This window comes from Poecilia mexicana, unplaced genomic scaffold, assembly GCF_051168715.1.
Source record: "Poecilia mexicana isolate PSO_F unplaced genomic scaffold, ASM5116871v1 scaffold_22, whole genome shotgun sequence".
NCBI classification, from domain to species: Eukaryota; Metazoa; Chordata; class Actinopteri; order Cyprinodontiformes; family Poeciliidae; genus Poecilia; species Poecilia mexicana.
Window position 1 is genome coordinate 7475011 of NW_028263391.1, and position 288358 is coordinate 7763368.

Here is a 288358-nt window from a genome sequence, read left to right on the forward strand (position 1 = left end):
CTGGGACACTATCTACTGCTCCGCGTCTCCTGCCGCCCATGTCTATGGGCCGGAGCAATATTACATGTGTGATTAAGGTCGTATTAAATTCCCTTTAGATTTCAAAGCTCAGAAAAGTCGGCATCTCTTTTTTTTTTTTTTTTTTTTTTTTTTTTTGCAAACTGCTTGAATATAATGTTCATCTCTGCCTTTGCTGCTGCTCTGCATACATTACAATGTGAATCAAACAAACAAGTGATAAAAAAAAACATTGAGGAAATGTTAGACTAATTCTATTGTGGATGCTTACACTATAAAAATGAATTCTGGACACTATTAAACATTAACTGTTAAAACTATTATCTGTTCAAGTTGAAAACGTTTCATTGTTGGGACAGGAAGCATAGTGTGTATCCAGATTTAACAACAGTGATGATGCTAAAGCTAAGCTAGCTTGTTTGTGCTGCTAAACAAGCTAGAAAGCGGTGCATCTTAAAAACCCCGTGGTCTTGCAAATTAACGCAAATTTTAGCTGTGGTTGTCAGGGAGACTGTTTGTGTTCCACTTTGTAGCAATAGATTTAGAAAGTTTATTACTTAGAAATATTTTATGCCTTAATCCCAAATAGTTACTATTTTTGTTCCCTTTCAAAGTAGGACAAACCATATGAAAAAATAATAAATATTGTAATAGTTAAAAGCTAGACAAGAATTCTTTAAATTCTAATGACAAATAACTTGTTGAAATCTAGCCAGATAAAATACATAGAATTTGATACAGCATTGCTATTGTTTTCAGTGTACCTGATGGCTGGCGAATACAGTAGCCACCTCGTGGTCTGCTGAAGTGGACTGCTTACAGAGGCCACTCGATTGGAGAGCGAAAACACGCAAAAAGCAAAGAAGTCATGTCCAAAGAGCGGGAATTTCTCTTTCCACAATGACCCAGCAGCCCCCTTAATCTATTTAACACCCACAGGCTTCAGCCGGAGTGGGCACTCTGCCGCTTCCAAGAGCCCTCCACTGCCAAATATTTACTCTGTTGTTCAGCTCTCCATTCCCAATCCCTCCTCGGCCAAAAAGCCAGATTTCTCTCATATGGTCCCTGGAGTCTGCTGCTGGGCTCTGCAGGCCGGCAGCTCAGGAAATGTTCTGTCATTTTGAAATTGTACAAAAAAACAAACAAATGTGGAAAGAAGACGCGCAGATCATGTGAAAAAGTTTTAGTTTTGATCGTATACTACTCCAATCAAAACTACTGTATTACCGTTTGGCTCCCACCTATAGGATGATGGATGTGCACAGCAGGTTTCATATTGAGGAGAAGGTTTTCATTGAGCTCACTTAAACAGCCAGAGTCACATTTATAGCCAAAGTTATTAGCTGAAGGTGCACAACAAAAATAAAGTTTGTTTTAAATGTTAGGCCGGCTTTAGATCTGATGATAGCTACATTTTTACTGGAAACAAATCCTGTCTTAACATTTCTAAGCTCTGTGAAAATATTTGTTCAGTCAAGTGTTATTCTAATTAGCTTAGCCAAAGCACTAATGCTAAAGTCAAACTTGCTGGGAAGATGAGTTTCTTCGCCCTCAGAGTCGATGCTAAAGAGTAGCATGTCTTAGCTGCGGTTGCCACGGGAAAGGTTTACATGTGACCGAGATCGAGTTTTGAAAGTTCAGGAACTTTTCATGACCTAAATTACCAGTCGACTTTATTTCTTTTGTTCGTTTTATTTTTCTTAACATTGAAAATAAACCAGATGCCTTTATGAAAGAAACACTGAAAGGTGCTTGTTAGTCGTGATTCTCCCACCCAGCAAAGATCATGATACGGATGATCCTCTGCATCCTGAAAACGTGTTTAATGGAAGTAGTCGTAAAATTGTATCCTTATTCTAGAAGATTTTTCATGTATATTAAGGAAGATTAATATTTTTTATTTTTATTACATGACCTTATTCTGTTGGGACTGACCTGTTGATTGGGCAAATATAACAAGACCAATAAAGAAATGTCATCTGCCAGATCCAAAACTGATTTATTTATTAGACCAACCGTTTTTTTATAGTAATATAGAATACTGAAGGAAGCTACAGTAAAACGTTAGAAAATCTCCTTTGCATTTAAAGTGAATAAAAACAAACTCTTATCGTTTCTGATCAGATTTCTGAAGCCTACCTCTGTGTATATTTTCTGTTTTTTGATCAACTCAGAGATAAACCAGAAAAAATATCAGTAGTTAAAGCCTCTGTATCTTGTACAATCTAGTTGTTTTTTGGCTTTAAATGACCTTTTGAAAACCCAGCATCACTATAATAGCATTTATTTATTTACTTTTTTGACTAACTTTAATCCAGCTCATTTGAATCAAGGTTCGCTCCCGGTGCTTTCTATTATCAATCAAGTGTCCGACCTTCACACTGGCGGCTAACGAGTGCCGATGACGCACAGATTATTCAGCAGCGCTTTATCCGATTCCAGTCCGAGGGTGCATCCAGAGCCACAATGCCTCCTCTGTTAGTCATCAGCATACTGCGGCGCCTCAGTGCAGCATCTCGCTCCAGCAGCTGCACCTGCCACTGATGCCCTCTGCCCTCTCTGTCTCCTGTAAATCTACCATTAGCATTTTGGAAAAGGCGGGGTGGTGGTGAGGAGGGTAGTTGTGGTGGAGGGTGATTGGATAATTACTTGGCTGCCACATCACTCTCTCTCTCTCTCAAACTGGAGTCTTGTGAGGCTGCTTGACCGTGCAGCAGCTGCGTGTTGGTGCTCTCACTGAGGGCGAGTCAAAAAGTCAGGTTTGTTTAAGCGCTGCTGCAGAAGAACACAAGAAGGCCTTTGTGAGTCTGTGGTATTTTTTTTTCCCCTTTTTCTTCTTCTCCTCCTCCTCTCCCTTTTTGGTTAAAAAAAATCAGGAGCACAAATAAGTTGAACGATTGACTTTGATCGTTGACTTTGATTGGATTTGATTTGGAAAAGGGGTGAATGTGTCTGCCGGATTTGTACTTCTAAAGATAAAAACTATGTGCCTATTCTTCAAAAGTTTGGCCAGATTGGAAAAACAAAACCTGTGAGCATCAGTGTTTAACTATTGGGCCCAAAAACTCAATTGATTAGCTGTAGTTTTGACATAAATATCGATCTGTTTTTGCAGCCTCTAAGAAGTTTTCTTCCAGGATTGCCCTGCACTTCTCTGTCCCTCCTGAACAAACTCATTCCCCCCCGTGACTCTTCACCAAATATACTTTGTCCTCTCAATAACACAGTCTCAAAAAGGTTAGTTTTGCTTTTTCATTGAGCAGACCGGGACTTTTTAATTGCCTCATTTAACAAAATCCTTTCCGTCTTTCTTCCATAAAGAACTGATTTGTGAGGTACACGACTAATAGCTGTTCTATTGGCAGATTTTACCGCCTGCAGCTGCTGAAGAGAGATCAAGCGATTTTCTGTCAGGTTTACCTAAACTTCTAACGTAGTTATTCCTGAATAACTATCGCAGTGTTCCTTGATCATCGTGATGCCATTTATCCTCTAATATTTCCTAACAGACTTGAGGGGATCTCTTCACAGAACAGCTGCATTTATACTGATGCTGAATTACACACAGCTGGACTCTATCTACTAATTGGGCAACATCTGACTTCAACTCGATTTTTTTTTTATTACAGTTCATTAGAGTAAAGTGGTGTGAATAGAAATATATGCCACGCTTTTCAATACAAATTGCTGGTCAAACACACACACACACACACACACACACACACACACACACACACAGAGAGAGAGAGAGAAAAAAAACCCTCTAAAATACATTGAGGTGTGTTGTAAAAGTTCAGAGGGTGTGAATACTTTTGCAGGGCACTGCAAGACATTCTCCAGGCTGCCTGCAGCGAGACCACAGGAAGATGGAGAGAGAAATTTAGTTTGTATTCAAGTGGTTATGTTCCAAACACAACCTGATATGTAAAAGAAAAAAAAAAGACAAAAAATGAAATCCAGCACCAAAACTCCTTTATTCCAAGCTATGTGTCATACTTTGTCGCCCCCTACAGGACAAATATTTAGCCCTCCTCTCCTACAGCACCTTTATTTTAGAACCCCCTTGTTAGGAAGAAGTAAAATAAAATCCTATTGTATTCTATGTTTATTTCCAATTATTGTGTTGGCATTCAACCCAATAATTGATCAGACCTGATAATAAATATCTCCATAATGTTTGAACTTCCATTCCCTGTGAAGCCTTACATGTAAATAATGAGTTAGAATGAGAACACATAGTGCTAAAAGTACATTTTGAATATAACCGTTAAGCAGGTTTTAAACACACTTTATATTTAGTCTATATTTCTGCATTAATCTGACGTAATATTCTGTTCTATTGATTTCTCTCAATATGTACATTTTAAATGTGCAGTTGAATGATAAAGTCTGACTGTCTGCTCTTAAGTGTCTGGTTTCATGGGCTATAACAGAAAAAAACGGTGCTTTATTTGCCATGAATCTGTATAATGCGTTTCAATTAGTGAATTGAGTCACTAAGATTAACGCAGCTGACATAACACTGATCATTGTAGTTTGAAGCCCTAAGAGCTCTCTGTCCAACTTCTGACAACAACAAAAAATACCCTAAGTGAATATGCACGTTGCCCAAAAACACAGAGTAACGCATTACAATAAAATATATTTCATTTTGAATACAAATCCTTGTAAAAGGCTTCACATCCCTTGAAATCAACACTCCAACCACAAATCTGACGTAGTGTGTGTGGTGTGGTGTGCATTCATCTTCAACCTGGTTTACACCGACACCCTACACTCATTAAAATACAACGCAACCAAACGCCCAGTACGAAGTTATTTAATTTTAAGCAGAGTCTGGTTGTGTGCAACGTAATCTCCGTGTAGGGTTAGGGGCCACGTTGTGGAGATGTTGACAGTAGGGTTATGTTACTAAATAAACTACTAAATGTTTTTTATACGGCACAACGGCAAAGCTATCAAGACACGATCGTCCACTTACGCTGACAGGCTGCAGAAGGACATCATTGATCAGCAACTGGAGATCTGCATAGCTCAAATGGAGGAATCTGTTGACACGATAACTAGTATTGTTGCCCTCCATAAATGTGGCCTTTATTTTTAGAATGGAAATAATGACCATTGTTGAGGGAAACTCAACAAGAGGTCCATCTGAAGTCCAACACAAGCCAACTAGTCCTAGAGGACAAAACAAACAGGCCAGATGAGACAGAAATGTAACTTTTCAACCTAAACATAAATGTATCAGTCTGAACGCACCTGAGTAGGGATTGGGAAACTGGTCATTGTTGAAGGATGGATGGGCGCTAATACAGGACAAACGGCTCTAAAGGAATTCCCTTCCAGCAGCACAATAATACTGAAGTAGAAATGTTCAGATCCAAGCATTTGTTACAACGGCCCAGTCAAAGTCCACCAGATTCTTTTCAAAGCCTTGAAAACTGATGCGTACGAAGGCTCCCTATCTAACCCGACTTTAAGCTAGGAACAGAGGGCAGAAAATGTCAGCATGCAAATGTGCAACGGTGGCACAGACACGCGTAGACGTGCAGCTGCAACTGCGTCAAATGTGGTTCAGCAAAGTGTTTTCTCCGGGAACTGAACACAGACCACAGAATGAGCAGGTTTCATGGGTTTCCTGAAATAGCTCCTTTATTGTCCACACGGTGGAGCCACTGTGCTTTAAAACCAGCCGATCTGGTTGGCTTTTATAGAGTGACGTTGGCACTGAATCAGTGGCATCAGCGGCGCCCTGCAGCCAGAACACAGAGGGAAAACTGGGAGAAAAAAAATGTTAAGCTTAGTTTTTGTCGCGCAAAAAAAAAAAAAAAGAAAAAAAGAAGAAGAGAAGAGATGTTCAGTGTGTACAGGTTCGCTTCTGGACGCATCTTACTTTTTTTTGACTGAATATGCTGTTGTATGTGGAATATAGGCTGTAAATGATTGATTTAACAGAGGCTGGATATTATAGAAGAAGAAGAAATCTCCCAGAAGACACTTTGTCAAAGTTCACAGTAACGTACTCCACCCGGCTCGCTGCGGCCTCCGTTAGTGTTTGGGGATATTAAACACTCAGCCCACTGTTACTTATCCAATCCGCCTGCGTGAAAAATTTGACGCCGCTGCGCCCAAACCTGACTAATTACTAGCATATTTCTGCACCTAAACGGGGGGATCATAATGGATGAGGAAATTTAATATACGTCTCGTTCAGGTATGAGTCAACGGTTCCCCGTGTCCTCAGTTCACGAGGGGCGGTGTGTTCTGTATCAACACCCCATTTGCACTTTTCTGCACAAACAAGCGCCGCGTGAAAGCGCAGTAAACGAGGAGCTCTCCATTTTTCCCCCTCGGTGTCTTCGGCTTCAAATTAGAGCGAGATGAAATATTTATTACTAATGGATGCCAGGTGCAACGGGAACAGACGTCAAAGTGATGTATGCTCAAAAGTGCCGTAAATATTGTTTCTTCCCGGGCCCTCTCCGACGAAGCCCGGGCCCTGGCCTCTGAAACGGGACTACATAGGTCGTTAACCCGCGTTCGTCCTCATTAAGGCCGCACTAAAGTTACCAAGCCGGCCGGGCCAGGAGAAGTGCTAACCTGTAACAAAGACCTTAAAAGTGTCACAGGCGCGTCTTTTTTTGTTTGTTTTGTTTTTTTTGAGGGGTTTTTTTAGCGGCAGAAGTCAGAGTCATCAGTGCGCGTTATTTTAAAGGCGCATTTATCTAAAGTAAAAATAAAATAATAATAATAATAATAATAATAATAATAATAAAAAGCAGCAGCGTCAACAAATTAAGCATCCGTACGGGTCTGTTTGACTAATACCAAACGGCTAGAGGTGAAATCAATATTTTCTTCGTCAAAATAAATAAAATACGAAATCGGTGGGACTTCGAGGCACCAAACTGCATCCATAGACAGAAACACCGCCGCACTGTTTGAGCTGTCAGTTTTGGGGACAGTTAGTAGACTATGAGATGACAGACCTCCAGCCCCTCTGAAACAAGAAATCACTGCGCGTCCCCATAATAACCCATTAGTGGTGACTTGGATTTCCCACAGGATCATACTGGGAACATTAAACCGCCAACTGGGAGCCATTTTTTCTCTCTCTTTCAGCCGCTTTCTCCACGTAAAAACCAAGCGGCTCTGCGGACTCTGGATCCAACAAATGGCTTTATCTAGAACTGAAGATATGCGTCGTCCCCCCCACCCCTCCAGGCTGTTCTAATATAGTAAAGGTGATCTATGCTGAATTAATTAAATCAATGGGGAAAAATAGTATATAGTTAAAAAAGAAGAAGAAAGAAATCACAAGGGTTAAATATATAAACAAATAAACAAATAAATCAATTAAAATAAAATGTAAAAAAAAAGAAGTACGCTACAAGTTAATTGACAATAGAGGATCACCACGGAAAAAATAAAACATAAAAAACAAAATAAACAAAAAACAAGGTTCTTAATGCAATTTAAGTGAATAATAATAATAATTATTATTAAAAAAATATGACAGAACAGAATTTTGTTAGACTATAAGATTTTCTTTTACATTAACCCCCCCCCCCCAAAAAAAAAAAAAAAAAAAAAAAAAAACGATTTTATAACCTCTGACATATTTATTTATTTAGGTTATGTATGTATTAGTGGTTTTAACTGAGTCGCTTTAAGAGTTAATATAATGTAGACGGAAAATAACACAAGCACCAACACCAATAAACAACCCCGCGACCTTAGGATAAGCGTGTGTGGACGATGGGTGAATATTATTATTTGTATCATAAAACAGAATTTATTTATAGGGTATAACATATTTATTATTAGTTTGATTCCCTGGGTTATTCGTTTATTCTTTTGGGGTGTAATACTTATAACCGGTGTTCACAAGTCCATAGAGTCACTTATCAGGCATTTATGGTTATCAGCGCCCTAAAGATAGTGTTGAATCTGACTGGCTGAGAGGAATCAAATATTTGGTGATCAAGGCGCCTGAACTGTTCCTGATTTATTGGATCAAAGACTTAATTAACTTAATGGATGATGACACCAGGAACGCACGGAATGAACCTTCTTGCATCATCCTCGCCGTTTTCCTGGTTCCGTTTCTTACAGATGCGGAGTATTCCGCTTCTTTTTTATTTATTCGAATTTAGTTTCTCAATTTCTCCGATTTTCGAATGAATTTTCGTCGAATGTTTATATATATATATATATATATATATATATATATATATATATATATATATATATATATATATATATATATATATAATTATAAGCAGTTTGGTTGGGACGCGTCGAGTTCTGCATCTTTCCACAAACAAATGTTTGGCACCAAAACTCGTTTCATAAGAAACCGTTAGAAATTTGCTTTGGTCCATAAACCAGTTCATCAAATTTCTGTCTTCATTTACCGCTGACATGATGGATGAGGTCCAAGTCAGCCCCTTCAAACGGCGCAGGATGGATGGGGTTTCTGGGAGCTGTTTCGATAAGCAGCGATCGAAATGCAATGCAGCAGGAGGGTTTGGAAATTGTTTAGAGCAGTTTTACGGTTTGGTTGATAACAAAAACAGCCCCAAAGCAGGGAACGAGGAAATGTTGATGCATCCTCCGACGTCCTCGTGTCCCCACTTGTTCGAAAAAAAGAAGAAAAAAAAAAGAGGCGATAAATCATAATAAAAATGTGATAAGAGACTTTATAACAGAAGGAATGAAAATACATGATGTGGGAGAGTTTCAGTCGAGAGCACGGCGGTTTAACAGTAGCTATGGGAGCAGCGTACAGGTAAACAAAGCTGATAAACGCTTCTGTAAGTTTTCTCTGCTCTGTTGATGATCACCGTGGCGAGATCAGAGCAGATAGCGTGTCTTCTGAGCAGGTATTTTATTGCGACAGGTTCGCGCAAGAAAGTGGCATCCTTGCGAAGAGGAATTTAAGATGCGTTCAGTTTCCATCGTCGCATATTTAAGGATAATTAAGACCAAAAGGCGTAAATGAAACGCTGTAAATGTGAACAGAGTCCAATTACAGACACAGTAACTGGATTGTGTCATAACAAAGGAGAACACAGAAATGCATTCAACAGGGAGAAATTGGTGTCATTTACAGTGAACAGGAGGAGGAGAGTGGAAAAACGAAAACTCATAAATAATAAGATTATTTATCATTCAGCTTTAGTGAATGAAATAATTCTCATTTATCGGAAAGAAGACGTGCAGGTACAGATCACCTTATCTGCTGAGGAGAGAGGGAATATGAGTGATATATATATGACAAAAAGACGGAAAATTTAAACTTAATATAATTTAATAAAATAATTTAACCCTGAGATACGTGCATGAAATTATAGAAAATTATATATATTTTATAGATATTTAAAATATATAAATATATAATTTTATATATATATATATATATATATATATATATATATATATATATATATATATATATATATATATATGACAAAAAGACACACACACACGGGACAAGGGTGTACAGAAAATGAATGAATGAATATATATATAAACTATTTATGGTTTGTTTTGAACGGTTACAAAAGTAAAGTTAAGGATAACAATAGTCAGCTTATAAGGATAAAAAATGTAAGTAGTATTAGGCCCTGTTATTAATCTGTTATTAATCATTTATCAGGTGAGCGTTGACCTCTGTTACCCGCGCAGCGTCATGAATCTGCAGCTCAGACATTTATCTTGCGGGTGAGAAGGGAAAGGGGGTATGGGGATGGGGGTGGTGGTGGGGGGGGGGAGAAAAAAGTAAGGTGCGTTTCCGTCCGCTGTGAAAGCGCTGAAGATGGAACAGCCTGCAGAGACCTCTGATCCCTCAGCGCTGACCTCCTGTAAGCAACACGGGGCTCCTAATGCACAGAAACGAGTCGAGCGCGTTTTCGCAAACCGTAAACATCGTCCCCCGACCTGACGCGCTGACGAGGGTGGGCAGGTGGGGTGCAAAGCGTGCCGCGGTGGTAAGCTTAATGGGGGGAAAGTCTAACTTGGTTTTTGTTACGGTAAACAATATTCGCGCTAATTTGCGCGTTACCTAGCCGGGTGTATTTATTCACACTTCTGGGGGAATTAGGCCCTCATCACTGAGACAGGAGAAGGTAAACACACACACACACACACACACACACACACACACACACACACACACACACACACACACACACACACACACACACACACACACACACACACACACACACACACACACACACACACACACACACACAAAAACCGCTTTTCCCGTCCTGCAGCTAAACCTCAGAGCCGTACGTGCTGGAACAAATACCGAGGAATCATCTGTGTGTACCTTTTGGCCCCTCGCAGCCGCCTCGCTAGGATAATGTCTGCAGACATTTTTCTCTTTTTTTTTTTCTCAACAATATTCCTAATTGGACAGAGCGCCGTTTGATGTTTACATGCACATTGATCCCTTTAGAGTGGGAGATGAAGGTCAGACCTTTGTTAGAAAAGAACGTATGATACAAGATAACCCAAAGCATGTGTCACAATGGGGAGAAAGTGGAGGTGCAAAGTTATGGCGTGTTTGTTTCTCATGTAGGGAGGCAACAAATCTCTCCTACTGGCTGCCAGTGGGCTTTTCATCCAGCCAATGCGAGTTAACGAAACCGCTAGAAACAGTTACTACCTGATGCATTTGCGTGCAAACGCCGAATCTCAATAACCCCTTTAAAACTAAAAAAAAAAAAAAAAAGGTCTGCAAGCCCACAAGCCTTCAAGCGCAATTGAATTATTTGGGAACACTTGATCCATCCTGTGCGCGCAGTTGCGATCCAAGCGATTCTCTGGGTTTATATTGGAGCATCAAAGCAAATTTTACGCACGAACTGCGCGATTTGGCGTCTTAAATATGGTTAAATTGTCAGAATCTAACTCTGAATTAAATTTCGGTTGATTTGTTTCTCTCTCTCTCTCTCTCCCTCTCTCTCTCAAAAAATGTTTTTGTGCGCAACTGTGAAAAAATGGAAACTTACAACACAATTGGGATGCATTGCAAGAATTTCACATTTTAGAGCGGATAACGCCAACGTCATCCATATTTATATATATATATATATATGAAGGCACTATTACTAATTACAATGAAAAATTAAATGTGCAACCGATGTATAATATTACATGGAACAATTTCTGTGTTTTTTTTTGTGCAGATGGGATATCCCTGATTATCCGCCAACAGGAGCCATATTTATTTATGTATTTATTTATTTTTTCTGCCCATCACTCTTCAGTGGGCGAATGATCTAATCTAGAATCTTGATTCTGCGTAAAACCCACCCTAACTGTCTCAATAACAAACACATACACGTTGGCTGTCCCCATCTTTTAGAGGTGGTGGTGGGGGGCGGAGGGGAGCGGGATCGGGGAGGAGGCGAGAGATGAAACTGTCATGTCAAACGTCTCCCCCCCTCACCAATGGCAGACAGCGCAGCGCGATCCCGAACGCGGATTGGAGAGGCGGGCCAATGAGCGGGCGCAGACGCTCCGGGAAGCCCGGCCTCCCTGATTTCAACAGATTGAAATGTAAGCCTGTCTCCGGCGCCTTCGGGAAACAGAAAGAGAATTTTGTCCCCTCTTCTTCATTTTGTCGCACAAGAAGTGGGTTGTATTTATTTATTTTTTTTGCACTCGAGTGCGGGACACGCTGGACGCGCGGCAGGATCCACGGAGGCGGCACAGAGCGGACACCGTGTACTTCCTTTGCGGCTTCAACACGATGGGTGAGTTCAACTGTCCTTTTCTCTCCCGTCTTAACGGGGAGGATGCAGCGATCGGTTTCTAATAGGAAGGTGAGAAAATGCAGCGAGATTTTTTTCGCTCTTTTTCTTTTCTTCTTTTTTTTTTTAGTTGTTTTAGGCGGAAGACTGTTAGTCGACAGTTACGCACGGGATTTTCGGGGTGCGTCCGCGTGGCGTTTGGATCGTGTTAATACCAACAAACATCTCTCATAACTCGTACTGATTAGCTTCCAAATCAAAGCGAAAATTTTTCTGAGAAGAAAGCATAAAATGTTCCTTTGTGGGCTTTTTAAAAACAGCTATAAAAAGTTTATAAGCAGAGTAAAAAGCTTCCATCTGCTTCATTAGTTCACCCAGAAATCAGATTGTGTCAAATCGCTTCCATCATGTCAGATGTGTGAGACCTGTGTGTGTGTGTGAGAGAGGGTGAGTGTCTGCGTGTGTGTGTATGTGTGCGTTTTGGCCATTAGCGTCATGTCTCACAGCCCTCTCCTCTGCCTGTTTTCGACACTAGAACCTGCCTTCGGTGAGGTGAACCAGCTCGGCGGTGTCTTCGTGAACGGCCGGCCTCTCCCGAACGCCATCCGCCTCCGCATCGTGGAGCTGGCCCAGCTCGGGATCCGACCGTGCGACATCAGCCGCCAGCTGCGCGTCTCCCACGGCTGCGTGAGCAAGATCCTGGCCCGCTACAACGAGACCGGCTCCATCCTGCCGGGGGCCATCGGGGGCAGCAAGCCGCGGGTCACCACGCCCACCGTCGTCAAGCACATACGGACTTACAAGCAACGGGACCCAGGGATTTTCGCCTGGGAGATCCGGGACAGGCTGCTAGCGGACGGCGTGTGCGACAAGTTCAACCTGCCCTCCGTGAGCTCCATCAGCCGGATCCTGCGGAACAAGATCGGGAATCTGGCGCAGCAGAGTCAGTACGAGTCCGGCAAGCAGGCGCCTCACCCGCCGCCTCAGCCATCGTTACCTTACAACCACTTGTACTCCTACCCGGCGTCTAAAGTGCCCAATCCCCCCGGCATGCCCACCCTTCCCGGACACATGGCCATGCACAGGATATGGCCCTCCTCGCATTCGGTCACAGATATTCTGGGGATTCGATCTATCACAGAGCAACAAAGTAAGCAAGGCTGCGCACAGGCCTGTTACTGTTACTCACTACAGCACATTTGAACCAGCTTTAGGGGGTAGTGTGTGTGTGTGTGTGTGTGTGTGTGTGTGTGTGTGTGTGTGTGTGTGTGTGTGTGTGTGTGTGTGTCTGAGTGTGTGCGTGTGTATAGTTTCCAAAGTAGTAATTGATAAATAATAATAATAATAAATAAATAATGATAATATACCGTTAGGTTGCTGATCTAGAGTTGGCATGAGGTTCTAGGTGTCAGAATTTGTTCGGTGTTCTTTGGCGCAGAGCCGCGTTTCCCAGCACAGCCAGGGCCTCGTGTTTGTAGTCCAGTCTGTGTGACACATGCAGGTAAAGGCCCAGATGACTTCGCCTAATCCCCCCCCCCCACCACCTCCACCCCCCCACACCGCTCCACTCCACAACCCCCTTCAACACGACCGCAGATGTTTTGGAAACAGTGAAACAGGATCCGGCATAAATCAGTGTTAATGGTGGGCTCGGGCTCAGCAGCTTGTTTACCAGGGGCAGGAGGGGAAGTGCTGTCAGGGTTCCGGGCTCCTCTCCACTTCCACCGCCGTCATATTAACAGCGTATATCTGTAACTTAAGCGGCCCAAACGAGACAAACGCGAGGCAGATATCTGCGAGAACTCACAGGGGGAGGATTGTGTTTTTGAAAGGCTGCCTTTCTAAACAATTTATGCATTTCCAAAATCACTTGCAGATGTCTTGTGGCTGCGGGTTTTTAAGGTTTTCGCGCTGATCTCGCCATTTGCGCAACTAAAAAAAAAAAATGGATCGAGTCCTTGTGAAAGGTGGGGGTCAAAATAGACGCGTAGGTTGATTTGTTTTTTTATTTCCATGCGCACGGATTGTAAAGTGCGCGCCGGCGTTTGACCTCTGAGCAACAAATGCAAAACTGCTCAGATAGATTTATAGGGAGGCAGACTTTTTATTTTAGCTTCTAAAGCGTGAATTTTGTTTAAATGTTTTATGGGGTTGCTGCCTCTCAGCGGTAAACACTGGGAGGATGGTCCATTACGCACGAAAGGGAGGAAGTAAATTTCAGTCACCCCACAAAGATTGGATGGACTGACCCACCGTAGAGTCCAGTTATACAGCCTGCATCATCATCTGAGCTTTATAAATATATAAATATATAAATGTATATATTAAAAAAAAATCCCCCAACACTCCAGGCTGAAGGCCTGAACTTTAATCGCAGAAATAGAGAAAAAACAAACAGAAAAAGGAGCTTCCGTTTTTTTTGTTTTTCTTTCAACGCTTTCAAATAATCTAGATGGATTCATGAAGGAGCAGAATTTTAAATCTATGAATATTAATTTGCAAAACACACAAATTTGGTTTCAGATTGAATCTTATTTTATTTGTGCGCAAATAAAAGCGTGTAGATTTATGGTAGCATTGCTGGGTAGAAATGGCAATCGGTCACGCTTCAGTGCAAAAAAAAAAAAAGAAAAAAAAAAGAAAACAGTCACAGGGTAACCTGGCTAACCTTCGGCTTTTGAGTGCGAGAGTGCAGCAGCGGCCTGGGCCGCTCTTTTTTCTCCTCTCTTTCTCCCCAGAGTTTCCTTCGAAAAGCTCTTCCTGACTTCCCTGTTCTTCTGTTTCTCTTTTACCTCTTCCCCCAGTTAGTGACAGTCCATCCTTTTCCAGCGCCAAACTAGAAGAATGGAGCGCTATAAACAGGAGTAATTTCCCACCAGCCAGTTCGTCTCTAGTCAATGGCGTGGATAAGGCGCATTTAGAACCCCACGAAGCAAAATTCACACAGGTAAAAATGTGGAGATGTCTCCCTCTCTCTCTTTTTTTTTAAATTAAGCAGTCACTTTTTGTAAATCAGATTTTTTCCCATCTATTTATAGCAGTCTTGATTTAATTTTTCAAAAATAATTATATGGCTTGAAGTCCCCTTTTTCTCCCCCCTTTCAAAAACCACCAACATGCATTGCAGGTTTGCACATTAATGGTGCGCTTCAGTATTATTATTATTTTCATTTTACAAGCAGGGTTTTCCGTTGGTCCTGCTGCTTGGTCATTTCTTTTGGGGATTATTTATTTAGCAACTGACAAGTCAAAGAGGTTTCATAAAATAATATTATGGGCTTAAATTAAATTGCGAACGTATTTCCACTCATAAAAAAAAACCCTCCTGAAAAATCATTAGTCAGATTTTTTTGGTTTTCTGGTAAATTATTCGAGAACAGAGTAATTGATTTAATGTGAGCGGCTTAAAGCAGCCGTGAATGTTTAAGCTATTAACCCCTTAACTGTCACCTCCCCAAAAACACTTACATGCGAGTCAATAGGTGCACGAGGACGCCGATGTCCTCGTGACAATTATGAGGTTTTAAAAACATGGAGTGTAAAAACTTTTTTTTAAATGCCTGTTGGACATCATTTTTATTTTTTATGAAATAAAAACTTATCAGATTTGCAACAGTGGCGCCCATAAAGTTGAACACATTATGTTTCCAGAAACATTCTTTATATTTTCATTTCGTTTCTGTTTAAAAGTGAGTGTTTAAAATCACTGTGTGTGTGCATATATATATATATATATATATATATATATATATGCACACACACAGTGATTTCTGAAATAGAGAAATCAATTCTCTATTTCAGTTTCACACGCAACAGCGCGTTTAGACTTAAAGGCGAAAAATAGGCCTCAAGATACACAAGGCATAAATCATATATTTTAAAGTAAGCTGTTTATTTTTTAAATTTTAGCATAAATTCCAATGAAATAATAATAAATGTAAAATTTATAAGTTTTGGACGCAAACGCGGATCATAATTTTGCATAAATTGCGAAAAGGTTGGTTTTGGTGACGGTGCATTGGCGCGTGCGCACGAATGTTTTTCCTCTTTATTTGACAAGAGCAAAAAAAAAAAAAAAAGAATCTCGAGAGATGTCCACGAGGCGTGATTGATCGTCCCACTTCATCAGTCAGTTGGGGGAAATTTCAGGCTCAATGTGCAATAAATCTATCTGGGGATGTCGCTCTGAGCGCGCTCCCAAAACATAATTTGGTAGACAGATATCCCCCGCAAAAAAATACTTAAGTAGGAAATTAAATTCAAGCATTAAGAAGAATACGTTTAAACAGAAGGGAAAAAGAAAGCAGACATTCTCAGAACTAGTGGAGAGTCATGCAAACATGTACAGCTCCTATGTTTTCTAAATTACAAACATCCCCTTAAGATGCAGGCCTGATTTTTTTTTCCATTTCCCTGGCTTTGGCAGCCAAGAGTAAACCCGTTTAAAGGACTATTCCAGAGTTTATTTTTAGCTCGAGCATTAGCAGGCTAGATCAAACTAAAAAAGCAGAAGTGGCCAGCAGGTCGTGTGTCTGCAGGGCCAGACGCTGCGGTTGCAAACAGGTAGCCTGGAGGCTTCGCTCCGATAACAGGGAGGGACAGAGGTATCCATGGAAACATGGGCAGCATCACCGAGCTGTGTTGGAGTTGAAGTCACGCCGGGAAGTGCAGTCGGAGTGGATGCTGCTTAGCTGCCTTGAAAGGGAAGCAGGCGTCATGCTTTCCGCCATGCCGCCCCCACCAAAAAAAAAAAAAAAAAAAAAAAAAAAGCATTGAGAAACGCTGAAGCCACAACACTGATTTAAATAATAAACAGTGGGATTAATGGAAGGCGTTTAAATCTTAATCGAGCATAAGGATAAACAGAAATCTGGCTTTACAGCCACGTAATAAAAGCTCGAGCCAATACATTAAGTACATTTAAAAATGATTTCATTTTATTCAAGTTCATTTTGATCTGCTTTTAATCTCATGTGTCTTTGTAGCCAATTATGTCAACGTAATTAATAAAATGGTAAAAAAAGGCAAGTCAGTTATTACATCACGTGAGCCAAAAATACAGCAGTTGATCTACTTTAAAAATATTCAGAAAAGGAAGGAGGGGAAAAAAAAGTAGACAGCCAACAAAATGATGCAATCAGGATGGACCGTGTTCTGTGTGTGTGTGTGTGTGTGTGTGTGTGTGTGTGTGTGCAGCTGCTGTGTTGTACTTTACCTTTGAGAAAATTGCACAAGACATACACTTGGCACCGTTCCGCAGATGGGATTTTGTGGCCTGCTATGAGCTAAGAAAGCGACTAAAACAAAAAATCTTGCTCCATCTTCATGGCTTATAATGATTAAAAACAAAAAAGTCATAAAGTAAGCAGTAAGCCTGTGTAACGTTCTCATGTCGTGACAAAGTTGAGAAAAAACACTAAAGTCACACAAAAGGCATTTTTAAAAAGCGCAGCGTAATTTCAATTGCTTTTATTTAAAACAGAAAAGCAGCTGTTCTCACTGCTGTGAACGTAGCATGTTGATTACTAAAGTTTTCATGATTTAAGGTAAAAAAAAAATATCTATTGCAATTTTGGCACACAGACCAAGTAACAATATAGAATAAACATACTTTAAATTTAACTTTCTGCCATACTGCTAATTAAAGAGCAACAAATATGAAATGTGGCTAACAGCTGGTTAATTAGTCTGGTTATCTGCTCAGGTAGCCACTCTGAAGTCTGCTACTTCACAGACACCACGCTCTTAGCTTATTAATATATGTATATATTTTTTTAAATCTTGAAAATTTACCTTATTAATTGTGGACTAGGGCTCTCATTTAATTTTCATGCCACTACCGTTTCCATTGTTCTACTCTTTTTTATTTATTTTTTTAAGCAGCTAACTCTCTTGTAAAAATGGCAAAAGAATGCTGGCATTCTTTCAGTCGACTGACCGTCAGTGTGCAGCAACAGATTTGGGATTGGGGGTGCAGGAGGGGCACTATGTCACTCTTTGATATCCGTACACCTGGAGAAAATAAAGGCATTAAAAAGGATTTAGAAAAGTATGATGGAAAATTTGAGCCGTTTTCAAAACGACCTTTTCGGGACCTCCACGTTCCTCCGACACCTTTAACGTAACGGCTAAGAGATACAGTTTGAATAATGCATTTATTATTTTTACTACTACTATTATTATTATTACCATTAGTTTTAAAATTTTTTCAAACAGGCATGCAAGTGCGGGGAAAAAAATCCCAGTTGTAAAAACTAATAACATATTTGTGCTAGTACTAGCTAGACCACCCACGAGAAGAAATTCTGTCTCCATGATCAAAATGTGAAATCCTCCAGTTGAATCCTGTTCCTGTGCCAGAGCAGCAGAGCCTGTTCCTGCGCCGTAGCCCTCCCTTTCCTCATTTTCTATCATATTTCCTCTTCTGCTGCCTCCTTCTCCACCCCCCCCCCACAAATCTATCATGACATCTGTTTTGTGGCGTCCCCCAACAAGCCTGTACTCCATCGGCTGGTGTGGTATGTGGACGCTGACAGAGAAACGTCCATTTTCAGCGCAAAGTAAAAAAAACAAAACAAAAAAAAAACAAAACACTGCAGCCACCCATGTATGGTTGTTATGCTCCTTTAATGTGTGGCAGGAGCGTGAGCGCGCATAATTGATCAGTCATACTTTCATCAAAATCAGGACAGTGGGATTTTTATGTGGTGGCTGTGAAGTTAGGGATTTAGATCTGCTGTTTATAATTAAGCCGATATTACTTTCACTTATTGCTGCAGCTTGCTTCTAAAGCCACAGTGTATGTGTGTGTGTATATGTGTGTGTGTGAGATATATATATAGCTTTCTCAAACTCTCAAATCTTAAAGTCACCAAAATTCATAAAAGTGTTGCCACCAAATGACATCCGTTTCATTTATTCTAAGAAAGCGACTCAAACTGGACTCGGTTGAGGACAACAACCACAAACAAAACCAACTGGATAAGTTTTGACCTTTTTGATCCACGTTGCAGATTTAATCTGGACTTTTCCCTTCTCGTTTCCAGACGCCGAGTGGATTGCCCACAGCGAACAGCTATGTCACAGCGCCCAGCATCCCTCCCTACCACCCTCCCACCCAAGTGTCACACTACATGGGGTACAGCGCCACCACGTCGGCCTATGTGACCGGACCCACATGGCAGCCGGCCAGTGGCAGTGCTCTATCTCCCCACAGCTGTGACCTCGCCGGCCCTCTGGCCTTCAAGAATATAGCGGCGAGCCGCGACGCCATCCACCCGGTCGCTGCGTCGGTGCTTTGAGCGTTCCCTCCGAGGACTAGAGACGGACAGAGTCTGGGGTGGGGGTTGAGTGAGCAGTGGCGGCGGCGGTGTGAGGGTGAGTGGACGGGACAGGACAACGGACTTCGAGTCCTGTCGTTTCGCTCTTGCAGTCGCCCTTCTATGAAGGACTGAGAACCGCCGCCGAATGCGGGACGCTCTCCCTCGACCTTCGCCCCCTCTTGCCTCCCCCCCTGCGCTGCACTCCAAACTCAACACGGCGAGACCGAAAGGAGTAAAACGGTCGACACAACAAACTCGTTGTCTAAAAGGACGCGCAGAGCAGGTGTTCTGAAGGGACAAGTGCGTGACCACCACTCTCCACCCATCAACACTATTCCTCTCAGACTCTTTACTGCACACTCTTTGGGCAAAAACGGGGTAATGTACGACTTCAGAAATATACAATCAACCTAAAGAAAAACACTTTGCATGAGTGTTTCAGGGTGCTTGTAAATTACTATTGCTTTTTTTTTTTTTTTTTTTTTAAAGTTTGTATGCTTTTTTTTGTTGGTTGTTGTTTATGATTTTATAAATGGAGCATTGCTTTTTCCCCACTTCACTAAAAGTGTAGCCAAAGAAAGAGCTCCACACAGAAGTCTTATTTATTTAGGTTAAGGTACGTTGAATGAAGTGCAATTAGCGTTGCAGAATGCATGGGAGTCTCCATGCACATTAGGACAGAATTGGAATTATGTTGCAGAGCATTAACAATTGACAAATGTTGCACAGTGAAATTGAATGTATCTTATTAAATTGTTTGGCTGTTTACCGATTTTTTTTTTTTCCCCCCCCTCCGGGGCATTCCTGCTTGTTTTGGAGGTATTAACACGGTACACACCACATCGCGGGGAAAAAAGGAAAAGAAAAATGTTTTTTCAGCGTCTCATTTTATTCCATCTCTGCTAAATTCGGGGTATTCTGGCACTCTGGTCTGATTTACATGATTAGGAAGCTGCTTTTCATAAACAAAAACCAAACGAAAACAGCGAGCCGGCCCTCAAAGTCTGCGTTTTTGATTTCCATGTGTCATGCCTCATTGGGCAGTCCATCAGGAAGAATTTGAGTGCGGCGAGTTCATCGCAACATACGGCAATGTCGGCCTGTAAAGCAGCACAGGCAGGAGTGTCTTCTGACCTCATCGCATCTATTCATGCTCTTTATCTCGGTTGAAAGTAATAAATCTGCATTGTGACCAATGTGCAGAAAATGTAAAAAATTGTGGTTACATCAGGGCAATGAGTATTTTATATATATATATATATATATATATATTTTATTATTCCTAAAACTATTTGAAGTACAGCTAAATACCAAAATAATTCAGATGTAAAGTTATTTTCATTCAGCCAAAACGTTTGTGACCGATAGTTTGCGTCTTTTCACTTTTTCTATCAGATTCAAGTTTGGACAATAACTACGCGACTCGCAAACGTCGATATAACTTCCAGTCAATGTTAATCAAATTAGAAAAAAAAAATATATATTCCAAGCTTAAGTCTGCCAGGGGTATGAATAATATTGGGTTTAACTATATATTTTACATTAAAAGTAAATTAGACTTCCTTTAATGTCAGTTTGCAAAAAACAGACCATAAATTACATTGTAAATTACAATGTCATGTTGTCCATTTAAACCTCCATTTCTATTCATGACAGAATAAGTTTCAGTTTATTTTGTGATTTAAAAGGTTTGTATGGGGTTTTGCGTTGTGTGGAAGGAACGGCGAACTGAAACGTCGCCGCACGGGAAAAATCGACGGGCAGATAAGTGGTCGAGCCGGGGCACGTTTCTGATCGGCTCACCGCGTTCGTCAAGTAAGAAAACTTTATATATAACAAGTTTGCAGAAAGACAAAACAAAAAAAGAAACGCTTTCTGCATATTTCAAAAAGGGGGAAAAGTGTGGAGTAATAAATTATTCGTCTGCGCGTCGAGCAAGCCCCGTCTAGCCCTGCAGTGGAAACCGGGGATTTAAACAAACTGCGCTGCGGCGTGGAGGCGCAGATTGATCTCTTGATAAAGCGGCTCACCTGCTCCCTTTCTGTTCCTCCCATGTTGCTGCTGAGGGAACTCGAGAAGGTGTTTCGCTTTTTCTTTCTCTTTTTTTTTGTCTATCCGTCCCGTGTCGCAGCGTAAACAGTGCCTCCGCGTTGCAGTGTCAACAGTCCGCCCCATGCATGAGCTAATTTGACTTGGAAAACGCCTCTCCCCGCATCCAGTGGTCACGGACCGTTGCTCACGGTCGCAGTGTTTGACCGTACGTGAACCACATCGCGTTGGGGGTAGGGGGATGGTGGGGGGGGCGACGTGCAGACTGCAGAGGCTGGCCATCGCCACCATCCTTTAACCGAAGACCAACTATCGTCAACGGCTAATGATTCTTTTGCTAGTAGAAGAGGGTTGGATGCCGTTTTAAAGTCAACTTTTTCTTCCAAGAACAAAAAAATAATAAAAAAAAAAAAGAAATGGCCTTTGACTCAAAACATTAAAATTCAAGCTCATCTGAAGGCCGCGTGATGAATATATTTAAAAAAAAAAAGGTGCTCGAAAAGCCCTCGCTGCTCAACTTTATGGTCCACAAGATGCAGTTTTGAAAATAGGGGCCGACACGTGTTTATAATTAATTATGTTGAGTCTGACTTCAGTGTCATATGGTTATCTTTACTTCTTCACATGCAATCAGAAACAAGACAGCCTTCGGTTTTTGCAGGGTAACACAGAGCAGAGAATGTTGACACTGGCTGAACACGGTGCTCTGTGCGTGCTTCTGCTCAGTGAGCACTTTTCAAAGAAGCTGACGACAGCCAGAGTGTTTTCCTAATGTCTTAAAACAACAACGTCGAGCAGACAGGTGAGCAAAACCTCTCAAACTTGGGATTTTAAGAGAGGTGGAGGGCAGAGGGGCGGGGGAGAGAAGAAATCAGCAGAGACGAACCCAGCATGTCTTTGTGCATGCACGCACCCTCACTCTGGTAGATTTTAATGCACATTAATCACCGACTGTGTTTGCATTGGAAAACACAAGCAGAGCCGAGCGCAGATTGGAGGTTCGTCAGAGTGGAACCGCCGAGGTGAAGCGCTTCATACGGAGGCCGCATATTTTGCTGATTTATGGTGATCAAGATGTGCGGGGAATTCAGCTGAAGGTGGCTTTGTTGCCTAGCTACCGGCAATTTTGGGCGTGCATGTTGCAAGCTGTCAGGCCCGAAACAAACATCCACGCTGAGCACTTCATTACGAAAAAAGGACAGGTTGTGAGCTTACGATTTCATCAGTCTGCGAGCCACGGTTGTTCATCTATCACCGCAGGTCCCCAGGCAAAACAAAAAAAAAAAAAAAAAAAAAAAAAGGCAGCAGCCGTTTTAGTTTGGCGCAGAGGAAAACTCCCACATTAAGGGGGGCGGCTGTCAAATGCCAACGTGGCTCGGTCAGTCGGAGCTACCAGATAAGGTCACGAGAAGGGTCTTCGAGGGCAGCCGCGACGCCCCGCGGCTCTCGGACAGGTGTGTTTGTGAGATTGCATATTTGTGAAAAAGATATGCGGGCCGAGGGAGGGAACATGAACAAAGGACCCGAGGCCTCATTAGGATTTTTCTAAAGCGTGTTGTTTAAGCTTGCACTGGAAGCTACACTCAAGACACGGAAGAGACTGACACTCAGCTGGCAGGCGCAACTTGTTCGGCTGACAGCTAGTCAAACAACAAAAGGCTGGGATGGCAGGGAGACGAGAAGCGAGTGATGGCGCGGTAAACGGAAGGAAAGCCGATACGCTTATATCAGCGCCGAGGTGAAACACGAGCAGAGAAGACGGATGTGTGACAGCACAAGTCGGCCATTAGGGCACGGGGAAGAATGCATCCCGACCGCAGCTCGCACCAGCGCATAAGGAGCACATTGTTTCAACCTTTCAATTTTTTAACAAAACATGGAAACAAAACTCCATATTTTATGCGTAGTTAAAAAAAAAGAAAAAAGAAAAAAAGGTCAATTTCAGATCATGGAAAGGTTGAAAATGGTAATTTCAAAAACTAACTTTAATGCATTCTGTTGGGATTTCATGTTATTGTGATCAACGCACAGTAGCGCATGACTGAAGTGAAAGGAAAAGGTTTTCTAAATTAAAAAAAAAACAAAAATCTGAAAGTGGCAGTGAGCCGAGTTTGCATTTAACCCCCATTTAATTGGACAGCCTTAAAGAAAATAAGAGACAAATAGTACGCCTGTGTGTAATTTAACTTCGACATGAAGCCTGCTCTGTGAAGGCCTCAGGATCAACGTTTAAATCCAGGTTAGGATAAAAAAACAAACAAATTATATATATATATATATATATATATATATATATATATATATATATATATAAGAAATGCAGGTTTTATCTGGTGTTTTTTTTTTTGTTTCTTTTTGGGTTTCTTCTTGTAATATTTGATTTGAATCTCTACAGAGAAATGACACTAATAGTGCCAGTGATGCGCTTTTAAAATCCGTTTGTTGGAATATATGTGATATTTAAAAAAAAAAAAATTCATCATTTTCCATCTCGCAGAAAGAAAATATCTTTTTTGCTACATTTTTTGTTCATCTTTCTTTTAGATCAGGAAAAAAAGATAATACGTCGGTTCTTAAAAATACATTTTCGAGAGTATATATATTCATCAAAAATGACAAGTTGTCTTTTTTCCCCCCAAATGGTTTTGCGACATTTACAGCTCTAAGCAAGTTTTGTTCGAATGGCCTGAGAGAGGAAACGACACTTTGGGCTGTGAAGGTTGCAGAGCTCCGATAGGAGAGAACGCCAAGAGAAACACAGTAACTATGGAGGAGCTGCACAAGTCCACAGCTCAGGTGGGAGAATCTGTTGACAGGACAACTATCAGCTGCAGTGAAAAACAGCAGTGGCAGCAGCATGCTCGGGTGCTTCCTGTTGTACAGAGAGGGAAACTGATTGGATGGATGACACTAAAGAACAAGTGTCATCACTTCTTCTAATCCTAAAAAAGAAGAAGAACCAAAGAGGAGGAGAACCTTCCCGTCTTTACTGTGTGCGTTTGTGTCGTTCCAAATCTGAGGCGCATGTTGGTTTACAAAGTTAGTTACATTTTAATTCATTCATTTAGAGAAGTTTAAATGAAGTTTTTAGTGCTTTGGATAATTTTTTTTTTTTTAAATTGAAAGCCTTAAAAATGTTCGTTTTAAAATGTAGTAAGAATTAAAATATTGGAATCGTCTATGAACGGCTTCATCTCGACAAAAGAGGGGATAACAGGAGAGTTGTTGTAAAGTGAAGGCAACTACCTATTTATTTAGTCCATTTTTGTAAAAAAACAAACAAAAAAAACCCAAAAAAAACCAAACTGACCCATTTTAAACAAGTTGGACAAACAGCGGCACAGAAAAAAAAATTTGTCTAATAACTTTAGAGCTCCATTTACAAAGGTCACTTTCTAAAGTCGGCACTGTTTTGTCTATGCTGGGAGCGTTTGGTAAAAAAAAAAAAAAAAAAAAAGAAAAAAAAAAATCTGAATACTTTTTGGTGCTATTGGTTCACACAGCTTTCATTCCTGAGCGACCAAGATGTATTGTCCAAATATGGGAACACTGTTTTGGTATTTTTATAAATCTTAGAAAAAAAACAAAAAAAACAAAAAACAAAAACAAAGGCTTCATGGTGAGTCACCAATTCAGTCAATGAGGAAGAAATTTGGAGCAGAAATTACAGGCTTTCGTTTCTCTTCTGTGGTTTTCTCGTTACCAGTGTTTCTGCAACCACATCGACACATATTCGTAGACCAGCAGCATCACCGCTCCACCTGCAGCAAAACACGACGGAGAAGCCCAGTCTCATTTACACAGGACATGACAGGAGCACTGCTTTTATTGTCATATTTAAATGAGGATTAAGGGGATTTGCAGCCTCCATTAGACTGCGTCTTTAAATACATGTATACTGATCGCTGAAAGCAAACATGCAGCGCCTCGCAAAAACATGCACAACCCTTAAACTTCTTCACATTTTACTGTGTTACAAAAAATCCTGAAATTTTTTCAGATTTTGTGTAGCACACAAATACAAAAAGTTGGGCACATTTATGAAATGGTTTGTTGGAGAATATTACGGATCAATCAGCATCATGAGGACAAAGGGACTCGGCAGATGAGCCTGGGGTAAAGTGGGTTACAGTAAGTCGAGCTCTCTCAAAATCAGGTTCTACAAAGTGTTGACTCAGGAAACTGGAAACAAATCATCTCCATTCTTTTTGGATATTTATTTGTAGAAACTTTCTACTTCCCAACTATGCTTTTTCCCCCCGCAATATATTAAAAATCCACAGCTGACACACAGAAGTTTGTGGTTGCAATATCTTGAAGTGTGAAAAAGTTCATTGGGTTTGAAACAAAAGGCAAGGTACTGTGATACAAGTACCAGAAATGATTTTATAGAAAGCTTTGCTTAGTTATGTAATTTATAATTCCTACTAATGTACCAAAATCAGTGTTTCAAATGTTAAACATTACTGATTTAGGTTTGCACACCAACATTTAAATTTACATTATAAAACTAAAACATTGAGCGTAAAGTGTCAAACTTTTTTTTTACCTGGTCCAAGTCTCATGATCTTGGGAACCAAACCTTTGTATAGAGCCAAGAAGCTGCAGAAAAAAAAAGGAAAAATGAGTTAGAAATACAGACACACACAAGCAAAGTAATCAAACAACAAACACACAGAAAAAGGAAATTCAGTCTCAGTTTAAATATGTCTTCTTTATAATCAATAGGAAACGTTTCCTTGGGTTAATTTGCTGATTTCAAACATCAGTGCAGCAGAAATATTCAGCAACTAAACGATAAAGCGTTTATTCTGGCTCAACGCTCGATAAAAGCAGGATCGCCTTTTCTGGCTGCAACTTCAAGGTGACGAACAAGTAAAATCGATCGCTCTTTTGGTGATAACCTGAGAGGGAACGTTCTGCAACGCACACATCTCCGCTCCTGCTGATGTCGATTGATCTCGCCTCGTTTTCCGTCTGTCTGCTGCCTGAGCACGTCTGTCACCCCATCGGGGACTAACAGGCTAGCGCTGGCGAATACCTGTCCTTAATGCGTTCAAGGTGATCAGCGGCTGCCTGCCTCTGCCTCGTGCTCCTTGTCCCGCTCCCTGCCCCCGCCAATGATGGCGTTAATAAGGCTCGACCCACTTCCTCCCTGGCCCTCTGTCTGATTAGATTGACCCGTGGAGCGCCGCGCGGCTCGTTAGGGTCTGCTTAACGATGTCTCCCATAGGGACCACTAATTAGCTGAGACTGTGTTGTGTTAAGGGAAGGGGACTGGATGTGGCGGCGGGGGCACGGTTTGTGCATGCCCGCGACGAGGCTTCAGTGCCGCTCGGGCCGCTACCCCCACCCCATCTACAAACTAACAACATCCACTAACGACAAACATCTCTTTGGGGTCTTGTCTCAGGGAGCGGCATGGGGGCAAAACAGAAAGCCCGGGGCAACTGCTAACATATCATACATCTTTCCTTGAAACCTCCGTTTGGAGCTGTCAAGTCTCTGGGGCTTGAGAGTTCGTCCACAGTTACCCCAGAAGTGACAAACGTCTGCATTCACTGATCAAATTTATGATTGGCATCATGCTGAGCGCAGCATAGAATTTGACGTTCTTGTTTTACGGCTTTGCATTAAGGGGGTTTTCGCACCTGATGGTCCGGTAGACTCGGTTTGATTACAATTTCAGCTGGCTTGGTTAGTTTTCAAACCGCACTGTGCAAAACGAACCGAGCTCTTTGTAAAACCTGTGTAGCCCCCTTTGCCAGTGGTGGCAGCGCACCAAGAACCCCTGAAGGCAACAACATGAATACCTCAGAAGAAGACGAGTGCAACTTCATTCTTCACGAAACGCGGACAAAAATGCAGTGGCGTCAGATGTTAGCGGTTGTAGCAATTGTCTTTATTCTTTAGGAAAACGACTAAGAGCCATTTCTCCTGCCGGCGCTAGACTCACATGTTTGTTTTTGTTGTTTTTACCTAAAGTGGCATGTGCTTTAATCTACTTCCTCTGTTGAAGTGAACCACGCCAAGGTTTGCTTCAACAGAACCAAGACCGAGGTTTTTAGGACGACCAAAGTTTGCTTGTAGACTAAAACGTGTGAATGTACCATAAAGGTACATTTCAGAACTTCAGAAGCATGTCAAAAGATTGTGAGCAGCTAATATCCTACCTGAAGTGCATAACTCTCTTACTGACTTCATTTTGCATCCCTGGTGACATTGCTGCAAGATTTAAATTGGCTGCAATACTGGTAAGGCACTGACAGTTGAAGTAATTCATGGCAAGATTAATTTCTCACTGAAAATGTTCACAGTTTAGCTAAATTTCTTCCTTTTCACGTGTTTCAATAAAGCAAAACAAGCCTGCAGACATATCCCTGCAAAGTTCTGGTACTTGTGCCGTTTACTGTTACTTGTTGCTTCAAGCGCAGCGTGATAAACATGCACCTAAACTGAAACAGGATTCTTGCTACGATTATCAGTGAAGTTTCTAACATTTACTAATGGATAAAGATTCAAGAATAAAGTGACTGAAGAATCCATATTTGAAGCGAGAACTGTAATGTTTGTACTTTTCAAATATCTATAAAAACCCCTGGGGGGAATTCAAGTTGTTTGGCTGCGAGTTATCAGTTGATAAAAACACTTCGAAGATGTCAGATATTACGTTTTCGCCAAGTCTACTTTGAGGTGCATGAAGTTTTGCCCAACTTCCTTTAACAAAACGCAACTCATCTTATTTCTAACACACATCAAGAACTTTTTGGGCATTTTGTAGCAACTCAGTCCATACTGGTGCAGTTTCTAAAACAGCTAACTATGCTAGCTGCATAAACAGATGTCGTTTCTTTAGGTCATCCTTCAACCTTTGATAGATCAATGCGTATTTATAATCAGGTTATCTAGAGACGTTTTACACACACAACTCATTAAAAAACCACATGGATTAGGAATAAGGTTGCATTCAGATTAGGAGATTCTGGAGGATGAAGCTAAAGACTCAGGAACAAGAGCAGAGCTACCATCTTAAAACTACTCAGTTTGTTAGAAATGTTCATGTAGTTTATGTAATGCTGTTTTCTTTAAACCTTCATTTCATTTGTATTGGGAAGTAATTTGCCCTGAAGCTGGTAATTATTTAGGCAGGAAATAGTGGTTGGAGTACCATCAATTATTTTTTCTGTGTGAAACGCACAAAGTTTCACACAGGTATAAAAATAATAAAAATCCTTCACCTAAAGTAGTAAAATACACGGCTTTCCTTTGATATCAGACAGTTATTTTGACAAGACCACAGAGGAAAAGTGGTTACATTTTGCAGTTGTTTCATCTTAAACATTTGAGTTTGAAAGTGGGGTTAAAGATGAGGCCAGTGGTGGCATATATATATATATATATATATATATATATATATATATATATATATATATATATATATATATATATATATATATATATATATATATATATATATATATATAAAGTTTTAAAACACTACGTCTTCCCCTTAACGAATACATTTATTTTGTGACCGTGGGTTTCTGAGACCTTTCTAAAGACCGATTCAGATAATGTTGGTTTAAAGCTTCATAAATCCCGTTTGCATTCACTGCTCCAACACTGGAAACCAGACTTTTTTTTCTTCTTTTTTTTTTAACACATAAAGAGTCTGGGTTTGGTCTCGGCCCCTTTTGAACAAGCGGGGCCAATTTATTCTAAACTCTGACGCCAAGAGAGTTAAGATATAAACTGCTATTTAACCTTTTAACCCTTTAACAGAAGCTCAAACGGGACTATTCCTTCAAGGCACATGTGTCCAGTCCTGGAGGGCCTGCAACTTTTAGATGCGTCATTCACAGAACTCTGTAGATCCTGATTGTGTGAGGACATAACTGAGTTCTTTGACTCAAGCCTGTTGGAACTGGGACGCAATAAAAAGTTGCAGGACGGACGTTTGGCGCCCCGTTATTTTATCGCCGTTGCTTTTACCCCTCTTCGCGGTACACCAGCGCCATGGTCTGGAAGCAGGTGCGGTACTTGATGGCTCCCGGTTCCGGCTGGGGCCCTTGGATGCGGCTCTTTGCTACGTCGAAGGGAATATTCACACATGATGAGATGGTGCCAGACGTCAGGCCGATCGCAAACTTCCTCAGGAACTCTAACGTGGGGTCCTGTTTGGAAGATGAGGTTGCAGCTTATTGGTTTGACAAGCATAATCTTCATTGGAAACGTTTTGAGAACTAAAAAAAACAAAAAACACACACACAAAAAAGAAGTGACACTAAGTTAATACACACAGTAATTTGACACTGCATTTTTATGCGAGAGCGAAAGTGAAACAGAGACGACGGGATCGGAGCGCATGATTTCAAACCTGGCATGAAAGCCCGGATCATTTTATGGCGGTGGAAGGAGGGGCTCCGAGGGGCAAATTTGCGCTTCCTGACTGTGGTGCAGCGCTGTGATTGGCTGAGCAGAACCACATGTTCTTTGCGGAGCCAAGACGGAGGATTTATAAACAGGGTTCACGCAGGCAGACTAGGGAGGCATATGGGGACAATTTGGGTAATTGGCCTGTGACTCGGCACAGGGGTATTACTGTACCAAAGAAGCCCAGACTCGGAGAGCTCTGACAGCTAATTGGCCAGGATATTTTTACAAATGACAGCAGCTTCTCCGGTCCAGGGCTTTCTCAAGAGGCTGGACACCCCGAGAGCTGTGGTAAATCAACATCTAATCCCACTTCTTCTGTTTTTTTCAAGTGGGATGCGGGTTAAGGGGGTGGCGGGGGGAGGAATATAGCCACGGCCTAAGTACACCCATCAAGCCACTTCCTAACAGCCTTAAGCAAACATCTCCTCACACATCCCCTGGTGAATGATGGCAGTGTGCTATCTGCCTCCTATGTGCTATTCAAATGTCCGCACAACAGAAGCCCGGACTCGGTAATCTAAATTTGACTATTGACATGATTGACTTGAAAGCTCATTGCTCATGTTGCTGACAAGCTTTGAGCAATGAAACTTTAGCTCAGTCTCTAAAACACACATTTACAGTGCTGTGTCAGGCTCACATTTTGTGAAAACTGTACTGTATTTCATTAAAACGGATTTTTGACTGGCAAGTAGAAATTAGTGCATGATTACAAGGTCAAATAAAACTAAAGGTTTTAAATAAAAATTAAATCAGAACTGTGCACCGTGAATACGTATCAAACCCCATTACGTCTAAATAAAAATAAGTGAAACCAATCGCACTGAGAAATCATTTGTTTATTAAAAGAATCCAACTTTGAGCCACTTAATTTTATATTGATTATTGGCATAAATAAAGTCCAAGTCGAAAGGAGAAAGAGCAAACATGTGGAAGCTGCTCCGGCCAGAAGAGACAAAAAATTAAACTTTTTACCTTCTTGCAAAATTCCGTTTTGCATAAAAATCATTAAAAAAAATATTTATGCAAACCACCCTCAATGAATCATGGTGGTGGCAGCATCATGCGCTATGAATGCTGATATTCTGTTGAGACAGGTAAGCTGTCTCCTTCCATCTAATGAGGAGACGGATGGAGGACAACCAGGACGCGCAAAAGGTTCACAACACGACGCTGAACATACAGCCAGAGCTACAGCTGAACGGTTTAGCTTGAAGCATATTCCATTATTCCATGTTCACAGATGAAGCGACTGAGCACACGAGTTACTTCACAAAGAGAAAAGGGGATACATTTCAGTCTCTAGATGTACAAAGTTGGTATCGACATAGCCCAAAAGACCTGGAACTACACTTTCCTTTATTTTAAGAGTATACTCTATAGGTCTATAAAACACACTTAAGTTGTAGCAAACGATCAGACAAAATCACAAGACGTTTTAAACAGTATAAACTTTAAGCAGTGACTTTTACAAGTCACTGTATATTTTAAAAGCGTGTGTCGTTAGCCTCTCGCAAACAAAACTCCTGCACCGCACACATAAATGGATGAAGCCTACAAGCAACGGCCACAACCCAAGAAGAAAGTTATTTAAGTCGTCTAGCCGCATAATCATTATTCACAGAGGATGACCACTTCAATGTACATTATGCAGCTTTGGAAAAAAAAATTGGAAAAATACAACAGAACCGGGCCTCCCACTGTAACCTCCTCTTGAAAATAGTACGGTTGTCTGCTTCCAATTAGTTCATTGGACTTCTAATCTAATGCTCTGGATTGTACATGTGGAAGTGGCGTATGGTAACGTTTCCATTAAACAAAATTAACTTTTGTTTGGGCCATCAGGCGCTGCCGGATGTGTAATCCGAAACTTTGAGGATGTTATGAAGAGCAAACAGACGAGGTATTAGAGGGGCTGATCTTGGAAGCTTCTCTCTGATTTCTGCTTCCTCCGTGCCGTGCAAGCTAATCATACTGTTAAACACTTGTTATTCTCCCGCAGCAATGTGGCAAGGACATGTGAGGATCATAGAGGCTGAGGTTAGCCAAAAGTAGGCAGAGTCAGGAAAGGTTAGGCAGCGCTGAGGCACAGCAGCAGGAATGTGCCGCAGACGAAATTCCACACAGTGCAGATTTTTCACTCGCATATTACCGGGTTGGCCGGGATCGCGTCCTTAACATTGAAGTAGAATCCAAAGTAGATCATATTGAAAACTCCGTGGCGTCCCAGTGTTGACGTTAACCCTTTATTTAGACCTCTCAATCCAAAGCCGTCTGAGTCGATGATACGTCGTGCTTGGGCGAAAGCGGAGGGTTGCTGTCGAGAGAGAGTTGTAAAGGATCTCATCGAGGAGCCGTGAAGAAAAACGTGAACAATTAAGCAACGTTTTAAAAGGTAGATTGGCATTTTCTTTCACTCAACCTCTTTGAAGGAGTCTCTGTTGGCCTGGAGACTGACTTTCACCACTTCGAACGGGTTGACGATGAAGGCCTCGGTCAAGCCTGAGCCGAGGCCGGCAATGGACAGCGCCTGGAGGGGAGATGGACATGATTTAACCCCCAGAGTGAGAAGGTAACATCTGGGCAAAGATGGAGCAGAGCAGAGAAACCGTTGAACTCAGCAGTGAAGCAGTGTTTCTAGAATTTTTTTTTTTTCTTTTTCCAAAATGCAAATATGTCTCTGTCATGGTTAGACAAATTGTTCCCGAAGACACGCAAGACACCTGAGGGTGTTAGCTGACAATATGCTAGATGTTATCTAGGAGGGGAAAGGAAGGCGAGTGGGAAAGAGGAAGCAAGACTGTTGCAGTTTTACGTAATTTGTCCTGAAGAAGACGACTACTGCAGGTCGGATTACTTCATATACCTGCCACGCATTAAAAATGGAACCTGCACCACCAGATGTATTTGCACCGGGCTTTGTATTTCGGCGTGTTTTTGTGTCTGTGTGCAAATGTGCATGAATGCATGCTCGGCGAGAGGCGTAATGGGAACATGTCGAGAACGTGTCTGAAGCTCATTACTCTTCCTGCGTCTTTATCCCGCTGTCAGAGCCGCAGGACCCATCCTCTCAGACATGCCTCACAATGTTTACACAGCCAAGCGGCCATGTTTTAATTCCTTATTTGTATTATTACTGTGTGTGTCCTCATTAATCAGAGTGAAGGCATTCAGCTGTGCCGCGCTGAATAGGGTTGGGAGAAAGAGAGACGGCGCGCTAATCTGTAATTAAATTGCGCTAATGATCTGATGTGAATTGGTGCGCCCGATGCACGCGGGCCTCTGGGGGATTTGAGGTTTGCAGCTCTTGCAGGAAGAAGATGGTAAGGGAGGAGGTGCAGCAGAAGTGGAACAAGAGCTTGATGGATGAGGTAGGTAAACATTTCTCCACCATTGGCTGTAAAGCCAGCAGAGGATGTTCTCTGTGTGGAGGTGGTTTTGATACGGACTTACAGGTAAACCATCCATCATGGCTGACAATTGACCCCCCCATAAAATTTTTGGGCGTGTGATAACCACACCCCGGGAACTCAAATCTGTCCATTTCCAAACCTGGGACTGAATGAGCAGTCGTCTTGCTGGCGTAAAGATTGTAAAACTATTTGTGGAGTCACTGGAAGTGGTGTAATCTGCTTCTGAATGAGCAGCCGCGGAGGTCAGCTTACGACAGATTATGGTAAAATTGCAAACGTGTCAGGTACAGGCAGGTGGAAACAGAACAAAAACAGATTCCACAGTGCACGCTAAATTTGAATATTTCAAAATAGATATTTAAAATTACACGAGTTTTGGATCTGGAAATGCCTACAAGGAAAACAATCCATCACTGATGCTTCCATGAGGAGGATGATAAATGGACCTTTGGCGTGCCAGGCTTTTTCTGCATCATCCTAAATATTTATACTGGAGTCTGTTTCTCTAAAATGTTTTTATAAGTCGTTTTCATGTGAAGTCAATGACACAGTTGGGTTTAAATGTCAGTCCATGGACTTTCTGCGTGGAGTTTGGATGTTCTCCCTGTGCATGTGTGGGTTCTCTCCAGGTACCCCCAGCTTCCTCCCACAGTCCCAAAACATGACCGTCAGGTTAATCAGTCCCTCAAAATCCTCCTTAGCTGTGAGTGTGTGCATGGCTGGTTGTTCTTTGAGTCTCTCTACTGGCCTGAGATGGATTGGCAACCTTTCCAGGGTCACCTAATGATCGCTGGAGATATGCACCAGCCCCCTGGGTGCAGTCAATGGATGGATGACTTATTTCAGGAGAATTACATAACAGCACCTCTAACTTCCATTATTAATTTACACATACCTGGGAATGTGTTGTTTCTGGGTTGTGTTTTGTTTTCAGTTTTACTCATAAGGAGGAGAGTTGTAGATTTTAAATTATTTCAGAGTAGCATTGAGATTAGAAATCTTCTTTATAAGAGGCATCCTGCCGCACACAGACTTTACAAAATATTCAGAGCAAAACATTAAAAGTTAACACTGTAGAGAATAAGTTAGTTAAGAGATTAAAACTATTAAAACACTTAGTTAAAAATTTTATTGAATTTGATTCCTTCTCAAAATCAGTAAAACAAGGCATTGTAATGTATTTAGTTAATATTACATATGACAGACCAACACAAATTATTATTTTTGAAAGCGGGTGGATGACGGCACTCTTCAGATAAACTGACCAGAAATAAAATAAAAGAAATGTTTGCCATGTTAAGTACATTTAGGACCGAGACACAGAAAAACAGTCTTGAACAGGCAAGCTGGTAAAATGTCCAGAAAGCTTTCATGGCGCTAACAGGGTTAGCTGAGCCAGGTAAGGAAACAATCTGAAACAAAAGGCCCAGCTGGAGAGGGAACTGTGCAGACAAATAAATATTGTACTTATCTTTCTAACTTTGTCTATGGAAAAAATAAATAAAGTCTATTTTTAGAAAAAGAAAAAGTTGACTGTATTATTAAAAGGAGCTACAAAAGAAATACCTGGAATGGGTTTTCGTCCACAGGCGTCAAATTTTTCCACAAGTACACCTTAAGCAGCGGATGTTATCATTTACCTATGGCGTGGTGTTTGAGACGGGTTATGGTCTCTTCTTAACAGGGCAGATGCTCTCTAAAATAACAGAAACGATCCATCTGAGAATCTACAGCACTGAAAGGAGCCAAGAAAAGATTAAAATCAGTGGGAAAAAAGGTCTGCTGTCGAGGAATTTAAAAAGCTCTCAGAGGACATGCAATCAATTTTGAAACCTAAAGTAAAAACAAAATCCTTTGTGTCCTTCTGAGTGAGGAAGTCCTGATAAATACTGAATAAATTTAAGTCTATAATATTGATAAAGTTCTAAGCAAAAAGGTCAGTGTCATCAAAATTCCCAACGTTTACAGCTTGAGAGTAGGTGATAAAAAGTCACTAAAATCCGTTAGTACGGTCCATTCGGACGTGGTAAGCCTCTGCACAATGACAATCAAGAAACCAGTAACATCGCAGAGTTTCAGGTGGAACACATCAAAGTTGAAATGATTGTAAAATCCTCATCAGCACAAAAGCCAAACCAACGAGTGGTGAGAGATTTATGGTGTCGCTTGCCAACGACCCCACGCTTCCAGAGAGCTTCACCTGGACACCGGCTCTCTGTCCTCTCTTTCGCCCATCGAAGTGTCGGGAAGAATGCCTCCATAGGAACCACTCATTGGCGAAAGTCATACATGCAACATACCCAATAGAAGATGAAAAGACAAAATCTGCAGAAAAACAATGGCAACCAGTAGGAGCAAAGCCAAACAAAGGCGCCATCCACTCACTGGGAAACTGCAAACCTTCCCGTCAGCTCTGACCCCAGCCTCACTGTCCCTGCTCAGGAAAAAACATCTGCCACTGTCACCACCATGTTTCAAGGGGGGTTTGGAATATTCAGGGTGATGTGCGGTGTTAGTTTCCTGTCAAACATTGTATTTTGCACGTGGGCTAAAGAGTTGGTCTCATCTAAACAGATGGCATTCTTCCACGTTTGCTGCGTCCGTCTGCAAGCAGAACTTCTTACGTCTTTCTTTGAGTAATAGCTTTGTTCCAATCTGGGAAAGAAGTGGCATGGAGCACACCACAAATGTTAGGCAGGTCAACAAATTCTTTCCACTGAGCTGTGGGCATTTGCAGCTCCTCCAGAGTCATGCCATTCTGTTCTCCTTTCCAGATGATGGGACAGAAAGTGCTTTCTGAAATGGAATATTGTTCTAAAACCAAACCCCGTTTTAAACCTCGCCACAAATTTACCTCTGATTTGTCTGCTGGGTTCCTCAGTCTTCACGATGCTGTTTGTTCACTAATGTTCTCAAACCTCCAGGATCTACATAAAACAGCTTTATTCGTAGTTAGATTCAATTACACACAGAGGGACTCGGTGTACTAATTATGTGACTTCTGAAGACAAAATGACGCACTTTTTTATTTTATTTAGCAAAAAAGGGGGCTAAACGCAAATGCGTCACATTTTTGTAAAAACCGAAAAAACCCCAAGAACTTTTCCTTCTACTTAAAAATTTTGTACTGCTTTGTGTTGGTCGATCACATAACATACAAAGAGGTTTGTGGCAGTCCTGTGTTGTAAGTTCTTATTCATCCTCACAGAATGCTAACCAATAAATTTAACCAAAAATTGCCAGCGGAATAAACATGGCATTTGACAAATTTCTAAAAATCGTTGGGATTTTTTTTTCTTTTTGTTCGGTAAAGATAAAACCTGAGCTAAGACTGAACCTCACAGGTTTTCAACAATAAGTTGAACGGCTTATGCGATATTTATACAAGCTATTATATATTTTTATTATACACCAGTGATGGGCCTGACATTTTGGAGTGTGTGTCATTCATCAGGAATGCTTTCACATGTGCTTAACATTTAACAAAAGTGGTTTTCCGGGCTTTTATCATTTAATCCCTAGTTAAAATATTTATTTTGTCCATTGCCATCCGATATGTCTTTATGCCTGAAAAGAAAAGCAATGTTATATTTGTCATACTGATATCGAAGAACTGTAAACTTGTTAAAATAAACTATCAAGCCTCTGTACAATGTCGATAGATATACAATAAAAAAAAAAAAATCTGCTACGAGTGACAGTAATTTCCCTTCTAAATGTACTTGTGCGTAGCTCATTGTTGAAGTAGCAACTGAAGGTTTGTAAGAACATTTGCACTCTCATGACATAATTTGCCTGGTAAAATTTTTTTTTGGCCGTTCATGTTTGCTTTAACCGACTTTGGCAGCTAAGCAGACGTCAGATGAACTTTTCTTCCTGGTTCTGTGCGTGTTTGTGTGCTTAAGCGACAGTGTACTCAGGTGCTTCTGTTTGGCACACTCACCACACCAGGAGACAAAGGCGTCAGACTCAGCGCCTTCTTGTACTGCTCGAAGGTGAAAAACTGTGGAGGCAAGATCAGGATTAACGACGTGTTGGGAAAGTCACAAAACATGCAACGCCATCCGTGGCGACAACTTTTCTGTCCTGGTTAATATGTAGGAACAAGGAGGTTGTGGGTTTAGGATGAATACTTGGAAAAAAACAACTCATCCAAATGTTGGATGTTTCAGCATATACCGTCAGGAACTCTTTGAAGTACCAGGAATTTCAAACGGATATCTAGCGGAGGCTACGTGTAAACTGAAAAAGAGTCACCATTAGGTCTTTTAGCAAGGTAACGATCCAGAACAACCAGATCAGCACAGAAATGCTTGGTCAGACACAACATCAAGGATCCAGGATGTAGGGAAATAGCGCAAAGCAAAATATTCAAAGTTCCCTGAATGCTCTAAATCTGAGAATGTGTCATATTTTACTGGAAAACGTAGGTTGTAAAAATTATGCAATTCAAGGGTAACTGGAGTTGTTCCACTGCTATTATTTCTTAAAATATAATCTACTGAATAAATATAGTCAGGTTAAATGATTCACTTTAAAAAAAAAAAAAAGTTTAGAGTGAGATTATGCTGCTGAAATACAAGATTAATTTAGGCACAATAAAGATGTTATTGTGGTGAAGTAGCAACTGAAGGTTTGTAAGAACATTTGCACTCTCATGACATGACATCAGTAAGTTTCCTGTTACTGAAACTTATCAGTAACAGGAAGATGTCGATACTGTGAGCTGGTGGAAAGTATCTAAATCCTCTGAGCGGTGGTAAAAACGAATAAAGTTTGTGTTTCTATGAACTCATGCTGGTTGAGTGCTGTGCGCCTCCATCTGCCAGATCAGCTGTAACTCACCAGTGTGCTTTAGCTCTGTGGAGGAACCTTTTGGATGTTGCATCAGTTCTGCAGCAGCATAGAAAGCCGTAGGTTGCAGTGTGTTGCTGTTGTTAAAGAATGATCCTGGCGGAGTTGCCAAATTAGCCGTTGACGTGAATTGATACGACGGTTGTGATTATCCTGTTAGCTTCCACCGCTGCAAGGATTTATGAAACTTTCCACGAAGCTTGTGGCAACATGACATTTTTAATCTATTTTTAATAGCTTTATAAAGAAACCCAAACTAACCCCTCAGGGTTTCTGAAACATTTTCAAGTGCACAACCCATTATACGGCGCTACTTTAAGATTCGAGATTCTAACTGGACTCCTAAACATCCGGCTTAATCTCTTACTTCGGCAAAGGGCACTTCCTCTAATTTCTAGAGGAAATAAGAGCTGGGGTGGCTGGAGAGCGTTAATCTGCGCCAATATTTTGGTGCAGCAATGTCTCACCATCAGCAGTGTTGCTTGCCATGTGAGCGATTACCCCATCTTCTCAGTGTGAGTGCTTATTTATAAAGTTCACTTTGTCTCCGGCGTCTCATTACAGAACAGCATAGTGCCAAGTAGCGCTCTCCGTCTGCACCCCTCGCTCCCAGCCTAACCTCCAATGGGTAATTCTGCTCACCTATAACTATCAAAAGATGACGTTCATGCCATGGCTTACAGCAAATACTTGTAAGTCAATATTGGGTTTGCGGAGAGGGCAAACAGGAGTGTCTAAAGAGGCAGACATGGTTGAGGGCGTTATGTGTTTAATCAGCACGTGTGTTCTACGTAACAGCAGTTTGAGTGTTTTCATATGGTAGTACGGCGGCAGCTCACAATGAAACTAGATCCTGGGCCTTGCGTGACATCCTGAGAAGCTTTTCAGCTTTCCATAGACAAACACACACATCCTTCATCCTACCTTCACTGCTCTCTTCGGGGTCTCTGCCAGGATCGGAGGCAGGATTCCCTTGTAGAAGCCAAAGATTCTGCAGGGAGAGAAAATAAATTGTTGCATCTCTCGTTTTCCTGTCAGCTGCTCGGCTGTGTTTAGAGCAAAAAAAAAAAAAATCAACCCTAAAAGACGTCTACTTTATGACCGTGAGTGTCAAGTCAACATTCAGGGTGAGTTTCACACCAACAAGCGTGGCTTTAGGTGGATGGATTAAAAACCAGATCAAACACATTTCCTTATAGCATGAAAATCCCTATACATATAGCACAGATTTAAACGGAAGCCAGTAAATGTCAATGGGAAGCTTAGCGGTGGAGCAGTGAGAACTTGATCACAAAAGCAGAATGTTTGCAGAATTTAAAGTTGTTTTTGAAAGCTTGAGCACCTTCCTCTCACAGTCCGATTTTCAGGTCAGGTCAAGTCATATTTCTAAGTTTGTGTGTAAAGTGTAGGCATTACAAATACCCAAGCATCCCTTTAGATAATTACTATAGAATAAAGGTGACGACTGGAAGCGAAATGAGGAGAACAAGCATCTCTACAATACTGGCAAAATGACAAGGGAAAGATAAGAGGATGCAGGTAAAGAAAAATGAGAAATGACATTCTGCCATTACATCAAAATTTAAAGTACTTTATCAGTCTATAGAAAAAAAAATGGAGGCATACTGGGTTGTTGAAAATGGAGTGGATTTTTTTTTTCTATATAAACCTTAATATTTGAGTTTAAAAACTGAATAATGCTTGAAGATTTAGCTTTTCTGTAGACTGCTGAGGTAATATTTAGTCAACCACTGTTTTGGAGAACTGGTCCACGTATGTTACAAACACGTTCCGTTTCCTGGGTCCAGGTATTCCTTTCTGAAAGGCTTTGCTGAAGAAGCATCATATTTAACGTCACTCCAAGAGTTTCCCATTAGACTAAATCCCAGGGATTGGGCTGCTCACACCAAAATGTTAATCTTGTTTGTCTCTGATGTTCGCTGGCGCTTTGTGGCTGGTTGTCTTGTTGAACGACACATTTTAAAAGGGCATGTCGTCTTCGGTATAACATGAACTCTTCAAGTCTTGTGACGTATTCAGGCCTGGTGACATGTAAAAAGGCCTGACATCATAGCACAAGAATCAGCCCCACACTGCGATACGTTTGCTGTGCTCTGTGACTTGATTCCTGTCACACTTAATTGTTTAAGCTCATTAAAAAATTTCTAACATCAAAAACAACAATAACAAATGTGTTTTCGTAATGAGTATTTCCTTTAACGAGGAGAAAATGCATCTGAACCCAAGAAACCCTTCTGCCACCCAACAACGGCCGTTAAATGTTTCCTATTACTGGTACCGAGTCTTTCACATCACCGTGGAGGAATTTTGACACGCTCTTCTTTGTAGACTTGTTTGTTAAAATAGGCAACAACAACAACATCAGCATTCTTGGTAACAAGCTTATGACATACTGGCATGGATTAACTAATCATCATTATCATGCTCTGCATGTAGCAGCATTACTCAACTTGAGGTTTTTGTAAAGTTAGCAAAGTTTTTTTTTTTTTTTGCCTTTTGGTGATCAGATCCACAAGTGTAACCAGGGTCATTATGCGTACGCTCGTGGTGTATTCAAACAACGGCTGATATGTACCCACCACCACTACATCTCAAAATGGTGTTTTTTTTTGTAAAATAAATGAATAAATAAAAAACAAGACAAATATTAAAGCTGCAAGAAGCCTCGAGTGACCCTCGCAGCCAAGCGCCGCTCCGGCCTATAGCCACCGCGGGGGACTACAACTTGGCATTTTTCCACGCTCACATGCTTCAGCCAGCATCAGAGTTCATCATCATCTCATTTTATCTCAGTTGGCACAGGATTAAACCCATATAAATCATAGAGCAAAAGTAAGACATACAGTAGAAAAACAGATGACTTCCTGTCAGAAGTGGGCGGAGCTTAGTTGATGTCATCAATTGACCACCTAAATGTAATCAGGGCTGGTCTCCAGTCAGCCATAGGAAGTCTTATGCAGCTGTAACCTATGTGGAAGTTATCACATCTTGATGTTTTATGGCGAATAGTCAAAGTTTGGCACTTAGCCACGCCCACATGCTTTGATATACAAAAAATCCTGTGATAACTTTTGACCTTCCATGTCTCAAGAGTGTGCTCAGTGAGTTTGACGTCTGTATCTCAAAAGCTGTATGAGGAGTTCGATCAGATGTGACGTCTATGAAAAACAGGAAATGACGGATTTTATCCAAAATGGCTGACTTCCTGTTGGGTTTGGACCATAGCTCCGAGAGACTTTTTTGTAGGTCCTGTCAAGATAAACATGTGTACCAAGTTTCATATTTCTAGGTTAAAGCATGGCTTGGGGCTGATCATTTAAAATATTCTAGGGGGAATTAGGCCATGCCCACCAAATACTGCACTGGATTCCTATTCGGGGATGGATAAGGATGCATCCTAGTCAGTTTGGTGCAGCTTGGCTTGAAAATATAGAATTTAGAGCCAAACGTATGGCGACGGCGTTACAGGTAACTTTGCTACACCGCCATTGCCACGCCCTCTGTTGAAAACTCTTGGCACTTTAAAGCAAGTGAGACCAACTTGTTATCTGTCATCCAACACAGAATCATCTTGATTAGGTTGAGAGGGCCAGAGATGGAGCTTTCCAAGGAAAAAAAAGGCACTTCCTGTTCTGAGGTTGCGGGGCTTAGATGATGTCAAACTATGACGATATAGTTTGAGTAAGGGATCCAACCAGGATCACTCATGTCAAGTTTGGTGCAGCTCGGCTCAAAATTGTGGAATCTAGAGCCAAACGTATGGACACGATGTTACAGGTCACGTCGCCACGCCGCCATGCCCACCTACTCCATCAAAAACAAACGGTGTTGGAATCCACATTACACCAACATGTTTTCTGTCTGTGGAGACAGTTTCATGTTGATTAGGTCAAAGGGGTAGGAAAGGGACCGTTCAGAGTAAAACATGACACTTCCTGTTCTCAGGGGGCGTGGCCTAAGTGATGTCATCATTTGACCATTGGGTACTGTAGGGGACCCGATGATGATCAATCACTGAAAGTTTGGTGCCTCTGTGAGTTTTTGTGTAAGAGTTATAACAGTTTTGTTTTTCATGGCGAATAGGTGAACTTTGACCCCAGGAAACCCCCCTTTAGCAGGCGCGAAAACGCAAACCTTTGATAACTTTTAATCACCCATGCCTTATGAACCAACTGACCAAGTTTGAAGCTGATCGATCAAAATCCCTAGGAGGAGTTCGATCAAATGTGACGGCTGTAAACGGCCAAAATCGGGTCAAAATCCAAAATGGCCGACTTCCTGTGATACTTGCACTAAGCTTTACTGTAGTCCAGCTTGTGGGGCACAATTTGTTCATCAGTTTAATACCAAACATAGTTTAACAACACAGCATTTAGTTGCAACAAGGAACCAGTTGAAGGATGACACTTCACTCAGCTGCTCCATCTCTCTGCACTTCATTCACCACACAAATAGCACTCATTATACAAAAAACATTTATAAAGCCGTGCATATGGAAGTAGTTTGTACCTCTTTTTGCTAAAGGCAGTGGTTTTCCCTTTTCAAAATGTAAATATGACATTTTAGCCACCACCTACATAGCAGATACAGAAGTAACAAAGAGATGCAGCTAAATGTTTCCTCCTACTGAGCTCCTGGCTCCCATGAGAAAAAGATAATCCTCAGGACCAGAAAAACGACTACCAGGAACGAATCACATTCAGGAAGGGATTTCTAAAAGACAGTGAAACAATTCATCATTTTTTACTGCAGATAAAAGGTCGATCCAAAGTTTGATTTAATCAGGTTGGAGAATGATCAAAAGTACAGAACAAAAATAGAAACTCATGCTGCCTTGAACATAACTGTGTCCCATTATTTTCAGGTAATGAACACAAGAGTATTTAGCTTTTATCTCGTGCGCTCTTCATGTCTCCTCTCACCATCAATGTAAAAGCAGAGCTGCTCAATCCCCTACAATGAGGACAGGTCTTATTCAAAGAGTCCATTTGAATTCACCAACCTTTGCATATGGAGCATAATTTGTCAGAACAATCTGAAATTATTTTATTTTGTTTTTAACTGAATAAGCAATGCCTACAACACCTGGCTCCTTTTCACTTTTTCTTTCCATCAAATATACCAAAAACTTTCAAAATAATCAATATTTAATGCAATCTTCACATTGCAAACAGCCTATATTTAAGAATCTGATGCCTCTGCGTCATTTAAATATGGAAAACCTTTTGTGCCAGTAAATCTTACAGTTATGCATGAAATGATTCATGGTTCTGGCAGGTTAAGATTCAAAATTATTTTTGTTCAACAAAATTTGCTTGATGGGAAATGTGAAAGGCATCTCTCAAAAGACAATAAAACTATTTAAATGGAGTATTTACTAAAAACAATAGTCTATTGTCTTTCATTTATATTATACAAACATGAATCATATACCCCTCTCAATCAATACAAAAATATTCATTTTCACAAAATTAATCAGACCCTTTTCATAATTGACGGCCATTTCTTTGCCTTGAACATTTCTCTGGATGTGAGCAGTGACAGCAAAGTGATGCTGATGAGGCTTTTCACTTATACGGTCGGATCTGTTTAACCATTCAGAAAGCAATTTATAGGCAGGCAAAACTCGTAGAATTTGGAAAGCGCTTTACCCAGTTCTCAAGAGTTGTCCGTGACATTCCTGAACAGTGAGTCTTTGGTGGCAGAACCTGCTCATATAAATAACTTCAGCCTCCGGACTGCCTTTCCTCAGGTCCTCAGCTGCATTCGCTTCAACTCCAAAGAAACCTTCAATAAGTGGTACTTGAGAAAAAGGAATAATCACCCACAGTGAATGCCACGCTTGACTCTCCATTCAGAGGTTCCAACTGAAACATCAAAATGAAGTAATACAAGGCGCAAGAGGCTTTATAAATAATATTCTTACAAAATCATGACATGGATTATTCCATCCTACTTTTCTAACTTTCCCCGCTGTACATCAGCCCCGAGCCGCCGAGGACATTAAATTTATTTTCGACTCTAGCTAACAAGAGACAAACAGTGAATAAATTATGCCGGCTTGGAGCCATGACAACTGAGACACATTTCCAAACCACAAACCTAAGTAAACAAGTTCTTCAGGTGTACGATGAGGAAACGATTCGAGAGTACTTTCAGAATATGATATACTGGACATTTCAAAAGTGTTTAACTGTATAATTTGAGTAATATTTCCAACTCGCCTTTGCCAGCACTGATTTAAAGCACACTCTGAGCCAGAAAATGAAGATGTATGCCTGCGTACAACGAAGGCTGTATTTTGAAACGAATCAGTTTTAAGTTGAGCCATTTGCAGAGTGCTGGTTAGATTGAAGTTCGGAAGCTATTCCAATTATTTATTTTTTTTTATTTCAAACTGAATGTACTCTTTTTACTGAATAGAAACAAGTGGTAAGTCGGAGCATGTTGTATATTGTGGGGATAATGCAACGTTTGTTTTGCTAAGGGAGCACAAAGGGTGTTTCGTATACATTTAGAAGTGCACACACATGCGTTTCCCACAGCCTCAGACTTGGTGAAAACATGGGTATGAACAGTTCATATGTTGGAACCTGTGTAAGGTTTACAGTGACAGTGTTGTGCCAAAAACGATACAGGTAGTTAGCCAATTTAGGTATATTTTGTACGCAAACATACCATTTAAAATTCCTCTAGCGTCTCGGAGTGTAACTTTTTGTGTTTCTTGAACTCCATGTCGAAACGCAGCACAGACTAATCAGAAAAACCTTTTTTTTTTAGGTTGCTGGCATTTGTGTTGATAAACTGTCACCAGTAACAGACAGCTACCTGTGTGTGCCCTGCTTTCATGCCTAAATGTTGTTTTAAGGGGATGGACATAAAGTCAAACAGGTCAAACAGGTCCAAGCCCTCAAACAACCTTTGTGCATTTTAAAAGACAATCAATCTAAAACTTCTTTTTTTTCTGCAGGTTGAAAATATACAGAATATTTAGATGTGCTGTTTATGGTAACTTACAAAACATGAACTAAGTTGAACTTGTGGGAAATAATCAGTGCATAAACAGTAAACAAGTCTGTCGCCATGGAAACATGCTGTCAAAAGCTTTGTATATTCTAACACTTCCTTGTACATTCACAAATGGAGCATTTTTCCATGGCCATACAGATATTCCATTCAGGGAAAATCGGAAAAGCACATTTCAGCTGCAGCCCTTAAAGCTTCCTGAGGTTTTTGAAAGATATGCATATTTTAAAAAAATACCTAAATATCACATCCCACCTATGCTTGTGATAAAAATACTTCCTGGATTTAATAAAAAAGTCCTTCAATATCTTGTTTATGTTACTGGTCAAAGACCACAGTTCATCTCTTACTCAGGTGTGTGTAGCTTCTCTCAGTGGATTCCTTGTTAATTTGGTCATATCCAAATGAGCCAAACCTCCAAATATCCTGCTTGTATGTTAATAATAACAATACAGTCATATTCAATAAATTAAAACATATTTCCCAGTTAGTCTCTTTTGTCAGATAAAAAGTAACTCATGAAAACAACTTTTTGGAAACAGTTTTTTTCTTTTTTTTATTGGTATGATCAGTAATGTTCGAATTTTAAATGTCATGTTTTCCTTTGGTGTAAATGGAAAAGATTAGGATTATAAAGGCTTTCAAATATCCACTGGTGTAATTAATCTACATAATACCTATAAAAAGGCTTTTCAATAATGTTCAAATTTATTGAACGAGTCTGTACATGCGAGTCCCGTAAAGAAATTAGTAGACCTAAGACAGCCTATATGTGCTTAAAATGTAACAAAAGCACATTGCAGTTAAGAATAAAGTAGGACATTCGATCCACTGTAGCGTTCCAGTCCACATGTCGTCTGCTAGCAGAAGAGCGTGGAGGAGCGAAACTATGAGTTTAATCCTGAACATGCATCGACCTTTTGGAGCAGAATGATTGTGATTGAAAAGCACCTTCATCTGAGGAACAGGCCCGCGATGAAGAAGCGAGGAACCGCGCAGCTCTGGTCAGCGTTCTGTCGGAGCGAGTTGCAGGTTCGTGCCGATCGGTGTGAAACTCAGGGACTCTGTTGTGTTAGTTTGGCATTTTTCTTTCCCCCCCCCAATAAAGTTCATGTGTGGATATTGTTTTACATCTTTTGTATTGACTAAATCCAAAGGATGCACATCTAAAAATAAAAAATAAATAAATCTGAGCGGTTTTCATTATGTTCGGGCCAGCAGCATCATTGGAGAGTTGACCACAGCTGCAATCGGGGCCCACCCATATTCACGCCCACAATGGTGAGGAGCAAACCGTAATGGAGCTACTACAACTGGGATAAAACCCAAACCATACATTAACTGGTTAGACTGGGACTCGACAGGCGAGAAGCGGCTTTAGTCTGACGTGCTCCTGACGGCTGAAGTGAGACCAGAAACTCTGGCATACTGCAACACATTTTTTCAAGCAACTTCAGTCTTTTGCCCAAAATTTTCAGAATCCTGCAGGTATTTTTACATTCCCACATGAACCGCTGCTGTACTGTAGGGATATTAACATTATTGAAAACAAACAGGTTTGTAACGTTGGCATCATAAAAATGTAGCACGGGGATTTCTGTCAATGGTGAGTATAATTTTCTCTTCTGGCCCTGATACTGAGTGGCAGACAAATATATTACTGGTAGAGAACTTTTAGTAATCGAGTACTCTATAGAATATTCTTACGATTAAGAATCGGATCTCTCCCTCTCTCTCTCATTCCTACCGTTCGTTCCAAATCAGTGACGACGCGATTCCGACACCAGAGAAAGCTGTCGTAGTCCAACGCTATCGCAAAATTCAACAATCCTTACTTGTCCTCCAAACCCTCACAAAACGCCGCACAATTCAACACCATGCTGCTAACACTTCACAACAACTCATAGGCAGAAGTAAGAGCGCTGCCCTCCACAAATAATGATCCGGGTGGAACACGGTGCGCTACGAAGCTTCGAGGTAGATAAATTTCCCTCAAGGAATTTCAATAATCGAGGTGCTCGAATCATTCGAGGAATCGTTTCAGCCCTACAATAAATATGCAAGACTTCCCTGTAAACCGAGATCTAAGAACATCTAAACAGATGATCAACGGAGAGGACAACGCGGCGTGACCGACTACATCCTGTGAAAGGCTGCATCGGCTCTGTTGTGGCAACACACTCTGCAAGTCACCAGAGATGATCTTGGCTGATTCAGAACGAGTGTAAATATTTTTGCTGCTGGCGCATATTTCTACTCAATATAACCCGACGCAGACGGGCCATTACATTTCCAAAGAAGACACGCCACCTTCCATTAACTGCAGTGAACCACAACTAATTATCAAAACACTTGTCATCAAGCGAGCCAGCCAGGATATTTTTAGATAGAGAATGTGACACATTGTTCATAAGGTTGAACACGACAACAGTAGGATTTAGGTGGAGCAAAAAAAAAAAAAATCAGAATGTACACAAATTTAGAGAATCATAACCAGGGACTAATAGGAATCATTTAGGAATTTTTTTTTATGCACCGTTTATTCAACAAGACTATACTCAGAGGTCACATGTTTACCTGAAAGTGTTAAATATAGGCATGGTGCTTTCAAGAGATTGTACAGCTTTAGTTTTCTGCCACACATGTCCCTTTTTAGCAGATATGCAAACCCTCATTTTGCTTAATGGCAAACGTTTTATTTTGGCGTCATCTGACTAGAGCACTATCTGAGTAAGCTTTCTTCTCACCCCTCCTCCGTGAAGGACACATTTGTGCAGAACAGAAAGTAATAACTTACATCAACGTACTCATATCTATTATTTTCAATAAAACATCCCACGCCAGTGACATCTAGTGGAGCCAGCCATTTGTTGATGTATCTTGTGTCAACATTGCAAGATACGGTTCCTCGTGATTCTTTTTGAATTTGGCGCAATACGAATCAACTGAATTGAATTAAACATGTTCAGGGGACATCAAGTCTTCAGGTAAAACAATCTGCAGATGAAGTCCAGAAATCTGTTTTGTGTAAGCTTACTTCAGGACAACTCATTCCTCATGTGCTAAAGATACTAATTCACCTGCAACAGCTGAGTTGATGCAGCGCGGCACTTCCTGTTCTATAGACTAGAACAACTGTGGTAATGAGTAAAGGCCGATTTGGACCAAGAATTGTATTTTCTTACAAGGTGTCACTAAGTACAAAAAAAACTTGTTCAGCCTAGCACAAACTAGTTGATGGATTAACTGTCAGAATGTGCTCAGTCAGTAAACAAGATATAAAATATTGAATTAGCATGAGATATTTTTAACTAAATTCAGACTGCAGCAGTAGATCTCAACAAACCTCTGTGTGTTCTTCAAAGTTGTACAGCTTGTTAGCATTTATTAGGACAAACTTAATCTTAAAACGGGAAAAAAAACTTCCTTTTTCCTTATTCAGTGAATGGGGATCTGTGTGTATGCTAATCCAACCGGCTTATGGCTACTTGCTCAGCCGGCCAATCCACAAAAAGTGCCAAATGGTTGGCTGAACTCTGGCCACGACCTCATTTAATCAGTTCCTCATGCAGTGTAGCACATGCAAATCAACCAAACTCCCATTCAGTAAGGAGTCAAGATTGGGCTGTCAAATAGTTCACATGGGATGGTACATGTTCAGCAATTACTTTCTCAGCCTGCAGATGCTGTCCTGCAAATTAAGGGCAAATGCACTAATAGCTAATTTTCCATATGTCACTGAACAACATTGCACAAGCAAAGGCTTCACCCTGCATCTAAAACTGATCTGCAAGTACTTATTTGAATCACCTCCTACTGCAGATACATCTGCAAGTATCTTGGCAGATGTCTCCATCAGCTCTGCACGAGCAGAGGTAGAGAATTTTGCACACTTGCAAAATAGTCCAAGGTTCGTCAGATCGGTCACAGAGCACATAAAAGTGCTTCGATCATCATCATTTAATTGTAGCCGTCTGACTCGGTCCCAGTCTTCAGTCTTTTGTGGTCTATAAAATGTTTCTTCCAATGTAATCCTGTATTTAGCCGTAACCATTTCTGGTTTAACTTTGACCAGATTCTGTTCTTGCCCAAGAAAAGCATCACCATAACATTATGCCGGAACCACCTGTATACACAACCACCAACATGTTGATGTGTTGCGTAAGTTCCTCTGGCCAGACTACAGAAAGGGTTTCTAATAGCTTACTTTCAGCAATGTAGATTGAGTGCACGACCAACAGTCGTCATGGTAACCACTTGTCCTAATTGATCAGTGGATTTCTGCACCTCCTCACATCACATTCTGGTGAAATAATGTAAGTTTTTGGTGGCAAAATGTTAAAAATGTCTCTTTTGCAGATCACTGTAAATTGAGCAGTCATTACGTACATATGGTGGATTCATGTCTATTTCTTTTACCATATCAGATTTTTGAGGGCAAACCAATTTGGAACTTTTTTTTCCCGTGCATTTTGGGGATATAAATTCAAGTCATATCCAGAGTTTACTGAAAAGCTGCAGTTTTGAAACTCCAAAATGCGCAATAAATCGCAGTCCATAACATTTGGATTTTCTTTCGTTGGTTAAATCTCTATCCAGAGGCATTTTAACATAACATGCTGTTGAAGATTTTAGGTTATAATATTTCTTAAGAAAACTCTCTGGCTCAATCTTCTTCGATCCCAGGTTCTCCCGGCGGGCCGCATGTAGCCACACAGAAAACAACGAGTATTGACGTCACAGAAGTACAGAGTTTAATCCAATAGAAGACAATGCATGATATTACAAGAGAAACTGCAGAACAACAGAGACATACATTCATTTACCTGAGACAAATGGAAAAGAAGAAGAAAGAAAGAAAGAAAAGCAAAAACGTGCAAAGACGTCTTTGGAGCAAATCTGATTTGTTACTCCTGTGTAGAAAGTTTTATAGAAAAGGCGTATTCTTGTCTTTAATTTATTCAAATAAGGCGTACCTTTGCTCATCCAACCAGAAGCCATCTCTGACCCTTCTTAAACTTCCTGCAAGTCACGGTCTAAGGCCATCTGTCCCCTTTTGTTTAAACGAAGTGAGAGCAGAGACTCTCCTGAATTCCTGCTGTTTTATGGCTTTTCATGGATCTGTGTGAAAAGCTGGAACTTCTCCTGATTGTTTCCCACACAGATAAAGGGCAGTTCAAAAGATCTAGCAAACCATCTGCTGTAACTACAGGTAACATAAAGGTCAATAGGCCAGAATAAGTTACTAATTTCAAAACTATAATTAGGCTATTTCAATCAAGACATGTTAAGTTTTAAAACTAGCATATTTTAAATTCATTTTCTTAATGTCTGAGAACAATGGCTCCATACATTTATCATTAAATAGCAGGTTTTCATACAGCATTCGTATGCAACACCTGAAATTGTTTTGCAAGTAAAAATGAATCATTTTATCCCAACAAGTTTCTTGCAGAAAAAATAAAAATGAATCACTTGCATTGTCCGTGTTAAGTTATTTTAGTCAGACGGAAGGCCCTTCCCTCGGCTCTCTATGTTCATGCAAATGGTGGCCACAGATTTCCCGGGTGTGGTCAGACTGGGGAGCCACTGGGTGATGAAGAAGGAGTGAAATTTGTTACAGAACAAATATGGACTCCAGTGAGTGGCCGTCATTTGAATCCTCATTTGACTGTCAATGTAAAGTACGCACTAAGTCCCTTTTTGTCTTCCCTAAACAAATGGCCTCATGACACAGAGTGGGACATCGGGGGAGAGCCCAATGGATGCGAGTTTGTGTTTGTTTGTTCTGGTGTGTATAATTTGGCTTTCATTTTCATAAACCTTTCCTTTTTTAACAGCCTCCATCCATCTGGAGAGGAGCGTGCCGGTGACAGAACTGCACTTGAGACCAATCAGAAAAGCAGTGAATAGTAAAGGTGTACTGTGCAAACCAATTGTTTTAGCGCTTAAATTTATTTTATTTTTTTTTTAATATACGCTTCACACCGTGGCTTTGAGAAGATTCCCAGGCAATATGAACCACCCTGGGGAACATTTTATCATGTAAACAGTGTCACCTGCAAATATTTTCCATTACCCAACGTCTACTTTCACCTTGACCTTGAGGAACATTTCAGCAGATGTGGGCCAGGAGGATATGCTACTAAAAATATTTCAACTCACTGTACATCCTAATGACTACGCTAAATAGAACAGATTTGGCAAAAGTCCTCTTTTCAATGAGTGCATACATCTTCCGACATGTTCTGGGTTACATTTCAAGCAGCTGATTAGATACAAATTGTAAATCATAACCTGCAATGTTTTATTTTACTGCGTGGTTTTTAAATGGAAACAATTCTCCAAACCAGAAGACCGGCCGACTTATTTTATTCAAGGCTAACATAAATTCCCCCACCAAAATAACATTGGGAGAACAATTAACATGTTCTCTTGGTCCCATAAAAAAGTACACAAAAGGTGCAGGAAAAAACAATGTGTACACAATGTTTCTCATCTAATTTGGAGGACACGCTTATTAAATACCACCCGTATTTACTGCTGTTACGGGTGGTCCCAGCTGGTGTCAACCTTAGATCCCTCTTAACCCTGAAGTAATACGTCCAAATGGGCAGAGGCCAGTTACCGGTATCAAGGGAAATAAAGGTTTTAAAAAGATATTGTTTTCAATCTGCTAATTTTTTTTCCATCAAACTGTTCCAACAGCTTAACGTCCTTTTAATGAGATACCAAAGATTTGGCTGTATGAAGCAGAGTACCGCTACGCCCCCCCCTCCCTCACCTGTTTCTGCTCGGTGTCAGCCACTCCTACACGTTTCACTTCCTCACAAGTAAAAGACAAAGTCATCACCGTTTTACGAGTACAGTTAGCAAATTAGCAAGTAGCGTGTCTGTTAAGCAGCCTTCTGCAGGCTGGCTACCTGAGCAAACATTCCGACTGATTCACCATTTAATGCCCGCATGTTAGACTTCCACCGCTGGTTTACACAGACCAGAACAGGAGGACACACAAATGTTAGGAGCGGTGGGGTGTGGTCCCACATTATCTGTTTTTAAACATCCTGTGCGTCTATAAAAAGAAGGTAAAAATTGACGACCTGCTGTTTTAGCAGACACAGGCTAATTTCCAAACGTTTTTTTTTTTTTTTTTTTTTTTTTTTGCATAAAGCAGAAATATTCACAGGTCCTTCCCCCCCACGAGTTCAAATCAAGTCTCTCGTCTCTATTGAGTGAAAATATTTATAATATTCATGCTGTCTAGCCCGTGCCATTGTTTCTTAGGCCTAATTTCACTTTGACTATAAAAGAATTTATGACCATAATTATATAACTCAAGCAAAATCCTGTCTGTGCAGATAAAATAGCAACACAACTGCTGCTCCTTGTAATTCGACAAGAAATCAACAGCAATAAACAGTTTTTAATAAGCAATTTAAATCATTTGAAGATTGATTGTGTGCAATATTTGCCTCAGCAGTGAAATAAATATAGATTTATGCTAAAAGAAAAAGAACAAAATCAACATCTCTAAATAAACTAAGGTGCTTTTTATTTTTATTTTTTAAAGATTTTATTAATACCTGTGTTTAAGTTATGCACTCCTAACCTTTACATATTACTGGCTTTGGAGGGTTTTAAAACCATTGTCAAGTCTAAACAGCACATATGTCCTAAGGTACGCTGGATGTTTAACTCTGAAATAATAAAATGTAAAAGGCAAGATGAGGGCATTTCCTTCTGAAATGGCTCAAAAGTCATTTAATAAAGTGCTTAGTTGAAGAAACATTTGTTTGGACCTCTTTCGGATGCGACACCAAACACAAACTGACCGTCATAAACCAGTAAACCATGATGAGGGACTAATAAATCATGCACATCTTTTCACGGAAAAATCAAAATGCATTTGCATCAAAGTTGCTACATGTAGCTTACAGCAGATCTCAGTTTGCACTCGCTACTGAATAAATTAAATAAACGCTGTTAACGAGATTTAATTCCCCAAACAAAAAGTCTGAGTCGACTTGTGAGTCTTCAGAGAGTGAATCTAGGTCAACTTTTCCAGTGGTCTCAGACTGCAGTCCTCAAGGGCCGGTCTCCTGCAACTTTTAGATGTCTCTGCTTCAGCACACCTGGCTCCAATATAAGCTCATTAGCTGAGCTCTGCAGAGCCTGACTGCATACTGGTGAGGCAGTTTCAAAGTTTTATCCAAGCGTGTAGGACAAGGGACACATCCAGAAGTTGCTGGACTTTGGCCCTGAAGGACAGCAGTTTGAGACCACCGCTTTATATCAAAGCCTAAGTCAAGTCTTGAATCATTAACATGCAAGTTCAACTCTCACTTCTAAGCCCAGTCTAGGTCAAGTGTACCACGAGTCAGGTCTTGAGTTGGAGAGCGAGTCTTGGTCTGTGGTAGACTCTCTCATGATGTTAGCAATGACACTTGGCGGTGGATGACCCTGAGGTTGGACTCGAGCAAACCCAGATATTTCAGTACTTTCTTGTAGAAATTCCCTGCAGCGGCTGAAATGTTGCCTGCCGTTTTCAGTGACTAAATCACAGGTGCAGCCTGTTCGACGCACCCTGTGCTACACCTGAAGTGAGTGTGAAAAACTGAGAAAATCTGCTAATGGAGCTCATTCTGACCAGCGCAGACTGGTGCAGAACCAGTTAAAGTCGGAGAAGTGGTTTTTGTCAAGTCTTTAGTCCCAACTCAACAGTCTCAGTCAGGTCTCGAGTCATTAGACTGCAAGTCTAAGTCAAGTCTAGATTCCCTATGGGCTCAAAGCCTGGATTGCAGCAGCAGCAAAGGAAAACAGTTCCAGATATTCAGGATACGAAAAGCAACCAGCAACAAAAGTTTCTTGTGTTGCTTCAGAAGTCTGCGTGTTGAAATTTCACATGTTGAAGGAGGACAAGCATTTGTTGCCTCACTGCTTACGTTCCATAGGAAATAAATGGAGCAGAAGCGATGTCACCCCCCGTGTGTCAAACTCTCAGTCAAGCCTCGAGTCCCAGACCACAAGTCTAAGTCAAGACCATAAATAAAATAAGTAAATAATGTCATGAGTACTTAAAATAGAGCACCCATCAACATATAGCTCGGCTGCCTATCTTTCAATCATTCGACCTGTTGCTCAACAGCAGCAGCACTTAAAATGACGGCTTTTTCTGATTTCTGTTTAAAATAAATCCACAGAGCAGGCTGAACCTTTTTCTTTTAAATCTCTGGGTTACTACTTCAAATATGGTATTTTTACTCAAGGTCGTCGTACCATGGGAATCTCACACCAGCCCATGCCTACTTTTAATCATGATTCTACTGTATTTCCATCATCCTCGCATCATGCTTGGGCACTTCTAACAATGTCGTGACCCTGCTGAAAATATTCACAACTGCTCCCATAAATGACATTTTTACTCTCACTCCAGACGCAAACAATCAACAGCAGTAAGTACAAGCAAATGTAAAAGTAAAAGGATTTAATGCATAAGGTGATAAAAAAGGTGACTTTTTTTTTACCCTTTTCCCACAGATTTTTTCTTAATTTGCACTTTAAGAACGAATGCTCGAATGTGTTTTTTTTCCCTTGAAGAAGCAAATCCTATGCATTTTATGTGTAGTCTTTCAAGTCTTTGTTCATTTTAATGGCATAGCTTAAGCTAAAAGCTCAGATTTCCTTCTTCCTCACCTCAGACAGAATGAGGTCTGGTGTTAGCTGAGTGCTGCCATAAGCTGGCTGGAAATGTTTATTTTTAATAATAATTCTACAACAGTGGGGCCTATAATACTCTTGTATAATTATAACTAAGTGGTTTGGCCTGGAGGTGATCCACAACATGCTACCGGGAAGTTATTACAGACTGAGCAAAAATATACCATAAAGATATTTGGCCAGCAAAGAAAGTGGATCTACTGATGTCGGGGACTCTTCCAAACATGGCAGCATTTTGCTGCATAAACTCAAAGTCAGCGCAGTTTTCTAGCTTATCTGAGGGGCGTGACGTAATGCAGCAGTCGTCTCACTGTTACAGTTCTCTGGAAATTCACTCGGACCAACTTCCCCAGTAGCCGATTCAGAAAACATGTGCTAGCAAAGATGTTAAATATTATAATGATAATGTGCGCTGAGTGATGGCGGGGGGTTGGGGGCTGACTGCAGCGGCGAAGCTGTTGTTGATGAACCCCGGCCAAGTGAAGATTGCCAACTGTCACTAACCGCCCTTTCACCGCGTGCCTGCTCACACCTCGCAGCAGATCAACTTTATATCCGCAGTAAAGCTGTCGACTCGCCGTAAACAGAGCAAGTGGCAAACACTTTCTCTTACACCTGCACTGTCTCACAGGGCTGTCACGAGGAAAGCAGAGCCGGATGGAGCACAGCAGGATCTCTGTCGTTAGTTAGTCTACTCTCGTCTGGCACAAACTGTAGTGAACAGGGTCGTGTTTGATAGAGACAAACACGCAGTTGATCAGCTAGAAGAACAATCAAGTTTTTAATCTCTGACACATCGCTACTTTGTAATTAAAAGGCATGCGTGTGGTTTTGGATATAATCCCTTAATTACAGACCCAGCATACCTCTTAATCTGTCTCCCATTTTCTCGCAAGGCAAACTTTTTCACATATGAAAATCTAAAATATTTGCCCAATTTATTCTAAAACCTCCATATAAAATTCCAACAGCTGCTTTCAGCTCGATAGCGTAGTTGTGTGTGATTTAATCTCAAAGATACAAAGATATGACCAATCAGCTAAGGCCAGTCAAGCAGAGGTGCAACACGAGATCCACGGCACATGTAAGAGAATCTGGCAACAAATCAGCTATTAATCATGCACTTTATAAATGTGGCTTTCTTGGAATAAGGGCAAGAAGAACGGCGTTGTTGAAAGTAAACCAGAAGAGCTTCAATTTACATTGAAGTGCAGACGGAGATGCTGAGGCCAAATTTGTCCAACACTGAATTTTTCTGGTCAACACAAAAATTGTTATCTGTTAAAGAAAACAAACATCACATCATCCTGACAGCACTATCTTTATTATAAAGTGTGGTGGTTGCAGTTCAGTCATTTGGTGATGATTTTTTTCTTTTGCATGGACATGAGAGGTGGTGTGAAAGAAAACCTGCTATTAGCTAAAAAAAACAAACATTTGAGACTGTGGTAGGGGTTCATCTTCTACCAGGATAACTAAACACACTGATACAGCTGCAATGGGAAGGTTAAGTTCAGGGGAGCTCAAGTTCAGTCCTTAAGAGCTGCTATCCTGTGCAGGTTGTACATGCATCCCTTCTCCACCACACCTGAATCAAATGGCTGAATTCCCTCACTGGTATGTCACTCAGCTCTGCAGCAGCCTGGTAATGAGCCATTCATTTGATCCGGGTGTGTTGGAGAAGAGATGCATTTAAAAGTTTCAGGATAGTTTCAGGATGGGACTTTGGGATAAATCATATGCATGTGTTATAAAGGTCAAAATCCAACTGTGAATTGGTGGAAAGACATGTAAATGTATGTTCATTTGATTGACGTAGAACTATTTTGCTAGTTTCTAGATGTGCTGTTTGCAAAGTCATCCCGCCCCCCCCAAAAAAAGCTCACAGCTGTGATTGATGGTCCAAATAATAGAAATTTCAATTTAAAAAATCCTTTTATTTCTGTGGATCTGTAATTGTCAAAACTGGTTGGGAATTGCATACCCTTCCTTGCGGAAAATCGTGCCGAAGCAGTCTCGTAGACTCTTGTAGCTGGTGGGGTCGCTCGATCCTCCCTGGATTTGAAACCTGCAAGGACAAAAAGATTTTTACTCAAGTTTTAGCCGTCACTGGGGACTTTACTGTAGCTATGTCTTTTTGTTGTCTTTTTTTTTTTTCCCCTGGAAGCACTTTCACACATGCGTCAAACACACTGAACAAATTTGATGTTATCATTAATGAGCTCATTTCCCACTTTATTTTCCTCCTCTCTCCTTCATTTGCTTTACCCCCTCCACCCCCAGTCTCCACCCGCTCCTGCAAAGATGAGAGGCTCGCAACCCTAGGTCGTGTTAGTACGGGGGAACGCTCAAACATTTATTTAACCCAACTGATCCAATTAGTAACCCTACACCCCAACACTGAGTTTTCGCAGCAAGCTTACCAACTGCTAACATGCCAGTAAGCCTGTTATAACAACTCTTTAGTTACATGTAATCTTTTACTGTGATGGGGATGGTTGGGGGTGTTTTTGTTGCATGGCAAATAAGCAGGTAATTACCTAATAAAAGTATGATATGATCTGTGTAAACATTTTAAATATGAGAGAATATTATTTAAGCTCAGAAATCATGCTCATTGCATAGTTGCTAAAAGAAATTTGTACCATTTCATCAGATCGTACAAATGTCACCAAGTAAATCGGTTCAATAAAGTGGTCTGATGAAAAGCAAGAAAATAAAAATGGTTCTGAACAGCAGAACATATGGCAAAGCAAGAATTTTGAATGATTTACCAATAAAAAAAAAAGCAAGTCTGCGAGGACAGAAAGACGTGTCGGATGCAACGGGACAAGAGAAAGATTCCCTCCTCATATGGCGTCAACTGCCTGGTCACAAGGTCAGCAGTAAGTCCTCCATGTGGGTGCCTGATGGGGCCATAAAGAGTTCCGGGTTTCAGCCAAGGGGGGAGTTTAGTGAGGTGAGCGGCGGCCTTTCATATCGCTAACAGATTGACATCTTGGAGGGGTGTCCCTAATATCCTATTTGATGGAATCCCCATAGCTTGTAACCGGTTTCTGAAAACCAGTAAAAACGGCGTAATAAACAGATGTCTGACACCGTATTAAAAGTGAAGAAAAGTAGAGGGACTCAAGGTATGAGGAGATGGGGAAATAAGCGGGATGGGAGAGGGAGTAAAGCGCCAGATGATTTAAGACCACTGGGGCTTGTAAACAAAGTCAAATCTGACTTAATTAAAGTCAAACTACCGCAGGTCGAGTCTGGAAGACACCCTATCCCCAGTCCCCTGGTTTCCTTGCTCATCACACTTCGACCCGAACCAACCCTAAAAAAGTGAGGTTGGCAGAACCTTGGTCCGGTTCCAGCCCCCTGACTCCACTCGTGACCTTCGGGTCAACTCATTTCCTAATGGCCCTCTTCTACCCTCCTGTAAAAGCCAGGGACCAAACAGGGGGCCCGAGGAGTGGGAGATAATAGGGTGAAGTCGAAGTACTTTTGGCAACAGAGAAACTGTCAAGCCCCCGGCTGGGGAGCTTCTAATGTTACTTTTCACTGCAACAATGTGAATATTTGGTCAATCCGAGCTGAATTTCCTGTTCTTCCTTGATTTGCAAAGACAAATCAAGGATTTCACTTCAAATGAGTCAGAAATGTGATGTAACAAGATATGTTGTTTCTGTACAGAACAGCGAACCTCAGTATGGCTTTGGGGTTATAGACCATAAACTCTGAATAAGAAAAACCTTGGGGCCTTTTCCTGGCGCACAGCGTGCAGCATCCTTTTCAACCGTCGCTGAAGGTAGATACGCAGTGTACTCTGAAGTGATGAGATGTGCAAGTCTATCAAAATGATCTCCCAGGACCTCTTCACCCACATTCTGCCTTCCCTGTATTTCAGCTTTACGGGCCCAGAGGTGCCCAGGTGAGGGTGAAGGCGAGGGCAGGTTGGCGGTTCCATGAACAAGACAAGCACTCTGACCTTTAGTGCCCGTAAAAGTACAAAAGGTATGCATTCACAAGAAGTCAAAAAGGTAAATTAGGGCAAAAAGGCACGCCAGAGCCCCAGTCTATGTATTTTTTTATGAACAGGAACAAAGTGTTTGAGGAACTTCAGTGGTCTGCTCACAGACTCTGGGAAGAAACTGAAAAGATGAGGTGGAGCTCAATAATGATTCATGAATTTGAACTGGGTAATGGGGCAGCGAAGAGATTTATGCACACGAAAAAGCAGAGGCTGGATGTTCTCATCTTTAGAAGTTCATACCACTTTTTACCAGATCATTTAGCATTATTAAATTAAGTGCAACAAGATACTGTAGCATGAGATACAATGTTTCTCATCAAATTGAAATCTGTCTCACAATGCACCATCTACTTGCCATCACTGTGTGTCTTTTTACGGCAAAATAAAGTTAATACTCCAATGTGAATCCGAGTGCTTTACATTTGGCACCCCGTGTCAATAAGAAAGTAGTTCTTCACTCCATTGACACTTCTAGCATGAATAGTATGGTAGAAAAAACCCTTTGCACACTGTATTAGATTTTCAACAGATTTTTGACATAAAGGCTCCTTTTGTTTTTGATGTTTATTTTGTTTTACCAATTCACAAACTAAAATGTTAAAATCCATCTCAGTTTAATTAGTTAATTAGTTTATGTATTTCTAGCCTGAGGTTTTAATTATTGTCATAAACATCCAGCTCAGTTCTGTCTTATTCAAATGTTTAATTTAGAGCCTATCAATTGTAGTTCAGGCTTCAGAGTAAAAATAACATCTAATTTAAGCACAGATTATAAATGTGGAATCGCGTTATTGCATCTCAATTTTACTACCATATTTTCTTTAAATTCATCATAAAAATCACAAAAAGCAAAACAAAATCCAGTTGAGTCCTAGTGACAACCTTTTAGTCCCTGCTTGTGCCACTATCTGACAGCAGTGACCCATACGGTATAAATCAAAAACCGCCTCTTCTCGAATTGCTACCATTTTGTATTAAAGTAGGTGAATAATGCCTAAATGTTCTTTTTATCATAGGAACTTTGCAAACTACCGTATTCCGCTCTGTAGCCATTCAGTTTGCTTAAAAGTTCACAATAAATAAATAACATTTTAACCTTATTATATTTTTTAAAAAACTGGGATTTCTAAAGTTAATAAAGGGTTAATAAAGGGTTTACTTGGTTAAGTGGAATAAAACACATTTGTCGTTTGTTTTTTTAAAATAAGTCTAAAATGATGATCCACTGATACTTTGAAGAGCTACCAAAGCTTCATGAGACCAGATCAAGTTGGATTTCATCTACATTGTTTTCTTTGCCTCTCTGAATCTGGCATTGCCTGGGTTTTTGGAGAACTCGCTGTGACTACGGAAAGGGAAGGATAATTTACTCTAGTTGTTCAAAAGACAACATCCTCATGGCTTTTTGGACTCACACCGATAAAATTGATTTCTCCCATTTCCTATATGACCATGTTGGGACCAGTTTGTTCCTCCAGATGTTTGCTTATATACTATGACCCCAGTGACTTGCGATCAGGCTGTGTTATTGGAGACAAGCAGGAAAGGACCTGCATAAAACAGTGCAAGGAGGCATAGATGGTTTAGACATAAAAAGTTGTTGACTGACAGACAACTCTACAATATGTTGGAGCTGATTTCTGCAAATGTTCAAAGTAGGAGCCAGGTAAGTGGATGAGCGAGTGATTTTAGCCACATGTTTAACTTGTTGGCATAAAAGGACATCTGGAACAATAAATTCACAGATTTCACCTCTACTTAATTCCATCAGGTAGAATTTGGTCACAATGATCAAAAACGTTCGTTTTACTTAAAGTGAAAGAAACGCACTAAAAGTGACATTAAATGCTTTCCTTATCCAAACTCACTAACTTTCTATTAGGGACAAAGAGCAATTAATGAGATAACTTTTGATGTAATCAGGACAAGTGGGGTAGCAGCGATAAGATTAGGTTAATTGCTGCTGCTGATGGTAAAGAACGACACAGTCGCTGCCACTTTGATGTGAGGAAATGCTGCAGGACTCTGGGGGCTCAAGTGACACCAGGCTGCCACTGTGCAGAACAAAAAGAAGGCAACTAGCATGCATGTTTCCATTAAACAGGAATTACAAAGGCTTTTAAATGCAGGTTTGTTGATGTGAAGGATAATATCACTTTACAAATTATATTTTTTGTTTAATAACTTTTCAGATGCCATGTTTGAAGATTAGTTTTTTTTATAGCTTAGTTTCGTCTTTGTTATTTGGTGTAGATTTTATTTTGCAAAATAAACTGTTAATTTAGGGTAATGTATTTATTCTGCATCACCTCTATATTGCACGGTTCCCCAAGGAACCATTGTAGGCCCACTGATTTTTTATGTTTAAATGTTGCCTAGAAAGAATAATAAAGTTTCTTCTTTTTTTTAATTTTTTTTACCAGATCTAAAAAGTGTGAACACCTAACTCCAGTCTTGTCATCTAGTCCTTGGCTCTATTTCTTCTTCTAACACCAGCGAAACCAGATTGCTTAACATGTAAGGTTTAATTGGCTGTGCTTCAATCCAAACATAAAGGCAATAATAAAATATGTGGAACAGCAGCTAGCATGCGAGTGCTGCACAGACTTTAAGTCGCTGCCTACAATTATTTTTTCTTGGTTTTTCAAGGGAAAAACAAGTGTTTCAATTCTTTTAATTTGTTCTGCCATTTTGTTGTTCTTGTGAGGACATACTGTGATATACTTTCATATTTCCATTGGAAGCTTTTAACATGGAGAAATTCTCCATGTGTGACGATGGGGAATTTCTCCTGGCAAGTGTGTTTTGTTTAGGTTGTGTTTAACCAAAGTGTCCTGCAATTACCTCCATCAACTAACACTCTTCCTTCAGAGAGGTATTTTCACTACATGATTCTGATACCGCCACCACCGTGTTACAACATGGAGGTGCGCTCATGGTGGTGTGCAAAGTCTACTATTCTTCTTTACTTGGCATTTTACGATGAAGACCAGAAAATTACATTTCAGTGTAAAAAAAATATTGTTTGTGGTTTTAACATGAAATAATTTCAAGAGGTGTGATTACTTTAGTAAGGAACTGCACATATATATATTTTTTTCACTGACTGTTTTATATCACTACTAAGTTATACGAATCTTGGGCTTCTTTTATTTGCATGAATATCCTATAAAACAAAACAAAACAAATAAAAACCTTCAGTCTCTGTTCTCACTTTGGCAAAAGAATTACAGATCCAGATGGAGATGCAGTCCTTTGTAAGCTGCAACCACGCAAGGGTTTTTAAACAAGCTTAAAAGGCACACAATGGGCCTTGAACATGGCAAAATTGGCGAGTTTTTGTTGGAAGATGTGCTGCAGGCAGGGTACATTGGCATTGTTATTCTTTTCAGTTACTTGCACGATAAGGCTGGATTTCTTTCATGTGTGTAGACTGTTGTCACTCTATTACTTTATGCACAGATTTTTACAAAAGCACCCACAAAGGGAGAAGTGACCTAAACCCGGCTAATGACGCTATATTTAAAACGAGGCTTGTTTAATTAACAGATGGGCCCTCTGAGCAAAAGGTTGTGCCACTGGAAATTGCCCGACAACTATGGTGCAATTCCAGCTTGGCAGTGAGCAGTCCAAGCATTGGTTTAGCAGGCAGTGACATGTCCCTGCCTTCTGCGAACGTTTCTAGATGCGATGGCACTGGAGCACGTTTTACGTTCAGACAGCAGGGGGCCAACACTGTGGTTTTGTCTGCACCAGTGTTTGGAGAAATCCAAAACTTGCGCTCTGTAATTAGCATACTGGAATGTGAAGGCCCTCCATGATAATGATAACAGGTAATCGCTCTAACATGCACATCTGCTCTTTATGTAAATCTCTGTAACAGAGTTTTCTATCTCTATAGGAAACCATTTGCGGGTGTTAGTTGAATGCCCAACATCTGTGAGTAACTACAGCAACATCTGTCACCACATTAAAAGTTATGTGTTTGAGACTTAAAGTTTATTTTTTTGGCATTTGCCTTTATGAGATAACAATAAAACGTGAGGAAAAATGGATGATGTAGTTACATGGTGTCCTCGACAAGTCCCTTTAATGAGAACAAAATTTAGCATGTATGTTTTTTTGTTTTCAAATTCGCCCAAAGTGTATCTCGCTGAACTTATTTTAGTAACATTCGATCTCCAGTTTTCTGTTTGATTTTTACGGACTGGAATATCGGCTTGGTGCTTAAAGAGCCAGGCCTCACTAGAAGGCCTCGAGGCTTTCTGCATTGCTTATTCGTCATTTTGCAGTGCCTCTTCTCAAAGTTCCTCCAAAAAAAAGAAAAAAAAAGAAAAATGGTACTCCAAAATTACATCAAAGTGTTTGCTTTTGAAATGCAGTAATATGCCATACCTTGGCCTCACTGCCAAGGACTGTTTGGGAAAATACCCAACAGGCTACCAGCTTTTAATAAGACACCTTGAAGTGAGAACAAGTTTTAGTGGTTCAGGTGATGTTAAAGCTGTGGCAAGTCATGGAACGGCTTAGTCACAAGGAAATACTGACAGAGGCTGGTAACAAGTGTGCATTTATATGTTGTCCTGCAAAAATATTCACACCCCTTGAGGTATTTTCGCATTCTGTCACATCAGAGCTACAAACTGCAGGGGATTTTTATTGGGTTGGACGACACAAATTAGCGTAAAATCTCTTCCAAAAACCGGTTGAAAATTGTGGTCTGCAGTTGGATTCCCCTCCTCAGTAAATACCTTGATAAATAATTTGTTGCATTGACAGCTGCAATGTTTTTTTTTTTTTTTTTTGTAAAACAGCTTAGTCAGTCTGGATGAAGAGCATCTGAACATCACTTTTAAGCTCTTACCAGTTTCCACTGGTTTTGGGTCTGGAATTTGACTAGACCACTAACACAGGATTATTATTTAAATAAAAATCACTCTTTTGTAGCTCAGCCTGTATTTTCAGGCTTGTCCTGCTGAGAGCTGAACCTCTGGCCCTGTAGATAGCAGGTATTGACCAGGTTTTCTTCCAGTACTGACCCGTATTTAACTTTCTATTAACTCAAACCCTGCTGCTGCTAAAGTAAACCATCCATACAGGATGGTGTCGTCAGTACGTACTGTGCCAATTTTCCGCTACCCATAGCCATTTTACATGTAGGCCAAAAAGTTTGGTTTTAGTTTCATCCGTCTCCTGCACAGCTTGTGCTAAACAAATTGGACTTTTTGGGGTTTCTTTCAATGATTGTTTTCTTCTTGCCGTTGTTTCATAAAGGTTGGATTTCTGGAGTGCACAACCAGAGCTCAGGATCTTGGCAGCTCCTCCAGAGTCACCATAAATCTCTTGCTCGTTTCTCAGATTAACGCCCTCATCGTCTCCATGTCTTGGCAGCTTTGCAGTTGTTCTCTACCCTCTCTCTTCTCTTTTTCTTTTCTATTCTGATACATTCCCTCTCTGAGATCTCCAAAGATTATGTGTCGGTCCTGACCTAACTCAGCTTTAAGACCAAGTCACCTTAAAAGCCCCAGATTGGTTGGTTCATGTCTAAATACCACAGAATGATGCTTTACCTTACATTTTTATATTCACAGAATATGATTTTCCACATTAAGAGAAGAGGCCGAGGAGGTTTTATGTTTAATTTGACATAAGTCACTAAGTTGCTTTGTCAGGAAGGCTAGCTACATTTTTTCATAAACCTACTTGGACAGATGATTTAGATGACCTACTTTTCTGCAAATAAAAGGCTAGGGAAAGTGGAAACAATACGACTAAAAAGTAAATGCATCACATTTAATCCTATTGAATATGCTGCACTGCACTACTCACAAACCATTTCCTCTCTCTCTTTCCCTCGTCCTGAATTCTGGACTTGCTGATTCTCGTACGTGGACTGAGTTCATCGGTTTATCCTGGGTGCACGTGGCATGCGTTTGTCTTAACGCTGCGAGTAAAGTCTTGCCCTGGAGTCTCACATTGCCGAGGGGGTGGAAGCGGGGGGATTAGGAGCCAGTTTGACTACCGCTGACCTGCCTGCTCCTTTACAAGGAAAGATCAGCTATCAGGGCTGTTGCTGCTTTGTGCCCTGCTGTTTGAGGGTGGTGTAAGGGATTCCTCTTTAAGTGCATAGGGGTTCACCAAGCAGTTGGGGGTAAAAAGGGCAAAGGAAGGGGGAGGTGAAGACTTTCAGATATCGACGGGGTTGCACAGATAGAGGCTGGTTGTCATCAGTAGAAGCCCTCATCAAAAATCACTTTCAAGCCTCTCAAGAGACTCACATCCTCCTGGGTAGTGTTGTCCCAAAACGCTGCAACAAGCAAAGACCAGGTTTTTCTAATCAGACTTGAAACAGGCTACTGGCAGGCTTAGTGGTTAGCAATGACAGCCATGTCATACAACACAATTTACAGAATTGCACAATTCAGTACAGACTCCTTTAAATGTACACACTTTTTTTTTCTTTCAAACAAAACATTACATAATTGTTCAAAAAAAAAAATCTACAAATTCACAAGGAAACCACAGCAAACCAAACAATGGATTGTACATGTTATTTATGAGGTAGTTATGTAATATGGTTCCTGTTCACAAAAACAGCAGAGAAGCTGATTCAACAGGTTAACAGAGGTAGTTGTTGAAAATCTCAAACCACAGAAAGGCGTAGTTCATCTGGGGGAGGAGCTGAAGCCGTAGAAAATCAGGAAAAGAGGAATTAAAAAAAGAAAAGAAAAGGGGGCAGTGAGAACGAAAGGGAGAGGGGCGGGAGGAGTGGCTTGTTCGACATTTACTACAACAGATACACTTTTGGGATCTCTCCAATGCAAATTAGATTACGCTGCAAAACATTCACACAGACTCCAAAAACATGAGAAAGGCGTGGCCCTTCTGCTGCAGAAGGAAGCAAAGGGAGATTGGCGAGTAGCTGCTTCTAGATTGGTACACACGGTTTGCGAATGAAAGTTATGCTGAGGGCGGAGCCCCGTGTAACAGGATCTCGACATGAAGGGAAATCCAGGCTTGAAGCAACTCTCTAATGAGAAGTGGACCCTGATCAGAGTCAGATGGGGTGCCTGGAGCACACAGCCCCCTACAGAAAAAGCCGCCCGACACCCTTTGTTACCTCCAAGTGAGCTGAGACCAGCCCATGAACCATGTAACTAGGTGGTTTCCAGGTTAATGAAAAGCTGTAACTCTGGTCTCACCGTCTCCGACGAAGGCCTTTCCAGCACCGCGCACCCCCCCCCCCCCATCTTCACCTCCACCTTCACATATGAACAGAGTATCAGGGTGGGGGGTAATTAACGGTTTACATCGTGTGAACTATGCTATACTTGCATGTTGGCATGATGATCGTCTAGTTTCAATGTCAGATTTCGCTTTCAGATTTGGACTCTGTACATGAAAGTATCACGAAACATTGTTGTAAATTAAATCTGGAAAAAATATGCAATGCAACTACCCTCGTGGTAACCATGGTTTCTTGAGCGTTGAGATGACATTTTTTCACTCCTGTTTTCTAACAAACCACGGAGGCATTCAGAGCAGCTGGATTTATACTGAGATTAAATTATGCGGTGGATTTTAATCCACGGTTTCAGAGTAAATGCATACTACACTTCAGAGCTTTCTTTAAACTATTTGTCATTTTCCGTTCCAATGATGCCCCTTCCTGCATTGGACTTTAAAATAAAATCCCACTCAAAACTTTTGGCCCGTTAGTACGACTGTAACAAGGAAAAATGTGAAAAAGTTTGAGAGAAAACTAAAATGCTCTCGATATTTTTATTTAACAGCAAACGTTACAAATTACTTTTTTAAGCACATTTTTGGGTGTAAATAAAACGTCGTGCTTATGTCTGCAGAGTTGAACAAAAGTCATTAGTCGGCTTTGTCTAACCAACAGACTCAAAACAAACATGGCGGCTATGTCGTCTACGTCACCTTCAAATGAATCTGGTTATTCAAGCTTTGCATGATGAGCGACTGAAGAGTTGAAACTGGAGGGGCGACTGGTGAGCTAACAGAAAACACAAAGTCAAAGTTTCCTTAAGCTGCTGATTACTCTATGAACTCAGAGAGGGGTTGTTTTTCTGTCTGCTACGTTCTGGAGAAAATAAATGTTTGAATAAATACTGCAAAGATACCACTAATAGCTAAATTAATTATGATTAAACCAGATAATAACCAATACATACAGTTATCAAATGTGTAACCGACATGGAAATGTTACTATTTTTATTATTAAACTTTAAGGAGAAGAAACAGATATAACACCTATTGTTGTCCATTTTCGATTAAAAATTTTAATCCTAAATATGTAGAATTTTTTTTATCTTGAAGTACATAAATGACACAAAATTTGTTGTATTTAGTTTGGCAGTGTTATTTCTCATCCTATTCTTAGAATTTATAACCTAAAGTACAGATCAATGTTAACTTTTTATTTTGTAAAATTAAAAACAGTTGTTGCAAAAATAACTAAATCGAACAAAGCTAAATAAAATGAATATATTTTTAGTTTTTGAGATGATTAGTTGTTTAGCTCAACTGAAATGTAATCAACTGATTGCTAAACGCTAACCATGAGCTAAAGTCGTACAGTTCAAAAAAGCACCAACAGATTTTTCAGTATAAGAATCGTTAGATAAAATATGGGTTATTCACAGAGCCACTCAGAAAGGACTTTGTTCTACTGCTTTAGTCAGAAATACACGTCTGTCTCTCTCAACAAGGAAGGAGGTTGTAAATCCAACCGACTGAACATGGAGTCGCTCAGATGAAAGAAACATGCACTTGTTAGGAAAAGTGAATAACTGGTCGGAGTGCAGATTAGTAAAAAGGCAACACGACATGAAAAAACTGTTTTTTGTGTCAGATCTCAGCTGAGTTAGCTCTAACGATTCTTAAATAACTACAAAGTATTTTTCCTGTCAGTGTTTCTCATCATGAATGTGATTTAAAAATAGCTCCAAATTTGGTAGGGGTTTTTCCCAAAGTGGCCAATTTGTCTTTGCAGTTTTTAATACAAAACAGCAGGACTGAGCTATTCATTGGTAAACTTCTGCTAATTCGCATTCTCCCCGTCCTTTCAAATGTAGGAAAGATAGATAAACCCTCGCAGGAAGGCAAACAGGTACACATTTAGTCGAGATTACCTTCCTGAAAATCAAAAGGCGAAGGGGAAAAAAAACCCTTTGATTTTTTTGGTTGTGGAAAAAAAAAAAAAAAAAAAAAAGTAAATTCACTCCAGTTGCTGTTCAATTTGGACTGTTGGACATTAAAGCAGTTCCTAATAAGAGCCATGCCTGAGAGAAAAACACACACACACACACGAGCCAGGGAGAGAAACCCAGCCGAGGTGTGTCTGACTCTCGGCTCCAAGGTTCCTGCTAATAGATTTCAGCTCCCCAAGTGTCCCAATTAGCCGGTGTGTATGCTTGCTTTATGAATTCATCTGTAGATATTAGAGTGCGAACATGAACATGTTTTCGCACAACTTCCTTCCTTCTGCTTGCATTCCTTTAGCGTGGAATCGTCCTGCCAATTAGGCAGAAATATTTCTTTCCGTGTTATTTGGAACCGTAGACAGATTATTGGGTCTTCTGTATGCATATATGGAAACAATTAAATTTAAAAACTCAACAAAAAAAAGTAAGTAAAGGCCAAAAGGAATCAATTTACGCAGGCCCACTGCGAACAACAAAAGTCTTATCAGCATAAACACATGGTGACACAAACAGAACACAAACGAATAAACATGTCCGCTTTAAAGCAACTTTTATCACTTCTGAGGGAAGAGCGCTGCAAAGAAAACAGCGAGCGCACTTTTAACCCTGACCTCATGTGAGGACGGACAGCCAGAGCTCAAGACTTACCTGTAATAAAGCCTGCAGTTTCCACACGTGACCATAAATCACGGCGTGTGCCTTCAAAGTATCAAATATCGACCAGTACAGCACCGCTCACCCTTGGCTTTCATCCCCACTTCTTGCTCTCCGGGTTCTACCGGTGGCACGGCCTTCAAAGTGAAAGCGTCTCAGTTTTTTAAAAGGCACGCCGGGCAATTTATTTACCAAGAAAGTGCTGCCGTAAATGACAGAAAAAGTGGTACAATTTACAGACGAGGAGTGAGTGGGAGGGAGGGGGGGTGAAGGCAGAGGTCTTGGCTGGTCCTGTGAAAGACTATAAAGCTTTAGTAGTAGCCCACGATCTGTTTATGACTGACTGAGACACTGTGGTGTTAGGCTCCAGAAAACTCTACAGCTCAACGCTGCTGCTGTTCTTAGGATGGTAACGGAAAAGCAGCCGACGAAAACATAGGCTGCTTTCATTGGGGAACCGATTGATTTGGCAAGAACTTGCAGAAAAGAAGAAACTATATATTGTGCTTTTTGGTTGCATAATAAGACAAATATAAGACATAAATTTAGAGCGGCATATTTGCACATTTTGTGAGGTTTGAACAGTGAAACGGTGCATTTAATTTGCAACTAAATGTGTGAGAAAGTTACAACATTGGCACCTACTTTTGTGGGGAATGAGCCCAGATCCAAGGGGGCCTACTAATCTTAAGATTTAACACCCCGTATACTGTTGGCCGCAAAAAAAATAAAAAAATCCCATCACCAAAATTTATGAAGCAGATTCCAGCTAAATTAGTTCCGTTCATCTCGAGGAAACAAACAGGTATATTATGATTTTTATCATTTACGCTCACCTCGTCTTCACGACGTCGAGTGGATGCATCAAGCAGATCTCCACCAGACCTAAAAAAAGAAAACCAGACATTTTTCAGTTTTAAAACTGTAGTTGCTGAATTGAAGTTCTTCAGGGGTTATAGCTTTGACATAATTTAATCACAGCAGATGTTATGGTCATCAGTGTCTTGTAATCTGTACCTGAAAGATGGGACTTCCAGTTCTGAGATGTTAAGGAATAATTTTTACAAACTCCTCAGTGGCCCAATTATTGGTATCATGCTGTTAAATTTTGGGCTGCCTCCTTTTGCCAAAAGGAAAGGTGGGGGATATTATGGAAAATCAACTTTTTTTTTTTAAACCTTAGCCTTACCCAAAGCACTGCCTTTCAGTCCCGAGTGGAGCTCCCACTCCACAGGACACCCCTAACCCACACGGCTCCACCAGACTAGTGGCAGCAACAATTAACAAGCATCTGGTGGGACTGCATGCCTGCTGAGCTCCTAAGAGCAGTGGTAAAGATACAGCTAGGATGCAAAATCTAATTTCTTTTAAGTTGTTTATGCATTTTCATAATAACTAAAGGCACCATTGTTACTTGATTGTGCTGCAAAATGACACTATGTGCCTGGAAAATACATAATCTGCCTCCCTGTCACCTCATTAAATGACTCAGCTAAGTCAGGTCACAGTTGCATGACAAGTATGTAACTCTATACGACTCTTCCTGACTGACCTACAAAGGTTCGCAAATATGACAAAACACCACGATGTATACTGCTGTGGGAGGGGAGCTCGCCACAGAGCAAAGAGTGTGTGCAAAAATGAACAATGCTCAAACATGTGATGTGTTGGCTGTTAGGCTTCGACCTGGCTATACTGGCCCTTTCAGTCTTCTCCTGTCACATTTCACAGAAATGAGAGAGGGACGTTTGAGTAGTCCAACACATTTTTGATTAAATGCCAAGGTATTTCAAAGAGTTTGTGATGACATGCCCTCTAACTCACAGCCAGGTCACAGGATCATAAACCCTCTCCTATACAAAACAACAGACTTGGATAGATTTGTTTTATATCAAATCTACCTGGGGTGTTTAGTCAAAAGAGACCAAAATTGATCTCAAAAACAAAGCACAAATTTCTAACTAAGGTCCAACTAGAACTGAGCAAAGCACTGGGATGTTCACACACAGCCATCTCTCAGGTCTACAGAGAAGGTTGTGAAGAAAAATGCCTTGCTGTAGTCAGAGGAGGCTGGCTGAAGAGGATAAGAAGGCTGCAGTAGATCAAGTAACCACCAACGTTGGTGGAGTACCATCCCTGAATGTACAAAATGTCAAATTTTAATGCAGATGGGCTACAGCAGCAGAAAACCACATCAGGCACCACTCCTGGTCTTGGGAGTCTTGGGCCACAATTCACACATGAATCTTATTCAACATTCAGATGGTTGCCCCAAACATGGATTCACCTTGCCAAATATCAACCAGCATTTCATCACTATTGCTGACCATTTTCCATCCTTTGTGATCATAGCGTTCTCATCTTTCAATGGCTACTTTCAGCAAGACAATGAATCAAGTCACAAAGCTGTTATGAACTCAAATTGGTTTCTTGAAAGTGGCAATGGGTTCACTGTGCACCAATGGCCTTCACCTCAAGTCACCAGATCTCAATCCAGTACAGTGGATTGTGGTGGAACAGGAGGTTCAAGTCCTGAATATCCAGCTGGCAAATCTACAGCAACCAGAGATGCTATGACAAAGAACAAAATCTCAAAAGATATTTTTTTTTCAGAGTTAGTTTCTCTGTTAGTCTGTACTTTATAAGCAGGGGCTAACATGCTCAAATGAACCATGGCATGGACAAAAAAACCAGACCTAGACTCACTTTTTGAGTTGGTCTCAGTCCACTTCCAAACGAACTCTGGTGCTGTTCACTTCCAATGTGAATACAAAACCTACCTCGATCTGAACCAACTACAGAAAACATCTACCTTTTTTGGACTTCTCCAGCCATCATTGCTGACCATCATGATAAAAAATGTGTCCTTCAGTGCTGCTAAAGCTACTCCTGCACGGTTACTATGCCTCCACAATATTTGGGCAGACGTGCACATAACCCAACTGGTAGAAAAAAAACAAAACACACAAATTTTGTGTCCAGCCTGCTTACCAAAAAAATGAAAGAGTAAAATCTGCATTGAATGAGTTGCTCTTGTCATTTAAAATGGCATTGCAGTTTTAATAACGTCAACTGTGGACAGGTCATCCGTGGTTGTTTTTCTTCTGTGCCCTGTCCTGGCTCTGCCTTTTTTTTCCCAGTGGGAGCAATAATTGCCGTTCACAAGGTACAGCTCACTTTCAAAAAGTACACTGTCAAAGCAAACCTCACCAAACAATAAAAATAGTCAGATTTTTGGTCTGGACGCAGCAAGCGGACAGAAGAAACTTTCCTAGGGCAAATTTACCATCAGGCGTTTCCCAAAACGTTACCATGTCAAACATTAGAACCAACTCTAAAATGACGTAATCGACCTAAATTGGAGTTTTCCTCATGTGAACCATTTTTCCGATTTCAAAGTGCAAATCAAGCAAAAAGGATTTTGCCGTATTAGTGTTCACGTCATGAATTTAGTGTTTTCTTGTCGTCAGGTGCTGTCTGCGCCACAACTCGGTTGTGAACAAGCGGTCTAAAATTTCTTCAGGGGATTGAAATTTGCTACAATTTAATGACGCTAACCATACCATGCATGAAAACTGGATATGTCAGCCAATCTGCCAGAAGTTGGAGAATTGATGCAGCTTGGTGATCATTTGGAGACTGAGGTTTCACACAAATCCAAACTATGTGCATCTGTGTTGAAAAAGCCACTGCTCTGGCACAGAGGCCCTCTGACTCAATCGAGCTACTTTTAACTCCCGATTCTCTCTGCATTGCTTCTCCGCTGCTCTGAGGGCTTTCCTTGCAGATTCCACAGGGGAATGTGTGTGTACACAGCTGCTGTGCAATACGGGCTCTTTCTAATTTGCCCAATTAAACACATTGTCTATAAAAGAGTGTGTCTTCTGGGGGTTTTCAAGGGAAGTAATTATCAAGCAAAATACCACAGGAAAAAAAAAGACTGTCTAAAGTTGCTACTTAAAGTATGAATGGGAAAACCGAGAACTAATGAACCGGGGCAGCGTGGGGCAAAGAGTCGAACAAAATTCAATCACTCGTCCGGGCTGTGGTTGCTAATGACAGCATGCTGAAAAGGTAAATGCGAGACCGTATAGGAGCAATCATTTTCTGTCCTCACTACAAATAGCCCTGCGGAGGGGAAAAGGTGCGTCAAATCTTTCAGTAAGTAATCCGATTACATGACGAAACTAAACCTGTCGGCCTGCTCCATCGGTTTGTGCAAACACAAAGACGTGGGGAGGTGACCGAACACGCTCAGGTTCACCTAATGATGGGGAAGCAGAGTTTGAATTAAAAAAAAAAAAACCAACAGCTTCCGCAGTAGCGATAAAACGGATCAAATGTTTTCTTAGAAAACTTCATCGTTAACGGCTTCAGTGAATCCGTCACATAGCAAAGATGAGAACCATCGCTGGTTACGAATCACAAAATAAAGGTTTCATTCCATCAATCACATACGTTGCAGTGCAAACATTTAACTTTTACTCATCCGTTTTTTTCTTATGAAACAGTGACCGAAAGCGCAGTGTGCTCTTTGCTCGTTGTGGCAGGATCAAGTGGTGACAAGCAGAAATGCAAACCTCTTTGCGTCTACGTGAGCAACTTTGTGACGCGCTTGCAGGCCAGACACTTTAAGAGCAGCTGATGGCAGATGAGCTGACAGCCTGTTCAGGTTTGGAGAAATATTTGAAACGGCAGAAGGTTTAAGCCCTACTCTAACCTCTTTCAGAGCAGCTGACGCAATATTTTCAGGCCATTAACTGTAACTGTGAGATGTTTCCTCCTGTGCCCCTTCAAAATGAAAGTAAAAACAAAAAAAACAATGTGGCACTGTCCTGTCAATTCATAAAACAAACATGGAAAAAAAAAAACATAGCTAGCCAGAAAGAGAAGTTTATTCACGGTGGGTATTTTCCTAAAGCAAGTTATAGATGATGATATAGAAAGAGGAACCTTTTCCTATCCCAGCTTTTTCATGATTTATTGATAAATGGTAACACTGATAAACCTGCAAACCGCGATTAAAACAGACCGAGGATGCATCAGTACATTTAAACTCAGTGAACCTTTTCATATTTCATTTTACTGCAGCCACACAGCTGCAGCATTTCAAATGCATTTTTGAATTGAACTGTATAAGGTAATAAACAAAAAAGTAGCTTTTTATCTAGTTAAAAATCTTAAAAGTATAGCATGCATTGTATTCAAACTTCTTGGATAAGTAAATTTAATCCAGTGCATCCAATACCAAGTCGGTTGTGTGTAATTTCATCTTCTTATAAATGTAAACGTCTCAAAGGTTTGTTAGAGAACAATGGAGAACGAACAGCAGGCATGTCGGCTAGAAGGTTTTTAAGAAATTAAAACATTCGGGAATTTAAAGCAACGTCCCAAGATTTTAACATCCCGCTGAGCAAAAAATCGGAAACACTAAAGTTTGTGATAAAATGTGAAAGGCTCTGACAAGATTTCCACAGGCCTGCTGAGAGGCAGCTCATACCCTCCACAGTGACCTAGAGGATCACCGCCCTTCTATTCCAGCTGTCAGCACATGCTACCGTTTAATCATAGAGCTCAGTGGTAGTGAACCCACACACTTCACTCGCCTCTATACCCTCTCTCCAATCCAGTAACCGAGAAGGCTGATGGGCCCGGCTTAGCAGACGATGCCACCGAGTTGCTCTCATTCGTCACCCTAATATTTTCAGTGACGTGCCCATCTGGTTGACATTTATGGCTTCGCTTTGCATCAGTGAGCGACATGTGGGGATGTTTTGTTACTTTGAGAGTCTTTTGTCTCTGGACTACAAGGCAGCGCTCGTCTTCCACCGCCTCGCAGAGTCGCATTCTCGAAGATGTAAACATGTGAATACCAAAGAGATGTCTGGAGAAAAGAGATCATGCATAACTATATTTAGATTGTGCCTTTACACTTTCTGACTTTTTCCGACGTTAAAACCACAAACGTTACTGTATTCAGATTTTGAGTGGAAAACCAAGACAAAGTAGCTCATAATCGGGAAATGGAAGATGCATTACACAGGGTTTAAAATCTATTATAAATACGAATCTGAAAAGTGTGGCCTGCGGTAGGACTTTGTCAAATAAAAAACCCATATAATTGTGATAATACTACTAAGTATTTTAAGGAGCATAGTGGATTAAACCCGTAAGCATAATCACTAGTGTTATTCTCATTTGTACTTCTGACACTTAATTTATGGCACTTTAATCCATTTCCATGTGTAGGGATTTACTGCAGGGACTCATCTATCAGACTGAATAATAAAAACAATATGTGAACTTTGGATTCTCGGAACATTAAAGTCGACAACTTCTCTATTCAAAACAGCATTTAGTGTAATATTGCAACACATTAGCTGACAATTAAATACATTTTTCACTGCAGGCATGGGCAGGAGGGATTTTGGTGAACGGTTTCAAACTTTTCATGACCAGAGAACACGTTTTTTTTTCTGCATCTTATTCGCAGAGCAGCTCAATCCCAAGGTCAGATCTGATGGAGGATGTCTGTGAACGGCAATTTTCAAGTTTTGACTCGGATTGCAAAATTGCATCAAGACTGGGTCATTATAACACATGGTAACGCTTTGATTGAAACTATTCCAATCTGGCTGTATGTTTAGGGTTGTGCATCTAGTTTAAATCTTTTGCAACTGTAGGTTCTCTTCCAGCATTGTTATCCGCCCATGTACTATGATATAATACTCTATTATGTTTAAAGAGTAGTATATCCTTTTCCAACCTGACATAACTTTACTTTAAACAAAATTTAATCACCAGATGCATCCAGCGTGTAATGATGTCTTTTGAGAGTATTTGGTTGCACAAGATTTTAAATGAGGGTACAAATTGTTGACGAAACCGTTCTGATTTTTTCACTTGCAAAACGTATTGCAAACCATTCATCCTCCTTTTCCGACAACACTGAGGTCTGTGGTTGAAACGGGACAAAATTTATATGCTTTGGTCTCAAATCTGCAGCAGAGCCAACAAAGTTGCAAGGAGATGAATGCGCTAGTTTGATTTATTTATTTATTGTTACAACATCAAATTATGCCCAACCTACTGCAGAAATTGGGGTTTGGCTTTGCATAAGAATATTTTTTTTTATAGAAGAATGAATGCCTTGCTAACATTTTGCACACAGTGCACAGGTGTCAAGAGACTGAGCCAACGAGTAGCACGAGTATCACCGCTGCCCAGCATTTTCTGATAATTTGTCGTCCACGGAGCGAAGATCGTGCATCACGCAGATGAGATGATTATCTGGGTTGGTTTTGGCTCGGGGAATGCACACCGTTCGCTCCCACGCAAAAATGAGAAAGAAAAACAATACAACACTAGAGAGCGATTGCTCAACGGGTGCAGGTGTCATCCATCATGCTGAGACACTCACTGAATGACTGTAATTCCCAGCAGGCATGGGGAGGGAGGTCACTGCCACTGGAAGAGAGAACTGCCCGGGTAAATGTGCTTAATACACGAGAGAAGCAGGGACCAGTCATTGCACAAGATCGCTTCACTCTTCGGAGACGGCTTGCGTGCTGCTCGCATTGATAGTTTCATCGATTACTCCACGGAAAAAGAAACGCGGTGAGCGGGAATCTGGCTGTTTATTCCTTCTTAAAAACAAACAACGAATTAAAGAAAATCACAAAGAAACATGGCGAGCTCATGATTCACATACACCCCAATATTCCTAATTGTTTTTACAAACATGGCGCATTTTTTGGTTCATTGAGAGCCAAGGCAGAAAATTGCAGCTCGCCCTGCGGTTTGAAGGTGTGAGAGGAGTGCCGTGATGACAGGGCTTTGCCTCGCAGGCCCGTTCCGGTTTTGACAGCAGCTCCTGACTGAACCTGCAGGTAATGTCTCACGCCTGCATGTCCTCCATTAATACATTTCAAAACATGGCGGACCTGGAATGCCAAACAAGGCCTGCGAGGGTGATGCGCTCCCTGTAATTTGTCTGCTACGGTTAACAAAGCCGACATGATATCCATCAGCGACGAGACTGAAGCGCCGCGTCAGACAACTTTATTAATTTCAGGCTCTTTTTAATGTTCAGGCAGATGAGAAGTGGTGAGAGAACAAAGAACGTCGCCGAGACAAGAGGCGGCGGCGCTTGCATGTTTCTTCTATAAAAGTAGGATGATTATTAGTAAAATTAGTTGATATCAAAGGTCACTGCAAACACCACAAGGAAGGATGCGTTTTCATTTTAAAAGCCAATTTGAGGTGGTTTTTAATGGCAAGAAGACATTTATTCTCGTTCTACAGGTATTTCATTGGCTCCAACGGATATAAATAAGCAGCTATACAACAATAATCCTATTATTAACAACATGATTCATAAATGGAAGAAAATTGAGACAAATTTTAAGCTTTAGTCTTGAACGTGTCGATGATCTGCAGTTTAAATAAAAGGGTTATTTGCTTCATTTTTTTCCCTCTATTAGAAATTTAGATCGGGGAAAAATAGTTGTTTTTTCCCCCAATATTTGCAAATCAGAGACAACATATCACTGATAGATAAACCAACATTGATCAAACAACATTTGTATTAATCTCATACTATGTTCTCTTCCTGTTCATATTCACACATGGAAATGAGAGAAATAAATTGGTTTTATTCTGTAGGAAAAAGCCCTTGTTGAAAACATCAATACCTGCCAACATAGTGCAAGACATTATCCTCTACAAATTAGAATTACGTACAGGTTGATTTTTTTAAAGAGGGAAATTACTTGCACAACATACGCCCAGAAATATAATTTGTGATAAACGCACAACTTCTAATGCAAACCACCTTTATTGTTATGCAATAAGTCCAAAGATTTAGAATTTCTGAATTAATATTTTTAATGTCTGCAACCGTGGGTGTTGTGATCAAGCCGGATTCCATGTTTATTCTGAAATCATGACCCATAGCACAATAATGTCTCATGTTTTATTGCCTAGCACAAAATAGCACGAAAAGTGAATCATCATATAATACAGAAGATAAAGGATGCACCGATAAAGGTCTGACTGGAGGAGGATAAAACGACTACAACCCGTCTGGAAAAAACAGAATCTGTTCTGAAAGATAGAATCGGACAATTTGATCAAACCTGGCAACCCCTTCTGAGGCATCTTGTGAATACAGACGCAGCTCATTAGTTGCTTGCTAAAATGCATGGTGTAACTTTTGTTTTGCTGGCTACAGGTCGTCAAGGGTGGATGGGTGTGGTGGGCTGGCGAGGAGGGATTTCGTTGGTCAAGCAGTAGGTTGCCATTTACTTATTTACTGTAGATTGAGCTGTCCATTTTTCACAGCTAAATTTGCCTCAACTGTTCTGACTGTGGTGAATGTAGACATTCATTTTGTGTTTGAGAGAAAACCCAGATAAAATACTTGGAAACTTAAAAGCCCATATTGAGTTGGGTAATTGTAATATGGGACAGTAAATTAGAATTTTATTTTTGGAAAGAAAAAAAAACAGTTGTGGTTTACATCAAAGTACCACAAATTTGTCAAGCCAATAAACTATTAGTTAAAGTCAAAGTGAGGCAAGCAAGTGTGGAGAGACTGCTTTAAAACCAAGACCGTTTTTAGAAGTACGACTCAATATCTGGTCAATGTGGGTAATGGCAAGGAGAAATAGATTTATACTCCAGTGAAAGAAAAAATGATGGATTATAAGTTAGAAGTTTCTGAAAAATGTACAAAGTAAAGCATAAATTTAAAATACTTTAGTTTCATGGATTGATTTTTTTTTAGGGACAAATCAATTATTTTACAGCATACAAACTAAAGTCTGGATTTTCAGACTCAGATTGTGCGACTGCAACTAAAGATGAATTTACACACGTTTAACAGGAGAGCCAAATAAATGTGGTCGGAGCTGTATTATAAAAGGAAAATATATTATGGCTTAGAGATCATCTGGGAGAAGATGCAGCACGGAAACCAAGACGGGAGAAAGCCATTAATCACAGAGTTCAAGTTTCCTGGTTAAGGAGCGCAGAAACGTCCCAGTTAATTCCACTAAATGTGCACTTGGAAAAAAAAACTCAAACCGATCTTGTAAAACAGAAAACCCAAGTGGAGTCATCTCCAATGACAACAGGGGATTTCTCCAACTTAAGGCTGCAGTTAAAAGGTTTAGACGTTCATGGGCCTGTGCCGGCTGCCAGATCGCAGTTGTTCTTACACACCCGTTGAAGGACTGAGATTTCCTGTATGTCGCCTCGAGGGACGGCATGTAAATGAGCATATTTGTTGGGAATAATGTCCATCCAAGCTCTTATGTGAATGGAGCAGATAATAACACTTCACGCACAAAAGGAGGGTCAGAAAGATCACAAAATAAGCCCGCGTGTGAATGTAGCCAGTGATTCTCCAGCAAGTTCTCACTGCGACCAACTTTTTTGGCCTGTTGTATTCTTCCTTACGAAGAAATAATAAAGCAACACAAACATCTATCATGGATGTTTGTGGATTTTCATTCACCTTTCTCACCGTGGCACAAACAAATCTGCAGATCCTAAACTGTATGGTTTTCGCATAATTTTGCAATTGGAAACACTCCTGAGTGTTTCCAGTTGTGAGACTTTCTGCATTGCGATGTAGGTTTCTTTGGATGTTGACAAGTGCAAAATAGATGTAGGGCTTTCCTCAGAGACAGAGGAAAAAATAAAATCTATTCCGTTTTGTTCACATGAAGTCGACGCTTTGCAACAAAGACTTTATTTTCATGCCTGAAAGGCCGGATGCAACTCAACACTCCCACCTTACGACCGATGGGAGATGCCAGTAAATATTAACATGAAAGCCGCGTCGTGATTATCGTTTGACCGCCGAAATAGATGTTATAAAACAGCTATAAGATCAAGAACAGTCACAAATCTAAAAGAGACGAAATAAAAGAAAACACACTAAAGACTGAACCAGTAATATATTTCAGGGTCGCTAAGTTCTCCGTCTATTATTTGAAAATTCTTCCTCGGAACATTGAGAAAACTTTCTGGCATTGCCGACACCTCATAATGAATCATTTTAGGAGTCATTTGTGGTATTAAGATATGCAAACAGCCTGGGTTATCACAGTTGGGAGGAGGCCAGTTTTGTAGAAAAGCAATTCCAGTAGGTACTTCTTTTTTCCCCTTAAGCTGTTGAGGTGTGTAGAGAGTGTGCTATGTTGTCCTGTTGGGAAATGCAGAGGCAACCCTGAATAATGCTTTTTTATAAAAAAAGGTGCATTTAAACATTTCAATGTACTCTTCTTTAAATAATGATAAACTACTTTTGCTAAGAAACACCAATAGCAAGCCTATATTAGTTTTGCACGAGCTGCAAAAAATGAATAAAAGTGGTAATTTTGTCCCAAAAAATAAATATAAAATAGGATGTTCAGGTGCTCAACTCAAACCACGTTGTTCAGAGTGTTAAGAATGGGAAAAATTATTTTCAAATACCGATTTTAAACATTTTGGTGTTTTCTTTAATAGATGTGTTGACAAGCTAAAAAACAGCCTCGTTTAGATACGATTTGTACAAAATAATAACTCTGAATAAGTAGTAAGTAACATTTGTAAAAACGGACTTGTTTTGGAAAATGAAAAAGTTGTCGTGAAAAAAATAATATATGTGCATGTTGCAACAACACAAAACTCTAAATCCTGCTTGGTTTTGCAATCCTTGTTTTTACGTTCACTCTGACGCATACCAATTAAAGCTACAATCAGGTAGGATTTTTATTATTTTTACCATCTTGGGAAACACACACAGCTCACAAGTATGTGATCCTAAACACATTCATGTAACGCATAATTAAAATTTCAACAAAAGCAATATCTCCATTCTGGCTATTTTACCCTGCAAAATTGAAGGTGTGGGCCAGCATCAAAGAACAGCAACATTTTTAAAGCTGCCAACATTCCCCCCCATACCATTTTATATCTCAACTGATACTTTCCCTTTTTATTGTCCAGGTAAAAGTTAAATCACACACGAAATAAAATTAACCATTCCTCTTAATGCCTCTAAACTACAACCTTATCAGCAGAGTAAGTCAAAAAAACAAAAACACTAAACAGACTTTTATATCTTGCTTTTTTGTAGTCATTCTTTCGGTAATAAAATCATCTTGAACACAATTTCAATTCTCCCTCACTAGGTAAACAGAGAGAAAGAATATATGAGAGACAGAGAGAAAAATAATATACGAGAGAGAGAGAGCGAGAAAGAGATCTGGCATGGTACATCCCAGTCTGTCAAACTTGAACTGAACTCTGTGATGTTGATGGATGAGTGGAGGTGTGTGAGTGGTTGACTGGGTCAACCCGGCCTGCCTGGGCAGACGCGCTAATGATAAATGTCAGCTGTCAGAAGTCTGTGTCAGAGCCTTCGTTCCTCCATTACTGTCCCTGTTGTGGCTTGTGTGTGTGTGTGTGTGTGTGTGTGTGTGTGTGCGTGTGTGTGTGTGTGTGTGTTCAAATGCATCATCATTGATGCAAATAGAGATACCGGACGGGCGGAAATGTGTGACAGAGTAAAAAGAAAAGGGTATAAAATGGATGCAAAACGTGCAGTAACTGATGTTTTGGAGAGGAAGTATTATCTGAGACTTCTTGCTCTCTAAACAAACTATCTGCAGCCCCTGCACGAGACCTGCTCCAGCTAAATAAACAGCGACGTCTTGGAACAAAGACCTCAGTCTAAAATTGTGCTTTTGAAACGCTTCCAACTAGAACAGACGCTTTATACGACACCATTCAGTGTCAAATCTTTTAGTCAACATGAGTACACTTTTATGTTTGAAAAGTACAGCAAATTTATCTCAAACTCTACATCGGTAAAGTCGTGAAATGAAGTTGTGCAGCATAAAGTTTTGATGTCACTAAGCGAAGAAGCAAAATGATAAGTGCAGCACATCCGATGCAGGAAAAGAGCTCAAACATGCAAGTTTGCACCTTGTTTTGCTGATTTATACAACGTAAGAATTAATATATTACTGACCGAATGGATTTTTCTAGTAATATGATGCTGTTTGTATGGAACTGGGGCTCAGCATGTCTAAAGAGTTTTTAAAAATTGGAGGGTATTAAATATAAGCAATTAAAATCATCAAAATTGCATTATATTACAGTAATTTGTAACGTTTAATTATGGTTAGGTTCCGACCAAGCCAGCTACTTTATTTTGGTAAATAATCCTAGTGGGATATTCTGATGTGGTCTGCGGCATCCAGAGAGGACGAGGAAGGCCGATATGTTTATATAGGATGTATTATGGATGTATATATATTTGCCAAAGTCAATAATTGTCATAAGTCTTGTGGTTCAGAAAGTTTGTGTGTCGGAGAAAAGAATTCAGAAGAGGTTTGTATTCAGCTTTAGCTAGCCCGGTGTTGCGGCTGGCTCTCGTTAGCATGCCGAGACCCTGAATCAGCTGCTGCCGATGGTCGGTACAGGTTAGCCGTTTTATCAGTTTACATTTCATCTTTTTAGTGAGTGTCTGAAGGTGGCATAAAGGAGAAGTATCCTCTATAAAATGGAAAGAGCTGTGCCAACAGCAAGCACTGTGTGTTGATGTGAGGCATTCAGTCTGGATTGTATGATCAGGTAATTTCCATCTAATGAAAACTGGTATTTATTTATTTTGTTCTTGATTTATTTCAGAAAGACTCGAGATGTAAAACACACCAGGCCATATTTTTATTTTTAAGCTGCTGTAGTTTGTATGGGTAGAATATGAGTTTCTTTTTCTGTAGGCAACATTTTTGGCAGTAATGATTCATTAAGGTGTTTGCCACCCACCACTAAACAAGAAGTAGTAGAAAAAGAAGAGTTGAGGTGTAAAAAAAAATTAGTCTTTTTAGTTCTTATCGTCTCCTTTCTGGGTAGGCGGCGAAAAAAAACAACTTATGAACAAGGTTCAGAAGAAAATGAATTTGAATATTAAGCCTTAAGCATTTTGGTTATGACGTCTTTAACACTTTGTTTTATTCACCAACAATTTTTTTCTTTAAAATTAGACACCTAAAAATATCTTGATAACCAATTACACTGTAAATTATTTTAATAATTGACTTTTTAAACAGTGATGCATTATATATCAGTGTTAGCATTTGTTTTGGACAATATTAATTTTTTAACACATTGAAAAAAAACAAACATGCATAATGTTAATGTTTTTAAAAAAATATTTAATATTATAAGATGTAATATTTTAAAATGATATCAGACAGGCAAAGTAGTCATATGCAGACTTTGAACATTTGTAGACATTTACAGTCTCAGTCCTGCTTTGAAACAGCTTGTTGTGTTATTCTTGGCACCAAATAATTTCATCAAAACAGCGTAATTACACAAACATGAGCCCAAATTAGAAAGGAGCACATTACGTTGATATTAAAGTGAAAATGGAAGAGATAAAACGTTTTTTCCTAGTTTCATCAAAAGCCACAGAGCTAGTTTGGTGCAGTTATCAAATTCCAGTTCAGCCTTGTAGTTGTTGTAGATCAAGTTTAGACGCGACCACAACTGTACAAAAACAGAAACAACTATTTCCAGCAAAAACAGAAAGACGGCATCCTGTTTTTGTTTTTTCTGGCGTTTTACTTTTGTTTAGTTTACAGAGAATTTCTGGTGAAATAGGCGCGACACTGAAACATTTCGCTGGGTCAACACAAGTATCCATTATTTGCTCTGTAAACTGATATGTATCTACAAACAAAGTTAGCACATTATCGCAACTTCCATATGAAACTTTTCAGCCATAAGCACTTATTATTCACTTTTCCAAATGGTGCATACATTTCGGTTGGGGGGGGAAGACAGGAAAAATCTAAAACTCTTCAACTACAGTGTCATCTTACAGGTTTTGAGTCGAGGCAGATGAAACGGTTTTCGCCGGATTAATACAGTACAAAAAAAAAATCTAAAAGGTAAAAAAAAAAAGTCACATTTTATAGATTTCCAAATAATTCACATTATTCCACCTTTCAAAGTAATTACTTGAATTATTTAAACAGATCACTATATTAGCTTTATCACACTGATTCAAACTGACCAACATGCAGTGACCCATAATAAAATATCCACCTAAATGTGGCTCCAAACAATGGAAACACAAATTATTGCAGAAGACGCCAGCCCAGAATTATTCATACACCCGTCAGATTTCAGCTGAAGTCAGTTTTTAAATTTTTTTTACCAAAATGTTTCGTCTTGATGGTCGTAATGTTTACGTTTAGGAGCGACTCGGCCAGAATCCCGCCTGGAGTCTGACAGAGAATGTGTGGAGGGATGAAAAGATTCGGAAATATGCCAGCTCTATGTGTAATTATGGTCTTAACTGCAGGTATGCAAACGGTGACTGTTCAAATTTTGATTTAACTATATTTTCTGACTTAGAAGCTAGACAAAATTTAAAAAATGAGCACCTCAGCAGATTATCCTGATGACCGTGATTGTTTGTAAAGAAACAGTGATGTGACCCGCATAAATATTATCTACCAGCAGAATATTGCTATTGGTAGTTTTATCATTACTATTTCATGAGAGTAAACTCAACCAAACACGGATCAACAACACAATCTGAATGTGAAAATAGTCTTCAGACAATGACGTACAATTTCATTAAAATTAGATTTGATGAGCTTTAAGAATTTCACAATATCTCCACAATTTACTAAATGACTATCCAGAGAAAAAAAAAGACATTTGGTAGTTAAGTACTTTGGTACAAAATGGTTTGTTTATGGCGACAACATGGAAGGAGTTTGTGACCAAACTGCAACACTGTGCGTAAATTGTGGGCACAAAATGGCGAAGGGGCAAATTGATGTGTAGGTGACAAAGCCTATGACTTCTGGGTAACAAACTGTTGAAACTGTGCTACTGATGTCCACCGTCTTTAGGTTTTCGGCTCTTTTTCTGCTAGAGAAATAATAAAGACTTGAAGGGTGACTGGTGTCCAGTCCAGTCAAACATGACATTTCTTAGCTTTTTTTTCTCTCCAAAAACTAAATGTTGTGGTCTGATTAACAAGGATTTAAATGACACACAGACGTAAGGCACTCGCTCACTCTAACTGCATATTAATTTAATCGCAGTTGAAATTGATCTAAATCAGTCTATAAATCAAATTGCATAAAAAAAATAAAAACATTCGAAATGCAGAGAAACTTAATTTCAACAGTACTGTAAGTTAAACGAGATATAGGGCTTTTAAGGAGATTCCACAAAACATGGGGCATTAATAATGCTGCCCCTCCTCCACCTGTTGCTGCTCACTGCCAGTCAGCTGGCTCCAATGTTTTTTCCCATGCTTGAAAGACATGTTCATAGGAAAATTAGAGTGAAAATTATAATAAAAAAAATACTCCTTATGACATAATTATATCCGGTGGCTTATGTTATTTTAGTATATTTGTTTTAAATGAAAGCAATTATTATACATCATACATGGTTGCTTTATGTTCTTCTATGGTAGTGATATTTTAGTGTTTATTTTCAAGTGTGAGTGTTTCATTCACGCCTACAAATGTAACATTCATCCTTTGCACTGTGTTCATTTGGTACAGACTTTAAAAGTATTTTAAAAAATGATTCAAGCTAATCTATAGAGTTTCAGACAGGTTACCGATTGTCAAAATTTCTGCTGGGGAAAAAAACAAACCCTCATGTCACCCTTTTAGAAAAATTGAAACTTGAAATCACTAAATCCAAATTTGTCTCAATCCGATACCGTGAAAGTGTACAGAGCGCCATAATGTGGGCCATTACGGCGAGCCTTTACATGCTGCTGAGTGACGAGGAGCAGAGTGGGAAACGTGTGGACTTCCCACCATAGACACCAACAGCATTACCTTCACCAGCATGTTCCCACAACACTACAACATCCTACAGCCCATAGGCCTAAGTATTTTACCTTGTGTAAACAAAGATTACAGTGCATCCCATCCCCAGCCCCTAAAAGGGGAGAGCTGTGTCATTACTGTCACCTAGTGGACAGAGGGGAGACAGAGATTGATTGAGGTGATGTAAAGCACATGTGGGAACCACACAAAAGATGGCTCTTTACTGGAGAGAGAAAGAGGCCAGCTGAAAAAGCATATTTCCATTTCATGTAGCAACTAGAATTGCAAATGAGTGGAGAAGCCCCGTGTCTACCCCCTCCGATTCTAACCTCTCGGCTTCACAGCTGCCGTGGTGTTTTTAACGCGACGTCATAACTGACCGCTCGGCCAAAACACGCAGAACGTTCTGCGGAAGCTCACCTGTGTCCATAAAAGCTGATAATAGAGGCAATAATTGGGAGGGAACAGCAATAATAATGTTTTAGTGAGGCAGTAAATTCTTTAATTAGTTGTTAACACCCTATGTCTATAGGATAGGTAGAAGCCCTCCAACCCCACAGGTCCCCCACTCCTGTTAGTGCCTGCTGTCTGGAGCAGACTGGATGGACACTCAGACAGAAGGCCAGGAACTTGTCTTTTAAAATAAAGACCCTCGCTTTTACTGCCAACAGGACGTGTTGCCACAGTAAACTGCTGGGAGACAATTAAAGACAAAAACAGCCACTGACAGCTTAAAGCTTTGCAGCTCAGGACTGGTTCTAAGTGGGGAAAAAAAGAGCTCAGGGTAACAATCCTCTGTGGAAGAAAACCCCCTTTGGCAGATGTTTCGGGATCCATCATGGAAGAGATGTTCCCCGAAACACACAATCATTGTGGGCACGGAAAACGGCTGCAAGGTAGATGAATGCAAATGATGCAGGGGCTGAAAAACCAGCGGACATTCCTGTGGGGTGATATGATCTTCCTTATGATCTACAAGCTATTCGTGGTAGGACTGACACAGTCGTGGCGGCATTGAATAAGCTCAAGGGGTGGTCTGGCTTTCCTGGCTCCAGCATTTAGACACAAGGAGGAAAATATAAAGAGAAGCCGTGAAGGTTCCACGTCCGAAGAAAGGGAAACCTGCATGCGTCTTTCTTGTCCGCCATCGTTGGTGCTAAAGGCAGGAAGCGATTAGAAAAGAGCAAAGGCACTCAGCCATTACTGGTTAAACACAGTCACAATATGTTCCAGCACTTGAGGAAAAAGTGGCAGGCATTACGAGAAGGCTGGTCTTGTTTAAACAAGAGAGCGCTTTCTTATCCGTACTACCGACACGACAAACAAGCGTCGCGCTCATTGTTAGCAAGCTTGCTTGCTGCGAGTCTCTCCAAATATTGCGTAATGCAGCTCCAGATGCACAATGGCAGCTCGCTGCTGATGAGAGACAGTGATTACGTTCCGTAAGACAGCGGTTGGATGCGATAATTATGCAATCAGCAGCCGAGCTTTGTGTTGTGTCTATGATTCGTCTCCATTATTTGAATTAGGGCAATTCATTTCCACAGTCGGGTGTAGCGGCAGGCTCGTTGGCTCTCTGTGTGAAAGGGCATCGCTGATGGCTTTTGTTTTGGCAGATGGCTCGGTGCCACGTTGCTCGCCCGGCACCAGTTAAACAGCCCTTGGGCTTAATCACCATTCAAGCCTTTCAGTACTTCCTGGATTATAAACAAAGACACAACAGATGAAGAGATGGCGCAAAAGATGTGTAAAGACTAATACTGGATTGCTTGTGTGTTGTGTTAGTAGAGAACATTAAAAAAAGAGAAATTTACAAATGTGGAAAGCTGGTCTTATTGTTTAAAAGATCACTTGTCACCTGAGCTGGAAATAAGACTTCAGGCTCTCTGGGCATTAGGGAGACAAACCTCGGCGCTGCTCCACTGGCACTGAATGAGAGGCTTACTTCCAGAGGTGGCTTGGTGTCTGAGGTGATGCTGAGAAAGGTCAAGCAAACATTCATTGAGTGCATAAGTCTTGCATTCATTGTCGATGGAGTGCATCAGTGTTTTGTCTCTTGATGGCATCAGATTATATCAGTGGGTGTTTAGTTTTCTGGATTTGTAAGAAACTTGCAGCAGAAGATAAGAGAATGAAAAGAAATGCATGGAAGCGAGTTTTAAAACGAGATAATCTGAGAAACCTTGAAAGCAGACTGTGTTGCGATGTAGGCGTGGATTTGTTGCAGATATCAAGGTACTGAGGAAAAACGATTAATAACAGGGCTGGGCATTCACACCAACCCCGTTTAGTCCGATTTAATCAAAGTCTTTGTTTGGAGAGGTGTGAAAGCGCAATCAAACTTTGATGAGGACCAAAAAAGCGAACTCTGGTTCGCCTAAAATGAACTCTGGTGCGGTTTGAATGCATTCAATTCCTTCAAAAGCAGGAAGCGAACTATGCAGCAGGGCATTCTGGGTAAATGCAACCAAAACAAATGCAAAAGTCTAACGATAGCAGGACAAATATAGGTCATGGTGTTTTACAAAAGAGAAATCCTACAGCTGCTGAAATCTGATGCTTCTACGCTTACTTGTTGCATAGAAGGAAGTTACGCTCGTGTCTTCTGAGGTTTTACTGTAGTTTTATTTAGTAGTTAGTGGTGTAGTTCCCCCATAGGTGAGGGGGTAAACAGGTTTGGTTCGTTTGACTACACCCAATATTATAATTTAGAACCAGTAGAGATTATTTTTGCTTTTCCTTTATAAATAAATGGAAACACTTTGAAACCATGGTGTTTTCACTTAAGGTTATAATCCTGCTCCATACTTAGTATTGCATATCAGGAATCTGCAAAAAAAAAAAAAAAAAAAGAAAAAAAGCTAAACACAGCAAAACAATTCAAAGCTATAGCTCAAAGCTGCACAAACATGTGCGGATGGATGCCTGCTTGCTAATGAAATTCAGCAACACGCAAAAGAAGAAATGGCTCCATCATCCTGTAATTGAGAGGTCAAGAGCTTCTACTTGGACAAACTCCAAGTGAACTGTGCCGAGTCTCTTGCTTTTACCCTCCATGTTGTCAGAGAAGCTGAAATAACCCAAAACTGGCTGCGGCGCGTTATGAATTTCAGCTTTTTAGAGGATAAAAAAAGATTTGCATGAGAACATGATAGGAAAGTAAAACGTGAATGATTTAAAAAATGATTGGCAAATTATTGCAGTGACTTGTATTTTATTTTATTTTTTTTATGCATTTGTGGTGCATAGAGATGAAGGCATTCCCTTTCGGATCTGGCAACGTAAGGGCTCATAAAAGAAACAGATGACACCTTGACTCAGACTCTCCACAATGTGTGAGGGCCGTTTTGTGCAAGAGCCAGTTGGCTCATGGGACAAATCCTAACATGTCCTAAAAGGATCTGTCTGTTTGCTTATGTTTAGCCATCGCTGAAGCCAGTTTGGCGACTGTAGATGCACGGCCTGTGAACATTTGAGGCAGGAACGCCGGGGCTGTGGCGCGGGAGAAGCCAGTGGTTTTTTGGGCATCGGCTTTGCTATGACAGATGCTGATGATGAACTCTTGACACCGGCTCAACCGGTTTATGTTCAACATGTGTGTCTGTTACTGTCTCTGGTTTCCAGGAGACTGAGGTATGTGTGGGCCTGTGTGTGTGTGTGTGTGTGTGTGCGCGCGCACGTGTGTGTATTGTGAAGGCTGAGAGAGATGAGAGGAGCAGCAGGATCTGCAGCTATCTGGGAGGTTGGACATAATGACACACCGGGGACAGATTAGGTTCCTGTCCGTCAGGCTTCCATCAGGAAGACTCTGATTTACAGCCACGCTGACCAGCCAGTTTGCCCTCCGCCCAAAGCAAACAGCTACGGAAAACACCACCGCCTCTGTGCGGTGGCAGCTGGTGGGCTTGCACACATGTTGCATTTGGCTACCTCATACTTTGGACAGCGTCTGCAGATTTAACAACACGACAGTGTTGCAGTGGGGGGTGGGAGAAGAGAAAAAACAAAAAGACGAGCTCGAAATTACAATTAGCTCGATCTTGATACGACCCTGAGTCAGAGTCTGTGTTTATGCATGAGCGTCTAAGCCGAATATGTAAAACCGGTCACGCTGCATAGCTCCTTTTTCCAACTGAACGGGCAAAAGAAGAGAGATGGACAGATCCATTAAACAAGATGTCACCCACAAAAACAACAATGATTAATCACACGCTCCAAATTATAAGCACCTGTACATATGAATGGTAAAGCAAAGGTCTCTCTCACTGTCTGACTGCGAGCTTTTACTCTCAGACAGACCCCCACTCCTCTGACCTTCAGTGCCCTCCTTTCAGTTCAACCAAGAGGAAGTCTGCCTGAAAAGAAATAACTCGGCACGTACACAAACGGCCATTTTAGTTTAAACTCTCCATGAAATAACAGATCTTGATGTTTAATGCAGAGGTGACTTTAAGGGTGTGTGAAAGAAACCGACATGCTTGAATGTGGTCAGATTTTAATATCGCAGCTGAGAAATAACAGAAGGCAGAAAAAAAAGTTATTTTGAAGAGTGGTAAACTTAGAAGAAAAAAAAGAAAAGGTTTTAGACCGTTTAGCTGTTGCACAGTTACGACAAAAACAGCAGGATTTTGCAAAAATAAAAAAGGTTTTCTTTACAAACGAGGGCACTTCATAAAAACATTGAGTTTTCACATTGTGAACATCTAGAAAGCTAATGACCCAATTTTTTAAAAGCTGAAAGTATGACTAGAAAACTGGGATTAACACAAAGGAAGCAGGTTTCACTGGGATCCACAGGCCTCATTAAACGCTACCCTCTGTGTGGAGCTTCTGACATTCAAGAATGGATTCAGAAGCGATTCCATCATGTCTGACATAGACATAGGTTGGTTACTGGCACCAAAGTAATCCAGCATCTTAAAAAACCCCCCAAAAAACAACAAAGTCTCCATCCTGACAGTTCACAATCCCTTTTGATGAGAGGGAAAGTGTCAGAGCAACAGGCGTTTTGTTTTCTGCATGAATTCAATCCAATTAAAAAAAATAATGCTTCATTAATCCCAGCAGGAAATTGGATGTTGTTGTAACTCGTATTACACAACGAAGCGTAGAGTAATGCAGCTGCCCCTGCTGATCAGCTGGCTGACTGAAGTCTCCTGCAGTTTTTGGTTGCTACCAAGAAATATAAATTCAGCTGTCTGGAAATATTCCCAGCCACAAAGAAAACCCCATGACTCCTTTTAGGGTAGTAGCGTTTTAAAGGCATGTCTCTTTCCTAGCCAACTGTAGGCTGGTAATTATCATACATACTTTCATACATTTTTGTTTAAAACACCTAACCTGATGGACTTTATGCCCCAGGAATACAACTTGAGTGGAAAATAACACAATAGAGAGCAGACAGAGGGATTGATTGCTATATTCTTTAGCTAGAATATGAATCTGGCAATCCAAAAGTTAGAGAGTGCTAGTAAGTTCTTATTGGCATTTTTACTTCATTAATTTCCATGCACGCTTGTGATTCATGAACACTATAATCTGCTGACATCACCAGTCATACAGCGGACATTTGAATCCAGAGCTTTAAGCTCTCTAAAAATTGCAAAAACGGATCGGCGGACCCAAGTTTGTGACTTGTGCAGAACGGAATGAATACCATCTTTTATGGTTCCTCTCTCAATCACTATGGTGCAGCTTGCTTTGTATGCTGTAATGACAATGCCTGCATCACTGTAAATCTGTGTGATTGTTCTCGGTGGTTGTGGCATCAAGTATGCAGGATCCTACAGGATATAAATTTGGTCATTCAAAGTCCAATCTGGCCATTAAAGTCCTCTCTAGTCCTCTTGACAAACTGTTTCCATTTTCTTGTTGCCAAATTTTTTGGGAAAACCTACACAGTGTTCCCAACAAACGGCTCAGGGGGTTTTGCTGCCATTGAATAAAGTACATATAAACACTACTGAGAACAGCAACAGATAAAAACGCAAATAGTCTAAATTTAAGCACATTACTCTGAGCAACATTCTGTTCCGTAAACTAATGATGAGCTAATGTCGAAATTGGTTCGTAAGGCTATTTTAACCAGTTTAAGCACAATTCGCAACAAAACAAAAACAGGAAAACTTCACAATTGCACTTTGTTTCATTTAGGACTTTGGTGTTAAAGTAAAAACCAACTAAGTTTGAAAAAAAAATCATATTAAATATGCATTTAATCTGTTTTATTCCTCTCCCCACAGTATTAGTTTGCCAGCTGAAGACTGTGCTCCTCTGTGTGAAAATCACCTGCATTCATTATGCTAACAAGCCGGCGCTGCTGATAGGCGCACCGGCTGATGTGAGGAAATGTGAGTTTGATTAATGTGGGCAAAATTGAGCTGTGCAGACAGCGCCCCGGCCCCAGTTAAAGCAGTCGCCGACCATCAGGCTCAAAACGCTGAGTGCTCTGAACTGCAGTCCCGCTGACATTTCCCTGCAAATCTGCAGCAGACCTCCCCTTCTGTGCTAAAACAAAACGGAGCGCAGCATGCCTGGATCTTATGCAGGGACTTAAAGCAATTAAAGCCTTTTGTTGATAGCTTGCACAATGAGGAAGAATTGCTTTTTGTTCAGCTGTGTACACTCAAAACAGAACCAGGCTGGCTGGTTTTGTCTTGGATGTGATCTGCATTCAGGCCACAAAAAGCAGGCGATCCTGTGTGTCTGGCCAACCGGTTGGCTGATTTCAAAGAGCAGCTCAACGTCCAGCCCTTAGGAAACCGTGGCCCACCGGCGCACATGAAGAAGGCAGAAAACTGAGGGGTGAAGGGAGGGAGGGAAGGGTGGGAGTCTAAGAGGAAGGGGAAAAGCAAAATTGAGCAACACAGAGCCCCCCCAAGTACCTGCCTGTACAGTCGACTCTCTGCAAATGTTTACTTTGGACCAGACTGGCGGCCAACTGGTTGCAATTGACCCTCTACCAGGACGAGTTAGAGAGCGAACATGAGCCTTTTCCTTCAGGGAGGAACATGGAGAAAAGCCACACACGCACACTACAAGCATAAATGTTTACAAATTTTGTCTCAACAAAATCTCCACATTGCTTTTGGAATAGGGAATAAAAAAATAAAAAGCATATTATATTATATATAAGTTATGACTCTCCCAAGTCATTTGTATTTTTACAAATGACTTTGAGAGAATCTAAAACCAAAAAAGGAGGCAAAAAATAAAAAAAGAAAGGTGTTAAAGCTTTAATATGGTAAAGTCAAGCAGCATCTGCCTCCACAAATGTTCACTTTCAGACTCCTGCAGCCTCTCCTGCTTATGGTCAAGCAGCGAGAGGATTCCTGTTGGCCCCACAGACTAAATAAAACCTCTTAATCCTCGTAAACTGCTCCATATGAGTATTACATGTCCTAACTCGGTGCAGAACTGCAGGGAGAATGGAACTCATTTTGCAGATAAAACATTACCAGAATCCCCTCCTGTTTTCTGCCTGGCTTTCATAATGCGTTCCATGTCGAGATGAAGGTCCGCTCTGATGCAAACCCCGTAGGCTCCCCGCAAAAAATATTGACGACAGAGAGCTCTTACGATGAAAAATGCCCTGGAAAATGTAAATGAGGGGGTTGGTTGGATGCGGGTGATCGGTGGATGAGAGTTCGCTCAGGCAGAGCATGTTGCCCTGCGAGGCTACAAATTATGCCAACAAGCCCTTTAAGGAGTTCTTGTACTGTAAAAAAAACTAAACAAGAACTCGCTGGGATCAGATAATCACATCCCAGAAAAGTTAACAGGATTCATAGATTAAAATCTCACTTAAATCAAAGCGAGACGTTTGCAATCATTACACCTTCAGGTGGACTATTTACGCTCGGCAAGCGGGCTTTCTGACCGTACACCTGAGTAGAGCAAGCAAGCGTCTGCCGCAGCAGGAAACGAGGGGGAGGCAGGTAGGCATTTCACTCCAGGCCAGTCATTTGTCACAATTGTCACCAAAAGCACAAACACAAATTACTGAATTATACGTGCGGATGTGTGTGTCCTGCCTTGACTAAATCAAGTCAAGCACTCGAAGCTGTCATAACAGGGGCTTGCAGAGGTGGTCAGTTTATGCGATTCCTGTTATGAATGTTAGCGGGAACTGTAATGAAAATGGCTTGGATAGCTGACAAAGGACAGAAGAGAAAAACAAAACATGCAAGGTAGGGCACCCGGGGATGATTAATAGGATGTTTAAAGGTACTATTATGAAATCCTAGTACATCAGTCTCCTTTGTGTTGTAATTTCATGGTAAGATTGCTGTAAACAAATCATAGAAACAAGCTGTAATCATACACAAGCCACCTCATTTCCTGACCAAAATATACAGAGAGACAGAAAGATTTTTGTTCAAAAGGAGAGAACGAACGCGCTTTTAGCTGAAAGTACTGTCTCTCGCTGCGAAGTTTAATTTATTTACGCTGCACATATTTTGGTAATTTACAGAATAAAAGACCAAATATCAAAATATTTACAATTTTTCATCCCTGCAGTTCATTACTTATAAAATTCCCTTTGATTAAATCTTTTGCTGCAATGCCAACACGAATGCTCTCTCTCTCTGAAACGGATGTTTTGCAAAAAAGAAACTTTCTGCAGTGTTTACACGTCTCTGCCACAGGGGATTTTTAAAAGCACTTCACAAAGGGGAGATTTTTATTATTTTACTCCATTTGTCCTGATTTCATGTGGAGTGGATCTTGGGAGGTTATTAAAACCAATGACACAGAGGCGCACTTTGTGCCTGTCCACTTTCTGCGCTAGAAACCACGGAGCCTTTTATCTTTTAATTTTCAACATCTATCTCTCTTTTCTTTGTTCTGATGCTTTTCCCGAAGGCTAGAGCGTGTCCAAAGGGCTCCATTTCAATTCAGTCCTAGTTTTAGCAGTTTTAAGCTTCATGTCTTATCTGAACAACTAAACTTCAAAATAAATTGATGACCAACCAACATTCCTGTTAAAGAAAATATGAACTACATGTCGGTAAAATATTTGTAATCTTTAGCCTAGCATCACATAAGCTGTCCTCTTGAGCTTCTTTGCATTTTCTGAATGGTTGGCATTGAATGAATCATCACCTACCTAAAAGAAAAGGGGTCCTAAACCTGAGCCCTGTGGGACAACATACATGAGGAGCCTTAAAAATAGCATAATCCATTATCCAGCTCTTACACATTTTTTATATACCAACAATCAAACCCTTCTTACAATTGCCGACAAATTTTCTCATTTTTTGAAATATATTTTTCTCATTTTCTTTCGTCTTTTTGACGATTTACCTTTGGTTATAGTCTCAAAGTCTTTAAAGGGTGTAAGCCCTGCTTTTCCATCACCTTAATCTTTTTCTTCAGGGATAAAATGAGGCATTAAACATGAAACCTGCAAGAAAAGGTCGTGAGGAAGAAAGGGGGAAAAGAAGAAAGGATTTGAGATAGAGAGGCAGCGAGGAAGGAGGAAGAACACGAGGAGAGAAGAAAAAGAAACGAAGGACGTTTAGAAGAGGGGGAGTAAAGAATGTAAGGTGGGAGAAAACATTTAGAGAAATAAAAAAAAAGTGAATAAATTGAAGATTATCCATTCATGTCGTTATTTTCTTCTACCAAACACAGAAATCAGATTCTCTAGTTTTCTAGACCTCAAAAGCACAATCCCCGGCGTTGCCAGAGGAAGTATAGGTTTGCATCTGGTCTGCTCAGTTATGAGGAGAGTTTGTTTCGAGGTGAACCGCACAGGTATGGTGGCCAAGACACAGGAAATATATTAACGCAGACCACCGTTTGCTTTCCCGACCACACCGCGTCCCACAGGGGCAGGGATTAGACGGCTCGGGTCAGCGTCTCTCTTTAAACACACATGCAAATAAACACGCCTAAACATATTAGTTCTGCTGGAGGCTTCTGACATTAGTACATAAAAAGAGGCAATTTTCAAAAAAATAAATAGCAGAACTCGAGGGGCTAAAACACGCGGTAACATAAGTAGAAGTCTAAAAAAAAGAAAAGCAGTAAGGAGGCCAGATTCTGACCGACGTCGGCTTCACGCACCGTTTTACTCGACACAGATGCTCTCACTGACAGAGAGGAGGAACTGGTTTCTCCACCTCGGAGTGTTAGCACCTGTCTGCACAGATGTGCGCGCACTATCCATTAACACCTACATAAAACACCTACAGGCACCCGTATTCTATTAGGGGTCAGCACCCGGCTCCTCAATTTCATGGCCCATGTATGAGGGCAGCAGAGGTGAATGTGATGACAGAAGGACATGCGAGCTGCAGCTGAAATCGCTTCATCGCTGATCCTCACACAGGCACGCAGGTGGCGGACATGAGTTCGGACGTATCCCCGAGCTTAAAGAGACGGCTCTGTGTTTTTCTTGACAAGGGGAGATGTTCATTAGTCTTGATCAGGCCGAATTTGGCCACGGTTGCATTTGGCCTCTCTTTGTTGAGCCTACTCCAGCCTTTTCTTTGCCTCGTCTCCAGCCCCCTCCTCTCGTTCAGGAACCTTGTCCCTTCCATGGCTGGGAGGGAGTAATTTGTTACAGGCAGCAGGGCCGGCAGAGAGGTCTCCTTGTTATCTGGACAGGGGATCACAGCGAAAATCATATCAGAGCGAAGGCGTGTTTAAATACAGCCGTAATTACGGCAATCATTTCTTGCTGTCTCTTTGGCCCCAGCCTCCCACTTTAAAAGCCCCACCCTCTGTTCCCCGAGCTTTCCTTCTCTCCAGCAGGCCCCCGCCATTCCCGGTTCCCTTTTTTCCCCCCTGGCTTTTCAGAACAACCTCCATCTTCGCGAGCATTTCCTCCACTAGTATCCAGTTAATCCTGGCTCGTGGTGTGGGCTAAGGAGCTGACAGTTGCATGACAAGGAATGTTTCCCTTTGTAAGAGCCTACTTCCTCCTTGCGCAGTTTTAGCCTAATTGAAATGTTTCCTATTGAGCTCAATCAAGGGGGCAATTACCTAATTATTCGCTTATGCCCAACCCGGCCCGGTAGAGAGAAACTGAGAGCCGGGGAGAGGGGGAGAGGGACGGAAAGAGGGGAGAGAGGAGGAGGAGGTGGAGGAATGAGGGAGAGGAAAAGGAATATTGAGAGTAAATGCAGTAAAACAAATGAGTGGAAAAAGGACACAGGGGAAAATACAGGAACAAATTAGTGGGAGCATTTTTCTTTATGTTGAGGTAAATTCTTGAACTGTAAAGGGAGGATTGATGAAAAAGGTCTGTCTTGACGCGAAGAATGTCGGTTCCAACATTTTTATGGGTAGGATCTCTTGTAAAAGTACATGTATCCCTCAAACTTTTTCCAATTTTAGCCTCAGTCTTTCATGCACTTTGGTGGGAAGTGGCACAGAATCACAGAAAAGGAAGGAAAATACACATGGTTTCCAATTTTCTTTATTTTACAGAGAAAAATCCAAAAAGGAAAGTGGCAAGTATTTGCATTTCAAGTCTTTTTACTCCGATACCCCCAAATAAATCTCAGTGTAACTAACTGTCTTTAAAAGAAATCCCCTGATGAGTTAATGAAGTCCACCTGTGTGTAATTACTATCAGAATACAGGTATGTGAAGGACTCAGGGTTCGTTATAAACCCTTAGTAAACATATAAATCAGGTTAAAATGTTTTTTAGCCAATTTCCATCAGCTAAATTGAGAGGAGCTAATACAGAGCAGTCATGGGAGGAAACGTGTTAAATGCTAAAAAAAGGATTTTAAACTAAGGTGGAGATTTAAACTCCACAGATACAGCAGAAGGGTTTACATAAAGCATGTCAAGCTCAATTCTACTGAAGCCCAGAAATTATTTTATATATTTATTGATAATTGCCTGCCAGTATTTGACACATCAATTCATCAACTTCACTGAATTTTTCCCATAATGCACCACATCAATTGCTCAAAAGGGTGCACAAGTTTTGCATGTTGGAGAGGCAGACACAGGAAATGTCGAGACAGAAAGTGGGTCTTACTGAGTTCCTCAGTGCAGATCTGGTATAATGAGTTCACGCGACACTTTGATCACTTTAAAACCCAAGACATGACTTACAGTTTTTAAGAAAAACACCCGCAAACAGCTTAAAAGCACATTCACAATCAATTAAAAACACTGTTCCAGGCACGCTCCATCCAGTCAAATTGATCTTTTGCTTTTTTGCAAAAGAGAAAGCAGAAAAATTAAAGACTGTACCTGGGCGAGACATCTAATGACTGGCAGCAATCTGTAATTGCTGGGAGGCTGGCTATACACAATATTGACTCACAAAGGCTGAAAACAAATGAATAATACGATTTGTTTTATTTTTAATAAAAAATTAGAAAACCATGCATCATTTCGCTTCCACTGTATGACTGATATGTAAACCAATCAGTCAAGTTTATTCGTAATGCACATGTCAGCAACGACACAGTTCAAAGTCTTTTGTCATAAAAATCATGGTTTTATATATACACACACACACACACTACTAAACCGTAGACATGCTTTACATTTATAGAGCTCTGCACTTCTCTCCTACACCAGAAGAAATGCAGATTATCAGTACATAAATTAAGTTGTACAGTCCATAATACATTTAGTTTTTTTCAGCGCAAAAAGGAAATGGGGGTTCTCTTTGAAAGCGTCTGGTTTTATGGGCTAATAAGGCGAAGTATTATCAAAGAGAGAAGCGAAAGGGACGTGCGAGACGAGAGGGAGACATTAAAGGAGCTGGAATGTTTTGTCCCTGCTCAGACGGCCTCTACTTAATAATGAGACAGGTAATAAAACACACTGGCACTGCATGCACCCGCTAACACACACACACACGCGCGTGCACGCACACATGCACGCACACAACCGCAAATGGGAGAATGTGTTTTCATACACTCTCTTCCAGGCCCTTCTGACATTAAAATAGATGGCCTATGTCATGTTCTGAACCATAATAAACAAAATTTTATAGCTCATTTGAAAATGGAGTATGTTAAAAAGCAATCAGTACATCGTTAGACTTATCCATCTTGTGCAAAGCAAAGCTTTACTTTTGAATTATTCATTTGGGCTCTGTGAATAATGTCTCTCAGCTGCAGGATGGATGGCGTAAATATCACTACCTGCATGAGAGGGGGGCTGTGTGTTTTCTGCTTTGAATCGCGTCCCTTCCTCTCTCTCATCTCCTCAAGCCCGCCTCTATCCTCGACTTCAACAAGTGTTGGCTGGCTGACTCCTAAATCAATCATCTAAATATATGGATAAATCAGCGACCCGTCTGGGTTTAAGCACACATGCCGTAGCTTAATTCACCCGAGCACAGCGGCCATATTTCAGCCAACATGTGCACCACTGTTGTCTAAACAAGCGCTGCGAGGCAGGCCGCAGAGGAGGGTCCTGGCTGGAGGTCATGGAAAGCAGTTATAACATGCACACACAAATAATATATGTATATATTTATATATACACACACATATATATACACCCACGCAGGCCTTGAAGGGAGCGAAAACACCAGCTTGAGGTCATAGAAAGCAGCTATAATGCCGCCTTTCAGCAGGAGAAAAAATAAAAATAAAAATGAGAAGAGCCGGGTCTCGAAGACAGAAGCCGCTTTCCTGTGACATACACGAGCGAATGTACATGTACACACATGCTCAGTGCAAACAAAACCGCCCGATATCCTGAAACACACACACACTCAAAGAGTTGTGCTGACCTCTACGGTCCAGAGAGAAATGGAAACATGGAAGTCCACTCTCTCACAGGCTGGGTGGGCCGGTCAACAGGACTTGGATGAGGGAGTTCATTGGGGAATTCTGCTGAAACACTTTGGGGAAAAATAAAAATAAAAAAAACACAAAAACTAAATTTAACATTTTCATTCTGCTTTGACCTGATGAGCTGAACGACTCGCACAGAGGGAGAACGTATGAAAATTGATGAATAACATACGCCAACTTTAACATGAGTTAAAACAAAAGAGGAGTAAAAAAAAAAAAGGAAGGAATCAGTGGATCATCAAGGTGGTCCTTCCCCCCCCAGAGGCTGCATGGGTAAAACCTGAAACCCATGTAAATGTGATCACCAGAATCAGCCTTGATTGGGATGGCCGCATATGATTAAATATAATTACAAATAACCTTTTTTTTCTTCTTTTTTTCCCCACAAATGCCCCCAGCAGTTTGCACAAACTAGGAAGGAAGGATTTCAGAGAGAAAGACATAAGACAGAGAAGTTAAGGTGTGTGTGAGGCGGTGAGAAAAGCCAAATTTTGCAAGGAGATAACGGCAACAACAAGACGATTAGCTTCTTTCACATCAGGGCTGGTTGTTACATGCACACTTCTGAGCAGACAGGCTCTGCTGGCAGATAGAGAACGCCGGGGTACGGGGGCAGAGCCGTCACACTCGGATGATTGATGGCTTCGTCTGAATGCTTAAGTCAACAGAGCCTGAGCACGTCTCGGCAGCCCAGCCTCAGCCCTACGCTCAGCACCTATTTAAGGGTCAGGTGCTTCAGAACACACTCAGTGTGCAACTGCTCCCATTACCCTTATCAAAGCCTGCACTGAGAGGTGCAAAGTATTTGGGGGGAGGGGGGGAGGGGAGGGAAAAAATGGGACATTTGCACTTTTAGCTGATTTGAAACAACGAGGAGCATGATGGCACTGCAAAGTGGTATAAAGTCATTACTATAAAAAGGACGATTTTCAATGCCATTTTTCAAAATCTTGCAATATTTTAAATCTATTTTTTTTTTTTGCAGTTTACTGTGGAGTATGTGAATGTGGGGGGAAAAAATAGTATTGTTGCACGACAGAGTAAAGTTACTTAGGAGAATTCAAAACTAGCAACAGTATGGCTTTAACCATGCTGTGCTGCAAATCTGACATTGCTGTTCAAACGTGGTGAAAACTGTTTTTGTTTTATTGTTTTAATGTGTGAAAAATGCACTTCCTCTCAACTCTTGTTGCGCTGCCAGTATTATGTAACAGCATTGTTTTCTCAGCAGTGACATCTTGTGTCTCACCAGTCGGATTCCAGAGCCAGAAATGATGCCATGCCCAAGATGAACGCTTTCCAGTTGCAGGGCAGAAAACAGTGGTATGCTCCATCTGCAGTCATAATTTAATAATTGAAAATATTGTTTAAAAGTTAATAAATCTTAGTAACTCAACTCATTAAGGAAAAAGTATAAAAGTTTGAAACGATTCCTCGAATGATTCGAGTACCTCGGTCATTAAAATTCCTCGAGGAAAATTTATCTGACTCGAAGCTTCGTTAAATTATGTTTTATGATGTAGCGCACCATGTTCCAGTCGGATGATTATTTGTGGAGAGCAACGCTAGCAGCATGGTGTTGAATTATGCAGCATTTTGTGAGCGTTTGTTGAATTTTGCGGTGCGATGGTCGGAATCACATCAGTTTTTTAGCAAACAGTAGGAATATGAGACAGAGAGAGAGATCTCCGATTCCTCAGATAATCGTAAAAATATTCTATAGCGTACTCGATTACTAAAATATTCTTTTAAAACAGCCCTACTTGAAACCATTGGCTTTATGATGCATAGCTTTGCATTTCATTTTAATTACAAGGATTTTACACTTACAGCTAATGAAAACATGACATTTTAACACAAAAAGGTTTTAATACAAAAAAGTATGTTTAGCACCTGTTTATAAGTTATATATATTCAAAAGGTATTTTTTTTTCAGTCTGATAGACCTCTTAAATCAGGACACAAAGTCACGATGATGGTTCAACCCTCGATTTACAGATGTGCACTTAAGTTCCGCATTAACCCGTCAATCACTCGGTTAGCTAAAGGGTTAAATGTGCCTTTACTGAAGCAACGGTGAAGAGCACAAACCAAATGCACCAAAACAGCACAGACGTAGTCAGCAGCAGAGCGAGCAAGAACACAGAACAATACCAAGTCAGTCTCTTAAAAACACCAGTGCAAAAACAATTGAATTTTGTACCGCTTGCTTTCATTTGTGCATTTTCCATGTTGGAACAATAATCCAACAGATCAACACTGGGAGCACTGGGAGGATGCAGCCACTGGCTAACTTCAAAACATGTTTGTCAGGGGACCGGTGTGGGGATAGTGTTTTTTCATGGGAGTCCAGAACAAAAGAATAAAACGATAATATTGTTTTGCATATTAATGAGCTACATTTGTGGCTCCAGAGCTGCAGCTTACAGACACACAATCTAGGAGATAAAAGCTGTGATCCTATCTCAACATGGCGCAAGCTAAAAGTGCAACAGACTGATCTTTAGTTCACAGTTAAAGTAAAACTGAAGGTAGCCGGATCCCGTTCTACAGGGGCACTGGACTCTGTTCATCTCTGTCTAGAACCGCCCATGGCTAAACGGCAGCTTCAACTTTATCATACATGAAATTGATTATTTAAGACACAGTTTAAGATTTACAAAAGCTTTACTAGCACACAAAAGTCACAATTTTTATTAGTTTCTTTTTTTATTTTGTATTACGGCTGTCGAGTATGAAAAATGCAGAATATTCTATTCCTTTACTTATTTAAAAAAAATATACAATGTATAATTTGGCAAAAGGAAGGTGGGGATTCTTAATGTTCCTCAAAAGCTTTCTAAAATCTCACCTTGCGAACCTAATATTGTTTGGCGTTTCATCTCCTAAGATGAATATATCATTTTAGTTTAGTTTTTTGTCTTTTTTTAAATGAATAATGCTCAAGACTAATTAAAAGCTACAAGGAGATGAATGGAATACCTGACAAACGTCCAGGTGTTTCAACCCAACAGTAGCGTTCACTCGAATGACAGCAGAGACTTGATTAGTGTGAACGTGCATGCAGCCTCCTCGCTGCATGATGAGGGATTTGGAGCATTCCGGGTCACTTGCTCCAGGGAGCAGGTGTCCACCCGGTTGATCTGTGGGCTGCTCTACTTCAACACCTTTTCACCCAACCTGTCAAACACTTCTGCGAATTCTTCACACACACCCCTCACCCCCGTTCCTAAATCGTGATTATTTATGCAGGAAATTTTGCATCCCTATCTCCCTCTCCCAGTGGATGCATTTAAAGAGAAAAATTTTCTTTTTTTTTTGTATTTTCACAGCAGTGAAGATCAAGACTATAAAATGAAGACACAGGCTATTAAAGCGAGACTTTCCACTTATGCGAGCCTCCTAGAACCAGAGAGCTTTCTCGATGGCAACACTCCCAGGCCACCCTGCCTGGTCTGAAATGTATGGAAAATGAAACATCAACTGCAACAAATAGCCCGGGAAAGTCGCTAAGGCCTCGAAATTGCATTAGGATTTTCCTCGTCTACCTCTTTGAGTATGCACATGTTAAAAAAAAAAATCAAAAAAATCAAATGCAGATGCACTACACATCTCCTCAGACATATCAAGTCTTTGGCCAGAGAGTGTTTAAACAAAGTAAAATTCAATTGTGGAGATTTAGCGGGAGTTTAAAATGCGGTTTGTGCTCCATATGCAACAGCGCGTTTAAAAACGCTGTTGAAACGTGCACATATACAAAGCGACGGGGCCGGTTCGATACTTTAATGCAAGACCCAGGAAGGCTGCAAAAAGAAAAGAAGCCTGAGCAGAGAGAGAAGAGAAGTGAAAGAGACAAATCCAGACTGAAATGTTCTTGTGGTCTGAGTCATTCTCATCAGCCTGTGTGTCTTTTACTCCAAATGAATGACAGATGCAAGGTGGGTAACTAAAGAACTGCCGGGATCCTGCAGAACATAATAATCTCGGCACACAAACGGAGACTCGGTCACGTATTCCCATAAGCGGCGTGGACTTATCAGCGTGATATAGTTTTGTTTCAGTCTGATTAGAGGAAGGCCTGAGTCACTGAGGAGCGAGTTGAGGAGATAACCACCAAGAGAGGCAGAAGGACGAGGCAATGGAGACGGCGTCGACATGTTCAATATTGTAGATTTAAGCCTGAGGGGAATGCAATAAATCACCTATATTATAAAATCCAAAAACCTATGGTGTTTTGCAAAAGCTTTATTAACACTTTACAAATTTTTTCATGTTACTTCCACAAAATTAAACGTATTTTGTTGAGATTTTATGTGACGGACCAACACAAATCTGAAAAATATGTTTATTTTTATTCAGCCTTCTTTAATATTCTAAAATAAATTCAAATATGACCATTTTTATCCTTGCATCGTGTAATCTCAGCATAGATCACAGTGAACACACTATATTCCAACAGTGAAACATAGCGGTGGCAGCATCATGCTGTGGGGGCTCTTCAAAGGGGACGGGGAACTTAGACCTGATGGGAAACCGATGGAGTTACAAACAATCCCAGAAGAAGGCTACACAATACTAGAGACTGGTGGAGATTCAACCAATTTATAACAGAACAACAACTAAACAAAGCTGAGATTAAAGGAGTAGGAATGGTCCAGTCAAAGTCCAGACCTTAATCCAATTGAGAATCTGTAGCAGATTTTTTTTTTTTTAGTAAATAAAATGAATATACATTTTTTTCTTCCTTTGGGTTGGTCTTTCACATAAAATCTCTAAATGCATTAAAGCTAAGAACATGTGAAAAGTTAAATATTAAATGAATATATTTCCAGAGTCATGCATGTACAGCGTATACGACATACACATTTGCGTGTCAGGCTATGTTTAATCCTCTGTTGTATCCACAACAGACCCAGCTCTGTCACAGCCTCCACAGACTTGTGTGTGTGTGTGTGTGTGCGTATATAACTTGAGTGTACACTCCAGTGTCTCTTGTGGATCCTGAAAATGTGACAGGACCTCCATCATAACACAAACATTGGCAAAACATTTCTGATCACAATAATTGGATCACTCGAGATTAGATTCAGTGACTCAGCACGAGCCTGAGGAGCTGGTGGGAAACAATCAAATGTGGACAAAATACACACACACACGCACACACACACACACACACACACACACACACACACAAACCAGAGCTCCATTTAACCTTCACTCAGTAGGAGGAATCTCATCTCTGATTTCCCCAATTTCCCCCCGCTGATTCATTCCCTGTTGGAGCCAGATGAGGATGAGGATGGCACAACAAAGGCTGGCGCTCTTGATCTTTTCCCTGGTCATCAGTGTCCACATCATAATGCAGACCGACCCCACCCTGCCGCCCCTCCAGACTCTGACTAACTTAAGTCGCCCACCCTCTCACCCGCTGCCACCCCTCAGCCCCGTGGGTTGGGTGCCTCCCAGCTGCAGCCCAGCTCGTCCTGATTGCGCTTGATTTGGGTTAAGTGATTATTACCCTGCTGCGGTTTGGGTAGGGACTCTCCCACAGGCTGGAAACGAAAAGAGGGAGACCTCTACCTCTCTGGCATTCACACACAGACACACACACACGCATACTATGTCTTTGTATCTTCACAGGGGCTTTGCATTGACTTTTATTCCTTTTTCATTGATTTCTATAGCATATCCTTGACCCATACCCTAAACTTAACCATTACCAGTCCATACCCAACCCTCACCTAAACTCAGTTCACACCCTAGTAGTCCTAAACTTAACCCCAATCCAAAACCAACACATTTCCTTATGGGGCACACAGGCTTTGAGCCTCATAAGAAGCAGTTGCTTTTAAAAAACCTGACCTGCCGATTCCCGATTTTGGCCGATGCCAATTTTTTTTGTCTGAAGCATTTCTGCTTATAGCAAGAAAGTTGTTGAGTTGAGAACAGTGGGGTGACTATTGCCAACTACAGACATGGTCTGGTGGGCCGACCTGTCAGTCAAACCTCTCTCATGGATAAGCAGAAGACAGTGGTTGATTTTTAGGCCTTGGCTGAAATAGTTAAGATTAAACAGCAAGCTTCCCATGTAAGTATTGACCGATCACTGAGAATTAAGGAAGTCTGCACCGACAAATTGGTGCACCAAGGGTTAAATGTTGCTGAATTTATACCTAAACAAGCAATTTCCATTGGAATAGTTGATGGAGCCAATTTTTGGACACTGGTACAGCCTACAAGGTGACGAGAATAATATCGAACGACAATTAAAAGAGTGAAGCTTCCTTGTGTTGTTCCTTATCAATAATAAACATCAACTTCACTACCTGATTATTCTACAACATCTGTTTCAATCACTAATTAGCTGATCTGGCACACTTTCATCCTTTCCACCACTCCGTCTAAGAATTTTAAAAAGCGTCTTGAGAAATTGGTATAAATCTTTCTGCAAGATCCCAACTAGAAACTGAGAAAAACTGCTTAGTGGTATACATACATATCATAAAAAGTAAAATAAGAAATAACTCTGCAGTATCAATGCAGCACAGTAACAGAGATGTCACAGGAGAAGCGTAGAGGAAGGGAAAAAGTAAAAATGTTCCAAAGACATATTTACGACTCTGTGTTAAACTGTCTCTCACTCTGTAATTCTCTGAGATTTTTACTGCAGCCAAGGGGTGAACAAAATCCACGTTCTGTTATTCTGCCATGCATCTCCTCTTACATCCACCCATCAGATTTAGAGCTGAGGTCTCAGGGCCGCCGCCGTAGAGATGGGAGAATCGTCGCAGTATTGGGGAACACCCTGAAACTTGGGTGAGTTCAAAACCGGTCAGATTTTCTTCCTTTTGATTTGTTACTTGTGGACAGGCAGAATAGTTACCCTACCCAAATTTCCATCTGAATTTCTACTAAACATGCTGCATTCTGACAGATTTTCAGACCTAGTGACTCATATTTTGATTTGCAGCTCCCTTAAGAAAAAAAAAATGAGAAAAGTTAAATCTGGGTTGCTTTTTTTTAGCCTTCAAAACTTTCTTTGACCTTTGAAAACCAGAAAGAAATTATGTTAAACTACTTCAATAAGTTCGAGGGAATCCAAAATCGAAAATTTCCTTGAATTTTTTTTTATTACACATTAATTTTCAGCCTCTGCAATAAAGCATAAAATCTCTGCACTTGATTTATTATCACAAAACCCTTCTTATTTTGTATGTAAAAATCATATTTTGTTAGTACACCCATTTTCTCAGACATCCCTATCATTATGAATTAAGGTTTGGTTTCATGGCAAAGACAGTAATTATACTTGACCCAGAAGCAGATGAAAAGAGAAACGAATACGAACAGAACCTCTAAACCATGAGGAGCCAAAAAAACAAATCCAAACATAATTGAAAACATACCAATTGAATCATGGTGGGAAAGATCCAACACGCTGTGAACACCTGCTAAATTGAGAATTTCCATACAGACACAAAGTTTCACAAGTCCAATGATGAATTTCAATATTGGGAGCTGCAGCAGACAGAATGCAACGCGACCGTCTGAGCCAAAATAGTTTCATCCCTGGAAAGACCTATGAATTACCACAAGCATCCTAAAAAAACAGCTGAGTGATCTAACAGATGGTGCCATTCAAATTCACATCTCTAAATGTTGTAACAGAATACAGCATGGTTGCTTTTATTCTATGTAGTTCACTTCCTGCAAACCTTCAACGCGAGCTAAAACGTATGCATTTTTAAAATATGCAGACATTGGTATGAAAATGGAGAAAATGACCAGTTAAAATGTCCTGTTAATATCAGAAGTTGCAGGACAATGGGCATCGTTTGTAGCGATGATAAGTCGCTATAAACAATGTATGTAGAACTTACAAACTCTGAGGACACAACATGCTAAACCTTGAATATAACGAGCTACTATAGCAGAATACCACACTTTATGCAACTCCTGTCAGTTATGCACACAGAAAGCTACAACTCGCATCGGTTCACAATGGTGCAAGGCGCTTCGTCCAGCGGCCCATTATGTTTTTGAGTGAAAATATCACTAGGCAATTATGTGTTATTGGAAGGCTTTATTAACAATACCTAAACACCAACTATAAAGTTTTAAAAAAGGTAAATGTATAAAAAGAAATGCAATTAAAATAAATTTGCACGTCTGTTGTTTCATACTAATTAAAGAGTCCAAAATGTTTTTCTCTTTTATCGGTGACTTGTGATTTATTCGCTGAAGTTGTTAGCATGTCGACAGGTAGTGGCTACAGCGTTCCAGTAAACAAAAATAAAAAAATGACACCTGACCTCAGTCTCTCTCTGTGTTCACATACTGACCATACTATGTTGCCATTGTGCTTCCAACCATTTCACGAAAGAGTCTTTAACCTCTTTTACCATTATTGCCGTTACTGGTGTATAAAAAACACCTGTAAACAAGCCTGGTGGCTGCCAGGCTTATAATACACTGCAGTTTAAATTCAATTCAGTAATTTAATGTCATTTAATGACAAAAATAAATAAATAATCATTTTGGCACACTTTCTGCATTCAATCAGTAGAGGGTCACTAATGAGGAATGTAATATCTTTCTACACCAGGAATGGACTCAGAGACATGAGTCTTTATATACTTGTAGGATTGCTAATTAAATATATATATATATATATATATATATATATATATATATATATATATATATATATATATATATATATATATATATATATTTTAGTAACAAAGAAATGGAAAGAGTTGCTAATGATGGTAGCACTGGTGATTTCGATTACAAAAAAAAAATCTAAACTCAAAATAAAGGTTGCTTTTTCTTCTGTAACTTACAACAAATTAAAATTTATTTCAAGCCTTTCATGCTTTTTTTTTATTGGGGACACAAGTAATTGTAGATCCATGTTTAAACATCTGTGTATGGCTTGTTTTTGTTGTTTTGACGACAGCTTCCACCAGCAGGATCATTACTTGGAAAATAATTCAAAGTTGTACAGTAAAATGTTCTCTTTTTGACATTTTATGCTCCCCTTTTTCTCACCAAGGTCTTTAAAATTAAATTGTCATCAGAATGAAAGAAGCTTCAACGACCCCTTTGAACAAATTATGGGGAACACTGAAACATTTCCCATGACTTAACAGTTCGGCTTGTGATTCATCACTATGTAGAAATATGCTCTCATCTCTTAATGACTCCATCCCGACACCAGACTGTGATTCCGTCTTCCTGCTGGTAGCAGTGGGAAAACAAATCTAATCCTCGTCGCTAAACCCCTGCATCCAGATTGTAGCAAACCTCCCTTCCCGACAGGCCACAAAAATGTAAGACATTTTCAGAGCAACTTCCCGAATCACTGACTGTAAAGATCTGCACTGACATTGTTACACAGACGTGACAAGCGCTGAAATGACAGTGTTTTGTCAAAGTATTCATACCCATTGAACTTTTCCCACAATGCAGCCAAATATTTGATTGTTTTTATTTCGACTGAATTTTGGAGATTAACGCAAAGTAGTGCAGTGCATAACTGTGGAGTGGAAAGGAAAAATGTATGCTTTTAAAAATGCATAGCACATATTTGCATTAAGCCCCATTGACTCATATCTCAGTAAAACCCAACAAATTCCCCGAAGAACCCGTTTAGTAAATGGAGATTACGCATGAGTAATTTACTCTCAATCTGAGCACAGTAATACATGGGGTTGGAAGAAGCATGAACTGGGGATGTTCAGGGAAGAAAGCTGGAACTAAATACAGATCTTGGAATAAAAATTTTGGAAGAAATGAAATGGTTCAAATCAAAGAGCATCCATATGTTAGAAAGGTCTAGTCAAAGTCCATGCTTAAATGCAATTGAGTAGGAGGACTAGAACATTACTGTTCGCAGATGTTCTCCATTCAATCTGAGCTAGAGCAATTTGGCAAATAAGGCTAAACTTTCAGTTTCTAGCTATGCAAAGACACACAGAAGTAATTGGCGTTTCCACAAAGTATTGACTAAGGAGGCTGAATGCAAGTTCATCTAGCAGTTTTTAGAAAGCCATGTATACATTTTTTGTTTTGTTCACTTATTTATTCACTACTTTGTGTTTGCTACATAAATTCCCTCTAAAAGTCGTTGAAGTTTGTTGTAGCAATATGACACTTGGAAAATGTTCAAGGGGTATGAATACTTTGGGCATTGCAAGTATAAACCCAAGCACACCAAAATCCCACAAATCTGTGTTGGCACTTTTAGGTGCAGATTAGTCTGCTGGTAGCTACACTTAAAGGCAATTAGTGTCAATGCACTGGGTGTGAAAAATATACCAAAGAGGGGATAAATAACTGACAAAGTTGTGATTATGTGATAAGCACAAAAAGGGAAATGTGGTTTGCAATGTGTGTGACAAAAAATGTCTTGATCTATTATGGTGTACTAGACCATGCCATTATAAAACGTTTACATTGGATTATCTCTACGGAAAGTAGAATGTATGAATGTGAGTTGTCCAGCCTCTAGGTGCGTCTGCCTAAATTTAGGCACGAGTGACCCCATGAAATCAGGAAGAACTCACACCAGCACACTGAAAATACAGTAGTTTGTTCTTAAGGAAAGCAAAACTGAAGACTGGGCCACAGGGTCATCATACGGCACCGCACACTGTTGTCCAAACAAGGGCAGAGGAGAAGGAAAACATCAGCTGAGAAATTAGGGGGGGACCCCGGACCACCAGTGTTATCCCCCTCTCTTCATATTTACTTAAACTTTCATGGCTTGACTTGGGTCCTGCAGGACCATCTTTCACCCCGTGTTTTCCCCGCCTTCACACCCCAAAACAGCACGCAGCGGAAGAGATTTCCTGCTGCAGCCATCTGACCTACACATGCACACACATCTGCAATCCCCAATGGTCAGTTTGACCTGCAAGAAAGGTCAAGACAATGGGAATGCCTACTATGTGTGAATTCACGCAGAGGATACAAGTTTTTATTAAACTAGTGGTCAAAAAACGCTATCTGGCTGTTTTTTTTGCTACGCTTTGACAGCATCCACTCACTGTAGCAACCATCTGAATTTAGAAATGGAGGTTCCCGAGGGCAAAAAGAGGGATGGGCTCCCCGTCTGTCTGGGAGAGGCAGTTTGCATCGAGGGGAGGAATGCTGTGGGTTCTCCTTCTCCCAGGAGTCCTCGGACCAGGATGGCTGCTTGTTGTTCCAAAGTCCCACAGGATTCCCTTCACTGCCAGTGAGCTCCCAAAAATGACTAAAAATCACAGAAAAATATTTCTATTGTGACATCATGTCACAACTTTGTCTGCGAGTTTTTCCTTAGTCTGACGTGAGACCTCCTTGACGAGGGCGGTAGTTTACATCTCTGCTTCTTGTATGTCGCAGACTTCCTACAGACGGCTTGTGCTTTGACAGGGAAGGTGAAGGGGAGGGGGCATTTTTCTCTTTTGGTTGTGGAAAATCAAGGAGGCGAGTTTTATGACCCGTGTTCCCTGTCCTCCTGTAAAAATCACACCAGTCGTTTTCCAGCATTGCAGCATCATCAACTGTGCAGCCAATGAAAACAAAGGAGTGTGTGGAGAAGAAACAAGGCAAACAATCAGGGTGAAAGAAAAAAAAAGGTCTCACCGATTGAAATACCTGCAAGTCGACTTTCTGTGCGTACAACCTCCTTTTCCATCACACATTAAAGGAGATGCGTTACTTACTCAGACACTCTAGGAAATTTTGTAGCCCTCCAAGCCCGTAGAAAAGTTCCCGAGGGTCTTCAGCGGCAATCTAATCTGGCCATCTTCCAGTGCTCTCTGTAGGCACTTTGTTTAGCCGAGGGTGGGGGTCTTATGGGTCAAACCCAACACAGATGCATCACCGTTTGAGACCCACCGCATATGGATGGGTAAATGGGCATAGTTTTGTAATTCCATATAACCAAAGGAAAGCTGCCAGGGTACTCTGCCTTTAGCCTAATTGTGATTGTCAAACTCTCTATTGAATTATGTGAAGAGAAAAGGAATGCACGTCTTTGCTAAGCCTTGAAGATGAGAACGCAGGAAATGCTAAAGTGCCTGCCCTGTGAGGTCCTGTCTCTATGAAGTACGAATGAAGACATGCATTGTGTGCGTGATTCATATGCCACATTGTATTAGAGCACAACAAGGGCTGAGAGGAAGCAGAGTTGCTCGGAACAGTACCAGAGAGGGACAAGGTATTTGTATTTTCCTACGCTCCTAATACATGGTAACAAGGGTGATTTGCACAGTTAAATCAAAACCGAGTGATGGTGACATTGAAGTCCGATGCATCTTAAAATGATAAAGCTCCTCATTGTGCCTCACATTTGCTTCTCAGGGGACTCAGTCAGTCAAGGTAACATAAAGAATTAGTTAACCTGTGAGAGCGTGCTTGAACTCTAATGCGCAGCAGATGTAGCCATCTTACAAGTCGCACTCTTTATTGAAACCTTGCTGCATTACTGCTTCATTGCTTCTTCCTTTCAGAGTTGCATCTAGTTAGAATGTGGTGTAAAGAACAATGTTGCACGCCACTTTGATGGGTACACACGTTTCGCATTAACAGCAACAGAAGTGTTCAGTTATTTGAGAACATTTAAGGAAAAACAGGTTCCGACCCCGAAAGATGTACTAATGAATGATTGGTGCACGGCAAATGGAAAACGGAGGCACTTCCATGGAGAGTTGAAATTTACAAGGCATAAAGTGCCTTACAAAAGTATTCATACCCCTTGTATTGTTTTTAATATATTGTCACAGTAAGCCAAACATTCTTGTATTTTAGCATTATATCATTCAGTACACATAGGGTGCATAATTTGATTTGCTGTGTAATTGGATAAATGGTTGTCTAAGCTTCTCTTTTTTTTAAAAAAAAAAGTGAACACTGAGTGCATTTGTATTTAGCCCCCCTTTACTTTGATTCCCCTGAATACAATCCAGTGCAAATCATTGCTCTTACAGAGGACTCTTCAATTCATCAACCAAACATAAACGTAATGAATGCATCAAGTCAGTGACTTGATGCAGTCTACTGGGTTTCCTTCATCATTGGACTTTTTAAGATAACTAGGATCAACTGGAATGTATGTGTGATTGAATTGAAATGACTCTCTTTTTGTTGTTAAAGTGCTTTGAGACGAAAGAGTATTGACCAGCTGCAAACTCACCATGATGTGGCCACCCACCTAGACGAAAAGTTTGGTCAGAAGAGAAAGAATCGAATAACCAGCCAAGAAACCCTCAGTAATTCTGGAGGAGATGCAGAGATTGCCAAACTCTGGTAAAAGAATCTGTAGACAACACAACTTTCATGTCGTGCACAAACTAAATCCTGCCTCGACGGAAGAGGGCCAATATGTAAGCCGTTGTTGACAGAAAGCAAAGGAAGCAGAATGTGATACGAGACCAAAATAAGAATTTTGCCTTCATGCAAAACACTATGTATGGCAGAACACTGCAAGCAACTCAAAACACGGCATTACAAAATTTGGTAGTGGCAGGATCATTACATCGAGAAGCTTTTAAATACATTCTACTATCCTTTTATGCGAGAGACCAACTCAAAATTAGATTCTGGAAGAAAATCTGTTAGTGGCTGAGATTCCAGCAGGACAAGGACCCTAAACATACAGCTGGATCAAGCATATCACTTATTGGAGCTGTCCAGTCAGAGTCCAGGCCTGAAGTCAAATAATTTTCAAATCTCAATGAAATTTGAAAATTAAGGTTACCAATCAAATCTGACTTATGGTTTTCTGCAAAGAAAAAGGTGCCTCTATACATTTCAACCACCTTCACATTTATGCATATCTTTGTCTACCTTGTAAACTTTAAAGTTCGTGGTGGTAATGTGACAAAACAGAGAAAAAATTCAATGGGTCTGGATGCTGTTGGAGGCTCCGTAGCTAGTCTGGTTGGTTGTTTCCTACAGATTACAGAGGCCTGATGTGGGCTCGTGTCAACCCTGCACACAGCCTGCAGCGAGGCCAGCTAACACAGTTAGGATTTATCTGATGTTATGATCAGACCCACAGCAGACCTGCCTAAACACATCTTATCTCCTGCCTACATCCCAGATCACATCAGGTCTGTGGAATAAATCTTGACAAAAGAGATCAAGATGTGCAGACCAAACCCATTCAGCAGCTTAAATCAGATGAGAAAGTAGAATCAACACAATAGAAGCACCTCTTATTCTTAATCAACCCACCGCCCTTTTTAAGGCTTCTACAAATCCCCCCAGACTTCTAGCCACCTCCGCCGCCCTCCCTGCCTCTCCACAATAGCTTCCATTGCTCCAGGAGATCCTATCATTTCTCCCGCAGACGAGATTTCTTGGGTGACTTCAAAGCTTGTTCACTAAGTGTTTAGAAGAATGCAATGGAAACAGGAAAATAATGTTCTGATTTCTGTAAACTTTATAACATCTGCTTTTGCTTAGTGCCGCTGCAGTGTGAAGCAGGGGCTCCATACTGCGTTCAGTAAGGGACTTTTTTTTTTCTTTTCCCCCCACAGTTTATACAATATCTCACACAGTGGAAAAGGTATAAAGCTTAATTTTAATGGCAACAAAAATGACATTATGGTTCGGTAATGCGGCTTGCCTTTATGCGTGGCAACGTTTCCAGCCGTTTCACAGCACATTTGAAAAGCAGGTGAAGATGAATCCCACAAGAAAGGTAATAGTTTAACCCTCTAAGACCTAATTTCCATGTCTGTTTGTATAACCTTCATCTTCTGAGAGTTAAGAGGATGCAATGAGTACATTTCCACTGAAAGGGAAAGGAACCAGGCGAGGCTTTGCTGGTGTCCCAAAAGGCCGGTGAGTAATGTTGCTGGCACCGTACAAGCATACACACAGACTAACGCTACCTCCTTGTGTATACACAAGATGACAAGCAGTTTTTAGGGCCAAGCCAGATAACTCCATCACAATCTCCCCATGCTAACAGGGCAGCATGACAAGAGCAGCGTATATACACACACACACAGCATCTGACTGGCAGCCTCGGGGCTCCTGTCTCCTTTCCCCTAACTCAATCATGCTCAGGTTTCACTCTCGCCCATCCGAGGCTAACTCGCTTCCTCTCTCTATCCCCTCGTTCTGCCCCCCATGCTCCAAATCCTTAACTCACATCCCACCCATACAGTTTGACTTTCTTGTTTTTTGGCCAGAGTACAGTAAAGGTATTTAAAAAGTTGAGGATACAATAGGATCTATGCATTTACAAAAAAAATATTTCAATTTATGTTATTAGTCTCTTAAACCTCCAATTACTGAACTGCTAAACATCCATTTTAAAATCATAAAAGAGAAGCATATACAACACATCCACACGCAGGCCAATGTTGCTTCAGAAAATCCTAAACATTTAATTCTCCATAAAGCTTTAGGAAAATCAAATCCTTAAATCACTATGACACTGCTTAAAAAACTTTGCACTGGTAATGCACTTCTCCATTTCATTGTTTGTGTTTTCTCCATATGCAAGCCAATGTGCCAAATATGAAAAAAAAGTAATGTTCAGTTACTTCCAATGCAGATACAAAGAGATCCTTCATTGTCGCAGCAAAGTTTCTCATTTATTTCAAACCAAATGTCAGGGTTCAGTTTCAGTCTCTCCTCAGCCTCGTTTCCCTCTGACATGTGATCGACTAAAGGAGGAGAAAAAGTGCGAGCACATAACCCTACGTACAATAAGACGAGCCTGGATCCATCACAGTCCATCAAACAAACAAAACAAAACAAAAAGAAACAGACATGTCTGCTTAACAAGACAGGAAACCAGGCTCCCTGATCTGACAGATTGGGACACAAACTAACTGAGCAGAACTTTCATCAGGTTGGCTGGCCTTTTCGTGCCCCATCCGAGTCGGAGATTTTGCTTTGTTTATACAAAACCCACAGCTGTCACTTATTCTTACCGACTTGGAAAAAGTTTCCATCTTTAAAATGAAATTCTGTTTGCCCTTTCATGCGACTGACTGCGTCTTGCAGCTAGTTGCAGCAGAATGTCAGTGGATAATTGAGAAATTTGCCTTTCAGAAGAACAGCATGTCTGCTTATTTAGAGGACAAAGCAGGTTTGTTACAGCATACATAAAACGACTATGAAAATATTGATCAGAACTAAGACGTCAAAAGATATAAAAGAAAGTGTATTGCTTTCTAAAATTCAATAGATTCGTTACATCTTGTAGCTCTTATAGGTGCCGTTGTCGAAGCCTGCTGAGGCCTTTTTCTTTAAGGAGACGTTTCTGCCATGTCCACATTGATTCATTTACTTTCCAGGCAGGATTTCATGTTAGGCCACCTTGCACATTTTTCCACGTTCTGATCACCAGGCAAAAAGGAGATAAAAAAAAAAAATGTATTTATGATGCACTTGATTCATGCTATAGGTATTTGAATTTCCATATTCAAAGTTGAAAAGTCAAATGAATCACCAGTCGGAATGAAAGCTCTTAAACTATAGAAATGCTAACTTGTGTTACGAATACAAAGTCCAAATGAAAGTGTAAAATGTCGGATCTTATATTTTGAAATAGCAATAAAACCCAGTGACTGTTTCCTCTTTTCATAATATTAATTAATGTTTTCTTACGGTATGAGAGAGAAGAAATGCATTTCGAAAGGTTCTTGCGTCCTATTTTAAAGTTCATGTAGATAAATTGCAATTCACAGTTTTACAATAAAAATAGATCAGAACATCGTAGCACACCTCTTATCGATGCTTCTCTGAGTTTAGGAAGTTAATATTTTACACTGCAAACACAGCACAACATCTACTTTTGGTGGCGTTTTCGTTTACAGATCAACATCATTCGGCCTTTTTTCTCCCAGTGGAGCTTTAAGGAGTAGAGGTCAGTCATCTAGCCTTTCGCTCAATCTCCCATCACCTTGACTCTGTATCTGTTCTCAGGTTTGTCTCAGTGTTGCTCATGTAGACGCTAAAATTCATTTTCAGCGAGTTCTGTTGCTTGAAAGCTTACACAGAAGGGCTCTTCAGTGGCATATGTCTCTCATCAAAATAAAGTTCTGCCGTTTCATGAGAGAGTCGGGATATTAAAAACCAATTGTCATCCGTTTACAGTGTGGAACTTTGGAGGGAATTCACGTTTACATCCAGTTAAACATGAGGAAGGTAGATCCTCGTCAACCCCATATATGGCAGACCATGTGGAGGGTCCGGTCTGCTCAGCTGAGCTCTGTTCTATGTTACATCCAACTGTGACAATCCCATACAGTTTGCAGTATTGTTGTGCTTGCTGTGTTTAGGAGCTAATTACTTGCAGATGAAGCGTTAGATATGTTTTGTAGAAGAGGAAGTAACAGGGTGAGAGTGAAAACAGCGAACGTGTTGAGAGGACACAGCAGTGTTGTATTGTCAATGTCTCATCAAGCCTGGTAGTAACTATGAGGTCCAACACACATGTTTACTTGGCTCCTATGTCAGAAATTACACCGTTCTTTTAAAGCTACATGGTGGAAATGTTTTCCATCAACTGTATGAAAGAGGGGCCGAGAGGGAGTGGAGAAGTTAGTTAATGCACATCTGCGTGTACGTACAGGGGCCAGGGCATGTCTAAAGCATTGCAGGCAGGACTTACAGGTCTAACTGTTTAGTAATCTAATTTACTTCCATTCTTTCTCAAAATATTTCTCCAGATGAAAAAAAAAAAAAAAAGAAACAGCAAATGAAACAAAAATAAACAAGACAGAAAAACCAATATACAGTCGAGACATGAAAGTTTTGTGTACACAGAATTACTTTGGTAAAACATGCAATTTCACCAAGAAGGCACTGCACAGATGTGGAAGCAAACCTTATATTATGAGAACACAGTACAGCAACGGACTAAGATCTGTTTGAAATTGTTCGTGTTGTCTGAGCGTATTGTTACAGTCATGCTGGTGATTAAAAACACACCGTGGTACTGTGAGCTGGTTCTTGATCTTCACACGAATAGTGAAAATTTCTCAAGTGAGACAAATTCATGCACAAAACGTATGAAATAATGGTTAAAGTAGCATAATATGACAACATTTCTACACATGTACTGTCCACTGTGGCAGCGCAGATGTTGTGTAGTCAATACGACACTTGGTAAACAGATAGAAATGTCTTGATCCATCCCCGAATGCACACAAGTGATAAAATTATTGGTATCCGAGTCTAGACTCAACTTTCAATACCTGTATTTGGTGTACAATCTGATTTGAGGTCAGCAACCTCCAAAGACTGCCCAGAGGTAATGGGGTCCCCATTTTGAGCAGGAATTAAAAATTACACCTATTTTCATGGAGGCGTCATGAAAAACTATAGCAAAGGCCATATACATTTTTCTGACAGCAAATGCAGGTTCTTCAAAGAGTACAGTGATTTCTGTCCTTTACAGTAAATTTTATAGAGAAAGAGACGGTGCCAATTGTTGCAGATGCTCAAAAAGCAGCTGAAACACTAAGGACTGCATTTCATGCAGTTCAAAGATCTTCATCTGTGAAGTTTTCCGTTTGTCATAGGTTTTGCCATAAATGAATACGTACATTTGCAGATTACATACAGACTAAAACCATACTTGATTTAGGTAAAGATGTACCAGCTGCCTGTTTCGGATGCACAATAAACCGTTTAGGAGTCAGACATGGGGTTTTTTTGTCCCCCAAATCAAAACACCCGAGTGATTTACAATTCAAATAATTCTAATAATAGTTTGTACAAAATGCAGCTCTTTCTTCAGTGTGATTGTATCTAATAGATCTGAATAAAATGTAGAAGATATATAATTTTTAAATCCTACATCTCTTCCCAGACAAGTTTTAGACGAAAGCTTCTGTTGCTGCTTAGATGGAGTGCTGCCCCTGATGTATATGTTGTTTACTTATTTGTTTCTATGCAAAAAATGCAATACGAACTATAAGAAATAGGCAATGCAACTTTTCCTAATGCCTTTCTTTTTTATTTTTTGCCACTGACCAAATATGTCAAGCTACAACGGGTAAAACCTTCAGCTTCCTCATGAGTAAACATAATTTCATGGCCGGTTGGAATCAGGTTGTGTCTCATTTAATTGAGCAGGGGCAAAGAAAGTGACACTTTTTCACTGCAGTGGTCTTCCCTCCCCGCCCTGCAGTCACATCCCTCTCCTCAAACTACTCTGTCCAGGTCGAGCCGTTCGGTTCCCGCTCTAGTCGCCCGCTGCCGTGATGAATGGGCCCAAGCTCCATTCAATTACGTCCAGAATGCGAAGACGCAGGAACAATGGAAACTGGCCTTAGCGGTGCAGCGCAGACCCTCAGCATTTTTCGCAACAATTTAGTCTAATTAGCATCAACTCCTGCTCCATCCATCATACTCCTCAAGAAACATAAACAAACTGTCAGCTCTAGCGTAACAAACAGATCGCCCAGCTACTTAGCGCAAATTATTCTTACATGAAACGCAGCTTCTCAGGCAACCCCTCCCCCCTCGGGCCATCTGTGAGGGTGTGTGGGGGGGGAGAACGGAGAGCTATTAAAATTGAAGACATATGTTTTAGTCAAGTTCAACTCTCCAGAGTGCAACAGTGGACATGGTGACAGTTCCCTCTGATGGCTTGGCCCTGATGACTGAGGGTTAGGGGGGTGAAGGCATAGTGATATTAAGTTGTGCATCATACATATTCATATCCTTTCAACTTTTTAACATTTTGTCATGTAACAACTACAACTTTGATGCCGATATTGTGTGATAAGATTTTAAGTGTGGCTTTTATTTGGATCGACTATTTGAGTCAATTGAACCACTTTTTGTTCCATTTATAGCTGGAGTTTTTTTTTTTTTTTTTTGAGAAAAGAGGGTACCTGATTTAAATCTCTAGAGACTAAAGTTATTTTAATAGCTTAAACTCAGCTTGGACAGACAGTGTCTGAACTACCAATTTTATCTCCTGCTACTGGACTTTGACTGGGTTCTCCTAGCACACATGCTTCAAACTAACCCATTTCATCACAGCTCTGGTTGCATGTTATACAAAAAGCTGAACTTGTAACAGCAATCTCAGTCTTTTGAAAAGTCCTCCAGCATGATGCTGCCACAACCGTGTTTCATCATAGGGATGTTTTGTTCAGGGTGATGTGCATGCCAGTGTTCTGTCACTCAAAGCTAAATTTTGGTCTCAACCATCTTCTTTTAAACATTGTGTTCTGTCCTCACATGCCCTCTACATGACTTTATGGAAACTGCAGGATACATGCATTTCTTTAATACATAAAGATCAGGTGAGTGGAGATCACAGTTAATAGTTGTCCTGAAACAGATTGTCCCGCCTGGGCTATGGATCTCTGATGTCCCCTCAGAGTGACAGAGGGTCTCTTGTTTGTTTCCTTGATTAAAACTTTTCTTGCCTGGTTTGGTCATCTCTTGGTAGATATGACTAGATTGAGCAGTGTGAGATTTTAAAAGCTTTGAACATTGTTTAAAATCAAACCTCGTTTAAAACTTCTTCACAATCCTATTCCTAACCGGCCTGCTGTGTTCCTTGGTCTTCATAATACAGTTTGCTAATGTTTGTTCTCCTTTTATCTGCAACAAACCTCCAAGGTTGTCACAGAATATCTTTTTATACCGATGTTGAAATACAGATAAACTCTAGGTAGGTTTTATTTAGGGGGATCAGAGTAAAAGCAGCTGAATACAAATGCCCATTACAGAAAATCCAATGTAAAACTTTGACGTGTGATTGCAATGCAACAATTTGTGAAAAATTACAACGTTCTGCAGTTTTCAAAAACTGTATGTATGCATTTGTGGAAGCATCATAAAAACTTGAACTCAAAAGGGAATAAAAACATTTTGATGCATAAAGGTTCATATTTTGGGGATTTTGAACAGCTTTGTATATCCAGCAGAAAATCAACAGGTCGGTATTGAACCTTTATAATCCATGTACAATATTATGCAGGTCAAGAATTTTCCTGACCTTCATCTCGCGAGACTGGATGAAGGACTTAATCTCATTTAGAACTACAAAGCTTTTTTTTTTTTCCCTCACAGGCACAGACAACACAAATGAGAACTTTATACAAATTACACTCCAAACCAAACACATTTTGATCCTATTTAAGGCTCAGCATTTGATTGGGTTTTAAAATTCTGTCTGACCCACCCAGGAAGTGCAATAACATTCCTTCCATTTAGAAACCCCATTCATGGCTCATTAAAAGATACTTTAACACATTCTTCTCACGTCTATCCGGGTGCTTGTAAATATAAAATAGAAGGCTATTTAATAAATAAATATGAACAAATGATCTCCAATTCAGATTTCTTGTAGAACTGTAGCCGAGCCGTACAACAGGAAATGAAATGGCCATCATTGCTGCTTTGTGTATATTTTCTTTATTTCATGCTTTTTTTAGGAGTGACCATGTGCTGCCATGTCAGCCATGCCTCCTCTAAAAAGTCCCCACCCACTCTACACAGACCATGCTTAATTTACCAATTTTGCATTTTGATGTTGTGCAAAGTGTGAAATACTTCACTAATTATGTAGGAAGTTTGGCAGGCGCAGCTCGTTATTTTTAGAAAGCTGATGGCAAGCCTCACTCATCCCAGGGAAAAAAAATAATAAAAATACTGTACAAAACCGCGCTACCGATCCTTCCACTCTACTTCAAAACCGGAGGAAGCAAAACGAAACGAGAACAGCAGAATTTCTTTTTTCTTTCATTCATTCCTCCCATGTTAAGCCCACCGAAACTAAGTCGGAGGCATTTGGTTTAATACCAAAACCATCGTAAGGTGAAAGAGGCTTCTGGCCGAAGTGCGAGTGGAGCGTTGTTCTAATCAAGCTAATTTGCCGAAAACCTTCAAAATGATAAGATCCAGCGTAGAAATTCTTGTCAGTAAGCCAAGACTAATTCTCACTCAGTCGTGAATACAAACACTTCTACTATTCTCTCTTGGCAGCCCTGATGGAGATTTAGAGCGTGTAAAAATACAAAGAGGAGGAGGTCGGATTCACCGGAGTGGCAACTGAGATGATAACGTTGATTCATCAGTCAGCTCACTTTGCCCCAACTCCATTTGTTTACTTAAAAAAAAAAACAACTATTTCATCCCTGCCTGCAGCTTTCCAGCCCAATTCTGTCCTGCTGGGTATCACTCACAAGCTGTTGAGCTTCTGAAGGGCTCCTTACTCCATACTGTCAGTGCTGTGACTTGGCTTATTGAGTGATTCTTAAACAGAAACCGTGTCTGAATTAGAGGAGGTCTACAAAGCTACCATCCATCTTTTATATCTATGCAACTTTTGATGAATTTTAATTTAGTTTTTTGCTGCAGGTCAAAAGAGAACTTTGCCTTGTAAAAATAAGTATGATAACGGCATACATTAGGAAATGAATAAATGTTTCACAGTCAAATTTTTAAAATTAAGTCTGAAAAATGCGTTTAAAATAATACCAATACCTTCATTTTGTTTGCGTATACGGTGTATCTGGAAAGTATCCAGAGGCTCACCATTTTCACATTTTGTTATTTTCACAGTTTTTATTCCAAATTGTTCTGAATTACTCACTTTCCTCAAAAAATTAACATACAAATATCCCACCATGGTAATGTGGAAAAAAGTTTGAGATTTTTGTAAACGCATTAAAACCAGAAAACCAACAAAAATCACATGCATATTATCAAGATACATATTATTATAGCCATATTAAGAAAAAGCATTAAGCAAAGGCTGCAACAATAAAGAATTAAAACCTTGTTTGTAATAATTATTTAACGAGGGTGAGTATATCTATACATTCACTCCAATTATCTATCATTTCAAAATCAAAAATGTAACAGAATTGAAAACTTCCTTACATGTAATATTGAGATTTACAGTGAAATTGAGAATTGGAAATTTAGGAAGCAATGTCAGTGGCTGATTGGTGATGGTCCTCTGAGGAAATGGGACCCAAACTGAATTCCTAGGCAGATTTTGGGTTAAATGAAAGCCTTTCTTAACAGTGTGTGCCAACATGCAATCTAAATTATTTACACAACATTTCCACCAACTGACTCTCATTCAACGTTGAATCTCCCCTGACAGACTCCCATCATTTCTCCTCTGGGATGCTAGTGAACGGCGCCCCTGAAGTGCAGCTAAATCATGGATGGTTGCTAGGCGAAAAATAATACATATTTGTTTCAATCTGCCAAATATTGGCTACCTTACTGTCTTTGGGGTGCTGGAAATGTCACCCCTGCTACTGAAAAGGTGAGAAAGTTTTGGATTATTTTGGAGATAAAACTGAAGGTAGACATTTGGGGGTGGGCGGGAAACTTGAACCAAACAATGCAGATGGTTTGACAGATTCAGGTATGCTACATTTTCTGTTGCTAGTCTTCTATTAGTCTTAGCAAACATATCGCTCTGCTCTTTTTCATCGTTTACTTTTTCTGTTCATCAGTTGTCATCTAATTTGTTCTTTGCTGATAATCAGTTGTGAACGTTACTGTAGTTGATTTGACGCTTGTGTTGCTTGGAGTAGCATAATGCTAATAAATTATTCAGTTTTCTTAAATTGTTAATGATACTGCTCCTGTTGCCTTTTTTGAGTTTTAAAAGCCATGTTTGCTTGGCGTCATCATGCTTGCTGCGTAAGATGAGCGCCCCGATGTGGCGTTTGTGGTATGAGGAGGAGTTGACGTCCTGTTCGCTGATTCAGATCTATTAACATTCATTTCTGTAAGGTTATGCCTGATTGTCAGATAAATGCAGGGAGACCGTTTGGTGTTACGGTTTCTACAGAACCTGGTTAGGTCCTTTGGATTTCCGAGTTAATTTTATGTTTGTAGTCATGATTATTTTACCCCATACCAGTGTTTTAAGTTCTTTTAGGTAGGAGGGCCCCTGTTGTCTGGTGTCAGCCGATTCTCTAAAGTTCAGTTTTGACAGAATTTAATTTGTTTGTTCAGTGTTAAACATCTGGGCTCACGCTACAGGAAGCCAAGCTAATTGTTCTAATCTATAAGCATACTGTCTTTACTTTAAATGGATAAAATGAAACTCTTGTTTGGCTGCAGAACTGTGCAACACCAGCTGCTCCCTCGCTCTCACAAACACAATGTAGTGTGGCTTCTGTTGGTAATAAAAATAAATCAATGATCACAGAAAGGCTCCTGTACACTATTACAGTAAATGAAGGAAGGAATTAATGCTCAAAAGTCATATGAGTAAATCACAACTTTTTCCTTTCAAACACAAGTAGGACAAGGTTATATTTTTGAATGGATTTTTATGAAAAAAGGATATCTTATATTATATACCTCTAAAGTGAATGAAAAAGTTGTGGAGGTTTTGCCAGGCCTGTCAAAGAGTAAAAGAGAAATGAGATATGTAATAATTCTTTGTTGCTGAGTTTTATTTGTACAGATACCTCAGAATTTTTACCTCAGTGTTGTAGAAAATGCCAGCATTCATCATTTCAGAGATTTTCTGTTTATCATTCTGCAAAATGAAATCTTCTTTCTAGATAAATGTGGCAAAAAAATATTTATGAACTTGTATTATTTGCCTATTTATATTCTCAAAATCATCTAAATATTAAAACATATGATATGACATCAGTGGTTGAATCCAAATCGCAATGAAAGGAATAATTACTTTTGAATAATTTATCAAAAAGGGAAAACATGGTAGAAATGCACCAAACAAAAAGTCACGCAACACTGCACTATGTTTGCCTCCAAAGTTCACTTTTCCGCAAGGATTAGCAGGGATTCTTTGTTGTTACTGTTCCGAAGGTTGGAAGTAATGGTCCAACAACACTGCAGTGGTTGTGCATGTTTAGAGAGCCACACAAACACTGTCAGACCGCCCAACGGAGGCTGCATGAAAATAACACCCAGCAACACGCTTCCTCTCTGATCCTCGGCGCTGGCTAATGCGATGAAGCTGTCTGCAGGATTGCATGCACATGGGCGCGCTCGGCCAAGTACAGTGAATCGCTCCCTCTGCTGACTGCAGCGGGAGAGCTGCTGGCGCTCAGGTGCTGTTCATCTGGCAGAGGTTTCAGGGGGCCTGCCTCTGGAGAAAGAAAACAAACCCTGATCTGCTTCCCTGCGAACGGCTCCCAGCGAGCCAGCCAGCAGCCTCCGGGAGGCTTTCCAGCCACTCCGGCCCCTCGGACCAGGATGTTTGGGTTAGAAAATGACTTGCTACTCCCTCAGCCCCTTTCTCTAATTGCCCCAAGGGTAATTACCTTGTCTCCTTCCCACTTAAGACAAACCAAAGGCTATAGAGTTTTTGTATAATGTAGAAATTGAATTTAGGAAAAAATTAGTAATATTTGTATAGTCATTATTACAGTTGGAATAATAAATGTACTAAAGTGGGTGCTGTAAATACCAATGAGCTACTAAAATAAAGCATACTGACAACCGGTGGTCTAATAGGGGCTTTGCTTACATTCTTATGTTTACACAGCAGCTTAAAAATGACTCCGATATAATAATCCAGCAGCAAATATTCTACTAACCGAATGTTTCCTGAGTAAGCACGACGCAATCGAAATTTGCAAAACCATGTTAGCTTATGTGCGATCACATCTGAGGTGCGCCTCAATAGGAGAAAAAGACCATATAGCCTCAAATTAAAGCAAACTCTGAATATGACAGGGGGCTATAATCGCAGACGTATGAGCGTGTCATTTCGTCTTCCTCAAACTGGGGACTGATAGATTGGTGCGGAGCGCAGTTTCTCCCTCGGGTGCGATACATCAGGCTGCAACGGTCCAAGTACCATTATGAAACACACCCGAGAGTACCGCAATTCAGGAAAGAGCAGAACACCAATGGAGCCCTTGAAAGATTTCTTCTTGTGCGGTACAGAAAGAAGCTGGGGAGAAATTTTTGAACGACTTTCCTCTAACTCTTACACAGCTAGTATAAACCTGGAAAAGAATCAAAGAAGGGAAAAAAAAATACAATTAAATGCTGGAAGACAGAAAGCTTTAATCAAATAGGAATAGGTCACTAAATGACGTCAAAGTTTACCAAGCTGTCAGAAAGCCATAAAGATTTCCGACACACTTTTCCCACCGGTTTAAGGTGATTTTAACGAGATAACCAGAAAAACTACTCAAGAAACCAGAGGAATCTAGCGTGTTGCCAAGCACTACCAGTCAGCTGGCTGAAAGAGGGCTGCTTAATTTTAGCTCGCTTTCAAGAAAAAAAACCAACAACAACAAAAAATATGAAATAGTTTTGATGTAGAAATGAACGTGAAATACCAATAACGTTAACTGTGGTAGTTATCCAGCACAGCAGTGCCGATCAGCTTCTTGAAAGAAAATCACTCACTTTTCTCTGTTTAGAAATACTTACCGTCACCAAAAAACACAAAAATCGTGCTGTGGACAGTAAAGAAATGCAACTCATGACTTTTATAACAGCATCACTGTTTTAAACTGCAACTAACAAGCTTAGAGCATCATGTCTACAAAGCAACTTTTTTTGCCTTCTAGTTGTACAAGCACCATGAATCTGTAGTATTTTCACTCCAAGTCAGCATATCATAACGGCCCGTGTCCAAGACAGAATAAAAGACAGAAAACAAAAGCAGAAAAAGTGACGCATCACTCAAGTTACATTGGGATTTTCAAAAGAGTTGCTCTCTTCTATCTTTGAAATTAGTTTCTCATTTTGAGGATTTTCACATCAGTGTCTCACTGCAGAAACAGCTGTCAGCCTGTTTGTTTCCTACATGAGCCCGCAGGTGGTTCTTATCAAGAATGCATCTGCCAGACTGTCTGATTAGTTGCTCAGCATTCTCACTACACATATGGTTACTGGTATCGAGGAATAAAAAGGGTTTAAAAAGACACAAAAGCAAAAGAAAACCTGAGTCAGTCATTTTGTAAGGTTGAAAGATATTTTGTTGGAGATGTCAGAGGCGGTGCCAAAGTGACTGGAGTTTTTGCTGGCTGTGTGGAGCAGCGCTGCCCATCCCCCCACCCCCACATCTTGCTGCATACTGCCAGTCAGCTGGAATAAAGGAAGAAGGCTACTATACTTTTCTCTTGCTCATGAGAAAGTAACATTTGACTGTTTGGACATATTCTCATCTGAAAATGAAGATAAATAATGTTTTGACTAAACTTATAGAGCACCAACAATCATTCCTATAAGGATAACACCGCTTTGACTGCAGGTAGACCAACTCATTTGAAATGAATTGAATAATCAACCAGCTAAAATCACCAAAATCATCCAATGCTTAATCAATTTTCCAGCATAAATCAAATGTTTAAACAATCGTAAAATGATTTCAAAGAAATTAAATAAATAAAACCTTGTGTTACTGTGTAAAGAGCAGAAAGGTGCTACGAAGAATGTAGTAGGCATATATATATATATATATATATATATATATATATATATATATATATATATATATATATATATATATATATATATATATATATATACATACATACATACATACATACATATTTTCATTTATTCATTGAGATAATGGCAGGTAGACTGACGGACACCTAACATTAACTTGTTAAACAGTAATAATAATAAATATGCATGTTTTATTTTTAAAAAGTACAGCAAAAAGAATATTCTGCCAGATAATAGCCTGACACCAAACATCACCATACTCGCATTAAATAAATGTCTTGTTTTAGAAAGTGAAATCTATAAGCCGTTTGCCCTGTATTTTTATTTACATCAATGCATAAAAATCAAAATAATGCATTTATTTTAAAGTTAACCTTATTGTCACTGTTAAAATATTAATGTTTAATCATCTTTTTAGTTTTAGAGAACAAAGTGAAAGAAAACATGAGCACAAGACTTTTAGAAAAATGTGTCAAACAAAGAGATTGGTTTTTAAATGTATATTAAAAAAATACAATGGTGGCCATGAGTTTTAGTACTTTTGTTCTCACTCCAGGTCATCATTCAGTTAGAACCTGAATCTGGTCCGTGTTAAATGTACACTGTCAAACCGCTGATGAGGTTTTACTGTCCCACCTCTCGGACCGCCGCTCTTCTTATATTCTCCACTCGCCTCAAACGTCGTAAACGGTGTCGCCTCTCTATGCCATCAAACGCATCTCAGCGGGAACTCTTGTCTTTAAAACTCACGCGGACCGCAAAAAAATATTTTGTGTCACTCCTGAGTCATGATTTGGACCGCTGCGGAGAGCAAGCGGTTTTCAAGTCTCCATGTGTCGAATGAAGGCCTGGAGAAGTTTCAGCTTAAATGAAGACGTCTGCTGGAAATATTAACATTTCCAAGGATACCTGTGACAAACTGAACCCAGATGTGATGCGATCATCTCCTATTCTGAGGATAGAACATCTTGGCTAACTGAACTCACTCGCAAGTACATGGAAAAGAATCAGTGAACTTATCCATCTTGATATTGGCTTAAAGACCATGATCTTTCCCAGGCTTTTATGCTAAAAGTACTACAGGGATAAATACAGATTTCTCCCTTCGCAAACTATAAAGGCAAAGTAAAAAAAGGAAAATTGGCATTATGGCTCTCTTCTGCCCTCTATACCTCTGCCTTTAAAAATTGTTAAATAGTTGGATAAAAGGCTTATTAACCAGCTGTGCAGCTAATTAAATAGCAAGTTTTTTCCATTCCTCCTAATTTGCACAGATGTTAAACTTTGCCCTTTAATCCAAAATGAAAACCAGACAAATTTCAAACACACATCAGTGTCCTCAGGGTCGCAGCAGATGAACATTAAGACGCTAACACACTGCTCTTTTCAGCAGGCTGGCAGCGTCCTCGAAATCTCCATTACTCGCTCTTATTTCAAACAAATTGAGGAGAACTGGTGGATTCCTCCCACAGCCCTTCAGAAACTCTTTCCAGACTGTGACGTTTTCACGTGTCTGCTTTGATTTCGCTGCACGACTTTGATTTCAAAATGATAATGGTAAACAAATTCCACACACACGACCTTTCATTCGGCTTTGTTTCTCATTAAATCATCAGATTCCCCCCTTTTCCCCCTCATCCTCTGCCAGTATCTTTCCCATAATTATGTCATCGTCCAACCACAGGAGGTCAGAAATAATACAAAGTGTCTCAAAATGTGAGCTTCCCTAATTAAAGCCTTGCCCTGAGACATCTACCAGCATGGCCACCAGGCAGAGGATAGACTTGATCCCTAGAAATGGCATAAATTGGCCCCTGAGCCCAACAAATTGCATTATAATTACTGCATTGGCCCAAAGTGCTGTTCTTCTTGATAGAGTTAACCCAAAAATGGCTAACCCGGCCTCCCAACTGCAGGGCTAAAAAGGGGAGAAGGAATGACAGTTTTTGGCAGACGCTCGCTGCTCAGACCTGTGCTGTAAATCTCTAACTCATCCAGAGAATCAACACACACACACACACACACACACACACACACACACACACACACACACACACACACACACACACACACACACACACACACACACACACACACACACACACACACACACACACACGTAATTCAGGGGTTTCAGTCTGTCTGGGTTTGTTTTTGTTTTTTTGACAGTACTTATTATGTTTATTTATATATCAGTGCTTGCAGCAAGAGCATGAAGGACTTGTAATTATTGGATATGAACTCCGCTGTCACATTCAGATCTAAGAAAAAAAAAAGAAGAAACGTTTGCTCTGACCCTGACCTTTTCGTTTATGAAGATTTTTCTGAAACAATAGCAAATCAAAAGAGGGGGGGCAAAAAAGCAGGATTAGCAAATTCATTCAGTGTTAACCTCTACTGCAAGAGAACGACCCCGTGTGTCTGACCTGCTACCAACCGTAGCCATGGGTTGCAGGGCAGGAGGTTAAATGCCCAATTCAAGAGTTTTCAACACACGTCAAAGTTCATAAGGAACAAAGTGTTGGAGAATAAACAGAGAGCATGTTGTGGCTGTTGAGAAGCAAAATCCAGATGAAACAAAAAGTGTTATTCTTGTCATTTCTCCGATATGTTTTAATCTCTGCGTAGTAACCTAAATATTGGCGATCGAACATCAAGGTTACATACATGAAAGGAATGATGACAAGGAGCCCAGTCTCCACTTTGAAGGTAAAGACTGTTTAAAGATTTGTTTAAATTGAGCATAAATACCAAAGCTGACAACTCGAAAATAAACACACACATCACAACATAATCCAAATACACGAAAACACAAAAAACCTCACACATACACCACTGCTTACATGTAGATTTCCACCCACAAACCCATCCAATTATAGCCTCCTTACCAACAAATATATGTCACCGAAATGCCCAACATGCAGAAACAAACAGAACACAAACCTGACTCTTGCATTACATGACGACACAACCCCTCCACACACACACACTCACTTTTTTTTTTTTGCATAAATACATATTCCAGATGGATGTAGGCATACACACAGCCAATTCCCACAACTGCATACTTTGTCTCCCTTTTTTTTTCCCCTGCTCCTTCCCTACTTAGTGTAAGTGCTCAATTAAGCATTGCTTGTTGAGCTGATTTCCTCTCCCACTTTTATTGACGTTGCCATGTGCTGTACAGTGTTTGCATTCGGTTTTCTGGTACCCTGGAATTTTTGAGTGATGTCGGCTTTTCGTTTACGTCCGTCCTCCTCCAAGGCCGTTTCACGCTAATCGCATTATAATAACTTGTGCTCCTGGACAGCTAAATTATGTGGTGAAATAGGAGCCCATGATAAAGAGACAGCACTGCATTACAACTTTGAATTAGTTGTAACCATGACAATGTTTAGTTAATATTACATTATTCATTGTCGGTGTATGAAAACAGCTGTGTTATTTGCCTGAAATGTTACACATACACATTCTTATAAAATGACTATATTACACATCATCAGGAGTAGTAGTATATACACTGTGAATGTTTATTCTAAAGCCTTATTTAAAATAAACTATTAATTCTAGCTTACAATAAACCATCACGTAGCTAAGGTGTACTTTATCTACAAAACAAATTAATTGATGTGATTAGTTGAAACTTGACATTCTTTAGCACGTTCAAAACATAAATGCTCAATTCATTACAGGAACTAAAAGACTGAAAAATGTTCATAGTATTGCTATTTAATAGAAGAGTGAGTATTAAGATCAAAGGAAAGAAGCTATGCTTGTTATTATAAAAGATTTATTTTATTCACTTTTTCTACACATTCATTCAATTTTACATTTTATTTCTTCCGAGTCTCCTGTGAGTGTCTTTTTCAAATTTTCTGCATCCTACAATAACTTGTTTTATTCCAACATTTTGTTGTAGGTAAACAAAACCACCCTTGGTGTAATAGTTTGTTGAAACTATTACACCATAACACCATTACCATAAGTTTGAGTAAAAATACGTGTTTACGTGTTTTATGTGGGGAAATGTCCCAATTGGTTTTTGCGTTGATTTTTTTTTTCCGTCATTATTATTTTTTTATTTATTTATTTATTTTTTTTAAAGGTCATCATCAGGTTGTAATAATGACATATTACACTGTAATAATGCCATCAGAGTTCATACGTCATCTATTCCGGTTGAGTGTAATTGCCTGTTACAGAAGTACATGCGTCCGCGCGCTCCTGTTTGATGGCAAATGACGTAATGCGGTGCGTGTGATCTTTTCGACGTAGTGCTGATGTCCTGAAACCGCGTGCGGCCTCCTTCCTGGCGCGCTCCACACACAGGCCGCCCGCGCGACATCAGCTCGCGGTGAGTCAGGCGCTCCCCTAAACCCATTTACTGAACCAGTCTCATTAATCATTGAGATAACGTCAAGATCTCAGAATGAACTCGTACATCAAAAGTTTTTTGTTTTTTTTTCCTTTTCCTTTTTACGTAAAGTTAATTACGCCCTCAATATAGGTTTGTAGATCTACTCTACAACCTGGAGGACACTTATCTTCAAATTAACAGTTAAACTTGCGCGTTTTTTTTGTCTTTTCATTTTTGTTGCGCTTTTAAGATAGACAAAAACATAAGTAGCGTCATAGAAATGATCATTTAGCGTAGAAATATGAGAGAGACCACCTCAGTTAAAACTGATGAGAGTTAAAGAGAAAAACTAAGATTATTTCTTTTTTGTTTAAGTCGTATTTTAATGCAGGGAAATGCGAAATCAATATTTCGATATAGCTTTTTATTTACAAGTATACTGTATAAAAAGAGAGGCAAGGAAATAATATCCAAAGTATTTATTTTATTTAGAGGTAATGTGTGTGTAGAGATATTTCTTTAACCATTTATGCTAAGCATGACCATATTTCCCACAAATAAAACGCAGCGGTTACTTTCAACTATACAGTGTTGTAGTTGTAGATAGCCGTGCAATGAAAAGACAATAAATAAGCTAGTTAATCTGCGTGATTTTTAAATTGTTACACATGTTTTACAAATGCGCTTCGGTTCATTATTAGCATTAAACACCGTTATCATTCTTCTTCGGCACTCTTTGAACCAATAAGACATTTTTTCCCCCGTTCATTTAACTTCTCCTGACATTTTGATTAACATTTATAATTAGTGGGAAACGACAATTAATTCGTATGCTTATTTTGATATTGATTAGCGTGTTATTTTTCTTGTTCCACTCTTAAATGAGGGGTTACTTTAACTAAAGCACGATCAGCTTAATCATTTGGAGAAAGTCAGATATTGCCAAAGAACTGTTGGGTCTATCGAGAGGAAAAGTCTTTTTGCGCTTTTACGAGGATGACAGCGGAGCGGAGCTGATGATGAATCCTGATCTCGTTGCAGGACAGACGCCTCTACAACAACGGACACATGTGCCCGGTTAAGTAGCCATCCTTCACCACCATCATGGCCCATTTTAACCGTCTCAGCATGCCTGAACATCTGTCTGTCAAGGATGGAACCAGAAAAAAAAAATTTAAATGGGTGGCATTCAATGAGAGCCAAAGCACACATTAAAATGTGAGCATCTGCGCAGGAGGGCTGAAGACAAAAAAGATGGGAAGCAGAGGGAGCTGAGGAGCCCCGTCCAGAACCAACATTGCTTCAAACATGAGGTCATCTAAACATCTGTCCACAACATGTCCGCCAGGAGTTCAATCAAAGCCCCCCCACTCTCGAAACGTGTACAATTGTTTCTGGAAATAAATATTAGTCCTAATTCGACTGTGATTGGTTGCTGCCACGCGGGAATTGTGGAGGAAAAAAAAAATAGAAAAAAACGCTGCCAAGTGCGAGCACGCGCGCGAACTGGCACAACGCGCGCACGCACATTTTCTACAACTATTTATTTATTTTATTTTCCTCCTCTCTCTCCTCTTTCCTTCCCCTCTTTCATTTAGGGTAATGGGCTTCATTTGTTCTTCCTCGACTGATTTCAGCCCCCCCCCCGTTTAAAACCAATTAAATGAAAAGGGTTGCGGTGCAGCCGGAGCGAGGCTCTGACAGTCTGGAGGGAGAGCTGCGGCAATCACATCTGTCTCATGTCGTCACAGTCCATTTGGTGGAGACGGATCGATTTACTCATGGAGTTAAAAAAAAAAAAAAAAAAGCTTCCAGCGAGGAAATAACAAAGGACTTAGAAAAAAAACATTACAGCAAAGCTCATGTAACTAGATAGATTAGATATTTATACAGTTGCTGCACTCTTTATTTCATCATTGTTTATTTTCTTTAAGATTTCAGCTTCCATTTTGATTTTTTTTTTATTTACAAGTTCCCTCTATTTTTGTGTTCTTATTTCTGTTTAGACCCCAATGACAAGTTGCAGAGCAGTCAAGCATCAATCTCCCTGGACCTGAAAGTAACGACAGAAACTTAAAAACTTTACATACCTTTCCCATAAATCACATCCAGCATGGAGCTACTACCCCCTTGTGGACATAATGCGAATGACATCAAAATGCCCACGAGGGACAATAAAGGTAATTTTTATTCAAACCGTAGTGATGTTCTTCACAAGTTCAAGCCAGGTTTTTAACACAAAAACAGTCCTCTCATTCATAATGACGACCCATTATTCAATATTGTATTCTGTTTAAGTCTTTTGGTTTGCTCCAAGAGAAAAAAAGCATTTCCTGGAACAAAAAACTCTTCTTGAAGTGGGAATTCTGACTGGGAGGGCAGGGAGTCCCAGGTTTAGTATTCAATCCAGTTTCAAGCATACATACAGAAATGTAGGGAAGGTTGTTGATATAACTATGTCTCTGGATATAATATGTCATAATGATGTATTGCTAATAGTACCAAAACAAATAGAAAATCCCAGTGATTTTCAGATTGTATAACTAGAACAGTCAGACTTCTGGGAAAAATTGAATGCAGCATTAATATAAGGACAATATAAACCAAAAATACCATGTTCACAATGTCAATTGGTGCTGTATTAATATAAAGTGCTGATTGGAGTGCACATTTTGTTGGTCATAGTACTGCTGCAACAAAAGAGTTGCCATATCTTACTGCTGAAACTTTTGTAAACATCTCCAGGGCCAATGAACGTCTCTCAGGAAAAGGAGAACTGGAAAAAAGCCAGATGGTGGAGTTAAGGTTGCTAGAGGAGCTGCGAAGGCTGAAGTAGCTAAAGATGATGCCAAAGCTTAGGATCTGCCATCTGACAAACCTCAAGAACAAACAAAACAATATGAAAAAGCTCAAAATAAAGCCTCCTTAGAGTGGCAGCCTTGTTTTTGTGTGACTTATTTGTACTGATATTTGTAAGGCAGGAACATGTATAGAGCAGAGATTAACACGTATGGAAAAGTTTTGTTTGGTTTTTCATTCCACTGGAGAATTAAAAATAAAAAAAGAAATGGGGACACTTTACATGATTTTAGGACTTTATCACTTATTCTAAAAGTGTTAGCCCATGTTGTTCATTCAATGTTTGCTTTAAACCGTTCAATCTGGCAGATTCAGTCATATTTGTACAACGTGAGCTTAACCATTCAATTATTATTCAGTACTTCCCTCCACCATCCCCCTTAGTTGTGAAGTACTCCAGAGTCCCATTTGAGGCCTCTTTCTATTTTCATGGGATTTTGCTAGCACCAACATCAACCAGAAAAATTAAAATAAAAAATTTACTCTTCTTTCTTTCCAGATTTCATTGCGCTTTCATGCTAGTTCTGGTTCAACTTAGTCATCATAAATCTCTTAAAGACATACTATCCTGAATGGAGATCAATTTACTCAGTTAAGGTAAAAAAATATTCCCCAAAGCATTTGGGACTTCCACAATTTTGGACACAATGAAAGTTCAAACCGAACTCCTAGTTCCTTTAGCAAGCCAACAATCAGAAAGCATGTTTCTATTTTTTATTTTGGGAAGATTTATTGCACAGTCGGCTGGATCAATCTTTACTTCATCACCTGCAAGGTTTTAAAGAGTCTTCATGGACTGGCACCGTAGTGTCTTATAGATCATTTAATCACTTGCAGCCCTACCAGAGCTCTGAGGTTGTCAAACCAGCTATTTTTACAAGTTCCTAGATCCAGGAAAAAGTAGAAAAAAAGAAACAGCAAAAAAAAAAAAAAAGTCCATTCTTGGTTTCAGCACCAAAACTCCCTTTTCAAGTAAGATCTATCCAAACCAACTACTTTTTATTTAAATTCATTAAAAAAAAAATAACTATTTGCTTGGTTTCAGCATGGTTGTGAAGAGTCTCAGGGTTGTATTTTAGAGTCACTTCTAATGGTTTCATTCTTTGGATGCACTTTTTTATAGATATAAAAATCCCTATTATTGTATGCATTTCTTTTTAATTAGCCTTCACAAAAGGTTGATGTAAATTAGATCGATTTCAGATGTAATTAATAAAATTAATAAGTGAAATAAATCCAATTCTGAAACCTTTTTGGAACCACGACCATCTTAAAAAAAAACCCACAAAATCTGCAATTATTTTTGGGCTCAAGATAATCAGAATTTAAGACGTATAATCTCTTCTCAAACAAATGTCAACTAAGATTATCATTTTTACCATTTATCATCTTGACAGATATGGAGCTCAGTTGGGGAAAACTTAGACTTTAGACAAATTCAGCGTTTGCTCCTGAACTACATTTAAAAGAAGCCCAGAGACAAAGGAGCATATAAATTATATCTCTCCATTCTTGTTAACACCAAACCGAAGGCAGAAAAAAAAAAAACGTTCTGGTGGGGAGGTGAAGGTGTGGAGAAACACTAAGCCCATTTTCCTCACATAAAACTTCTGTCCCCTGCGTGCCCCCATCAGTCTTAGTGAAGACAGATGAGAGCCCCTCAGCCTCGGGATAGGAGTTCAAGTCAGCCATTAGCACGCCCAGGAGACCTGTGAGGTGATAACAGAGCTGGACTATAGGCTATGTAACAAGCAACATCAAATAAGCCATATAATGCATCTAACGTTTCATAAAGCATAATTCTTTCATTGTTTACTTGAACAACGTTAGAAAGGTGACTCTGGGATGGATTCTCGGCTCTTAATCTCTATACTGTCGAACACAGTGCTGTTCATAAGCTTACAGAAGTGTAGTAAATAAAGTTCAACAACTGCATTTGACCCAAAATATACTAAGAGTTAACAAAACTTTCCAGTGAAACAGTCAACAAACTGAGGGAGCCCTAACAGGCAAACTGTCTTGAATATGATTTACGTCCACTTGTCAATAGAAGAGCAAATACCATGCTACTCAACTTACCGAAATGCTCTGAAACATCAGTTAGCCTAAAAAATAAGGAAATAGTTTTGTGATCCCGTATAGTCAACAGAAGTCAGCTTGTTCAGCTGGAAAAACTAACATGGTATAGAAACAATCTGCACTTGTTCCTGGTGCCAGATCGGATGACATATCCGGCTTTTTTACCCACAACCCCCCAATCATCGCGTGGGATCTCACAACGGATTCTTAAGACCACAAATTAACAGAGGCAAGGTTTGCCAACAACCAACATGACTCATTAGCAATGATGGACAAATGTAAATATCACAATGTTGTCAAGCTTTTTGAGCAGTCTTTGAAATACAGTCGTTATTAAAATTCGTCAAGGTGTGAAACATGAAAAATGCGTAGAAGATTAAAGAGCTTTGTCAAGCATCCACACTTGTCCTCTACACTTTTAATAATTCTTGCAAACAAAAATCCACAGCCATGGCGGAAAAAAGGTAAACATTAATGTAACCGACTTTGTGGAGTAGTCATCTGCATGGACCAATCAAGAAAGGGCTCAAATCGTTATCTGTTTATTTGAGCTTATGGGCCCTGGTCAGAGATAAAGTATATATACATTTTTTTTCCAAATCAGGAAATGCTCCACACATAAGCCATCCAAACAATCTCCAGTGTTTAAACTGTTAGCAACGTAAAATTAAAGCTCATTTAGCCCTTGCTACCATCACAGATACTCTGAATAAAGTTTGAGAAAATGTAAAACTCTTCAACAAAAGTAAATAGTTTTTCCTTTAAAGGAGTGTTGACTCTTCTATTGAGTGTTTTCAACAAAGGTGAAGAAAAAGTGGCGGTAATCTGAGCTGAACATTATGAATGCAACGCATGCAGAGAGTTTTAATAAGAGGGAAGGATCATGAGTGAATTTCTCACACGTTTGACATATTTGCACTCAGCAGTGGGCGTCGTTTATCTCATCTGTGCACGCCCTCAGCAGTGGCATCTTCTCTTGGCGCAGTATTTGCCAATGTTAGATAAAGGCTGGGTAAGAATACAGTAGCAACAGAAAACATCGCAATATGTCGTTGAAAACAAACCCTGAAAAAGAAGCATGATCTTTCTGGGTGCTTGGCTTTCATTAACTTTTAAAATGTGTATTTAAATGTCTCAATTGCCATATTAGAGAGCTGCTTCTGCTGCGTCAGCCAGCTCATTTCAGCACAAAACTCCTGCATAACTTTCCAAATTAAACACAGAGTACATTTTAAAATATTGGTCATGGACTGCCCTAAATTTCAAATATAGGTCTTGGCCATAGACCAGTATGTAACAGTCAACCTCCAGTGCACATTTTCAGATATAAAAAAATGCACAAAAAGATAGTTACAGTCTGTCTTGTAAAGGAGCATATAAGATGTACTATAAGTTATTTTGCAGAGTTTTGCACAGATGCCAGTGTTTCATAATCTGAATAATGTTGCTGCACTGTAACTTTGGACTGGTTAAGAAAATCACTTTTGATTTTTCAATCTCATTTTTAGGACACTTATATTTTCAACCAGTTCTAATAAAAACATGATGTTAGCATTTATAGTTCTTGAAATCAACTAAAAATAAGAACAGGCAGTTTCACCAAATCGGTTTACTGACATTTGTGCGACATTATCTCTTGCCATCTGGAGGCTGAGGAAAGCTGTACAAACATTTTAACTGCCGTCTCACGAGCTAATGCTTAGCTCTGGGTCATTCCTGTTTTACTTTAACTGAGCAAATGCTTCCTGTCAATGTGTAAATATGCCAAGTTCACCATAAATCACTTCTAAAAGTGACAAACCGTCTGAAGTTTAAATTGGCAAAGGTTAGCAAATACACAAACATTCACACCTTCAAACTTCCTGGTTAAGAACAATGGGCATTTTTATATGCACAACAAAACAACCCAAGTTGAAATGCCAACATTATGCATGCATGGTGCATTTTAAAATAACTTGCAATTATTTTAAAATGCATAACGCACAAGTAGCAAGCTGAAGTTCTGCTTAATGTTTAAAAATGATCAGGTACGCATCGACATGAAGACAAATTCACTGCTTAGGCATCCGAGAAAAGTAGCTTCATGCAAGGATAGGAATTAATACATAACGCAACTCAGTGGTGCGGAGAAACCTAACCGCAGTCATGAAGTCAAACTAAACCTCAACAGCAACAAGAAATGTCCAACTAAAACATCCCGACGGGTTTTTTTTATTTTTTAGTATGATTTAATTTTCTGTACATTAAATTATTGTATTAGTGGCAATAATGCAAATTAAAGAGAAAAAAAAGAATCAGAGGCCAGGATTATGTGCTTTCCAGGTAAATAGTGCCATTTTATAGCACAATCACATAGCTGTGTTAACTTCAGTTGTTCAAAAATGCTACATATATCAAATTTGACTTAGAATTTTATTTTGTAATTTATGAATACATATTTATTTAATATTTTGATAATCCTAACACTATATTGTGTAGTGATTTGCAAATCTACTGTCATGCTTAGTATAACTGAATTCAAATATGGATCTTTTATTCTACAGTTTTCAATACTTTCTCTGTTGCTTCCTCTACTTTCCTCTCTTTCCCTTCATTTTGAACTCTACAAGTGTCTCCCCTTAGTGTCTGCACTTTGTAACTACACCTAATTTTTCAGCTTACCACGTTAAGGTGCTGTTCAAATATTTAATATAGCTGGTTATTTGCAATGGAATATGGATCCAAATTAGGCTCAGTCACATTCAAATGATTGAAAGATACAGCATTCCACCCCTTATGTACATGTAGGTATCGAAATACCTACATGCAACATTTCTACCACTTTTATATAAATTTATGCCAATTCCGTTATCTTTGTTGCTTGTACCCGACTTGCAAAACGTTGTATGCACACATTATCATTAATAGTTTCTTTCTAGTTTAGCTAGTAACGACCTTTTAAAAAAAAAAAAAAAAAAAACTTTTTGCATTTTTCGCTACGTTAACCCTTAGGGAGACCGTTAGAAAATTACACTTCCATAGTTTACTGAAACTTGATGTCTACCTTGTCACCCTAACCATTCAAAGTCAAAGCTCGTACCTCTGAATTTAACTCATTCAAACGGCACATAACTTTATGCATATCGTTTCTCAAAACGGCATGAAAATTTAGGTTATTAACAATATGCTTACTGGTTCATTTTGAACCCTGTCCAGGTCAAGTACGTTCCTATAGCGTCTGCCTCGCACGAAGTACAAATAATGTTGCCTTTAGTCGAAAGGGGAACACGGCTACGCATGCGTAAAATTGCGCAAACGGCGTAAAGTGAGTGTACGTAAAATGGGTGGGAACTATCTTGGTGAGAAACACTAACTCTTTGTTAGTGTGACCTAAACATCTCTTGTTGAATCCGTGTATGCGTTTCAGCTGCGAGAGTACGACAATAAACACGCGCCAGTTCTGCAATTATTTTTTTAAAGGAAATAACTCAAGAGGAGCTGCCCCTACCGCTTCAAACGTAGCGGCTAGAACTATTGCGTAATCGGAACAAAGGCGTCAAAAATTAATGGCTGTGGACAATTAACTCACCAGCGGATCCACCGGCTATAATCTGATGGGAGGCTTCGCGGAGTACGCTCCTTGGCTTGTTGGTTGTCATTTCTTTTCTTTTGCTCGTCAGTGAGGTCTCAACTCTGGGAACGTGGAGGAAAGCTGTTAAGAACCGTGCATTTAACCTGTCCGAAATAAAGCAGTTGAGCTGTAGCTGTGCTTCAGTGTTACAAACCTGCCGTCTCCAGTTGCTACGATGTTATTCAATGCGTGTCTCGCTGCTCAAAGTTTATGCTCCTCAGCACGCGCTAGACTGCAACGGTGGGATCTCTCCGCGTGCCACCGGCTAACCCCGCTAAGCTAACGTGGAAACAGTTCCTGCCGCTCACCTATATGCCTTAAATATGCCCTCTGATGTCCTTTTTAAAGTGCTGTTTTGTATACATATTCATGTCACAAAGTCCATTTTACAGTCTGTACTATAAAAGTTTAAAACACACAAGGAACTCAATTTATTTTAATGACGTTAAATTACGGTTAGAAGTGTTAATTGTATTGCAAGTAATATCTTGAAATGCCTTTGTTAGCTTGTAATTTGAAACCCCGGTACACGTGAGCCTGAATAGACCTAATTATACAATTTAATTTGCAAACATTGTGCTGATTTACTTTGTATGGTAGCCCTAGTGTGAGACCCTTAATAACAAAAAATTGACCATCAGGTTCCAAATATTTGTTGCTGTTAACAGGTTGCCTATTTTAATTGCAGTGTGAAATTATCAACACATATCTAGATTCAAAAAGTTATTTAAGATAAGTTAGCATGTCCAGGTGTTAAAAGTTTGATTAAAGTATCAGGGGTGGAAAATTGGAGGTTAGCTAATCTTACCTCTACCAGTGTAGTTTTTGCTTGCTTTTGTACACTTGGCACAAACAGTAAGGAACCTAGATTGTTTATTTTTATGTTGTTTTTTTATTTTTGTTAAAATAAGACAATATGAGAAGTGGATATCTATAAAATTGCATAATAAAAAAGAAGCATATGAAAGATAAAGCTGGTTTACTGTTTGTTTTTCCCCCACCCAAAATATGTGGTTCTCTGTTAGAAGCACAAGATTTTTATTTTATTTTTTGCCTAATAGGTTTTCTATACCAACCTTTCTCATTACTTCTACAGCACAAATAACGGAGCCAGTGAAAATGCAATAAGGGTTTACTGTAAAAAAAAAATATATATATGAAAAAGCCCATCTGTTACTCTGCATCTTTGCTATTAAATAAAAAAAATGATTTAAACGCTTGTAAAGCAAGTGGTCTAGGCTGCATTTCAGGCCCAAAGAACAGAGGATTTTTTTCTTCTTTGTTGGTGAGAGATGAATGCTCGCAATAATTCAGCAGTGAGCCTTATAATGAGTTTTCCCCTTTATAAGCGAGCAACTCAGGAACAACAAGAGTTTCAGACAAGCTATAAAAATCTGGCATTTGCAGCTTAAATTTGGCAAGAAAATGCCATTACTACGTTGACCTTCTTGGACAAGAAAAAGCCGAACAGCACACAGGGTGATTATTCGGTTAATGGATTGAAAGAATGAGAAAAATTTGTTTATAAAACTTTTTTTTTCTCTCTCAAGAATTATTGCTGCATGAAATTTCCTGAGTTTTTGTGTTAACTGCTAAGGCAAGGAAAATGGCTTTTTTGTTTGTTTTGTTTTTGTTTTGCATAGAAAACAGACACTTTTACTAAATTCTTTTGTGATAAAACACAAGTTTATGGGTTTTAATTGTTTAATATCTGAAAAATTATTCAGGAATAGTTGAAGTAAGAACATATTGCAACAGCTTTTTAAATATATTGCTTAACAATATTTTCAAATTTAAAGTATCAGTGTTGACAAGTAGGTTAAGTGTTTCGAAAACTCAATTTTGGCGTCGACCAGCACTGAAAAACTAACAATCTTTCAAAAATAATTCATTCTTAACAGATTGTTAGATGAAATGACCGGTTACTTAAATTAAAGTGATTTCTTAACAGGAGATAAAACTGTTTCTTTCTTTACATTTTTCAGCAAATTTATTTTACTGCAGAAAAAGATAAACACTTTTTATTTTATTAAAACATGTGCCACATGTGACTGGCACCACTGAGGAATATTTAGTGAAGGCGACCGACAAAAAGCAACCAAGCTCAAGTTTATTTTCGAACAATACGCATGAAATATTTGTTCAACGCTTAAAGGTTGTTGTACCATTTAGTTTATTACCTCACATGTGCACAGGCAACATAAACAACCATAAAAAATAAAAAAAAATCAATCAAAGAAAACATACGTTGTAATTAAATTACCCGAGCAAACCTAGGTCTTCTAATGAAAACATTGCAATTATGGAAAACCTTTCACAAGTCCCAAATTGTTACAGAGCAAATAAATTAGTAATATATATAAAAAAAAAAACACAAGTGAAACAGTGGTTTATCCAAAGCAGTTCAAGTCTTTCAAATGTTTGATAGCTCTTTGTTCAAACTGTCAGTAAAACAGTGAGTGGTCTTAGCGTTGGTCACTGCGGCACAGGGAAACGTCACAACGTCTCGTGTTTTGCTCCGTATGCATCGTAGATGGCTCACTACTCTGTTCCACGTTTCACTATGTTCCCTTGTGAACCTTTCATTATCAGCCCATCTAATTCTGCAAGGCCTACATCTGGCTATATCGAGAAGCTTATATAACTTCAAAGAACAACAAAAGAAAAACCAATTTAACCCAAGTCTCTTAAGAGTTAAACAAAAATCTATAAATCTATTAAAAAGGCAGTTTTCACTTATTTTGTTTGATTTGGCAGTCGTATTGATTACCGTTATCTACCGACTATCTTTATCTACAATGACCGTCCTATACTCTGAGTACAAATGTGTGACAATTATAATGTATTTGAGACAAATAATTACAGTACCTTGTAAAAGTATTCACGTCCCCTTTAACTTTTCCAGATTCTGTCATCCTGCAGCCGTAACCTTCCCATGTATTTTGTTGGGATTGTAGGTGATATGCAAAGTGGTGCATAATAATGTAAGTCAATTAATACGTGGCTTTAAAAAATATTTTCAAAATAAACATCTAAAAAGTGCGACTGATTGGTAATCTGAGACCCCACAATAAAATCCAGAGCCGTCAGAGGTCACGTTACAGTTTTTATTGTGGAATCCAGTCTTGGATTAAGTCATTATTTTGTCTCGTGTCTTGAATGAAGCCTCAAGTCCAGAATCTAGTCCAACTCCTGGACCTTTCATTTCAAGTCTTTTGACATTTGATCAAATATGTAATTTTATCACAGGGTAGAAATAATTGTTAAAATATTTTTAAATGTTTCGGTTTGCCAGAACTATCAGCAAGAGGAAGTAAACTTTTTACACTAAACAAAACTAATTAGATTAAACGGTAAATTGAGAAAACACATTAAGTGATCCATACTAAAATAAAAATCCTTCTGCTCGATAACCAATAGGAAAAAAAAAAATTGCGTTTTAGAAATATTACACGAGTTACATCAAATGATTTAAATACCAAACTGAGGTATTTTTAGTTAAATTTGTTGTGATTCAGTTGCTTGTATTAGACATTATTCTGGCAGCCATACACCAGTGTGGTTCAGGCCAACAGCTTACAGGACAATACATTACTTTGTGTAGCTCATAAAATCCCAATAAAATACATCATAGTTAATAACTGTCACATGAGAAAATGTGGAAAATTTCAAGGGGCAGTAATACAATATTAATAACTATATCACCACATGCCTCTTGGCCTATATGTTCAAGCAGTATCCTAAATAAAATGAAAAGCTGACTGTCGCATCGATGGCGAATGACTTCTGACGCAGACAGAAAACTGAGCTGTTTGTGACTGACAGTACCTCCAATTTTCTAAATAAATAAAACAAGTCAAAACAGAAAAGAATTGTGTATCTTCAGTCTCGATTTTAAAAAAGGAACAGCAAAAACTCTGTTCTGTAAGGATAAAAACTCAGGATGCGGTGCATGTCCGCAACTGCGGCCATGAAGCCTCTCTGCTGCTGCTCACAGCAGGGTCGGGCCCTTGGTGGTGTAGTCCATGGCCGGGAAGTGCCGGCTGTCCACGTCGCAGTGGCCGAGCGGCTGGTGGGAAGCCGACGGGACGGCGGGGTTCCAGTGGTTGATGTAGCTGGCCATGAGAAGAGTCAGCTCCAGTATCTGAGACGGGGAGAAAAGGGCGAGACAGATCACAGCGGACCTAATTGCTTTAACATCACGACATGAACGCATTTCATTCGAGTCCGGGGAAGGTGGCATGTCACGTTTGCTCCGAGACCATAAAAACTTGAGAAACCCAAATGATCTTCCATCAAGAATGAAGTTACCCCCATTAGCCTCGCCTGGAGGGGTAACATGACCCCCGTCTTCAAGCTCCACAGACTTTCATGCACAAAAACAGAAGGAAATCTGGTCTCTTCATTAACAAAAAGGAGTAGTGTGAAGCCTGTTTTTCTTCCATAAACCTTTGCCTGTTTTAAAAAAAAGTTCTTGCCTTAAAAGATCTATTCTACAAACCCATACTTTCACATTTTGTCACCTCCTTAAATGACCTTTTTTAGCCACCTCAGCATAATCTCCTGCCTTCTAAACATTACGCACTCTTTTATTCAAGAACTGAATAAAGTCCTTACTTGCATGTAAAAAAGAACCGATATGTCAAAAAAAAGAGAGAGAAAAGAACAGCAAGAACTTGACATGGCTCATCAATGAACATGAACTGAATAAAATCATATGTGCGTGTAAAAGACGACTCAATATATCTTTAAAAAGTACAGTGAGAACTTGGCGCAGTCCTTCATTATTATGTCACAGGGGTGAAAATTAGTTCACGCCACTTTTCAAATGCAGGGTCGAAATGATCAACCCATAATCCACGATGGCAGGTTTGCAATTTGAAGAGAAAAAAAAGTTTAGATTCTGCGCCAAGCTTGAGTCAGAAAACGCAGAATAAATTGTGTAAATGCACCATTTACATAAAATCCTATTTAATATGGTAGAACTGGGTTTTATCCTTCATGCGTTTCAGTCCCAGCGTTTGTCCTTTTTGATTCTCATGATCTGCCTGAACAAAAACACAGCACAATGCTGTAACGTGAATTCTAATGTTAAAAAGTAGAGTCGTTGGGTTATAAAGTGCAAAAACAACTCTCCGTAAAAAAAAAAAAAGGTTTTTGTTTACACTTGCTTTGCTAAAACTGCAAAGAAAATATGGGTCTAATCAAAGAGTCATATCAAAACAGAGAGGAGGAAAGAGAGCGTTAGCCTGCAATTTCTGCAAAGTCCTCTCTAAGTCAGGATCCTTATCAGAAGCAAAATGCAGAGGGAGAAAAAAAAAAAGAGATTTTGTTCACACATAATTAACCATGCTATCATCAAGATAATCAAAGAGTCATATCAAAATATCAAAAGGAGTGGAAGGGAGCTAGCATGTATATATATTAAGAGTGAAATTTGTTCTCTTTCTCAGAGCAGGAACAAAATTTGTGGCTCAGAGACTCTGAAGTCATTTTGTTCTTGCAGGCCTGAAAGACAATATTCAGTGATCTTGAGGGGCACATGTCGCCATGCTGGCCTCTTAACTTTCTCAGCAGAAGTGAATGAAGACGGTTTGTGGCCTTAGCATAAATGATGAGGCTTTGTAGGACGTATTTGAGGCTCTCCAGAGATTCCAGAGATTCAATACATGAATACATAAAATGTCAAACTAAATCGACTCTGATACACACTGCAGACTTACCTTTGGCTTGGTCATTGCAAACACCAGCTTTTCTAAATTCTTCTTTCCAACGCCAGACTCCCTCTGCTGGCTGGTGACCACCATGAAATCATCACGACACCCACCAAAGGTGATCACCGAATGGTAGGGGTACGTGAACAAGGTGTGCTGAAATACACAGAAAAAAACAAAACAACACACATAGTGAGTGGGGGGAGAAAAAAAAAAAATCAGCAAAGCAGAAACCAAGAGCATGTTCTGGTTTCACACGAAGCAGAGCCTGTAGTTTGTTTGGGACGCTCCTTCGACTTTTGCTTTTCTGTGGCCCAAACTGAGAAAAGCAGAGACTGACACGGTTTTCACTACGTTTCTTTCTCCGCTCTCCTGAGCTGACGGGCCACGCTGCGAGCCAAACCGAGGACGGAAACGGATCGACGCGGGCCGCGGAAAATTAGAGCCTGCGCTAACACTGCTTACATGTTGGGAACTGCCATCTGTCAGGATGAAGAACATCAAATCTAAAGCAGGCCAGTTTATTTTCCTTTGGATTTCTGCTTCTCAACACACCGCGGCCATGTCTCCAGGGTCAAGACCAGCTCTGTGGCTGTAGCGGAGCCAGCTGTGCGGCATAAATTTACCAACCAACTTCAGTTTCCGAGCTTCGGAGTGAAACAGCCTGACATGTGACCTTGGAGAGACTTTCTTAAGAGGATAAATTGTGTTTGTGTCGTTTCGGGTTTTTTTCCCCCCCGAGCGTCGAGCTCACCATCGTGCCGTCTAGGACACAGAGTCCGTCCTCGCTGACTGCCAGCCACACCTGGCTCTGGTCAACCGGAGAAGGAGGAACAGGCTGCGGACAGAGGAAGACTTGTCATCCTCCTGAACATCTCAGAATCAAAGATCGCATCCGTGGTAACATCTATTTATTTTCCATTCCACAAAAAAAATAAATAAATAAATAAAAAAATACAAGCCAATAGAATGTCTCTCCCAAAAAATTAAAACTTATACCTTTGCACTGAAGAGCTTGGCGCCAAACAGAGGCCATTTCCGTGCTACGGTCAAATATATCCTCACACATTCGGCCGCGCTGCACCCACGAAGCATCGACCACTTGGAGGCCAGACGCTCGGTAAGATCTCTGAAGGGGAAGAAAAGCAACAGAGACCCCCTAATGAGTCGGATCTGCCTCCGTTTCATTGAGCCACAAACTAGAGAAGAGATTTCCAGAAAAGCTCATTGTGCACCGACATAATTTCTTTAAGGAGAGAGCGATGCTTGGTTCACCTTAGCTGCTCTGTGGTGCATTCCTGTTTGTAGCGTTTGGGATAAAAGCGCTCCAAGGCCTGCAGGAGAATCAGCTGAGATTTGGACTGAGGAGAGCCGGCAGGAGAGGAAACGCCTGACCGCTCGAAATCACCGTGCTCAACCTGAGGGGAAAGTCATTTTGATATTTACAACATAAAGAAGTTGAAAATATCCTTCCAAAATGACTCAAGTGTTGTCAAGCTGCTGGTTATAAGATAGAATATTTTCTTGGCAATGGTAGGTTGTTCTAATACAACCTATTATATCATGAGGACCAAAAGTAGTGCTGGTATTTCTTAAAAAAAAAAAAAAAAAAAAGCTTGAAAAACAGCAGAGTTTTAAATGCTGATAGTGCCAATGACTGAACATTCAAGGTCAGGATCAAGTTTACTCAAATCCCAAAGGGAAATTATCGACACAGCAGGAACAGGGAGTTGATAAGGAGACAAATGGAGCGGAAGAAATTGAAAAATGTAGGAGAAAAGCTGGAAGAGGGAGCAAGACAGCAGGACATCGACTCGAAGAAAGAAGCCAGAGCTACAAAGGAGCGGTTTAGATTACAGTAAATTCACTCGCTTGAATGGCCCAGTCAAAGTTTAGACCTTAATCTAATTCAGAATCAGCTGAAAACACTCAAACTCAAAAGACTTGCGGCTGTGATCGCCAAAGGAAAACTGAGATTAAAAGCACGCCACAGTTTTTAAACATTTTCACAAATTAAAATCTGCAAACTATGCATGTTTTCCCCTTTCACTCCTTTTTGTCACAAAATCCCAACTTAACAGACTGAAGCTCGTAATTGAAACAAGACAAGAATGAAACAGTCGGAGGGTTATCAATAATCTCGACTCCGACAATTGAATTATCGTTTTTTCCAGACCTGTGCAATGAGCGCGGCCACCTCCAGAGCCAGCTCTTTGTTCACAGGGAAGAGGCCTTGCTGAACTTCGTCGTTCACCTGGTAGACCAGCAGGAGGCGCTCTCGCTCCGTCTCTCCTTTGACCTGAGATCTGAAACGCAGCCTGGGCACGCAGGATGGAAACGTTATGATGAAACGTGTTTTTCCTCAAACGACTCCTCACATCAATCTGCCAAATTTCATCCTGAAGCTCTTAAAAAGGCATTCCGTGGCCTTGTCCGGGCATGTGCACCTTCTAAGAATAATACTCGCACTGAAGATGCGACCTTTCATCTGCGTGACAAAGTGAAGCCTGTGTTGCTGTGGCAACGTGCAGACAGAGACATCTTGTTTTCAAAGGGAAAAGCTCTTCAGTCGGCTGTAAAACTCTACGTGAAAAGGGGAGTTTCCTGGTTGGGAGACTTTTTTTTTTTTTTTTTTTACAGAACGCTCCGTAGTGATGAAATGATTGAATTTGAAGAAAAGTGTACATGTGGACAGAAGGTGCAGTTTAAACTTCTGAGCCCAGAGAGTTTAGAATGACGGTCTTCCTGCTAAAAATCCCCATATATATATATATATATATATATATATATATATATATATATATATATATATATATATATATATATATATATATATATATATATATATATATATATGTGTGTGTGTGTGTGTGTGTGTGTGTGTGTGTGTGTGTGTGTGTGTATATAAAAATAAAAAAATAAAAAGTTGACCTGTTTTTGTAGGTTAGCCGAACAATCCGTGTCCCTTCATTTTTCCCAGGATGCAGCTCTTTCAGAGCCTGCTCCCACTTGGAAATGACATCACAGATCTGGAGAAAAAGGAAAAACAGCCAGCTGTCACAACTGTCAGATTTTCATTTTTCCTAAGTTAATTTCAGCCAGCAGGTGGCAGTAGCAGCTCCGTCAGAATAACTATAGATTTGTGACATGTTTAACATATTAATTTGTTTTAGTTATTGCATGTAAAAAAAATACTGACCAACATTTATTGCATTGTGGCAGTTTTCTCGATGTTGTTACTCCAAATTATACGCAGCCTGTGTATCCGAAATCCACTTCCTCCAAGTCCTCAGTAAATCAGACCAAACATTTGACACCCACCAGCAACTAGAAGTCCTACCTTTGCTGACGGCTGCAGGCAGTGCTCCAGGTCTTTGCCGGACGGATCGTCGGTGAAAAGGGCGAACCCCGTCAGCTGAGGCTTCCTCATGCCGATCCGCTGGTTCAGCGTGCTGAGGAACTCGTCCACCGTAGTCGAGCCGTCAAACCCGACGACCTGGGCAAACGATCAGAGCTCACGTCGTACAAGATCGTCTTCTTTCAGTTTTACTCCAGAAGTGAGTGACAGCCCTGATCATCATGCAGTCAGTAAGGGAAGGGGGAATATATTGCTTTTTAAGTTTTTTTTTTTTTTTTTTAAGTTCTTTGCCAAAAGTTTTCTAAAGTTCAAACCCTAATTAAAAAAATTATTATGTCCAGAGAAGTTCTCAATCAGGAGTAGCAGCAGACCTAAAGTCTACATGTGCCTCATCCTATCAAATCAAAATATTCTGATTTATGAGGTGGGTGTAGTCAATAGGATCGGTTGGCTGTGTTTCCGTTCACCATATAATTGGACAACATATTTTGAAAATAAATTTGCTTAATGAAAATATGCAAATTAAAAAAAAAACCTTGTGTTTAGGTCAAAACTTTTGGTGCAAGGATGAGGCTTTTTTTTCTCTTTTTTTGGCCTTATCGAAATTGGTTTATTTCACAAAACTGCAATGGAAACACTTTTTTCGCATCACACATTAGCTGGAGCAGCATGCTTCCAAATGACTTATCACGTGAAAAAGACATGTTCACGTGTGAGTTTCTTATTTAGCTGAAACGCTTCAATTGCATAGTTGTGTTTTTTTTTTTTTATATATTAGCGGAATATTGACAAAGTTTGGAACACATTTGCAATGAAAACGCAGTTACTGTATGGATCCTACGAGAGCTGGACCGTGACTCTGAAAGTCCTTTCAGCGGCGAATTGGTACCTGATATGTGTTGTTCATGAAATGTACTGGGATGCTGAACGGCAGCGAGTGATGGTAAGGGTTCCTCAGCAGGATGGACACGATCTCCATCCGGGAAGGTTTCGCTTCCCGTTCTCCGTTCTGTAGCGCCCTCTCCAAAGATCTCTGACAGTATACGGCGTACTTCCCCACCTCGGTCCTTTGCGTCGAGAGAACAGAAACAACAACGTAGGAAAAGAACTCAAAAGTAGGAGCCCAAAAAGGCTGGATTCTGTTACTGCGACGTGACGGGATCAGCTCCCACCTGGGGTCGGCGTTGTGCTGAAGATACTGCCTGAGGTACCAGAGGAAATGCTGCTGCGGGAGGAACAGCGCCACACACAGCGACAACAGCTGCCAACACTACAGAAAGCAGAAAGAAAAAAAAGTAACCTTTTTTTTTTTTTTTTTTTACTGCTTTGTTGGCTAAATTGCAAAATAGCGATTTATTCCTCCTGGGATCTTTTTTTTTTTCTGAATTATGTACATCCGACTGACCTGGGTTAGGGAGTAGTTGTGCGGCATCCGGCGATTGGTCTGCTTGATCAGCTGGCAGTACATTTCGTTCTGCAGCTCCGGGTGGGTCAGACACACTTGCAGAGCATTCTGGGCCAGCGACGTGTGGTAATCAACGGAAGGGGACTCGACCAGAACGTTGATGAAAAGCTGACAGGACTGCAGAGACGGAACCAAGTCACTCAGGATAACTAACGACAGAGTGACGCAAAGACGCACAAGTCATGTTGGATGCAACCCATGTACATAAATCATAGATGGACTATTTTCTACTTAGGCACTTCTGAAAGGATTTTGTTTATGGATATTGGATACGCCTGTGACGATGATAAATTGTCCCAGTAATTATTGTGATAAACGATAATGTTGTTTTGAGGTCATTTTCAAGTAGCTATTGTATTGATAGTGGCGTATTAATGCAAAGACAAATAAACTTTCTGCAAACTGGAACTGGGGGATATTTAAATATCTAACGTAAAACACAACAACCAAAAACAATAAATAAAATGGAATTAAAAAACTTGCAAAAACAAAATCATAAGCAGAATGTTTTACGATGTCTCTGGATAGAAAATTGCCTTTGAAAACATATCATTTATATACAATTTAACTTATCGTGCAATTAACTGATTAATTTTTTACTTTGACTGGCTTAGTATTAGAGTGAACAAATACATGCCACACTTTTCAGACTTTTACTTGTAAGCAAAATAAAAACAATGTCAGTGGCTTATTTAGAAACTTTTAAATGAGGGGAAGAGAGGAAAAGGTCTTAGGAGGGCAGCAACGCTGGATCTCAGTGAACTATGTTAATATCCTACTGTATGCAAATAGAATAGAATAATTTAAAGGCTAAAATAAAAATAGTTCGTATGATTATTGGTACATACAATTTTATGGGGCTTTTTGGGTGGGAATACGGTACATGTTTTTTTCTTCTATTTCACAATTACACAATACGTTGTGTTGATTCACCATAAAAAAAAATTCCCAAAAGTATACAGTAAGTCTCCATGGCAACAGCAAAATAAAGCAGAAAAGATGCTCCTCTGATGTGTTTGCACTTCACTGAAAATCAGACGCACACAGGGAACTTTAATAACGGACTCCTCTTGTCTGAGGCCAAACAAAGACTCCATGTCATATTTCTCATCGGTCTCCTCGCATTCATTTAAACTTCAATGGCCCGAGTCGAAAAGAGCCTCGCTCGTTCCATTTTTGACTCATTGTTTGGCATTTGGGACAGTTTTCAGGGCTGGCTGCTCAAAGATAGAGCCCATCATCTCTGGCTTCAACTGAGCAACGGGCGGGAGGCACTGACAGCTCCGGGAGCGAGGGGGAGGAAGGTTTCGGAGGGGCCGCACTGAGAGTTGAAGAGGGAGAAAAAGGAACCGACATCCCTCTAGAACCTCCCCGAACTTTGCTTTGATCTCGTTTTGCGTCCCCTTCCACATGCAGTGGTCACCCCTCCCCCCCTTCCCCGCCACCCCGACCTGTCACGACTCTCCTCTAAGCAGAAGAGTGGCAGCCAAACCGCAGGAACAGTTGGCCTCAAACAGAGCAGATAATCAAGGCCATCATCTCCCTCCCATGCCCTCGATGAGAACGGGCCCCAAACGATCCATTTTGGAAGCGGCGCACATCCAGGTCGGGACAAAACGAAAGCGATGCAGGCAGAATTGCAAAGAGTTTTTCATTTTTTATTTATTTTTCTTTTGCTAGTGGGTGGTGGCAGACAAATAAGAAACAAAAAATTAAAAATATAAAAAAAGTTGATGAGGAGTTTGGAGACGGACCTTGAAGAGTTTGAGGGCTTCGGTCTGCAGGGCTTCAGACGGTAGAGTGGTGAGAGGCGAGCGCAGACCCTCCTTACAGAAGCTCAGGGCCTCGCTCTTCCACAGCACAGACTCTGGGAAGAGGAGCGGGAGTTTATGCGTGAGCCAGACGAAGCAGAGACGGGAGTTTTAGAGCTGCAGCGAGTCAGAAAACAGCTGGACAAAAGAAATCGCAGGCTGCTCTGCAGAGGGAACCGGAGCCAACGCAGGACATGAACCACAGCAACACACCGAGTGCTACTGAAGGTAATGTGTGTGTCCTTGGACTTTACACATCACCGTCAGTAGATTCATCAAGTGCAGGATCAAGGAGCAGGGAGAGCATGCAACACCTGGTTAAAACCGAACAATTTTAAGGTGTTCACAACGTAAATTAAAAAAAAAATTGACAGTGTTTCCTAGTGTCTTGCACAGGGGTTAATATCTAAATTTAAAGGTTTTAATCTTTAAAATATAAGAAAAGCTCATCTTGTTCAATTGAAAAAAGATTTGATTAGTCCAGCAGGTGAAAACATCATTTATTACCTCCTTGCTTTCATGCTTTCTTTCACCTCCCAAACATGAAAACTCAAATAGACGCAAACATTGAAAGAGTCGGCTTCCGTTTCTCACCTGGGTCTCCCTCCACATCCATAAGTTTACCAATGAGTTGCTCGTACTCCGTGCCGACCTTCAGCGTCGCGCTGCTGCCGGCGGCTACATTCAGGTGATACAGCCAGGTATCCTGCCGCAAAACGAAGCGCACTTGTCAACATCAAGAAAAAGAGGGGGAAACAAAATAATAATAATAATAAAACGTTTTTGCTCTTCTACCTTCTCCTGCTTGGTGCCAATGAGCAGATAAGTCGGGCTCTGGTCTTTCGGTTGGACCACCAAGGTGCAGTGAGAGGAGAGGAAGCCGCGGTCGCCCGCCTCGTAGTCCTCGTCTGAGTCGCAGGAGCGATCGACTTCCTGCACGGACGCCTCCCTCATCTGCAGCTGGCCCAGAGGAAGCTACCGAACGACAAATTAGCACGAGTGAGCGAAACGTAAGAGGGAGTAAAATGTTTTTGCCTTGCAGGTAATTCATTTGAGCAAAATTAAGTACAATTAAGAGACATTTTAACATCTCAAACCTTGTCCTCCTGGTTGCGAAAGTAGCAGAAGACTTTTCCCACCAACGAACACCAGACCAGCTTCGAGTGTCCGTGTTTGACCTTTGCGAGAAAACAAACGGCGCACACAGGTTTTTAGAAAAAGCTTTAACAGTATGGCTGTTTGCTAAATAACTTCTTCTTTTATAGATTCTGGCAGTGGGGATTAAATCATTTGAACCTTTTGAAATTTGCCACATTAAAACCAGAGACTTTAATATGTTTTAATACAGTGACTATTGGGGAAAAAAGGGGGCAGCATCATGCTGTGGGGATGCTTTTCTTTTAAAAATAAAATTTTGCATTTTATTTTTGCAAAATTAAATGGGAATGTGTGTCCAAAATGGATTGCAGGGGGAGGGGGGAAGCTAATTTTCATTTATTTTTTTTTATTTAATTCACTCAATAAATCTGAATAGTTTATACAACAGCTAAAAGAAACCATAAATTAAAAGGAGCAGACTGAAGTATAAACTTTAAATATTTTCCTCCCGATTCACATAAACTCAAAATTAGCTATTCAACTGTAAAGACTATTACAGACATATTTCAAGTTCACAAAAATTACACATCAGCTTAATCAATGCTTTATCGCTTAGTCATGATGAGCCTCAAACTTCTTGTAAATGCAGAAAGAGATTTAGATTCTTTTATCTCGCTGTCAAGATCAACAAAGTTCTGACTCAAGGGGGCTGAATACAAATATTCAGGAGTGCATGAATGTGAGAACTTTTCACAGCATTGCATCTGTGATTTTATTGTTTTTAAAGACCCTGACATTTATTTAGGGGATTCCTACATCCAAGCTGCAGATGTTCAGGAAGTTTTGTCATCAGGCAAACAAACAGTTTAGACTCCAGGTGACGACTACCTGCCGTCAGCTCATCTTCTCCTCCGCTACGCAACATAAACAGGCCGTGCAGCTGGAGACGATAATTACACGTCTCCGTCTGACAAGGGCTTCTGTCCGGACGAAGCCAGGCGTGCCTCCGTCAGAAGCGGGGTCGTCGTGGTTAACTGCCCTCGCCAGAGGTGGCTCCGCCCCCTAAACCGCCATCGTGTCACGAGGCGCAGATCAAAGCCACGCCGCAGAGAGACGATGTGAGCTCCATCGTCTCGGCTTGAGGCTGTCGTTCATCTGCCGCAGACCCGTCATGCACAAGTGCCTGTTTTAACGGCGGGAGGTGTGGAGGGCAACATTCCTGCAGATCCTGATCCGGCGGCCGAGTCTGAACGTGAAGAGTTTGTCTGAAGGCGGCCGGGCCGTCTCAGTGAGGAAAACATCCTCGTCTCAGGCTACGTCTGCCGTTAGGTTTGTCGTGAAATCTAATTTTTCTGGACGCTAAAGTCGTCCAATGATAATATTACTGTTTCGAAACCGTTTTCCAGTAGTACAATGATAATGGCGGCATAATGATGCAATAAACTTTAATTTTGTAAAGAACATTTCACCCTAGAAATGGAAGATATTTTAAATATCCAAAATAAAACCATAAATAAAATGGATCATGATGCCTCTGTAGGCAAAATTTTCTCTAAAAAAATATTAATCATCGGCATAAAAATGATTAACCTCATTTTAATTGATCGTGCAATTAACTGATTAATTCCGACAGGCTTATCTGCCATTTTCATTGCTCAACTTAACCCGTTACTGTAGCTTATTTATTCATTTATTTATTTTTTGTTAATATAATGAATCACCTTTGTGAGCCAGCCTCTCACGGTGGGCTTTGCCCTCGTCTCCACGGTAACAGGGCTGCTGGATCGGACTTTCAGGATGTTCTGCAGAACTCTGATCCACTCCTCCAGGATGTTGGGCGAGTCAGCCGTCAGATAGAAAGTCTTCTTCTCTGTGATCAGCTGATGGCGGGAAACGGAGGGATAAGGAGAGAAATGGGGGGGAAAAAAAGCGAGAATCGAAATGGGAAACGCGTTTCACATCAGGGGAGATCAGAATCAGCTTCTGAAAACATTCCAGTCTGTGACTCTTTACCTGATGCCATTCCTCTATGCGTTTCTCTGGTATGCAGCAGTAAAACTCTACTCCTGTTCCAGACTCTTTCCTTAAATTTTCCCTTTTTTTTTTCCTTTTCCTTTTTAGCTCTCCATCTCTGGATCTTTCCAGATAAGACTTTCTGCTGTTAAACACTCATTGGTATTGGAGTCTATGCACAAAGCATGTAAGGTAAAATGTGTTTCCACTTACTTGAAAAGTCTGCGCTCCCTCTCCACGCACTATGCAGCAGGACGAGTTCAGCTCAATCTGACCCTGAGGTTTTCTGATTACATCACTCTAAAGAAGAAAAACAAAAGAAAAAATACAGAAACACACGGTAAATAAGTAGACCTAAAGGTTTGTGTTCAAAATATCCCCACAGCAGTACATAAGTGTGAGGCATAATTGTGAAATAATGAAGTTTTTTGCAATTAAAAGCTTGGAAAAGTGTGAATTCAGCACCTCTTTACTCCGATACACCGAAATAAAATGTTAGCAAACAAATGTCTGAGTGTGTGGAGATTTTTAAAGTGGCATTAGGACATAAAACAATTAACACACCAGCCACGTTTTGCAGCCGTTATCGTATTCTATACCAAGTCAAGGCGAAATGCACCACATGCGGTTTTAGCTAAAGTTCAAAAACCATATACAAGTTTAGATTTCATTGTCGCCGTCCTCAGAATGATAGAAAAATCGTACAAATATCCCAGCAGTGTTTTCAGGGGTAGAAGGAAGCAAACAGGCGAGCGGGAAGGAACTCACTGGAGACTTGTAGTAGAGGATCTCCCCGTTTCTCAGGACGAACCAGCGACGCTTCCAGGCTTTCACCTGACTGCCCATTTTCAGCAGGTACCCCGACTTCTCCATCGTCTCCTGCGGAAGCGAAAATATTTTTCAGCTGAGCTGTCGGATCAGACTGTACTCTCCTCGCTGCTACGAAATCAAATCGAGGCCGTGAAGTGTAGCGCGGCGACCACGGACTTACGGGCCCGGTACTCTCACAGGAGTAGGAGGAAGTGCGCTGGACTTTGTGCCCGGGTTCGGAGTAGTCGCTGTCCAGGGAGTACGCATCCGGCGGGATCGCGTAGTCGCTCTCGGAGCTGATGGAGGACATGGACACACCTGTTGGGTAACAGAGACAATCTAGAAACGCACCAAGTGAACACGAAGGGCTTGCCCGAACTCTCCGCTTTCTCCTCACCTCTCTTTACGGCACGTGGGCTCCCGGGGACGCTGCCCTTCCTCTCTGGGCTCAAGATGGAGGTTCGCAGACTGGCCAGCGAGCTGCTGTCGTCCTCCGAGCCGGAGTCGTCGTCTGGGAGAGGCACGCTGCTGATCTGGGTGGCTTTCTAGGAAACGCATGTCTAAATTCAAAAGTCTTTCTCGTGCCAACAACGCCTACGTTTGAACAAAGATGGAAGCTGGAAATGGCGAGTACTTTGTGTAACAGTGAGACCAGCGTGCAGCGCCGTACTCACCCCTTTCAGAGTGCTGTAGACTGGAACGTTGATGTTCTTGTAGATCAGCTGAGTAAAAGGCCCTGATGCTGGATACTGGGGCAGGGTGGAGCCTGAAACGTTACAGAGTTTTATCAGAGATCTGAAAAATTGCATCGCAGGTAGGGATCAGCATGAAGCCTCTGAGGACACGGCGCATCAGAGGGGAGCTCAGAACACAGAACCGCCTCCTCCGCATCCAAAGAAGTCAAATGAGGAGATTCAGGGATTATGTCATTCCTTTAGGATTGCCTTGGGATCCCGCAGAACGAGCTGCAGAGTGTCAGACGGACACTTTCCATAACGAGCAGACAAATGGATGGTTGCATCTGGGATTCTTGAGACGCAACAAAGAAGCAAAAGCGTTTATCTGTTTACCCGCCCTAACTGGCTGCAGCTGCATTTGTTTTTGTTTTCTCTCAGTGCCTGAGCCAAATGAATGACAGGTTGTATATTAGTATTCGGGCCTCATTCCCAACCGCAGCAAGTGTAGCATAGCGTGAAAACTAACCGTTCTGTTACTGTTCCACTGTTTCAGTTCATTTAGTTGCCATCTAGTGGCTGAATCAGGTATGACATTTAAGAACATTCGTCATGTATGGTAATGTCACAAAAAGGACACAAAAGGGTGGGAGTTGCAACTTCAGCTTTGAGTCGGTCTTTGAAAGCACCATTGGTGCAATACGTCAGGCTATTTGTCACACTTTTTCTTCCGATTTCTTGCACAAATTGCCATTGAAATTGTCACCTGATGAGATGAACTCGCCTTTAATCTGGAGATGTGTCCTTCTTGAGTGGCCATTGAGAAATGGATAGATTTCTTTTTACTACACTTTTAAAAAAAAGTCTTTTGACTTCAAACGTGTAAATAAAAAATATCTATCAAGAGCTACAAGTCTGGACACAAATGAAAAAAAGAAAGAAAAAAAAATCGTAAAACTGATAATATATGCCCGTCGAGCCAGCATTTCAAACCTCAGTGTTTGCATCTCAACAATAACAGAGACATCAGGACTGAAGTCACGGCCGTTATTACAACCAGACCGTGACGTTTTACTGCTGCTAATTAAAGAGCAGCCTTCCCATCCTCTTCTCTTCCCCAGCCTTTCTTTTTTAGTTAAAGGCTGTTGGAGGGGGAAAAAAAATAAAATCATAGGGGATGTGAAGGTTTGGAAAGCCTTGTTGAGGTGAAACAGACACCTGCACAGGTGTGTGCAGCCTCAGGCCAGAGGAAGTGACATCAAAAGCAGCAATGATGGATGCCCCAATAAGCCTCTCTCCCCGCCTTCTTCACAGCGTTGACTCACTTCCCACAGGTAGACCCGCCGTGGCTCAAAACGGACAGGAACTATGGGGTTTGATTGCTGTTATAGAACAAGTGATGAATGAGACGGCGTCTCTCTCACCTCGTCCAAGACCCCTGGCCAAAGCCCCGGCCTCCGAGACTCTCATTCCCGACTTTGCCACAGCATAGATCCGACTCTCCTGCAGGGAACAACACAAACACAGATACTCAAGCTTCGCTGCTACCACTCTTTAGAAACCTTTAAAGGAGTAGCTTTTATGAGGATTATTGGCTGTGTTTTTATCCAATTGAAGACAGTTTTATGATTGAGTGGGAAAATTTTTTTTATCTGGCCCCGCAATATACTTGATTTCAATTTTAAAGCTCAGGGTGCTTTCACACCTGACAGAATCAATTCAATTGGGAATCAATATCGCAATATACATTTGTTACTTTTTCAGCTGGTGTGGTTCACTTTCACACGATCCAAACCACTTGAGCAACCTGTTCCCCTCCTGTTGCCTGAGGGGGGCGCTGCACCAAGAAATACTGAAGGAAATGACACAAAAACCTCAGAAGAAGAAAAAGGTGCCGCTTCTTTCTTCATGAAAAAAAAAATGGCGTCAGATTTTATTCGTTGCAGGATTTCTCATTTGTGCTTGGTAAAGGATATCGAACCATTTCTCCCTCTAGTGTTTGTTTTAGTTGTATTTACCCAGAATACCCTGCACTGCACTTCCTTGTTGTGGAGCGGTCTCCGGCCCGCTTGCCATTCACGTTTTATTTCCAACTGCAACTATCAACTGTGAAAACACGCTAAGACACAACCTGATTATGATCCAGGAGAACAAAATGGGAATAATTTTCAGCCTTAACATTTTGAGTCCAACTCTAATTCATAACCTTCTCTAACCTCCCAACTCAACAACTGAAACAGCTGCAGGTTGTTTCGTACCCATGAGGGGAAGCGATGCAGAGGAGGAGTGGGCGGCTTGACCGCCTCCGGATCCAGCTGCTCCAGCTCCTCTGCTAGTCCCACGAAAGAGACGCCATCCTGACACGGCTCCTCCGGCTCCGTGCCCTCCATCGCTTCGTCCATGCCATCCAGGAGCCCGTCGTCGATGTCGGTTTCTTCCACGAGCTGAGAGAACGGCGAAGCGGCGGTGCCGCTGCTCTTCAGGGTGGACGAGGCGGAGGACGGCGTCACAATGTCTATGTTGACGTTGAGGTGGTGCAGTCGGTCCAGGCTGGGCTGCGGCTGGCTGTAGTGCTTCTTCACCAGCTGGATGCTGTCCCTGGGGGTGAGCGGAGTTCGTACTTTGGGGAGCGTCATGCTGGTGCCTGACTGATGACCGGGGAGCTGGGGACAGATGGGGAAGGGATTGTTGGTGGAGGGCGATCGGGAAAAGAGGGGGCTTTTGGGGGCTACGGTCATGGTCAACCCGGGAGAGCTCGGTCTGTGCGCCATCTCGTACGCAGAGGACGAAGATGAAGAGGACGAGGACGAGTGGAGGCACTGGGAGCGGAACTTGCTGCTGAGCTCATCAGAGGAGTTGTCCCTGTCGGGGCCCCCCGGTTTGCTCTCGGGGCCCACTGGGAGCTCTGGTCCGGTGACGAGACCGTCCCTGATCCAGCTCTGACCGTCGTAGGCCGTCAGGTCTCCGAGACAGAGTCCTTTGCTGACCAACTCTGGAGTCCTTTTCACATCTGCAGCAGACAAAACGGGCAGTTATCGGCTAAAACGTGAAGCAGAAAATTTAAAAGTGCAAAGAAAATACAAATAAAAAAAGGCAGATTGCAAATATCTTGGAAATTACCATTAATAATACAGCTTAAACTTCAGTGTACTTAGTAGGAATTTATGTGACAAACCAACATAAAGTGTTTAGGGCTGTAACTAACAATTATTTTAGCAACTGATTATTCTATTGATTATTCTGACATTCAAGCAAATAAAAAAAGAAAAATTGGCCCATTTTTCATTTAACTACTTCGGCTTTTTTTTTTATCTTTTTACACACACACACATCTATATAAATATTGAAATTATTTTTTTTTTAAATAAAAGCATAAACATTTAATTGCCTAAAATGTAATAAAAGCATTCCTTTAGCGAACACCTGATCGTTGGAGCAAAGGATGAACCTGAAGCTAAAAAAAATACTTCTAACACCAACATGTGAAAAACTCAGGCCTTTCTAATCAGTTTGACATCGACACAGTGTAGGGCTGATCTGTTGCCGATTATTTTTGGATTAACTGATATCAGGTGCTTAAAATGAGATTTTCCTTACTGAATTCGAACCAAGTTAATATATTTACAGACTAAGTTTTTTTTTGTTTCATCTTCAGTGCAAAATGAGTATTCTTTGTACAAGTTTGACATAATTACTGCTCTGTGTTGTTTTGTTTCGTCAGCAAATGGCTTCTTTTTGTCTGTATACTCCAGTTAAGGGTTAACCGATGATTATTACAGTTACTGATTCATCACGATTAATCTGGTTAATCGTTTCAGCACTAAAAGCAGTGTGCTGTTGGGGAGCGGAAGAAAACCAACAGTTTTTCTAATATTTCAACAACAACAACAAAAAACTAGAAGTGTGGTTTGGATCAGTATTCAGTGTTTGGTCTTCATGGTGCTACATGTTCACTGCTGACTTCCTTAAGCAGACACTTGAACAGCGACTTGTTTTAGTCTATCATGAAAGCCCCAATGGAATCAATTGATGTTTGTGGGTATAATATGGTAGAATGTTAGAAAATAATCCAAATTAAAGGCAGTCCACCTGTTGGCAGGCTCTTGATGTTAGAGGCTGCCCCACGCAGACCAGTCTGTCTCCAGCTGTCATCCTGGGCGGGCGGCGTGCCAGGGCAGCTGGGAGGAAACAGAGGGCTGCTGGGCACCAGGTGGGCATCCAACACGGGGGAGGTGGCAGGGGATCCAGAGGACACAGGCTTCTCCAGGAGAGCTGCAAAACAAACAAAAAGCAGAGGGTATTCAAGCGACTGACACGCCACTCCGGCTAAGACCACCAGTCAACATCAGTCTAAGAGCATAATGGACGTCCCGTCAGCGTAAACACAGACAAGAGGAGGATTAAGGGACGGCCGTGGTGCAGAGATGAAGAGATTGCTGCTCTGCTGTCTCTAACTACAGGCTTGCTAAGCGGTGGAGATTGCACAGTTCAGCAGACCGTCCACACACAGCCATTCATCATAAGAAGCATGTTTTGCAGCGGTGTAAACACCAAGTGTTCAAGTAGAGGCTTAGAAGCGGCTCCAGTAGCGCACCACGGTGTTGGGTCAGGTATGAGCCGTTATCGTCTGGATGGTTTGAACGCCGCAACAGGAGATGCTCACCGGAAAGAAGCCCTCCGAGGGGATGAAGCAGATTATTCCACTGAATAAGAGAAATACTTTGTGTTGTAGGTGATGTGTGTGTATATATATATATATATATATATATATATATATATATATATATATATAAAAAATTCCCTTCTCACCCTCCGCGGGTGGTCTCTTTCATCCTCTGAGCTCGGGTCCTCTACCAGAGGCCTGGGAGCTTGAGGGTTCTGCGCAGTATCTTGGCTGTGCCTAGAACTGCACATTTCTGGACTGAGATGTCTGATGTTGTTCCTGGGATCTGTTTGAGCCACTGCTCCAGTTTGGGGGTGACTGCCCCGAGGGCCCCGATGACCACAGGCACCACTGTGGTCTTCACCTTCCAGGCCTTCTCCAGTTCCTCTCTGAGGCCCTGGTATTTCTCCAGTTTCTCATGCTCCTTTTTCCTGATGTTGTGGTCACTTGGTATTGCTACATCCACCACAACGGCTTTCCTCTGTTCTTTATCCACCACCACAATGTCCGGTTGGTTCGACATTACCATCTTGTCTGTCTGGATCTGGAAGTCCCACAGGATCTTAGCTCGGTCATTCTCCACCACCTTTGGGGGTGTCCCCCATTTTGACCTCGGGGCTTCCAGTCCATATTCTGCACAGATGTTCCTGTACACTATGCCCGCCACTTGGTTATGTCGTTCCATGTACGCTTTCCCTGCCAGCATCTTGCACCCTGCTGTTATGTGCTGGACTGTCTCAGGGGCCTCCTTGCACAACCTACACCTTGGGTCTTGTCTGGTGTGGTAGATCTGAGCCTCTATTGCTCTGGTGTTTAGTGCCTGTTCCTGGGCGGCCAGGATGAGGGCCTCTGTGCTGTCCTTGAGTCCAGCTTTCTCCAGCCATTGGTAGGATTTCCTGATATCAGCCACTTCAGTTATTTGTCGGTGGTACATCCCATGTAGGGGCTTGTCTTCCCATGATGGTTCCTCCAGCACCTCGTCCTCTGTTCCCCATTGTCTGAGACATTCGCTGAGCACATCGTCCGTTGAGGCTTTGTCCTTGATGTATTTATGGATCTTGGATGTTTCATCCTGGACAGTGGCTCTCACACTCACTAGTCCTCTGCCTCCTTCCTTACGGCTTGTGTACAGTCTCAGGGTGCTGGATTTGGGGTGGAACCCTCCATGCATGGTTAGTAGCTTCCGAGTCTTAACGTCCGTGGCCTTTATCTCTTCCATTGGCCAGCTAATTATTCCGGCAGGGTATCTGATTACTGGTAAGGCATAGCTGTTTATTGCACGGATCTTGTTCTTGCCATTGAGCTGGCTTCTCAGGACTTGCCTTATTCGTTGGAGGTATTTGGCTGTGGCTCCTTTCCTTGTGACCTCATCGAGGTTGCCATTTGCTTGTGGTATTCCCAGGTACTTGTAGCTGTGCTCTATGTCTGCTATTGTTCCCTCTGGGAGTGAGACCCCTTCTGTGTGGATGACCTTCCCTCTCTTTGTAACCATCCGGCCACACTTCTCTAGTCCGAATGATGTGGAGAGGGGGTTTGCACATTTTTCATTAGAAAGGCCAAATTTTGTTTATTTTGATTATGAAAATAATCAAAATAATAATATTTTAACAATATTTATTATAATAATTATTATTATTACATATATAGTGTGTGTATATGTATATATATATATATATATATATATATATATATATATATTTTTTTTTTTTTTTTTTTTTTTATATATATACCGTATTTAAATAAAATTTGTCCCAAAAACATATGGTGTAGTGGAATCAAGTATACGTGAATGAAAGGTTTGGACGTCTCTACGACATATTCCTGTTGGTGGTGCAGTTTTGTGCAGCCTGATTACAGATGAAAAGCACAAACAAGCTTGTCGAAGGCGATGCAGTCTAAACGCTGACTCAACGTGTACGCCTCAAACTGACTGGACAGTGACCAGTCAACCCACCCAATCAAAAACAGAGATTGCTATGCCGCATTCAGAGTCCAGAGACCGACCAGATAAGATTCCCATCTTGAATTTACTCAACAGAAATGTACAACATGCAGCCAGGAAAGTGAGCAAGGACACCAAAACCCAGAATAGAACCCTTTATTCCTGAGGACTTTAAAATGCAACAAAATAGCCGTAATCAGTTTGAGGCGCAACGACTGTGCCAGAAATTTGCACTTGCAACTCAAGCGGATCAGAGGCGGACTTCTGTTTTATTTCTGCACAAGCTGATAAGAAAGTGCTAAAATGTTTCAAATAACATACATATTTCATTTTATTATAATGGTTACAAAGCTTTTTTTATTTTTTATTTTTTTTGAATGTGGAACATTTTTGACCCAAATTTGTGCCCGTAGGGAGGCTGAGAAGTAACAATCTTTATATGAGATGACAAGAAGGGGAGTGCAAACCAATTCAGATATTTTAGAACTGAAGAATCAGCAAAAAAAAAAAAAAGAAAAAAGATGTGCAAGCATCACTCATGATGAATAACAGGAGTAACATTTAACTTGTTATCAAAGTAAAGCTTATCCAGTAGGCTGATTCATGATGTCTTATTCGGGCATGCTTCTAAGCTGTTTTTTTTTTTTAGCAAGACAAAGACGGGGTGAATTCTGCAGCAGCGCTTCCGTGATTCTATAATAAAAATTTACACATTTCCTGACCCATTTTCCTGGTGCAAGTTTAAAATCGGCACACAAAACATGTGATTCTTAACTGCGATCCAAGATGTCTTCTCCAATAGACACAGTGACGCTAATTGGAGAATGAAGAGAAACTTAATTTTCACGCGACAGAGCATTCCAGCTCGTTTTGTGAGAACTCACACTGCAGCTTGTCCTGCAGCAGCACAATCTGCTCCGTCTGCTTCACGTTTGCGAGTTTCAGCTGCTGGTTCTCCAGCTCCATCTGCAGAAGAGCACAAGTAAGCAGGGTTTGCACCATAAAAGGTAAGGCAAAGTACTCGGTTCTATCCATGTTCGCCGGCTACTGTGTACTTAACCAGCCGTCTCTGTTTGTTTAGTGGATTCATCTGAACATGCCCGATCTTACCTCTCTGAGCTTAAACGTGACCCAGTCTTTAATCTTGGCAGCCTTCTCTTCGATAATTTTTGCCTCCTGGGCTCTGACTAACATCTGTAACGCAGAAAATAGGATTTGCGGGCTTCGACTTACACTTCAGGCACATAAATAGACGTTTCCCGTCTTTATCTGAAGCTTCGGCCCCGTACCTGTTGTTCCAGCTGGACCTCTAATCTCTTGATTACAGCATCCTTCTCCTGGAGCTGATTGGTCAGGTCCTGATACTTTTTGTAAAGCGAGTTCTCCGAGTCGCCGGTTTGCACGTTTGCAGACTTCAGCTTCTCTTCCATGACCTGGATCTGAAATGCAAAATTGAATGTGCATTTAAACAATGTCAGCTCAAATCAATGCGATCCTCTTCAGTTTTCGCCGACTGCTGACGAGGCAATGATTAAAAAAAAAAAAACGAGCATGCCATTTGCCAGCTCTGCTCAGAAAAACCTTTTAAAGCCCTGAGGTAGTTTTTGGGGTTGAAAAGACACGGTGTCCTTAAATTACTACCTACAGAAAACACCTGGAGCAGGCAGAAATGATGGAAAATTCACGATTAAAGCCGACAGCATGAGAGCAGAGGAAACGTAAAAAGAAAAAAAAAAAAAGACAAACGCTTTATTATTTGTGGTAAGGCAAGCTAGGATAGTTCATAATTAGGTTGAAATGTGAGGTAGCCCTCAAGTTTTACACTGGATTCATTCTGTGTATGTCAGCAGTATATGGGTACTCCCTTTGATTTGTTTTTACATACTCCCAGCTCTGCCCTTCTGTGTTTAGCTGCGTCTCTTTCCTGCGTAAAGACACTGAAGGAGCTACTGTTGCCCACAAGTTGACGTACTCTTTGCTTTTCTTTCCCAAATAAAACATGGCTGGTTCAGTGTGTTTGGGTTTGTTTGTGTCTTTTTTTTTCCTGGACAATGCCACTGACACAGTTGTTGCTGATATAACATTTATTTCTAATTCAAATCACTTCTGTGTTCAGAAGTGTCTTGACCTTTGTGTGCTCCAAAAAAAAAAAAAAATTCCCAAATGCGTTTTTAACCCTGTCTCTTTTCCAGAGGAATCTACTTAGTTAGCAACTGTCAGTATTAGCTTTGTGACTCTCTTTGTTTCCAATAAAAAATTAAAAAAAACATCCCTCTGTTTGGCTGTGTTTTATCAGATGACAGACCTATAAAAAAAGTCACGTGTATTAAGGTAGGTTCTTAATGCATAAACTTGTGAAAACTGTATGAACCATTATAGAATTTGAAATGAGGAAGAGGCAAAAGAAAAAACAAACATATTTTCTCAACTGGTTTTTTACTTTGTTCTCAACAAATCTAAACTACTTCATAGATTACATTGATGCGCTGAAACAAACTGACAATGTTGAATTATTTTTTTTTTTTGTAATTTTAAACACCTAAAATGGTTGCTGCTTTGTAATCAGGTAATGTGGTAACACATTATTTGACGGGGTGTGCATAAGACTGACATGAATGAATGTCATAAATGTGACATAACACCTGTTTATCAATTATGACTCTTCATAAATAATTACAACTGTTGTCCTGGAGTTTCATTCAGTAAATAATGCCACTTTTAATGCAAAGGTGCCAAAAAAAGTTGCATGAAAAGTCCATTACAGTGTAAACTTTGCATTATTCAGTAAATAATGACACTTTTAATGCAAAATTCCATTAAAACTTGCATTAAAAGTGTCATTACTTACCAAATGACACTTCATGACAACAGTCATAAGCATTCATAAAGACTCCTTCATGTTCATAACAGGCGTTACGTCGTGTTTGTGGACAGTGTCGTGTCATAAATACATAATATTCATATTTATTTGATTTCTATGATCAAAATAAATCACATTTTAGCCATTACCTGTTTTTCAGCTTTCTCAGCCCTCTGATCGGCTTCTGACACCCTGTGCTCCAGCTCCTGCATCTGTAATGCAGAGAAAAATGTTAAAACATATTTCAACACATCAACTGTTTCTGTCGGAGGGAAGAAGTCGGTACTAAGCGCGGTGAAACGCCAAGTGTAGCTTCTTCAATAAGAAAATGACTTACAACACCAAAACAGAAACTAGCATAAGAACATAAGCTGACCTCATGTTTAAAAAATGGATGCAGGCTATAATGTTGACAAAAAGACAGACTAATGGCTGGAAACGTTCTGCAATCTAAGAAACACCTGGTGGAACATCTAGCAACTTAGCTAATTAGTTGAAATGGCAACAGGCCAGAAACCCACTGACTCATCTTTGGGACCTCGGGCAGCACTGCATTAAAACCAGACACGAGTCTCAGCATTCGCTCAAGAACGCCTAACAATGCAAGCTTGAGATAAAAACCCTCCTCGTCGCCAGTTTTTATGTGGAGGACAACATCTCTCCCACTATAAATGTAGATAACAGCAGTGTGGCTGCGCACGCGCCGTCATCACGACAGTTCACACATCTGCAAGCACCTCGTCGCACACTCCTTAGAAAGCCTGGACGGCCTTTTTCTTTTTTCTCGTGAGTTCAATGACCCGGTTTAAAGGAGAACAAACACGTTAGTGGATTCTTTCTGGTTGAGAGAAACGTGTGAATTCCCCCTAGACGCTGTGTTTTCTCCATCCATCCTGTTTACTCCTCATTGCCTCCATAAAGGCCAGCATGTAAACACTTCTCTTCAGCCAGATTAAAGTCCGACAAACAGCCGGAGGATCGGGGGTGAAGACCGACCGTCAGCTATTGGTGGAATGACTCGTCTGGCTAAGGTCAGCGGGGGCGAAAGGCTTCGTCGACAGACAGAAGCAAACTGAAATCATCTCGCATTTGAAAGCTAAAGACCTTCAGAAAAAGCAAATACAAGAGGTGAATTTAAGGCCCCTCTAAGGTTCCAACGTTGGAAGGAAGATGGAAGAACAAGAAATAAAAATGGAGGCAACATCCTGCTAGACGCAATTTCATGTAAGCTACGGCAATTCAAACATCTTGAAGACACATTACAGTTAATTAACTACCCTAAAATGTACTCTATCTCTCAAAATTAGTAAAATGCATGCGTTTATTTTTTGCCTTGGGGCGTAACTAATCTCCACATACGACCTCGTTACACCGGCCTTTTCCGTCTCCACTTGTGTGATACGACATTGTCTAATTCTGTGGTAATTCAGCCATACGTGACGAAACCAGAGAGCAACATGGTCTTTATGTTGCACGACGCAAGAGGGTTGTAAACGGTGGTCACTGTTGTGCGCAAACAAGCTCGTTCATAAGTGGGGATAACATTTTTGGCAAACTTTGAAACTTTATTATACTGTAAATATAGCGGAGAGAGAAGGCTTGTAAATGGCCTGAGACCAGGAATTGAATTTCTTTCATTTACATTAGAAGGTATTTTGACAACAGATTAATGTATTTTTTGTTTTATCATTATCAATTTGAATTTTACGATCTAAATATAAGAGCTATCACTGCTCGTGTAAAAATGGTGATGGTTCACAATTCCTTTGAAGGTTTTTCCAAGTTAGAAGATATAAATATACAAAGATGCCACAGCTGTTTAAGCTTTCGGTTAGGAATGAATCCAGAGTCATACGCACATCTAAGGGATCCGACCACTTCCTAAAACATTTAGACATCCTACGAAACGCCTACAAAGACAACAGTTTAGATTTTTTTTAACAAGTGTATAAAAAAGGACAAGATAAATGAGAGTTCTTACACACTGCAGTAAACCTTGTGACTTTTCAGCACAATCCATTCCTGACCGACACTGTGAAGATCAAACCATGTGAGGCTAAGTGATTAATGTAATTTGTCCTAAATTGAATTAGAAATGGTCAGCTGGCGCAGGTTAGGCTCGCTACTGCTGTGCTGCATCTGAGACGAGACTTCGGAGAAAGTTTTTCAAATCGTTTCCGGCTATGCCTTTGTGATTTGTAGCAGAAATATTAGAGCAGAACATCTCGTACAGTAAACAGCAGCTGCTTCCATAATGTCCACTGCTCTCTTTGGTTGCTTACTCTCTGCAAGTGTTTGCTTGTAAATTAGTTTCTCTCAGTGGTTAAACAACCATAGAATACCGTGCATCATTTTTGACCCATCTGCTTCCTCTGCAGATACGACCATATGTACTGTGACAACCCTCTTCTTTGTGAAGTTGTTATTGAGAGAAGAAAACTCAAAAGGTAGGGTTTTGTTTGTTTTTTTTGCGATAGTGAATTCTTTTAAAATGCCGTCACTGGAACATTAAAAGCCTTCAGAAACTGTCACATTTTGGTATTTTCATCCCCCCCCCCCAAAAAAACTATTTTCCTGTACAGACCTTTCTAATTAGGACTTGTTAAAATCCACAAGTTATACGGGGTTTCTTCCTCTCTTCCTTATTTCGTCTGACTCACTGGCCGCTGCTGGAGATAAGTCCTATGTCAAAGGCAAACTGCGTCAACTTTTTCTTTTTTCACTCATGTTTTTCCATTCCTAAGTGGGTCAATGCATAAAACACTCCTAACTTGGCAAGCGGCGAGATGAGGAGCATGAAGCGGTATTTCCAAACAGCAATAAGATGACAGCATAGTAGTCCCCCGTTCCACACTAATCCACACACACAGCGATGCGGGCCTTCACTGTAAACCTTCCATGTGATTGTGCTTCATTACGCATGTAAGTTATTGCAGGAAGGAGCAACAGAAACTCCTAAAAATTAGGTATCATCATGTAAGACAACAAAAAAAAAACTGTGGAATAATCAGGAAGAGAACTAAGGCATGAAGAGCAGTACGTTTGTGACCGTCTGAAATGACCACGTATAAAACGGAGCGCCTTGACGCCGAGCAAGAGAGTGTCATTTTCATTTAACAAACATTTAAATCTAAATCAGAGAGCTGCAAAAACACTAAATTAGAACCTGACACTTTTGCCTGTGGTGTTTCGTGAGTAAAGAAGAAGGTGGTGTTTTAGGTCAAATTGCTCTTAATTATAATTCAGCAAAATAAGAAGCTGTCCAGGCTGGGAAAACAAACGTCAAAGCATGGAGAAAAAAAAAAAAAAAAAAAAAAGGGGTGGGGGAGGGGGGGTAGCTTCAATAAATGCCACTGACAGAATTTTACTGCCGGAGCCTCTTTCTTTAGGAATACTGGTTTTTTAATTGTTATGGAAACGTTCATTTGGACTCATCAATGTTGTATTTCATCTTTTTTTAATTTTTTTAATAATCCGTTTTCATTACTCATTGTAAAATGATTCCCCATCCTGGTCACGCCACAGTTCTGCTGTGAACCGCTCCCAATCAACTTCATCTGCACAAAACTAAGATGTAACCTTCTCCACGTTTCCCCATCGTGGGGGGAAACAATTTGCAATGTTAATCAGCTGACAGAGGTTGCCAGGTTAGGGGAAAACCCCTTTTCGGACCATGAGTGTACTCCTCCCTGAATATTTCAGCGATGAGATGTTTCGTACTCCACCGTTTTCACTTTTCAAATGGGCTTCTGGACAGCATAAGATCTGACAGGGGAGGTGGAAGGACACAGCATGGAGTCGTCTTCCTCTTATCGACCACACGGTTGTGTTTGGACTCTAAACATCCTGACGGCAGACCAAATGTGACGCTCTGCTCTGCCATGGAGTTCGGCGAGGACACAGAGGGTGAGAACCACTACGACAAAGGCAATCTGAAGCCGTTGAGTTGGACGACACAAATACTTCCCCAAAGTCAAAACGGTGGAAAAGTTGAGACGCGACTCATCCTTTGCGTCTTTTAACGGGCACCAATTTATATCCCGATGACTGCTTTCCAAAAAGGTCAGAGAATCGGTTTTGTCGGCAAAATTTTACAAGCATTTGGTCGGCTGCTGTTTCCGCCAGCTAAAGAGGGGGAGGAATTACCAGAACGCATGAGCTTCAACATTCCTTTCAGCTGAAAGTTTAACCTACTCTTGATGACACACCATGACTGGACCAAGTGTTTACCAAAAGCGATGGGTAATCTCGTGTATTTACGCACACAAATAAACAGTCATCAGCACCTGGAGTTCAAACCCATCCACGTGCTCTAATTGTTTCCTCATGCACGTAAATATGTAAATACACCATCGTACCGCCCTCTAGTCGTCGCAGACTATAAACAGAGCTTTTCCACAACAAAAGTCCGCCGATGAGAAGCAGATGAGTGAAAAGTATTCGCACATTATGCAGAAATTCTGTACTGGGAATTTCTTTGAACGTGAGGAAAACTGGTGGACACTAAAAAAATATGTATATTTTTTTAGTTTCCAATTTGTCTGTGCTGAAGGTTCCCTTGGAAATTTAGCTCATTTTATGCTTTGCAAGTTTAAACTACTTCAGTAATTATTTAACAACTTCACTCTGATAGAGGAAGATGGAAATTATTAACACACATCACACATGCAAAGTACACAAATTTATATATATTATATATATATATTACTAGTATTGGTTATATCATGCCAAGGTTTTCTTAAAAACACTGTGATAACTTTGAGGCCACATCGGCCACACCTCATGTAAAAATCAACCACGCTAGCTGTGGTAACTGTGCTAACCATGCTAAATGCTAATTTCAGATGTTAAAACATCTCTCCGTCTTTGTTTTTGCCGTCTGTTTATCTGCGGCGTCACAGAAAACGTTCTCTCTTTCACATTGCCTTATAAAAATTATGGTTCACAACAGAAAAGTGATATAGCCGCAGCAAATCCAATGGGACGTTGATAGTTTGAATAAAACAAAATTACAAAAGTTATTCTAATGTGCCTTAAGGAGAAAATGAAATCTGATCTTTTTTTGGTTGTTTTTGCACAGATTAATCTGGATCTTAATCTAGAGGATTTTGTAGCTTTGGATTTTCAGTGATGCACCTCTCCAGCCTGTATGTGAGAAAAATATAGTTTTATCTTCTTGTAATATGTTATTGTTCAGATACATTATTAACTTGTGTAGAAAGGAGAAACAAAGTTATTTATAGTTACTAAAGAACAAACAGAATCAACCATTATACAAAATCAGTGATTGGATGTTGGCTGTTAAATCTCAGATTTTTTTTGTCATAAAGTCTCTTCGTTTCATCTCTGAATTGAATCCGTAGCTAAGGCCACATTCCCATATTTCTGTCCAGATTCCAAAAATGATGGCGCCCTGCTGAGTTGTGTTTTGGAAGAGACCAATCCAATTGCGTGTGCCGCCTTTTCTCACCGTCTCACCTTTTCTGCCAGCAGCTCTCGGATTTTCCCTGCCTGCAGGCGGAACCTCAGCAGCTGCATCTCCAGAGCGACGCAGCGTTTCTGCCAGTCCACGCTGGCCGCTCCTACGGCTCCGGCTCCGCTGCTCTCCAGCACGTCAGCCATGGCGAGGATTCAGGCCTCCGCCTTTGGACTCGGGCTGGAATGAAAAGTGGGGAGAGAAAAATAAATAAATAAATAAATAAAAAGCTTTTGTTAGACCAGCCCATGAAGAATAGCTGCAAAGCACTAATTTAGTTCTGAACACGAGGCACAGCTAGTTCCGAGACGGTATTTCTGTGTTCAGTCCAGCTCCTGTTTTCATTTACACCACAAGATGATGAAAAAAAAAAGAGATTAAACATCTAAAGGAGCTTGTTGCTGACCACATTTCCCATGATTCACGGAGGAAGCGTGAGCAAAAAGCAACCCCTAATGATGAGTCAGGAGTGACACGACTTAAATGAAAGCTTCCTCTACCTCTCTGTGTCAGAGACACGTGTAGCTGAAATGAAACATGCACACGCATACATGCTGGTTGCACAGAAACAGACTGTCGCGGCCTGCATCCCCCCTCTCTTTCTTTTCCTCCATCTTTTCTCTACATGCCCACACACACTGAACAAAACCTCAGCGGGGAGGCACTGAGTGGGGGGAGCTGGAGTTCCCAGGCCTGCCTGCCCACCACAAAGCAGGTCAGAGCTCTGCTTTTTAGCCCAATTACCTACTAACCCAATCCCCCTGCCCCCTCCCCAGCCACCCACCCGCAACTCCCAGTCCATGCAATCCCTTCTTAATTACAAGGAAGGAGCGAAACAGGATCCTGCGCTGCACAATAGTGCCTTTCAGCATGACAGTCCCATCACAGCTAGAGGCTGGAGCCGTCAGCTTGCCTCTGCAGAGAAAAGAGGAAAGAATGTGCGACAATGAATGGGCAGGGAGCCAAAAGCAGAAAAACCGGTGCATTCAAGTTATTTATTTTTTTTTTACCAAATCCTGACTTGGCTTGTTGACCAGTTTGCATCGTCATTCGCAAAATAATAAAAGCCCTACTGTGTGATCTTTAAGTAGGGTGAAGATGTCGAAAGGCGCAGCTGTCAAAAAGATGTGAAGAAAAATAAGTGAGGACGTCCTAGCTTGAGAGAAAAAAAAGAAAAAATAAATCAACACACAGCCAGACTGCGTCAGTAAGAGAGCAGACGTTCAAAGTCCAGCAGCTATAAGTGCACCACGTCGCTCCCCTACAATTAGCGTGCTCATAAATGCAGACCCAGCGGGCAAATTACAGAAGTCATGCCTGTGGAGGTTTCACCAGGCGACCGCTGTGCCCAGGCCGGACAAGTCAAGGTCCAACTACCAGCATCTCTCCTTCTCTCCGGGACAAACTTAGAGGTCTGTACTCTGAGCAAAGTCGAGTGGAAGAGGTGGAAAGGGGGGGGAGGAGAGCCAGCCAGAAACCCTTTTTTTTGGTCAAACCGTGAGGAGAGCAGCGTCAGAGCAGAAACAAATGTAAACAAGCCATTTGCGCTGCCATGCTAGCTCTCTCTCTCAAGCAGATCCTTTTGTTACTTCAACAAAGGGTAAAGCTATAAAGCACCAAAAAAAAAAAAATCATTGAAGTAGCAGAAGATTGTTGACACGCTGCAGGCAAAAAAACTTAAAAACGTATTTCATTTGAATTTCATATTTTCTCACGACATACAATTCTTTTTTTCTTTTTTGGACAAACATCTGAAAAGTGTCGATGTGCATGTGTATCCAGCCCCGTCTGAGTTGGCACTTTGCAGAACAAAGTTTCACTGCAAATAAAGCGACCAGTCTTTGGGATGTCCGTCTCTACCAGCTTTCAACAATCTAGAGAATGGGGTCAGACTTTGGCTGCACAAGCTGGATTTACAGTGAGATTAAAATACACATATGTGGGGTATTACCTGCGTGTGTCATATGAAAGAAGACGGGCAAAACTGCGTGGGCATCGGTGTAAAAGGAGCTGCATTCAAATGCACGCCTCACCTTTTTTTTTTTATTCCTAAGGCTGTTTTCATACCGGATAGTGCGGGAGACTTGGTTTGGTCAAGGTTCAAAATTGCAACATTTGTTACATTTTCAGCTGGTGTGGTTTGCTTTCACACTGCACTATGTAAAATGATACAAAGCATTTAAAAAAAATAAAATAAAAAAATTGTTTCCCCTCCCCACCTGTGGCGGCGCTGCACCAAGAACCACCGAAAGAAACTATACGAAAACATCTGAAGAAGACATGAGCGCATGTTTCTTCACAAACGCAGATGGCGTAGCCTCAGACTTTAGGATTGTAGTATTTATCTTTTGCTTTTGGCAAAAGTCCACAAGTCATTTTTCTTGCTAGCGCTAAACTCTCGTGTTTGTTTTGGTTGTATTTATCCAGAATGCTCTGCACTGTGGTCTGCTTCCTGCTTTCGGAGCGGTCACATATGCATTCGAGCCGCACCACAGTTCACCTCAACCGAACCGAGACCAGGGATTCCAGGCAGACCAGGGTTTGCTTTTTTTTTGGTTCGAATCAGAATTCGATTCCTCAAAGAAACCAGATTTTCTAGACAAACGAACTACAGTTCGGTTAAAGCAGACTAAACGAGGGTGGTGTGAACGCACCCTAAATCAAGCGTACATAATTTTGGATAATGTAAAAAGATTTGTGTGTCGGTATCCCCCCAGGTTAACTCTCAAAAGGTTGTCAGTTTGATATTATGACTTGTCTGTACCGAAAACATTCGATTCTGTATATCTTCATGTTCCCCAAAAAAAAGAGAGAAGATGATGGCTTGAACTGTTGAGTCTGTCTCCAACTCAACGACCTTGGGAGCTGCTCCGCTTTAAACTGCTTGCAGGATCTTGCAGACAGTCCCAGCCAGAGCAAACACTGGGAAAAGTGGGCCCAGTATTTAGAAATGCCACCACAGTAATCCCGACAGGATGCTTTCAATGACTGCTATAACAGTCTGCTGCTTTCCACTGACATGTTATTCCTCCGAGAGTGATAGCGTATCCATCCAGGACGCAGATGGCAAACGATTTCTATGGAATCGTTTGTGATGTTTTTTTTCTCTGGCATGACCAGCCAGATGAAAGAGAAATGCGGCACACGTACAAGTCTGAACTGTAGTAAGCAAGTTCTTCCATTTTTCTTTATTTGAATCATCAGATTTTCAAGCACACGCACTACGCAGTAGAGAGTCGTAACTCTTCTCTTTGGAGCACAGACACACACACACACAAGGAGACATAGAGAAACAGATTGGAAACAGACACGTGTGCATAGGCACTCACACAGGCAGAGGCATACATTGCTGAGCATGCAGCTGCGGTGATGTAAGTGATTAGGTGGTTCAGTGATATCATTCCCAGCAGACATTTTCAATCTCCGCCACTGCCGTCTCTTCTGTCGGGGTCCGAATTGGCACCTCCTGGAGTTTTTTTGGAAAATGAGAATGACTCCCGTCAAGGCGGAGCGTTGAGCGCAGATCTGGGTCAGTCGCTGCAGGTTTGTGTCAGCGTGGCAGATCCCCGTGTGTGTGTGTGTATGTGTTTGTACATTATGGGTGACACAGACAAATGATCTGAGTACGAGGGCTTTAGACGTTGCCCCTCGGTCCTAACATCGTTGTGGTTCTTACCAGTCGACTGAGCTAGTCTTACATTTTTTGTTTAAATTTGTTGCATTTTACAGCTGTAGCACGTGCGCGCTCACATGTACGGCACAAAAATAGTTCCAATCCCGAGTCATTGTTTCCCAACCTTTTGAACCCCCTACCCCAACATGTGCAAAACAGCTTCAAGTGAAAAAAGATTAAAATGAAAGTAAAACTGAACAAAGAGCACAATAAATGTCAGTCCCAGAGGTCAGCCTGCCTCACAGCACACCCTGCATCACCTCTTTTCTTTTCCCTCCTTGCACTCCTTTCCTCTCCTCCTGCAGCGCCTTTCCCACCCTCCTCTCTTCCCTCCTCCAAGCCACTGCCAGGCGAGCAAACCTGCAGCTCTCTCTCTCTCAGACTAGTTCAGGTTAATGACAGACCTCAACAAAAAAAACTGACCACACTCATTATCAGTCTCTGACTTAAACACAGGGTCCTGACATTCCTCTGCTCTGAGGTGTAAACATCTACCTCTGCAAGCTCTCCTGCCCCTCTGTGCTCAGGTCGTGGCTTTCTGTCCAACCCTGCATGGAGGCAGGACTAATTTTTCTGCAGGAAAAAAAAATGGGGTAACAAATGTAAACAAATAATAATAAAAAAGCAATAGGTTAATGGAGTATGGATGTGTATTTTTTAAATGCCCTGAAGAGTAAAAAAAAAAAAAGACTGCAAATGATTAATGTTAATAATCAAGTCAATAGAGGTTTTTGAAACATTCCACTGCGGATACAGAGAATCTACTGAAAGGATGCAAATGAAGAGGAAAACCAAGAAAAAAAATGAAATGAGCGTCATTAAAACAACTTTAATCATTCCAATGCTGAATACTCACTCATTTAAGAATTAAAATTTAGAATTGTACAGGTTTTAAGTACACATCACGTGAGATGCATCTAACTGGGAAATGTTTAGAAGCAGTAGAACGCGTTTTAGTCTCGTCTGAAGTAGGAGTGACTAATCCCTGTCAATTCTGCCTGCAGGCCTTCATCACATCTTCTTCAACATGTAAGAATTATGATCTCATCCAGAAAATCTACTGCCTCAAAAACATGTATACATGATTCATGCTTAATCTCCCGTTAAGCCAACCAGCCCACTAAGTGGAGGTGATGCACCTTTACGCTGATTTAACCAAATGGCAACAAAAAGACACAGTAGACGATGACGAGTACGTTTCTGGTGTGTTCTTCTTAAACTCGGAAGTCTGGTTTTCCCAGGTTTATAAAAGGAAACATGAAAATGAGCCCCCGACGGTCAGAACCCTGACATGCCTCCCACACGTATAGGATAGTGAAAGTTTCAATTATTAACCAATTCTTAGAAGTTCTGATGGAAAGTACCATAGTAAACCAATGACATGCATGACAATATGTACCTCTACTTGCAAACATGCCTTTTTTAATGGTCTGAATAAACAGAATGGAGAGAAGTACAGTTTTAGTTGCTTATATGATCACCTTGTATTTTCAGTACCTAAACAACCAAAAAGTCCAACTGGCTTTCCAACTTTTACCTACAAACACACGTAAAATCACAATTTCCAACGCAAATCAATGCACCAAGACGCCTTGTGTGATGTCACATGGACTGCGTGTTTCTTTATAGGAACTAGATTTTTTTTATTGTTGATTAAATAATGACTTACTTTAAAAAACAGACAAATACATGTCCTGACCATTACATGTAGTTCTATAAGTGGAAAACTATATATAAAGCTTGCTTGATTAATTCTACCGGAAGGTCTAGATTTAGCTTTAAACCCTAAAACTGTTTATAACATATCTTCTGAATCGGTCTGCAAATGTTCTAAAAAGTATAAACTTTATGCCAATTCTGCTCCTTATTTTACTCCACAAGCTAGCTGAAGCTTTAATTATCTTTATAGCTACTCCGAAGGGCACAATGTGATCAAATTCTCCACGAAAACGGCCACCGGCAACAGGTGTGCGCACTGCTATAGCTCCATTATATGGTTGCAGCAGCAGCAACCATAAACTGTCGGTCAGCAAGAAAAAAAAAAAAGAAAGAAAAAAGTTCAGCCAGACATCTCTCAAAATACACAGCTGTGCTGGCGTTATTTTTGTTTGTTTGTTTGTTTGTCCAGAAGAGCCTCCCGAGGCGAAGTTAACAGTATCCCTCCGGCTGTCTGCTAACAGGAGGGAGGATAGTGACAGTCGGGGAGCTCACGCGCTGTAGTTTTGACAACAGAACCGCTCGCGGCGGCCGCTTTACCTTGTGACTTTGTTGTCTGTCTCCTCTTCTCTCGGGTCTCTTCCTCGGCGATTCGTCGCAGTTCGGCTCATAACCTGCCCTCCGCTCTGCCGTCTTCCCCTCCTCTCCACTCATTCATCTCATTTATTCGAGTTTTCATATGAGCTCTGCGGCCGGTCAGTGGCGCCACTGCTGCCGCTGCCCTTCGCTTGCTTTTGAACTCTCCGGTGAAACTCACTCATAGCTCCATTCAACAGACTCATCCCATTTTCCTTTAAAGGGCCGAAAGCAGGATCAAATTTCTCCAAGAGTCAGGCCCCCTCTTGTGTGCGCAGGAGTTGCTCAGGATATTGCATAGGGCCGCCTTGGATTTTAAAGAGTTTGTTGAGGTGAAGATTAGATATTTAAATACTGGCCTACTATCTGTAACTACTCTAAAGTTTTTTGAAAAGAAAAGAAAAGAAAAATACTTAATAACTTAGAACATTGATTTTTATGACTGACTAACCTTGCAGAGTAGCTGCGTTTCTTTTAACCATAGCGTTGCGTAAATTGAAATTAATAAAAATAAATTAGCTTAATGGAAACACGCCATTTAAAAAAAAGCATGTGAAAAAATAGTATCGAAAGATACCTATTTGCAGAACTGCAACGGAAACACTTTTTTTTCATCTCACGAGTCACGTGATCAGCAACCGGATGTTACTTCCGGCGAAAACCAGGAAAAAGATGACAGGAAGTAGTCTTTGTTGTGATTTGTTTTGTTTGTTTTTTCTTTCTCACAGCACAGCATAGTTCATAAAACGTTGTGCGCGTCAGTCGAACTTAATCGCCAATTACAATTTCCCCAAAATGCTGCATACATAGTAGGTCCCAAATATAAGGGACCTGTCACTCCATCTGCTGATTAACACGCTAGTGGCGTGAATGAATTATGCATATAGTCAGTTCTTTACATAATTTGAACAAGCCTATTCACAGATAATTTAAATTTTCTTTCTTATTTAATAGAAACACCACAATGGCGAAATTGTATTTTTTCAACATTAGTAGAACATAGACCAAAATTTGCTCACATTTTTCATGGAAAAGCAGCTAATAAGCACCGCAGTCCAACACTGGTCAGTGGTTTATTTGGTAGGGGTCATATGGCACACCTCCCTGGGCATCATTCTGTAAGGGGACAGCACAAACACACAGGGTAGGACTTCTCTCCATGGGGCAGAATGAAAAGGTTGAAATAGCTGAAGAAATAGTTCTTTCTATTCACTTGAGCCTTCAGTTTCTGTTTGTTTTGTATTTAAACTAGATTTCTTTACGAGATTTAATTTTCCTTCTCCACCAGACGAATGTGAAATAGTCTGCACAAATATTTTTCGCTAAGAGCAGTGTGAGTATTGCCTCAGGTTGAAGATAAAAAATTGCAAGACCACCAACTAAGAACACCAAAAAGCTCCAACTTCTTTAGTTTCAAGCTAGTCTAATTACAGATTGTGTTTGTTTGTTGCAAAGGCTTGCAGGACAGACTTTACTGGGATAATATGTTGTTAAACTCACATGTGGAACTTCGCAACTGTAATGAATCATTATCTGGGTAGTAAAGGAGTTGCGGGGGCAGTCTTTTTGGGCGGGCTAAGACTATTTACTTGAGATCCCAGCCTGCTCTGGTCCCCACATTGGTGGCTTCCGCTTTGCTGAAACCTCTCAAGGATTCCTTAAAATGTTAGATACAGAGAGGAGTCATACTGTGTAATGGTGCGACACACCCTGCTGGCCCACTAACTGAAAAAGTTAACACTACGCGATTTTTGCAGCTGTGTTCATTTAAAGTGGACAGAGATTTGAGTCACACACTAAGAACAAAAACTGTTTAAGAGATGAGGATTTTCAGGTCCGTCCTAGTTAGCACTGCCCCCCTTTGAATTTTTCACTTTTACATCTACAAACATAGATTTTTGTATGCTTTTCAAACATATTTGTACACGTGGATATTTAATATGCATTTTTAGGATCCAAAAAAAAAAATTCAAGTTTAAATATTTCTAATAGGGTCATAAAATTAACATCAGATGTGGGCAGCAACCCAAATAATCCATAAACAAAAAGTAAAATTAGTCCACAGACGAAGGTTTGATTGTAGAACTGGAAGGACAAAGCAAATAAGTATTGAACACATCTACAGAAAACTAGAAACTAAAAAACACTCAAAAACAAAAATCTAAACTTCAGATTTAAAGTTATTTGTATTCATCAAAGAAGTTTATTTTTGATAGGAACTAAGTCAGATCTCTCAAAAATAGCTTTTCCTTTTACTCCTCTAATATTATGAAAATGTATCTTTGGTGAGTAAAGAAATATATCTCAAACTAACATTTGTTAAGTGATTAAAATGTGTATTAAAGAAATGATTAAGTACACAATTTACCACTTGATACAGTTTTATTTTGTAATGAATTAATCTTAATATAGTTTATCAAATAGTAAATTCAGGTTAATTGAGTGTGCACCAACTAAATGCATAAATACAATTTCAGTTAAGCGTTCTCTAGAGCATTTGAGATTTTTCCATTATAATTAAATAGATCACCCTAAAAGGGCATTTTTACACGCAATTCATGTACTAAAAACTGAATGAGAAAGGTGAATAAAATGTCGCTATATAACATAAACTATTTTTTTTTAAGACAGTTAGTTTTGGGAGTGTACTTCCGCTTCGTGCTCAGAACTAAAAACGTCTTCAAGAAACACGAAATGGTGCCCAGTTGCCAGAATCTGCACCATATTGCTTACTCTGATTCCCTTTTATTCAAAGATTAAAACTGTTACACTGGGAGTTATTCAAACTAATATAACGCATTGCCTAGCTTAGGCAGACGGTTTTGTTTTGGTGCCTCTGTGGCCTTTCAGGGAGAATCTGTTTCATGCACAGTCATTTAATTAGCTTCTGGAAAGTTCTTTGTCCCCGTCTGTACTGATGTGGTTCTTAATGCCTCTTCAAAACTCTTACAAAAAAAAAGGAAAAGAAACTATTCCAGTGACTTCAGTGGGAGGGATTCTCTCCAGAGCAACTGATGATATGTACACTCCACTGTGTGTGAAGCTCTATAGTTTCTGATATGATTAACTGCACCTTCCTGGGGGAAACATTTCCAGCAGAAAGGAGGTTCCAGTAGGGAATTCAGCTTCATAGCTGCCCGGACTGAAGTCTCTGCCTTGTGTTGCACAATAAGTCAGTGCCTCAGTGCTCTCAGTCAAAACAACTGCTGTCAGGGCCTACAGGGTTTACACGACTGCTTCCCCCCCTCCCCTCCTCCCAGTATGGCAGGACCGGTTGCATCAGGTGTTTGCAGATTAGTGTGTGTTCTTGCAGCTATTTAGCCTCCAGAGGTATGTGATGACCTGGGGGGCAGCCAGGTCACAGAGCCACTTTTCTTAGGGATCTGGAGTGTACTGGTATCAGTGCAGTAGGGAATTAAAGTGGTTTTCTACCAGATTTAGTTCTGGAGAGTAAACCTGGAAGGCTTTTAGGTAAGATTTAGATTTAGACATATGCTTCAGGTTGTTATTTTTGTTCAAATTCCCAACAATTTTCCATTTTACCGGCAGAGGCCACTAGATTTTTATACTTAAAGTCGCCTGCTGTATCCCAGGGGTTCATGACACAATGTGCACCAATGAGGTTCCGAGGGCAGAAGAGAAACAGGCCCACAGCATCACAGACCCTCCACTATACATAGCCGTATAGAGGTAGTTTCACACACATTAATGCACACAGCTCCAGCTAAAGCCTGACTAGGAATTTCATTAATTTGTGATGGTTTTATTTCCAAACATCTGGCTGGAATTTAACTTGAATCTAATAAACCAGATCGGGTGAGTAAAACAGACATTGGTAGTTGTATTGCAACACCAGTCGTCTGATTTACCAGAGTTAGCTTGTCACGCTCAGATAACTACAACATACTTTCCATTTTAAAGAAAAAGAAAAAAAAAACATGGTTTTAAGAGTTGGCCGTTTCTTTCAGTGACAGAACATACACAAACACACGCAGCAGACTCGATGCAATAAGGCACCAGGCTGCATTTTGGGCTCGCTCGTAAAATGTTCCTTGAATTTTTGTAGAACTACAGCTTTCTTATATTTTCAGTGAGCGTTCTCCGGTGCGTTTTCTTTCTGCGCGACTGTACATAAAAAGAAAAGCTCAAAATATTCCACCCGGACGCTGACCACGGTGAGAAATATCTCAGCAGCTGTCGAGCCACTTGGCTTCCTTGCACGCCTTAAGCAGAGCGTTGCTCCCTTTCGCTTGCATGTTGTCCGGTCGCTCAGCCACTGGAGATTTTGTTAGATTGACAAATAGGTCTCCTTTCCATCTCTGATGTCCTTTGAGCGTTTTACTGCCGCTTGGCCAGCCGCGCTGGAACCACAGAGGGAGTGGAGCTTGATGGAAACTCCATATAAAAAAAGAAAATAAACCCAGCTCACTTCAGCAGCAACTTTGTTGAAGAGAAGACAAGATTGTGGATAAGAAATGCAAAGGATAACACATTGGAATCAGAAGAACGGGGAGGGGGAGGGTTGCTGGACATACATTATAAGTTTTTATGGCGGAAAAAACTATTCACCATTTAATTTTTGTTCCCCCCTCTGTGATAACAAGACAGTTAACTCCTCTCCCCTTTGCCTCTTTCTTTTTCGCCTCCTTTTTGGGCTTGCTGAGCTTCCTCACGCTCTGTGTGTGGCCTGCCTCAGAGGTGTCAGAGAGGCCTTACACTGACAAAGGCCAACGTTGCAGGTTAGGGTTATTTCTCTTTCGGACACAGCTGTGAAAGGAGAAAGCTGAGACACCAAGTCCCCCCTTCCCTCCCGCCCAACTCTGCTTTCTGAAAGTCAATCTTAGAGTTTGTTCTAATTTTATCCATTTAAGTCCCCAGTCTATTTCCTTTTCCATTGTCAGTGTGTTTTTGATGTTTTTTTTAATTGATTTATTTATTTTTTTCACTTTAGATTTTGAAATATATCCACGTTTAATTCTGGGCGATTCTTATTGGTGCAAAATTACTAACTATTACAACACCTTAACAGCACTGACGATTCGTCTGACAAATTCATCCAAGACTGAATTCCAGTAATCTGTTCTGTCTCTGTACATCTTTAGTATGATGCATCTAATTTATTAAAAGTGCCAATTGTTAATTGATTTGATTCATTGCAGTTTTTTGATTAAAACTGTTTAAGATATTCCCATGTATGCTGCTGTGTCAAAAAAAAGCTGTCAAATGGCTCTAATTGTGTGGGTTTTTTTCAACATTAAGTCCTGCCCTGACTTTGAAGAATCTCTGTTGCTTGATGCACATCGTTCTGTTCTGAATGGTGTGTGTATATTGGGATCAGTAGTGTGGAATTCACAGTGTCCTGCTGTGTCGTGCACATGTTCAGTATATAACGTTTGTGAAAACTGATGTTTTGGAACGTTTTGACATCTCCAAAAGAAAAATCTGGCTTAGCTTGGGTTAACTAGGGATTAAGTTGTGTGTGCTACAGTGTCAAGTTCACCGGAAGGACACGGAAAGCATTATTCTCAGTTTGCGTCGTGTTTCTCCAACACAACGTTTCAAAAAAGCTATTGCCTGGATTTTTGACACAAAAGATAAGAAATAGTGTGGTGGAAGTAGCAAACAGAGAAGCAACCAAGTCGTCCAGGGTGTCGTCGTAACTGGATGAGGCTCAGATATTCACAAATGAGACACAAAAGTAAATTTTCAGCCTACATGTAAATAATTGCGGTTGGCGCGAAACTAAAACTGCACGACACCCTGAACGCACCATCCCCACCGTGAAACTTGTTTTCCAGTAAGAACTGAGAGAAGATCTAAATACAAGATGATCCTAGAAGAAAACTTGTTGAATATCATATTCATGCGGTAGAGTGGCCCAGTCAAAGTCTAAACCAAAATCTAACAGAGAATCATACTCACAGGCACCATCCATCCAGCCTGGCTAATTCTGTAAAGAATAGGCAACAAATTCAGTCTCTGGATATTGAAAGATGTCAGAGAGATACATCAAACGACTCAGCCGTAACAGCAACTAAAGATGGTTTATTTTGGGTTTTTATTTGTAAAAGATATTAAAAACCATGTCTGATTTTATGTCATAAACTCCTGCTAAAATACTTTGGTCAAAAATATCATGAAATATGAAAAAGTTATAGGGTTTGCAACATCGTGTGATCTACCAATTAGATGAATCAGTAACAACGTTGGGCACGTTGTTGAAAAAAAAAGGTAGTAGTGATCTTACGTAGTTTGATTCATTATTCATTCGTTCTGATGTAATTTTCCAAGCAAATGAACTCCTAGTTTTAGTTCGCCTACTGTGACATAATACTGGGCATGTGTAGTAGGTACTTAAGCAGAAGTTTGGGTTGGCATTTCATTTGCTGTCAACATCGTCACCACTTAGGGGCTATTGGAAAATTCGGCTGATGAGTGAGTCGTAGGGCAGCGGATCTGGTGACAGTGGCTTCGGAGGCAGACGGAGCGAGCGCGGTTAGGCACTGATCCTCAAATCACAGGTCCACAAAGTGATGAGTGTTTAGCTAGTTCGAAATACTACTCATTTTAAAAAGCTACCGAAGAGACTGCATGCATGGTTCGGTGCCTCGGGACATAATCAAGCCCTGTTGTTCTCTGTACAATAAGTATATGTTTTCGCAGGCATAAAGTCCTGTCTGTCGCAAGATAAAAATTCTGTAAAGATTAGACCCGGAGCAGAAAATCGTGCGTTGGTGCAGAGCATCTTCTTGTCATATGATCCGACCACAGTGTTTACAGTATAGTCTGCGGCGCAGATCAGATCCAGTCCACACGCCACCGAAACCACAAGTGTTTGTTGAAGTTTTTATTAAATATATTTTTCACTTTTAGATCGGCGTTTCTATCTTTTATTAGCTGACTGGCTTGTTCAGCCAAAACACGGCTATAAATTTGTCAAAGGGTAGAAAAGAAAAGGCAGCCTTTGCTAAGACTCGAAGGAGGTTTACAGCTATTGAACTTATTAGTTATTATGACAAGTTTTTGGGATAAATTTAATGTAGTATTACCAACCAGGGACCACAGCCCTGGACAACACATGCCCCAAGATAATAAGATGATATTCACCATGTTACAGTGGCGGTTCTGCAGAAAGGGAATGAATATGTTATAAGAAAAAACTATATTTATTTTGAGAAGTACACTATTACGACTTTGGTTTGGGATTGGAAGATTGTATTGTAAACCCAAAACAAAAAAACAAACATGAAACCAGCAACTAATGGAGAAATTGCTAAGAAAATACTGGTCAGAGTTGGTATGATGACGGATGGATGGAGCTAAACACAGAGTGACCCTACAAGAAAATCCATTGGAGGTTGCTTGGTCCAGAGAATGGTTCTGACATTGCCCTCCTATCAGGATAACAACCCCAAAACACACAGCCAGAGATACAATGAAATAGTTTAGATTGCATCATATTTATGTGCTCGAATGGCCCAGTCAAAGTTTTAATCTTCACCCAAGTGAGTATCTGTGACAAAACATAGAAATGAATGTTCGGATGCTCCTTTTCAAATGTGACAAACACTTGAGCAATATTGAAAAAAAAAAAAAAAACTTGGAAGAGATTAATCCGTTAAGGATTTGCAGCTGTAAAATCAATAAAACATGGCGCTGCAAATAATTGAACTGGTGGGACTGAAAACAGATTTAATTTGGGGAAAAAACATCTAACCTTTCCTTTCATTTTGCAATTATGCTGTTTTATGATTTTTTTTTTCACAAAAAATCTCCAAAAGTTTCTAAGTTCATAGTTGCGAACTGACCAAATTCAACAAAGTAAAAGAGGTGTGACTGAGTCTCCAAGACATTGCTTTCTTGCTCTCGTTTAACTTTAAGAAGCAGCGTGCCGTCCATTTCTTTAGTCCTGAGGATTGCCAGGTTTTACAGAGGAATAGACCTGAGCATCATCTGTATAAAAGCAAATTCCTAATTGTTGATCTTGTTGTGCGCATGGCGACTTCTCATAGACAAAACAGCCAGCACCAAACACACAAACAAGATCTCCTCTGACACCGAACATCGTCTGCGCATGCAGGAAAAAAAGCTAAATGAAGTGAAGAGACAAACAACGATGTTGGGAAAGATAGAACTTAGCCAGATAGCTTAGATATTTGTTCAGAAAGTTGGACGAAAACAGCTGTCAAAGAGGGTGGGGATGAAGAAAAAAGGAAGGCGTTTTTTGCAGGCAGAGGATGAGGCAATATCACATGACCGTAGAATCCCTGCAGATGGAGAGCTGTAAAGGCTCAAAGACAATGAAGCCTGTGAGAGCATAACATGCAGCAAAACCCAGCAATATAAAATGTAACTTTGCGGGTCGAAGCTTTTACTAGTACGAGGAGCGTTTGGCTGCCGTCCTGCCCTGTAGTCTGTGGCCAGAAAGAGAGCAGGGCCTCGTTTGACGCAGGGACAGAGTCTGTCTTTGCTAAGATTAGCCATTTTTAACCCATTTTTTACCCTTAGCTTTCCACATTTGTGAATGAACTTAATACACCTGCACAACGTAAACCCGAGTTAATGTTGGGATCATTCAAGGGGAGAGGAATGTCTGCCAATCGAGTTCTGAACGTTTTCAAGTCAGCATTTTCGTCGTAAACGTCACAATTGTTCAAAAAGAAATTGATAGAAAGATGGAAACCACTTTCTCATATTCCTGTTACCTAGATAATCGAAAGCCATATGTAGCAGATGGCAGCGTGGCATCAGAAGTCATGATAAGATATTGGAACCCAGGAACAATGAGGAGACGACATGATGAGTGCAGCAATGAGTAAACGACAACAAGGAACTTAAATATTGAGGCAATGATTACTGGCATGAGGAGCAGGTGAGTCTGATTAACAGGAAGCACTACAGCTGTCTGAGGAAGATGCTTTGGAAAAATAACTAATAGAGACAGGAAGGACAAAGAGGGAAGCCAATCTCATTTATCAAAGCGAAAGAAAAGTTGGTCTGGTAGAAAAAAAATGGTTGCTCAAAACAAGGCACTTTGTTGGAGCTTAAGTAAGCTGAGAAAAATACAGATGCGCAGCTAAATATGACCGGAATCAGAAGATTTTCAACTTCATTGGCCATTACTGGTGACTGGGATGTCGACTGCCATTACATGGCGATGACAACACTCTTCGGTAAATAATCAAAGTTAGCTAGTTCTAGTGTCAGTGAGGGCTGCACAGTGGCACAGTTGGTAGAGCTGTTGCCTGGCAGCAAGAAGGTTCTGGGTTCAATTCCTGGTCTTTCTGCATGGAGTTACTCCCTGTGCATGTGTGGGTTTTCTCCAGGTACTCTGGTTTCCTCCTGCAGGACCTGTCCAGGGTGTACCCTGCCTCTCACCCTAGCTGGAGTTAGAGACAGCAATGCTAGTCATGCTAACTGTGGACAAAATATGGAATATAAGTGAGGAGAAAATTCAGGGAAGATAAACAGAGACAAGGGAGGAGAAGCAGGAGACAGGAAATAAATAGGAGGAAAAGTGGGGGGGAAATGTTTTAACTGAGAGGAAAAACAGGGGTGAGCATTTAGAGGGGGCCGGGGTGATAGATTTAGCAGACTCATGCTTGAGAGCACTGCAGGTCAGACGGGAGACACAAGCTGCTTTCTGAGCCACAACTCAAAAACTTTATGACTGCCTGTCTGTCTGGTTTAGCAAAGTTCAGCGCTTTCAGAGCAGCAACAATAACCAAAACTGACTTACAATCAAAAAATGTGAGGGAGAAGGGCGAACAAAAGTGTAAACATGTAATAAACACGGAAGTCAGAGGAAAAGGAAAGAATGTACAGCAGAGTTATGAGGATGCTCGTCGCTGTTCTCCCTTGACAGCGGAATTTCAAGGCAGGCTCCGATTTTGGCGGCACACTGGCCTCTGGTGGCTCAACAGCTGCAGTAATCTAAAGTAGTATCAATTTTATACCACAAGAGGCCGCCAGAGATGCAAAATTCCCATGTCATGCTCTTCATGGTGCAGGGGGTCGATACTGATTTAACTCAGTATAATTCACAGAAAGTTTCACTTTCCATAGACAGAGTTTTGATTTTATCATTATTAGATAAAAAAAAAAAGAACATACAAACACTTCATACTGCAAATACTGTAAATGTGGCCTAGGGGGTTCCTATTTGTTGTGCAGTTCAGAAGATAACAGGTGTAAGATGTTTGATGGACTCTAAGGACCCCAAACATCTGTTCTAAACATCCTTTTGTTTCTGCAGAGGAGTGGTAATATGGTCGCATATGGTAATGTAATCCTAACCAATATAAAACAGGAAAAACTAATGTAAGGAAGACAATGAGGAAGAACAGGTTGTTTAATTACAGAATGCATGTAAACATCCCTTTTTAACTGTATTTGGTAAATAGTTAGCGGTTCTTGACATTCACTGCGTCTTCTGCAGGCTGCAGATGCACCCTTTGAAGACCTGACGGTTTCCTAGACTCAATATGTTTTACAGCTGTCAAACACAAAAGTGCTGTTGATGACCAAATGTTCTACTAAAGAGTCTTTGATGGTTTGTCTGTACACACAGATAAAACAAAGCATAAATAACTCCAGATTCTGAAACAAACAGCTCCGCCCCCATGCCATTCCCAGAAAATGCTTGTGGTTTCTTTTTCTTTTTTTTTTTATAAAACTGCCACGACACTCCATTTAACAGATGCTGAAGTCACTAACACACTCTGCACTCTTGAGCGACGCAGTCAATTTGTCCTTTGTCCCCGTTCTTGTCAGCTTTTGTCTTTAATCTATTCCCAGAGCGCCTCCTTCGCAGACCCCCCTTCCCCCCTCATCCTCCAGCAAACGTTTCGGTCTGCACATCCCAGCTGAAGCAGGAAAGATAGTTGTGTGTGACAATTGGAACGGACACATTTCTAAAAGGCGGCTGTTCAGTAGCAACACACACATGACAGAAAGCGTTTCTCTATGAGCGCAGGAACAGGGGGCAGGAAGGTCACGACCTCCATATTGGCCTGATGGTGGGGGCGAGTATAGAAAGGGACGAGACAATTGAGTACTCTCTCTCTCTACGCCTGCCCCCCTCACCCGCTCTGCCCCAGCAACGCCACATCCCATTGAATAACGGACACTTTGATCAAAGGGGGATTCCTGCTCTCCGTCTTTGGCTGTTGCAGTCTTTGCAGGACTCAGTCAACTGGAGTGAAGGATGGAGGACACACTGGTTATTCAGGGCCAGCTATAGCAATTACGACACAATGGCACCTCATGCTGTTTCGGTTGTGTGTGATTGTGCGTTAAAGCATCCTCTGTGGCCCCTTTGCTCCAACACTCTACACTCACGTGCGCCGACATACACAGACTCTACTCCGTGGTGAGATGTCTCACTCCGGGACTGAGACCCCTGAGCAGGTGGTGTGAGGGCAACAAACGCTGGACTAGAGACTTACTGGAATCTCCTCCAGGCCAGCTGTGGAGACTCTGGCCAATGGCAAAACTTGCCTAAGGAAAAAGTCCGGGTATGGAAATGGATGCGTGGGCTCATGTTCATAGTGATGGGCCAAGGAAGTATATGTACGATTAAAAATTACGTCATTCGTTACAGCACAGGTTTCCTTCCACTTCCCCAAAGAAAAGGCATTTGTTTAGCTGGTGCTGTATGAATATGAGCATTGTCCAGTTTGCCTAGTGATTGATAGATGGGCTGTTAGTGATTCAGTTGCTTGTGGTTCTTGAATGAATGGCCTCCTCCATCTGCAACCCATTAGCCATTTAAGAATGAAGAAAATCAGCTACATTCATCCTCAGGTGGAATAAAATGTGGTTCAGTCATGGTAAAACCAAGACAATCAGCAAGCAGGAGACTAATTGCCTCTTGAGGGCAAATGAATAAAAGCAGGTGCCGCTCCCTTTGTAATGCAGCCCTGGGAAACTGCCCCCAGTTTTTGGCACTGCTGGTAAAGTTTGGGAGTAAACCAAGTATCCTGAATGCCAAGTGAGTGAATCTTCGTCATGAAACACAGGGATAAGCAAAATTACTGTTGTGTCACTTTTGTGTTATTTGCATAGCAATTCATTTCACATATGACATACAAAACTTGTGCAAACTGCTGGAAATTCTTGAAATGTCAAAAAAAAAAATGATTGTGACTTTCTGGCTTAATTGGTGATCAGATGGTTTATGTTGCAGCTTCAAATGGGTTTTAACATGATTTTGGAGCGTAGTTTTCCTTAGATGAAGTGCAGATACACAATATCGTGAGAGAGCGGTATCAAAATTATAAAATGCAATCTTTAACACATACAAAAACATCTACCCTACTGTAGGCCAGGTCAGACGACCTGTGCTTGAGTAACTTAATGCACGTAATTGTCAAGGATGTCATCTGTCATGTTAGAAATTTGATTATTACAAAATCAAGATTTTTCTTAGAAAAAAGCAAAGAGTTTTGTCTAATTTTATATATAGGATATATAATCCTATATATACAGCAGCTACACAAATTATTGTTCAAGCTTAAAATGGCTTTGAAATGACATCAATCATTAAGACGCACTTAATTGACTAAAGATGCCCCCTTCACAATTCATTCATTCATTCATTGGTTGGCTTTGAAATGTGTGAAAACATTTTTTTATGTTCAGGTGTTTGGCTCCTGTTTACGTCGTCTGTTTGGATGGTGGTGTTAAAATCATCATTTTCTGCACCATTACATGTTAAGCTCGGACGATTTTATTGTATATGAGGTCCCGACCGTCGCACAGAGCTCACACTGTGTCTTCCTCCAGCAAGGGCTGGAGTTTCCTCTCTCCACCTGATTCGGCATCCCACATCTGGCCCGTATTAGCATGCAAACCGACGCGCCCAAATCCCTGCAGCCCGTCGACGAGGGGGCTGAGGCAAACAGATCCCCACGACACACAGACAAATGCAGCCAGACGGACGGCCCACAGGAACGCCTCACATGTACCGACGGGGAGGGATATGCAAAACATCCCGGCTCGAGATAGCACCTCAGACTCCCTTCGCGCTCCACATCTGGGCCGCAGATGTGCCGTCAGCAGAAGGAAAGAGGCTGCAGTACAGTTCCGCACGCGTGCTCGGATGCTTGTGTCTAAGAGCAACTGCGAGTGTCTGTATTTACACAGAGAACACATTGCACATTTGAGTTTTTTTTTTATTTTATTTAGTGACTGCGCACACGTGCTCCTGTGGATGTAACCAAATGGGCCATGGCAGAGGCAGCAGTTTGTGGGTGGAAAAAAAGAGGGAGGATCACGGGCCGTGACCTCACCGGGAGTAAATACAATCAGGGCATTGAGCGCTGCTTTCCGTTCAGAAAAGCACACAGACCTGACAGGTATGAAGGGCAGGAGAAAATAGTTCCAGGTCAGTAAGAGACGCAGATGGAAAGCGATGGTCTGACCTCCACATAAACTCTGAGAAATAACAAAAGAGTGGAAAGAAAAAGCAGAGATCAAATAAAAGAAACACATGAGGGGGTTTGTCCTGGGTCCACACGTCAGAGTAACAAGTGTTGATATGGGCTTGAAGCAATATTTAATTTGGCTAAAATGTGCTTTTTTAGCCAAATTAAAGGCTGAAACGGATAAGTTTCTGTGAAGGAAAAGACAGAAGGAACCGTCCAGCAGGCCAGCAGTTTAAGGACACTACTGCAGAAAGAAAAAAAAAAGAAAAAAAAAAAAAAGAACTGTGGGGATGAAATCAAATTTGATATCTGATTAATATAAAATATTTCACATTTTCTTATGATCAGAAGAGGAACTTGTGATGACAATTTTCTATTTTTTTTTTTTACCGTGTAACATATTATGACATAAAAATTAAGTTAAAAAAGTCATAATACACGACTTAATAACTAAAATCAGAAGATACGAGGCAGCAAATTTAGAAGGACAAAAATTGTAATAAAAGTTGATTAAAGTCTGATTTCTGAAGCGGCTTCAGGTTGAACAGACAGAATCCTGATGCTGAGATGGTTGACCGACAATGTGGAGAAATCCAACTATATCGCAAAGCAAATCGTGTCAGTTACTCAGATTACAGGTTGGCTGTCGCTGAAGATGGCGCTCTGCGGTGATTCAGGATCCTGAGTCAGGGTGTAATCCCGTTTACGTCCACTGGGTGATACTTGTGCTCTGCTTCTGAACTAAATCACTGGAGAAAACCTCTGCACGCCGACTTCTGCAGACCCGGTGGGCCTTTTCAGAATATTACGTCACTGCCTACTTTTCCCATCTGAGCAGGTCAAATAATAATAATAATAATAATAATAATAATAATAATAATAATAATAATAAAAGTAAAAGCTGCATTTTATCGACATATTTCTGCCTGTGACCCACACAGAAGAAAGTGCAACAACTCCACAAAACTATCCAGACATCTGCAAAAGAGATGTGCAGTCAGTGTATGTTTTGTTTCAGGTGTAACTGAAGCAGAATAACAGACGGGTGTTTCCTGCTAAATTAACATTTGCAGCACCTCTGAATGACTGGAAACAGCTCCGGCTGAAGCCACAGCAGAACGGAGCGCTGCAGGTGAACTTTCCTGGTATTGTTGTTGTCGTTGTCGTTGTCGTCAGACTTCACTGGGCCACGGTTCCTCTTCCTCCCCGCAGTCCGTTTCATTCCCCAGAGGGACTGTCAGAGCGGTGCTTAGGAAGTCCTGCGGGACAAAGAGACCAGAGCAAGGCAAACATCGAGGTGGAGACACTGGAAGCAGTCGAAAAGCAAGGCGAGGGGTTCGGTTAGTTTCAGAAAGCATGAAATCAGGAACAGATCGAGTGACACGCACTTTTAACAGCTTCACATGAGTCAGCATGCAAAGGAATAAAGAGACATTTACCAGAGGCTAAACAGAAAGGATCATTAAGAAATCCTTGTTTTTGTTTGCGGATAGCTACTTGGCTTATTTTATCTTAAAAAATTACAACAGTCTTTAGTGGTACACAATTATTGTGTGAAAAAAACCTGTGATTTCAGACTTTTAATTGCAAGGCACAAAAATAAATCTACATATTTGTCCCTGCTGATTTGCCAAAAACAATGTTGACCACACTGCCTGGAAATAAGAGAACAAACAACACAAAAAGATTTTCTATTAATCTTTCTAACCCGCAGAGTACTGCCCTTGATGGTTTTCATTTAGAGTTCCTTGGAACCAGAACTAAGTGAATCATAAGATAACTCAAGCGTTGGCTTCAGTTCCAACTATATTTCATGCTTAGTTCTTATAATTCAAGGTCGTCTACGTAGAGTTGGAAAGGATCCGAAAGTTGATCGTTTTGCAGACATGTCAGAGATGTTCGCAAGTTTTCTAAGTCTTGCGACTTTGCCCAAAGTCAGATTCATGTCCAAAGTCTCTACTGACTGAAATAAACATTTTATCGCCGATTCTGGGATATCTCGTCGACCTGTAACCCCGCGTCGCTGTGGTTTCGAGATTCCAAACTCACACTGTTTACTTTGAGGCTTGATTGGACAGATGTTTTGCAGAAATGTCTTATTTATGGAGGTTTATTGCGAAGTGACTCAACAAGAACCAGGCAAGAAGTATGGTGTCAATTTATCTAAGGCTTTTATTTCAGCCAAGACCTCAATAACCTTTCTTTCCCTCTCTCCTCCCGCCCCTCACTTACGCATGAGAGTCTTAGCGTAAGACTCTTTTTAGAGAGACATTTTGATAATTATGTACATTTTGTTAGTGATACGTTCGATATTCACTTCAGAATTACCCTGGAAGAAGTTAGATATCATAAATTTCTAAAGTTTTTTGCAACGTGTGAGGAACAAGGAGTAGTTAGAAGCAAAGCTGGCGTGAAAATAACTCTTGGTGAACAGGAAGTGATGTTGACTTACAGTTCTGTCAAGGGAAAGGAATGACCCTGGTGGCGGATGATGAGAATTATGTTCGTGGATTCATGGATTCTTCATGCAGATTTACTGGAAAGAGAGCAGATGGCCTATGGGATCTGGTTTGCTACTGAACAGAGAGAGAGAGAGAGAGAGAGAGAGGGGAGTCTGATGAAGGTTTGAGGGAAAACTTCAGCGGACGACTGTGGAGTGTGTGGATATCTGAATGGCGGAGGAGCCGCTTGGTAGGATCCAGAACTGGCACGGGAAGCCAACGGAACAACTTCGACCTTTGTAGGCACAGAGAACACGAGAAGGGTAAGAGCTGGCGATGAACTCTATCGGACATCAATAAGGTAAGTACACTTGGCTTGACTCTACTGGGAAAGGTTGAGTATCAGGTGAAGACAGGTTGTCCAACAGAACCTTAAACCCTCAGCAGGTGATGGAGTGATTGTGGAAAGGTGTGGAGTCTGCAGCAGCATGGCCACGCCACCAGCAAAGATCCTGTTTTCATAGGACTCACACAAACAGTAAGTCTTTCCATCTTCTCAGGGACTTTTGCATTGACTTCCATTCATTTAACCCCGACCCTACTCATTACCATAACATAACCCAAAAAGAAACCCCTCTTCTTGCTGACTACGCCATGAGGAGAAGTTGGTCCTTGCCACAAAGTATTTCTTGTAAAAATGGACCTTGCACTCCAGCAAATACAAGGCAACACACACATACTCAAAAACACACCAACCACAGAAATCCCGATACTATAGGTTGATAGTTGGTTCCATCAGTGACAAGATAAAACATAAATTGCAACCCTGAGAATAAATATATGTTTTGTAACATACACCTTTCATTCTTTCGTTGTAAAGTATGCAGTTTGTTTGATGACAAAAGGAATTTTAATCTTCCAGATAGAGATTAAGAAATTAGTATGGATTATTTTGATCTTGGATTAATTAAATGGATTACGAGCCTTCTCAGTTGCTAAAGTCATATCAGCTTATTACTTCTCCGCACTCATACTGAGGCTATCTCACCTTTTGGGCACAATAAACCAATATTGTCTCAATTACAGCAGCATACAGTTTTAAGATAAAGAGCTTAGTGAAGTATGGCCTTTCTTATTGGGTCATTCTGATGTATGCAATGACCTGTTAACATGTTGTCATGAAAGACTGGCCATAAGGATGCAATTGTTGATTCTATCAATCTGTGCAGGATCTCAGAGCCTTTTCCAAAAAAATTAGAAGGCCATCAGTTTGTGGTGAGAAAGATGAAAGGCAGTTGGTAATCTTCCCAGGGCGTAATAATCGACATGTCAGTGAGTTTGTGAGAGCACAATTAGAAAACAAAACTCGACATGTGTGGCTTGTTAGGAAGGTCGTCAAGAGTCTTTGCTAAAAGGAACATGACAGGAAAAGAAAAAAAATGAGGAGGGGGTGGTGGAAAAAAAAAAGGGAAAAGATGCAAATTTTTTAAAATCATAACATAAAAAAGAACATCTGGAGAGAAATAAAATGGCTGTTTTCAGAAAACTGACACTCCACCCTGCTGCAGCAGCAACCGAGTCGCCAAATGTGGGAAGCGCTTTGGACCGCGCCGGCGATCCCGCCTCAGAGTGTTTGATTGCAAAACATTTCGTGCCTCCAGCCTCTCAACACCACGTTAAACAAACGTACTCTATTCCTGTAAAACTCTGGGCATCACCAGCATGAGTCACACCTACACAGAAGAAGTAAATATTAGTCAGCTGGCACTGTGCACCACAAAAGAAAAAGGAAAAAAAAACAAAACAGAGACACTGCATATGACACCACTTTTGGGAAGTGTGTGGGTTAATGCATTTCTAAGTCACACTTCACTTTGACCAATAAGAGCGTAACAGAGCCAAATATTTGCAAAGTTGTTGAACTTGTTTATTGATAATAAAACAAGTTTGGATTATTCTTTTCCGACTAACTTGGCTTAAGCTTATTAGCAAACTCAGCAAGTCTGCTTTCCAGGATACAGTGCCTACTAAAAACACCTTTTTGGATGTTTTACCCTTTTTTTTTATTGCTTTTTCATAATCAAAATGAGCAAATGATTATTTTATTATTAAAATAATAATTATATAATAATTATTTTATATATATAAATATATAATATATATATATATATATATATATATATACACACACTATATATGTAATAATAATAATTATTATAATAAATATTGTTAAAATATTATTATTTTGATTATTTTCATAATCAAAATAAACAAAATTTGGCCTTTCTAATGAAAAATGTGCAAACCCCCTCTCCACCTCCATAAAAACAAGTTCCTTTCATTTCTTGACGATTGATTTAACTGAACTCCAGCAGATGTTCAGTACCTTTTTGCTTCCATCCCCTGACATATACGTTTAAATCACATTTTCTCCAATTTGCTTGAACTGTTCATGCTGTAATGACAGATAGAGATTATGATTAAGCAGTGAATGGACATCCTAGACCCGCGTATCTTTATACTACAATCACCTGAAAAACACTCACTGCAGTCAGGTCATCTCCATTCCACTGCGAGCGCCTACTGGCCGGACCTCTGTTAAATTAGGTCAGTCACTTTAAACTGGGTGAATATTTATGCAATCATCCATTGTATGTTTGACATTTTTATTTAATTGTCACCATTTTGTGGAAAACAGGTTTTAATTTGACATTAGCAATAGGGGTGGTCTAATGCTAGTTGTGTAAAAGCAACAAAACGGGTAAAAAAAAATTAATGAGGGTAAATACTTTTTATGGGCAATGTAAAAATCCTGATCTATTTGTTTAGGCATTGGAAGGGATGAGAAATTGAGAGAGCATTACAATCATGACAGGAACAAGGAGCATTCTTTAAAAAAAAAGAAAATAAATGCTCTTCTTTCTAAATCTGCTTTTATTTAAATAAAATAAAAATCAAAACACAGGACCTATTTCCCAGAATGCGGCTAACACCTCTACTCTCTCCTCTCCCTCTTTCCTTTTCTCCGTTGGCTGAATGAAAGAGTAAGTGGGCTCAGGTTGTAATTACGTTGATGAATGATTACGCTTCACCTATCCGCATGTAGCGCGTTGTTTTGATCTGAAGCCCCTTCCCACCCTCCCCTGTTCCGCTGGATGGGAGCTGTTTGCCTCTTTGTGTTCAGTAAGGAGATCCCCGTGTTTTCGAGGAGCCCGGTGTCGCCTCATGTTCTTTTTCTAACCACCTTTTCTTTGATCTGCTCCTACGTCTCTCTCTCTCTCTCTCTCGCCCTCTGCGGCCAGTTGTGTGCCTTCCAGGTAAGTATGGCTACAGCATTAACATGTAAGGAGAAACAAACACAAACACACACATACACACACACACACACAACTCTGTTTGTCTTGAAATGTGATCACGTCGCGTACGTATACATGTGACTATTAAGAGTCTGGAGAAGCACAATGACACGTTTTTTGTTTCGAAAGACAAAAGGAGTTTTCACTCTGAACACTGAAAGGCCATGTCGAGACCGTCCAAAATTTTTCCTTGTAAGCCGTGTGAATTCGAGCAAATCGGTGAGACGACTGGTGACCAGAACAGGATGATTTTTTTCAGCTTGACACAAACCCAAAGACTTTCTTTGTTCGAGAACCGAGTGGAGAAGACTCAAAGGTAGCTATTGTCAGTGGCACTGAGGTGATTTAAAAATACAGACAGAGGAAGGAAACTGTATTTTCTCGAACATGTCGAGACATGTCTGGGGTTTCTACTCAGGAAAGGACGGAGCTAGCTTTTCAGGAGATAACAGGAAGGCTGAACGGATGACTTTATAGCTCATCTTGTTTTATCTCTGCAGGCTTTCATCAGCTGAATGTGGAAATGTTGACGGCTGAAGAAGAGCAGGTATATGAACACAGAAACCGCCGCTTACGGTTATTACTGCTGGCTGTGTTTAATAATCAATAGATATTTTTACTGACATTACAGAAATAAAGCTGGCGTAATAATTGCTGATCGTCTTATAGTTGGATTTCTAACACCAGTAAATTCAAACCTATACTGTTTGTTCTTCGGCTTAAATTTCTACATGAACATTGAGCAACTTTGTTTCTACTATTATGTGTTATTGTTTATCTTTCAAGCTTTTACCACTTAATTTACCGTCCAAAACATCAGCCAAAAGCTGATTTATATTATGTTTTAAAAGTAATATTTACCCTCCTAGACATATTCCTAGATAATAGAAAGAGATTAAAACCTGCTCATTGTGAACTTCTAAGCGAATCAAACGAAGTACTTTTTGTCTTTTGAAGACTAAATTAAAACATTTCTATCCCTGTCTTCATATTGTCCACTCCTTAATCATGTATCTCACTGATTATGGTTGAGAGAGTTTCCTTCTCTTCACTCTGAGCTGCGAAAATGTTCACAATAATTTTGAAACACATTTTCTAAATCCACATTTAAAGCCTTTGTTCTCAATTCTAAAAAGCAAAGATATTAAAACGTACAGCTTAAATCGCTACAGAACAAATTAAACAAGGTGTCGTAAGTAAAATAAATGTCAAACTTCCCAAAAAAGAAAACAGGAAGTGCCTTTTTTTTTTTTTTTTTTTTAGCAATTTCCAGCCAGAATTATCTTGGAATGTGCAAAGAGGCCCCAGAAAACATCCAGCATCTCTCAGCGGAGTGAAAGATACCAGCAGAAAAGGAAAACATGAATGCCATAACCAAGTGGCTGGCGTAGTTAACAGAAACATCTGTGCAAAACACAAACTGGAGACCACTGGGTGACAGTGGGGATCGCCTCTCAGAGGGTAGAGAATGACGATCCTGTGGGACTTCCAGACCACAAAACGGTTAACGATCGACCAACCGGACATTTTGATCATTGATAAGCAGCGGAGGATAATCGTTGTGACCGATGCGGTCATCCCAGAGGACGGAAACGTCAGGACAAATGAACACGAGACACTGGAGAAATAAAAACCGAGCCAGAGAGAGTGTGGTGGCTGAAGACAACTGTTGTGCCCATTAGTTATCTATCCAGTTTGTTAAGTTGTGCTTTTTTCGTTTTTCCACAAAGTTCCTAAGTTTCAAAGCAAAAGCCTTATTTCAACGCACGTGTGCACAAAACCGAAACCAAGCAGACTGAGTGGAAGCCGTGTTCGGTTCGGGGGCCTTGCGCTGTTATCCTCTCCAGTTTCCCCGCCTGCGAGTTCATATCATTTCCTGATAATCACAGCTTTACTAAAAACCTCGCCAGCTTCTCCTGCACACCAAAGGTTTTGTTATTCGCCGAGCGGTTCTCGACGTGTAATTTGGAGAAGTAAAACTGCATAATGAGCAAACGTGAATCAAAGGTACTTTTGTCGCTTCCTCAAAATAACAAATAAAGCAAAAATCTAAAGTATAATCGTTGAGCACAAAAACAAGTCCGATCCAGCTTGATGTTTAGACATCTTCCCAGTTCATAAATCTGTGGTCCTGGGCTTTATGCCGTTCTCTCGCTCGCCCTTTCACCCTCACACCTCCTCACTCTCTCGGTGTCACAGTTGGCCTCGCTCCTACGTGCGTATGCCGTGTTACTTGTCAGAGCGAGCTCTGGGATCAGGGGTCCGCAGGCCTTCCCGCCTCCTCCTTAGCTCACCCCGGCCAAATAAGCAGAGGAGCGGGAGTGGGGGGGTGAAAAAAAATGATATGAAACCTAGAGTCACTGACCCCTGGTTCCACAGGCGGTTCACGGAGAGTTGAGAGAGAGGTACAGCACAGCTTAATAATCCCCCCGGCCTCCATTGCTTAGTGGGCTGCAGTGTGAGCTCGCATGCAGCGTTATCCTCTGCTGTTAACAGCGCATGATGTACGGCCGAAGAAAAAGCGGAAATCCTTTTTAAATTAGACTGAGGTCAGCTTTTGGATGCTAAACGAGCAGCTGTTTCAAACTGGAACAATGGAAGAGAAACTATGTCACCAATAGTGAACTATTTTAATGAAAAACAAAAATACAAATAATTTCACCACAACTTTAAAATGTATTTATTTATGCAAATGCGTGTCATAATGTGAAGCCAGACAACCTAAAAGTCTTGAAAGTACGCAAGATTTCAATGCTGAGTGTGGATGTGCGATTTCAAAAACGCACCTTCCTGGAGCACAAAGAGCTTTTTCTTTTTGTCCCATGAAAGCAGGAGGCACCTGCCAAATGCGGGTGACGACTCTTAACATCACAGTCTGGTGATTTTTGAGGTTAAACACAAAACTGCGTCTTTTCAAAACAGACCGTTTGTCAGCAGGACTATGTCAAAGGTACGTGTGGCTGCTTGTTGGTAATACAAAAAAAGTATTACGTCTGCCTTCAGCAGGAGAGGTAGACATGTTCTGGAAAGACGTATTTCTTGGTTGGATACAATTTTTTTTTTGTCACGAGATTTTGAAAAATTCTAAATAACCTAAAGAAAAACGAGTTCATGCCTCGGCGCGTACAGATGAGTTGAGAACGATGCTCACTCAAAGTGAGGTTGGTTGTAAATAAATCCTTTTGTTGCAGCGGTTTCCAGTTTTCTTTCCAGTGATCTTTCACCTTCAGGGGTCTGAAGACCCTACAATCAATTGGTCGCTCTCTCAAAACGATACATCTTTAGCGATGATAATTAGCTTCACCTGTGATTATTCTCCCCCTACGTTTTTTTTTTCAGTCGAATGGACACGACTGTTGGATTGCGGCCTGACTGCAGAGCAGGGTTTTAACTCCCCGTCTGTCTATCGCACATGTAGCATTCTAGCATCAGCTGCAAATCGCTTTTAGAGCCAAGTGGCACGTTGTAAGTTAAGGCTGTCTGTCAGATTCATGACTGGAGTAGGAATTACACGTCCCATGTTGTCCTTTCTGACTGCGCTGAATTACAAGCAACAGACAGCTTTTGAGTTTCTCCATATGGTCCCATTTTTTATTTATTTATTTTTTACCTCTCCACCTACCAAGCTTAGATATTTGAGGTGATTTCTTCACTTCATGAAATCAAGTCTATGGTCTTGTGCAGACACTGTGTTTTGCAGTTTTTATTTATTTATTACATATTTCTTAATTTCAGTCACTGAAATAAATATAACTGCTACAAGCCTAGGCACAGTTGATAAGGAAAGGCCTTGTTAATCTGGGCTGTGCAGCATTTAGAATAATAATAAAAAAAAGAATAATATGTTGTCTGAAAACTTTATGTGGTTGCAGAGTTTGATTTTACTTCCTCTAAATTATGTTTTAATAGCAGTTTCACAAGTGCTTTTTGGCTTTTGGCCTCACTTGTCTCACACGTTAGATCTGATCTCTGACTGACTTCCCAGACTTCACCCAGATGTCGTCCTATGGTCTTTACTTAGAAATTAATACATGATTTAATAAGGTTATGCAAAGAAGGAAAAAAATGCAGTGTTTGGTAGATTGTTCAAGAGAAAATGACTAATCTTTTGAAGTTGGAAAAAGTGGCAGCCCACTGTTGGTGAGCTTTAAAACTATTTCTTTCAAATGCTAAATCATTTTGATCTCTGGTAAAATTAAAAATCAGCTGTATTTTTATTGTAAATCTAACTGGATGTTACACCTGACTAGATTTAACAAGAAATGTCACCTCATTGTTACTGCTTTGCAAAATTCAAGAGTAAATGAGGACAGTGTGAAAAAAAAAATCCCTCTGACTCAACGTCCTTTTTGTTTTTTTAAATCAAAACATAATGCTGTACTGTATAGCTTCCCACTATGTTTCCTGGCGCACTTCATTGTTCCCTTGTACTCTGTGTTACTTGAACCAGTTATTGTGCAAAACTTACATAACCTTCACAGTAAAAGAACAAAACACAGGCATGTGTTGCCGCAGTGGGTGGGTGACTGCCAGGGAGCTGGGCAGTAAGAGCAGGGATCCGTCAGCTCACACCAGCCCTGTCCGTAAGAACGACGGGCTTTTAAATGAAACACCCCGGTTAAAGGAGGGAACTGTTTCTAATTAGGATGGCAAACTGGCGAGCTGGAAGGCTCCGCCGCGGACACGTGAAACCTTCGGACGGATTGTTAAAACAGCAAATAATTGGCCTCCCACTCCCGTCACCTCCATAACCTGTGAAAAAAAAAAGCCTCCATCTTTTCCTCTTCTGCTCCCATCATCGTCTCCCCTTGTCTGTGTTTCACAGCGGTCCAGGGAGAGGCATGTAAATCTCGCCCCCTTTGAGCAGGCAAAAGGCTCCGGAGAAAATAAATCTGCCGAGGTTCACAGCGAGTTCAGCCAAGCCACTGCTCTCTCTCTCTCTCTCTCTCTCTCTATTTCTGGGACCGTTGCATCTCTCTCAACGCTTCTTTCTGCCCATCTTTTACTCTTTCAAACTGTTTAATTTCCGTTTTTCTTTTTACCGCTCAACATCTTCAACATCTTCCTCGCTCTGGCCCCAAACCTCGTCAGAGGTTTTGCTAATATAGCTATAGTGACCACATTGTTCTGATGAAACCCCCCTGAGTGAGAAAGTGTTTGTTCTGCTTTACTTCTGTGTCTGAATGAATCTAGGTTAAATGACAGAGCAGCTCTACGAGAACGTGAAGGAACTCAATGACTTCAAAACGTAGAACTTAAGTTTACATCTGATACTGTAATTTATTTTTATTTTATTATTATTATTACTTTTGTTGTTGTTGTATTATTATTTTCTCTGTCTATTCTCAGCATCTGTACGACAGGTTTTCTCCGTCCGGAACTGCCTGGTGGGCCGGTTCTACGGAGGCCCTTAGGGGACATGGAATGTTTTTTTTCTTTTGCGTTACCTCGCAAAAGGTTTTGCGTTCTCTCACAGTGATGTACTGATCAGTTAATGCGGCGTAATTGAATACTGTAAGCCTTTCTTACGGTGGTCATTAATTATGTAAAATTTTTCCATGTTAATATCTCTTTGTGGAATATCTTAAGTTTTTCTTTTCTCTGGGATAAAAATGCACCGAAAACCTGTGATATAAACAGAAACTTTTCGTAAGTAGGAAAGAAAGAAAAAAAAAAATTAATTCAAACGATTTGAGCTATTTCCGCATTATTAATAAGTCAGTTTTGATTGCGTCTCTTTTGTGTTGCTGGTCTGAGTGGTTTAAAGCAGTGGTCCCCAACCCCGGTACCGGGCCGCGCAAGAAATAATTAAATATTTCCGTTTTATGTATTATTTGAGTCTGGAGGATCTTTTATTTTGAAAATCTTTTAACCGGATTCTCTCAGTTACTTGTGCGCCAACACTGAGCCCACAAGCAGCAAAATGAGTAAGAAACGGATCAGATGTCTTTGTAAAGTTTCTCTGCAAAGGGGAAAAGGCCCAGAGAAGAGACAGGAGAATGGATTTATCCCGGACCGGTAGGTGAGTCAAACATTACAAGCCACTCTGTGTAACATGCGGCAATAGAAACAACCCGGCTCGGCTCGCCTCTATTTCGGAGTGACCGCGTTTCCACCGGCCCTTCTTGGCTCTGTAGCAGGGTGCCGCCTCCTGGTGGCGGGTGGGTGTAGCGCCATGTGCTGTTGACCGGTTATTTTTGTTAACTACATGGAAATTTAAAGCCCGTCGGTCATTTGACAGGTTATAATTAACACCCTCATGCAAGGACGTGATAGACTTTACGCAAAGAGTTCATCGCAGAGGAAACTAAAATCAATCAGTAAAAGAATCCTTTCTGAATATCATCTCATTGACACTGAACTAAATGCGTCTTTCTGACCGGTGTTATATCTTTAAAATTTCCTCTTCGGTCATATTTCAGTCCGTTTTCTCGTCAATATGCGAGAGCTTAGAGCGATGCGCGCTCCCGTGAGAGGGGATGCAATTTTGGGCAGGCATGCGTTTCTGGGTATAACACCGGCTGCTAATGTGGCAATGAAGCTTCAAACTGCTTTGCCACGTAGAGAAAAGCAGGCTGTGGATATAAGCAACACTTCGGGTGTCGTTGTCTTCCATCACTCCCTGATGGGACCGTCTCGTTGCAGAGAAACAAGCTCAGGGCTCCAGTTAGTCATTATTATCGTGAGTTAAAATTTTCACGAAAGTAAAATGCTCGTTTTTGTGGCGCATCTGTATCTTATTTTGAAGGGATATGTAAAAGTTACCATAGCGACCAGAGTCAGAGTGTTTGGGCAGTGGTCGAGAGGAGATGAGTAGAGCTTGTGAGTCTTAAGTCTGGTTTAGACGGCAAGATTTAAGGATGTCGGCCGATTCTCCAAACCTCTGTGACCACAGAGCTGATAAAAGTCCAACAGGTTCGATCGGTTCGTGTGTCCAAGGCAGGAGGAACACACCACACGAACATCCCGATTCCAGAGGATAATCCAGTAAAAACCCCCAACATAGCGGGAATTTAGAATAACCAAACACGGATGACGATGTAGTTAAATAGTGACAGTTTGTGGAGACATTTTAAGAGATAAAAGACGTAACAAAAAGAAAAGGCGGTGGATAAAAGACGACGGGAGCAGCTGCTCTATTTGCTGCACTATGATTTGGAGGTGAATATGTTTTTTCATGGTTAACATTTTTAACTGAATAAACATAATAAACATATATAATAACGACCTTTACATAAAATAATAAACATTTCCACATATCATCTCCGATATCCACTGGACTCTCAGTTGCGCGATATGTCAGCTATTTGGGATTCCCCTCTGTTCTGACGTCACCGCGCTTTCTGATTCGCTACCTGTCACATTCAGCAGGTTGTATTCTCGTTCCCAGTCAGGGAAGGGAAAACCCCACATGCTGCGATAAAAAGCCCAAGAAAACCCAAATTAGGTATATTCAGGATTTAGCGGGAACACCAACATGCAGAAGCCTTATCTGAAGGTTCCCCCCCTCTACCCCCCCCCCCCGGGCCGCAACAAAATTTTCCAAGTCTTCACCGGTCCGTGGTAATAAAACGGTTGGGGACCACTGGTTTAAAGGGATGTTTTCATGTGCAGTTCTGCAGACAGACATAAACATGCAGTGTATAAATCCATTTTCAATCAGATTTTTTTTCCATCAAAGAGTTAAGAATAAACACTGAGGCTCTTTATATGGGTATATATTGGAAATTTTAAATTTACATTTGTGACTGCATACAAAATAGACCAGCAAATATTGCAGTAAGCGTTTTGCGAGGGAACGCAAAAGTATTGCGAGGGATCTTAAAGGTTTTGCAAAACATTTTGTCCCCTAGAGGGCGCCGTACGGTTCAAAGCGAACGATCGGAAGAGTGCTGAAGGTGTATTTATACAGGTGAGTGTTCTGACTGGGAAATCTATCGCTCAACTACTCAGTCAATCCTAAGAGTAATCGACAGAGTACTCGATTACGGAAATATTCTTTTACAACAGCCCTACTTCCTTGTTTAAAAAGTTCAAGTTTTAACATCTGGGTTCTAGTCTTGAGTAGTCCTGTGCCTGCATAGATGTCAAGAGGTACTTACCCAGATGAGCTAGCTTAAGAGACCTGAAGCTGTTGACTCAGCGTTACCCAGACTAGAACTAAACAAGGGGAAGAAGTTTCTAGTTTCTGTGCTCCTCAGTTCGGGGATCAACTCACCGAAAGCTGAGAGGAGCAGAAACTCCTGAAATCAGACCTGAAAACATTTCTGATTACTGCAACTTTCCTTTGTTTTGGTCATCAGACCACTTTCTGTCAAACCTCAACTGTTTTCTTGTTTTAAAATTGTGTTTTACAGTTGATCTGTTTCTTTGTAATAACGACATTGCGTGGCTTTTACTTTTTTCTTTTTGCCTTTAATTGTGACTTTTGGTTTTATCTGTAAATCACTTCGTGCTCTCTGTGTTTTAACGCCTTTCGTCTTCCCGTAAACAGAGTCTTTGACATCATTTTTTTGTTATGGTAAGTTTTAGTCAGATGAGAAGATTCCAAACTTTTCCGCTCAAAGAGCACTCATGTTAAAGTCGACAATGAGGAAAATGTCATCTGCTTGACAGATTCCTGCAGATTTTCTTCCTCTACAGCAGCTAACTTGATCACTGAGATTCAGCGCGCTGGCTACAGACCGAGCATTGTACAGGGCTTTTATTTCGTGAATCTAATTAGGTCGCAATCTTTAATCTCACCTGAATGTGTTCCGAGAACCACGACCAGGAAACTCCGTGGAAGAAGCAGCACACGGCTGATCTCATTAATTCAATCTTTTTTTTTCTTTTCTTTTTTGTCGCCGCAACGATAACATCTTGGAGAAAGAAGGTGTTGTTTATTGCAGAGAGACAGAGAAGCGTCTCCCCGGTGGATCACGCCAGGCCGCTCAGCGGTGCTGACACGGCTTAGAGCTGTCGTCTGATGTGGCTGTTTATCAGAAATGGACAGATAGTTTGCAGAAGGAAAAGGAGGTCTGGCCACTGACTGCTTCCAGACCTCTAATGAATGAAGACGGATGTGAGGACGCCGCAACCGACCCCCCCCCCCCAAACCTTGTAAACTTTGACCTGTGACACAGCATAGCATCGGATCAGCATGTGGCTGAAAAAAAAAAGAAAAAAGGAAGTCTGTCAAGAGGGGTTGGATTCATTTGCTGTTTCATGACGTGACAAACAATGCTTGCAAAATGTATTTACGTCCCTTTAAATTTCTTTACGGTTTACTTTATTACCGCTTAAAGCTATTTTTAGCCGTGGTAAAATTATTACAAACACAGTTTTCGTACAGTGAATGCGAACTTACGAAGTATTCATCTTTTTACAATCGGGCTTTTATAACGAGCTGAACTTTTGCTGAAAAGCCGACTTTGCTGAGTCCAAATCAACTTTTAAGCTTGGCTAGATGTAGAAAACTTCTTGGAAGAAAGTGGATCCAAACGCTACTCTTCTACTGAGGATAAATTCATTCAGTAGAGCCAAAATTATTATTATTATATTTTTTTTGAAAATGTGCAAAAGTCGTTTTACGTTTTGGATCTACAATGAGGAACTTCTTCTTTCTTACAGATAACAGAAAAAGGATAACTTTATTTACTTGACTTTAATTTTTTTTTTCTTGGCCTTCAAGAGTTTTGCAACCTCTAACTGTCATGAGTTGCGGTTGGTGGTGGTGAGGAGAGACGCAGAGAACCCAGGTTATGGTGAAAATAATGAATTTAATGATGAAGCTCACAGTCCAAAAACAGGCAGCACGGCAGAAAGACAGGCACACAGCCAAATACCGGTAGCAACTGATACACAGGACAAAAACGAGAGCTAACGCTATCCAGGACTTCACAGTTCTACTGGAGCGGAAACAAGACGTGACTTAGACATAGACACAACGAACTTAGACAACGACAAGGACCCGACGAAGAACACAGACACAGGTGGGCTTAAATACACATGGAGGGTAATCAGGTAAGTAGACACACCTGGGAGACAATCAACGGGGAGGACAGGACAGAGACTCACAGGGAAACAGGAACACATTGAAAAACTCAAAAACACACAGAAAACCACGGATCATGACACTAACAGCCTTTCTTCCTGGATAGCCCTTTGTTTAGCTCCATCCATCTTCCCATAAACTCATCCTGTCCCTGATGAAGAAAAGTGTCCATACGGCATGATGCTACCACCACAATATATATCGCAACTCTTTCAAAAAGGACACACTTGTGCAGTCGTCCAGTCAACGGATGCCGAGGACCTCTCCTCTGCAGCTCCTCCAGAGTTGGCGTCGGACTCATGGAAACGGCTACGTATTGGCGCATTTGAAGTTGTGCCCCATCCTTCCTGCTTTCGCGATTCGCTGCTGTCTCCACACAGCGCGAAGCTACACACCGGCTCAAATCTGTGGAAAATCTCGGCGCGCGGTAAACAAGCGAGGAAACAAAGGCACCACTGAGGATCTTCCAGATCAGATATGTAAAGAAAGTCCCCTTCCAAGCATGTCCACAGTATGTCCATATTCCATTGATATACAACACCGTGTTCATTACTTCAAATCACCACTCCAGTCTTTGCCTCTGGAACTAATTGTGCGGCTGTTTGAAGTTTCTCTGTCATTAAGTGCTCCGTCTCCCAATCAGCGAGACTTTGACCATCTCCCCTGTCCTCTAATATTATTGACGTTTTTTTTTTTGTTTTTTTTTCTTGACAAGTGTCGAGGATGCCTCAAAGTAATCTGTGACTCATTCAGCGGGGTTTCGTCCTTAATCTCCGACCCAGGAGAGTCCATGACTCTCAGTTTATGGAGGGAGTGGGGGGAGTATTAGGTTACACTAAGACTGTAATTATAAGGCCCCTCGGCTGATAAACACACACACATGAATCCTAACAAAGAAGAATGCGTGGATTGCATTCACACAGACATGAACGCCTCTTGCTTCGGGACGCAGAACTTAACTGTGGTCAGGGACGTCTAACGTTGAGGCGGCCACCGATCTGGGGCATTTTTGCACCCCCGTCTTGCCTCGCAGCACCTTTTCAGAGAGCTCTGTTATTTGACACGGCTGGATCAGACTCTGGTTTGTTTATCCCTTTGCTCCAACTGATTTGTCACATGTGGACATGGGAATCAAGCCTGGATGTGACTCAAGCCAAGCACGTTGGGAGGAAGTCTGCCTTAGTCCTGCCTGATATACATACCAAAGTTATTTGTTTGAATGGGAAACGTAATCCAGCCTCAAGTTAAGATCCAAACGGATTGTGTTGCTGATTTTAAAGAGGTCGGATTTGAGCACGTCGGATCCAGAGCCGGGTCACTTTTTTGGAATATTGTTTTTGGACTTTTGTGTTGCGGAACGAGGAAATTCAACACTTTGCTGTGAAAAAACAAATAGTCATTAAAAATAAACGTCACATGCTAATCTCTTTTTGAACAACTCTCAGAGCCAGATGAAGTTTGAAGTGAAAACACAACCAAGCAGGCTTGATCCAATTCTCCTCCAAAAAAAGTCAAATTCATGTTGCACTTTTCAACATGAATGCCTGACTGTGCTGGCTCTCTGTGCCCTTTGACCCTTGTCCTTCATCCTCATAACCCCACTCATGATCCTGACATTGCTCTGCCCGGCTTAGGCCAACCCATTCAACGGGACAAACTGCAGGCTCCACTAATCAGCTCTCATTTCGAAGCAGATCAATGGCGCTGATGACAAGAGCTAAAGCCGAGACTCCGGACCAAATGAGGGCAGAACAAAACTGCCTTCTCAGGCGACGGGGGTTTGGGGGGCCTCGGAGCAAATAACCGCAGGGTAAAGGGGTCAGGAGGTTGGTGACCTGGGTGGGAGCAGAGGTGGAAGTGTCTGACTGGACTTAGGGAGGGGTTGGGTCGAAGTCTCCCCCCCCCCCCCAGTGTCCCTGCTGGCGCGACCAGCTGAATAAACATCTGGAAACAAGGGCCGTCTTCAGTGCGCAGAAGCACCGAGCTTCAGCCGTGTGAGAGCGGGTTCAGGCCGGACCGGGCGAGACGTTAGCTTCGAGACAACGAGCCGCTTTCTTCACGGGAGAAAGGACAAGATCTGATCTCTGCTTGTAGGTGAAATGGACACGTGAAACGGTGCCTTGCGTTCGTATTCCTTGAGGTTTTTTTTTTTTCTACATTTTGTCGTGTTACAAACACAAACTCGAATTTCGGAAGATGAATGGAGGAAAATCCTGGAATAAAACTTGCTAGAGGCTGTAAAAGTCTTGATGCCGAGTGAGAGAATCAATTTCTACATGAAATGCAATGTTGTATTGTTGAATTAATACATTTTCATGCGCTTGAAAGGAAGGTCCGCTACGCTACATGGAGACACTTTTTAAAGGGGCAACATTATGTGCAGATAGTGCCATTCTATTGGACCAACAAGTAACTATGTCACCTTCAGTTGTTTTAAAACTGCTGAATATGAAACATGGCTTAAAGGAAATTTTACTTCGCAATTTAAAGGCTTGAAATTGGGCCTCTGTCTCTTTACACTCTGCCTTCAGGAAGTCATCACAACAGCATTCTTCTGTTAATCCTTTCTAAGGAGCGTGGCGTCGAGTCGTAGCCACCATAATGCGCAGATCCACCAGGCGTTTGCTAGTTGCTGCTGCCGCTAGTCTGATGGAGCTAAGTGGGGGAGTAGCAGCGCTCGGTGAGACCAAGTGTTTTGCACAGCTGAATGTCATCCTCCTATTACTTCCTGCTGTTTTTGTGATTAGAAACATCCGGCTGTCGATCATGTGACCGGTGTGATTGGAAAAGAAACACTTGTTGAAAACGTGTGTTTTTTTTTTTTCAAAATTGCCACGTTTCCATTAAGCAAATTTATTCCCGTAATTTCAATTTGTGCAGTTTTATGGTTAACGTAAGCACGACTGTCTTCTTTCCTTTTCACAATTCACTATTTTGTGAATAAAATCCAAATAAAATGCACTGAGATTATTTTGGTTGCACGAGAAAAAAGGTCTCTGCACAATTCGCCTAAGACGACACATCTTCACTTCCGCGTACGCTTATCGCACATGGACATTTAAACACCAGGTCAGCAGCAAAACAGACTTAAGTCTCAAACTGCTTGTTTCTCTCTGGGTTCTGCCCCAAAGCAACACTCCTTTCTCTATCTGCAAGCCATTGATCACCATTTATCTGGTCCTCCGCAGGGCATCCGCTGTCTCTTCTGATCTCAGAGTTCTCCAGTCGACTCCTAAAAATCCCTCCCTCCCTCCGCCAACAACAACAACAGCAGCAGCCAGACTCTGGCAAATGGCAGATATCAGCGCACTGTGCTTTTCGGGAGGCGCATTCTTTTGCAACACCGATTATGTAAAAGCTTTGAGGTCAGACAGCTGGGAAAAGCTGAAATGATGGAAACGTTAAAGGGCCTGGACAAACAGTGAACCCCACAGAAAATGGTAGAAGTTTTTTTGGGGTTTTTTTTCTCTCCCAGATAAAGCCTCCTGCCCTTCATCTTTGATGCCAAACAAAACACAGACGAGCTCCTTTCACCTCCGTTCAGATTCTGTTCCTGTTGCATGTGACCCTAGTCCCCTGCAAGACAGGATCATTGCGAGTTCAAGTTTATTTTTTATTACACTCTTAAACATGCACATAAAGGTCACATCCAGTGATATACACAGACAGCCTTGTTAGGGGATTTTGGAGGGGAGGGTGGGTACACTCTGAGAATAAGTGGCGGGGAAAACAAAACAAAAAAGAAAAAAAAAGCGGGATCCCTATTGAGGAAGTAAAGTTCACCAGCGGAGCTGTTGTTAGTAAACTGATCTCCGGGCCTCTCAGGTGGGACAGTGTCACCCCGTGGATCCCTTCTGACAGGCTGTCACTCAACTCAGCTTTCCCATGTCAGCCAATCAGGGCCCAGCATCAGCACCCATCTGGGGAAAACTTGACCAGCAGGGGGGAACTTAAAGAATCCAGCGAGAAGTTATGGTCACTGGGAAGGAAGAAATGTTTCTCCGTGGCTCTTTGGTGTGGGGGAAAAAAAAAATGCTGATTTTGACGGATGACAGCATATCGGCAAGTTTGTTTCTTTACGATGCATTTTATGAACTGTTAGCTTGGTCACGTCGGATGGAGGGTGACTCAAATTTGAAGTCTGGCCACAGATTTTGAATTTAGGTGTGAGCTTCATAGAGGCCCTTCTAATGCGACGATGTGGTTAGGATGTAACTCTGGCTGTAACATCTTCCTCAAAAATGGACATCTTTGGCCCTTCTTTGTAGACATCAACACTGCATCCAACTCCAGTCTGTGATCTAAATATTCACACTCCTCCATTATCAGCCTGTTTTAGATGCATGTTGTAGACATATTTTAGCTTCTTGTGAGCTTGTCTCAATCAGACGTAGCTGGAACATTCGATACTTAGTTTATTGTTTTAAAGGATTGCTTCTTGTTTCATATACAATGCTGTATTTACTTTTCTTTTGGCTTTTTTTTTTTTTTTGCATTTTCTTTTCCAGTTTTGTTTGAATAATTCATTTTCTCAGTAGTCAGTTGGTGAGTTTTAAAAAACAACGAGAAAGGACCAAAGCAGTCAGCTGAGAGGCATTTACAAGTGGCGGTAATGAGATCCAGTGCCACCTAGAGGAGTAGCTGAAAATTGCAACGAACAGAACTTCAACATTTACTTGAAACAGGTTTTTTTCACATTTTAGCAACTACCTGTTGCTAAAATTGTTTAATTGTTTAACCACATATGGCTATCAGTGCAGCACTGAGAATAAATTCAGGCAGAATTAGATTTGGTGCTATCGGGGGTCGGACCAAGTGAACCTTTGAATCTCAATCGGTCCGAGTGATATTTAGGGCAAGGTAAACCACGCCAGGCTCTATCTAGAGCTTAAGTGCAGGCTTAGTGAGAGCAAACGGAGGGAGCTGCACATGCTTCAGCTAATTCCCCCGAGGAGCAGCGTGAGGAATCGGTGTCAGAGATCACTGTGTCACCGCGCATTGTGGAGCTGACAGAGGGCCGCATGGAGGTTCTGTCCTGTGCACTGAGTCTCCGGTTTCAGTTCTTCAGGTTGGTTGCAGACGTGCTGCAAAAGGAATTAAAGCGACTCTTCAGAGCACATCAGAAAGGCCGTTTAGAATATCTGCAGGCGATCTCTGGGGGTGGCGGGAACCGGGTTTTCCTTCCTCTCCAACTTGGACGTCGTTTGTCTCGTGTCTTGACTGTCATCACCTCGATAATTTGGAGACGGATGAGTGGGTGGGTCGCTGAGGGTTTATGTGCTATATCTCTCTCTGGTCAGCAGGCCTCAAGATAATGTCAAGTTCCAGATAAGGAAGGCTGAATTATTTTTCATATGTCTTGAAGGGAAAGTGGGCGACTCCGTCTAAATTCTATGTACAGCGATGTTAAAAAAAAGTTTTAATCAAAAACTATTCACATAAAATAAAGAGAACTTGGGTGAACACAAAATGCAGCTTGCATTTACTAAATGAACATCTAAACCAGACTTGGACAATGTGAGAACTAATTGCCCTGCAAACCTATTTTTTTATGCCAGCCTTGGCAAAAACTAACAACAAGAACATGTAATAACTGGCTGTGAGTCTTTTATATCGCTGTGGAAAAGTTTTGGCCCATGTTTTCTTTGCAGGTTGTGCAAATTCAACCACTTTGGAGGACTTTCAAACATCAACAAGCCTGTTGATACTTTTAAGATCTCTCAGTCGACTTCGTATTTCCTAGCAGGTTCTATTTAAGAGATTTCTTGACTCTTCAGTTCTCCAGGAAATGTGGCTGACCAAAGATCGCTGAAACGTCAAAGCGCGACAAAAACAGATCAAATACTTTGAATTAACTGGCTGTGGACACAATCCCATTACAGTCAGTTGTTTTTTTTTTTGTCTTTGTCTGACCTCTGACTTCCCTTTCCATGACTCGCGGCTTCCTTCGTTTAATTTCACAATAATACTTCATTTCGCAACAACTTCTCTGCAGAGCACCAAAACACGTCACGCAAGTGATCCATGGACCACTGATTAGATTCTGCGACGGAGCCCAATCTGTGCAGCACGGATAAGAAAAGTGAGGGGGATTGGAGGGGAAATGTTTTTTTTTTTTTCTTTTGCCATGGCTGCTGAAGCTGAAGTGCACTGCGCTGTGGTGGGAAAGAAGTCTCCTTTGTTCTGCTGCTAGATAGGGTTTTTCGCCTGCCTCCCATTGTCTTGTTACCTTATTAATCTTCCGTGCTGACACCTGATAGCTGATATTGTGGCTCATTTGTCACCCGTGTTTACGTCTGGGACGGCAGAGTTTTGTCGGAATAGGATATTCTCCACCCCCGTGAACTCCCCCAAGGGTGTGGGTGCAGGGATAAGGGACACGGCGATTCAGCCGAAGGGGTGTGGGGGGTCAACATCTGGGTGGAGGAGTGCAGGAAAGGCCTCTTGGTTTCTAAGGCAGATCCTCCGGGCTGTCCTGAGGAAACAAAGGTCTTACCAAGTCCCAGAGAGCGCAGAATAGATTTAGAGCATGTTAATGAGTGACTGAGATAGAGAATGAGTCATAATATGGGAGGGAAGTACTCTATTTTTTTTAAGGGGCAGTACACCTAGCACATAAATAAAGTGTGGTGCATTTCTAGGAATGATAACATTTTGACTCTTGCCTTAAAGTTTGAAACAATAGTTGGCCCTTTCCGGAGAGGAGACAGTGGGACTAAACCTCGGGGAAACGAACACGTGTTCCACTCTGCGAATGTGGCTCCGGTGGAAATCGCTTTGACTGGTGGGTGTGACTGGAAAAACGCAAAACTAAATTCAGGCCGGACAATTTTCAAACCGTCTAGGAGCTCATTGTATCGTTCTAGGAAACCAATCGTTTGAGTTGATTGGTTTTCAAGGCAATGATTGCTTTTAAACCAAGTCCACCAATTCTCATTGGGGTCGAGTTTGGCTTAAAGTTACCCTGCTTTATCATAGCTATGTTCATGTTTCAGCTATTTTGGTTGAAGGAATTGGAGGTCATCATATTTTTTTCCAGTCTGAAATCCACTTTATAAGATTCACCAACACCACTGGCAGTGAAATACACTCAGTTTGATGACTAACAGTCACTCTATGGTATTAAAGGCTTACCATAATTCCTCCTAGCAAATTTCTTCACTTCATTGCCGAATAACAACATTTATCTTATCTGGACATTAAACTCTCTGGCTGTCACCTAATTATTGATGTAGAACTCACCTCATTTTAGACATCTTAACCAATTTTGAAACTGGTTTAGGAATGGACAAATCAGGGTTCTGGAGTCGCCAAGCCAGGGAACGCACTGGTTTCAATCATCCAACATGACTGGTCAAGACGGGACCTTATTAAAGTCTTAGGAAAGTTTACATTACAGTTGCAACTTTAGGGGATGTATGAGAAAGAAGAAAAATCCAAAATAAATTTAAAGCTGTGTGGTTCTTGTTTTTAAACTGCATAGAAGTTTATTGTTGCATAATTACAGTCCAATGGGGAAAAAAGTGGGTCAAATGCATCACAAACGACCAAAAATGTATTTGCCACAAAATTTAAATAAACTTTTAACAGAACCTGTAAATTCGATGCTGATGAAAGTTTCATAGACCAGAATAGGATATCGGACTTATGAGCAATTTGAGCAGAAAAGAAACATTTGTAGGCCGCATTGTGGCACAGTTGGCACTATTGTCCCGAAACAAGAAGGTCTGGGACTTAATATCTGTGCAACATGGAGGCCTCTTTATCCTCCAGCCTGGGCACATGCCATCCGTTCAGATTCTTTCGAGTAAGAATCCTTGCGAAACAGTCACATGCTGGAAGAACGGAAACAAAATAAACAGGTGCAAAAGGACTGAAGCTTAGAAAAGAAAAGGTTGGGGTTTGGTAAAGTTCAGATGTTGCAAAGCCAGCTTGGTTCTTGGCAGGGGGCCATCGCAGCGCTGGGCTGGTGAATCCATGGACGAGGCTGCGAGGGGTTAAGTCTTGGCTTTTTTTTTTTAAATCAAGGAGAACATGATTCGGTTGGAGAAGCAAATAAAATCACATGGCTAAAAAAAGCAGTGCTGTTAGAATAACAAAAAAACAAAAAAAGAAAGCCTAATCAGGATATATTACACACATCCTCGTTTCTTCATCCACCCAGTCCTTTGGTTCTTCCTACAAGCTTAAACCCTTTCGTTTGATTTTCTCCCCCCGCCGGTTCATGTTCCTCTGCGGCAGCACACACGCTGTGTCAGAGGAGAGACGAGGGGGCCTGGACGGCACACCGCAAACAATGTTTCAAAGAGCCAAACGTCCCTCAGGCTCTGTAATAAGGGAGGAATAACAACTGATTTTTGTTTCCCCTCCTTGCCCTGTCTTCCAGACTCGACCGCTCTCTTCACTTCATTATATTTTCATTCGTTCCAATCAGTGCTTCATTTCCTTTCCTCTGCTCTCGGCCCTCTTGGCGGTACGTGGAGGGTCAGAACTGAGGAGGAGGAAGAGAGCGAGGGAAGAAGCGCACCCCTCCAAGATCAAAGGCTCGGTTCTATTGTGAAAACTGCACAATGGAGAACTGCTAAAATACCTCCTCCAAATGCCCCCATGAGGCCAAGTGGCAATAAAGCTGTGAGGTAAATGAAGTGATTTTAATAGATGTGCACTTTAACAAATCAGGTCATAAGTTCATTACACCTGATTTTAGAGCTGCATCAGCGCAGTGGTTTACAAACGCTTCCACTGGAGGATTGTTTTTGGGCGAAACCTACTTTTTTTTGTCACTTGGTGGCAGCAGAATAAACCTATGATAAAAAAAAAAAAGCTGTTGCTACCACATTGTTTTTGCCTTCCTGCAAGAAAAAAAAAAGAGTGAAGCCTAAATGCAGTTGAATTTATCTGCACTTAATCTTCAGCAACCACAAATGTTATGTCAGCGTTTATGTTTTTTTTGGTTTTTCTGTGCTGAGCAGGTAGATCTCTGCAGGTTTGTGGAGCAAACAGCTGCAGGTGGAAACCTTTGTATTTTTTTTTTAAAGCAGTGCACTGGTTAACCAGAGCAGATGAGACTGGAGACGTTTCACTTTTTCTTCATATCAAACCTTCCGTCTGATCCGCACAGGTACCATTTGTGGAGTCAATAAAAGGCGACCTTCAAGAATGAATTTATAAAGCAATGAATGCACAGCCGAAAAAAAATTGACTAATCTGTTTCATAAACACGGTGCCTTGCTAAAGTATTCACACCATTTTGCCACAGCCACAAACGTAAATTAACTTTATCAAGGCTTGACACAGAGCAGTGCAAGACTGCAAAGTGGAAGGAAAATTATATGTAGTTTTTGAAAATCTTTTGAAAATAAAGTCTGAAAAATGTGGCATCCATTTCTGTTCAGCCCCCAAATGCAATCCAGTGCAGCCAGCTGAGTCCAGCATTTATCTTAAGACAGAGTCTGCAGTGCTTCCCTGGCTATTTGCGAATTTATTCATAAAGCATATCTACAATATTTGAAGGAAAATTCAGCTTGGAAAGCTGAAATTCACAGGCACAATGATGCTGTTGGCTGTTGTTTGCAAAGCGGCCAATCCAGGAGCACCATTTAATTTCCCTGTCCCTGACTGGCTGCTCCCGTTTGAGCAAAAATAAGGAAGACTTTAGAGATTATCTTCTGCTGTAGTGCTGAGAGAGCGTCCCCTGTGCTTTGTAAGGCATGTTAAAGCATATTTGGTGTTTCATCTATCAAAATTAAGCGTTTAGACACCTATTGTTGAGAGAAACCCAACAGAAGTTCAGGTTGAAGTTCACCACAAACTTGGAAAACTGGATTTTTTGGCTTGTGTGAAAAACACCCTAAACATGACAGGAAAGTAACGACTCGTGTCACCCTGCACAAACCAACACCCCGGTGTGAAACCTGGTGGTGGCAGCATCAAGCTATGGGACATGTTTTCAGTTTGGCAGTCCTTGTAGAAATCCTGCTAGAGGCGAAAGACTTGAGGATGAAGCGGAGCTTTTACCTTCCAGTGAACCTAAACATACAGCCAGAGGTAAAAGGGGATGCTATAACGTTGTTTTACTCAGGAAGAAAAAAAAAAGTCAATGATTTCAGTTTCTAGATGTGGTAGAGACTCCATAAAAGACTAGTAAAAGGTATTTTCACAAAGGATTTCGTTTTTTCTGGCAAAGTGCAGCCAAAATGTTTTTTTTCCTTTTATTTCACGATTTGAAGCTACTTTCACTCACTCTATCACAGAAGAAAAAAAAAATCCCTAAATTCTGTGGCTGCAAAGTGACGGAAACGTTTAAAAAAAAAAATCTAACGGCTATAAAAGGCGCTGTGCAGATTACAGATTGAGCGACCGTCACGTTACATAAATGGAAAAACCCAGCTGCTGGAGAGTAACAAAAACGGGCATCATTATTACATGAAGTATTTAGAGGACTGTGGTGGAAGACAGGCCCCCCCTTTCTCAGAGATTCACATCTGTTTTTTTTTTTTTTTTTTTTTATCACGCTGTGTCGCATACACCATGTGGTGAAAGTGTAACCGCAATCTAGAGCAAAGCAGTGACATGACATACAATATCCTGCCTGTGCACAATCTGGATACGAAAACGGGGGCCTCCCCCTCAAATTCAAGATGCAAAGGCAGATAAACCTCTAGCGTCGAGGCCTCGGAGCTGAAAAGTCCCCGCAGAGGAGAGAGCTGGAGGCTGCCGTTGTGCTCTTCGAGCTGCAACCACTGAATGACCCCCTACATCCACGCAACGGGAAGAAAGCCAAACATCCCTGCAATCTAAAAGGCCCCACACCTTAAGGACACTCTTATGCGTTTGTCTTTTAGAGCTTCAAGTGCTCAAGCGCGCTCGTAGTTATCGCCTTCTTTCCCGCTTCCCTTCACTGGTGAGCTTCGTCTGTGGGGATGGAGGGAGGAGAGAAGGAAGAAGACGAGCACTTTCATGGCTGAGTTAGGAGCTATTAGTCCCCCCCGTGTGCTTGGCCCTGTTCTTCCTCCTCTAGGTATTAATCTGCAGTGACAGCTTCACTGTTTACTAAATCCACGGCAGGATCCTGGGGGATGACCGACCGGCGCCACTCAGCTCCATTAACCCCTGACCTCCAGCGTTACGGCAACCAGAGCCAGGCCTAGGGCTCGGGGTGAGCTCGGTCTGAGCAACCGGTCGGACACCTGTCCGACGTCCGAGAAAGAAGAGCTCCTGTCACACGAAGCCGATCTGTCCACAATGACGTATCCCGGCTGAGCTTCACGTCGGACCAGACCGGAACTATACAACATATATTAGGAGAAATAAATGGGTGTTAGAATTAAAAATGGAGGTGTAAGCTTTTGAGAGTATTTTTTTATTTTTTGTCCTCCTAGGAGGTAGCTGCGTTTCCATTGACCATAAAATTGCCCAAATTGAAAGTACAAAATAAGTTTTTCTTGATGGAAACACTGATTTACGTCGAGCAACCAGTGATGGAAACCAGTTGCTTTATGGAAGCGGTTTCCATCAAGTTTTCTAAAAAAAAAAAAGGACGTTTTTAAAAAAGAAGCTCAAGTTTTTCGATAAAAAGGTTTTTGCGCTTGAATGAGGTGATTTATTTATTTTTTCTCAGCTGTGTCGAAATTTGTGTATTTCGGCAAAACTGCGACGGAAACACTTTTTTTTTTCGCATCACATGAGTGACTTGCTACTTGCGGGGAAGACGAAGAAGAAGACAGAAGGAAGGACGACGGCGTCACCCACAGCGAGCGAGTTCATTGTTTGAAGAAGTAAACGTGGATTTTAACGGTGGAGTTAATATGCTGGTACGTGGAGCACATTAACTCCACGTGTCAGAACGATAATCAGCACAGCCTGGGCTGAATTTGTGAAAACAAAATCGAACCTGTGTTGTTCAGACTGTCACAAAGAAAATCGCGTCAAAATCATATTTAGGTCACTTCAGGCTGCAGTGTGAACGTAGCCAAACACTGGTACTGTCAGTGCGCAGAATTGTTTTGCAAAGACCTATTGAAGCTGGATTTACTATCATTTACTGCTAATTTACACTAAAACTGTAGCGTTTTTTTTATTTTTATTATTATTATTATTTCTTGAAGCAGTTAAACATATTTGACATAGTTCTCTGCAGGCTAAATTAACCTACAGCAACACTTGCTAGCTCACACCATCTGCTGTGAGACAGATGTGATTTTAAGCGCAGATAACACACTGTTTATCTTGACCACATGTTCTTGTAAAGCACGCGGAGCTCTGACTAAGCTGTTCTGGTTGATCTCATAATGTGTAACTTGCACTCTTTGCATTGGCCAAATTGAGCCTCTGAGCGACCGACTAAGAGGTAGCTGGGACAGCGTCACACCACAGCGCTGATGCTCTCTCACTGAGTCTGTTCTTGTTTGACTCTGGAGCATTTGTGCTCAAGAAGTTTTTTTTCTTTTGTTTTTTTATTGCTTTGATCAAAATGAGTTCATAATGTTAAGTGAGAGATGCAGCCATAAGCTGATTTCCATCTGCGGCCCTCGGCTGGTGATGTAAAACAAGATTAAATCACAGGATTTGTCAAAGTGTAAAATCTACGTTTTAAAAACACAAACTGCTATCGCTAAGCAACGTTTTGTCACAGATTTAATTGGTCGTTTTGCAGATTTAAGATTGAATTTGAACAGTGTCTCGTGAAAGTATTCGCACGCTCATCCTTGAACATTTCCTCAGTTTGTCCACAACAACCACAAACTTCGGTGGGATTTTTACTGGAATTTCATATGAAAAAAACGCTAACCAATTTATAATTTTTAAATAAAGGAAAAACTATTCATAATTTTCCCCCCTTTTTATTACTACCAGTACTAATCGATACATTTGTGTCTTGCCCTTTCGAGTCAACACTTTGAGAATCCTCCTTTGTTGGAACGACAGTGGCAAGTCATTCTGGGAACGTCACCATCAGCCGTCGATGTCCAGACTGGTGTAACGTTTTTGTTTTTTTTTTCCGACAACAGCCAAAACTCGCACCAGGTGAACGGAAAGCGTACGTGAGTCGCATTTCAAATGCTGCCACAAATTGTCGATTGGCTTAATATCTGGAGTGACGACAGGAATCTGATTTTATCCAATTCTTTTTTAAAGCTTGTCTAAACTGTTTTTTTTGTTTGTTTTGTTTTTTACGGAGTATTGTGTTTTTCATCCAGTTTGAGTCAAACTCGTCATCATTACATTCTGCAGATCTGCAAAGTGTTAGTATTTGGGTTGTTTTTGTGTCTAAAATTCATCAACATATTTTTTTCCTGAATTTTTTGCTTTTGAATGTTTCAAAAGGAAGTTGTGAAATCAATAACCCATCTAAATCTCTCCCCCCAACCCCAACTCCCCCGATCCCCTGCTTTTATAAGATCTGGACAGAACACCAAAAGTTGACATACATGGTTTAACCACACTGAGATGAAAACATGAGTTACATAATAAGCTGGGGATCCTAATCATCAAAGCTTACATCTCTTTCACAGCCTGCAGCTTGATTGTTGTTTTTTTTTTCTTTTCAAATAAATGTACAACGGCGTCGTAAGACGCCTGCAAAAACACAAAATCTTACCAAGTACTTTTGGTCTAGTTTCTAGTCAAACGTCTTAAACTTGAGATAAGACAAACTAACTTACAAGTAACGTTTTAGTAAGATATAGAGGCTTGTTTTAAGTCAAAAGTTCCTTAATGTTGATGAAAAAGTACTTGTTCCATCGGCAGATTGCTTCACAAAAGTACTCGGTGAGATTTTGTGTTTTTTGCAGTGTACAAGTAAAGGACTTAAGAAGAATGTTTCGTTGTACTAACAACAAAACAGAGGACCAAATGTAGAGCCTTGAGGTACACCAGCTGTGCATTTACACATCGCAGACGTTTCGAGTAGAAATCTTGACGGACGTGTTTGTTCGTCAACTCAGCAGAACCAAAGGCTCGTCTTTCAGACCAAACATGGAGGTGTGCATGCTGATGCTGCAGATGTGTTGGTATTCACAATGTCAAACTCGTACAGTCATAATGCACAAACACTCACAGTCACACTTCCCAGCAACGTGCTGTCATTGGTGCAAAGAAACGTTAACATAAACACACACACACACACACACACACACACATACGCGCACACACACACACACACAGCGAAAACCATGCCAAACACACTTAGTCTTCTAACCAGACAGTGAGTGACAGAACACCAGGTCTTTCCATCAGCAGCCTGCACACTCACTCCTCCTCCTCCTCTTTTGACCTCTGACCCTGATGACAACCGACTGTCATCACCGTCACTCCTGGAAGATAAACACTCCATCCCGAGTGTTTGTTCTCGTGTTGATGTATGCTCATTTTATGTGTATCCGAGTGTGTCCGTTCCTTTTTAAACATTTGGGTTGTTGCAATTTATTTTTTTTTAAACTTGACCCTTTTCTTCACCTCTTTTTTTTGTTTTTTACTCATTTAAGTTAATCGTCCTGCGCATACTTTGTTAATCAGCTCCAGCCCACCTGCAGCCCCCGGACCGGAGCCAAAAACCACTTCTATTTTTCTGCTGAATGTTCATGGAAAAGTGAGCTTTCGGGCACAAAATGCTTGCCAAAAAGAGAAATATTTACCCTGCGTGACGCAAACACTTCCCTGGCACTGAAACACTCTCAGCTATATTTAGTCCTCACCACCAGACCAAAGTACTGCCCTCATCAAGATAACATGAAAGGCAGAAAATGACTCTTCTTAAGCAGCAGCTTCCCCCCCTCCACCACCGCCACCCCACTCCTCTGCTGCCTCCAATTTAACTCTCTCAGCACATTTCCAGTTACAACCTCTGACGCATCGCAGCATTTCAAATTTCCCAAATTAACCGAGAATCCATGTTCTTGTCGTTTCCGCGCACCTAAACTCGGCTTGTTGGTACGTTTTCCGGATTCTTTGTGAGCTGTTTTCTACAGAGTATGGAACAAACAAATGTTTATTTGATTTTTCCACAAATGAAACAAATGTGGAACGTAGGGGGGGGGTTGGCCAAAAGGGGAAGAAAAGGGGGATTTTTGGTGGTGTTGGAGGGAAGGGGGGGGATCAGGAGCAAGAGCCTGAAGCCAGTTTAAGGCTCCTCCTCTCCCAGGAGAACCGCTGAGCGACAGCCAGCTGGAAACCATTGACAGGAGTTTGTAGGGGGGTTTGTGAGTGAATGCGGAGACGGGCTTGATGGAGGGGATCACAGGGGCCTGCCTGACTTTGCGAATCTGCTTTTTGAAACCAAAGAAAGTGAAGAAAGCAAATTTAGGCCATAATATTTCCAAAAACGAGGGTGGGCAACGAAGAGGGGGGCGATGCGAGAACTACAGAGTTCAGGTTTTTTTTTTTTTTAAATCAATCCTTCTGCCACAAAAAGGCCCAAACGAGTAGAGGCTCATACTTTTCTAACTCCATTCATGAAAATCATATTTTCAGCCAGACATTTCCGTGCGATCTGCTTTAAAACAAACATTATCTGCTCAAGTGTTGTTTTTTTCTTTAATATCATGATATTGCATTGAACGGCGTCGGCGCAACAAACAACATCTGCGTCTGTGTGTGGGATGGTGACAATGTGCTGATTTGAGTCATTTGGCTCGTCAAGCCATGACGCAACGCAAATAAACCCAACTGGTCTGGAGTGCAAAGGATTGTTTTTAATCTAAATAAATGCCTGAGATAAGTAAAATAACTCTACCCTGAATTTGAATGCAGTTCTTTTAGTTGGTTAAAGAAAAAAAAAAACACCCTAAGATGAAATTGTTTTTACTAAATCCCTGGTGCTACATTTATTTTTCCCTTCTCAACTCTTATTTGGCATTTTGAACAATCCTTAGTCTTCAACATTTTATAATTTTGGAACATCCAGAAGAAGGGACGTTTATCAATTTCTATTTTTGTGAAATTTCTCTGGATCTTCCAGATCTTGCCGGATTCACTGGTGCTCGCTGTATGTCTCCTTTGAGATGCCGCTCTGAGGACTCTGGTAGCCGCAGATGAAGGTTGAGTTTGTGTCCGTTGCACCATTTCTGGGGGTTCGATCGTTAATCTACCGAAACTCCCCATGACGGTCCATTTTCAGCTCTCTGGTTGAGGCCAACGCATTCTTATTTTAAAAACTTTTTTTAATCTTAAAGATCTTATGATATTGTACGCCAGAAAACAGAAACCAACCCACTGATTTTCCACATTTCACTCCAACTCTCTACAATTGTTTCTCATATGACCAGGTCACATGTTTCCAGTTGAAAGATTTCTTTTTTTTTTTTTCTTGTATGCTTCCCAAAACAACCTTTTGACATGTAGCTGGTGTGTGGGGATTGTTTTGGAGTCTAAGTGACCCAAAGGTGCCACTGTGTGCTGCACTTCTCAACCAACAAACATTTGAGACCTTTACATGAACTTATTGCCCTAAATACAGTAAAGGGCATCATTACTACACTTACAGCATAGCCATAAACACGTTTCTGCCTTACTGACATGCCATGTTCTCTTGTTTTTCCCTTTTAGAAGACTAAGAGAGATGACACTGATAAACGCTGGGTTAACGAGTATGCAGGTAGAAAAAAATGTATTCTTCCACGTCTTGTGAGATTTCTCATCTCGATTCGTGAAACCATTTCTTCCCAAATTGAAGAGGCAGAATGATTCAGTGCAAGAAACACGAATAAAGATCCCCCCCACCCCCAAGCCCCTAAACCAACAGTTTAATGACGGGATTCTCACGCAGGAAACATGGCGCAAACATCCTCTAACTGCACCACTTCAAACCAGCGCCACACTGTGACGTAGCCCACTGACCAACACACAACTTCAGCTGGTCGTCTATGTGATTACCACGTAACCAAGAAAACCTGGTGTAAAAATAATCGGCTCCGGCTTAAAATAATCTCCCTTTCCTTCTTCGACTGCTCCCTTTTGCACGCCGGGTGCCGAAAGCAACCGCACCGGCCGCGACGAAACGCGTAACAAACCGAATCCCGGATGCAAAGCAACGGAGTCCCGTCACGTTCTCTCTCCCCCTTTTAATCTCTCCTCTGGACTTTGGGAGCACATGTGGAAAGTCTGTTTTTATCAGTTTATCTGTGCTGGAGCCGTGCGCGACAGCTGGTTTCCATTTTCCATCGGTCGAAAACAGCAGAAGAAACATGGCTTCCCTGCTCCTCGATGACGGGTTTCTTTTTTTTGTTTTGTCGAAGCAGGCCAGGCGTATATTGAGGTTTCCACCGCCGGAGTTTTGAAACTTGTTTCGGATGTCAAAAATTAATAACAAATACAGACCGAGACGAAACGTAATCCGTCGGCCTTCCGCAAGAAACATCGGTTTAGTAAATGTTCGATACAAATTTCACCGTGACGCGTTGAAAATGAGGAATGCCTGGGGTCTGGAAACAAAACAGAAAACGATGAGAAGCATCAACATTTCAAGCGGTCTTTCACGTGAACGTTTCCAAAAAATGACCCACAAAATGAATCGCACATAAAAAAAAAAAAGAAGTCCAGTGAAAACATTCATAAACCTCTTTCTCTGGAGTTGGCTAACAGTCAAACACCTCATTCCTCCCTTTGTGAGATCCCATCAGCGGCCAAAGCCAAAAGGCAATCAAGTGTAATGCTGTGCTGTTTCCATCTTTGCCTTTTCTTGTCCCTAACCGATATGTAGTTTCTGAGCTGATCCCACAGCGGAGCGCTCGCAGCTAACAAATGATTACAAGAGCATGATCACAGTTTCTGGATTCCCCACAGTTGTCCTCCTGGGAGTCGTGGTCAGCCCTTGTCATGTCCTAATTCTCGCTGGCGTTCTCTCACAGGGCTGATTGGAAAGCTTGTTGTCCATCCCAGATGTTTCTTAAGGAGGACAACAAAGTAGTATATATATATATATATATATATATATATATATATATATATATATATATATATATATATATATATGTATATATACATATATATACATATATATATATATAGGCTCATATAAAGTACGTAAATCACATCATGGGTGCAAGAGTGCTGCCACATGCGCGCTTGAAACTAGAAACCTCATCTGAGGTATCTGCGTGGGAAAAATACCCAACAGCGATGGCATCAAAGGGAAGTATATGAGGAGGCCAGTGGTGCTGAGGTTGCCATCGCGATCCGATCGTTTGAATCGCCGATGCGAAAGTATTCACACCTCTTAAACTTTCCCACATTTTGACACGCTGCAACCTCGAACAGGAATGTGTTTTACTGGGATGCAAAGCTGTGAATTGTTGCGGGAGTGGAAAGGGATGATGAATGGGTTTCAAAATTCCTACGAAACAAAAATCTGAAAAGTGTGGCGTGCATCTGTGTTTGAGTCAGTCCTTTGTAGAAGCTGTTGAGGGTTTCTCAAGCAAACGTCCAAAGAGCAAATTTGTTGCCTTTTTTTTTTATTATTATTTTTGGAGAAATTGCTCAAACTCGGTCAGATTTGATCAAACTTATCTGTGAACATTGATTTCCAACTCTTCCCACAAATCCTAACTTTGATTTAGGATCATTGTAGCTCCGGCTGTATGGTTATCCTTCTTTTCTTCCACAATTTCTCCGTATTAAGTGACCGTCTTCCCATCAGCGGTGACCAACCTCTCTGTTCCTACTGAACAAAATCATTTGTAGCAAGATGCAGACACCATCAGTGTTTCAGCTGAGGAAAGTGTGCACTTATACGTAGCACTTTGAATGTTACACTGTAAAACATTTGAAGGTGGTTTAACTTGAAAATGAAAGTCCGTCCGCTGCCTTGAAATGTCGACAAGAAGATTGTTTTGGTTTTAACTCAAAAATTAAAGTTCCTCAAGTTGATTTAACAACAAGAGACATGATGTGTAAACATTGTTTAAGTTAATAAATCTTGAATTGTTGGTTTTAACTCAATTCTGCAACTTAACCCAAATAATTATTTCGCAATATGCAAGAAAAATGCTGCTCTCACCTAGTTAAAGAGCACACACTAAATGTATTATTTTTACTCACATTATCAAGTTAAAATAACTATTTATTTAGCTTTAGAATAGTTTAAATTCCTGTTTCAACTTCCATAAACAAAATTTCTGATCCAATAGTGAATTTTATTAAATATCACGATGAATTCTGCTCAAAAATGTCTAGTGTGAACAGAACTTAGCCCTCAAGATAAATAAAATAAGCATTCGCCTTAATGGCGCACAAGAGTCATATCACTGTAACACACGTTCATCACGGTGCAACACAGGATACAGAAACATGCCGCTAAGCACTCTGGGAAATAGTTCCCACTCCTGCCTTTTTCTTCTTTCGCTTTTTTTTTAAGCGCTAACCTAAAGTCTCCAGTTTATCCGACTCTTTGATGATCAAATTAATAAAGAGTTAACACAGCTTTCACAAACTCACACATTTAGGTTCTAAATCTAAAACTCGCTACATTTATTTACATGAAAGAGTAGAAAATACTCGACACAACTAGACGTTGTCCAGCGTGGAGCCTCACAGCTCCTCTGTTACTGCCTCTGAAAATTTTCAGAGGCAATCCCCCCCCCCCTGCAGGAATCTATGTATTCTTCTGTCAAACTTGGAAAATATCACATGCACTATCTATCTCATGCATTGAAATTTGTGCTTTTATAAATAATGAATTGGCAGTTTTACAGGTCAACCTCTTTGGTACGAGATTTGAGCAAGCGAGAAGTTATGTCAGAGGGGGGAGGCCGGGGCCGAAGCGCCTACTGTCGCATCATAAGTTTTGAGAATGTCATAGCATAAGCGGTGAGGTAAGAGCCGTCCTGCAGCAGACGGTGACACTCGAACTCAGGTTTGCCTAAATTGGTCATGGAGAACCAGTTCCACCAGCGCCCTTGATGCTCTTCAGCTTCCTGTGGGATAAAAGGCGACCAACTATGTGGGCCAAAGTGTCCTTCGTTCGTACACCCAGTGAAATGAAGACAAAAACAAAACAAAACAAAAAAACACGAGCGAGTTTAAAAGTGTTTGCAATGTATAAGAAGGCAAAACTGGCAAATAAATGACCCGAGCTCCCATAAAAGGCAGATGTTGCTTTAAATCGCAAAAATGCTCTGTTATGACCGCTCGTCTCCAAGTGTTTGTGCTCCATAATTAAAACATTTACTGCAAACCGGCGTCATCCCGTTCGTCGAGCGGCTCGAGAAAAATACGTCAACGCTCAAGTGTTTATGAGTCTGTAGGTGATTTGCTTTAAAAAGGCAAAAAAAAAAAAAAAAGACATGAGCTGCAACTTTTGATTTAAGTATTCTGATGAGAGGGAAGGAGGAGGGGGCGGGGGGCTTGATTTCATTGAAAAGGGAAAAAAAACAACAACAACAAAAAAACTTTAAGACTTGGGTTTTCATCACCACAATCATTAAAATCATTAAATCCGCCCACAGAAAATTAAAAAGCAGTTTGGGTTTGAAGGAGGCTGACACATCACTGCCTTGTCGAGATGACCGGCCGGTTCTGAGAAGCTGAGGAGCTTTTTTTTTTTTTCTTTTTGCTTTTTTTTAACTCAAACGTTGTCGTGGTTCACTGTTAATTACTGCTCATTATGTAACACAGATTCACAGACTCTGAGCTCGGCCCATTGTCTCGAGCCCTTTACGCGCCGACGCAGCGACAGCGCTTCCTTTGCCCGAGCGACGCAGCCTCCTCAAACAACATCTGTCCGCGGACGCGCAGCCCACCGGCTAGAACCTGAAGCGCAGCACGTATGGAGGAAACGGCTCCAGTTGGAGAAATCAGATCCATCTATGGGGAATATCCGAAAATAAACCCCTCTGTTCTCCCATATCAGGCCTTGTATAAATAAGATAGCACTGCAGGCACACTGCACCATGGGAATTAGCCAATCCAGTCCTGTAAACATCAGCCAATGACTTCTGGCAGGCTGGGCCAGCTCTCAGGAGGGGAGGTTCTGCGCTGGAATTCATAAATAAATCACTTTTTTTCTGGGAGGATTATGTGTCCACACTCCCCGGTCCTCCCAGCACCCTCCCCTTCCTTGAAAAAATAAACAGAGCAAAAGCAGAAATAGCGGCGCATAAGCATCACTACAGGAAATTATCCGGGCCCCTCACTATAATTTCGGGACATGACTTTCGTGACAATTGCATTTTAGTAGAATAGAGCTTTTATTTTATTTTATTTTTTTCTTTCCCTGGCCTTACGTTGCACCTCCCCTTCAACTCTCTGCCGAGGTCAAATGACCTTTGGCAGTCACTTGTTTTTCTAACCACCGGCTGCTTTGGACTTTTGTTCATGCCATTAACGGGGTTAAAGAGGAAGTAATCCACTTCCATTTAAATGTACTTTCCCAGGACATAATCACCTGCTCAGGAAAGAAAAAAAAAAGAAAAGAGGCCAAGACGCAGAGTTGTCTATGAGTGAGACGTTTCTAATAGATCTGCGACGCCTAAATGTAAAAGAAGAAATAATTAGTGAAAATAGAGTCTTGTTTAGTAAAATCTGGATTTGGAGATCAGCGTGTTGCAAGAGCTTGGAATCTGCTTCGCAAAACAATCTGTGAGAACGGCTGTATTGCAATAGCAGCGGCGGTGGCATGCATCACTAAAATCAAGTCGGTCTCATTTCTGGACCCGAATCAGGCCTCCTGTGTGTTGTAAGCAAAAAAACAAGACAAAAAAAAACACATTTGTTTGTATGTGAATTATGCAACAATAACCGAGAGAAACGTTTTCTTAAGCTTGGGAAAAGTTCAGAATTTTATTGTTGTTGCTGTTGTAACAAAGTGACAAAAAGGGCGACTAAGGCCCTATTGTTAGAGATGATTAAATGCGTCTAATCGTGTTTCAGGTCAGGCTAATTACAGTGCAGGGCAAGTTTATCGCCTGGAAAAAGACCATTTTCCTGCTGTCAAAAATGTAAACATGCAAAGTTTGCTAAACAACTCCTGAGACTTTAACTGGAATGGTGTGCTTTGGTTAGGTGAAACGAAAGTTTGGGCTTTTCTACTGTTCATTTACAAAAAAAAAAAGAAAAAAAGATGAACATGTGGACAAGCACCTCATACCCTATTATTAAGTATAGTGGTGGGATCTGTGATGCTGTGGGCTTGTTTTTCTTCAAACTGGGATCCATGACACTGGGATCCACCTGGAATCTACAAGATGGCAAAAAATATCTTTATCTGGGTTTTCAACGGGATAATGACTCGAGACGTATCAAATCAGTCACTAACTCAATCTTCTCCCATGGTCTTCTCAGTCACAAGATTCATATTTTTGCAGAGAATATGTGCGGTGAGCTGGAGAGAAGAGAGATATATCTTTACCAACGGTGCCAATAATCAGAGCGATTTTCAGTCTGAATCGTCAGCAGACAGTGCCATGGTGTGAGGGTCCTCGTGTTTTCTGTTCGTGCGATCCCAAAGTGTTCCATTTATCGTCTGTTTTTGAGAGTGTTTGTTCTTACTTGTGTTTGTTTCGGTTGTTGTTTTATTGTTTTGCACCGTTCCCTCGGCTCCTCGGGTCAGGTTCCAACCCAGCCGCATTGCGATCTGCTGATTATTTCCACACGGCTTTCATGTCACTAATCACCTCCACCGCAGTTATGAACCAGTCGGTTTCCTTTCTCCCCTGTCGGTTGCTTCCATCACCAAGCAGTCTGCTTGTCCTCTGTGCCTCACCTGCTTACTGTCGTCCTGCTCCAGATCCTGTCGTTCCTGTTCCACGTTCTTTGTGAGCGCAGCAAACTAATAATCGCTCCGTTGTTCTTATGAGACTAACTTATGACAGAAGTCAAGCTAACCTCTTGGTTATGACTCCAAAAACTAACGAAACCTCAAATGAATGAGAGGGTTGTACTGTGGTTGAATTGAAAACAATTAGTCGTCCTTTTCACACGACATTAGTTTCCGTCAAATGAGTTATTTACAGTTAATTGTTATAGTTACTGAGACTTGAGAAGTATTTGCGTTACAGCACGATGGACAACCCGGTATGTCTGATTCCCGTATAGCTCCCTGGTGAAAGTTAGGGAGAGGGGGCTTCATCGGTTGAATGACGGAAAGATTTCAAATGAAACCAATGTTAATTCTTGAATTGTCAAAACTTCCATATTTTCACGTCAAAAATCAACAAATCCGCCTCTCGGATCTGTTGATTTCCGAGAGTGACTCACACTCTTGAGTGACTGCGAGTGACTCACACGCGGCGCTCACTCGTGTTACATAATAAAGGTGGATTAGTGAAAGGTGGAGCAGTGGGACATGAAACATATTTTCTAAACTCAAATAGTTGGTTATTCTTCTTTGAAACACCGTTGATAGACAGCGCTGTCCCGGATTGCCGGCTTTCGTTTGTTTATGGCACAATGGCTTCATAAAAAAAACAGTTTCCATCGGCCACTGAGGGAGAGATTTCCACAACAAGAAGTCCTTCTGATTTAATCACGAGCTCGTCGGTCCAAATAAAGATACGAGGACATCATGGAAACTGTAATAACTTTAGTCAATGAAAGAGGGTGTTTTCCCAATGGAGGAGGTTGCTGTTGTTCTTTTCAGCCTTTAGCATTGTTGACTTCTTCTTATGTGGGCATGAATGGGTTAAAAGGGTGAAAAGACGCCTCGGAGGAGCACAGAAGCATCAAAGTATGGAGCACTGCTCGCCTCCTCCTCATGTTCCGTACTGTCTGCAAGCTAGGCTTTTTATTCATACAGTTGAAGGCCTAGAAAAACCTTGTGGGTGTGAAGGATGCCTGCAAAAAAGGAGACACAAACAGATCAAACCTCCAGCATCCGGTTTGGTACGGTTTGCACACAGGTGCTGCAAGCCCACAGGACACCCAGAGCTCAGTTTTGGTACACATGCACACCGTACGTCACAGATACAAGTCAGGAAATTAAGTAAACGTTAACATCTGCTGGCATGTTGCTAAGTGAGGAAGAAATAGGTTGTTTCAAGCTCTGAAATAGCTCTGTTTTTTTTAGGGCCTTTAACAACTGCGTCTGGGGAAAGTAAGGGGGCTTCCTTTTTCTACATCAAGAAGATAAGAAAGGAAGTGACATAAGTTCCTGTTGCAGACTGAGCCATAGCAGCATGAGACTGCCGGCGAGGAATGCATGTTTTATGCTCACAGAAGAAAACACAGTGACACAAAGCGGGCAAGAGCTAAAAGAGACAAACATCAAATGCTCAGCTTTTGTATTTTAACTCTCGTTCAGTGCTCTTTCCCATCTCTCAGCTGGGAAATTTGATGTCAATGTCATTTATTTTGGTCAAATAAAGCAAAACTGTGCGAGAATCCAATATTGATTTTCTCTGAAACCATACAGTCCCTCAGTTATAACTTGACACTGACAGTCAAGATATTGTCCTGTAGTAACCTGCGCTAACATTGACTGTGAAGGCAGACCATTCTGGAAAAAAAAACATGTTACTCAAGTTTAATCAGATCTCTCAACAAATCGGCTGACTCATACCTGTAATAATATCTCAACGTGCTTCATTATCAACCATTCAGACAGCAATAGAGGAACTCTAACGCTGACGTAAACCCTGAGAGCATGACTTGTGTTGAGAGAGTACACGGGAATGCAAATGTAAGCGGCTTTGCACGGGGCGGGAAGAGAAAAGGAATACACAAGTTTCTATGCTGCAGGGTGAGATGTGTCCTAGTATGCTTGACCATGGCCAGGGAGGACACGTTGAGCAACGCTGTTTGTAAACTGAACCCTGAACTTGCGACTGCAGGGTTCACGGCGTGAGTCACAGCCTGCCTGTGGTGTGGCCAAGGTTTAGCGGCTCGGTAAACATGGCAGCAGACTGCCAAAAAGGAGAAAGTGCCCTGGAAAGTACCTAAGACAATTCACAGCACAGATAGGCGAACGCACGCTTCGGCCTCAATCGTTCGATAAGACCGGGCGCCTCTGCCTCTCTGACTGAATATCTATAGAGGGAGGAAGAAAGCAGAGATTAAAATGTGCAGCGAGAGGATGCGTGTAGGCTGAGTGTATTTTTGTTCTGTGTGCCATAGACGTTAGGGCTACTGGCAAACGAGAAACGCTGAAAAGGAAACAAGGTGATAAGAATCTGAATGTTAGCATTTGCTCAAGTGGTCGACTTTGTCAACAAAGTGACATTTAGGGCTGGATCCTGAGGGTTTTTTTTTTTTTTTAGAGCGTATCTAACCGAGACGTGGTCTCACCTTGTTTCGTGGGCGACACAATAATGACTCATTTGAGATGTGGCACTTTCTCATTGTAGACGGTCTATGGAGGGTTGACATGCCACTCTCGTTCTAGATAGTGGACTTGCAGGGCCACATGAAGGCAGAGTTGACACACTGTCGCAGTCTGAAGTCCAGACTTTGAACCCACTCCTCTTTGGACTTGGCTGCAACTCAACCAGGCAACAGGCCGTTTGCTCAGGCTGATAAACAACTCCCGGGCACGGAAACAAGCTGACTGAGAACAAGCAGAGCCGAATGGTTGCACATCCTACATTTGGCATGTGCACACGTTGACTCTTTAAATCCCTCGACCGAGGGGTTTTAAGACTTTACCAAAACATTTATGACCATCACCTCACTGCGGGCGTTTTAACAGCTCGCAGTTTCATAATCATCTTTGGGTTTGAGGACATTCTCAAGCGTCTCGGGGCACACAAGAGTCCTGTGTCTTGTTTCTTCGCCACCGCACATTACATCAAAACATGAGCGCAGGAAGTGGGCAGAAAGGGGAGTTCTGCGCACAACTAAAATAGCTTGTCAAAAACAAATATCTACGTCTCTGGCATTTTACGGTTGCATGTGTTGTCCATTGTTCATCAGTCTGAGCTCATCGTATACAAAAGGGATATATTCTTTAAAACAAAAACAGGTGTGGAGGCCTCTCCATGAAAGGGAAGCAACTCTGCCTCCGAATCCAAGTCCAGCCTTATGCAACAGGCAAGGTAATTTACTCTAACCCACTTAGGAAAGAAAGAGATCAGTGTGGTGGCTGCAAAGTTCATTAGGCAGTGACTCTATTTCTTGGAAGTCTCGAGGGTGCTCTCTATGTCGGACACATGTTTTGGGCTGACGTGAAAAGTCCAATTTTGAGGAGGTCACCTCTTTTACAGCCATGAATCACCCAAAAATCAACAAGCCAAGTTGTTCCCACTAGAGCCTTTTTCCACCAAACTCTGCCCAGGGTCGTATAAAGCATGTGGCATGTCAGTGCACAGCATAAGGGAGTGGAGACTAAGATATAGGCTTTAAAAAAATATTTCTCCCTAATACCTTAAAGGGACAGTTCAGAATGTTTGACTGTTATTGTAGTTCTCGTATCTCCTGCAAATAAATCTCTCATTTAGTATAAATCTATACTACTGGTCAAGCTAACAGCTATAGCTGTCTGTCTGGTTCCCTAAACCAAAATGGACTGCTACCATCAACTCCAGACTCACAAACATCACAGTGGTTTATGCAAATCATGCTATTTTATGACCATTTAAACTGTCATCACACTTGCTCTGGACGGTAATTACACAGAAGGTTGCGGAGACAGTGAGCCCACAAATGATCCTCCTGTGGGAAACACCTACTGAGATCAGAACTAATTTATTTAGCTACATCTACAGGATGGAATTGGCTTAAGGAAATGTGTTGCAAGAAAAGAAAGCAAGAATTCAGCACTTAACGGGAATTGTAGTTTTACAGATTATCCCACCGTCTGTGGCATCAGCTACAGTCCTCAAGGACCGGTGTCCTACGAGTTTTAAATGTGTCAGCTGATTAAAATGGTCAAACTTCCTCCCCCAGCTTGTTTAACGTTTCTGCAGGGAAAGCTTTGTCATCTCCACCCACAAGCCAGGGTTTCCTAGGAGTCTCCCCAGACGTCTGCATCCAGACGAGATTTGTGTGACAGCGTCGCCTGTGCACGGCGGTCAATAACAGTACCAGCCAGAGGGTGGTGCCAAACACACGGTGGATTTAAATGATGAGGAGAAGAAGAAAAGCAACTACAAAGCTTGTTTTAATGAGCCATAATGAGGACAAATCTGCCGTTTTTCCGATGATATTCTGATGAGAAACATATTTAGCTTAGCTCAGATTAGTTTAGCTTCATTTATTTCTTCTTCCCCTCTCAGTAAGCTGCCCTCTCAGAGGCTGTAGGGAAAACGGTCTTTTCTGAATGAAGCAATGTTATTTAATTAGTTTGAATAGGCTTGTCTGTTCGAGAGGTAAGTCAATCTCTTTATGTTTCTGATTAGAAATATTATTTGTCCAAGAGGACATAGCTTATAGAAAGTTCTTCCAAAAAAAAAAAAAAACGTTTTAAAACAAGCAGGTTTCTACATCCTTAAACAACTCCAATCTCAAAAGTTTCACAGTGGTGCACAGGCAATTTTTAAACCTCCGTCACGGTAGTTGGCGGTCCACCACCGCTGATCTTGCTGTGTGAAAAACATACTACATATAACATAACATGGAAAAATAAAGACGTGTGAAAAGCATAAATATAATGTTGTCTTAAACTAATTCAAAAACACTGATGATACTTTATGAACAAGTAAACTGGCATGATCACAGTTGTATTGGACTATAGAAAGCAGCTGGTTACATAGGAAATTGAGGCAGGAAACAGTGTGTTACATGTGATCTTCCTGTGTGAACCATATGCTCAGATCATACCATGGAAAGTGTTTTGGGCCCAGAGTAGCGGATAAAATAACACTCACTTAAATCCCTTCAATATCAGACTAAAACCAGACACAGAAGGGAACTTAACATGTTACTTCCATGTAAATAAGCACTTGACAGCAGTTTAAAAGGTTGATAAAATAGCATTCACCTGATTTTAAAGGGAAAAAATACAGTAGGACTCAGCTTTGAACTCCGTCCTCTCTCAAATTAGCCATTTGCTAATCTGTGTTTATGCTAAATGAACATGTTATCTACAACTTCCAAGATATTAGCTTCACTTTGAAATTCCTGAACTATCCCTTTAACTAACTTCAGGAATACTCTGTAAATAATTCACCACAATTTTATTGTTGCTTTCAAGCTGATGTCAGTTTACGAGTGAAACTGCTATCGTTTCCTGCTGTCAGAGAGGCCTTTGTTTAGTATGTGTGTGTGTGTGTGTGCGCGCGCGTGTGTCCCTTTCTGGATCTTCAGACAGGGTGTGACTAAAGTTTATGAATTTGACCTACAACTTTTGACATAACAGGACAGAAGATGGTAAACAGATGTTTGACAGGATAAAACCGAACAGCAACAGCACAGTTCAAAGTGCTTTACACCATAAAACCAAGACAATAGCCAATTATGAAACAAGTGATAAACAATACATTTGTCAAAAGCCATCATCATCAAAATGATCAAGCCAATAAACATCAAATATATTGATCCGTGTTCCAGTTACTGTGAACCAAAAGTAACTCTAAACAGGTGGGTTTTTAGCCCACGTACTAAGTTGTGTGCATTGTGTAATTTGTTGACAATACAAATAATTATTCATCATGCACTTCGCATTGACAATGGAATTAGTAGAAGAACTTATTGCAAATTGCCAGAAGCCATGTGGGAGACACAGCAAACCGGTGGAAGTGAGAACAAAAGTGAGCACTGCTGACTCCAGCTCAAACACACCGTACACACATGAAACATGGTAGTGGCAGCATCATGCTGATTTTCTTCAGAAAGGATAGAAAGGCTGTGAGAGCTGATGGAAAATCCGACAGAGATAAACTATTCTTCGCCCATTGTTACTCTTAAATGCCACTTCGTAGGCAACTTGGCCAAACAGGAAGGAAAATCCTTGACGTGTGTTAATGTTTTTTAACAAACATATGCACAGTTAAATATAAACACAGAGGGACTAAACATTGCGATATGGTTTTAAAATACTTTTGTGCAGTTTTTAAAATCTAACACTTATGACGCCACACCTTGTGGTTGGAGTAGTTTCAGCAATGCAGTCACATTAGTCACAGTCCAAACCTAAATTTATCTGACAATATGTGGCAAGACTTTAAAATTCATGTGCCGCTCTCCACATCATTATGACTGGGCTGCTTTCGCAAAAAAGAGCTATATCTCAAAGAACACATTAACGTCCGCGGTCGAGATGCGGCTAAACGCGGGGAAGTTCAGGGTTCAGGGTTTTGCGAGGCGCTCTGTGTGATTATTCTCTAATAAATTCTCTCTCTTATGTGTGATTTTGTTTTTATGCGCTCCCTAGGTGTGCTCAGGGGATTTACACGCTTCAAACAAACAGAGTGGAGTGTCTGAGGGCTTGTGCGTTGCTTTGTCATTATTTACTGCCGATGTCCCAGGAGCGTCGGGAAGAGAGGAAGCTCCACCCAGCTGCCTGTTCTCCATTAACCTGGCTCAGACTGTCGAGCCGAGTCAAGGACGGCCGCCGTTCGCTGCCTCCTTTTAACTTTTACCGTGTCAGCAAGCAGCAAGTACCCCCGTCCCCACCCACCAGCTTTGACACATCTGCATACACAGGTCTTATTCTTCCCCCATTATCTCTCTGTTTGGGTTCCTCGCAAAATCAAGCCCTCCCTCCTCTCTGTGCTCCTTTTCATTCCTCCATCCTCGCTGCCTCCCACCTCCCCTTCCTTTCCTTCATCTCTTGGGCCCTCTCACTGACAGCTGGCTCTGATTATGGCTGTGAAAAATGGGGCATTCAAGCCAGCAATCGCCCCCCGCCCCGTCTCCCCTCATATCCCCCCCGCCCCTTAAACATTCCTACAGCATGACTCCGCACTTTCTCCCCACTGCTTTGAGGCCTGTCTTTGCTTCCCTCCCTTCTGCTTTCCCTGTCTTTCTTCAGCTGTCTTTGTTTCTGTCTTGTTGTTTTTGCAGTTTCGATGCTATACCCTGCAGCAATCAGGAGGGTGAACTTTGTGCAAGCACAAGTCTGTTTGGGGGGCGGATTTCAGTCTCATGTTTAATTAGACCAGCTAAATATACAAGGTCTATGGGTAGGAAACAAAGGGAGGCAGATTGTGTTTAAATTAGACATAGATGGTTCCTATGCAGCATTCAGCAAAGAATTTTATACTTTTCCTGACTTTCTGAGATTCTCTGACCTTAATGACAAGTTGGAATAAAACATCCAAACATTCAGATTGAATTTAGGGCAGGAAATGTCTACAGTGGAGGAAGGGAGGAAGGGAGGAAGGGAGGGAGGAAGGAAGGAAGGAAGGAAGGAAGGAAGGAAGGAAGGAAGGAAGGAAGGAAGGAAGGAAGGAAGGAAGGAAGGAAGGGAGGGAGGGAGGGAGGGAGGGAGGGAGGGAGGAAAGGACAGAAGGATTTTTCCCTTCCTGCAATATGGAAAATGTCTACAAATACAAATATTTTACAGAACTTATTCAGCCTGAAAATATATTTCAGTCCAACTCCATGCTTTTCCATCGTTCCCAAACAGCAACCCTGGCCATTAGAAAGAGAGACGTAGGTTTTGCGGAAACAATCCACAGCTTCTTCGCAGATGGAGCCCGGTTCTAAAACATAACCAGCCCGCACAAGAACAAACACACTCCATCACTGCCTCATGCGCTGACGTTTATGGTACGTTACTTGACTGTATAATGATTACAGCATGTCAGGGTGCACACTGTTTTGGCAGATTTCTCCATACATGCTTATTTATTTGTCTTAACTGACACAGAGCGAAACCTCACTGTCACCAGAACCCGCAGTAAATGCTGACAGAGCTTTTGTTGCGTGATCTGGCTGCGCTGAAGCCGTTCAGACGGTATCAGCAGCTCCATCCACACGGTCGACTGCCAAGCCTTCCACTCTCTCCTGCTCGGTATACATGAAAATAAAGCCCTCGTCCGGAGCTCATAGCAGAGCACTGACGTCACGTTAACATTTGGCTAGGAATAATTTTCCCGTGATGTAGAATAATCGAGGGATTAATGGGTGGGGTTTCACAATGGGACAATAAACCCGATTTCTCCTGATGAATTATAGATTTCAAACCATTCCCCCACATCTGGACACTCCTTCGTCTAATTGTCAGAACACATGCTAACTATTGTCAACGGCCGAAGGTGATTTGATTATATTGAGTGGCAGCTGTGCATACTTAGTCCTCGGAAGTGTTTTGGTGTTTAGCTAAGTTTGTCTTTGCCAAAACATTAGCTGGAAGTCAGGAAGTAAATTCAGGTCAGTCTCTTGTTGAGTGTTTTATTCCTAATGACTGCAGCATCACACATAAGCTGAAATTTGACCTAACAGTAATTTCTTCCTTTAAGTCTTGACTGCGTTGGTAAAGCTTTGAATCAGTATTGAAACCAGTGGCTAACACAAACAAATACATCACTACAGTGGCACCAATAGAGAAACAAAAACAGCCTGATTATCTGGGGGCTCTTTTTAACTTAGCTAGCTACTAGCCTGCTAAGGCTAGCAACTAGGGTTTTCAGCTTTCTCTTGAAGTACTGAAACATTCTGCGGTATGTATTTGTGAAATGAACTGTGTTCTTCATTTTTAACTGCCAACAAAAGCTGTCTTACTGATAACGAGGATAAGGTTAAAACGTAACTCAAAGATGAGTCTAGAGAATAGCAAATCCATCCGTCGCTAGTCATAATATTGTCTCATTTATGGCCAGTCAGACATTTTGAGTTTGAGTATCCTTGGAATTGCTTCACCTTTGATCCTTCAAACAGTAAAGTTGAGACATTAAAGAGATTTCTGTTTCAACCATGTTGCAGGTATGACTTCTAGAAAATAGCACGGCAGCATTGCCTCTCTATCAATCTGATGCTTTAGCATAAGTAAGGTTTTTTGAACTTGTAGTTTTTTTGACAAGCTTAAAAACAGAATATACATCATCAGTGACATAAATCACTGCAACATTTAAATAAGTGCTACAGCAATGAGCTGATAATGCCATTACTTCATCTCATGTAATGGTATGCAGACCTTCTGTCTACACTAGTGAAGTTTCATTCACCTTCTTGGTGGTTCTAACAAAATGTTTTCTGGTTAATTCCGCTAATGATTTGAAAATTTGATAGACAGGGTCTGTATTTTAAGTACTGAGTGCTGGGAACCCTAATAGAAAACTGGAATCTTGAAGTCGATAACTTATACATATAGTTTGGTTACAATAGCTGGAAAAGCTGTTGTAACTTCACTACTCACCTTCATATTTGCAGCAGATTCCTGGAAAAGTCACTGTCAATAAATGTTAGGTGTACCCTTACATTTCTATTTTAGCAGTCATGTTGACAATGTCCATGGCCCACCACCGGCTACTAGTGCAGTTTATCACTAGCCTGGTTGGTCTTAGATGTTGGCAGCGACAATTATTCCCAAATAATTAGTACTCGCTTATTTGCATTAATGTGGTTACTGGTCCATAGTGAGAATGCATACTTTCATATAGTCGCTAAAAGAGTACCAACAAACAGCACCACTTCCACGTTGTGAGTGATCTGGAAAGGAAGGTGCAGAAGTTACAAATGAACAATCATGGACATTATTTTTCTGACTTGCCATTAAGGTTATCTGAGTGCTTTTGTGCTTTGCGTAATCAAAGCAAAATGAACTAAACTAATGCTGGACTCCTCCAGAAATTGGCTGCTATCATAAACTTTCAGATTGATTTTTGTTTCCACAGGCTGCACCCACAGGTTTTAACACCTTTTTGTGGTTTTTAATCATTTCTTCTCACCCGGGAGGTTGCTGGTTTTGCTTTCACTCACGGCTGAATAAGATTGTATAAGCAATAAAAAATAAAGTGAGAAAAAACTGTTGCTGTAACAACATCTATACTACCCCCTTGTCGGACCCTGTAGATGTCTTGGAATTGGAAGATTGTGGGTTTGACTCCAGCATCCACATGTTGACAGGATTCTACTTTTCCAACATTTAGTTATGAAAATACAGACCCTTTGATTGGCCGGGATAGGTAGCAAAGCCCAATATGAATCTAGTTCAGTTACCATTTTACCCTCCTCTATCTCTGACCTACAGGTAGCAGCGTCTGCAAAGGACTGAAAGAAGGCAAAGGCTTGAATTAATCCCACAAAAATAAAATGCGTGATTTTCTCGTTCGTTTCTCGTAACATATCCAAATCTGAAAATGACTATTCTCATGAAAATAAAACCAAAAGTCATTGTTTCCAAAAACACCTCCAGTCTTTTGTGGTGTTTTCTGCATCTTTACATAGCATCGCTCAAGAAGAATTAAACAGGTGTCGCTCTCAGGACAGCACTTAAACGTCCTGATCGATACTTTCAAAGACGTGTATTGAAAATCCACCGAGTACAAATAAATCTGACTTCGAATGAGGTAGAACTCCTGCTTATGACAAAACTCTGATCGTTTCTCTCACAGTCTAATAGGGAGTGGAGAAAGCTGTTACAGCATCATCTAAGCTCTCCAGAGGCCAACAGATGTTTTGTGTCATGTTGCATAAACAAGAAAGAACACTTTCATCCATCATGCCGTTGAACTGTGAGCCTTAAGGCCTCTTATCCAGCTTAAGGCGTCTTGTAGAAGCAAAGACACATCAAGGGCGCCAACCTCGATATTACCTCAGTGGACATAAATCAGGCCTGAATACCACGCTTTAAAAATATACCCGCTCAATGCCGTGCTGTCTCTCGGACACGAGAAAGTTAAAAAAAAAGAAACGGTTCCGACATCCTTGTTTCGAAGCTCTTCGACCTCCGTTCGTGTCAAAGTATTCGACCCTCATTTATTAAAAACAAAATCGTGTATGAGCGGAGGCTGATGTTAAACTCACATGAAAGCCATGCAGTGGAAGCCTTTGATTCACAGGCTTGTCGAGTGAGTCGAACTCATATCCTGTGTTTAAGGACTTTCTGAAAATGGCCTCTTGCTCGAGACCCTTCAGGCACCCACCGCAATCGAAATCAGATGAAAGTTGTCATTTCCAACACGTCCTCCACAGAGAGAGTGATATTAGCTTAATTGGGCACATTTCTTAGAAGCCAGACAGTGCCGCACGGATGATATGTCACTGCTGACGTCACTCTGGGTTTGTTTTTCACATATGCAAAGATGGAGAACTTTACACTTTTCATTGGTATTTTAATTGTTCACTTATCCCCTAAATGAGTCACACAGCGAGACGGTTGCCCACAGTGGAAGCTCCAGTACTGTACTAGCATGATCCCACCCACATGCTATGTCTGGTGTCTCCAATGCTGCACATTCATCTTTTCTTTTCACCTGCTGACTCTCCTCCAATTGCCTCTTTATTCACAACAGTAGACTTTACCGTTCTAGATTTTAGAGCTAAGGTCTGTGAGACCGTGTGAAAGTAAGACATCTCTTAAAAATAAAAAAAAATGCCTGACTCCATGAAGCAGGAAAAAAAAAATAATAAAAATGAAAAAAAAAAAACCATGACTTTCCTTGAGCTGAAGAAATTCAGGACGCGATAACAAATAAAGCCATTAAAAAAGCTATTTCCATGAGGTAAGCATTTTGAAAACTGGCCGACCTTCTAAAACTACTTTGAGAGTGCATCAAAGACTCATCCGAGAGGTCACAAACAAAACCAAAACAAAGACTTTTCTCACTCTTCCTCCCGCACCAAAAATCTGAATGATCTTAGATATTATTAGGGAGACTTTTGTGAGCCAGAGAAACAAAAGTGGAACCGTTTGGAAAGTGTGTGTCCCTTTACATCTGGTGTAAAATCTACCAGAACAATTCAGGGAAAAAAAACAAAAAAAAAACTAGTAGGACACGGCAGTGGTTGTGTGATGGGACGGCGTCTGTTTTCTGTAGCGCTTTCACCGATGGAACCACAAATTCAGCTTTTTATTCAAAGAATGCCTTCAGTTTGTGGCCTAACACAATTCTGAAGTTTATAAAATGAGAATTTGAAAACTACATTTGGTATTTACTCAGCTTGCCTTTGCCTGTTTTTTTTCTTTTTCTTTTTTACATTTGTTTGATGATCCGAAGCATCAAAGTGGGACAAAAAGCAAATCTTGTAAAAGACACCTTACATCAGCTGCTGTCTCCAATCAGACAGGAGTATAACTGTGCCTGGATGGCTGATGACGCACTTGTAGTTCTTTATAAGGATTCTAAAAGTTACAAATTAACATTATAACTCAAACCCGCCGAGTCGGAGAGCTACGCTGGAGTAAAACGCCGAACTAAAAGCTTCAATGAACAGAAAGATAGATCGCCCGGGCATACTTTGGCAGCAGTTTTGGCTTGCAGTTCTGGCAACGGTGATGGTCTGAAGGTGGGGGCTGCCAGCCTGCGATTTTTTTTGGTAAATGTAAGTCAGTTGGGTTGAGGGGACTGTAAACTCGCATTTCTGGGAAAGCCATTGACTTTTACAAGCCTTTGCAGAACCTACAAGAGTAACAGGGAAAAAAAAAAAAAGCAAACCCAAGAGTATTTAACGAGCACAAAAAGTGTTTCCATATTCATGTGTCACACAACACAGCAGCAAAGGGAATACTCCCCTGGGTCGTCACAGTCACGTGGACTACCACTGAGAATGATGTGACGTTAATAAAGCTCGCTGGAAGCGGACACAGTGAGTGCATTGTGCTGTTTTAGAAAGCATGATAATAATATTAGGCTGTTACCAAAATTTTGAAACCAAAAAATGTGTTGTGCTTGGTTTTTGGGGCTTGGGGACACACAATGACTGGCAACAGAGGAACAACAAATATCAATTTAACAAGAAACACAGATCTTAATTGCTCCTGAACCATCTGGTCCTGCATTAGAGATGGTTAAAATCTGTAGGAGACAGATCCAGGCATACCAGTACTGTCATTTGGTTTAAATTAACACATAATCATTTAATTATGTCTATTTGTGCTCATGTCTGTTCAGAAAATAGCAATCGTGCTTAGCTCCAGCGTAAATGCTCGACTTGATCTGATGTTGAGTCGGAATCTGAAACCTGAGTCATCATCTGAGGCCAGTATGCAAAAAAAAAAAAAATCCTTCAATTGTTTACAACAAAGAAACTATTCTTTGAGTGATTCTGTGATAATAAATAAACTATCCTGAATAAAACAAGTCAAGAAGGGAGAAAATGGGATTTGTCTTGCTGAATTAATGAAATTATTGAAAAACGCACACTGCTGTTTGGTGCAAAATGTGTTTAAGTCGCCTAAAAGTGTCAGACTGACAGAGTTGATGGCAGCATTTAACATTTCCAGAGCAGAACCTGTTGATCCATACAGCTTTTTGGCACTCTGGACCCCTGTGTGTTATGGGGCTCGAGGACTCCTCCCCATTGTGCTGTTGAATGTAAATGGCCGGAGCCCAGGAGCTGCTCCGGATTGCATGTTAGGCACTGGCAAAGCCCACTTAAAACCCTGGCCAGGAAAGTCAACCAAATGGACTGATTCTTCCCATTCAGCCTGAAGGATTCTTCACAGCTGCATGTTGTTTTACAGCCAGGGGGAGAAGACGGTCTGAAAGAGGGTGATGAGGGAGAGGAGGAAGGGAGGCGGACAGAACTGGACAGGCCTCAAAGACTACAAGGCTTGTTTGCTTTGAAGACAAAAAGAAGCGGGTTCAGCTTGGCTTGGACGTAAAGCTGCACTCCGGCTCATTAGGCGCTTAGACAAAACTCTTTAAGATTTTTTTTTTCTTTTCAAACTATTGGAACACACTCTGTCAATTTAGAAAGATGGGGGGGAGGGAGAGAAAGGGGAATGGGACCATTTACAAAAGAGGTGCACCAAAATCAGCCTATTTTCAAAATGACTGTCCAGAGTGGCAGATGGATAGTGAGAAACTGACCATTTTCTACAAAGAAGGGTTCAACTGAGATTTTAATCGAGAAATATGCATCTGAATCCAGGCGGACTCTTGTGTAGCAACAAAATAAACCATTTTAGTAATAAGAAAGAAGTGTTAAAGCAAGAATGGCAACCTACCTGGCATGTTCCCACATATCTCTCATGCACTGTTCCAGGAAAGGACAAGCTCACCCTACAGGGATTACAATTATTAAAATGTTTGTAATTCCTGGACTATTTGTCCCTCTGCTCTCTCAAGCCTTGCGAGATTCACCCATTTTCTCCTTGGGCTACATTTGCAAACATATCATTTACATACAGAATCTAACTGAGCGCCAACGGTGAAGCAATAATGTCGTCCTCTGGTTCAGGCCACGCTGACAGTACTCACCTGGAAACCCCCTAGTTTGGTTCACAAGAGCGTTCTGCTGGTTCTACTCACCAGTCTAATCACCATATTTTTCAAAAGTGAAGGGTCAGCTCCTGAAAAGTCGTCGAATTTATGAGCTCCAAGCACGTCCACAGCCACAGGTGTATATAATCAGGCACGGCATCCTGGCTGCTTCTACAAACATTTGTGAAAGAACGGGTCGCTCTCAGGACGTCAGGAAATTCCAGTGTGATACCGTAACAAGATGCATCCTGTCCTGAAATGGCCTTGCTACTGAAATATTCCACAGTCGCCTCTTACCTGGTATTATGGCAAAGTGGGAGCAATTTGGGAAAAACAACAGGTCGGACAAAAAAGGTGGTAAAATCACAGAGCGGGGCCAGTGAATAGCGATCTGTATGGTTCCCAGAGGTTGCCAAGTTTCAGTAGTCAGCATCCACACAACTCCAAACTTCATTTGACCTTGAGATTAGGTCAAGAACAGTGTGTAGCTTCATGGAATGGGTTTCCACAGCCAGACAGCTCCATCCAAGTCTTACATCAACGAGTGCAGTGCAAGGCTTTGGATCCAGTGATGGAAGTCAGACTCCGTAGCAGTGCTGTCCAATTGACAATCTGTCCCTCTTTGGTTGGCAATCAAATGGATGAGTTTATGTTTAGCAGTTGCCAGGGGAACAGCACAGCATCAGGTAAGTTTGCTGCATTGGGGATTATAGTGTAGGGCCGTTTTTCAGATGATGGGCTCATCCTCTTGTCCCAGGAAAGAAGATTTCATACTGCAGCATGTCAAGACATTTTTGGAGTTTTTTATGTTTCCAGCTATTTGAGAGAAGTTTGTCTGTTTCAAAATTATTCCAATCCAGCATACATAGCCAGAACCACGAGAACATGAATGAGTCCCAATCTCGAACACAGAGACAAAACGTTTCATCCAACATCAGTGACTAACCTCACAAAGTCGCTTCAGGTAAATAGTCAAAGATCCCCGTGAATACACAGCAGCTTTGCAAAATAGTTGTAGCTTTAAAGGTTAGCTCAATGGCACATTAAAATCTTTGGGAAATTATTAAAGTTCACGTTTTTTTGTAGTTTTGGCAATACAGTCCGACTCAACACACTGAGGTGTTCTGAGTGTTCTTATTATTTGTCACTGAGATGTAAGTAAGTACGGCTTTACTTACGCAGCACATTTCAAGGTAAAAATCACAAAGTGATGTGTGAACTGTTACTTTAAAGCGGTGCTAGAGCCTCACAGCCTGTATGTTTTCTGCCTAACTAAAATCTAAAGGAGTTAAGAACGTTTATTCACTATTGTGTGCGGCGCATTTCTTTGGTGTGAGATGAACATTCTTGACTCGTGACGTATCAGAGCGAAAATGTATCAATATAATGTTTATGTGAATAGCATGTTCACAAGTGCAGGGAGGAAAGAGCATATGTTGGCAGGAACAAGTAAGAACTGTCAGGAATCTAAGGACGGGTTGAATAGTTGGATTACAAACACATTCCTGCACATAGTTTTTATCAGTAAACTTCATGCTAGCCATTGTGCAACCCTCAACGCTTGTTCAATCGAGTCCAACTCTTTCCTTACACTTTGCGGCTATAGAAAAGTCAGATTTCCTCGCCTGTCTGATACATCAGCGTCTTTACTTTCATCTCTGTGTCTTTACAGTTACATCAAGATTTAGGTTTTGTCCTGTACTTTGCTGGGACTCGCGTTGCTCGACTCTTGTTCATTTCCTTGTTCTCCTTTTAACTGAGAGCGGAAATACTTCTGGAGCTTATGTCAGCCCATGGGAGTTGCAACAGGTCAGAGAGGAGTAAAGAGCAGATGTTACGAGATCTTCTCATCGCGGCCGGGTGATCGTCGATGCAGCACAAGACATGTACAGTACCGACTCACGGCTGACATGGCTCGTGAGACAGCAGTTATTAAAGCAAAGTTGAAGGCTTGTTAAAAAGACATTTGAGTTGTTTCCTCAGAAACAAGGATGTTTGCTGACCTTGAGCATTCACGTGCTCATGTAAGACGACCAAACAAAGAAAGTATGTCTACTAACCTAACAGCACAGGGCTTAGCTATATTAGCTTATTTGGACTGTAATCGGTTACTGGATGGTGAGGTCATTATCCACCGTTTATGACGTTTTCCCACATTTTATGGTCTGTTGTACTGACATTTGCTTGACTGAAATCAAGAAGCCGAGGTGTCAGCTCGCAGGCTCCAGATGAGTTGGTGCTCTTAACTCTACAGACGTGACTGAATGGTTGCAGTTTATGCTTCTGGATCCGCTCTTTAATGGTTTGGAATCGTTCTCTCATGTTGCAACTAGTTAGAAGGACTTATGTTTTTGTTCCGCTAAATGGGTTTGAGACAGAACTTTCTTGTTTCTAACCGTGCCAAGCTTTGGCTACGACCAATAAGCTGATGCTATCGTGGCTCCGACTTCAGGCTGGGCAAGATGAAAGTTATAAGTTTTGCCAGGATGTGGAGAGACATGGATAATTTTTCAAACGCCTGCCTGCACTGGTCTTATTTTTTCTTTTTATTCCTTTAAAAGCATTTGAGTTTATGATAAAATCAGATTGGTACTTGGTAGTTGACATCCCATAATCTGCTGCCAAGTACTACACATGCCGAGGGTGTTAAGGTGCCAATCAAAGTGCCATGGTGCTTCTAATGTGTATTTGCCTTAAGTAGATTAATTCTCCACTTAGAGCAGCCAATTATTTTCAAATAAATCCGTAAGTGTTGACCAATCCTGCTGTAAAAGCTGTATTTAGGTGCTTCCTGCAGCTTCTTTTTAGTACTAATCAGATCAGAGATCTGGTTTGTGAAAAATTCACAAGTACCAATTGTTAAAAAGAGCGCTATTAAATGAAGTTGGTTATTTTGGGTCATCACTTATAGGGATGGCAAGATGAAAAGGAGTTTTATCCAGGAAACATTTATAACAGACAGAGGATACTTACATTTATTTCATTAGCTAACCACCTTAGCTCCAATAGCTTAGCGCAATGAATAGTGGTATATCTGATGTCCTTGTGTTTTGGTTCTTATCCATGAAAGTAGGAATGAAACAAAATGTACACCCATATTTCATCAGAATATTCAATCTGAAATGATTTTTGTATCAATTTTTTCCATTGTTTTTTTTTTCCCCCATTGGCAAGTGTAGCCTAATTTTGTGCATTTTAGCCCTTTCGATCCCCTAGGAACTATCAAATCGTGAAGTATATTCATGTAATAGATTGCAGATCATTTTTCACATTCTGCTGGCGACGCAACAAGGCTTTAAAAAGGGTTCAGATTAAAATTACAGCAATAATAAAAGCAGATTTATGGGAGTAAATGATCACACATCTGATCCCAGTCGACTGGGACGTGTTCTTTTCTCACAGATCTACAGCGTTTAATGAGAACCAACCACTGATCAGTCCGCACGTCATCAAAGGCCCATCTCCGAACGCTTGTTCGGTGGGAGCTCCAATCAAACACATAATGCAGCCTCTGTCGTATTAACAGCATCTGGAAGCATATCATTTAGCTGAAATGGAGGCACATCTAATAAATTTGAGGGAGTAAGGAGGTGAAGATTCTTAGAGGCGGCGGTGTTTCAGGTGTTCTTCAGAGCCAGACACATGGACGGAGTAATTCTAGTCTCGAAGTGAGCACACGTCGCTGGTTGTGAGGTCCGGGAGGGCTGCAAAGCTGAGACAGATGGGTCAAGTTTTTTTTGGTGAGAGAATGCTTTCCGTGGTTTTAGTATTATACAAAGCCCATTGATTTTTCCTTGCGCCGAGGGAGGGGCAGAGGAATATTTGGTTACATCATCCACCGCATAACCATGACACCTGGACTGCAGAGGGGTCTTGCCAGTTGCCCAGTAGAACAACACTAGGTGGACCCTGCGAGCTCCAGGTTGAGGTACCCCATGTTCTCTCGGCATGCGATATGATAATGCATGGCTTTCAATTAAAAAATAAAAAACAGAACCATGGGGCATTCATTTCATTTGTATTTATCTACACCCCTAGATAAATTCCACTGCACCTAATTTTGCCTTCAGATGTCACCCAGTCCCAAATTACTCATTCTGCGAAGGCCGTAGAGGTTTTTCAGAAAACGTCAGTGTGATATTTGCACGCTTATAAAGAAATGCGCTGGATTGGAGTCGATGTCACTTTACCAGTCAAGTCATACGAAATGCTTCCGGTACAGCAATACACGGTTACAATCCGTCTCTGGATGTTATCTGTTCGCTACCACACGCGTGCGCACTTGCATCTCCGTAAAGAACAAGCATGTGTATGAAAGAAAGCCATGACACGACCCCCTTTTGCAGCTTGCAACAAGGCATTTGAATGGATCAAGTGAACATATGGGAGAAAACGTTCTGGTTCACTGTGAAAAACACTGTGTGGTAAAACAACAATAAAACTATTCCCACTGTGAAAGATAATGGAGTTCCTTTAGCAAGGACAGGAAAGCTGGTCAGAGCTGATGGGAAGATAACTGGAGCTAAACGCAGGGCAATCTACGAAAAAAAAAAAGACTGTCAGAGGCCGCAAAGGAGTTTGGACCAGACTGGGGCAGAGGTTCACCTTCCAGCTGGACAACAGCAGTAAACAGTCAGAGCCACGGTGCAATCAAAGCACACCACACGACTTTGGGTTTAACATAATACAAAAAAATCACCATGAAATACATTGAAGTTTGTGGTTTTAATGCTACAAACTGCAGAAGTTCAAGGGGTTCGAATGCAAGGCCCTGTGAGATTGTGAGGGGTATTAGAAAGCTTCTGACGACGGTCTCCCTCTTATTGCTCGACGGTTTTGACCCCATCTTGGTCCTGTGCGCGAATGGAAAACAAAGCTATTTTTTTTTCTTTTTTTCCCATGAGCCCTCTGGATAGACTGGAAGATTGTTCCTCAGGAAGCGTGGGTCAGGAAGTCAGATGAGGAAGCTACTCTTTCGTTCTAAACGCTCCCCTCTCCTCTTGAGAGTGGTGCGTCAGCAGAGAATTGGACATTAAATCTCCCTTAAACGCTGACCCCGCGCTCCCTTGTTTTGTAGCTATTTTTGCGTCTTCAACCAAAACATCATAACTCCTCTTGTTTTACTGGGAATTGGCACCAGAGAAGCCACAAACCGAGTCGCTGTTTATTTTGAACTCTGGCTGTGATCGCAATGCTGCGACATATCAATGGCTCGCATTGATGCTGCATCCCACCCAGTGTGAGAAGAAGGGCAGTGGAAGTGAGCGGAGGGCATGTTGGAGCGATTCATGGGAACAACATCGGCAAGACCATTTGGCGGTTCACCACTAACAATGCTGTGGCTACCCTTAAGGACGATTAATTGCTTCAAGCTCTCATTTTCCCCTCTCCCCTCAATCTCTCGCTCTCCCTCCCCAACTCTCCTCGGGCCGGGGCTAGTTTCATCCTGCACGATAACCACAGCGCTCCCTTATGATCGCTACAGGTCCAGAAGACATGAAAGGAGGCAACCACGGTGCCCTGGCTGTCAAAAATGATGCAAACAACACCTGGATTGGACTAAGTGAAGAGGGGAGAAACAAAAACCCCTACACATACACAAAAACAATGCAGATTTCCAACGAACTTGGACTGATTCACGGTCAGAAAATCAAACTCTGCTCATATCTGGCTGTCCTAAACTGCTCATTGCTCAACATGCAGCTGGCCGATGAGTTGTTCTGTCGGTGTTTCGAAAGCCAAGCTGGCATGTTGTTAAAAAATGGGAAGTTCAAGAAGTCTTGAGTAAGCGACAACTTTAAACAGGAGCCGAATCGCCACAAGTTGTATTTCTGCAGTGAATTATGCATACAGTTCTCCAAAACTTTTTTTTTTTCTGTTTGTTTCTAAAGGAGGAGTAACTCACGGCTCGGGAAAATACTTTAGAATTGAACTATCCAAAAAAAAAAAAACAGGGATGCTTGTTCATACTTTACAACGGTTTAACTGGAAAGTTAAACCATCCCATTGCAGAAAAATGTTTTTGTTATGAACAACATCTTTTTGAATTAGACCAGTGTTTCTCAACCCTGGTCCTAACTGCCCCCCTGCCCTGCATGTTTTAGGTATTTCCCTTCTGCTACACACCTGAATTGTATCTCTGGGTGATTAAAAGGCTTCTGCAGTACTTGATGGTCACGCATTCATTTGAATCAGCTGTTCTGGAATAGAAGCACATCTAAAACATGCAGAGCAGGGGGGCGCTGAGGACCAGGGTTGAGAAACACTGAATTAGACAGTAATACATTTTCTACTATAAAAATCTGTGTTATGTCTGCAGTAGTAGTTTTATGTTCGCAGTTTAATCAAGATATTTATTCGTGTTTAAGTATTAATAAAACTTTCACTTCTTCACATTTTATCACACTACAACCGCAAATGTCAGCGTATTTAAATGTCTTATAGTAGACAAATACAAAGATGGGAATTATAACTTCAACTTTGACTAGGCCACTCTAACTTTAAATAATCTTGAACTTAATTCTTGTGTGGCCTCTGTCGGGTTTTCTTCCGTCCGCATTCTGCTGACCACCTTTGCATAACATTCCCTCAGCATGACAATGCCACCTCCATGTCCTGCCACAGGGATGGTGTTTTAATGGTGAGTGTTAGTTCACCCTCTGCACACAGCTGTTTCGGTCTCTTGTGACCAGAACATCTTTGTCACATGTCACAGATTTCCAAATGTTGGAAATACCAAGAAAAAAAAAAAAACAAAAAAAAAAAAAACAATGGAGTCTGCTTTATTCATAGTGGATAAGCATAAAGTCCTGTAATGTGAGTTGACTCAAGTTATTTGCAAACTTGAGCATGTTGTAAGTTGGAATAATAAGTAAATGAGTTTCTTTTGTAGTCCTGAACAGTTTTGCTTGAACAGACTATTTTCACTTGAATGTACTGTTGTGGTAAAGCCCCCCTGATGGCTCATCAGCTGAAAATGCCAGTAAGTATGCAATATTTTTTATTTATTTTTTTTCACCTACCTTCAGATGGAAATTTACTTGCTTCAGCTTCTAGCGCTTGTCAACAACCCTGTCGGTATCCCCTCCCCCCACCAACCCCTCCCCACGTACACATAAAGTCCCTCCAGCAATAACAACAGTTATTCCTCCTTTGAGACAGCTTCTTTATGAGCTTGTGGTCACATTAAGTGGGATGTGGTGTTGCAAAGATTAAAAATACCACTCTGCATATGTGAGCAATTGTAACACAGATAAGCTTGTGCTTTATATGAGGCTAGTAAGGTAGTGTGTCAGAGCAGAGGTTGATTACACAACTTGCACATCTTTAGCTGACCCCTAATTCTACTTGATTCAACACACAGAGTCGTGTTTGGGTGAGACAATGTGCATATCTAGTCTCTCGAGAATTTACAGGAGGTATAAGTGATCTGATCTTAAAGTATGCTTATGGCAACTATCTAGATCTTTAAATTATCTCGGGGGGGAGAAAAAAGTAAGAAAGAAGTGGGGAAATTCTAAGACTGGAGAGAGGAAAGGAAGAACTCTGCCCTCTGTTGGCTTCAATGAGGCACAACAGCCAACTGTTGCTTTAAGAGTCCCTGAATATGTTGTATATAGCTTTTCTTTCATCTCCTGTTCAATTAGATGAAAATTTAACATCCCGTCATCCCACTTAAAGTTTATCAGTGACCTCGAACTCCAGCCTCGTCCTCCCTTCTGAGGAGGAGGAGGAGGGAGTGGAAGCAGAAAAGGCAGAAAACAAACCGTGCAGCAAAGGACGAGGAGTGACTGGCTGCAGCTTCGACGGTGCCTGAAAAACAGGAGGATATCACTGACCTGAAGGCGCTCACGTGTTCTGAAATGAACTGAAACGCCAGCATTTCAAGTTGATAAAAGTCAACATGAACTGACAGCTCATGATTCTTGTCTTTGCACTTTATCAGCTAACAAAAAAAAAAAAAAAAAAAAGCTTTCAAAAACACCTTAGAAGTTTGTTTCATCATGCCAATCTCTTGTCAAGCCAACCTGTTCTCGCTTTGGAGACGTTTCTCATGTCTGGAGGTAAAACTGAAAATATTTTGATTTGAAACAATGTGACGGATGAAACAAGACATCCTGCTCGTTGTTCAGAAGGGATTTTTTCACAAATAAAAAACTGACCGCATTGAGGAAGTGTATGTTTGTGAGCATTGTGAATTTACTGGAATTGCTGTTTGGCAATCTGAACCAGGGCTTGGGAAGCGACTGGGGGAAGGGGATTCCTGAAGATGCTGTTTTTTTTTTTTTTTTTGTTTAGCTAACAAAACATGCTAATACGCAGAACTAAATGATGAAAAATCCGGGTAGTGTGGACAACTTTTACACAGTTTTGTTACTTGTGGTTAGCTGGCTGCATATAGGAAGTAGGATTACATGTGACTACTGCTGTTTGTGTTTACAGTTTTCTTCCTACATTTTTCCAGGAAACAGGTGCCTCCTCCTAAACTAGGCACAATTATCTATCAAACAATGTCATGGTGTAACAGTTTAGAAACTTGGATAGATTTCACTACATTACATAACTAGTTTTATGTATTGTTACTAATGATGCAAGTTTTAGATCTATTCTGACATATAAAGTAGAAGTTTGGTCAGCAAGCTTGATGTTGGCATTAGTGCTTCTAATAAACTACCTACTAAGCTCCCTGCTCAATAGAAACTATTTAAACATAAGTTTTATGAAAGCTCTTTTGTTAGGATGAACCAAATTCATCCTAACAACATTATAACAGTATAATAGACTGTTTTACCAAAAAAAAATGCCACGGCTAATGTTAGAATTTTAACTTTTTCATCCTCATCTACTTATTATTATGTTTAACTTCAATTATTCCTCAACACAGAAACTTTCTTATAAAAGATCTATATAGTTGGGCATATCCATTCACAATACAACACACTTAAAAGTATCTGTCCTCTGTTAGATACCGAACTCTACAAATAAAGCTAACAGCTAACTGATCAAACCATCATGGGCTAAATGCAAAACAAAAACCTCATGTGAGATTTGCTTCAAAAGTAAAGTAGGCAGTGTTGTAAGACGTTTACCAGTAGTGAACATTACATTCATAAACTAATGTGCTTAAACACAATGGAAAGAATATGAAGAGCTAATATTTTATACTCACCAAACTTCTTTTGCATTCAGCATTAGCGCTGAGTGAAAAGCTGGACACAAACTTAAATCCTTGTTCCAACACAATTAGCTTTTCCTTTCAGTGAGTTAATGTTAATAACATTAATGCAGCATATATGTATCTCAACATATCCTCTGACTCTACCAAAATAAAGTAGCTGCTTTGACATTATTATACATTTAGTATACATTTACCAGCGAATATTTTTGACTAACATGCACATAATTGCAATGACTTTTTTCATTTCCTCATAAAACTCCTTTAGAAAGTTCACCTTGCTTGCACACTTTAGAAGTAAAGCTGTCGCTAAACTAGCTAAACCTTGATATGGACGTAAATTCAAGTTTAATCACAAAAGTTCCAAACTTTTCTTGATCTGAAGCATTAATTCATAAAACAGCTCATATGAAATGTTTTGAATACTCTTCAGTATTTCTTTTCATAGCTTACACCGGGGAGCATTAAAGAAAACAATGTAACTTTGAGGCTTCTTCTTCTTTACGACTCTCTGCTGTGACGTTTCCAGCTGCGAACCTCACAACTACACGAGCCACACACTACAGCACGCTTAAACTCTGTTGTTCTGCTTCATGTCTGGCATGTTGCAGACCTGCGAAGCAATTCCACACCGGCTACATATTTTTGTCGTTTGCACGGTGGGGGTGTGGGAAAGCCCGCGGGCCACGCTGCTGTAACTATTCCTTAGAGGGAGACAATTGATCTGATTCAGTTTATCAATCAGCGACGAGGCCTTTGAACTGCAGATGTGATTTCCAGCGAGTCTGTCATCCCACCCTGTCGTCTGTGAAAACACTCCGGGGGGAGATTGCTTCACAGAGGCCTGGCTCGTAAAAAGCGTTTTTTTGATTTTTTTTTTTTTTTTTATGTTCAAACACTCCCTCGCCGATCGTTGACAGAGTCCAGGAAAAGCAACTGTTTGCATGAAGTTCTTCTGCTGCTCCACAAAGGCCTGACTCAGGCTTTGTACCTCCTCTCTCCTCTGTTCAAACTCCTTTCAGCAGAACAGCACCTTCCCTTCCACCTCCACTCCTGCAAGCAAAGAAACAAAGCTCCACACCCCCTGTGTGGCTCCTGTATAGGCAAAAGAGAGGAAGGGGAAAGGGAATGTTTTCCCTCTCTGTCCCCACCCCTCTCCCCTCACCTCCCCGGGGCAGCACTGTGTAGTAATAAAGCCCCCCCTCCACCCCCCTGCGTCCCTCTCCATAAATCTTCTCCTCATGCCATCCTCCCCTTCCTCCGTCTCTCCCTCCTCCCCTCACGACCCTGCCTTTCATTTCCACTCTTCTCCTTTCTGCCGCGACCCAACGCTGATGTAAACAAACGGCCGATAGCTGCTCTGTCATGGATTTCAGCAGGCGGGAGGAAGATGGGCCTCAATGGATTTGTATGGGTCCCACAGTCTGCAGCCGGCCCCTTTCCTGTGTCTCTGCATGCGTCACCCATGACAGAATGCGGTCTGAATCTGGTGAGGTCACTTGGGTGTCATGTTATCACCTGCCTGGTGAAATGATATGCACATATTCAATTCAAGGAGCGCACCTTTAGGCCTGCATGTAAGGCACACCGTTTGAGTTTTGGTAAAGTGAAAAAAAAAAAGAGGGGGGGGGGGGGGGACAGAGAGGTAGAATGCACATAACTATGTGGTAGGGGAAAGAGTTAAAGCTCCTGCTCTCTAAATTCACCGGAAAGTCCCACAAAGTGACGACAATTAGGAGTAAATTAATTACAGAGCAGTATGGTAGCTGAAACCCTCGGGATGATTTTGTAAGTCTCAGTCAACAATCTTCAACTACTCAAAACTATCCTAAAAATGAAATACAGTCTATCTATCTATCTATCTATCTATCTATCTATCTATCTATCTATCTATCTATCTATCTATCTATCTATCTATCTATCTATCTATCTATCTATCTATCTATCTATCTATCTATGTGCATTAGGGCTCATTGCCCAGGGCAGCACAGACTTGGGGGCGTCCCAATCAAGCTTCGAGGTGGAAAAACATTGAGGACCTTAGGTACGCTGACGTAAAGGTAAAGTTTGCAGCTGCTTATGGCCCCCTGCTGGTCTGGAGGAGCTCCAACAGAGCTTAAATTCAAAGCGTCTGCATGTGCACACAAAGAAACCAAATAAATTCTTAATAGATAACAGAGGAGAGAAAAAAAAGGGAATTTAAGCTACTTGCATCTGAGCCGAGAAAAATGTCCATATTAACAAGCCGCAGCCTTTTTTTTTTCTTTTTTTTTGTGCGGGTTGTGAGCACAACTTTAAGGTTGGATTCCCTTCTCTGAAAAAAGAGAAATTAGAAATTTGATTATATGAGCACATTATAATGTATCATAGTTCTTCCTTTTGAACTAATTTGTTGAAATTGCAATTCAACTATCTTATATCTTATTATCTCAGGAGAACTTTATAGTATTACTATAGGAAGCAAATAATTACGAAAATGTAAATATTTCTTTCTCTAAATCTACTGTTTGTTCACCAGTAATAACTGCTAAAAAAAACAAACAAACTAACTAACAAAAAAAAAAAACTTGCGTTCGCAGAATATATCAGCATGATTGAATACGGCCGGACAATGTTGAACGCAGGTCAGGTAGGCTTAACTGGAGATGACCCTCCCAAGGAGACTCTGCTTTGGGCCTCGTAAAACTTTGAGCCGCCTCTGGGGGTTGCGGCTGATCTGAAAGCAACCGTGTCTAAGCCAAGCAAACTTCTGCCTCTGTTATTAAGAATTCACAGCAACGTAGTGATGTCAAAGAAACTGACAAGCCAGTACACATTAGGAAAAAAAAAAAGAAAGAGAAAAAAAGTCTGTCTGTAAAAGAAGAGGAACAAAAAAAAAGTTCAGAAAGTAACCGCCCAGCACTTCTGTAGCTCCTCCTTGCCAGGGCTTATAAAGCCAATGTCCGAGCTAAAGCGGGGCAGAGGGGGAGTCTGCAGGGTGTAGAATACACAGGAGCTGCGAATCAGAAACTCCGCAGACCTGCGTAACTTTTCCAACAAGCGGCGGCCGCTTTTTTTTTTTCTTTCCTAACTCGACTTGGTTTCTGGAAAGATGACCACAGCCGTGGTGTCGCCTTTCTTCGACTTTGAAATGATAAACAAGGTATTTTGAACACTTATTTTTATTTATTTTTTTAAAATCTTGAGCTTAGTTTTGGTGAGTTGCTGTGAGCGCAGTGTGCAGGAATGGCGAGCCGCATGACCGCGGCCCTCTGCTGCCACAGCCGCCGCTCTTCGCGCTGCCTGGTTTGTTTTGCTGAGTTTTCTTCACTTAGACTAAACAATACGGCCGTGCTTTTTGACTTAGTCCATCCCCGGCAGGGCATTTGTGTTTAATAATTATCTCCTAGCCGACTCCAAGCGTGTCGGTGCCGGTAGTTTGACATTAGTTTTAATGGTAAACTCGGTTTTTTTTTTTTTTTTTTTTCCATTTTCAGCATGTGCCACATCAGCTAACGCAACTGTTGCTTCAGTTCAGCCCCACAGGCCAAGACTGGCTTCGTTTAAAGACAGGGGAGGTTTTGCGCTACTTTTTAATACTCGCAGCAGCCACATGCTCGCTAATCATTAACAAGGTTTACTGAGCTTTTAGCTTGGTCTTTGCTCCTGGAAGCTGTTGAAGGCTACTGCCTCTCAGGGGCGCTTCCAGAAAGTTTCTAAAGAGAGCAGTAAACCTTGGGGTGAGCACAACAACAACAAGAAAAACGAACTGTTAATCAGAATATTTGGAGTTTAGATAAGCTTTCCTCATCTGTAAGGCTGGTTATCAGTGGTGGATGCTAAAAATGGCAAAGAAAACTTTCATTAGTAGTAATTCATACACACCCATTCACACTTTACTCTCCTGTAAACAAGCTGTTTTATTACGGAGATAAATCCTTGTAAAATGCTCAAATCTTATTCGTGGTTGAATAGGATTCTTCTTTTTTTTTTTAAAGGTAGAAAAACTAGCTATTACTACTTATTTTGATTCTGATCACCTTTTAGACGATTTGACTCTTATGTTACATGGTGCATTGGCTCCACTGACCAAACAATGATTCCAAGGGACTAAATTCTAGTGAATCACAAATAAGCTGGGTACAAAAAATAACCAAATTTGAAAAGGAGGCAACATCCCAAAACATTATATTGAAAAAACATTGTAAGTGTGTCTGGCTGAGGTGGTAAAGCCCCTGTCTTCCCCCCACCGATCCTCCCTTGATGCCACCTCTGTTTAAGCTCAGTGAGTGATGTGATGTGTCTTAGATGTGTCGTAACACATTTTATTTCGCCTTTCTCCTCCCCTCCATTGCTTCTGCTACTTTTCATTCTCATGTTAATCAGTCACCTGTGGTCGTTGGGTGGGTGTGTTGCGATGCAGACCCAGAGTTTCTCTTTGTAGTCCGGCAGGCAGGATGTTTTGCCTCTCTTTCGCTGTCTTTCAAATGACGCAGCCCACAGGCCTCTCATGTGCTGCTGTTGCTCCATTTACTAAACAGGCACACATTCCTAACCAGGGCAACTTGCCAAACCAGCTGCTGTTCTATAGGCCTGTATCCGCTTCTGTTGTCAGAGCCAAAAAGGAACAATCGTGCAGTTCGATAGGAGGTTTCTATTCAGTCTCACCCCCCACTCGCATCCCCCGTACGCCGGTGACCGTAAATAAAGTCAGCTGGCTCCAAATAAGTAAACAGAAACCAGATGTGTAATCTAACCTCTGGATTAATGCTGCTGTTGCGTGCATACCTCGTTGTGCTTTGAACTGAACATACCGTCCCCATTGTAAAGCACGGTGGAGGCACTGATATGCTGAGGGGACGTTGGATGGAGCTACCGTATCCAACTGCAATCATCTTCAGAATATTAATATCCTAACTACTGCATTTATGAAGGACTTGTTTGGGAGAAATATCTGGTTGACTGTTGAATGTCAGATGACATTGCATTGAAATCCTGCTTGCCAGAGCTGTACCTGACCACTTGGGTTTACTTTTAATTTGTTATTAATCTTACTAATCCTACGGCTCAGGCAGTGCGGTGAAGACTTTTTTTGATGATGGAAAATAATGTTCCAATGTTGTGTTCTCCTAATACCATGCAGCCCTACTTTTTAATATGCAATCTCTTTGAAACCCTTGACATGTCAGTCCTGAAGACAATCCTAGACTATGCTCTCATACCACGTGTTTCTTTCTTTGCAGAACAATAAATTCAGCTACAACAACAACCTGGGGGGCCCTCACCCAGTGTCTGTCCCTTGCACTGGCACCAACGTGCCCCTCTCCAATGCCACCGGATCCCTGCTGGACAGGAAGGCGGTGGGATCCCCCGCAATGGCAAGCGTGTTCCATCGGCGTCACTCTGTCAGCAGCACCAAATTCAGCCAGAACCAGTTTCTGAACAGCCTGAAGACGGTGGAGCACTCCTCGCTCATCTCAGGGGCTGGCAATGCCAGCAGCAGCAACAACAAGGAGACCCGCCTGCGAGACCGCTCCTTCTCCGAGACGGGTGAGCGGCTCCTCAACAAGTGCCTGGGGCCCTCCAGCCCAACGTGTGGTGGCGGCGGCGGCAGCAGCCCGGTGAACTCCAGCCGTTACAAGACGGAGCTGTGCAGGCCCTTCGAGGAGAACGGCACCTGCAAGTACGGCGACAAGTGTCAGTTTGCCCACGGGGTGCACGAACTGCGCAGCCTTAGCCGTCACCCCAAATACAAAACCGAGCTGTGCCGCACCTTCCACACCATCGGCTTCTGCCCCTACGGGCCGCGTTGCCACTTCATCCACAATGCCGAGGAGCGTCGTGGACCTCCGCAGCAGTCGTCCCCTTTAAACTCTTCCAACAAGATGGAGAGGCCCCGGCTGCAGCACAGCTACAGCTTCGCTGGCTTCTCCAGCTCCGGGGGACTTAGGGACAGCCCGACCTCGGTCACCCCACCGCCCATGTTCTTCCCAGACGAGGTCCCAAACTGGCCCAGCAGCAACCCTTTTACCTACTCCAGCCAGGAGCTGGCCAACCTGTTTGGGCCGAGCCTAAGCACCGGTACGGCAGGCGTGGAGCCAAACAGCGCCGCGCCGCCCTCTCCGACCGGCACGCCTTACTTCTTCAGACCCATGTTGGAGTCCCCTCCGCTGTTTGAAACCTCCTCAAGCCCCCCAGACTCTCTGTCAGACCAGGAAGGCTACCAGAGCAGCTCCGGCTCCGAGTCGCCCTCGCTGGACAACAGCCGACGCCTTCCCATCTTCAGCCGCCTTTCCATCTCCGACGAGTAACGGCACGCTCTAAAGATCGGTGACACAAAGAGAGCATGGCACTCCCCTCTACCTCTTCCCCTCTGTTCCCCTGAGCTTCCCCTGTCCTCCCTTACTCCAGATCCTTGTTGTTTTTAAGGATGTAATAATAAAATTAAGGGAACTAAATTATATTTTCACCCCAGCTGATCTGCACATAAAGTTTTAGAAATGATGCCATGTGTCATAGTGCCAAACGAGGAGTGGAAACTGAACAATGAAAATCACAAGAACAACAATTGACTGTTTTTTTTTTCCAGGTGCCACTTGTTTATTTTTCTCTTTCCCTCTTTTTTTTCTTTATTTCATTCGTGAATGTGTAGCAGTACAAGTGGCCTTGGAAAGGGGGAGTGCATTGCACTAACCCAACCTTCCCTTCCCTCCTGTCTTCCTGCGTTGTGTCCCTGATGACGTCACTTCCCCCCTGAGCTAGCTAGAAGGTGCTCACTAATGTAATTGTAGCTCTGCAGCAGACGTTTCTTACAGACTGATACGAGACAAAAACAAAGTAACAGACCCTGAAAAGATATGAATAGTTGTTTTTTTTTTTAAAGAAAGGTTTAATAAAAAAATAAAGTGCCTGGGGCGGCTTCTGCATGCGTTTAGGGTGAATGGACTACTGTTTTTCGCTTCTTTACCTGCTCCCATGCCGTTGTCGGTGCTCCTCGAGTCCCGTCTTCTGTTTCTGATCTGGGTGAGTCTGCAGGAAGGACTTTTGAACTGGAAGTTGGTTAAATACTCCCCTCGCCCTTTCATCTGAGTTTCCCCTCCTGTTGCTGGTCACTGGCTTATATATTTTATTTGTCACTATCTGGGGAAGGAAGTCTATCGAACTGATCATTAAACCTGTATGACTTTGCTCCCGCTCCCCCACCTCGTCGTTCCTCTCCGGTCTGGGGGATTTCCAGCATTCCCATGGTGCAGTTCAGATCGGACCTCCAAGCTGTTTTACTTTATCCCCCCCCCCCCTCTGCCCTTCTTTTGTCCCTCTTTACAATCTGCTCCACTGAGCATTCTGTACTCATTACACCCCTTTTGCTTTCATTATTTGATTATTTTTTATTAATGTTATTATTACGGTTATTATTTGAAAAAAAGAAAAAAAACTTTCCAGACAGAAGGTTTGCGTGTCACTGCTTATTTAACTTATCAGAACATATTTATTGGTGATCATATGCATTTTTTTGTTAATTTTGTTTTTTGTATTTATCTGGATAATGAACAATAGAATATATTTTCTTTTATGTTAAATTATGATCTTCCATATTAATCTAAAGATTGTGAAGATGTTTTTTGTCAGTTTTTTCCTTTTTTTTCCACAGTTTAATATATTGTACTTCAATGACTTTTTTGTTCTGCAACTACACTTTGTCAGAAATGAAACTAATTTAAAGCAGAAAAAAATGCAAAAAAGAAGTTTGCGTTTTTGATTATTTATTATACTTTTTTCTTCTTTTCTTATTTTTGTTTTTCCTTTTCTCCCTCTCATTGGACTGCAATTCCATCTGAACAAGATTTGCTTATGTTCATTCCAGATGTTTTCCCTGCACAACTTGCAACGATCTGACAGTAGCAGTTGCCAACTGTTATTACATAAATTGAGCTTTTTTGAGATAAAATTCTTGGGGAAAAAAAACCCTGTCCCAATTGGAGGACTGGTTTAAAATGGTTTTCCTCCCAGTTTGTTATTACAAGCAATAGCTGTGACCAAATGAGTTGAGGAAAGTGTTTTTTTTTTCTTTATAATTTGATCGGATGCTTGACGCACTTGCTCGGCCCCCTTCTTGACCAGTGGAAGTGCCTCTTTGAATACATTCCAGGTAGCTAAAGGCTTCTCAGCCTTTTTATATTTGATTTAAAAAAAAAAAAAAAAAAAGAAAAACAGAGTACAAGTCGCTTGTTCTGTGTTGCCTTCACGTGTGAAAGGATTATGACACAAAGAAAGTGAAACTGTTGAATGTATTTTTTTTTCTTTTTTTAGTTCAGCCATGTGTTTTCACTACAGTAATTTCTGTGAGTTTATATCAAAACCTATTTTCCCTCGTTTTTTGTAAGTATTGATTGCAGTTAAGTCAATAAACCCCATATTTTTTGGAAAACTTAACATGTGTCTCGAGTTCTATCTTTGGGTTGTTGATTTGGTGCTTTTTATGAACTTCATGTGATGAAGCAACACACAGTAGTGTATAATTCATAAATTAAAAAAATGGAATAACAGGTGGATTTCCTTTTAGTATTAAATCTGATGCTGCGTTTTTTTCCTTGAACACACCAATCCTGTGGTGAAACATGCTTTTATTTTGGCGGGAAGAAGGAATGTGGGCATGGGGCATTGGATGCTGCATTATAAGCTTAAATCTTTCAGTCCTTCAAAGTTACATTTTTTGCAGATGCGTCTTTTTGCTGCAATCACAGCTGCATGTTTTTGGTATTTTACTAAAAGCTTTGCATATCTGAACGAGAGACTGCATTCATTCAAAACGGATCAACCTCAGTTAGACTGGAAGGAGAAAACCTGCACAGATTCTCCTTTAAATATAACTTAAAAACAATGGACAAACTCTGGCACTTTGTCCATAGGCCTCAAAAGCATGATTTGCTCTACGCCGCTGTCGGTCTGGTGGTGTGTTTAGGGTTGTTGTCCTGATAGGTGAATTTTACAGTTTTGTTCCACTATTATCCCTGTTTGTTTCCCATAGTGTGATATTTCCGCCACAGTGTTTTATTAAGGAGATGGTGTTGTGCAGGATCAGATTTTCTAGATACTAAATGGTCTTTGTGGACAGTAATCATACAGGAAATGTGGAGGGGGGGAAAAGAAGAGGTAAAAGTCTCGAGGTTAAACCCAAGACGCCGTTAGTATCAGGTTTTTATTTTGACTATTTTCTTTCCCATTCAGCAATCATGCTGATTTGTGTTTGCCTTATGATGAAAAGTCATTGAAATGTGTGGCTGTAATGTGGCAAAATGAAAAGAAGGTCAAAGCGTGAGGCAGGGAACCCTGGAGTGACTTAAAAGAACCAGACGTTGCTTTGCATACCTGCACTTCAAACCCAGACCTCTGTAATGCACTTTCAATTGTGTCAGTTAGCCAAAGCCTCGACAAACACAACAAACTCGACTCTTGCTTTGCATAAAGGTTCACAGTGTGTCCACAATTGTTGAGAGGAGAAACCGAATACCAATGGAAAAGTAGATTCGCCTTCCCAGAACCAAAGGGAGTTTCAGTGTGGTGAGAGTTGATTGGTCAGCTGCTCAGGCTGCAGTCAGGGCTATTGACCCGGGGATAATCAAAGTCTGATTGAGCAGGTTTAGTCACACAAAGAATCAGCACTCCTAGTTTCAGCTGAACTATTGATCAGAGCATGCCGTAACCATAACGTTTCCAGGAATGAAAAGTTACGCACTCAGGCAACGACAAGATCGTTGATACTAAGTCGCAAGCTGATCAATAAAGCGGTTTGCGCGACAAAAACAGCTGCGTTTTGTGCTTGTTAGCCGTCGTTTGTGACGCAGTTCATCTGATGTATTTCTAAAGAAAGATAAATGCATAAAGCTGTCTCTGTTCAACATACTTTAGCTTCTCCTACATTGACTCAGCTCAACATCTGTGCTGCTTCTGCTTTTCCTCTCCTCCTCTCTCTCTGGACTCTTCCCGTCTGTCTGTGTTTATACTCTCAGATTGCAAAAAAAAAAAAAAATGGAGCCTGAACAGGAACTACTTTTCTTGGCACAATGGTGAGTGCTGACCCATGACCCCTGAAGATCTCCTTATTGCTTTATTTCAGGGAAACTCAGGCCCTCTAGATTTGTGTCTTCTTTACCTTTACTGCCAGTCCCAACCCCAAACAAGCTACAGTGTTCGCAAAAGTATTTACACCCCTTTAACAAATTCGCATTTTACATACAAAAAAAAAAGCTTTAGACAGACACCAAATAGTATATTTTTGCAAAGGGGAAGGAAAAATATATTTTTTCTTCCTTTTTAGTACTCCACCCCCCAAACCTCCAGAGTAAAAATATTTGCAACCAATTATCTTAAGAGGTATTTACTAAACAGTATTTACTAAATAGTAAACACATAGAACATTTGTGATGAGACGGCTTCATAAAGACCGTGCCACAAAGGTTAGGGAGAAACATGCAGAAGATGTTCATCGCCTGTTAGAGGCTGCTAAAGACTTGAAACTGGGGTAGAGGTTCACCCCGGGCCTAAACAAAGAACAATAAAAGTATGTAAGAAATGTTTTAAATCCACGCTGGAAAGGCACAGTCAAAGTACAGACCTAAATCCAAAACAACAAGGGGTAAGAATACATTTACAAGGCATTGTCCCAGCCCAAAGTGGTCTCTTTAGGTGAATTTCTTTAGATTGTGTCGAAACTTTTGAGAGCTCATATGAACTGTTATGTTGATGATGACCTGCTTTACATTAAAAGCAACAGAAACTCTTTAAAAAGACAAACAAAAAAATCTGGAAGTTACCCAGTATTTCCAACTCCAGTCCTTTATGACCTGTCCATGTTTTAGATTCATCTAAATCAGGTGTGTTAAACCAGGGCAAGCTCTACAACACGTTTGTCAAACTCAAGGCCCGTGGGCCAAATCTGGCCCACCACAGCTTTCTATGTGGCCCTCTAGATTCTAGACTAAACACTGTCTTCAATACTATGTTATCAATCAAATCAATGCAGTTTTAATCTGTTTACTGCCAGATTATGTCAATCGGTCCCTCCAGCTTCTTGAGAATTATCGAGGAAATTCACTGAAAATCAACAAATTGCGCTAAAAACTGGGAGTTAATTGCAGATTTTTCTCAAAAGTTGTCAAAAACTTACTTACTTGTACTAAACAGCTGCCTCAGCTTTAATTAATGTGAGATTATAGTCCATGATCTATACATCGAGTAATAAAAAGTCATATTTATCTATGTAAATAAGCACAAATATTTCCCCAAAAATTCCACAAGCACTTTGATTTTTATTGGGGGAAAAAAATGACAAAAAGTATCAAAATCCTGGAGGGACTGCAAAACAGTTTGTGAAACAGGTTTTATCAATACATTCTGGCACAACCGGCCCTTTAAGAGCATTCATGATGCTGATTCAGCCCAAAACAAAAATGAGTTTTGACACCGCTGCTCTACAACATGAAGGACTGACTTTGGCTGCCAGTGAAGTAAAACCAACAAGCTTGTCTGGGTGTTTCTTCTGGTTATTATTTACGTTAAATGAAGTTTTTTTTAATATAACTTTGGTGGTGCTGACGTGCAAAGAGAGGGGGAAAAAATAAAGATGGTTCCTTCCTCAAAACCTTTATCATGTTGTGTCTTGATCGCATCAAAGGCAAAGCAAAAAAAAAAGAAGAAAATTAATAGTAAAGGTCTATCAAGCTAAACGCAGGTGACTAGAGCTCACACAAGCCTTTTTTTAGAAGAACTTAAAATGTGCAGTTTGAAGCACATGAAAGAGGGCTGCTTCCTGTGCGTGCGGTCTGTGCACAGAGGCACCTTGATATAAAGTACCAGGAAGTGGCTTTTTGTGCCGGCAAAGGTGCCGGATGGAGGGGGTCGTCTATTCTTTGAGATGTGGCAAAAAAGAAAAAGGAGAAGAAAAAAAAACTTCCATTACTTTAAAACAACAGGTTAGTTTCCAAAATGAAGACAGAGCAGTGACACGTATGACACTTGTGGTTCATTTACTTACCACCTGTGCAGAGGGGAAAAAGTGATTGTATTGCTCTGCCCAATCGTCACTCACCTTTAACCTGTGAGGTTGAGCAAGCGAATGCCGCAGCATGTACGCCGTGTGCAACTGTGCTATCAAAAGGACTACCTCCTTGTTTGAGAAAGAGTTGAGCAAATAACACCGATGTGCTGACTGTCCCTTATCTGTTAGCTCTAACATCCGAGAGACCGGCACATATCTGTAGACTGACGCTCGTGGACGCCCGTGCACGGTTGAGGGCCCGCGCACCAGGAGCTGCAGCAGGTGTAGTGGAAGAGATGATTAATCGCCAAACAAGGGCTGAGGTCAACACTGAGTGCGCAGGTTAGGTTACAGGCTTTTGTCTGTAGAAAACAGAGACACAATTAACCTCATTCAGACACAAATACCAGAGTTCAGGGACCTGCAGTAGAAGCATCCGCCCAAGCAAACATGGCATACTTCATGTGGGGGCAGAAATGTTCTGCTCAGCGGAAACAAGCGGAGAGCGAGTCAGTCGTGTGATAAAAACACTTTGCACAAGAAAACACACTGATTTCCACTGATTTCGGCTTCCAGATTCAACCTTTTCATGACAGAAAACTAAGTGACAAAGAAAACAAACAAGGGTCTAGAATGAGGTGATGATATTTTCCAATAACGGAGTGTATTCGTACCACCTGGCATCGGGGTGCTAGCTATTTGGTATTTCATTGATTTTTATCAGGCGTCACAAAATGATCCATTTCACCAGATTAAAAAAAGAAAGTCCACTATTGCACACCTGCTTTGACAATGAAGATACTTCAAGTAAATAACTTGAAAAAAATTGCCTTTCCACCCATGTGATAGAGTAGCATGTGATTAGATCTCCCGCTAAGCCAGGCTGCTAACTGGAGTTAAAAACTGGTTTGACCGAATCACCTGAGGCTGCGGTTCTTCCTCCAAGTGTGCAGTTTTTCCTGGTAACCCCACGGTCTTTCTATGAGTTTGAGAATTCGCTCTGTGTAGTTCATCCACAAAGGCTCACGATTTCTGGTTCGGAACAAAGATTCAGGTCAGTCGGGAAAAGAACGACTCTATTTCAGGCGACCATTAAGTGCTGGTGCCTTCTGAGGGACGACACAGTAATTTACCAGTCACTACACTAAAACAACATTAAGGCTGGGTGGATTATAAGCTACACAGGCACTTTATGGACATGTTGTCAAAGATGTTCGTGGATGTTTTATGTTTAAACCTCTGTTGACAGACACTTCAACATTCACAGCAAGACAATAAACAGTGTAGCAACAGTGTTACTATGGTGAAATTACAGGTAAACAGAAAGGTACAATAAAAACAAATGTATTTTTAATAAGTGAAACTTTGTCATTCCTGATGGTCACTTTTGTCATTGTGACCTTACTGACAATAAAACTCAGTACTATGAGTAAGGTGATGGCTCATAGGAAACCAGCAACTTGTTAATTTAGAAATGACTTAGCTTAGCTGAATGGCAGGTGAGAAACAGGAAAAAAAAAACTCCTCTTCCTTTGCCAAAGGTTACACTAATACGAATACTTGCACTTTTAAAGCCCCAACAGTCAAAGTGGTGTCAAACCGACCGTAGCAGTAAGAAATGAGGCCACAATTTGACATAGTTCCAGGCTTCCTAAATTATAGCAAACGATGCTAACTATGCACATTTCAGAGCCTTTTCACAAACCCGTTGACCTTACCGCTGTAGGACATCCTCATAAACCTGACTCTGTTGATAAAAAGGTCCATTTATGCTCGTCTTTGGTTTAAATAGACTGTCAGCCTCCCTGTCTGTGGCTACTCAGACTTTACCCTCCTCTGTCTTTCGACCGAGGGCCCCACAAGGGAAGGGGGTTTCAAGAGTTAGCACATTGTTTTGCAAAATAATAAAATTCTTAGTTTAATTATGGGAATGTGTTATATAATTTGTGTTAACAAGGGGGCTTCACATCTCACCTCTAATCTCTTCCTGACAATTATAAGCCTGTGTCATAAGTGTTTCTCTGTTTAGGAAGTTTACACTCCGAATACAAAGCAGTGCAGATTACCCACGGAGAAAGTGGAAAATCCAATACTTAAATCTGCTCTGTGATTTTTGATCACTTTTCCTCAAGCAAAATATGCAATTAAGCACACAATCCACAAGCACTGTTTTGCTTTTGCGTTTTTTTGTTTTTTTTCTCCTATCCCGTGGTGTTTAGGATCTTTATCTCCGTAAACAATCGGAGGAGTTTTCACCCTCACGCTTCCAACATGTTTCATAAAATATCCGATAGTCATGCTCCAGCAGTCACTCCCAGGCTGTTTTACCTCACTAATCACTGTAATCTTAGTGTATGTTTGCGGCCTTCGGCAAATGACAGGCTTTTATCTTTCTAGGTCTATGTGTTACAGTGAGACTGGTTGTAGATCAGCGAAGACAAGAGTCATAAACAGGCCCTGATCCTGTGGGTTCGGCTCTCTGCGCTCCACATTGCTATTATAAAGGCCACTGAGGCCATAACACACTGCTCAGCGGGTAATGACCATTGGCCTGGGTCCAGTGTACCATGTGCTTCTCTTCCTCTGGGCTAAGTGGCAACCCTTGACCTGTGAAAGAAAGAAACAGACAATACGTATGTGTTGAGGTGAGGCGAGGAGGCTTCAGAGCAGAGCTGCGGTGACGGTTGTCTGACAGGTTATGGAAACACGCCCTTCCACTCCTTAGTGTGACAGAAAAACAAACACAGAAGTAGAAAACTGGCTCCGAGCCTCGCGCTAATGGACGAGCCATGACTTTCTTTGGAACAACACGCTCCGCGTTCCGTGAGGAAACCCGAGCTGAGCACCGGCCTGTGGGAGACGCTGTCCCGAACCCGAAACTGTTGTGCTTTGGGTTTTTCTGGTCCGTCGGTGCCGAGTGAATCACTGCCCCGCTTCCCAAGAGTACTTAATCACTTAGCTCTTCCTGTCTCATGACTTACAACATCACCCGGAGAGCGGCCTTGCGCTCGCAAAACAACACCTGCTCTGTATTTTTTTGACCTAATGCTCCAGATCCACTAAAAAGCTCCAGATTATCATAAATGTTTATATGACAACATTGTTTTCATTAAAAAAAAAAAAAAAAAAAAAAAAAAACCCAGCTTGGAAGGATCTGTAAACAGAGAGCTCCAACACGCTTCTTCTGCGAGAGACTGTAAACAATCATTGGTTCACTACCTTCCCTTCACGTGACCCGTCGCCGAATCCTGGCGCCCAGTGATCTGAAACATCTGGACGCATCCATGCCTGAACGCATAAACCAGCAAGAATTTATAAAGTCTATTTTCTTCGTTCACAGGGTTAGACTACCTCCGTGCCGCTGGTAAAGCCTTTGCTCGTATGAAGCGAAGAGCAACGTAGAGAGAAGTGAAAAGCTCATCTGCCGGTTTGGATTAACGGATTTGGCAAAGAATACAACAACTGAGGAAAACGTTGAGTTATAGTGCCTCGCGATTGCAGCTTCAGGTGTTTTGGGGTATGCCTCGCCCAGAGTTGCTCAAGCTCCCTCAGATTGGGCGCAGATGGTCTGTCGACATCAGCCTTCAAGCAATTGTCACAGATTCTCAGTTGGAATCAGGTTTTGAGTTTAACTGGACCATTAAGAAAACAAAAAAGAAAACAAATAAGCATTCACCTAAACCAGTCCATTGTTGCTCTAGTTGTATTGTTTAGGGCCTTTGTCCAAGGTGAAGTGCCAACAGGTTTTGTTCCAGGATTACTCTTGAGAAGTGAAGCTGCAGATCCCTAAATTCGGGACATCAGAGTAGGGGGAGGGTGTTGAATGCAAAAGCATGCCACATGTTTTAAGATTCTTTAAGATTCTTAGTAAAAATGATGTGAGACCCATGAGTCATTTTTCCTTCCTGCACATATAATGGCACATCACTTAAAATCCACGTGAAACACATTAAAGCTTGTGGTTGTTACCTGAAAAGATTTTTGCAAACGTACAAAAAAAGAAAAAGGGGGGGTATGTATACTTTTGCAAAGCGCTGTGTTTTTCCATGACAGAGCTGCACTGAAACCCTGCGCTATGCTCAAACCCTGCCTCGTGAATGAGGTTAGCTTCAAGTCGGCGAAGCGTGCTACAGCTAAAAACAGCACGTTTCCTTACACATGACTCTCAGTTTTGTTTTGCAGCATCTGTTTCCTCTGGCGGCGGCGGCGCTGGAAAACAATCTCGTTCTCACTTCTTAGATGCAGTTTTTGGTTTCTCACCACTCCTGTGCCGATTTCTATGACCTCACACAAAAACACACACACACACACACACACACACACCTACACACACACACACACACACACACACACACACACACACACACAAACGCAGACATACACTTGTCTAGAAATAAACAGACTCCTACACACCCTTCTCTCCTACAGATATGCAATAGACGACAGGCCCACAAAGTTGACTAACCACTCTCTTAGTCATTCAGGCCTAATAAAAGTAGAAGCAGACAACAGATGATGAGTGATCATTTTACAGGAAGTCCTTGCTCTGTCTTGCATCGAGGCCAAGTCTTCACTTTGCACAAATGGCCGTCTCTTATCTACAATCTAATGCCCCAATCAGCCACATTATGTTATTCGGTACAATTTTTAAATTACGAAACAGAGAGGAGATAAAGGCCACGAAAGTTGAAATATTGGCACAATAAAGGATAAAAAGAGGAGATTGACAGAGATTATGACTGAACCTGAGTCAGTGCTGACACCGGTGTAACCACTGCTGAATGATTTTTTTTTTTTTTTGCTTTAATTGTAAACAAGACCCAGATATCTGTCCTTGGGGAAGTTAGGGAATAGTTAAAAGTGAACTCTGTATCTCTCCGTTTCAGCGTGTGCGTGTATTTCACAATGATCTGCTGGCTGAGGCTCACAGAGTCGGAGATAAGACTCGACTGTGAGAAACCGCAGCTCTCACACCCACTCAACAGGAAAAGAGCGCACGCCGCCGGCGCAAACGCGCACGTACGTACGTCCCTCCCCTCCCCGGGGGCTCACGCGGACGTTAAGGTCACGTTTAAAAACCCGACACCCTTCCCTGGCAGAGCACGCGGGGCTTCTCCGGGTCGTTTGGAAGTGTCCGACTTGCTGCTTACATTTCTTCAGGCAAGTCTTCCATCGAGATAAGGCCCCACCTGAAACCTGTCTAGCTCGCTCCCGCCCGAGGCCTCACCTGATAACCTGTCGCAACACGCGCTCGCACAGGTAGGAGAGGAAAGGAGGATTAAAGTGTTACCCTACCTCGAGGTTCGGAGTGATGGCGGTGTCAGGATATACAGCAACAATGTCAGAGTGTGCCCACAGCCCGCTGTTTTTGCCTGGCTCTTTTTGTAAACTTCACTGAAGGCTGCGGAGTCGACCTAAATCAGTGTTGTTATTATTATTATTATTATTATTATTATTATTATTATTACAAAAAGGGGTTCAAATCCTGAGATGCGATGGGTGAAAAAGATTTTTCACAGACCAACACAAAGTAGTGCATGAATATGAAGACAAAAAGAACTAATATATTATTTTCAACATTTTTTTTTTTTTAACTAATGAAAACCCTACATAAACAAAACTATCTCCATGGTGAAGCATACTGGCGTCGGCATCAGAATGGTGGGTGATGATGATCCGCGGTTTTCCAGTTCCTTTACAAAGAAAATGATGCACTTGTATCCATACCCTGACACCCCTAAAGTCAAGTCTAGTAAGGATGGAAACAGAGTCAAGAGTTGAGGTGGAGGTTCAGGACTCGCACCAATAGGAGGCTCTACGAACATTTGGCTCAGAGTGTGCCACACTTTTCACTCTTATTATTGGAAATAGTTTGAGAGCCAAGCATCATTCATATTCAAACACTTTGCGTTGGTCTACGCCGTAAAATTCCCCCGAAGAAACAGAAAAATAAAACAAAAACGCATTAAGGTTTCTTTCAAAGATGAAAAAAAAAAGTTCAAGGGCTTTGAAAACTTTTGAAAGGTGCTGTATTTCATGTGAGCATTGAAAGATGGAATGTTAAAAATGTTGACTGAAAAGGTGAAATAGTGAGGGTTAAAAAAAAAAGACAAAAAGAGTGGGAAAAAAAAGCCCGTCTTTGTTTTAGGTCCGATCACATGGTTCTGCTGCTGTCGTCTTACTTTCTCTGGCGTGATGGCTGCGTGCCTGTTTGCTAATGTTACCTAACGCTGGATGATCAGCTGAAATCACTGTGGAAGACCACTGGCTTTTTGACTCTTACACAAAATGAGGCCTGTTTTTGGTTCCCATAGGTCATTTTTCACCTTTCCAGATCAAGGTACGCCAATAGAAATAACTTATCTCACACCAAAAGACATGAAACTGTTTTTACTGACGATCTGATTCTGATTTTAATTTCTCCAATTCATTTTTTTTTTATTTTGTCATGTTGAACATTATAATCCCAAACTGTTGTTTTTGAAGGATTGCTGTGTACCAACACAGTTTAATGTGTTCAGTTTGTTTCTGTTCTTCTCTTATTGTCCCCCCAATAAATCTAAAGAAGTTGAAGAGACGCTCGGGTATTTTGCAAGTTGCAAAAGTGTTTCACTTCCTCCATGGGTTTGTCCCACACTATTTCTGAGATTCTTGGACAGTCATGCATGCACTGCTTTTTTTTTTTTTTTTTTTTTGAGCCGTCCTGCTATTTTGGGGGTTTGTGGGCGAAATGGCAAACATCTGTCAATATTTTTTTTTTGTTTCTGTGTATTGTTGTTGTGTGGTGAACCAAATTTCCTTTCTACTAATGAGTTTCTTCATGTCTTGCAGGAGTCTCGTCCTCTCTGACAATATCATACCTTGGGCTTTAGTCTCATGAATTAAATGGTCAATATATGACCTTAGTGATTTTTATGAGTTGGACCCTCAAGCTTGAATTCATGTGCATCCTCAAAATTGCACATACATACTAATGTTTGAATAATTGTCTCAGCATGACCTCATGCTCTATATTGCCATCAACAAGCCTTGGACATAATTCTGCCTGTAAGTCTGACAGAACTTGTGAAGTTCATTGATCGGTTTGCTGCCATGGAAATTCCTAATAAGCATTTTCAGGAAGCATAATACGAGTCTTCCGAAGCTTTTTGTTAACGTGTGTTTGAGACAATTACGCTGTTGAATCGCCTGGTACTGTCTAAAGTTCAACAATTTGACTCAAAGTGTGCTTTCATTTTACATATGAAAGGGATTTTATGTTCAGCAGCAACTCAGTAAACACAGACCCAAACATGTAACCTGAGTTAGTCCAGGATCTTGTTGCTGGCGACACAAAGAGGGAAGTTTGTAGTCAAAAAAAAACAAAAAAAAAAAACACCCCCAACAACTTAAAAAAGAAATTGACCCAGTGCAAAAAAAACAAGTTTGTACCATTCAACAGCACCAATGTTGGCAATAACTAACAATGGATCTTTAAGGGCATTTTTAACCTCATGCTGCAGCATCTCAGTCAGAGGCTTGACTCTAACGAGGAGCCTTCAAAACTGTCTCATTTTCTATGTAGGGCGATGTTGGTTAAAACACTGTTGTTGTTGGTGTTAGCTATTTACCTACCAGTATGTCCCAAATGTTCACCAGATTACAAAAAAGAAAAAAAACTTCTCTGTCTGCTGCTTCAGCGTGAATTTAAAATTTCACTTTAAATTTATCCTCTGAAAAAGTCCTAAAATATTTTAGAACCAAGTTTATTAATGGGCCAAGAAGTACCAGTAAGAGCAGGGAGTGTGTAGTCAACAAAACAAAAAAAAAAGTGCTTAGCCACTTACACAACAGCTTTATGTGTGGAAACAATAAATCTGTTCCCTGAGGGGAACTCGTGTGGGTTTTCCACTCTGAGACTCAGGCATCATTGTTATCAGACACACAGACTAACAGAGGAGAAGGGAAAAAACAATGTGTGAGAGACGCTTGAGGCCCAAAAGGAAGGGAGAAGCACAATGAGAGGCAAAAGAAGCCCTCGATAAATCACCGTGGTAACTGTTTCCCCACCTGTGTCCATGCACTGTCTTCCCAGAAAGTTAGCTTCCCTGCCCTGGAAAACCTTAACGCTCAGACACGGAGTAGGAAATGAAAAAAAATTTAAAAAATAAAAAAGTTGGGATGTTAAAACCACCGGGAACGGGTTGTAACAAGACCACCTCTTCAGGATAGAAATGATTATTTCTTCATATGATGACTCTGCACAGCTGGGTTTGCACGGCTCATGGCTTGCAGCACATCATCTTTTGCACACGTAATAAAAAAAATAAACACAGATTCGAAGGACATTTCAGTTCACAGTCTTCATAAGGTCAACTAACCTCAACAAAATCAAAAGAAATCCTGAGGTCATACATAAATCCCCCCAGATATTACCATTAATACACCATCAGTCAGGTTTATAGGCTTGTTTAAGAAAAAAAAAAAAAAAGGTCGTCAGAGGTGGAGGCTGACACAGTTCGGGTGTGTGTATGTGCAACTCGGCCGTATGTAAACACACCCCTGTGTAGGAGCATGTGTGCCGCGGGGGGAGGGTTGTTTACTTGGGCAGCCTCTCAGAGAGCGTCTCCTGGCCGGCTCCCACTTCCTGCCCTCGCGCCTGCTGCAGCGGCCTGTCTAGTCGCCCGCCTCGGACTGACAGCGAGACCACATGCTAGAAGACTTATTGGCCTACTTTAGGAGACGACCTGTTGGGGGAGAGAAGAAGACAAGACGTATACAGGCCTGCTCTGGGTGGGGCTGGGACTGTTTAGATGGGAGATGGGGTGACGGGGTTGAGGAGGCAGGGGTCTATGAGGTGTCTGATATTTTTTAATAAAGCTCTCGGCGAGCTTCCCTGCTTCCCTCTGAGTGCTTACAGCTGCGAGGTCGCAGGAGGAGGAGGGGAGGCGGAACAGTGGGACCCAAGGGCGCAACCGCGCACTTTCTGAGGCGTACGCAGAAGACGCAGAAAAGAAATACATTGCATGCCACAGAGAGCGCACCTTCACAGAGTCACATCTGGAGCTTCCTCAGAGAGCTCAGCAGAGCAGAAAGGCTAATCAAAGTCTTAAGTTATGTAATGGAGCGCTTCCAGGTTCCCCCCAGACGGTGATGTTGGCTTGATCGCCCAGGATGTGCTTGATAAGTTCTCCCAGGCTTACGTCTGTAGCCGTAGAAGCTCGCTAACATAGTTTCTGGATAACGCTGCAGTTCCAGGGCCATACATGGTCTCACGACAGTGAGACGCTTTGGCCCCCCCGACAGGCGTACAAAAACCAGGGTTTGGCAATGGCTGCTTCTAAAAAGGCCCACTTAGGCTGATTGGTCCACGTTGTTGCGCTGCGGCTAAAGTTTCCACTGTCCGACAACAGCGGAAAAAAAATCACAGGAGAATTACAAACGTTTAGTACGACGCGTAATTAAACATGGTGTGCAATGATTCTTTCTGAACCTTGCTCAAAGTGCAAGCAATTGTAATGTAATTGTGAGCTTTCCACTTTATGACAAACACATGTCTGCTAGTGTGTTGTTCTTAACACTCGCAAAAACAGGCCCAGCTGGTTATGTGTGAGAAGTGGAAAGAAGGGCCTGCACTGTGGAACTTCACGGTAAGATGTGGGTTGATGAATGACAGAATAAAAAAAAAATCTACATGCCTGCCTCATAAATGTGTTACTACCCGCAAGCATTTTGAATATTTTCTACCAGGAAAATCACTAGATAAATGTTTTTTGTGAGATTTCATGTCATAAACCACATAATTGTGCTTAAAAACATGGATACTGCACACCCTCTCCACAGTAAGACATGGTGGTGGCACCATCATGGTGTGTGTTTTTCATCCTACTATGCTAACGTCACAAAAATCAAATCAGTGTGTGTGTGAGCTGTACTAAAACAGAATCGTGTCGGCCTTACAATCAGAAAAGTATGCACGTTTTAGATTCTACTTATGGTATTGTTTTGCTTAGACAGTGGCAAACTTTTGCACCCGATAAAAGTAAAAGTGCTGAGGAAAATGTTTTTTTTTTTAAACCCCTGGAAAACAAAAAGAAACAACACCGCAACAAGTCAGAGTATGTCTGATTCTGCTTGGGGAACTTCCCAGACATGATCACCAGGAAATCTAATCCATATTCTGCAACAGCAGGCATGAAAAATAAATAAATAAATCAGTGGTAAAATGCGGCCATGTCTCTTTTGTGTCTGATCAGTGGAGCTGCAAAGGCCCACATTCTTTGCCCGCCCCCACGAGGGGAGGCCATCTCATGCGGCTTGTCAGCAGCGCGTGTTAAGCTGGAATAGTTGCGCCGTAGCTTCCCAAAATTGATTTGATTCTGGGCTGTGTTTGTCTTGGCCGCCGCCCGCCGCTGTGGTTGTGGTCTAAGAGTGGAGAGGCAGAGGGCAGGAGGGGAAGGAGGAGATGTTGGTGTTCTGAGAATTATGTAAGACTTCAAACAGGTCCAGTCTGGCGCGGTGGTGTCGATGTGAGAGTTGTGGGCCCCTTGGGTCAGGCGGCCTCTCACACAGCCTCCCATATGGTCCGCATTTCTCCCCTCATTGCCGCTGCCTTTCGTCTAATTGCCAGGTAATGTATCGCCGGTCCCCTCCCCGCCGCTGTTGTTCTTCTCCGTTTATTAATGGGATTCACAGCGGCGGCGTGCTGCTGCTCACGGTGATGGAGGAGATTGAGGCTCCGGGTCTGGCATCTTGCCGGGGAAGAGGCCCCAGCGCCGACACTTTATACACCGGCAGGTTTCACCAAGGTGTTCATTTCAGGAGCTTCTTCTCTCCTTCATCTGTTTCTTTCTTTCTTTTTCCGTTCCCCCTTCATCCGAGAACGTTAAATCAAAGCTGGCACTGACATAGGAGACCTTTGGATCGCTTCGGTGTTACGTCCTGTTTCTGTCAGACAGTTGTCCCAAACAGATGGAGACATGCAGGGGCCTTGCAGATAAACGGAGCCCTTGGATTTTTTCGCATATTGTCACTTTACAACTGCAAACTTCAGTGTAAAGAGAAGTTTGTTGGGATTGGGATATTTCTTCTGTTTTTGCCTTTTAGTGAGGCTTAAATTTTTCCACATCATTAGACTAATTTTAAAAGATATCGTTGGGCCACGAGACTCTGAATCCCAAAATTTACTGCATTTCCATTTTTCTTTTTTTCCAAGTTTAGTTAAATCTTACTAGCCTAGTGAAAGAGTTTGTGCTTTGACTGAAGTTTGAAGCATTTCTTGAATGAATTCTTCTATTTTGGAGGGACGTGGTCAGTGATCATGTTACATTATTTGTGTAACAGGGCTCACGCCGTCATCTGTTGTTCTCTAAAGCCGCACCTTACCAGAAATGTTTTCATAAAATAAACAACAATTGACTTTGACTGACCTGATAATCAGGGACTTGGGTCATTTTGGTCAAAGTGACTGCTAACAACTGCCTCCAGCACTAGTTAGTAATTATTCATAACCAAGTCAAAACTATTGTTGCAAAAAATCCAGGGGTGAAAGTAGTTTTAAATTCTTGGGGGTACTAGCTCTTGAGTTGCTACAAAATAAAGCTGTATTTCCCTCAACCCACCGGCTGCAATGTTGACACCTTGAGATGCCATGAGACCTAAACTCTGAACATCATGGCATGGAGTGCATCCCAGTTTCCATGTCTGGCAGATACCCATTAATTTTAGCTTTTAAACTGGTTATATTGATCCCGTGTCCAGACAGAGGGATAATCAGTAGCCCAGCATCATGACCTGTTTGTTCTGAAGATCCTGCAGCTTCCACTTCGTCTTCCCAACATGGCGCCTCCTCACCCTGAGTCTCATGCTGATCGGAGGAACCACAGAGCTCTGTTAGGTTAAAAGCTCATCTTCTGAAGTTGGGATATTTTTCCTCCAACAGGTTCCTCAAACCAGATGTTGGACTGGATTTTATTTCAATGTTATTTGTGAATGTTAGAGCCTCATTTTCAACAGTGGAGCTTTAAAGGTTGAACAAAGTTATCATTAAGTCTCATCAACATCAACATTTCCACTAAATAAGAGGCAAAAAAAAAGTAGGTTTGATAGAGCTCAGACTCTGAGCTCAAAGCAAGATGCCAGAGAGCAATAAAACTTTTTTTTAAATTAGACAATTAATTTAATTTCACATAATTATCGCAGTAGAAGCCATTTGTTTGTTAAATACTTAATGAAACATATTTACCATGTTTGATGTTTGTTGTGAATGACGTGATACTCGCAGATGAACGAGGTAATTAGTCTAAGTTTGTCGTTTATTGAACGTTCAGAAACTACAGCGGCTGTGATGCGCCAAGACAAAGGTAAACAAAGGTAAAACAACCTGAACAGGTGATCAGCACCTTTTTACTCTCCGTCTCTCTGTGTCGCTTAAGCACATCCATTGCCGTGGCAACCTCCTGTGCTCCACAAGTCGACCAGGGATTACGTTAAAAACATAACATTCAGTCCGATGTTAGGTTTTCAGGCTTGATATTTATTTTGCGATCATTAATAAGCCTCCCTGAACACAGCGGTGGTTGATTAGTTAATTTTAAACTCCTGCTCTGCTAGTTATTTTGGTAACTGGATCGCACAGATTTGCGCAACACCTTGTTGATGCAATAATTACTGAGATTATTATTATTATTTTTGCTGGGTCATTAACTTGAACACTTTTTTTGATTGTTTTTGTTGTTCTTTAATAAAGTTACGAACATTTTAAGCCAGTCAGAGGAGGACCTGCTGGTCTCAGCGTCCTGGCGGCGTTCAGTTTGTCACCTAATGCCGAGATCGACTCAAAACTTTCCGCAATCCACGTATTGCACCGCTGCTCTAGCAAAACACGAAGAGTTCAGAAACAATATGAAATGGGGGGGGAAGTTATTTATTAACTGATTAAGTCGTGTTTTAGACTGTTCTTGTAAAACTAATCAGTCACGGCTGCACAGTGAACCCATTGATTCTTTACAGCAGACAGTCGCTCCCCTCTCTTGCAGGTACTGCGTCCCCCCGCTAAATCTTTTAGGAGTACGCAGTACCCGACCGTACCCGCCTACTTTCACCCCTGCAAAAATCTCACATAACGTAAGTTAATACAGAATGCAATTTTCAAATTGTTGTTTCATTTACAATGAGGAACAAGGCTATCAAAACTAACTTGGCCCTTTGTGAAGAAGTAATCACCCTTTTAACTTAATAACTCTTAGCAGCAACAAGCATTTGCAATAACTGGTCTAATTAGTCTTTTACAACTGTGTGGAGGTATTTCTGGTCCTCCCATCTTTGCAGAACTGTATTAATGCAGCCAGATTGGAGCACATCCCAGTATAAGCAGCTGCCTTAAGCACCATCTCAATTGGCTAATGTCCAGACTTTGTTTAGGCCACACCAAAAACGTTCCTCTTTTCTTTTTTTTTTTTCCCTCTGAGTCATTGATAGGAAGCTACTGTGTTCTGCTGTCCTATTTAGATTATATCTAGGGCTTACAGGTCAACCAGGCATCAGGTTTTTCCTATTTTGTAACGTGAAACCACAACCTTCAATGTATTTCTCCAGGATTTTAGGTGATAAATCAACACAGTCCATACCGAAACACTGTTTTTGACGCTTGTAGCTCCGGCTATGATGGTGTGTTTAGGTGCATTGTCCTAAACGCACAAATCCTGTTTTAACACGGATTCCTGTCTGAAGTTTTCTACGTTTTCACCAAGAACTGCAATGAATTTCACTCCATCCTCCCATCAACTCTGGTCAGTGTCCCTGTCCTTTCCCCCCCCCGCCCCCCCCTGACAGGGGGGCATGATGCTGCTGCCACTATGGGATTGAGCATTTCAGCATTCAGACCAAAAAGTTACAATTTTATCATTTCCAACCAGAGAACTTTGTCCCACTTGCTTCATGTATCTCTTACATTGCTTGAAGGAAACTTTAAACAGGACTACTTTGGGGGGAAAGAATTAAGGGGCTTTAACACGATTGTCCAGGTTGGGGGGGGAATAACTGTTTATTCAACCAGAAAAACAAAAGTGCGATGTGTGAAAGTGGCTTGTGGCTACTTCTCATCAGATCCCAGCAGGTCAGCAGCAGCAGCAGCTCTGTGGAAACAATGACTCAAAGCTTGGCCCTCACATCTTCACAGCTCCTGATGAGGGGTTGGAAATGGTGATTATTTTATTTCGACGTAGAACAGACCCATTGTTACAACTAACAAACACGCAAAACGTGCGAGAGAACAAAATCTCACGCCTGTGAAATAAAACCTCTCAACTGCAGCAAAAACAGCAGCCATGTTTCCATTAAAAAAAAAAAAAGAAGGGACATAAAGATGTGTTATTACCACAGCCAGACCCCTGGGAGACTGCTGGCCCATCATGAGCCTCTTATTAGACGACTCTTGTCAGGGAACTTGTGGTTTAATCTTATAAAACTCTAAACACCCACTCCCTGTGTGCTCCTCCACCACAGGCCTTTTAGTTACTGCTCTGCCTTTTAGTGCTCCGGCTTTGTAAATGGACTCCTACTTTTTAGACTCTCTGAGATGTGGAACATCTTCCAACTTGAAATGTTGTGGAAAAGCACAGGTTGAGGAGGTGTTCTAAGAATGACATTGCTTCTTCTTCTTTTTTTTTTTTCCCCCCCCCACACTGTTCAGCTGTTGTTGTCGAAAGCTCCAGTTTTCATCAGCGCAGCCTTTGCTCAAACCTCGTAGCAGAGGCACCGGCCCTGCACAGGCTGCCCCCCCAAAGACACAGCGGCTGTCTGAAGACACGCAAAATCCACCGAACCCTCATCCGTCTGTAAATACTTTGTTTACGCCCAGGCACCCATGTTACAGTCTGAACTTCTTTTTATTATTATTTTTAGCCAGACAATTTGACTTTCGACTAGAAAAGAGGAACTTATTGCAGAGCTGCGTGCTTGTACTTTTTTTTTTTTTCTTTTTGCTTAACCTAGGGAAACAGGAAACAGCAGTGATAAAGGAAGTCAGTGAATAACAACAACAGCAGCTATAGCTGTGGTGAGAGCAGCAAAATGAGGGTATAACTCTATGCTATCCCGCGGGATTCGGATCCTCAAGAAGCATTAGGCAAACAGGAAGTGACATTCAGCATCAAAGAAAGTAAACAACAACTAAAGAGCAGAAGTGGAAAGTTGCCTTGACTTGACCTCCGATCGTTTGCTATAAAGCCCCTGTTGGGTTTCTGTTCCGGGCGGCCTTGAGCGCGTTAAAGCTGCTCGGTTTCGAAAACATCTGTTTAGATTTAGACGTAAAAGGAGTGATCGAGCCTGAAAGATGCAGAAGAAAATGTTTGTTACATAAAAAAAGAAAAGAAAAAAAAAGCTTTTAAGGCTTCCAGTGGCATCTATCCGCCTGTGATTTATCAGTTTACTGCGTTGGACTCGTCTCAGAGGTCGGAATCCACATCTGGAAATGAAGTCGCACCCGAGCCGACTGGATTTTAGTCGCAACTCGGGAAATAAGTGGGATTTGCTAGACGTTGCGGTGCTAGCTATTAGCCGGAAGCTTCGTGTTTCTCTCCATTTTTAATGGAAAGCGATCACCAATAAAAGGTTGTACAGCATGTGTGTCATCGGTTAAGTGCAATGCAAACCACAATTGGTGTAGTAATGTAACATGTTCTTTGTGTCAGCCGTATTGGACTCTCAATATGGAGGTCACCGCCATACTCTAAATATGGAGGTGACCTCCATATTGAGTGACCTCCAATTGACATAGTCGTAATTTTATTTTGTTTTCAGGGGATTCTTGTTGACATAACTTGAAACACCATAAAATTGTGCATCATAACCCTTCTAGGCGTGGAGAAAACTTTGGATTTTTGCAACAGTTGGTTATGTGCACCATTTCATTACATTAAAGACGGTAAGTACCTCTGCTTATCTGGCTCTTATACTTGTTTGGAAATCATCCTACTGGACTCATGATAAGCCAGTTAGGTCAGAAAATGAGATGGACTGATAAAGGCAGCATATTTATGAGCAGTGACCTGGAAGTTGTTCTGCTGAGACAAACTTAGACAAACTCACTGTAGCTCTTGCAAAAAATCTGCTACTAAATCTAAATCTGCTCATAGAACATTGCAACCAATGGATATGAATGTTTTTTTATTTATTTTAGCTGCTGACAGCTAATATGTTGGTCTTCTATCACTAGCTTGATGCAAATGTGTGTTTGAATGGACGGCTGTTGTGTGAAATGCTTTGGAGTCCTCTGGCCTGACAAAGCCATGTACAAACGCATTTCGGTCAAGATCTAGTCCCAATAGAAGTGCGAGATGCACTTGAAAAGATATAAACCAAAAACAGTGAGAAGGAAGTTATCACTTTGTTTTAAACCTTTGTAAACCATACTGGATTTTGATTTTTTTTTTTAATTTACAAAAAACAGAAGCCTTCCTTTTTATTCTTTAAGTCAGAACCTGTAAACCGTATTTCTTGTCATTTAGTTGGAGCAAATCCAAGCCACTTTGTACCGCAGTAGTAAACCTGTCAGCACGTACTGGGGAAGGACTTAAATGTAAAGTTCGAAAACCGTTATCAAAGTTATCGCCGCAACAATCAGCAAATCCTGCCTGTTTTCCGACTCGCAGCTAAAACCAGATTTACTCGAGTGTGATGTCACTCCTGGATCTGAGCTCCAGCTTCCGAGACCAAACACGGCATTACCCTGCCGGCCCGTACGTAAATAAACATCAGGGGCAAATTAGAGCTAAACGCCAAAGAACTAAATCGCCAAATTTCCTCTTCAGCAAAAGACAAGCAAACTTAATCCAAAATTAAAACGCAAACAAACAACCCAATCCCAACCTACACCTCCCCAGATCCGCGCTTGCTCTCCAGTCCGGCGTTTCGGTGTGAAACCGTGTCTCAGCAGCTGTCCCGGTTTGCTGAGACCTCTCAGTCTCCAGGCCAAGTTCCATGTCCGCTCTGATTATGGCGTCAGAACAATGGGAGCAATTGTGACGCAGCGAGTGTGGAGTTACTGCAGTTTTCATCTCATCCCTCTCGCGCGGCACACACCGCAACAGACCTAAAGCCCTGAGAGAACCACATGAAGGTAAAAATGTATGGCGAGCATGATATATCGTCGACTGGATCCTTAGTGTTCAGGCAGCCTGCCAAGACTTGCAGCAGGCAGTTGAGATCCATCAGAGTGAGAAACACTCACACGCGCACACACACACACATGTGCAGCCAGCGCCTCTAACACATGCACTCTGGCTGCAGAAGGCCTCAGGCCCACAGGGGGAGAACAATCTGACATGCCACACAGTGAGGCTCTCTGCAATTAGACACTTTATCACACCACAGCCTTCTCCCTTTCCATTTCTCACCCCTTGCACCCCCCCCCCGACAAACACACAAAGGTGTAATCACTCGCAAACACACTGCCAAACTAAAAACTGCTATTATCCTTCATTAGGCACACACACACACACGCGCGCACGCACACACACAGAGAGAGAAACATGTTTCACAGGCACATTCCCGATAAATAAACCCAGTCACAGTCACACGCTGGATGCCTGCACATGGAGTTATAGTCATGAAAACAGACATGTTATGATTTGTCCCTCCGGGACAGGTAGAGCTTCTGTAATCCATAACCTTTGACCCAAACCACCCCGAGGGGTCAGGGGAATTACCATGAGTCAGGAGACCCAGAGGTGTGCACAGGAGTCCTTCGTTTCTCGTTGTCTGTCACTGCATCCTGGAAAAGTCCCACTTCTCTGCATGTGAACCTGAATCCACAAACACTGACGCAGCCAAGTGTTGAAACTGTAGGGAAAGCCATTAGATGAGACTAAAGAGACGGCGGATTAAGATCGTTTATTTCATTCAAAATGAACAATCTCCAGAGATAAGCCGTTAACATGTCTCACCTGAAATAGTGAAACAGACTCAGCATATTGCACGATGATGCGCAGTCATTGCTATTTGCTTCACTGTTGTTTGGGAAAAGGAGGTGGGAGGCGGCGAGGCACAAATAATCTTCCTGTGTGAAACACATACCGACAACGGAACATGTAAAGTGTTTCCTCTCAGAGGCATTAAGGGCTAAATATTCTGTCATTTTAAGTGAACTCTATCACATTAAGATGATTCAGTTTCACAGTGTGAGCGCTGTGAAACAATAAACTTTAGCTCCAACATCATGTTTTGATCCCTTCTGAGTGTGTTGCTCTTGTCCTCTAGTCTCAAAGGTGACGCGTCAGGGAATTCTGCTCTGATTAAATCGCTCTAAATTTTATTTCAAGTACATTCCTCCATAATGAGGTCGGTGAAAACACGAGGAGCGCAGTCCGCGGACGCCCTGCGTGGCGCTTGAGTAGACTTTGTGAACTTTCATTATCAAAAATGTTAAAGACGAGTCAGGCCGCATTTGGAAATCCCTCCAGCGACTCGGTTCTGAGAGACACCGTGACCCATTTTCCTTGGAATGTGCCTTCCCCGTCTTCTAAAGCGCAACATTTCTCAACACGAGCGTTAAACAATTAGACGATGCTTATTTCAGTAAATTCTGCGTTCATTTCATATCAGGAGATTTCCCACTGGATCGACAGCTTCATAGGGAAGCAGGACATTAGGATTAGGATCCATTTTTCATTTTTTGACAAAGGCCATCCTGTTTTCACTTAAAGCGTCTCAGTATTTGGAAGAGCTGATATCTGGAGAACGGACGCAGACCACAGCATCCTGAGTTGAGTGGACTTGAGTTGCTTTTCCAAATACTCAGCGTTTGCGTTGCCTTGGAGAATCACATCCGTTCTCCACATGGCCGTGTTTGTCTTTAGAAACTATAACTACAGCACGTCAATCATCTGAAGAACAAACTAACTTTTTTGTCTAACCTTACATGTAGCTTGGCTTCTGTCTGTGGCCTGGAGTCCAAATCTCATCCTGGAGTCTCTCAGCAAAGATTTTCCATCATCGCTTCATCCCGTAATTAAACCCCCCCCCCAAAAAACAAGCATGTTAGGTTAAAAAAAAACACAACTTAATTAACTCTAGTAGTGAATCAATGGTTTGACCAGTGCGTCTCTGTGACGAACGGGCAATCCTCTCACCCAGCCTTTCGCCCGTCTGTGCGTCACTTTTTATTGTAAAGCAATCTTTCACAAAATTTGCAAAGTCTCAAAAACCAAAACAAAAGGAAACCAGACAAGAGAAAGACATTTCATCTTGCTTCACATCGTTTGACACACAGACCGGCATGTATTCATTTCTCCAGTGCTTTTCCATTCTCTAGAATTCTTTCAATATTTTCTTTTTCTTGTTCTCTGTATAAATTTGTCCTTTCTCTCTCTCTCTCTCTGCTCTGACGCTGCATGAAAGGAAGCGACTGGGGCGGAGGAGCTTGAACCTGCCTGTGGGGTGTTCTCTACAACAACATCTCAGATCAGTGTCTCCTTTTCTGCTCTTCTGATCTGCGCAGCTTCCATCAAAGACACCGGAGCTGCCTGGTTGCTGCTGCTGCGGCGGGGATGGGTCCAGCCCTGCCCAAGCGCGCACACACACACACACACACACACACACGCGCACACACCCGCAGCTATTTCTCTTGCCCTCCACAGGTACTTGGGTTACTAACAGGCTGCTACAGGCCGGCATCTGGGATCCTGGCTTGTGTGCGATCTTGTCCGTGTCGTTGTGTGTTTTCTGAAAGCTAAACAGACTTGCTAGAAAGGGCAGGCATGTCGCCGCACGCCGCCAGGATCTGCTGCGCAATACGCTGTAAGATAATCTTTATATAACACTTTCTGACAGGGTAGACGGATGTTACACGGAGGAAGAATGCGCGGCGATTTGTGGGATGAAATGCAGACACGACGGAGAATAAATACATGCAGAATTTATGAGCAAATCTACAAAAATGTAAGTAGTTTCTTTGTCAAAAAAAAAAAAAAAAACTACTTTGGATTTTGCAATCCCCTTGCAAAATCCCTTAGGTCCGCCCTGTCAACAAAGCTTTCTATAAATGAAAAGCACAAGTCCATGCAGGTCAAAGGGCAACAGGGTTACACACGAAGGAAAAAAAAAAAAAAACTCTCCTCATTCCAAAAGCATTACACCTAAACCTTCAGCTGCGAGGGTTAAACACATTCTGTTAACGTGATCAGGGAAAATTCCCAAAAACAAAGTCTAAAATCAGGCAGTGCAAAGATTTATTTATGTTTTGATTGAGACGACGTGTGGAGGGAGTAAGTTTTAAGTCTTAAAATCCTGCCTTTAAATGAGGAGTTAAATAAATCGAGGCAGTCGCAAAGTAGATGATTTACTTTGGGGAAATTTGGATTGGACTCCTCTTATCAGTGGTAGTTATTTCAGATATTGCTCACAACTACAACCAGGTGACTCATTTGTGTCAGAGAGGGTAAGCAGTTAAACCAAAACAGCTTCTTCACCGTCTGAGCTCCGACATTGAAAAGTTCATCATCAGCCGCGGCTTTTCGTGTTTTCGCAGAATCCCGGCGGCGCGTTCCTCCAACTCGTCTCCCTGTGGGACGTTTTTCTGACCGTTAACTCAACTGCATTGAAAGAGGATCTTTTTACTCCGGGAGCATCAGCTGACAAATTGATTCTGCTCGACCTCCGTGGCTCAGCGAGTATCTGTAGACGGGCTCTTATCGACCATATCGTAGATTCAAGATAAAACAGATAAATAGATGTTTGAGCATCTTTACTGTCATAACAAACGTAACAGTGTCAGAGGGCATTTTGTAAATACGCGGTGCACCGATCTGACTTTTTTTGGGGGCCGATTTCCAGTCGCCAATTTTGCCAAAACCTGCTGATGTCGACATTAAAACACTTTATTTTTGCTTCACTTAAAATTGAAATAACATGTTTTTTTTCTCTGAAACAATGAAAATCTACAGCTACAATCATTTTCAATTATGAATTAGTAATAATTTATTTATTCTAATTTATTGAGTGGGTCCTGCAGGTTATTGAACCATATAAACCGAACTGAAAAAAAAAAAATCTCCAGATATCTTCTCTACTCCTTTACAAGAGCGATTATACCTCGCTAACCTTTTAAAAAATTATTTTTAATTATTGTTTTATTAGCTCAAGATATGGTGCTTTGCCACAACTGGTTCAAATCTCATTTGGCAGGACGAGGCCATTTTATTTGCTAATTATTCATCTGAGCGAATGAGGGGGGGTTCCTCCAGGCTCCGTTATGCTGCACATCGTTTTTCTGTGTCGCCTCACATCCACTGCAGTTGCTGAGTCAGTGTTTTCCAAAATGTCGTCATTTCCTTCACCCTATTGGAGAAAAAACAGAAGTCATTGTCTTTGATTCTGGAAATGCAAGATTATGAAATCAGCTCCCTCTGACAACGACGCTAAAGCCAATGCAAAAAAAAAAAAAAAAAAATAAGCACCAAAGCAAAGCCAGGTGTGATTATTCACCTCATTGCCTGCTGCCATCTTCACTCCAGTTGCCCCATCAAGGTCAAGATTGCTTTACGATGTCGCTTTTATCGTGTTTTATTTTATTTTTATTTGTTTTGATTGCATTTTAAAGTTTTTCTTTCCATGTCACGCCTACGTTTTCAACCCACTTCTTGTTTTTTAATGCAATTTCATAATCTCTGTTCCTGTATTTTCTTGTAAAGAAATAACCTAAATAACCTCTAAATAACCTTGGACGTAAATAAACTTAGCTTTCTGCGCAGTGTGTTCCACTGTTCATTAATTTATTGTAACTATGCATGAGCCTTGAAGAGTCTGTTTATCATAAATGGTTATTAATTACTGATGTCAGCATAACAGGCTGTCACAACATGTGTGTCTAAGAGAGCAGCCTGTATTGCACAGCTCTTTATCTTCATCTTTATTGAAACGAACAAAGGGGAAACGATTGCAGAGCTGTGATTTTTTGCTCCCTTTACTGCTTTGCATTAGGCTGAAGCACAATTTCACAGTGAAAATTACAAACCGTAATCAATCTGAGTCTGTTTATATTTGCTTACCTATGTACTGAACATAGCTAAAAATTTGCATTAACAAAATTCTAGTTTCCCAAATCAAACACAAAAAAACTTCCAGTTCCTGCAAATCTATTTGTGCAATAAATATCCTTCATCTGTTTCAACCGGCACGTCTAAAAGTTAAACAAAAACGCACAACTTTTAAGATCTTCTCTCCACGCAACAAGTACGAGTCGCCTTTAAGAGGACAAATGAAGGTCGCACGTTTTTTTGTGAGAACCAAAACTGCGCGCTAATGAGCTCGTCAAGAGTCACAAACTGTAGACAGCCCTGGCACAAGTCCCTGAAAAACAACCTCACCACCGTGAAGTCGGTTAAATCTTTTCTCAGCAGTACTTGTCTGTCGGGAGGCGATTGCGCAAGGCGGCCTTACATCAGACACCCTGTGACTGCTTCGATAAGAGTTGATGGACGTGATTGCACTTCACGCCTCGGGTCCTTCTCATTGTGGCAGGGATATATACTCAGGCAGGACGAGACATGCTAAGGCTAGGAGGGGGAAAGAACACAAGGACTGTCTCTATTGCCCGTTATACACATAAAACAGGATTTGTAGAAACATGCAGTAGAACCGTCTAAACGAAAAGGGCCAGAAAACCAGGTAATCTAACTCGGAGCGAGACTAAATAAGTTCAGGGCTAAGTTCAAGTGCATATCAGCACAGCGATTAACCTATAAACCGCTGCTTTACTATGAGGTAGCATTCATTTACAGACACTCAGCATCATCATGCACGTTGGGCATGTCTGTGTTATTCGCTCCCATGACAAGAAATCTCTGCGACAATCAGCGATACAGTCCGGTTACAGATAAGTACAGCTCTTGCCAAATTGAGTCTGGAGCTCTTACTGTATTTCACAATTCAGAAATTACTGCTGATAACGCCTGCATTGCTTTCTTTTTCATCCTGGGATGTATCCATGCCAACACAGCCCACATAACAGAAGCAACAGGATTCTGAGGAAAGAACTGATGAAGAGGAAAAGGTCAAGACTTTGGACATAGAAAGTAGAAAGGCTTTTTTAAAATATATATATATATATATATATTTATATATATCCCAACCACATTGTACAGTCAAGATAAAACAGATTAGTGCACATTTGAGAATCTGCATTGCCATAGAAACCTGTAACGACATCTGAGAGCATTTTTCATGATTCACAATGTGTTCACTGGAGAATCCTGCAATTTATTAGACAGAGGTGTCTGCAAATAAACCCAACTAAAAATATGTAGCTTTTTATCTTTACTCATTTACAAGACAGACTACAGCTTAGTAACATTTTCTTCCCTTCTCTTTTTACTTTTTTATAGTTTTTTTTTTCACAGCATAATACGTGG

At 41.2% G+C, this 288358-nt stretch overlaps 4 protein-coding genes across 5 annotated transcripts; 2 read left to right on the plus strand and 2 right to left on the minus strand.

Moving 5' to 3' along the window:
- Positions 1 to 11519: 11519 nt before the first annotated feature.
- Positions 11520 to 19874, plus strand: pax9 (paired box 9). 2 transcript variants are annotated; one of them, XM_014991949.2, is made up of 4 exons: positions 11520 to 11789; positions 12322 to 12936; positions 14591 to 14733; positions 18833 to 19874. In XM_014991949.2, the coding sequence occupies exons 1-4, from the start codon at positions 11786 to 11788 to the stop codon at positions 19085 to 19087; spliced, it is 1017 nt and encodes a 338-aa protein (XP_014847435.1). In that variant the 5' UTR covers positions 11520 to 11785; the 3' UTR covers positions 19088 to 19874. The 2 variants fall into 2 exon arrangements, with proteins under 2 accessions (XP_014847435.1, XP_014847437.1); XM_014991951.2 differs by lacking the exon at positions 14591 to 14733 and having other exon boundaries at positions 11596 to 11789.
- Positions 19875 to 24379: 4505 nt separating this feature from the next.
- slc25a21 (solute carrier family 25 member 21) lies at positions 24380 to 139771 on the minus strand. The gene is made up of 11 exons (XM_014991948.2): positions 139651 to 139771; positions 139455 to 139558; positions 69366 to 69414; positions 56609 to 56692; positions 38785 to 38851; positions 36950 to 37009; positions 32016 to 32123; positions 31746 to 31910; positions 29150 to 29331; positions 25707 to 25759; positions 24380 to 24918 (listed from the first exon to the last, which is right to left on the minus strand). Exons 2-11 carry the CDS (start codon positions 139522 to 139524, stop codon positions 24857 to 24859), a joined length of 900 nt encoding a protein of 299 aa, XP_014847434.1. The 5' UTR covers positions 139525 to 139558; positions 139651 to 139771; the 3' UTR covers positions 24380 to 24856.
- A 1881-nt stretch (positions 139772 to 141652) lies between these two features.
- Positions 141653 to 177938, minus strand: plekhh1 (pleckstrin homology, MyTH4 and FERM domain containing H1). Its single transcript, XM_014991947.2, has 30 exons — positions 177310 to 177938; positions 171383 to 171560; positions 166054 to 166116; positions 164334 to 164483; positions 164155 to 164238; positions 163929 to 164010; positions 160529 to 160711; positions 158698 to 159449; positions 157864 to 157942; positions 156440 to 156531; positions 156163 to 156310; positions 155947 to 156083; positions 155724 to 155834; positions 155169 to 155255; positions 154664 to 154822; positions 152942 to 153022; positions 152640 to 152819; positions 152439 to 152550; positions 151788 to 151900; positions 149974 to 150150; positions 149741 to 149838; positions 149458 to 149635; positions 148551 to 148706; positions 148142 to 148239; positions 147387 to 147528; positions 146486 to 146628; positions 146210 to 146339; positions 145965 to 146048; positions 145220 to 145366; positions 141653 to 143640 (listed from the first exon to the last, which is right to left on the minus strand). Exons 2-30 carry the CDS (start codon positions 171524 to 171526, stop codon positions 143488 to 143490), a joined length of 4263 nt encoding a protein of 1420 aa, XP_014847433.2. The 5' UTR covers positions 171527 to 171560; positions 177310 to 177938; the 3' UTR covers positions 141653 to 143487.
- A 77307-nt stretch (positions 177939 to 255245) lies between these two features.
- Positions 255246 to 261367, plus strand: zfp36l1a (ZFP36 like 1 zinc finger CCCH-type a). The gene is made up of 2 exons (XM_014991945.2): positions 255246 to 256097; positions 258178 to 261367. The coding sequence occupies exons 1-2, from the start codon at positions 256047 to 256049 to the stop codon at positions 259243 to 259245; spliced, it is 1119 nt and encodes a 372-aa protein (XP_014847431.1). The 5' UTR covers positions 255246 to 256046; the 3' UTR covers positions 259246 to 261367.
- The last annotated feature ends 26991 nt before the right edge of the window (positions 261368 to 288358 follow it).

What these genes read in the sequence shown, in the direction of transcription:
- pax9 (XM_014991949.2), top strand. An exon ending in ATCTATCACAGAGCAACAAA is followed by an intron (nt 12,937 to 14,590) that starts GTAAGCAAGGCT and finishes CTCTTCCCCCAG; the next exon opens with TTAGTGACAGTCCATCCTTT. An exon ending in ACGAAGCAAAATTCACACAG is followed by an intron (nt 14,734 to 18,832) that starts GTAAAAATGTGG and finishes TCTCGTTTCCAG; the next exon opens with ACGCCGAGTGGATTGCCCAC.
- slc25a21 (XM_014991948.2), bottom strand. Translation starts at nt 139,524, where the DNA reads ATGACAACCAACAAGCCAAGGAGCGTACTCCGCGAAGCCTCCCATCAG. An exon ending in ACGCGATCCCGGCCAACCCG is followed by an intron (nt 29,332 to 31,745) that starts GTAATATGCGAG and finishes TCTTCCAAACAG; the next exon opens with GACCCCACGTTAGAGTTCCT. An exon ending in GATCATGAGACTTGGACCAG is followed by an intron (nt 24,919 to 25,706) that starts GTAAAAAAAAAG and finishes GTTTTGCTGCAG; the next exon opens with GTGGAGCGGTGATGCTGCTG.
- plekhh1 (XM_014991947.2), bottom strand. Translation starts at nt 171,526, where the DNA reads ATGGCTGACGTGCTGGAGAGCAGCGGAGCCGGAGCCGTAGGAGCGGCC. An exon ending in GGCCAGGGGTCTTGGACGAG is followed by an intron (nt 156,532 to 157,863) that starts GTGAGAGAGACG and finishes GTAACGTTTCAG; the next exon opens with GCTCCACCCTGCCCCAGTAT. An exon ending in GGATGTGGAGGGAGACCCAG is followed by an intron (nt 151,901 to 152,438) that starts GTGAGAAACGGA and finishes TCCTCTTCCCAG; the next exon opens with AGTCTGTGCTGTGGAAGAGC.
- zfp36l1a (XM_014991945.2), top strand. Translation starts at nt 256,047, where the DNA reads ATGACCACAGCCGTGGTGTCGCCTTTCTTCGACTTTGAAATGATAAAC. An exon ending in ACTTTGAAATGATAAACAAG is followed by an intron (nt 256,098 to 258,177) that starts GTATTTTGAACA and finishes CTTTCTTTGCAG; the next exon opens with AACAATAAATTCAGCTACAA.